This window comes from Carcharodon carcharias, chromosome 5 (assembly GCF_017639515.1).
Source record: "Carcharodon carcharias isolate sCarCar2 chromosome 5, sCarCar2.pri, whole genome shotgun sequence".
Classification (NCBI taxonomy): domain Eukaryota; kingdom Metazoa; phylum Chordata; class Chondrichthyes; order Lamniformes; family Lamnidae; genus Carcharodon; species Carcharodon carcharias.
Window position 1 is genome coordinate 61450675 of NC_054471.1, and position 288358 is coordinate 61739032.

Here is a 288358-nt window from a genome sequence, read left to right on the forward strand (position 1 = left end):
TTCAATAGTAACTTTGAAAAAGGGAATTGGATTAATACTTGAAGATACATACCTGATTCCAGAATGTCAGAAGGGCCAGATTTCCTTGGAAGCTCCAGAGTTGCTGTAGTCAGCAGCCTGGTCTTTTCAAATTTGAGCCAACCAGAGATCACCAATCACCAGCCTGTCAAAAACCATTGACTGAGATCCAGGAGTTTCCCATCTGTAGTGCTGAAGTCAATGGGGAAGAATCTTGTGGGAGCACCAGAATAGGTGAGAGATCACCTAAGTCAGGCACTAAGGGCTGACACTGGGCCTTAATTAGTTTTCAGCATCTTTATAACACATGAAAATTATAATCCTTTTTGAAATCCTTATAAGGACTGTTCCTCTATTGGAAAACCTTTTGCAAATGGCAGAAATTTGCAGGTTTATGGGGAAAGAGCAGGGGAGTGAGACTTATTGGGTTAGCTCCTTCAACGTTAGCTCTTTCACAATGGGGTGAATGGCCCCTTTCTATGACTTTAAATCCTACTTGATTGCCCAGGGGTGGATCAGGGGCAAGGCACAGCTTCCTACTTTAGAATGTAAAGACCTAAAACATATTAAAGGACCAGCAGGAACAATTAAGGTTGTGATCTGCATCCAAGTAAGTTTCATTACAGTACAAAAAAAAATCTGTGGTCAAGTAGACTGAATGGCATCTCTGGGTGCAGCTGCAAAAATATTACTGCAGGAGGAAGGTCCTGTTTGGAGCAGAGTGACCCCATCCCAGGAGAGCTATTCAGTAGCAGTGGAAGAATTTGGCCATAGCAACAAGTGCTAAATGCAGAACAGATTCATGGGCACTCAATTCCAGAAAAAACTTAATGACCTTACAAGAAAAGGAAAGAGGAGCCAGCCACACTTTCCAAGAACACACTGCACACCATCTGTCACTTAAAGTGTCCTACTCCCACAATGTAATTATATGTTAAATTACTGACCATCAAAGCAGGACAGTCTCCTTTCAACTCCTCCACCTAGCCTGCATTTGTTCTGGCCTTCAGTCATGTCATGTTACCTCACAAAAATCTTTGCATGGTATGTAATTAATCGTTGCACACTTGTGTTATCACACCTATTATGAGCTGCATGCTGAGAATTGCATGTCATGGTGACCAAAAGTAACCTTTTTTAAACTTTCTTTTTTCACAAATAAGACAGCACATAATAGCTAAGAGTGATCCCGATTGGTGGAGACACCCTAAGCCTACAATTTCTCACCATGACGAGGCAGAAAACAATCAAACTCAGGAGATAAGCAATTGAGCATATCAGAGATGGGAAAGTAGGGAGCCGTGTTGCAGTTTTTCATAGTAAAATAATGGAAGGGGTCATCAACAGTACGATCAAGCTGCACTTGCTTAGCAATAAACTGCCCACTGACACTCAGTTTGGGTTCCGCTAGGGTCACTCAGCTCCCGATCTCATTAAAGATTTGGTCCGAACATGAACAAAAGAGCTGAACTCCAGAGGTAAGGTGAGAGTGACTGCCCTTGACACCAAGGCAGCATTTGACCGCGTGCAGCATCAACGAGCCCTAGCAAAACTGGAGTTAATGAGAATCACGGGGAAAATTCTTCACTGGTTGGAGTCATATCTAGCACAAAAGAAGATGGTTGTGGTTGTTGCAGGTCAACCATCTCAGTTCTAGGACATCACTGCAGTAGTTCCGCAGGGTAGTGTCCTTGGCCCAATGATCTTCAGCTGCTTCATCAATGACCTTACTTCCACCATAAGGTCAGAAAAGGGGATGTTCACTGATGATAGCACAATGTCCATTCACAACCCCTCACCAACAAGACAGAATCTAGCCATCAGTCCTTGACATCTAATGGCATTACCATTGCTGACTCCCTCACTATCAACATCCTTGGGGTTACCATTGACCAGAAACTGAACTGGATTAGCCATATAAATACTGTGGCTACAAGTAGAGGTCAGAGACTAGGAATCCTACAATGAGTAACTCACTTCCTGACTCCTCAAAGCCTGTCCACCATCTACAAGGCACAAGTCAGGAGTGGATGGAAAACTCTCCATTTAGCTGGATGAGAGCAGCTCCAAAATACTCAAGAAGCTCAACAGCATCCAGGACAAAGCAGCCCACTTGATTGGCACCCCATCCACAAACATTCATTCCCTCCACCACCAATGAACAGTGGCAATAGTGTATACAATCTCCAAGATGCACAGCAGGAACTCACCAATGCTCCTTAGACAGCACTTCTCAAACCCACGACCGCTACCATCTAGAAAGAAAAGGGCAGCAGACACATGGGAACGCCACCAACTGCAAGTTCCCTTCCAAGTCACTCATCATCCTGACTTGGAATGATATTGTTGTTACTTCATTATCGCTGGGTCAAAATCCTGGAACTCCCTTCCTAATAGCACTATGGATGTACCTACACCACATGGACTTCAGCGGTTCAAGAAGACAGCTCACCACCACCTTCTCAAGGTCAACTAGGGATGGGCAATAAATGCTGGCCAAGCCAGCAATGCCCAAATCCTGTAAATGAATTAAAAAAATAAAGTTGTGAGTTTGTCATAACATTCTGCTCCTCTTTGCTTCCGTTACAACTTACATTAACTGACCCTGAGCAATATTTTGAAACCCTCATTTCAAATTCCTTCTACTCAAAGTAGCATTTAAGCTTTGCTCTTGAGGAACCTAAAACTAACCTTTCCTCCTGTCTTCTAGGTGTGCTGCAGGAAGAAGACACATACCCTCTTAATCCAGTGCCACCAGCATTACTTAAACACACACAACATACCATCACTCACTACAACTCTTCCAAGGAACAGCAACTTGCACTTATTTAATGCAAAGTTGCTTTACAGAGGGAGAGAAAAACACAGGTAAAAGGTTACAAATAAAATCATGGACTGAAGTTTACACCAGGGGTGGGGGTTCCCACCCTTGGACAAGATGGGGTCAACCATATCCTCCATGTTGGGCAAGTTGGGAGTCTGAATCAATGGAAGCATTATTCAGGCTATGGATCTGTGGTCAGGCTGAGCTGCAGCCTGATCGTAGGGGTAGTTGGTTAATGGGAATGGAACATGAGGATTCCCATGATCAATGAGAGCTCTAGTCAAACCATGGATCTGATTGTTGAGCAGTTTAGTTGCCATAGAAGCATAGAAAAGTTATTCTACAGAAGGAGGTCATTCAACCCATCTTGTCTGCACTGGCCATAAAAAGAGAAAAAAGAAACTAGCCACTCATTTTTAATCCCACTTTCCAGCTCTTGGTCCATAACTTTTCAGGTTACAGCACATCATGTGCACATCCAGGTACCTTTTAAATGAGTTGAGCATTTCAGCCTCAACCATCAATTTAGTGAATTCCAGATGCCCACCACTTTCTGGGTGACAAAGTTTTTCCTCATGTCCCCTTTAATCCTTCTACCACTCACCTTAACTCTATGCCCCCTGGTCATTGACCCCTCAGCTGGGGCAAACAGGTCTTTCCTGCCTACCCTATTTAGGCCCCTCATAATTTTGTATACCTCAATTAGGTCACCCCTCAGCCTCCTCTGTTCTAAGGAAAATACCCTAGCCTATCAAATCTTTCTTCATGGATGCAATTTTCAAGCCCTGGCAACAATCTTGTAAATCTCTTCTGTACTCTTTCCAGAGCAGTTAAGTCTTTTGTATAACGTGGTGACCAGAAATGTACACAAAATTTCAGCTGTGGCCTAACCAGCATTTTATACAGTTCCAGCATTACATTCCTGCTTTTGTATTAAATACCTTGCCCAATAAAGGACAGCATTCCATATGCTTTCTTGACCACCTTGTCCACCTGTCCTGCCACCTTCAGGGACCTGTGAACAGGTAGTCTGTCTCTCACTTTCTCAACCCCTCTCAATATCCTCCCATTCACTGATTTTCCCTTGCTTTGTTTGCCTTCCCCAAGTTCATTACCTCACACTTCTCTGAATTGAATTTCATTTGCCACTTTTCCACTCACTCAACCAAACCATTGATAACATTGTGGAGACAACAGCTATCCTCTTCACTACTAACTTCATGGCCAATTTTTGTGTCATCTGCAAATTTCCCAATCATGCCTCCCACATTTAAGTCCAAATCACTAATATATACGATGAACAGCAAGGGCCCCTACACTGAGCCCTGTGGAACACCACTGAAAACCACTATCCATTTACAAAAACATCCATCAACCATTACCCTTTGTTTACTGTCACTGAGCCAATTTTGAATCCAACTTGCCACCTTCCCCTGTATCCCATGGGATCCCACTTTTCTGACCAGTCTGCCATGTGGGACCTTGTCAAATGCCTTATTAAAATCCATGTAGACAACATCCACTACACTACCCTTATCAATCCTCCTTGTTACTTACTCAAAAAAATTCTATTAAGTTAGCAAGACATGATCTTCCCCGAACAGAACCACACTGACTTTCCCTTATCAATCCATACTTTCTAATCCTGTCTCTCAGAATTGATTCCAATAATTTGCCCACCACTGAAGTCAGACTGACCAGCCGATAATTTTCTAGCCTATCCCTCACACTCTTTTAAATATTGGTACAATGTTCACAGACCTCCAATCCTCTAGTACATCGCCTATATCTAGGGAGGATTGGAAAATGATCCACAGAGCATCCATTATTTCCGCCCTGACTTCCTTTACAGCCTGGTGATATATCCACCTTCAAGGATGCCAGTCCCTCCAGTACTTCCTCTCTCATTATGCTTATTGTATCTAATATTTTGCACTCTTCCTCTTTGACTAGAATGTCTGCATCATCTCTCTCCTTAGTAAAGACAGAAACATAGTACTCATTGAAAACCCTACCCACATCTTAAGCATCAACATACAAGTTACCATGTACATCTCTGATAGGCCCTACCCTTTCCTTAGTTGGCCTCCTGCTCCTAATGTACTGATAAAACATCTTTGGGTTTTCTTTGATGTTTCCTGCCAATATTTTTTTGTATCCTCTCTTTGCTTTCCTAATTTCCTTTTTTAGTTCACCCCTGTACTTTCTATACTCCTCTAGGCTTTCTCCAGTATTAAGCTTTTTGTGACTGTCATAAGCTTTCTTTTTCTGCTTTATCTTACCCTGTATGCTTCTGGATAACCAGGGGGCTCTAGATTTGGTAGTGCCACCCTTTTTCTTTGTGGGGGCATGTCTACACTGTGCCCGTAGAATCTCGCTTTTGAATACCTCCCACTGATTAGACACTGTTTTCCCTTCTAACAGCTGTATCCAGCCCACTCTCAACAGTTCACCCCTCAGCTTTGTAAAATTTGTCTTCCCCAATTTAGAACTTTTACTCCTGTTCTTTGTCCTGTTCCATAGTGATGCTAAATCTAACTTTATTATGGTCACTGTCTCCAAAATGGTCCCCCACTGCTACTTTATCCCCTACACAGCTTCATCTCCTAAGAACAAATCTAGAATTGCACCCCATCTCATTCATCTTTGGGTTCCTGACAGAAGTCCAGGAATAGCCCAGGATGTTGCCTGGGCTGGAGAGTTTTAGTTATGAGGAGAGATTGGATAAAGTGGGATTATTTTCCCTGGAGCAGAGGAGATTGAGGGGCGACACGTTTAAGTTGTATATAATTATGAGGCGCATAGATAGGGTAGACAGTAAGGAACTTTTCCCCTTGGTGGAGGGATCAATAACCAGCGGGCATAGACTTAAGGTAAGGGGCAGGAGGTTTAGACGGGATGTGAGGAAGAATTTTTTCACCCAGAGGGTGGTGAGAATTTGGAACTCACTGCCTGAAAGGGTGGAAGAGGCATAAACCCTCATAACATTTAAGAAGTATTTGGATGTGCACTTGCGATGCCATGGCATACAAGGCCATGGGCCTAGTGCTGGAAAATGGGATTAGAATAGTTAGGTACTAGTTTGACCAGCGCAGAGTCGATGGGCCGAAGGGCCTTTTTCTGTGCTGTAGACCTCTATGACTCTATGACCCTATGCCCCTAGGCTCCAAACAAACAGCCTCTCAATCACAGTGTTTGGTGGGAAGCTGGAGGATTGATACAATAAAAAAATCTCATGGCAACCAGAATATTGGGCAGAGATCTGCATGATGTGCTTGTTGGTGATCAAACACCAGTTGTGTATTAATGGAAAGGTAGCCCTTGTGATCCATGAAGGACGTGGACTTTTCTGAAGGGATCTGTATGGTAACGGATGTGCAGTTATTGAAGTCTTGAACTTGGGCAAAGCTGCAATCTGTGTGAACCCCAAAGCCCTAGCTTCCGGATGTCTGTAGTGAATGTGATGAAACAAGGCATCATTCACATGCTTAAAGCAAGTATGATCTGTCGACTGGCCTAATATTACAGAGAGCCTGGAAGAAGCTGGAGACACTGAAGCTGAAGGCTGCAACATCTTTGACTGCAACAGACAGTGCTATGCCAGCTGGCTGCAGGCCTTATTGCAGCAGGCAATACAACCTTGACAGTCATTCAAAAAAAGCATAGATTCCTTATGCACTTCACTTGCCAGAATTGAATTGCCAGAAGGACCCCATGAAGGAAACAATGTGAATTAATAGAAGCTGCTTTCCAACTTCATAATGTTCTACAGCCAGCAAAAACACTTCATAGCTTTTTTTTTGTAACAACTTAGAGGATTTCAATGTAATACAAGTAAAATGTTTGCTTAGTCTTGCCAGTGTTTTACTTGAGAGGAGCTGAAGATGTCTTTAGGGACTGCTGGGTTAGACACTCAGTGCCTGGTACAAATTAGTGGCATGTGCATGGCACACATCTGTCCTTGAAGGGTGCCATTCAGATTCATTTGTATGGCGTAAGACGTTTGATTTACCTACTACAGTGGCCTTTTGCCTGAAACAAATGAGCATCGTGACTGCCCATTTCAGGACCCTCCCCATGATGATGACGCAATATTAATGAGGTGGTAAATTACTTCATGGTATTTTCAGGCCATAATCACCCTGTTTATGCCGACACCACTGTTTTATATTGCTATTATTTTGCCTGCTCTTTTTAAAAGGAACGGATGATCCTGCCCAGCAGAGGTGCTTTTATAATGGCATAAGTCAAAGGAGGTCAAGTGGGAATTGTCTTAAAGGAATAATGTCCCTTTCTCATTTATGACTGAGCTCACTCCTGTGTTTTATGGAGGATGCTTCCATTGAAAGAATGAAGAAAACTTTGTACATTTAATAAAATAAATATTCACCCTCTTTTTATCAACATGGTGTTAAGTGAATTTTTTGTCACTTTTGCATTGAGTTCTTTTTTCCCCTCACTGTGGAACACCAGTTAGTGTTTCAGATGAAATAAGAAAAATGCTGCTTGTTTCCTGGCGCAGAACAAATTAGTCATTCTCCCTAGTAACCCAGCCCCCACCCACCTTGGAACAGCAACTTCAGTTACTGGAATGTTTTCACGCACATTGTGGTCTTCTATCCTCTGGATCCTGATATAGGGGAGAAATGGCTTGCCAGTTTTTTTTTTATTCATTCCTGGTTAGTGGGTGTCGCTGGCCAGGCCAGCATTTATTACCCATCCTTATTTGCCCTTGAGAAGTTGATGGTGAGCTGTCTTCTTGAACCGCTACAGTCCATGTGGTGTAGGTACACCCACAGTACTGTTAGGGAGTTCCAGGATTTTGACCCAGCAACAGTGAAGGAATGGCGATATATTTCCAAGTCAGGGTGGTGAGTGGCTTGGAGGGTGACTTGCAGATGGTAGTATTCCCATGCATCTGCTGCCTTTGTCCTTCTAGCTGGTAGAGGTTGCAGGTATGAAAGGTGCTGTCAAGGGAGCCTTGGTGAGTTTCTGCAGTACACCTTGTAGTTGATACACACTGCTGCCATTGTTCGTTGATTGTGGAGGGAGTGGATGTTTATGGTGATGGATTTAAGCGGGCTGCTTTGTCCTGGATGGTGTCAAGCTTTTTGAGAGTAGTTGGAGCTGCATTCATCCAGGCAAGTGGAGAGTATTCTGTCACACTCCTGATGTAGATCAGACCTTGTAGATGGTGGGTTGGCTTTGGTGAGTTAGACGATGAGTTATTTTCTGCAGTGTTCCCAGCCTTTGACCTGCTCTAGTACCCACAGTATATGGCTAGTCCAGTTCAGTTTCTGGTCAATAGCAATCTCCACGATGTTGATAGTGGGGGATTCAGTGATGGTAATGCCATTGGATGTCAAGGGACAAGGGTTGGATTGTCTCTTGTTGGAGATGGTCATTGCCTGGCACTTGGTTGTCATGAATATTATTTGCCACTTGTCAGCTCAAGCCTGGATATTGTCCAGGTCTTGCTGCATATGGACACGGACTGCTTCAGTATCTGAGGAGTTGTGAATGGTGCTGAACATTGTGCAATCATCAGTGAACATCCCCACTTCTAACGTTATGATGGAGGGAAGGTCATTGGTGAAACAGCCGAAGATGATTGGGCCGAGGAAACTACCCTGAGAAACCTCTGCAGAGATTTCCTGGAGCTGAGAGGGCTGACCTCCAACAACCACAACCTCTGTGCTAGGCATGACACCAACCAGTGAAGAATTTTCCCCTTATTCCCACTGACTTCAGCTTTCACCTTTGTCTCTTTGATCGGTCAAATGCCACTCCGATGTCAAGGGCACATTTGGACCAAAGCTGAAATTAGATCAGGAGCTGAGTGGCCCTGGCAGAACCCAAACTGAGTGTCAGTGAGCAGATTATTCCTAACTAACTGCAGCTTGATAGCACTGTTGTTGACCCTTTCCATTGCTCTGCTGATGATCGAGAGTAGATTGATGGGCTGGTAATTAACTGGGTTGGATTTGTCCTGCTCTTTGTGTACAGTACATACCTGGGCAATTTTCCATTGTCAGATAGATTCCAGTGTTGTAGCTGTGCTGGAGGAGCTTGGCTAGGATCGCGGCTAGTTATGAAGTAAAAGTCTCCAATACTATTGCTGGTATGTTGTCAGGGTCCGCAGACTTTGCAATATCCAGAACCTTTGATCTTTTATTGATATCATGAGAAGGAAATTGAATTTGCTGAGATTGGCATCTGTGATGCTGGGGACATCAAGAGGAGGCTGAGATGGATTATCTGCTTGGCACTTCTGGCTGAAGATTGTTGTTGCAAATGCTTCAGCCTTGTCTTTCGCACTGACGTGCTGGGCTCCTCCATCATTGAGGATAGGGATATTTGTAGAGTGCCTCCTCCAGTGAGTTGTTTAATTGCCCATCACCATTCACTGGATGTGGCAGGACTGCAGAGCTTAGATCTGATCCGTTGATTGTGGGATCACTTAGCTATGTCTATTGCTTCTTATGCTGTTTGGCATGCAAGTAGTCCTGCGTTGTCTCTGCACCAGGTTGACACCTCATTTTTAGGAATGCCCTCCTGCACTCTTTATTGAACCAGTGATAATTCCCTGGCTTGATGGTAATAGTAGAGTCGGGGAAATGCAGGACCATGAGGTTACAGATTATATTTGAGTACAGTTCTGCTCCTGCTGATGGCCCACAGCATTTCATGGATGCCCAGTTTTGAATTGCTGGATCTGTTCGAAATCTATCCCATTTAGCATGGTGGTAGTGCCGCACAACACGATGGAGGATATTCTTAATGTGAAGTTGGGAGTTTGTCTCCACAAGGACTATGCGGTGGTCACTCCTACCAATACAGTAAAAGGCAGTTGCATCTGCGACAGGTAGATTGGTGAGGACAATGTCAAGTAGTTTTTTCCCTTTTGTTGGTTCCTTCACCAACTGCCACAGACCCAGTCTAGCAACCATGTCCTTTAGGACTCAGCCACCTCAGTGAGTAGTGGTGCTACTGAGCCACTCTTTGTGATGGACATTGAAGTCCCCCCTCAGAGTACACTTTGTGCCCTTGTCACCCTCAGTGTTTCTTCCTGTTGGTGTTGAGGACTCCCAGGGCAACTCCCTCCCGACTGTATATCACTGTGCTGCCACCTCTGGTGGATCTGTCCTGTCAGTGGAACAGGACATACCCAAGGATGGTGATTGTGGTGTCAGGGACATTATCTATAAGGTATGAGTCTGAGAGTATGACAATGTCAGGCTGTTGCTTGATTAGACTGTGAGACAGCTCTCCCCCAGATGTTAGTGAGGAGGACTTTGTAGGGTCGACAGGACTAGTTTTGCCGTTGTCATTTCCAGTACCTAGGCTGGGTGGCACATCCTGTTTCACTCCTTTCGGTCTTCATAGCGGTTTGATACAACTGAGTGGCTTGCTAAGACATTTCAGAGGGCATTTAAGAGTCAATCGCATTGCTGTGGATCTGGAGTCACATGTAGACAGGCCAGGTTAGGGTGACAGATTTCCTTCCCTAAAAGACATTAGCAAACCAGATGGGTTTTTACAACAATTGACAACGGTTTCATGGTCACAATTACTGAGAATAAATTTTAATTCCAGATTTATTGATTGAATGATCGAACTGTCTTGATGGGATTTTAACCATGTCCCCAGAGCATTAACCTGGATCTCTGAATTACTAGACCAGTGATGTTGCCGCTACACCACCATCTCCCCCTAGTTACAGAGTTTTATTGTAGATGTTAGGATACTGTGAGAAGTTGAATGCTCTAGAGTCATTGTGCTGCTCTCCCTGCCTTATGTCGATGTGTGGCTGTGGAAGTCTCGCAGGGGTCACATGTTTTCTGGCTTGGAGTTTAACGCTGAGTGAAGGACCATTTCATAGTTTCATAGAGAGAGATCATTACTTTATTTTGGGGGTATTTTGCTGTGGTGAGGAGTTATATGGGAGATTTAGTGCTGTGGTGAGCGGTTTATTTGGTGGGTTTTAGTGCTGTGTTGGGCTTTATTGGGGGGATTTAGTGCTGTGGTGTGATGGGGTCTTTTTTGGAAAACTTACAGCTGTGGTGAGAGGTTTATTCAGGGATTATTGGCAGATTTATTAGTGTGATAAGAGGATTTTATTGAAGAACTTAAGCTATAATGAGGGACTGTTAGGGATCAAGAGGAATTAGTGAAGTGGTGGGGTTCTTTTGAGAGGTTTTATTGCTGTAACTGGGTTTGAAATGCAATCAGTTTTACATGTCCCTCCTGGCTTTTCATAATCAGGTGACCGCCGCCATGAGGCAGTCTCTGTAAGCTGCCATCTTAGATATTAGTTCAATAAAGACCTACAATGAGAAAGCACTGCTGTCTTTAAACACATAACATGGTGACAGGAAGTGGAGATAAAACAGATTTAAAATCCTAGAAAACTGCAGAGAAGACACTGAGAACCCAGGCACACAGCAATGTTCAAATCTGCTAAAAGCTGCTGAGAATAGGACAAGGAAAAGCAAACAAACTGAAGGCTGTGAGTAAAATACTGGCTGCAGAGAAGACACAGCTCAGAAAAGCACACAGAAATCTTCAAATCTGCAAAGATCGGCAGAAAAAGGACAAGGAAAAGAGAACACTGAAGTCTGCAAGATACTGAGTGAGTTAACATGGCTGCTCTAAGCTTCCCCCTCCCAGCTCCTGTTGAAACGAAAGGTGATACATGGCAGAAGTGGCAGTTTTTCCACTTGCAATGACAAAACTATGAGCTAGTAACAGATTTAATTAACAAGCCGGAACAGATAACAGTAGATTACACTCGAACACTGCTGGGGAGGGACAGTTACAAATTGTATACTGCCCTAAATCTCACCGAAGAGCAAAGAAAACAGATGGTAGAAATTTTGAAAGCCTTCAATGAACGCTTTGAATCTCGATTGAATGTTCTGTATGAACACTTTGTATTCAACACTAGAGCTCAAGGTGAAAAGGAAACCATTGAGCAGCATGTGACACGGTCACGCGGCTTGCAGAACCCTGTGAATTCAGCAGCTAAAAGATGATCTAATTAAAGATAGATTAGTCTTAGGTATACAAGATCCCTTGGTGAGAAAAAGTCTGCAGAAAGATGAGAAACTGACACTCAAGAAAGCAATAGATATGTGCAGAAATGCAGAAGTTGTAAAACATCAGTTGGATCACATGTATGGCTGAGCAGACCAGGAGATACATTATGCTGAAAGATATTCCAGTCCCAAAGAGCAGAACAATTGCAGAAAAGGGCAGGATGCAAATACTGCAGAGGACATTGTACAAAGGAAAAGAAGCATTGTCCAGTGTGGGGAAAGCAGTGTTTTAACTGCAAGAAGCAGAATCATTTCCCACACAAGTGTTTGGTGGGAAAAAAGCAAAACAAGCTTCTTCAGATGGTCACTGGCGAGATTTCAGCAGATGAGTCTGATGAAGACTATGCACAATACTACAGGTTAATTCAGTCAAGTCGATAGGTGATAAATGGTTTGTGACTGTTACAATGATGACCACAGAGGGAGAGTATCAAGTGAACAAGAAGTGTCAGATAGACACTGGTGCATCATGCAACATAATGACCTTCACAGACCTGTGTGAAATAGCTCAACATGGTGATCCAAAAATGAAGCCTTCAAAGTAAGGTTGAGGCTATATGATGGCCCGATACTCATACCAATAGGATAAATTAGCCTGAAAGCCCAATGTAAAGGCAGGAAGGAAGATCTCGAGTTCCAGATCATAGATGGGATGTAACGGCTACTCCTCTCAGCTGAAGCAAATCTAGAACTTGGACAGGTAACCAGTCCAAGACTCCAGTGAGAGGGAGACAGAAGACCAAAGAGAAGGAGACAATATTCAAGTAAACCACAAGATGGTTGCCGACCACTTCGGTGCAGTGAAATGCATGAACTGAAGGTAAATAAAGCAGTTCTACAGGAAAATGTTCATGTTAGAGCTGAACTGGAAGATTTGAAGTGCAAGATTCAAGCTGAGTATATACGATTGAAAATGCACAATGAACTGAAGTCTCCAATGAACCTAGCTGTGCAAGGTCTGAATAAACAAATTTCAGAGACAACACAAAGGTACCAGGAGGAAATAACGACCCCCAATTCCACAATTGGCAAAACAAAGCGGGAGTTGAAAAAACCTCAGCCAGCTGTACAGCCAGACAAAAGGGCAGGCACGAAAGACATGCAAAGAAGTTGTGAGCCTGAAAGATTTCTTGAAGAATCAATGGGCAGAATTTTATGTCCTGCATGTGGGCTTGCACGCGACCTGATTGGGCGTAAAATCATGCAAGATGGTGTCAGTTGAGCGTTCCGATGTCATCGCACACTCGCATGATATTTCACTCAGTGGGCGCATGCCTGCTGACAAGAGGGCAATTAAACCTATTAATGGCGCAATTGTCTGCAATTTTTCATGGCCCGTCCAACCTTATGGTTGGTGGATGAATGAATCGGCCAGGCGGCCTTTGCATTTTTCATCAAACCTCATCCAAGGGTAGGATTAAATCTCTGATAGGAAATAAAATAAAGATAAATGTTTGGGGACAATATTTTTATGAGGCATGCTTTCAGATGCTTGATTGCGATGCTTGAACATTTTTTTTTACAGCTTTTTAAACCTTTATTTCATTATTTGCAGGTCTGCAGCTCAGACAGCTGCCTCAGGGAGCCCTCTCGCAGTGCTCACCCATGCCTGCAGTGATGTTGTCATCCACCCTCTTCCCGCCCCCCCCATCCCAATCGTGCTGATCTATTCAGCGTGCATTTCACACTGGCTGGCCGTTAATTGGCCAGCCAGCATGAAATCATGGTCGGGGGCCAATCTCGGTTGGGGGTCTGTTTCCCGGCCACTCCAGGGCCCACCAATCACGTGCACCTGACTACTGAAGAATTCAGGCCAATATGTAGCCAAGAAAAAAACATGAGGAGTTACTGACATGATCTAGAAGTCATCAACCCACAAGAGACTGACTAGTAGAACAAACAGTTGTTAATGCATGAGAACAGCGGATGTATAGTGGGTAATTTGAGTAATTCACAGTTGCACATGATCGTGCATGCAAATTTATCTTTTGTCCGCTAGGAAAAGGGGGATGTTTGTATCTACTGTTCGGTGTGAAATGGGGAATGTTTGGGTTTGAAATGCAATCAGTTCTACATGTCCCATCTGGCTTTTCGTAGTTAGGTGACCTCTATCATGAGGCTGTCTTTATAAGCTGCCATCTTAAAGATAAGCTCAATAAAGACCTACAATGAGAAAGCACTGAGGAAGCACTGCTGTCTTTAAACACAGAACAGTGACAGGGGCTTATGGGTAGTTGAGGAGTGGATTTTACTGAGGGTTTAAGTTGCTGAGGTGGTGGGCTAGTGAGGGGGTTTAATTTAACTTTGTTATGACATGGCAGGTAAAATGTGCCAGGTGGATCAAATCCACAAGGGAAATTTGGCTATGCTATCACAACAGTTTTGCAATTTGTATTTATTATGAGAAGATTTATGCTCTGAATTCAGAAGTAGTGAGTCCACTAACAACTTTAGAGATTTTTAAAAATTAAATTAAAACATTTATTAACAAAAGAAAAGAAATCAAACACAGGCATAAGATTACAAATATTTTATATTAACAAATCCCAAAATTCATAATTAATCTGACACCCAATTACACACCCCCTTTAAGGCAACAGTGCAAAATAGATTTTAAATTTAAATAAGCAATCTAGCAAGGTTACCACATCATCTCCCTGACAATGGAATTCCAAAGGCTTTTAACACAATTTTAGCTACTGGACACAGTAGACTTTGGCAAAAGTGGCTGGAGGCTTTTCCCCAAGGCTTCTTTACACAGTGTACCTTTCAAGATGTTACATGGCCACTTCTCCATCATCTTCCATCCTCCCTTATATATGTTTCTCTCTCTTTAATGTGTAAATTCCCATTGTTCTACAACACTTTGGAAATTTACTTTTCCCATAATATAAAAAACTTTCATGTCGTCCTTATGATCAACACTTCTAGGAAAAATAAATGTATTGCTTTGCCTCACCTATCTTGTTAGTTGTCAGCATTCTACCATCCCTTTGAAAATTAAACAACCCCTTCACTTTATCTAAAAATGAAAATTTCATTCGCACCTTACCTGTGGAATCCTCATCTCCGCATGTCTATCTCCATTTCAAAAGTCTGCTTTATACCTAACTCTTTTGATAATTTCAACCTTGCAGTGTATCTGACTCTAAGTCAATTAAATCAGTCACACAGACAGAACCATCCACCTTCACACTCATAAGCCTATAATAATATTATGAGAACTATTATAGTTACGTGACAACTTAATTTATTTTAATTTGCCAAGGTTGGGACTCCATCAAGGGGGATTAGTGGCTAAACTGGTTTTGCTGGTGGGCACTGGGAGAGGGGCCAGAGAATGGCACATGTGGAAGACAAGATCACATCTATGTCTGTAGCAACATTAACAACAACAAATCAAGAGTTAATGGCTAAGGGAATAAACCTGACAAAATCTGGAGTGGAGTCCCTTTGGGCAGTCCTGTCAAGTTGGCGCCTTCTGCAACCGATTTATAGGCCCTAGGTATATTAGCTTTCATCCTTCCCCTGGATACCAGCCTCTAAGGTCGAGAGCGGGGTACAGGTTCTAGGCAAGTCTGCATTTCCTAAAACCATGCCTGGGCTATGAAGAAAACAAAGAAAGGTCATCTTTTGGCTTGGAAGCTGAAATGTGAGAACTATGTATCCTTGCATGTACAACAACCCTCCTTCCACTGCAAGTGCACATAAGATGGCCCTGATCGACCGTGAGCGACAAAAGCCTGGAGTTGACATTGCTGCTCAACAAGAAACCAGATTAGTTGACACAGGCTCTATTCATGAGGCTCATTATGCCTCGCACTGCCATGGAAATGGCATTGAAGACCATCATGAGAATGATGTCGGCTTTGCAGTGGGCAACTGGCTGATACAGTCAACAGAGCCTCCAGTAGCAACCTCAGAGTGCCTCATTTCCTTACGGCTGTCATCTGATGGAGACAGAGTCAACATTATATGCAGCTGTGCACCAACTCTGTATTCCAGCATCTGAGACAAAGAGCCTTTCTACGACTTCCTGAGGAACATTCCAAATGGTGAGAAGCCATTCATCCCGGGTGACTTCAATACGCGTATTGAGCAGGACAGTGATTCATGGCCAACGTGCCTCGGTCATCATGGGGTGGGCAAGATCAACGATAATGGACAAAGCCTTCTTGAGCTTTGTGCCCAGAGTGAACTCTGCATCGCCAACACTTTCTTTCAGGACAGACATCACCACAAGGTATCATGGCATCAACCAAGGTCTGGATATTGGCACCAGCTAGAACTGATCATCATGCGAAGGCTCGCTCTGCCCAGTGCTCTCCACATCCAGACCCATCGCAGCACAGATTGCAACACCGACCACTTCCTGTCAACAGCAGAGTGATGGTGCACCCCCGGAAGTTTCACAGTTCCAAACGTGATGCCCCATCACACATCAACATCCCTTGTGTAAGTAATAGTGCCAAATACTAGCACTTTGCCCTGTTGCTAGAATGATTGCTACCCACCAAAGGCTTACCAGGAAGCTCTGATGCTGGTATCGATGAAACGTGGAAGCCACTAAGCTCAATCATCTATGAACAATTTGGTAAAGGCGGAAGCCTCAACGAGGACTGGTTTGAGGCTTATTCAACTGAGACAATATCTGTAATTGAAGCAAACAACAAAGCCCACATGAGGCATAACATAAACCCAACAGCTAAAACACTACACTAATTTAAAGTAGCCAAGACAGTCATGCAAAAGACAGGGAGATACTGTGCAAATAAATATTGGAGCAAAATATGTCAAGAAATCCAAACTGCCTTTGACACTGGAAATCTACGAGCTAAGCACGAGGGATCAAAAAGGTGCTTGGTCTGACCATCACCAAAGTTGCCCCCTGAAGTACTCAGCAACAGAAGTAATCAGCTGTCCCACTGGGTTGTGAATTGTAGTCTTGGAGAAGGGCATCTCCTAATCTGCACTTGATGCTCTCCAGCAATTTCCTGTCATGGATGAGTTAGATAAGGAACCCTCATTGTCTGAGCTCAAGAAGGCCCATAGATTGTTAAAATACAGAAAGACACCCCAGCAAGGATGAAATTCCAACCAAACTGCAAAAGCATGGAAAGTTCCATCTATTACCACAATTTTATGACCTTCCCCTTCTCTACTGGAAAATAGGCTCCATTCCACAGGAGACACACTATACAAAAACAAAGGCAACAGAAGAGACTGTAATGACTACAGGGGCATCTCACGCCTTAGCATCACAGGGAAGTCATTTACTAGGGTCATATTTAAAAGATTCCATTTACTTGCAGACCGAGCGTACCAGGAAGCTCAGTGCAGATTCTGTACCAGCAGACCTACTGTGGACATGATCTTCTCCACACACCAGTTACAAGAGAAGTGTAGGGAACAAGGTATACCTCTTTAAATTACTTTCATAGATCTCATTAAAGCATTCAACATCATCAGCAGAGCTAGACCCAAAGATTTTGGGGGAAATTGGCTGCCCATTAAAGCTCCTCAGTCTCGTCTGCTATGTCCATGCCAACATTATCCCTGCACTGTACAATTTGACGGCTCCACTTCTAACAGTTTCAAATTGAAGAATGGAGTGAAACCTAGCCCCCACTTTGTTTGGTATCTTCTCCTCCACACCACTGACCTTTGCCTTCCCTGCAGAGATGGAAGGAGTCTACTTGCACAGATGGCAAGCCGTACAATCTGTCAAGACTGAAAACGAAGACAAAAACACATAGTGTCCTGATCAGAGAACTTGTGTACATTAATGATGCTGCACTAATCAGACACACACAAACTCAGTTACCAAGAATCATGGACAGTCTTTCCCATGCCTGTAGCTTGTCCTGCCTGACTTTAAGCTCCAAGAAAGCTCCTCATCCCACTCAGTAACGTCCCATTAGAAGTGGTGAGCAAATTCTGCTATCTTGGGTCAATGGTGACAGAGAATCTGTCCTTCGATGCAGGACTTGTACACACCACAGAAAGAAGTTACCATCTTTTGCCAACTCATGAAACATGCCTGGAATACATCAAGCTGACCCTTAGGACCAAGCTGATGGTTTATAAGGTTTGTGTTCTCAGCACCTTGTATGGCTGTGAAACATGGACAGCTGCAGCTATTGAGAAAAGAAGCTCAACAATTTCTATCTTTGCTGCCTGTCGGTATATCCTGACAGGACAAAATCACAAATGCAGCAGTCCTCTCAAAAGGCAGAGCTCCCAGGTTTGTTCAAGTTTGTTAGTGCTCATCAAACAGAGGTGGCTTGGTTGGCTCGGACACATCTGCAGGATGGAAGACGGTTGCATATGCAAAGACTTCCTGTACGGTGAGGTAGAGGGAGCCAGACGGCCAGTGGGATGCCCAAAGCTCTGCTTCAATGATGCTTGAAAGGGTGACGTGAAAGCCCTAGAGATCAATTACCTCACCTGGAGGTCACTAGCTGACGACAGAGGAAAATGGTGATGACTGCTCTGGACTGGCATGTACCACAACGATGACCTGTGGCTACAGTGTCTTGGCAACAGACGCCAATGCTGAAAACAGCAATCCACAACGACACCCGGTAGCTTCATGTGTGGCACCAGTGGCAGAACCTGCTTCTCAAGGATTGGCCTCTTCAGCCATCAGCAAAGTGGCACCATATGAAGAAACCGCATCTGAAATGGATTGTAAACTGCGCGTCCATCATCTTTTGTAGATGGAAGGATGCCAGAACGGAACTGAACTGTACTGTCAGTGACCATTTAAATTATTTGTTTTATACTGCAATCAAAACTTTCATTTTTCAAAGATTATCCATTGCTTAAAGTACTTAAAACATATCACACTGAAGGGATAATCAGATCCTGACTTGTCACCCATTATTTATGCAAAATACACAATGGGCAGAATCGTCCCAGGTTTGTGGGGAAAAGAATGTTTTACCTGCCGGCCACAATGGCGGTTTTCCACGCCATATCATTCCAATCCCACCTCATTAATCATGCATTCCTGGAAAACGCGCCATTTCGCTGACAGGTAGCCTCCGATTCACCTGCCACACCATCACCTCACCGATCCCTCACTCCGGGCATGATATTTAAAGTGCAGCCACACACACACCTCTCAGTGCTTCCAACTCCGAAAGGCAAGAAGACTGCAGACTCCTGGTTAAGTGGCCTATCCCTGGAACGCCTTTTCGGTGCAGTGGAGGCCCGTTGTGATTTCCTTTACACCTGCTCTGGCCTCAGGATGGGCAGCAACATTACCAATCTGGCTTGGGAGGCAATGGCAGCGGTGGTCAGCACCGCAAGAGGATGAATGATCTCCCCTGTTCTGCCAGGGTAAGTCACTCTTCTCATCACTCTCAACTCACACACTCACAAACCACTCACACATCCACAGGGCCCTCAGTCGCTGCCGGTTCAAGGGACACCACCATTCACTCTCTCAAACTCACCTTCATTGTTCTCATCCTGTCCGTGGGATCAGTCACCACCCACACATGGCAGGCATACTTATCATCTATCCTGGCATCCTGCTTACACTCTCTCCATCTGTCTTCATGCAGGACAAGCTGGCAGACAACAAAAGGGAGAGGTCACAGACTGGTGGAGGAATGCCTGAAATCAAGGTCCTCACGGGCTTTGAAAATACAGTCATCCAGCTGGCCGGTGAGGATCTGGACCATTCTTGTGCTGACAGTGAGGTCGATGATGCTCTACCAAGTGAGGATCCAGCAGCGCAGCATCCATCAGACAACCATGCTGTGAGTGATGTGTCCTGTTTCACAGGCCACTGCCATACCCTAATTATGTCCTTTTGCTTCTGCAGGAATATCTGGGAAATGGCCAAGGGAGTCCACAACCCAGATCCCCAGCTCAAGTCTTGAAGACACCTCAGAAGAAGAATCTGCTGAAAACCTAATTGAAGTTCTATCACAGCGCTCACCCACACTCCCCACAGTACAGAGACACACACCTCGGTGGGACCTAGCTTTAGAGTAGCCTTGGGGTCACAATCTGGTGAGCACGTCGCACTGTCTGATCCACTCAAGCGGAGACAAAGACTTCCCAGGTTTCCGGCTCTTGGAGGAGATCAGATATCTGCTGAGTTTGAGTTAGATGATGAGCCTCTGAACTCAGTCATGTCACAGTTGCTGGAGCTGCAAAGGCAAGCTTGGGAACATCAGGAAGAGATGTCCGCTGCACTCCTCAGATTGCAAGTCACAACGGAGGAATCCATGCGCCTTCAGTCTGAGGTGGTAGCGAAGGGACATTATTGCACTGAGGTCAACACTGGTAGGATGGCAGCCGCCATAGAGATGTTGGTCAAGGAGATTGGTCCTGCACTGCTGCACAGGCTCAACTCCATCACTGATGCCATAGTTGGCCTTCAACAGTGTCAACATGAGATGGGTGTGGAGCAGCTCGATCTCACTCCAGCTTCTCCTTCTTCTCAAGGGGTCAGCCAGGGCCCTCAGGCATCCATAGGGAGGAGGATCAGCAGATGCACACTCCAGGGCCATCCACCCAGGTGACTCTGGGAGTGTCCAGCCCATCCAAATCCCTTCTTCCTGTGACCTCTTCAGATCCAACTTTACAGGCCAAGGAGGGTGCCACTGCCACACAGCAGGACCATGAAAGCAGGCCAGGGCCTACCAAGTCTCAGCACTCCTGAGGATGCCCACCTAGGTCATCACAGATAGGATGTAGCAGTCAGCAGGCTGCCTCCACCTCCACTGTGAATGTCGGGGGGGGGCCGTGTTCACAGAGCACAAGTAAGGTGCCATCAGCCAGACAGGAGTCAGACATTCACATCAGCTATGTAAGGATCTACAGAGTGTCCCCACTGCATGTCATCATCATCCTCCTGAAATGTAGGGACTAAGGGCACCTGCTGCGTCTCCATGACAGAAAACTTATCACAGAGGATATGTAGCAGCAGGGTTAGGAAGGTAAAGAAGATGTCGTTACCCAGCTTGAGCACACGTGTTAATCACTTGTACATAATGTTCACTTTGTTAATAAACCCCCAAGAATGTCTCCTTGCCTATTGCTCCTGGTTCTGATAAACCGTGTCCGTGTCACTTAGATGTGAAACTTTGGTCCCTGCACAAGATAAAGGCAGGTGTCTCAGTCCAGGATCTCTTCCCTGTGCTTTGTGCAACCTTCCCAGCACACTGATGGTGAGCCTTCACTGTCACTGGACACATCAGTCATGCCTGCACCTTGATGGAGCTGCCAGAATGTCCTGGGTCAGTGGCATAGAGTTACGTCATTCTCTCAGCATTTTTGAGGTGCAGTTGGCCCCCATCTCTTCAGCATCTGTGCCTAGTGACAGTGTCATCCTGAAGGGTTCAGCTTACAAAGGATGCCATAGGATCAGGTGAAGTTAAAGTTCCCCTTCTAAATCTCCATGACATGACCGTGTTCACAGAGCACAAGTAAGGTGCCATCAGCCAGACAGGAGTCAGACATTCACATCAGCTATGTAAGGATCTACAGAGTGTCCCCACTGCATGTCATCATCATCCTCCTGAAATGTAGGGACTAAGGGCACCTGCTGCGTCTCCATGACAGAAAACTTATCACAGAGGGTATGTGCAAAATGAGGATCTATCGAGTCTTCTCACTGCATGTCGTCATTATGCTCCATGAACCTAGCAACTATGAGGGCCTCTCGAGCGCCTGCCTCATCTGGCCAATGCGAGGGCCTCATCACCGTCATCGTTGCCTTTGAGGACCTCCTCACCCTCATCCTCCTCATCAGTGACGATGTGCAGCTCCTCCATCTCCTTCGCAGCCAGCTCCTCTCCCCGTTGCAGTGCTAGGTTGTGAAGGGTGCAGCAGGCGATGATGATGCGTGACACCCTCTGTGGACTGTTTTGCAGTGCTCCACCAGACCTGTCAAGGCACCAGAACCTCATCTTCAGCATCTCGATAGTCTGCTCCAATAAGCTGTGAGTTGCAGCATGAGCCTCATTATACCTTTGCTCTGCTGCAGTCCAAGGCCGCTGCACGGGTGTCATCAGCCAGCCCCTCTGTGGGTAGCCCTTGTTCCCGAGGAGCCATCCCTGAAGCTTCTGTTGACCCTGAAAGACGTCAGGGATCTGAGATCTACTGAGATTATAGGAGTCGTGCACACTCCCTGGGAACCGTGGGCAGACCTGCAGAATGCATTTGCGGTGGTCGCACACCAGCTGTACATTCAGCGAGTGGAAGCTCTTGCGGAAGGGCTCATCTGGCCACAGAGATCTGAGCCCCACATGACTGCAATCAATGGCACACCCTGCACCTGTGGAAAACCTGAGACCTGGGCAAATCCCAGCGCTCTTGTGTCCTGGATTTCCTGATCCCGGGCGAAATGCACAAAGTTGTGTGCCTTCACGAAGGTGGCGTCCATGACCTCATGGATGCATTTGTGGGTGGAGGCTTGCGATATACCACAGAGGCCCTGAAAAGAGCCACTGATGTAAAAATTGAGCACCACGGTCACCTTCATGGCCACCGGCAGTGGATGCCCTCCATGTCCCTGTGGTGCCAAATCCTGCAGCAGGTGGTAGATGTGACCCACTAGTTTCCTGGACATATGCAGTCTTCAGCAACATTGGTTCTCGGTCATCTGCAGGAACGACAAGTACCACCTATAGACCCTGGGTCTAGCTAGGCATCGACTGGCAATGGCTTACTGTGGCTCTTCAGTGGCGTGTGCAGGAGTCCCAGCTACCCTTCTTCCAGAGGGTGCTGCTCCTCCCTCTGCCCAGACAGGTGCCTTCATTGCTCTCTTCTCCATTGTCTTCGATCTCTGTAAGCTATGAGGCATACAGCTAGGTCATCAGGTTCCATGCTCCTGATGTTGTACTCCTGCAGGATGAAGGAGAGAGATGCGTGGGTTATCATGGGTCTACTAAGAAGCTCCCATGGTTAAGTTTGAGCCTCTTAACATATCCCGGAGAGTGCTGGCCATCACTTGGATGGCCAGAGATTAGTGCAGTGCAATGACTGCCCGAAACTCCACCCACCTCTGCCCCAATCCACTTGATCGATTGGCAATAGCTTTGTCCACTAGACTGCATGCTGTGCTCTCAGCTTAGGTGCAGGCATTCTCCTAACCTGCACTGTAGGGCTGTGCTGTTACTTTCAACCATGGGGGAGACTGGTCCAAACCGGGATGATGAAATTGCAAGAGGCTGTGAGCACCTCTACCTAGTGACTGCTCCACGGCCAGCTTTAGCACAGAGATTGTACAACTTGCTCAGTTGTCCAATTATTCTACAGTCCGCTAAAACACTCATCAGTTTGCATTCTGTGCCCAAGGGGTGAAAACCTCTGGAGCATTTTTGTGGCACTTTCAGGCCTCTGCGTTTCTTGAGTGGGCAGATAAACTAGAGGCTCGACTCCATGCATGTCAACGTGGCTGTGTCTGAACTGTCTCAGCAGTGGGAAGATGGCCACTTTATACAAGGTTTCCCTAATACATGCCCACTTCCCTCCCATCACCCCCACCTCATCCCCCCCACACGTGATTGTGCACCACCATCAACCACAGGGCTGCCCTTTTCCACCCCCAACTCACCTCAACCGCAGTGCAATCTTTGCCCCAGCATCGCACTGTCAGCCAGCCGGGAAAATGCAACTTGCCTGTGCCCTCGCCTAAATGTGTGGCGCCTCAAAATTGAGGTCCAACAAGAGTGCTGTGCAACATTGCTGTGCACTCGCCTCTGAGTTCTCCCCAAAGTGCAGCTCGCCAGGTGCATACCTTATATATGCTGTTGTGAAACACATTGGCAAGATTGCTCAGATGATCCACTGTGGGGGTTGGGGGGGAATGATTCTGGCGAGCTGGGCTTATAATGATATGTAAATGTATTACAATGAAGTTCCCGATGTGTGGCAGCAGGAAGCACAGTCCGCCAATGATGTGCAGAGAAGACGATTGCAAATGGTTTCACAACATCATGAAACCAATTTTTGGACTTCCCACCATATTGTCTGCTCTTGGCCATCATGATGCCTGAAGCCATCAGGCATTGAAAATTCCGCCTAATATCTCAAATATTAGGCATCACTTCCAAATTGGTTTAACATCGACTGTCAGTGCATGGATAAACCCTCTGTAATCCAACCTCAAATAATTGGGACTTTAGTCATTGTACTCTAATCTGTTAAAGATTGGATTAATACTGTTCAAAGAAATTGGGTTAGTGAAATTTATTCCATATTTTGTAATGATATCAGTGATATCATATTTAAGTGGCAGTAACCATGTAGGAGCACAAAGTACACTGGACAACCCAAGCACAAGACTTTTCCCATCAAGTTAAATAAAACTTCATAGTTTTCTGCAAAATTTTATAAAGTTCTCCAAAAAAAGTTCTCCTTTCGATTAGATATTCATTTATTAAATGTAATATTTATGCATATATGTTTTGTGAAAAATTCAATGTTCCATAGGAGTTTCAAAAGATTACAGTTTTAGGTTATCTTTATTAATTATTATTAAGTGGAACATTGTAAATCCTTTACATATTAGAGAATTATGTTATGGATAAAATTAATTAAATATATCCCTTAATCATAATTAAAACCCTTGAATGCACATTTTCAACAAGAATAATGGGTCATCCCAAAAGCCAATATTTAATATACTGCTTGGTCCGCTGATAAATTAGTGGCCAACTTGGTCAAACCTGATATTTCAATTCAAACTTCACAAAACATTCCTTCTTTAAGTTCACTGAACAATCTTCTCAATTGGAGCCTGGAGGAGAATAAGCAGCAGGTACCTTACTATATCTTCCCGACTCAGTATCACAGGGTGAGAAGCTAAGAATGCCTCGGTGGCTCAGTGACCCACCATCTGATTAGGGGATTGGCTCCGGGGCTCCTGAGCTGTTGCTCCAGGTTTTTTTTCAAATAGCCTCTTTTCTTTCCTTTGTGAGGTATGATCCAGTGAGCAAGGATATGAGGCAGAATTATATAAGCAGATTCCAGTTATGCCAAAAATTCATCATATGTAAAAGGGTGAATTTTCCAAGCTATGCATGGCATACAAAAAATTGAGCACAGGCTCTTAGAGTAATTACATCACAGAAAGGGTGCATTCTGCCCATCAAGTCCATGTCTTGTGTGCTAATTTTCTGGTGGTACTTTTGAGAGTTGAGACATGGTTATTAAATTCAAATTTATATTAAATCCTAAAAGACCTCTTCCCCTATCTTTTGATTTTGTGGGGGTGCCTTGTCCATAGAAAATGGGTGGACTGGGCTGAAACTCGAGGAAGAAGGCAACTTAAACATCAAAGGATATGTGTATAGAATTATGGCCTAGATTGGAGACTGTGTGTTTGATTTAAGTTTCTATTACCCTCTCTGAGACCACATCTTCACTCCACAAAGATTGGAAGAGATTCTACGAAGCTCTGAAATCTGTCTACAAGCCCCAGCCTACTGGTTCATTACCAATCCTTGGTTCAGACACGTCAACACTGCTCACAGGAAAAGCCCAAATTCTAGAACCATGGGCAGAATACTTTAACCACATCCACAATCGGCCTTCATCCATCAATGAAGAAGCAATCAACAGGCTACCAAGTCAACTGCTCTCTTGATGGCCCTCCCACGTTAGAAAAGATGAACACCATCAAACTCCTGTCCAGCGGCCAAGCTCCAGGAGCTGATGTTATCTCAACTCACATTTACAAGGTTGGAGGTCAATGCCTGGTCAAAAAAATCACTGAATTCTTTCAGTCCAAGTGGCAGAAAGGAACCATCTCGCAAGAATGCAAAGATGCTTCCATTGTCCACATGTACCAACGGAAAATAATGCGACAATCTTGTGACAATCATGAAGGAACCTCACTCCTCCCCATCTCTGACAAAATCTTTGCCGGAATTGTTCTGAACTGCAGTGTGCAACATCCCGACCAGGACCTGCTACCACAGTCGGTGCGATTTCAGAAAAGGTTGAGGAACCACTGTTATGGTATTTACAGTTAGACAGCTCCAGGAGAAATGCCAAGAACAAAACATGAACCCCTACACCACGTTTATTGTGACCAAGCTCTTTGACACAGTCATGAGGGCCTTTGGAAGGTCATGGAGAAATTCAGCTGCCCTGAGAAATTCATCATAATGATTCGACAGTTCCACGAAGGCATGCCCATGAATGTCCTGGATGTTGATGAGTCTACTGACCTATTCCCTGTCACTTATGGAGTTAAACAGTGGTACGTGCTAGTGCTAACACTCTTCAGCATACTTTCTCTATCATGCTCTCCAATGATGGTGATCCTGGCATCAAAATCAGATTCACATGAATGGAAAGCTGCTCAGTCTGAGATGACCGCAGGCAAAGACCAAAGTCTCCAGGAACATACTTTGTGATTTCTTATTTGTTGATAACTGAGCACCAGTTGTTAATTCAGAGCTGGATATGCAATGTAGCATGGGCATGTTTTCCAATGCATGTGACAACTTCAGCCTTATGATCAGCACAAAGAAAACTGAAGTAAGGTACAAGCCCACTTCAGGAAAACCTTATCTCGAGCCCAAGATTGCACTCCATGACCAGAACCTGTCATCAGTGGATAACTTCACATATCTTAACAGCACACTCTCTCGAGCTGTCTATATGGACAATGAGATACATGTGAGAATTGTCAAAGCAAGTGTACACTTCGGCAGACCTGGGACATCGGTCTGTGAACAAAGAGGAGTAAGTCTGCCAACCAAACTGAAAGTCTATAGAGCAATAGGCCTGCCCACTCTGCTCTACTCATGCGAGACTTGGACTGTGTACCAGCGTCATGCCAAGAAGCTCAACCACTTTGAGCTGTCTTCAGAAGCTTCTGAAAATCAGATGTCAGGACAAAATACCAGAAAATGAGATGCTCACCCGAGCTGGCATGCTAAGCACCTGCACGATATTGAGCCAACTGAGTTGGGCTGTTCATGTAGCCAGATTGCCTGACATAAAGCAAATCTTTTATGGAGAGCTTAAGTCTGGGGTGCACTCTCATGGCAGTCAAAGAAAGTGCTACAAGGACACTCTGAAGGCTTCACTTTGGAGTCTTGATATCGACTTCAAGTCCTGGGAGAAGCTTACCCAAGATTGCTGCATCTGGCACAACCAAATTAAAAAACTGCCACCCGCTTTGAAAGCAAACGCAAATCAGAGGCAGAGAGAAAACGCAAAGAGAGAAAGTTCCAAGCCAAATCGTCTATAATATCCTGTTGTCCTTGCTGCAGAACCTTCCGGGCACAGATCTGCCTTAGTAGTCACCTATTTAGCCACTGGATAGACAGTCATCTTCGCCTCGAAGGACAAACAAGAGAATTGGCGGTGCAACATTGCCATCTACTGGTGCAGCAACATATGACATGTTAAGTATCACATGACAATAATCTCAGAATTGAAAGATTAAAAGCAAGTCGTCTGACAAGACAGTGGTTTAGGCTATAAAATACTAATCAGATTAATTGAACTTTGAATGGAAAATAAATTATTTTAAGTATAAGTTTTAGATTTACTGCAACTACAAACTTTTGTTTTCTCTTCAGACTATCAAAAACTAATGCAACATAAAACTGAACACTGAAGCATGATTAGTCTCATTCAGCGCTTTACAACCTCAGGGTCTCTAACTACCCTATATCCCTGACCTGGCTGACAGGGAGTCAGCCTCACATAAAGCATTCAAAGTACTTTAATAACATCTATCGCAGCACTTCTCAAACTGGGGTCTGCAGAACCTTGGGGTCTTTCCAGGGGGTCTGCTATGCACAGCCAGCCATACAGGTGGTGATGTGGACAAGGGGAATCAAATGAGTGGCAGCCGGAGGTGTGCTCTGCTCTCCACCGGGTGCACCTGCTCTCTCCCTGCTCCTGTATTGCTTTCCACATGCTCTGCACTCTCTGTGCTCCTGCCAAGTGTAGACAGACTGTGTATTGAGAAACAGGCACAGATATCCAGGTTAAAGCATTACAAAAATTTTCTTTACTTGCAACACTTTCACATTATAATTTAGATGGGTGGATAGATGACTACTAATCCATTTGAAAAGGGCCCTTCACGCAAAATAGTTTCAGAACTGCTGATCTATTGTGACAAAGAATATTAAAAATGTATTTGTCAAATGATCAGCCTTTCACAGAATCCAAAACAATGTTTGCTCACACTATTACAGCACCAATGAAACAAATCATTCAATCAAAATCCACAGTCCACTGGTCATGAACAGAATAGCTTGAACCCCTCCATTATCCCCCACTCCACCTCACCCACTTGATTGCTGTCAGTGTCACCTGTTAGTAACTTGGAACTTAGTTAACCTGGTTAAAAAAATATAAAATTAGAGGGTTTTATCCACTGACCCAACTTTCTTACCATTAATTCCAACAGAAAGGAATTTCAGGCGATAAAAATAACAGGTGGCCAATCCAGATAGCACCAGCTTTGCTCCTCAGAATTTTAAAGTTACCTGCTATAATTTACATTTGTGTAACACAGTCCATCCATTCCTTGAGCTGCTGCATGTTGAGAAGGCTAGGAATTTTACTGTAAGTGAGCATAGGTTTTTAAATGATATTCACCGTTACATGATGAAAAAAATACATCAGTCCAAAATATTCCATTTTTGTTAATAGGCTGCAGAGAGCAACCCACTGTCCACTCGTGTTACTCCAAAAGCACAATCTGACAGCACTTTTAAAAATCAGCCTGATGCTTCACCTACAACTCCTGAATTGGGCTAGTTTGTGCGTACTTCTACAGATTTAGCTTCTTTGTAGCATAATTACTTTCTTTGCTTTGCTCTTAGGCTAAGAGTCGTGAGTGGGCTGGAAATCAAAGACCTATTCTACCAGTCCTGGTGGAATGTAAATTTAATCAATTATTAAATGTGGGATTAAAAAACTAGTCTCGGTAATGATGACCACAAAACTACCAGATTGTTGTAAAAACCTATCTGGTTCAGGAAGAGATATCTGCTGTCCTTACCTGATCTGAGCTACATGTGACTCCAGACAACAGCAGTGGGTTGATTCTGAACTGCCCTCTGAAATGGCCTAGCAAGCCACTCAGTTACATAGCCCACTGCTAAAGAAAAGTCGAAAAGGATTAAAAACAAAAAAAAAGACCACTCGGCAGCAACATAGGCACTGGAAAGGACAAAGGCACACCCAATTCATTTTACCCTGCTAAGTCATTTTCACAACATCTGGGGGCTTGTACCAAAATTTGGAGAGTTCTTCCACAGACTAGTCTAACAACAGACTGACACAGTAATACTCTCAGAATCATATCTCACAGACAATTGTCCAAGGCAATACCATCACCAATCCCTGTGTATGTCCTGTCCCACCGGAAGGATAAACCACCATGGGTGGTGACACAGTGGTATATAGTGGCTCTGGAAGTCCTCAACATTGATTCTGGACCCAATGAAATCTCATGAGGAAACTGCCCAGCCTTAAGCTATGAATCAGTGCTCCTCCATGTTAAACACCACTTGGAAGATGCACTGAGGGTAGCAAGAGCACAGAATGTACTCTGGATGGGGGACTTCAATGTCTAACATGAAGAGTGGCTCAATACTGTTGACCAAGCTGTCTGAGTTCAGAAGGGCTTTTCTGCTAGACTGGGCCTCTGGCAGGTGGTGAGAGAACCAACACAAGGGGAAAACCTACTTGACCTCCCCCTCACCAACCTACTTGTCGCAGATGAATCTGTCCATGACAGTGCTGGTAGGAAAGAAGTCCCGCCTTCACACTGAGGATACCCTCCATTGTGTTGTTGTGTGGCACTGCCACCAGACTAAATGCAATAGATTCAGAGTAGATTTAGCTGCTCAAAATTGGGCATGCATATGGCGCTGTAGGCCATCAGCAGCAGCAGAATTGTATTCAACCACAACCTGTAACCTCATAGCCCAGCGTATCCCTCACTATACCATTGCTATCATTGCAAAACAGTGTGCAAAACAGCATGTTAGGAGCAGCACAAGGCATACCCAAAAATGAGGTTTCAACATGGTGAAGCTAAAAAACAGGGCTATTTGCATGCTTAACAGCAGAAGTAGCAAGTGATCCCACAATCAATGAAACTACCAGATTGCCATAAAAACGCATCCGGTTCACAGTCCTGCCACATCAAGTCATGAATGGCATTGGACAATTAAACAACTAACTAGAGGAGGGAACTCCACAAGCATCCCCATCCTCAATCTTGGGGAAGCCCAGCACGTCAGTGCAAGAGACAAGGCTGAAACGTTTGAAACTATCTTTGGCCAGAAATGCTGAATGGATGATCCAATTCAGCCTCCTCCTGAGGTCTCCAGCATCACAGATACCAACCTTCAACCAATTTGATTCATTCCATGTGATATCAAGAAAAGCTGAAGGCACAGGATACAGCAAAGGCTATGGGTCTTGACAATATTGTGGCATTAGTACTGAAGATGTGCTCCAGGCCTAGCCACACCCCCTAGCCAAGCTGTTCCAGTACAGTTACAATATTGGTATCTACCTGATAATGTGGAAAATTACCCAGGTATCTCCTTTCCACAAAAAGCAGGACAAATCCAATCCAGCCAATTATTGCCCTAACAGGCTACTCTCAATCGCTAGCAAAGTGATGGAAGACGTCATTGACAGTGCTCTCAAGTTGCACTTATGCAGCAATATCCTGCTCATTGACACTCAGTTTGGGTTCTGCCAGGGCCACTTGGCTCCAGGCTTCATTACAGCTTTGGTCAAACATGGATAAATTCAAGAACTGAGGTGCTATGATTGCCCTTCTCAACAAGGCAGAATCAAGTAGTCCTAGCAAAATTGAAGTCAATGGGAATTAGGGTGGAGTCATACCTAGTACAAAGGAAGATGGTTGGGGTTATTGGAGGCCAATCATCTCAGCCCTAATGCTGCAAGAGTTCTTCAGGGTAGTGTCCTAGGCCATTGACCTTCTCTCCAACATTAGGTCAGAGGTGGGGATGTTCACTGATATTTACAGTGCCCCATAGCATCCGCAAGATAATAAAGCAGTCTGTGCCTGCATGCAACAAGACCGGGATAATATTCAGGCTTGCAATGATAAGAGGCAAGTTACATGTGCACCACACAAGGACTGGACAATGAGCATCTCCAACAAGAGAGAATCTAACCAACTTTCCTTGACATTCAACTGCATTAACATTGCTGAGACACCCACCATCAATATCCTGGAGGTTACCATTGTCCAGAAACAGAACTGGACCAACCATATAAATAATGCAGCTACAAGAGCAGGTCAGAGGCTGGGAATGCTGTAGCATGTAACTCACCTCCCAACTCCCCCCAAGCCTGTCCACCATCTACAAGGCACAAGTCAGGAGTGTGATGGAATACTCTCTGCTTGCCTGGATTAGTGTATCTCCTACAACACTGAAGAAGCTTGACACAATCCAGGACAAAGCAGCCCCCGCTTGATCGGCACCACATCCTCTACCTTAAACATTCACTTACAGCACCACAAAGGCACAGTAGCAGCAGTGTGTACCATTTGCAAGATGCACTGCAGCAACTCACCAAGGCTCCTTCGAGAGCACCTTCCAAGCCTGTGACCGTTACCAGCTAGAAGGATTGGGGCAGCAGATGCATGGGAACATCACTTCCTGCAAGTTCCCCACCAAGTCACACACCATCCGGACTTGGGCTATATCACTATTCCTTTACTGTGGATTAAAAACCTGAAACTCCCTCCCTAGCAGCCTTCTGGGTGTATTTAATGTTGTAAGGTCGTATGTTGTTCCATGAAGAGGTCTAAAGGCTTGTATGGTTGAACAATAACTATCTATTAAGAACACATAACTATACACATAAATATAGGGTACAGTCCTGACTAGGTGCTATCTTCATTCCAACTTCTACCAGGCTCACTACTACACTGTACTACTCCCAAATGATTCTCTACATCATAATGTGGGCAGTGCTGTTTCCCCAGTCTCAACTGCTTTGGGCTGACTCTGTTGCTCTGGAGTTAGTGTTGTTGTACTTGGTATTTCAATTATTTGGGTTTCTACATCTGGTTCGCTCAGATGTATGATAGGAGGTTTGCCACAAGGAATGATGAGAAGACTTCTGTCTGATTGTGCCTTCTGGGGTATGTATTAAGTAAGACCGTCTTTAACCTTCATCCCTCAGGCAATGTCTTCTTCTCTCAAGGTCCCTGATCCAAATCTTGTCATGTCTGTTTAGCTTGGGCAAATTTCTAGTACAGAACCTCCTATTGTAAGTGGAAGCTTGTTGCTGTCTGTAGGACTGTTGTCAGTCCTGAACCTTCTGATAGTCCCTGACTGCCAACCCTGGGATTAATTTCTTCAGCAAAATGGGAAGTTGATGTGAAGTTTTCTGCCCATCAGCAGCCCTGATGGGGCAAATCCACAGTGTGGGGTGGATCTATATGTCAAAAGTGCCATTGGAGATTCATCATTTTATTTCAAGAGGGTTTTAATAGTGCAGATGAACCTTTCCACCTCACCGTTAGATTGTGGATGCCTTGGGAAACTGGTGAGGCAAAGAAGTCTGTAATTCCTGGTAAAATTTGTGAAATATTTGTCAGTGAATTGTGGCTCATTGTGGAACACCACCTGATCTGGAATGTCACGGATTGCAAAGACTGTGGTCAAATGTAAACACCTCACTTCGATCCATCGAGAGAAATAGTCAATGATGAGGGGGAAGAACTTGCTAATGTAGATGAATAGATCCATTCCAAATGTTCCCATGGTCTTGTAGGGAACTGTGTGGGGATAAGGGGCTCCCTCTGGATACTCGCAGCCACGACACTGCAGACTGAGCTTGTGCTCTGCCCTTTGTGAGGCCCAAGCGGCCTTGGTGGATTTATTGGAGAATCTCTGGTCGGAATGAAACGGAAATGACCAACCGCTCATCATACACAAGCAGGTCATCAATAGCAGTTTCTGCTGTTCAAAGTAAATTTTCATAACATTGCCACCTGGATACTGCAGTGGCCGACCTAATATTCACAGCACTGACGGATGCTGACACACTCTTCATCTAACATCTGCTCCTGGAGCATCTGCTGAAGCTTTTTGGAGTTCACTGGCAGTTGTGTTGTCACAAACTGGGAATATGACTTGAGCTTGTCGACCAGATTGACATTGTGTGTCACAGGATGGTCGATTGTGGCCCTGGAGACTGTGTCGGCAGTCATTTGATGCTTCCCTGGATGTATGCAGTCTTATATGCAAAGCATATGAGATGTAGGCGCAATGTCTGAATTCCGGGGGCATCCTGGTGAATAACTTCTCGTCCAATAGTGAGACTAATGGTTTGTGATCTGTCTCAATGATCACTTTCAGCCCAACTATATAGTCAGAGAGCTTCTCACAAACCCACATTACTGCAAAGGCCTCTGGTTCAATAACTGCATACTGCATCTCTGTGTCTGACAGTCCCCATAGATGTGTAATATACTGGTTGGCAGCATCCATCCAACTGCTCTTGGAACAGAACTGCCCCTAGTCCTGTTGCTGAGGCATCCTCTGCGATTGTAGTTGGCAGAGATGGGCTGTAGTGAGCCAGGATATCTGGTGAGTGCAGCATGCCTTTGATCTGATGGAATCCTTGCTCTTGGTGTGCGTCCCAACCCATCACTTGAGTCTTTGAGACGGTGTCACAGAGGCTCTGTGGCCTGTGCCAGGTTGGGCAGAAATTTCATCCACTGGCTCACCATGTCCATAAGGTCTGGAATGGGGATGGGGTTGGAAACTCACTAATTGCCTTCATTTTGTGTGGATCCACCATGATGCCTTTCTGCTCACAATATTACCCAAGAACTGAATGGAGGTCTCAGAGAGCTTGCACTTATCATTCAGCGTCAATCCTGCTTCCTGCAAGTGTTTCAAGACAGCTAAGTCTACTGTCATGTTCCTCAACAGTCATACCATGGACAAGGACATATCCATGTGGCAGATTACCCCTTTCAGGCCTTGAAAGATGGCCGACATCGGGCACTGAAAAATCTCGTGTGCCGAGGTAATGCCAAAGAACAAACAATTGAAGCAGAATCTGCCAAATGGGATGATAAAAGTTGTCAGCAACTTACATTTCTCGTCTAATGGAACTTGCCAGAAGCCACTGTTGGCATCAACTTTAGGGAACTTTGTGCTCTTGGAGAGATTGGTGAAGCTGTCATCCACCGAGGACATTGGGCGGATTTCCCCCACAGTTGATTTATTGAGTTGTCGGGTTGACACAGATGCGAATGGATCTGCTTGGCTTCGGAACTGGGACCATCCTGGAATACCATTCTGTCGGCTGAGTGACAGGGGAGATGACTCCCATCTTCAAGTTGCTGCTGTACTTGTTTCATAAGCGGTTGCAGTATTTTCCATGGTGTAAACAAGCACACATGTTTGGAATCATTTCTCAATGTTATGCTGTGTGCAGTCTTCAGTCGGCCCAGCCCAGTGAAAAGTTATGGAAAATCCTTTTTAAAATCAGAACCAGATACTTGCTGGTTAATCTCATTGATCTTCTGGATGAGGTTGAAGTTGAAACAGGCTTTCCTGCTCAGGCTGTGGAGCACATATAAAGTTTCTCATATTTATTTGTTCTTATGTTGGATCATTACTTGTAATGTACCTCTGACCTGGAGCTTGATGTCTGCTAGTCCATATAACTGTGTTGTAGGTGGCTTCAAATATTGTTTCACTAGTCACGGTTCATTATCTGACAGGATTGTCACACTGGCTCCTGGGTCTAATTTGAAATTCGTGAGGTGACCATTTACAGATATGTCAGCATTTCAAAATGCGAATCTGGGATCCTTAATTTCTCCCAAGTAGCATTGTTGGACTTCTTGCTATGGCTCATCTATCTTTTGGGCTCATTTGGGATCCTCCGCATGTCTCGATGTTTTGAACATCTCTCCTAAGCGTCTCAGCTGGTTGCAGTAAAAGCACTGCACAGTGATTGCTGGACACTGCCTGTGCCTGTGAGGTCTTTTGGTGCCATAGCGCTGACATGGTCTGTTACCTTCAAGTGTTTTGCTTGGGCATTGCTTTCCCTGTCCTGGGGTCTCCTTGCCCTTTTGTTGCTTTATGAGCTGGACTGTTGGGATTGCTCTGCACCATAGTTTAATTGCATCACACAAAACGGATTGATTTTGCTGGTGGACTTCCAGTTGTCCCACTATTTGGTCTGTTATGAGCTCTGGCTTAAGGTCATCATTGTCACAGCCTTCAGCCAATCTGTAAAACACGTTTATGAAAGAGTCTATGAGTTCTCTAGGCTTTTAGACTCCTTTGTTAAATTTTGCTTTCCCCAAAATTTCATTGCTTCCTAGGTTAAAGTGGGTGTCAAAGAATTTCAATACCTCTTCAAAGTTATCGGAAAATCATTCATTCCTTGTCTAGCAATTATGTCATTGGCTATCGGACTTACTGAATATAACAGTGTATTCAGTTGTTCAGCCTCTGTTTTCTCGTTCAAGCCCAATGCTATCATATATCTTAAAAATCTTCTTCCCCAAATTTTGACCTGGTCTAGTCCTTCCATCTGCCTTAATTGGTCTGGTAGTGTCAATTTACCATCCATAATATTTTCAGCATAGGGGAATACAGCTTTTTTTTTTAAAATGGTGCTGCAAAAATCATTTCCTTTTTTTCTTCCTGGGCTTGTCAGGATTTGGTGGGCTCCCATCATGGATATGGAGCTGTTCGAAACTTCAATGTTTCTGCAGAAAATCTTTTGAACAAAATATTTTGGCCAGTTAGTTGCTTTCCTAAGCTTGGAGAATCGAATTGAAGCTGATTTTTTTGCTCATTCGCACATGGTCACCTCATGTTATGGCATTGACTCTGTTTGTGGGTTGCAGTGTTCTTCCGACCACACTCATTAAAACTGTTTATCTGCCAGTGCTGCCTGATTATTGCCCTGATTTTAATAGTTTATTTTAGCCTTTTTGGAGTTTTTTCACCCTTTTGAGATCTGGCTAGGTCCTTTGTCACCGCTTTCGATCGGGACTTGCAATGGACCTCCACGTACTCTGGTGGAGTCCTCTTATGCCGCACAGTGGATCTTTCCTCTGCTTTTCAGCCTCCACGCCTGTAACGGAACTTCTTAGGCAATCTCCAGCTGTGTATGAGGTCTTCAAGTTAAATGCACTTCTCTCAGGTCGGACTGCAGTTTCTTTACTTCTTCATTCTTAGGGATTTTGGGGTCCTTCACCTGCTGCCACCATGTTGTAAGGTTGTATGTTGTCTTATGAAGAGGTCGAGAGGCTAGTATGGTTGAACAATAACTGTTTGTTAGTATCACAAAGCTATATACATACATATAGGATATAATCCTGACTAGGTGCTATCTTCATGCTGACTTCTACTAGATTTACTACTCGCATGTGACTCTACATTATAATGTGGGCAGTGCTGTTCCCCAGTCCCTCATTAACCTTTATACAACATCTAAATGACATGGATGATAGCACTTCAAAAAAGTGGCTCAGCACCACCTTCTGAAGGGCAAAAAGGGAGCGCCAACTCATGCTGGCCTTGCCTTATCCCATGAACAAATAAAAAGTCTGCACTGCCAGAGGTTAGCTTCACTTGGTGCCAGTGCATGTCGAAAATTTAAGTGTGTGCTGGGGGTGGGGTGGGGAGGGGGGGAAGCTGTGTGCACTCAAATTTCTAATTCGCATCACTAGGAGTCAGGATGCCTCCAAAAGTCACAGCCATGGTGCGTTGGTGGAAATCATACAAAAGCTCATTCAAAAAATCAATTTATTCAAAAATTACACATCTACAATTCTGATTTGGCTTTGGAATCACAACAGATAGACAGATAAACATAAATGACTAGGATTATTTACAATATGGTGATTCAGAGTAAAAACAACAGACTCTGGCCATGGGGACAGTGATGCCAGAAGCATCTGGTCTGAATTTTTGAGACAAATTCTGGAGCTCCTTGCACTTGGTTATTTCTAGATTTGATTATTCCAACAAACTTGTGGGACTCTCATTTTCCCTGTCCAGAAACTTAAGCTCATCCATGTTGCTCTAATTTGCATCAAGTGCAAATCATCTGTTCATCTAGCAGCTGTGCTCGCTGATCTATATTGGCTCCTGGTTCAGCAACACTTCGATTTAAACATTTTCATCCTTGTTTTCAAATCACTCTGTGGCATTGCCCCCTTCCTTATCTTTGCAATCTCCTCTAACCATACATGCCCCTATATCTCTTTTCTCTTCCAATTCTGTTATCTCGCATAAGCCCAATTTTAACAGATCCACTAATGGTGACTGTGCTTACAGCCTAAATTCCCTCCCGGATTCTCTCTACTCCCCTATCCTCCTTTAAGATGCTCCTTAAAACTTATCTCTTTGATGAAATACCTCCTTCTGCTGCTCAATGTCAAATTTTGTTTGACAAATCTCTCATTAAGTGTCTTGGGACTTTTTACTATATTAAAGATTATTAGGGGCATGGACAGAGTGGATAGGGAGCAGCTGTTCCCCTTAGTTGAAGGGTCAGTCACAAGGGGACATAATTTTGAGGTGAGGGGCAGGAGGTTTAGGGGGGATGGGAGGAAAACCTTTTTATCCAGAGGGTGGTGATGGTCTGGAATGCACTGCCTGGGAGGGCGGTGGAGGCAGGTTGCCTCATATCCTTTAAAAAGTACCTGGACGAGCATTTGGCACCTCATAACATTCAAAGCTATGGGCCAAGTGCTGGTAAATGGGATTAGGTAGGTAGGTCAGGTGTTTCTCATGTGTTGGTGCAGATTCGATGGGCCGAAAGGCCTCTTCTGCACTGTGATTCTGTGATAGGTGCTATATGAATACAAATTGTTTTATGAGTTAAGGTTGAGGTTAGAGACCAGAAATAACCTGTAGTGATAGAAGGATTTGGCCTTGTGGCATGGGCTAGATAGCTAATTGAAAGAAATGGGAAATAAAAGAGTAAAGGTACAGGTTGAGGGCTATTGTTTCTGTGGATGTTAAAGACCAACTTGGATTGTTTTGGTATTGCCAATTCCTCTGCAATCTTTCATGCAAAATGGCTTCATAAGCCTAGCTCAACTGCAGCAGTTTGTCCAGAATTCCAAATGAGGTAGAGTTGTAGACTATCTTTCATAAGCGTCTTCAAAACAACTCCCTAATAACACCTTGTTAGTATATCAATTGGACTGCAGCATTTTAAGGCGGCAGCTCCTCATCAACTCTGCAAGGGCAATTAGAGATGGGCAATAAATGCTGGCCTTGCCAGCGATGTTCACATCCTATGGACAAATATGAAAAAAAAATACTTGCATTGGGTTGATCCAAGGGCAGATCCTCTGTTCATTTTCCCACATCTCGTGGTCCTGTGCTTTCCTCTTCCGTTGCTGGTAAGAGCCTTCATTTTTCAACTTCAACGAGCAATATGACTAGGGAAAAAAAATATGAGGTGATGTCCCATTGCCCTCTTCATATGTGCTTAATGGAAACACCAGCCCACTTTCTGAAAGATCCTCCACCTGTAATCAGCTGTTGTCCCTCAAGGTTCTAACTTATCTGCCATCAACACCAAAAATTTGCTGGTTCCGTGCCGTTGGCCAAGACTTGTAACCCTAAGCATGCAGTCCTTACTTGAGTCATGGTACCTCGGAATCCTGTCATGGGTTCCTACCTTTATTAGCTATTGCCTGCCTTCTTCTTTGCAATCTTCCAATAAGCAGGGTGTTAATATCATGAGGTATTCAGGCATTTTCTTCACTTAGGATGCAATGCACTTATAGTACACAAGAACACAAGGAATAGGAGCAGGAGTAGACCATATGGCCTGTCGAGCCTGCTCCGCCATTCAATACGATCATGGCTGGTCTTGGGCTTTAACTCCATTTTCCCTCCTGCTCCCCATATCCTTTAATTGCCTCAGAAACCAAAAATCTGCCTGTTCCAGCCTTAAGTATATTCAACGGTGGAGTATCTACAACCCTCTGGGGTAGAGAATTTCAAAGATTCACAACCCCTTGCATGATGTAATTTCTCTTCATCTCAGTCCTAAATCATTGGCTCTTTATCCTGAGACTGTGCCCCTATGTTTTAGATTCCGCAACCAATGGAAACAATCTTTCAGTGTCTACCCTATCAAGCCCCTTCAATAGCTTATGGGTTTCAATGAGATTGCCTCTCATTCTTCCAAACTTCAGGGAATATATAAGCCCAATTTACTCAGCCTCTCATCATGGGACAATTCCCTCACCCTAGGGACCAATTTAGTGAACCTTCCCTGTACCGTCTCCAATGCAAGTATATCCTTTCTTAATGTGGAGACCAAAATTTTACATAGTATTCCAGATATGGTCTCACCAAAAACCTGTACTTTATTCTTGTACTCCAATCACCTTGCAATAAAGGCCAACATGCCATTTGCCTTCCTAATTTCTTGTTGCACCTGCATGCTAACTTTATGCGTTCCTTGTTTGAGCACACTCAAGTCTCTTTCAACACATCCAAGTTTCACATCTTTTAAAAATGTTCTGCTTTTTTATTCTTACAATCAGGGTTGATCATTCATTCCCTACTCCATTTGCTATTTGGTTGCCCATTCTCTTAACCTGTCTATGTCTCTCTGCTGGCTCTCTGGGTGGGATTTTCCAGCCCCACCTGTGGCAGGTGACATGGTGGCCAGGAGCGGAAAAGATCATGAGATTGGAAGAATCAGTTTACCGCAGTCATAAAAGCAGTCCAGGATCGGCCGCTCCAGCTGTCAATGGTGGGCTGCGTTTCCTGCCGCAGCATGCGGGGAATGTGGTTTTAATACATTTGCATCTCATTATAAGGGCTGCTCTCCGGAATCATCCCCCCCACGCTGGGTCAAGAGGGCACGGCGGCGTCCAATTAGACTGACGTGCTTCACAATAGCGTGTAAGTGTTGTGCAGTGGTGACCTGCACTTTGCTCATGACTTTGAGGTTCGTTCGCCTACCTTGCATTGCGCAGCACTCTTGTCAACTCAGGCTCAGCGCCAGGTTTCGCAGGCAGAACCACGTTGCTTTCAGGGGGGTGTCAGGGCCAAGTCTGTACCTCCTAGACCAGCGGTTAGGTGGGGGGTGGCTTTTGATGTGCTGCAGGGCAAGGCTTCCACTGGGGAAGAGGGGAAACTGACCTGAGGCAAAGGAAGAGGCTGCAGGGCAAGGGCTTCACTGGGGGGGGTCAGATTGAGTGCACTCAGGCACATAACTGGGGGTGTCGGGGTGGTGGGGAAATGCCCTCAGGGCCAGGATAGGGAGAGAGTCAGTTACAGAATGACATAAGCGATTTTGGGCCAGAATGGGAGGATTGTTGATTGAATAAGCGATTCAATTTTGAGCTTGCAAAAGCTGTCCTTGTCCCAGTCCAGGCAGGGGGAGGGCATGTCAGTCCAGCCTCAGTGGTGCCCAGGCGCGTTGGTTTGGGAATTTTCTGGCATCATACTGGGCCGCAGGTGGCACGCTCAGTCAGGGGAGGCATCGGCAGCTTTTAGATGGGGAAGGGACATTGTGGGGGCATCTGAGGGTGTTGGAAGGGAGAGGTATATGTTAGAATGTGCAGGTGTGCTCAAGATGGGGAGGGTGAGGACCACCAGGGCATAGGCACATCTACCTCATCATGTTCCATGGGTGTCAATGGGATATCCACCACAGTCATGATGGGATCAAGGAATACAGGGGGAGGACTAAGAGATTGTTGGAGGAACCTGAACATTAAGCTCCTGCAGGACGATGCGAGGGATTTCCACACTCACACATGGAGAGTCCAAGCGGGTCTGGTAGTGAGACATCAACATCACCATCTTCCAGCCTGCAGTGATGGCCCAGTGCAAAACTAAAATGAGGAGAAGCAGTGCTGGTGAGGGCCCTGAGGGCCGATTGGAGAGCAGGTGCATGCACTGAGGGGCTGATTAAAGAATAAATTGTTCATCCCAAAATAAGGAGATACACAGCTGAGACATGTTAGGAGCCGTTCACTGACAATGCAGGGAATCAGGAAGGTGAAGCTACGATGTGCTTCCATGTGAGAATATTCCTGCAAAGTGGCACTAATCGATCTCCTTGTATTAACCCCTTGTTCACAGCATGCAGATTCCCCAAAGCGGTAATGCACTCCACAGCAATTGGGCAACTGGACAAGTTTCAGATGCTTGTTACAATCATGGCATCAGCGCCCCCTCAAATAGTCTCAGTTCCAGACTAAACATTTTCCCTCACGTGCATTTCAAAGAGTGTGGTATTAAAGTGCAGTGAATGAGGATCGAAGTGCCTGGGCTGAAAGCAGCACATACAAGCACCTGGCCAATGTCATGGCAGTCGGTCATGTTGAGGGGTGGTGGGGTGGGGGGTTGGTGGTGGCAGGGCGGGAGGAGCACCTTGAAATGAACCCTGCCTGGATTTTTGGAGTGATTAGTTTCTGGCACTGGAACGAAACCCTTGAACCCACATTCACTGATGAGTCATGACAGAAATAGGACCTTTGCAGACTGATGCTGACTCATGGCTGTTTCTCATTGATGCTGCAGAGAGGAGACCATCAGGAAAATGGAGCCTGGATTTATTGCTGCCTGAATAATCTCATACAGGCAGGGGAGAAGGAGATTGTGACAGAGGCACCAGGCTCACCAAAGTGCCGGCAAGGCCGCCTCCGAATGCAGGAGATGAGACTCTCAGAGATGTTGTGCGTAGACGCCTCGCAAGACCAAGGATGTGCAGAACTTGCATGTCTAATCTGCAGATGAGTGAGATACAGTGTCGCCAATGCCTCTGCATTAGCAGAGATCTGGTTGACTCAAATTTGCTACATTCTCCAGGAGGGTATCCATTGCCACTGGCTGTGAAAGTAGCCACCACACTGAACTTCTACACAAGTGGCTCCTTCCAGGGCTGTTTAGGGGACCTCTGCGGGGTCTCTCAAGTGTCCACTCATAAACGCAAATATGAGGTGATAGATGCTCTTTTTGCCAAGGCCCACAATGGCATCAACTTCAACAGAGATCAAGCAAGCCTGGACAATAAAGCACTGGGCTTTGCAGCGATTTCTGGATTCCCACAAGTGCAGGGTGCCAACGACTGCACTCGTGTGGCTATAAAAGCTCCCTGGCAACAGAGGATCCAACACATAAACAGGAAAGGCTTCCACTTGCTCAGTAACCAGCTGGCCTGTGACCATTAGAAACTTATCATGCAGGTTTACACCAGATACCCAGGAAACATCCTTGACTTATACATCTTAAGCAGATCACAGGTTCCAGACATCTTTGAGGGATCATACAGGATCCAGGGTTGGCTCCTTGGTGACAAGGGGTATCAGCAAAAGACGTGGCTGATGCGGCAGCCACAGAATCCTGCAGAGAGAAGGTACAATGAAGCTCATGCTGCGACCCAAGCATTGATGGAGCAGACCAGGTGCCTGGACAGATCTGGCAGAGCACTCCATTATAGTTTCCAGGGGGTCTCATGGACCATCGTGGCTTGTTGCGCACTGCACAAACTGGTGCTGCAAAGGGGCAGGACTTGCCAGATACCGACATAGGGGAGCTGCATGTCTCTCCGATGAGGAGCATATCGAAGGAGATGAGGGCGTTGAGTTCGAGGAAGTTGAGGCTGCAGGGCAAGAGGCCATAACGCATGAGGCCCTCATAGCCACCAGATTCCATGAGGAAGATGACAAATTGCAGTGAGTATCCTTCAAGCCAGCATGAATACCAGCGTTGCTATTCCTCTCATTTCACCCATGCCCTTCAATATGATAATGAATATATACACACCAGGCTCACATTGTCCTGATCCTTTAAGGGATGATGAACCCTTGGCAGCATGTGTCCTTGCTGAGATGAGATACTAACTGGAGGAGGGAGTCTGGAATCAGGCATCAGAAGATGCTGCCTCTTCAAGCATCTCTCCAGCAACCCAGTCACAATGGCAGCCTACAAGAGCCGGGAGCTATTCCACTATCGTCAGTGGTTTCGAAGCTGTACACCTTCAATCTGACAAAACTCTTCAAGGAAATCCATCTCCAGCAATGGGACAATGCATTCTGTGTAAACTCAATAGTGAAACTGAAAGGTGACTCTTGGGCCAAGGCAGCCAAGGACATTCCGCAGGTGTGCATCTAATCAGAGATGATTCAATTCTCTGTGTCACCTTCCTCTCTATCACATTAGCATTTGGCACTCTCAGTTAGGGATGCTGACCCGCTTTTATCCTAATCTTACTCTGCATGTGGAGCACCTGAGGATGACGACATTCAACCACTTGCGTGCCAGACATTAAAATGCCTCCTCTTTAGGACGCACATTATGCCCTCATGGCCAACCCTGGCCCTTGCAAACTCCAAAGTGCTCAGACTCCAGGAGGTCCTCAAGGTGAGAAGTCATTACTAATAAAGAGCAGTCTTCAGTTTCAGTACATCCTTGCTCCTATCGCATTGCTCCTCTCAACATTGTCTAAAGCTACAACGTGCACTTCCAGAGCCTGCTCAAAGGCTCTGTTGACTGCCAAAAATCACCATTTGCAATTCACATCACACGTCTCAGCAAGCGTTTAGGCGATAAAATGCTTAGCGCTGCATCCAATATTGTGATGAAAGCCTTGTGGCCGCAAAACAGGCAATTATAGGTTGATAAACGATCGAGCTTGTAGGTTTGAGCACCAGGGCAATAATGTGGCTGAGAGGAGCAGAGCTCCGGCATCTTAAGGTGCCAAGGTGCTCCCACTTATTGGTGAGCTTAGTAGATATAGACTCGGAAAGTCAAACGTGGTAGGCAGGCAGGAGCACACATGATCTCTAAGTATGGGCTCATAACATGAAAACCCTGCCAGATAACAGAGAGCATATGGAGTTGCATGATATAAGACCCTTCTCCTTGCGTAAACACATCTCTCCTTGTACACTGCACCTTCACCTTTCAAGAATGCAGGCGAGGTGGGAGAACGCTGATGGATGCCACCAATGGCTACAGCGATGGAGTGCAGCTCCTGCACCAGTGCAGGACCAATGTCATGGACCAAGGTCTCCATGGCGGCCACCAACCTGGCAGTGTTGACAACAGTGTGTTGCCATCCCGGCGCTATTACCTTAGACTGAATGCAGATGGACTCCTCCATCTTCCGTTGCAATCTGAGGAATGCAACTGACACCACTTCCTGATATTCCCATGAGTGTCTTTGCAGCTCCAACAACTGATTTAGGACATAATCTGGAGGCCTGTCATCTGACTCGGACTCAGCAGAATCCTGGCCTCCAACAGTCCTCTGAGTGCCGGTGGCCTCGGATGTCCCTGCCTCCTCCTGCTGTGGACCTGAATCTGTGTTGTGCTCACCAGATTATGACCCCAGGCTTGCTCTAGATCTAGGTCCCACCAAGGTGTGTGTCTGTGCTGGTGGAGGGTATGGGTGATCACCGTGACAGGTCTTCTGCTGTGGTGTCCGCAGGATCCTCATCCAAGGCGTCGTTGGCGCTCGAGCCAAGGGCCTGGCTGGTCGAGGCCTTCAGGTGCTTGGCTGAGATTCCTATGAGAGCTAATTAGTGCATGGCAGGCAACTCTAAAACTGGACAATGCATTCATGTCTGTCTGAGGGATGAGGTAGTGCAGTCTCCTCATGTGGGTGTTTGCCACTGAGCTCACCGTCGCCGCAGGCAGTCCATGTCTTCTCCAGCCAGCTCAATAGTTTGGTTTACAAACTCAGAGAGGACCTTGAGTCTGACACTGTCCCTGCGATTGTGTGCAATCTTATCCTGCATAAAGACACATGGAGAGTGTGAGAGCAAAATGTATACCAGAGTAGATGATAAGGATGCCTGCATGTGTGGATGGTGAGGGGAGCCATGGACAGTATGATGATCCCCTCTCCAGAGGTGATAAGCCCAGATGGAGGTGAGTGTGAGAGTGAGTGGTGATGTCCCTTGAGATGGCAGTGAGTGAGATGCCAGTGAATGTGTGATGGGCTTGTGAGTCTGAGAGTTGAGAGTAATGAGATGGTTGACTTACCCTGGCAGTACGGATGAGATCATTCATCCTCTTTCTGCACTGGGTGCTTGACCTCTTCTGTGCAGCATTGACACTGGCCACTGCTGTCATTGTCTCCCAAGTTGGATTGGTGAACTTACAGGAACTCCTGCTGCCAGAGCAGGGTAGAGGACATCACGGTGGGCCCCGACTGCATCCAAAAGGCATTCTACTGAGGTGTCATTGAATTTGGGGGCTGTTACCCTCTTGGCTTTTGGGGCCATGTCTCCAGTGAAACAGCCCTGGGCTGTAGACATTGAGAACGCTGTGCACAGCTGCACTTTAAATATGGCATCCACAGTGAGGAAGCGGTGAGCTAACGGCGTGGTGGGCAAATCAGAGGTTGCCCACCAGCATTCCAGTGTGCTTCCCATTCGTACATATTTAATGAGGCAGAAGCAGACGATACAGTGTGAACACTCGCCATTGTGGCTAATGGGTAAAACAACGATTTTCACGCCCTCCATCACACTTGGTGCACTGAGGGGAAAATCTTGCCCTCTATGACATCCCCACAACTTATCTTTCCACATAGCTTGGTATCATCAGCAAAATTGTAAATACCTGAGGCCTCAGCACTGATCCTTGCAGTACTCCACTATTCACTGCCCGCCAACTTGATAAAGCCTCAGTTACATCCACACTCGGCTTTCTATCCGTTAACCAATCCCTATCCATAATATATTATCCCCCCACTGCATGAGCCCTATCTTGCCTATTAACTTTTTGTGTGGCATCTTATCGAATGCCTTTTGAAAATCCAGGTATACTCCATCTGCTGGTCCCCCTTTATCTACTCTATTAGTTATATCCTCAAAAAACTTGAATAAATTTGTCAAACAGGACTTCCCTCCTAATCAGACACTGCTTTTCTAAGTGCATTGTTACAACTTCCTCATAATAGATTCCAGCATTTTCCCAACAACTGATGTTAAGCTAACTGGGCTGTAGTTCATTGTTTTCTCTCTCCCACTTTTCTTGAAAAGCAGTGTAATGTTAGCCAACTTTTAATCTAATGGGATCAATCCCGAACCTAAGGAATTTTGGAAAATCATAGCTGACACATCCACTATCGCCGCAGCCCTATCTTTTAGAACCCTAGGGTTTTTATTTTGTTTATTCTTTCAGGGAACGTGGGCGTTGCTGTCTAGGCCAGCATTTATTGCCCAGCCCTAACTGCCCTTGAGAAGATGGTGGTGTGTGTTGCCTTTTTGAACCATGTGTTGTTGGAACACCCACAATGCTGTTAGGGAGAGAGTGCCAGGATTTTGACCGAGTGGCAGTGAAGTAATGGTGATATAGTTCCAAGACAGGGTGGTGTGAGACTTTGGCAGGGTGGGTGTAACGTGCAAGTGGTGGTGTTCCCATGCTTCTGCTGCCTTTGTTCTTCTAGGTGGTAGAGGTTGTGGGTTTGGAAGGTGCTAAGGAGCCTTGGTGAGTTGCTACAGTGCATCTTGTAGATGATACACACTGCTTCCACTGCATCAGCGGCGGAGGGAGCGAATGTTGAAGGTGGTGGATGGGATGCCAATCAACTGGGCTGCTTTGTCCTGGATGGTGTTGAGCTTCTTGTATTGTTGGAGCTGCACTCATCCAGGCAAGTGGAGAGTATTCCATCACACTCCTGACTTGTGCCTTGTAGATAGTGGACAGGCTTTGAGGAGTCAGGTGGTGAGTTACTCTCTATAGAATTCTTAACCTTTGACCTGCTTTTGTAGCCAGGTTATTTATACGGCTGGTCCAGTTCAGTTTTTTGTCAATGGTAACTCCCGGATGTTGATGGTGGGTGATTCAGTAATGATGATGCCATTGAATGTCAAGGGGAGATGGTTGATGAAACAGCTGAAGGTTGTTGGGCTCCGGAAACTGGCTTGAGGAACTCCTGCAGCGATGTCCCGGGATGAGAGGATTGACATCCAACAACAACCACTATCTTATATGCTAGGTATGACTCCAATCAGTGGAGAGCTTTCCCCTTGATTGCCATTGACTTCAGTTTTGCTAGGCCTCTTTGATGCCAAAAGTCAAATGCTGCTTTGGTGTGAAGGGCAGTCATTCTCGCCTCACCTCTTGAGTTCGGTTCTTTTGCTCATGTTTGGACCAAGACTGTAGTGAGGTCAGGGGCTGAGTGACCCTGGCGGAACCCAAACTGAGCGTCAGTCAGCGCCGCTTGATGGCCATGTTGACGACACGTTCCATCACTTTACTGATGATCGAGAGTAGACTGATGGGGCAATAATTGACTGGGTTGAATTTGTCCTGCTTTTTTAAAACAGGACAGACCTGGGCAATTCATCTCCACATGGATTGCAGTGATTCAAGGTGGCGGCTCATCACCACCTTCTCATGGGCAATTAGGGATGGACAATAAATGCTGGCCGAGCCAGCGATGTCCACATCCCATAAATGAATTTTTAAAAATTCTCATTGTCAGATAAATGCCAGTATTATAGCTGTACTGGAACAGCTTGGCTTGAGGTGCAGCTAGTTCTGGAGCGCAAGTCTTCGGTGCAATTGTCAGAATATTGTCAGGGCCCATAACCTTTGCTGCATCCAGTACCTCCAGTCATTTCTTGACGTCACTTGGAGTGAATTGAATTGGCTGAAGACTGGCATGTGATGCTGGGGACCTCCGGAGGAGCTGAGATGGATCACCCACTTGGCATTTCTGGCTGAAGATTGTAGCAAATGCTTCAGCCTTATCTTTTGTAGTGTTGTACTGGATGACTTCAACATTGAGGATGGGGATATTTGTGGAGCCTCCTCCTCCAGTGAGTTGTTTCATTGTCCACTACCATTCATGACTGGATGTGGCAGGACTGTAGAGCTTAGATCTGGTCTGTTCGTTGTGGAATCGCTTAGCTCCATCACTTGATCTTATGCTCTTTGACACGCAAGTAGTGTGCTGTAGCTTCACCAGGGTGACACTTCATTTTAGTTATGCCTATGCTCCTGGCATACCCTTCTGCACTCTTCATTGAATGAGGGTTGATCCCCAGGTTTGGTGGTAATGGTAGAGTGGGGGATATGCTGAGGTTACAGATTGTGGCTGCATACAATTCTGCTGCTGCTAATGGCCCACAGTGCCTCATGGATGCCCAGTTTTGAGTTGCTAGATCTATTCGGAATTTATCCCATTTAGCATGGTGGCAGTGCCACACAACACAATGGAATGTTTCCTCAGTGTGAAGGCAGGATTTCGTCTCCACAAGGATTGTGCAGTGATCACTCCTACCAATACTATGATGGACAAAAGCATTTGCAACAGGTAAATTAGCGAGGTTGCGGTCAAGTAGGTTTTTCCCTCTTGTTGGTTCCCTCAGCACCTGCCGAAGACCTAGTCTAGCAGCTATGTACTTCAGAACCCAGCTATCTTTCAGTAGAAGTGCTGTCGAGCCACAATTGGTAATGGACATTGAAGTCCTCCACCCAAAGTACATTCTGCACCCTTGCCACCCTCAATGCTTCCTCCAAGTGGTGTTCAACATGAAGGAGTACTGATTCATCAGCTAAGTGGGGGGAGTGGTGGGACAATAGACTATAATCAGGAGGTTTCCTTGCCAATGTTTGACCTGATGCCATGAGACTTCATGGGGTCCAGAGCTGATGTTCAGGACTCCCAGGGCAACTTCCTCCTGACCACTGTGCTGCCACCTCTGCTGGGTCTGTCCTGTCGCTAGAAAAGGACATACCCAGGGATAGTGATAGTGGTATTTAGGACATTGTCTGCAAGGTTTGATTCCATGGGTATGTTTATATCAAACTATTGCTTGACTAGTCTGTGAAATAGATTTCTCAATTTTGGCACAAATCCCAGATGTTAGTAAGGAGCACTTTGCAGGGTCAACAGGGCTGTGTGTGCCATTATCGCTTCCAGTGCCTAGGTCAATGCTGGGTGGAATTCCTTGCTGGGCCATTTCAGAGGGCAGTTAAGAGTCAACCATATTGCTGTGGGTCTGCAGTCACATGTAGGCCAGATAAAAACAGCAGGTTCCTTTCCCTAAAGAACATGAGTGAACCAGATGGGTTTTTACAATAATCATTTGTGGTCACCATCAGACTAGCTTTTAATTCCAGATTTATGAATTAAATTTAAATTCCACCAGTTGTCATGGTGGAATTTGAACCAGCGTCCCAACAGCATTAGCCTCGGCCTCTGGGTTACTAATCCAGCGACAATACCATTATGCCTCCTGAGCATTTCAGAGAACAGTTAAGAGTCAACCACATTGCTGTGGGTCTGGACTCACTTGTAGACCAGATCAGGTAAGGAAGGCAAATTTCCTTCCCTAAAGGAAGGAGCCAGATGTGTCTTTATGGCAATCAAGATCATTTCATGGTCATCATTACTGAGACTAGCTTTATATTCCAGATTTATTAATTGAATTTAAAATCCATCAGCTGCCATGGTGGGATTGGAAGTCATGTACCCAGAATGTTAGCCAGGGCCTCTGGATTATCGTCCAGTGACATTGCTACTATGCCATCATTTCCCCATGATATAGGCTGCCAGGTCCTGGGGGTTTATCAGGTTTTAGTCCTTTAAGTTTCTCCAATATTTTTTCTCTGCTAATTTTAATTTCCTCACTCTCTTTAGCCCAGAGGTTATCATCTATTTCTGTGTAACAGAGGTAACTTAGACAGCTACGTAATGAGATTTGACTCTTGATCAAAAGTCAAGGAAGAATGAAAATATCTTGTGTATGTTAAGCTTTTCAGTGTTGCACTTGCCAGCAACTTCCAACCCAAAGATACAATAATTCTGTACTTAGGGTATGTTAAATTGCCGGTTTCTAATAAAGTCAACTAGAGCAATAAATCAGGCAAAAAATATTATGTAGTATGTTCACAACTAAAATTTACTTTCAAGATCATATTATATAACTTGTAGCATTATACTGAGGTAAGCAGAGATTAACAAATGATTTTAAATTGTATAAAAATACAATGTGGCAATAAATAAGCATTTAAAACTACTTGACATATTCTTTGGAAATTGTGCAATATATGCAGTAATTAACAAACAAGCAGTTTTGAAACGATCTACTGTTAAGAGCTAATCAAACAGTGCCTACAAGATAAAATGATTTTGCTGTTAAACAGACCATTTTGAACTGTTATTTTTCAACGGTTACAATTAAGAATAAAATTAATATTTAATCTACTAGATTGTCACATTTGCGAAGTTATTTTAACAAAATACCACTTGCTAAAATAATAAAAAAATACTAGCAAGTTCTCTCAAGACAATTATGGCTTGCTATGCTGTTGGCCACATTGATGGCAAGTGCTACACAGCATGATTTAAAATTAATGAACAAGTTAAAATCCTTTTCACTTTTGTACATAAAACATTTACTCAAATGATGGCATAATCACATGACAGATGCACGTTTAATTGCTCTAGAAAAGTTACTTCATCAAATGCATTGATCCAACCAAAAGGCAAATCAAACACTTTAAGGAGGTCAATGCATTTACATTGCAATTTGCTCTGCTCTTGGCCTTTATTGTTTGTTTTGCCAGTCCAGTCCAAATAACAATGACTTTTTCTTTTGAATGCAATATTGGCATTAAGCATTTTCCCTAATATTTATTCACTTCATAAGGCATATTGGGGGGAGATTTTTCTGGAACACCCAAGCATGCCAGATATTAATAAATGGTCAGTTGAGACACAAGCCTGTCGAATAACCCACACTTATTTTCCTTCTAAACATATTAATGATGCAATCCTTTCCAATTGTACACAGAGCCAGAAAAATCCCCCCTATTGTATACTATATATACACAAATGAATTAATTCAGATCTGTGAAATTGTCCAGTGAACTTCAGATATGCAACTGCAAAGAACACTGATTGGAGGTTAATTCCATTTTGAGAATGCACTGTCAAAACTATCCATGCGTGCCACATCTGAGACATACAAGCTATCTTGGGGCTGTCTGATTTGTTGATTATTCCTACACAGCAACTGAAAATATTAGATAAGACATTTTTTCTTCTTTGACCTGTTGAACTCAGTTTCCAGCCCCAGCAAAGAAGTAGGGGTGGCACCTATTATATCAGGAACCAGATTTCAAGAACCACGAATTGGGCCATTTCCCAAAGCTGCATTCTCGATTTCTAAAAGTTGGAGAACGTCCACAAGATTTTGGTCTCCAGCAGTCAAAGTCACAGGTGAGTCAACAAAGTCACCCCCGGAAGCAGACCCGAGGCTGCAACAGCAGCGTGCAGCTGTCGAGTCGGGCTGGTCAAAAGGCCCGCCTCAGTTCACTGGGACAAAGCCCCAGCCCTGTCCATGGTTGTTAGAACCTAGCCCTCAACCCCCAACCCAACCTCAGACACTGTCATATCCCCAATGCCTTCTCATATTCCCATAACCCCTCCATGCGCCCTCATATCCTCCATGCCCTCTTATATCCCCTTCAAAATCTCTTATGCATCCTCCATACCCACTCTTTCAGTATCCACTATGTACAGAACCAATGAGTCATATAATAACACTGGCAAGTCTTTGACACGCTCCTGAAACTGACAAAATAAGCAAACAGGTTTTGAAAATCTCCTTTGATAAAAAGTGCTCTTCTTACAACCTCATAAAAATGTCAATCAAATATTGCCTACAATGCTGAATGCATTAGTCAGTCTTGGCACTCAACAAGGCAATCTGGAAAAACAAAATGTATGACTATCTGTTTAGCCTGCTTTAATTGAAACAATTGCCAGATGGCCTAATTCGGGAAGCTTGGCTTTGCTCCAAGATTGAGTAACGCATTCAGTCCTGTAGGCAGTGTTTACGCAGCTGTGAAGGGGAGTGTTAGCTTTCTCTGATTGACATTTTTATGAGTTTGTAATAGGTTTTTCTTTCTTTGAAGCAGTTTTTCAATACCTATTTGCTTATTTGGACAAGATTAGGAGATATTAAGAGGACTTGTGCTGCTTTTTATGAATGATTGTTTGATTGATACTTTTATGAAGTTGAAAGAGGAACGTCAAGATGCTAAGACCAACACTACATGAACTCGATGACAGGTAAAACAGGAGAATTAGAGGATTTAATTGGATCTCTATCAAATCCAGCAGTCCTCTGGAAACCAACATTGAACAACAAATATAAAAATGGGAGAGTAGTACACAAATGTCACTTTCCCAGACATGAAGAAAAAAATAATGGAGAAGCATCTATTTTGAAAATAAATTAGGTGAGCAATTCAATAGCATGGGTGTAAAGACAATGAACAGTCAAAATGGAATAACACACCTTGAAGCAGTTAGGCATTTTATGAATTATTAATTTTGGAACTTGGAAACAAGAAGAGATAAACATTTTGTATTGATAGAATGAATGTCTTATACCCCCACTTGCAACAAGCATAGCTAAATTAATCAGTGAAGTAGTTCATATTTTGGAAAGGTTTGTTTAAGTTATGTGAATTTGAAAATTTTGATAATATCTTTCATGAGAATGCTGCAGGTTGTAAATTCATTTGTATAACTTTTTTTTCACAATACTACCTCTTCTATTTCATCCTCGAGTGAATCAATTGCTTTTACTGCTGGCTTAATTGAGGTGTACTTGGAACAGTGATGATTGGAACTTATGATGTCATCACTAGAGCTGGAATCACCATGATCAGTTTTCTTTGTGGGTATGCTTGTTTTGTCCCAAGGAAAAGGGTTGTTATCCCTTTTAGATTTGTCTACAACAGGAGATATTACAAAATTCTCTTCCTTGGAGGTAAAGCCAGTGGCAGCTCCAGAACCGAATAACTGATCCATCAAATTAGACTTTCTATCTTTAAATGGAAAGTCATAATGGCCATTCATTTGTTCGTCTTTGCCACTGCCCTTCTGATCTATCGGTCCAGACCGCCCAGTTCCTTTCCCAAAAGATGGTGCATATGTACCAAAACTCAGCTCATCACTAAAATCTGTGGTCCTGGTACTTCTGCGACCATAACTCTCTGTTGGTGTATTCTCCACTGATTTGAGAAAGTTGCTGGTTTTTTGCAATCTTTCTGGGGAATCTTGGCTTTTCGACATTTCTGTGGAAAATGGGTGCTCTGTGTTTTGGTGCGGCGAGAGCAAGGGCCTTCCATTAGCCTCTTCGTCAATCTCTCGCATCTTTGCCAACAGAATATCTTTCTTGCGTCTCTCGTCTACTTTTTCCAAGTTTTTGTGCTCAACCTCTCTTGTATTGGTTTCTTTCTCTCTTCTTTCTTTCTCCTCTCTTTTTCTTTCCTGCTCTTCCCGTTCCCATTCTGCAAATGCAAAAGATAACGTTTATGGTCATAATATCAATTCTATAATTCTGAAAAGAATAATGTGCAAGCATTTGACTTTTATACAAATCAAATTTGCCAAATTAAAGACAAGAAAAAAAACCAGGCTTGCATTTATACAACTCCTTTCATAACCTCAAGATGTCCCAAAGTGCTTTACTGTCAATGAAGTATTTTTAAATTGTAGTCACTGCTGTAATGTAGGAAATGCAGCTGCCTGTACATCAAGCACTCACAAACAGTAATGAAATAAGTGACCAGATCATCTGTTTTTAGGTATCTTTTGAGGGAGAAATGTCCAAACACTACAGCTCAGCGGATCACAATTTGGCCTATTGGGCTTGTGCCAGGCCCTTATAAAAAGCTATCAAATTAGTTTCACTCTTCTGCACTTTCCTTAGAATCCGGAAGTGTTTTTCTCTTTCAAATTTATATCCAACTCCCATTTGAACGTTACTATCCACCGCCTTTTCAACTGTATTTCTGATCATAACCATTTGCTGCATAACAAAATTCTCATCTCCCCTCGCTTGTTTGCCAATCACCTTAAATCCGCATCTTCCTTTTAGTGGCACTACTGTCAGTGAAAAGTTTTTTTAAATTTACTACATCAAAACCCTTCATAGTTTTGCTTCTGCTCTTAATCTTCTCTGTTCTAAGGAGAACAATCTCAGCTTCACTAGTCCCTCCACATTACTGAAGTCTCTAATCTTTTGTATCAATCTAGTAAATCTCTGCTTCTTTCCAAGATATACTTCCATAGTCCTCCAGCTGAAGTCTAACCAATATTTTATAAAGGTTTACCATAGCTCTATTGTTTTTGTACTTAATGGTACTTATTTATAAAACCAAGAATCCTGTTTTCACTTTTAAACAGCCAAGCTACCAACGATTTCTATGTGAACCTTCACGTATCTCTTTTCCTGTACCTCCTTTTAAAATTGTACCATTTAGTTTATATTGGCTCTCCTCGTTTTTCCTTCCACTTCTTTGTATTAAATTTAATTTTCTATATGTCTACTTATTTACAGTCTGTTTATGTCCTCCTGAAGTTTGATATCAGTAGACTCTGATTCCTGTCCCCTTAATCCCATGGGTTTCAATTTTGCCAAGTCTATTTTGTGGCATTTTTTCAGGACACAGCACTAGGAGAACTTTCCTGCTCTTCTTTGAATATTGCTCTGGCATCTTTTAAATTCACCTAAAAGGGCAAAGGGAGTCTCAGTTTAATGTCTCATCCTAAAGATGGCAACAATGCAAAACTCCTTCAGTATTGCACTAAAGTGTCAGCCTAGATCAAGTCCTAGATCAAGTCCTTGGAATGGGGCTTGAACCCACAACCTTCAGATTCAGAGGTGAGAGTGCTAACTGAACCAAAGCTACATTTTATTCATACAGTTTATTGCTTCAAACCTTGTTTAAAAAAAAACTGCAGGTTGAATCTTACTAAAAGGTCAGTCAAAAATGACAGATAGATGTAATAAAATACAATAATAGTAGAGAACAAAAAGAAACTTAGGTTTTAATCAATTACTTCAATCTCAGCTGCACAATAATCAACTTTCAACATTCTCACAATATGAGATGGAACTCTTTGTACAGTGGAAAAGTTAAAGGCATAAACTTAGCGTCACAAGTGTTATGCATTAATAGATATGCATCCAGAAGTTACGATACATCACTGGTCCATATACTGGGCTATGAATATTGTATGTGATACAGTGGTAGAACATGAGTTTATTTTCCCCCAAAGTATGAGCTTTTAAACTTTTCTGAGTCAATTTCAATAGAAGATTGGCTCTGCCAGTCCCATTGAAAAAGGGGTGGGAGAGACAAGGAATTAATCCCATGTATTTTTCCATTACCAATTTTGTAATGGCACTGGCAGAGACCTGGGACAGTCACTGGTTCCCTTTCAGGACAGAGAGGTCTAAAAGGAGGAAAACCATCTTAGAAATATTGGAAGAAAAGGCAAATCTGGAAACATAGCATCATGCACGAGGTGAAATTCTCACTGGAGAGAATGAGGGTACAGAGTTGCATGTTTTCGTAAACACAATGTCCCAAAAACTAGTGTGCTAATAACGTTTGGTTAATAATCCTCCCTTTATTTAACTTAATTAAGTTTAAGGCGATTAAGTAAATTCTACAGGCCAGGGCTGGTGCAGAATTAAATGAAGAATATTCTTTTCTTTCATAAGACCATAAGGCGTAGGAGTAGAAGTAGGCCACTCGGCCCTTCGAGGCTGCTCCGCTATTCAATGAGATCATGGCTGATCTGATAATTCTCAACTCCACTTTCCTGCCTTTTTCCCATAATCCTTGATTCCTTTACTGATTAAAAATCTGTCTATCTCAGCCTTGAATATACTTAACAACCAGCCACTACAGCCCCCTGCGGTAAAGAATTCCACAGATTCACTACCCTCCGAGAGAAGAAATTCCTCCTCATCTGTCTTAAATGGGTGACCGCTTACTCCAAAATTATGCCCTCTGGTCCTAGACTCTCCCACAAGGGGAAACAATCTTTCAGCACCTACTCTGTCAAGCCCTATAAGAATCTTATATGTTTCAAGAAGGTCACCCCTCATTCTTCTAAACTCCAGGCCTAATCTACTGAACCTCGCCTCATATGAAAATCTCTCCATACTTGGGATCAATCCAGTGAACCTTTTCTGGACTGCCTCCAGTGCCAGTTTATCCTTCCTTAGATAAGGGGACCAAAATTCTCAGTATTCTAGGTGTGGTCTAACTGGTGCCTTGTATAGCTTTAGCAAGACTTCCCTATATTTATATTTCATTCCCTTTGAAATAAAGGCAAACATTCCATTTGCCTTCCCTATTCCCTGTTGAACTTGTATATTTGCTTTTTGGGATTCATGCACAAGGACTCCCAAATCCCTCTGTGCTGCAGCCTTTCTCCATTTAAACAACATTCTATTCCTCTTGCATAATCACACATTTTCCCACATTATATTCTATCTGCCAAGTTTTTGCCCACTCGAGCTATATCCCTCTGTAGACTCCTTGTGCCATCCTCACCATTTGCCTTCCCACCTATTTTTGTGTCATCCGCAAACTTGGCGATAGTACATTCACTTGCCTCATCTATGTCATTAATATATATTGTAAATAACTGAGGCCCCAGTATTGATCCCTCTGGCACTCCACTACTTACAGGTTGCCATCCTGGAAATGCCCCTCTTATCCCAACTGTCTTCTATTAGCCAATCCTCTATCTATGCTAACACACCACCCACAACATTATGGGCTCTTATCTTATTAAGTAGCCTTATGTGCATTACCTTATCGTATGCCTTTTGGAAATCCAAATATATTACATCTACTCATTCTCCTTTATCTATCCTGCTTGTTACCTCCCCAAAGACTTCTAATAAGTTTGTTAGGCATGATTTCCCCTTCATGAAGCCATGCTGACCCTGCTTGATTAGATTATGCATTTATAAATGTTCTGCAATTACATCCTTTATAACACACTCCAACATTTTTCACAGATGTTAGGCTAACTGGCCTACAGTTACCTGTTTTTTGTCTCCTTCCCTTTTTGAATAAGGGCGTTACATTTGCTGTTCTCCAATCCTCTGGGACCTTTCCAGAATCTAAGGGTTCTTGGGAGATTAGTACCAGTGCATCCACTATCTCTGTAGCTACTTCCTTTAATATCCTAGGTTCAGGGAACCAGGAGATATATCGGCCTTAAGCCCCATTAATTTCCCTGTTACTTTTTCTCTAGTGATAGTTATTGTATTTATTTCCTCCTCCCCACAACACCCCCCCCCCTCCACCCCACTTTTGCCCCTTGATGATTTAGTATTTCTGGAATGCTATTTGTGTCTTCTACCATGAAGACTGATGCAAAGTATTTATTCAACTCCTCTGCCATTGCCTGGTTCCCCATTATTATTTCCCCAGCCCCATTCTCTAAGGGACCTATGTTCACTTTGGCCTCTCTCTTCTTTTATATATTTAAACAAGCTCTTATTCTCCATTTTTAGATTACTTGCTAGTTTACCCTCAAAGTTTATTTTCTCCCACTTTATTATTTTTTTTGGTCATTTTTTGTTGGTTTTTTAAAACTTTCCCAATCCTCTGGCTTACCATTAATCTTTGCAACATTTCAATTTGATACTATCCTTAACTTACTTGGTTAACCATGGTTGGTTTATCCCTTTCCTTGAATCCTTCTTCCTCACTGGGATATATCTTTGTTTAGAGTCATGAACTATTTTCTTAAACATCTGCCATTATTCATCAACTGTCTTTTCTGCTAAGCACAGTTGTTTCCAACCCAAGGTTCTCATTCTCAAATGGAATGCTAAATTCTACCATATAGTAGTCACTGTTTCCTAGGGAATCCTTTACTCTGAGATCATTTATTAAGCCTGCCTCATTACATATTACCAGATCCAAAATAGCCTGATCCCTGGTTGATTCACAACATATTGTTCTGAGAAAGTGTCCTGAATACCCTCTACGAATTCTTGCTTGTGCCACCCTCTGCCAATTTGATTTTCCCAATCTACATGATTATGTACTGCCTTGTTTACATGCCCTCATTATCTCCTGGTTTATTCTCTTTCCTATGTTATAGCGACTGTCAGGGCGCCTATAGACTATTTCCACCAATGTCTTCTTGTTATTTCCTACCTCCACCCATATGGATTCTACATCTTCTAATCCAAGATCCTTTCTTGCTATTGTACTTATTCCAACTCATACTAACAAAGCTACCCCACCACCCTTTCTTTCTTGTCTGTCCTTTCGAAAAGTCACATACCCCTGAAAATTTAGTTCCCAGCTTTAATCTCCTTCTAATCACGTCTCCATAATGACTATAAGATCATACTCATTAACCTTCATTTGTGCTGTTAATTGATTTATTTTGTTCCGAATACTACGTGCATTTAAGTAAAGGACTATTAATTTTGTCTTTTTACCCTTTCACGGGATGTTGGTGTCGCTGGGTAGGCCAGCATTTATTGTCCGTCCCTAATTTCCCTTGAGAAGCTGCTATCACAGATGTACAGCTCCACTGCTTGTTTCACAAAAACAGCTTCTATATATTTGGCTCGTCAGTCAAGTGCATTAAACAGTGGGAAGTTCCTGTACTTGCACTGTAGAGGGAAGTAAACTTGCCTTAGAAAGTTGTCAAATAAAATCAATATCAGTATCCTTTTAGTCACATGATTAAGTGTTAATCAGTTCAAATCAACCCCTCTGGGACTGAAATTGTACTATGAAAAGTGGAGTCTCATTCCTTCAGGTTTTGATTGCTGATGAGATAAAATTTTTTTAAAACTTTTTCCTCATCTTTTTGCTCTCTTAATCTAATCTTTCCTTTCGCTTTCTGTATCTATTTTACCATTGAATTCACCATTCTAACTCACACTTTTTCGATTCAAGACTTAGCGCTGTTCATTTCACAATACTTCAGTCTGGCTGGTTGCTTGCCCAGTTCACTCAGAACACATTGTGGAGGTTGCCACATCATTTTCATCTTTCACTAACAGCAACTGCCATGTAAAATATCATGGAGATATAAACAGGCAGCAGCAAATTGAAGTAACAGTGGGCCTGGGTAACCAGTCAAGTTACTGACTGTATAAATCTTGTGCCAAAGTGGCAATTGTTCAAATTACATCAGTTTTACAGTATTTTAACTGGAAATAGTTATCTATAATTAGTTGTAACGAACATGAAACAACCTATTGTTTGTATTTTGAAATTCAAGAACATGATTTTGACAACATTTGGACTCCTTGCTAGGAATTTGCTACTCTGATTAAGGTCTGCAATGTCCATTTATGGTCTCAATTTATTCACTTGATTTGAGCTTTCATAAGAAAAAGTCACAAAATAGAATCAGTTAATTCTTAATAGTGGAACTTTAACTTATTTCTGGCTGACTGGGGGTGGAGGGGGCAGGGAAATTAGGAGGAATGCCAGCTTCTCAGTCTAGAATATAATGATATATTTGGTTACATAACTTTATTGCGGGTGGGAATGAAAGCTTTAGAATTTTTATTTTTGGAAAGGTTAAATTTGAAGCCTGATAACCAAGTAGACTTAATTCACTACGTGGGAGGATTAAGCAGAGAGAATTTTAATGGGATATATGATGCACAGAAACATGAAGTTTCCTTCTGGGCCTACTCAGTTTTAAAAATATTTTTGAGACAAAAGATCTATTTGTAGAACAATGAAAGAAATCGGAACAAAATTAATGTTTTGATCTGCTTCGTTTTCTAGGGCGAGTGGAGCTAGACTGAAAAAACATGGACCATCTTTCATTGTGTGTGAGCAGATGACAGAAAATATATGTGAATGTGGAGAGGATGTTTCCTCTTGTGGGAGAAGCTAGAACTAGGGCTCACTGTTTAAAAATAAGGGGTTGCCCATTTAAAATGGAGATGAGGTAAAAATTTTTCTCTCAGAGGGTCGTGAGTCTTTGGAACTCTCTTCTTGAAAAGGCGGTGGAAGCAGTCTTGGAATATTTGGAGGTAGATAGATTCTTGATAAGCAAGGGGATGATAGGTTATTGGAGGTAGGCGGGATGCAGATTTGAGGTTACTATCACATCAGCCATGATCTCATTAAATGGCGGAGCAATCTCAAGGGGCTGACTGGCCTACTCCAGCTCTTTGTTTGTATGTCTTCATATGTCAATATAGGTTGGCAAATTTCCAGGATATGTTTCAACACTATTCAACTTTTCTTTTGTAAGGAAACTAGAACCTCTCCTGCTTCCAATGCATGAGCTCTGGAAATGTATCTTGAGAGATAAATATGACTATTATAGAAAGCAGCTGTCAGGTTTCAGGTTTAAAGGATTCAGAATTCAGGTTTACAGCAAGATTTTTATGTTTAAAAATAGCATAGTATTTCACAACATCAATTATTAACAATTGCCATTTTTGAATGGTGAGTCCTAACACTACTTCCTGGTCACAGTCTTATTATTGTGAGGAGCTGATTGGCAGATACCAGAATGTGATAGAAAAGTCATTATGGGTAAGTCACTTTTACATCTCTAAGGAGTGAGCAAGCGGCCTGCTCATCTTACCATGAAACATAATTTGGTTCCTAAACTGCTCCCCATGACTAAGAAAATCCGTGAGATATGAAGACATAAACAAAGCTGAAGATTTGACTTGCATAGATATTACCATTATTTTTATCCTAAGAAGCTATTAAGTTATTCTTCTCTGAAGTATCAAAGCCTGAACTGATCAGCAAGATGGTGGAAACTGGAAGTTTAAACTTCCAATAGGCAATTAGCCTCCACGGGGAACCATCTGAAACACTGATTTAAATCAGAGACTTCAGATGGTTTGACCCTCTTGGCAGAATAGTTGAGGAAACATGAGAAGAATTAAAACCACTTCTAATTTCTGGGTTACTACACTAGTGACCCGCCCCTGCTACAATACCCCACTGGACCCCCGACCACCCTCCCTCCCCACTGCCCCTCACCACCACTGAACTGACCACACCCTAACACCGACTACCCTCACGGCCGACCCCCCCACCCCCCAACTCCCCCTCTCCCTCCCCACCCCAACCAACGGTCCACCCATCCTATCCCCATCCAACCCATCCCACCCTACCTTACCACCACCCACCCCCACCCCAGGCCCATCAACCACTTACCTTGCCCTGGCTTCTGAAATGGCTGGGACCTTTACACTTACTGGTTACGCCAGATGCTGCTGTAAAAAAGGCATGGCATCACTTCCCCTGACACTGCTTTCCTGGAAAAAAGAATCCCAGGAGCCAGTACGCAGCACATTTCTTGGCAGGCCCGAGTCAGAAGGTTGGGCAAGAAACTTTCAGCTCCTGACAGAGGTAAGTGAAAAGGAATGAAGTGGCAGCCCGACAGTGATTGCCACTCTTTGGAATTCTGGCCCAGCTCGAAGGCCTGAATGGCCTATTCCAGCTCCTAAGTCCTTAACATGATTTACTAATACTAAGCGACACAGCTGATACAGCTAATGAAAATAACATGTGAAAATTGCTTAAATGAATGGACTGAGAATCATTATAATTGAGGAAAAATTAAACAACTTAAGATTATAAGTTACATTGAAAACTTTTTAAGAACATATTTTGGAGTGTGCAAAATAAATAAAAATATTAAACATAAACTAAAACAATTACATTATTAAGATGAAATAAAGAGAAAGCCGATAAAGAGAGAAAGGTGAAGAAAAATACTAACAATAGGGCTGTAACATCTGAGCTCCCCAACATCGTGGTGGGGGGTACCCCAAAGATGCGCTGGGGAATCCCTTTCAGAAGCAGAAGTTCCCAGGTAAGGTTTGCATGGCAATTGCCTAGAAGTGCAAACTTCCCCGGGCAATCGACCTTCACTGGAGACCATCTGAAAATGCGACTTAAATCACAAATTTCAGATGGTTCCGACTAGGTTACACCAATAGTTACGCAGAAAATGTTTGAATAATTAAAACTACTTTTAAATTCTGGGTAACTATTGCACAGACCAGAACTGACCCTCCAAGGGGACTCTCCCAACCACCCAACTACTCCCCTTCAAAGGGGTCTCTCCCACCCCAACCCTCCAACCCCACCAACCAAGGATCCTCCACAACCCTCCAAGGGTCGCCCCAACCCATCCCAACCCCCCCTCACCTCAAGGGATTTCCCAACCCATACGGGGGTCCTCCACCACCTCCCCGACACCCTACCCATCCCTCAGCCCGATCCACCCCAACCCCACACCCCTGGCCCAGCCATCCCTCTTTCCCCCCCAACATCCCACCAACACAAGCCTGACACCCTGCAACTTCTGACCCCTCGACCTCCCCCCCACCCCCAAATCCTATCTACTTACCTTAGATGCCTTCACCCTAGCTTGTCAAGGACCTTTAAATTTCAATGGACCTTTAAATTTACCTGGTTTACGGCAGCTTGTGCCGTAAAAAACGGGCCCTGGCTTCCTTCATTTTGGTTCTACTGGACCTCGACGCTGGCCCCAGGTGCTGCACTGCTTGGATTTTACCTGGCCTGAGTCAGAAGGTCAGGTGAGAGAGCACTGAAAATAAATTAAGGTAAGAAATTGGGTATGGAGTGGCAATCTGACACTGACTGCCGCCTCCAAGGATGTTCAAGCCCATAATGAAAGAAAGACTAAGAAATTAGCGTCGCTGCAAATGCTGAATGCAACAAGAAATTCAAGGGTCAGAGAAAAATTTAAAATGTTCTAAGAGTGCAAACTTGAACCAGATTATGAATTAGAAGCTAGAAGTTATCACCAGGTCAGGTTGCATCAGTGGCGAAATAGTGGAGTTAATGTTTCAGATTAGTGAGGTTTTTTATTTCAGATTTCCAGCATTTGAGGTACTTTACTTTTTGTATTAAGTAATTAATTCCTGATCACTGGTAGGTTAAGGTTTAGGATTCTTTTGTCTTTTTTGGCTCAACATCTGAGTATCTGCAGGAGACTCTGGATCATAGAACAATTTGATTTTATCAAGGGGCAAAGATTATAAGAAATAAGATTGTGAGCTTGGCTCAGTTGGCGCCAGCCTGGCTTAGTTAATAGCACTTCTGTCACTGAGTCAACAGGTTGTGTTTAACTTCAGGCTTAAGCAGGTAATCTAGGCTAAGACTTCAGGAGAGTGCAACATTGTCAGAGATGCCATCTTTTAAATGAGACATTACACCAAGTCCTCGTCTGCATGTTTAAGTGGATAAAATAATCCCTTGATACAAATTGAGAGCAAGGGGTTTTTCTGCGATCTGGTCAACATTCTTCCCTCAAAGACCACCATATTTTTTATCTGGTAATTTGCTGTTTATTGGATCTTGCTGTAATACAAATTGGCTTCTGTGTTTGCCTATGTAACATTGCTTACTGTAATTCAAAAGTTAGCTGTAAATTGCATTGAACATCTTTAAGCTATGAAAAACACTACAAAAATGCAACTTCTTTTTCTAGAAATGGAAAAATATAGCTACCTCTACGGTTTCAGAGCTCAGGTAACAAGACCTACACATATCATGCAATGAGAACAACACGTCACGCCATTCTGCTCAAAGCAAGATGCATTAAAAAAAAAATCCTCATAACGTGACGGGTGAATCAACCTACTGCAACCTTCAATGTATGACAGCAATGTTTATTTTTTTAAGTTTAGTTCTAATATTCCTTTGCTGCCAATCATTATACTTGTGTTCACTGAAATCTAAAAAAGTACACTTCAACATGTTGACAGTAATTCATGTTCTTCTTTCATCATTGTTAAGAATAGACACACCAACTCAATAATCTTAGCAAAAAGAATGATAATTTAGGCATTGTAGCAGAATTATTTTTATCAACAGAACAATAAAGACAATAAAAATCAGAATCAGAAAATAAAGGCAACTTCTGTAAAATAAGCAATTGAGGAATATGGCAAATAATTCTGAGAATCCAATGCATAGTGAGTTTGAGCAACACAGAAACAGGCCATTTGACTCAATTGGTCTTTGCAGGTGCTGAAAATGGCGTGAACCTTCTCCTACCCCTCTTCATCTAACTTGATCAGCATATTTTCTTCTCCCTCATCTTTATCTGGTTTTCCCTTCAATGCATCTATGCTATTTTCAACTATTTCTTGTTGTAACAACTTTCACATTACAGCCAATTTTTGGCTAAATAAGATTCTCCTAAATTTCCTGAACCTATCTTATATTTCTGGCTCATAATGCTGGCCTCACCTACAAGTGGAAATATCCCTTCATCTACTCTATTAAACTCTTTCATAATCTTCAAGGCCTCTTATCAGGTGGCCCTTCAGCTTTACCATTGCTAGAAGAGGAACGAGCCCTAGCCTGTTCATTTTTTTCCAATTGGTAGCACCTCTCAGTTTGTACACAATTAGGGAGATATGTTTAGTCACTTCTAGCATCTGTTTAAATGTGCTCACGCTTCCTTTTCATTAGTCCCCCACAAGAGGTTGGTTAGCAAAATTAAAGCACATAGGATAAGAGGTAATATACAGGCACGGATTAAGGATTGATTAACATGCAGAAAACAGAGAGTAGGAGTAAACGGGTCATTCTAGCATTGGCAGTCTGTGATTTCTAGCATCTGCTTAAATGTGCTCACGCTTCCTTTTCGTTAGTCCCCCACAAGAGATTGGTTAACAAAGGATTAAGGATTGATTAACAAGCAGAAAACAGAGAGTAGGAGCAAACGGGTCATTCTAGCATTGGCAGTCTGTAACTAGTGGGATACCGTAAGGATCAGTACTTGGGCCCCAGCTGTTCACAATGTATATATCAATGATTTGGATGTGGGGACCAAATATATTTCCAAGTTTGCAGATGACACAAGGCTAGGTGGGTATGTGAGGAAGATGCAAAGTGACTTTAAGGGGATTTGGATAGAATTAGTTAGTGGGCAAGAACATGGCAGATGTAATATAATGCGGAAAAATGTGAGGTTATCCACTTTGGTAGGAGGAACAGATGTGCAGGGTATTTCTTAATTGATAAGAGATTAAAAAGTGTAGAATTAAACTTCAGCAGCAGAATTGTATTCAACCTCAATCTGTAACCTCATGGTCTGCCATATGTCCCACCCTATCATTATCACCAAGCCAGAGGATCAACCCTGGCTCAATGAAGAATGCAGGAGGGCATGCCAGGAGCAGGACCAGGCATACCTAAAACAACTGAAGGAGGCTCCACAAATATCCCCATCCTCAATGATTGGGGAGCCCAGCACATCTTTTGCACTGATAAGGCTGAAGCACTTGCAACAATCTTCAGTCAGAAGTGCCAGGTGGATGATCTATCTCGGCCTCCTCGGAGGTCCCCAGAATCATAGATGCCAGTCTTCAGCCAATTCGATTCACTCCATGTGATATCAAGAAACGGGTGAAGGCATTGGATACTGCAAAAGCTATGGGCCCTGACAATATTCCAGCAATAGTACTGAAGGGTAGTGCTCCAGAACTTGCCACGCCCTTAGCCAATCTGTTCCAGTACAGCTGCAGCACTGGCATCTAGCTGGCAATGTGGAAAACTGCCACATATGTCCTGTATACAAAAAGCAGGACAAATACAATCCGGCCAATTACTGCCCAATCCGTCTACTCTTGGTCATCAGCAAAGTGATGGATGGGGGCGTCAACAGTGCTATCAAGCAGCACTTACTCAGCAATAATCTGCTCACTGGCACTTGGATTGTGTTCTGCCAGGGCCACACAGCACCTCCCCACATTACAGCCCTTCATTCAAAGATGGACGAAAGAGCTGAACTCGAGTTGGTGAGGGTGTCTTGCCCTTGCAGCATTTGACAGAGTGTGGCACCAAGGAGCCCTAGCAAAACTGGAGTCAATGGGAATCAGGGGGAAAACTCTCCATTGGTTGGAGTCACACCTAGCACAAAGGAAGATGGCTGTGGTTTTTGAAAGTCAATCATCTCAGTCCCAGGACATCACTGCAGGAGTTCCTCAGGGTAGTGTCCTAGGCCTAATCATCTTCACCTACTTCATCAATGAAATTATGAGGTCAGAAGTAGGGATGTTCGCCGATGATTGCACAATGTTCAGTACCATTCATGACTCTTCAGATACTGAAGCAGTCCATGCACATATGCAGCGAGACCTGAACAAAATTCAGGCTTGGGCTGATAAGTGGCAAGTTAACGTTCAAGTGACACAAGTGCCAGGCAATGACCATCTCCAACAATAGAGAATCCAGCCATCTCCCCTTGACATTCATTGGCATTACCATCGCTCAATCCTCCCCATCAACATTTGGGGGTTACCACTGATTGCCCCCACCTTGTTCACCATTTACCTGACCATCATCATCCACCTCATCTGAGATGAGCTACCACCTGGTGTCAGCATTCAGTATTGTCTGGATGGGAAGCTCTTCAACTTTGGTTGTTTCCAGGCAAAAACAAAACTCACCACCATGGACAACCATGACCTTCAGTTTGCGGATGACTGCTGCGTGATGGCTCACTCTGTACAGGACATGTAAAGGACACGTGACCTCTTCAATACCTCATTTAAGAGACTTGGCCTGTCCTTAAACATTGCCAAGACAAAGGTCCTTCACCAACCTTCCCTGGGCTAGATGAGCATCCTCTGCACCATCCACAGATGGGGTGGCTCTGGAGTATGTGCATTGCTTCCCTTATCTTGGCAGCGACCTCTTCCAAGGGACTGCCATTGATGAGGAAGTCCAACACGAAGTCAACTGTACCAGCGCTGCCTTGTTCAAGCTGCGTCAATGTGTCTTTGACAACAGGGACCATTGAAAGTCAACAAAGGTGCTGGTTTATAAGACCATTATGTTGACCACCTTCCTCTACTGCAGCAGAACATGCACTGTCAACCGATGTCACATTAAGATCCTTGAGAGTTTCCATCAGCAGCGCTTGTGTCGAATCCTGGGGATCAAATGGGAGGACTGCTGGACTAACTGCAGACTAAAAGACTGCTCATCCTTTGCAAGCAAGCGTCCTCCTGAAGCTGCGTCTAACAGCACTGAAGCCCTGGTCCTATGGAACCAACTCCGATGGATGGGCCATTATGTCTGGATGCCTGAAAACTACCTCCCTCAGCAGATTCTCTTCTCACAGCTCTCCGTTGGCTATTACTCAAAAGACGGCCAAAGGAAAAGGTATAAGCATATGCTCAAGGTCGCCCTAAAACACACAGGCATTAACATCACTAACTGAGTGGAGAATGCTGCCGATCGCTTGGCATAGCACCGCCTAGTCCATCAAGGTGCAAGCCGCTTTGAGGCCCAGCGACTTGACAGTGAGGCGGAACAGCGGCGGCAGAGGAAGGAGAAGGAAGCCAACCTGAGGCTGCTATTTCCACTCCTTAGCGCAACAAAGTGCCCCCACTGCAGAAGAACATGTGGATCCAGAATTGGGCTCCTCAGTCATCTGAAGTCTCAACAAGTTTGATGGCTGTCATCCTAGATTCTGAGGGATCACTGCTGCCGACCATTGATCATAAACTGAACTGGACCAGCTATATAAATAATCTGGCTACAACAGCAGGTATGGGGCTGAGAATTTTGAAGAGAGTAACTCACCTTCTGATTCCTCAAAGCCTGTCTGCCATCTACAAAGCACAAGTCAGATTGTGACGGAATACTCTCCACTTGCCTGGATGAGTGCAGCTCCAACAACAGTCAAGAAGCTCGACACCATCCAGCACAAAGCAGCCCACTTGATTGGCACCTCAGCCACTACTTTCAACACCCATTCCTTCCACCACTGGCACAGTGGCAGCAGTGTGTACCATCTACAAGATGCACTGGAGCAACTCACCAAGGCTTCCAAACCTGCGACCTCTACCACCTAGACAGACAGGGGCAGCAGATGCATGGGGACACCACCACCTGAAGTTCCCCTCCAAGCCACACCATCCTGACTTGGAACTACATTGCCATTCCTTCTTTGATGCTGGGTTAAATTCCTGGAACCCTCCATAACACTACTGTGTGTACCTACGCCACACAGACTACAGCGGTTCAAGGAGATGGTTCACCACCACCTACTCGAGGGTAATTAAGGATGGGCAATTAAAATGCTAGTCTGGCCAGTGACACCCATGTCCTGTGAAAGAAAAAACATGTCTTGATTTATGAAGCAATACTTACATATATTCAAACTAACTATTCTTTTCAGGATATGCAAACAGAAACTAATTTTGTGTATGTTTTCTGTCTGTTCAACCCATGATGAAGGTAATGATGCTCAGAGTCCCAAAAAACAATTGTCAAAAATATTACATCCCAATAACTAGAATAAAAATGGTTTAGACTATACCTAAATGTATAAGTACTTAGGCTGGGATGTTATGCTCCCATTTGCCGTGGGCAGGAGTGGTAAATCTCACGAGTTCGCAAAAATCAGTTTTACTTCGTCGTAAAACCAGTTTACGATTGTCTGCTCCGGCCGTCGACGGTGGGTTGCATTTCCCACTGAACGTTGGGAACCTCATTTCCATAGGTTTGCACATAATTATAACCCCTGCTCACTTGAATCGTCCCCTCACCCTGAATCATGAGACATGTTGGCGAGCATAAGCTTGTCACAGACAAAGAAATAGGCAAATTGCAAAAAAATGTTTTGGATTGGGGGAGAGTGGATTTTAGTAAAATAAGGCAGGATCTGGCCAAGGTAGACTGGGAGCAGCTACTTGTGGGTGAATCTACAGAATAGCAGTGGGGGGCATTCAAAAAAGAAATGGGGAGGGTACAGGCTCAACATGTTCCTTCTATGGTGGTAGGAAGGAGTAACAAGCCCAGAGAACCATGGATGACCAGAGATATTCAGGATACGATGAGAAGGAAAAGAGAGGCTTTTAGCAGGTGCAAGGGGAGCAAATCGGCAGAGGCATTAGTGGAGTACAAAAAGTGCAGAGTGGAGCTTAAGAAAGCAATTAGGAGAGCAAAGAGGGGATATGAGAAAGCTCTGGCTGGTAAAAGTAGGGAAAATCCCAAGATATTCCATAAGTATATCAATGGGAAGAGGATAACCAGGGAAAGAGTAGGGCCCATTAGGGACCAAGGGGGCAATCTGGGTGGAGCCAGAAGACATCGCTAGAGTGTTGAATGAATACTTCACATCCGTCTTCACCAAAGAGAATGAGGATGAAAGTATGGAACTCCGGGAGAGAGACTGTGAGGTTCTTGAGCAAATTGATATAGGGAGTGACAAGATATTAGATATGTTGGCAGGCTTAAAGGTGGACAAATCTCCAGGTCCAGATGATTTGTGTCCCAGACTGCTAAGGGAGGCAAGAGAAGAGATCGCAGGGGTTCTGACCCAAATTTTTAATTCCTCTCTGGCCACAGGGGAGGTGCCAGAGGACTGTAGAACAGCTAATGTGGTTTCGCTGTTTAAGAAGGGTTGTAGAGATAAGCCAGGGAACTACAGACCAGTGAGTCTCAAGTTAGTGGTAGGGAAACTATTGGAGAAAATTTTGAAGGCAAGAATCTATCCCCACTTGCAGAGGCAAGTTTTGATCAGGGATAGTCAGCATGGCTTTGTCAGAGGGAGGTCATGCCTAACAAATGTGAATTTTTTGAGGTGACCAGGTGTGTAGTTGAGGGTGGTGCAGTTGATGTAGGTTATATGGATTTCAGCAAAGCCTTTGACAAGGTCCCACATGGGAGACTTATAAAGAAAGCAACTGCACATGGGGTACAGGGTAATTTGATAAGGTGGATTCAAAATTGGCTTAGTTGTAGAAGGCAGAGGGTGATGACAGAAGACTGCTTTAGTGACTGGAAGCCAGTGTCCAGTGCCATACCACAGGGACCTGTGCTGGGTCCCCTATTATTCATCATTTATATAAACAACATCAATGACTATGTGGGGGGTAGGATTAGTATGTTTGCAGATGCGGGTGGTTAACAATGAGGTTGGGTGTCTTGGGCTACAGGAAGATATAGACAGGATGGTCAAATGGGCAGATAAGTGGCAGATGGAATTTAACCCTGAAAAGTGTGAGGTGATACACTTTGGAAGGAGTAATTTGACAAGGAAGTATTCAATGAACGGCATGGCACTAGGAACAAGGGACCTCGGCATGTATGTCTATGGATTTCTGAAGGTGGAGAGGTATGTCAGTGGGGTGGTGAAAAAGGCGTATGAGACACTTGCCTTTATCAATCGAGGCATAGATTACAAAAGCAGGGAGGTCATGTTGGAGTTGTATAGAACCTTGGTGAGGCCACACCTGGAGTACTGTGTGCAGTTCTAGTCGCCACATTATAGGAAGGATGTGACTGCACTGGAGCGGGTGCAGAGGAGATTCACCAGGATGTTGCCTGGGATGAAATATTTAAGTTATGCAGAGAGGTTGGATAGACTTGGGTTGTTTTCTTTGAAGAGAAGACTGAGGGGCGACTTGATTGAGGTGTACAAGATTGAGGGGCATGGACAGGGTGGATAGGGAGCAGCTGTTCCCCTTAGTTGAAGGGTCAGTCACGAGGGGACATAAGTTCAAGGTGAGGGGCAGGAGGTTTAGCGGGGATGTGAGGAAAGACTCTTTTTACCCAGAGGGTGGTGACGGTCTGGAATGCGCTGCCTGGGAGGGTGGCGGAGGCGGGTTGCCTCACATCCTTTAAAAAGTACCTGGATGAGCTCTTGACACATCATAACATTCAAGGATATGGGCCAAGTGCTGGAAAATGGGATTAGGTAGGTGGGTCAGGTGTTTCTCACTTCGGTTCAGGCTCGATAGGCCGAAGGGCCTCTTCTGCACTGAGAGATTCTGTGAATCATGCCAACGTGTTTCATAACAGGATATAAGCGATGTGCACCTGGCAGTCTGCACTTCACTCCTCTATTCGAGGACTGTTCACCTTGTTTTAGGCAGCGCTTGCAGTATTCAGTGCCAGGCTTTGCTGGCAGCACTACATCGGTTTCAGGGGGGCTAACATGAAAATTTCAACCCACTGGGCCTGTGGTAAGGCTGGATTGTCTTTTCTACAGCTTCAGGGCAAGGGCTTGCTTGGGAAAGAGGGGAAGTGGCCTCTGGCAACTTTGAAGGCTGTAGGGCAAGGGCTTGCTTGGCAAAGTGGGGGCAATCCCAGGGTGTGTGTGGGGTTTAACAGTGCAAGTGGCCATACAATGTTGAGGGCTGAGGTGGACCCGGGCATGGGCTCCTCCACCTCAGAATATCCATGCACTAACTAACGGATATGCACCAGAAGAACAATGGGATCAAGGGATACAGGAGGAGGACCGAAGGGAGGGTAATCTTAACGTTCGCTTCCTCGGCGATGAAATGGGAGTGGTGGCGGGTGTGTTCCATACTTGCACAGGGAGGGTCCAAGTTGATCTGGCAGCGAGAGCTCACCACCACCAGCATCTTCCTATCTGCCTCAATTGCGCAGATAAAAAGTATAATGTGAACAAAACTGCTGCTAGGGGCTCTGCAGGCACCTTAGACACCTGCTGACTGCACTGGGGTGGGGGAGGAGGGAGGCGTGATTAAAGGGCAACCGAACTGAACTGTGCATTCCCACATTAGCAGACAGGCACAGCTGAGAGATGTTAGTAGTCTCTCAATGCCATTGCAGGAAATCACCAAAGTGAAGCAATTACGCACATTCACGTGACACTAATTGCGCCAAGTGGCAATAATCAATCTCCTGGGTTTAACCCCTCGCTCGCACCATTTCCCCAGAACGATGATAAAGTTAAGTGCAATTGGGCACCTATACAAGCTTTTGAAGTGTGTTGCAGTAGTGACACCGAATAGTTCCCAGAAGACAAACCTCAGGCCGCCCTCAACACATTGCATAGCCTGTTTCAAAACTGACGCTCATATATATTCCAAATACTGTAGTATTACAGTGTGTATGAAGATCCAGGTGCCTGACCAAAGCAATCTCATAGCAGTTATTCATGATTAGGAGGATAGGGAGCGTCTTGGTACACACCTGTATTGTGGATGGTTTTGGGGTGAGTCGTTGAAGACAAGGGAACCAGGGCCATGAACTCACAATGGCTCACGAATCATTGACGAAAAGATTAGTATTGCAGACGAGTCGTGTTTCTCATTGATACTGCAGAGAGGAGGGTTCGACTGGGGACCTCTGTGGGGGGTCTCAGGCATCCACACACAAATGCATAAATGACGTCACAGACGCCCTTTGTGTCAAGGCCAACAATTACATCAGTTCTGACAGAGATCAAGCACACCAGGACACCAGAGCACTGGCCTTCGCAGAGATTTCTGGGTTTCCACAGGTGCAGGGTGCCATCAACTACACTCATGTATCAAAGCTCCCTGGCAGCAGGCACTACAACACAAACAGGAAAGGCTTCCACTCAATGTACAGCTGCTGTGTAATCATAAACAAATTCTTCAGGTTTACGCCAGATATCCAATAAGTGTCCTTAACTTATATCTTGAGTAGATCGCAGATCCCGGAGATCTTTGAGGGACCACACAGGATCCAGGGCTGGCTTGTCAGGGGCAAAGGATACTTGCAAAGGGTGTGGTTGATGATGCACATACGACGGCCTCAGACCCCTGCAGAGAGAAGGCACAATGAGGCTTATGCTGCTACCCATACATCGGTTGAGCATACCATAGGGATGCTGAACATACGATTCCGATGACTAGACAGATCTGACGGAGCACTCCAATACACTACCCAGAGGGTGTCATGGGTCATCATGGCTTGCTGAGTGCTACACAATCTGGTGCTGCAAAGGCGGGATGACTTGCCAGATTACAAGATGGAGGGGCTGCATGTCTCCTCCGATGAGGCGGTCCTCAAAGGGGTTGACAGTGATGAGTTCGAGGAAGCTAAAGCTGTAGAAGAGGCCACAGCACAAGCCAGATGAGGCAAGTGTGCACAGGAGGGCCTCATAATCACAAAATTCCAGGTAGAGGATAACAAGATGGAGTGAGCATCCTCTGGATAAGTGGCCTACATGAGGGGCCAACACGAATAGGAGCTTTACGACACCAATCTTTTCAACTTTGCACTTCAAAATGAGTCAGTAGTTCCACATCAGGCTCCCCTTGGTGTGATCCTTTGAAGGCTGATGAAGCCTTGGGAGCATGCTCCCTCATTGAGATGAGGTGCTGTCTGGAGGAGGGCGTGTTGCCAAAGATCCGAAGGTGCTGACTCTTCCAGCATCTCTGCAGTATCCCAATCACGGCAGCAGCCTACATGATGCAGCCTTATAATACAGGCAGCTCACTGCCACCTTCTCAAGTTCAATTAGGGACGGGCAATAAATGCTGGCCTAGCCAGCGATGCCCATATCCTGTAAATGAATAAGAAAAAAACTAAACTATCGTGAGCGGGCTGGTAGATGATAGCTTTCGATCGGACTCCGCTCCTTGAGGCGGTCCATGCCCAGCAAAGTGACTACGCATTGTGAGTAACATCGATGGTACAACTGATGGGTGAGACTTGGGCCAAGGCAGCCAAGGAGGTTCGGCAGATCCCAATCCATGTACAGATGAGTCAGTCCACCCTTTCACCTTCTCAACTCCACTGACATCCGGCACTGACACTCAGGAATGATGGCCAGCATTTTTTCTCACCTTACTATTGATGTGGACCACCTGAGGATGACACATTCAAACAACTGCAAGCCAGCCATTAACATGCCTCCTCTTTAACGCAAACATTGTACCCTCAGGACAGCGCTGGCCTTGGCGAATTGAAAGATCTCTGACTCCATGAAGCCCTCAGTGTCACACGTAGGTTCCAATATAGAGCACACTTAAGCTTCAATACTTTATTGCTCATACCGCATTTCTCCCATCAACATTTTCTGAAGCTACGACTGACAGTTCCAGATCATGCTCATGGGGTCCATGATCTACCACGTGTGGAATTAGCATTTGTGGCTGCAGCCAGTGGACGGATGAGGGGATGCACAGCACTGCATCCACACATTGAAATGAGAGCCTGGTGGCCAGAATACAGACAACTACATAGTTAAGGTCGCTCAGGCCTGTTGTTTCGAGCGCCAGGCCACTAGTTTGGCAGAGGGCCAGAGTCTTGTAGACTTAAGGTGCCTAGGTGCTCACACTCATTGCTCAGAAAGTCGCCAAGTGCAGCTGCCAGACAGGAATGCACAGTCCTCTAGAGCATAGCTGATAGCATGGAAGCCCAGGCGGATGACAGGGTGCATGGAATTTCTGACATATCACCCTCTCCATACATTAACACTTCTGACCTTCTACACTACACCTTCACCTTTCAATCATGCAAATGACATGGGAGAACATCTCTGTCTCTATGTCATACAGCCAAGAGTGAAAATGAGATGACCTTGCAAAGCATGTGAATGACATGCCTTCCACAAGCACAGATAACATTATAGACGAGACATCACTGATGTCGGAATTGATATGAAAACGGCCAGACACTGCAGTGAAATGTAGGCAGACTACACAAACAACATGCCCATGATAGCAACATCCACCATAATTGGGTGAAGGGACCATGGTGCGTCACCTGATTTACTGCAATACAGCTCTTAACAAAAAGGAGGCAAACACAAGAGATGTGGAATGGGTCATATTCTATTTACAGTTGTGCACATTATATACATGTTGTGAACACCCATGCTACTGTTGTGCTCCTAATACTTCTTGCTTTTCCAAACCCTAGCACTACGTCTTGGTGCTTCACCGACAGCCAGAGTTGAAATGGAGGCAGCTAGCTGAAAGCTATGTCCTGTTGTTTGTGATGATCTTGGCTGACTTTCTCTGGAGGGCTGAGACCTGGAAAGCCCTGGCCTGCTTCAGGTGTCCTGCTGTGGGGCGTGTGCACCCGACCGAGCTTGTGGAGCTGGAGCTAACGGGGTCAAAGGAAGAGAGGAGTTGGATCAGTGGGACACTCCTGGAGTTAACTGGACGGATGGCCTGGGGGTGTTCAGCTGTTGGTGGTCCTCTCTATGGGTGCCCGAGTGACCTTGGCTAACTCCTTGTGGAGAAGGGGAAGGTGGAGTGAGAGCGAGTACCCCACAGCCCTGTCGCGTTGACACTGTTGGAGGCCAGCTATGGCTTCAGCCATGGAATTCCGCCTGCGCAGCAATGCAGGACCGGTGTCGTGGACCAAGGTCTCCATGGCAGCTGTCATTCTGCCAGCAATGATCCCAGTGCATTGGCATGATTGTCCAGCATGTTTGGTGGCGTAAGCAGACAATGTGGTGCTATTAGTTTCACGACAGCGTGAAACCAGCCAATGGCAGGCTGCATTACTAGCCGTCGGACATCAGAAACCCCATTATAATACATCTGCACATCATTATTAGGCAACCCCCCCAGAATTGTCCTCTCCCACCACCGCCTCTGCTGGATCATCCATCCTCGTCGGTGGGAATGCATGCCGACATGTTTCACAACAGCATACAAGAGGTGCGCACTTGGCGGGCTGCACTTTGAGGGGAACTCGGAGGTGAGTACACAATAACGTTGTGCAGTGCTCGCTTGGGTCACCTGTTGGATTTCAAGCTTGAGGAGTATGGGGGAGGAGGGCAAGGGCAGCCCTGCCATTGAATAGAGCACACAAGCATTTGGGGTGAAGGATAGGATGGGCGAGGGAAGTGGCCACGCATTAGGGAAACCTGTATGAAGTGACCACTGCTCTGGAACTGAGACAGTTCAGGTGCAGCCACATTGATATGACTGGAGTTGAGCTTCGAGCTTATCTGCCCACTCAAGCAAAGCAGAAGCATCAAAGTGCAACCAAGTGCTCCAGAGCTTTTCACTCCCCCCAGCACAGACTGCAAAGTCATGAGCATTATAGTGGACTGCAGAACAGTTGGGCAACTGCACACGTTGTACAATCTCCTTGCTAAAGCTGGCCATGGAGCAGTCACTGCTGGAGGCGCTCACAGACCCTTGCAATGTCAGCTTCCCGGTTTGGACCAGTGTCCCCGATGGTTCAAGTTAACAGTGCAACCTTGTGGGTTGGAGACTGCCTGCGCTTGAGTTGAGTGTACAGCATGCAGTTGAATGGGCAAAGCTGCCATCAATCAATCGTGTGGAATGGGGCGGAGGTAGGTGGGGTTTCAGGCAGCCATGCAGCACACTAATCTCTGGCCGTCCAATAGGTGGCCAGCACTCTCCAGGAAACATTAAGGGGCCTTCACACTTAATCAGGACAGGTTCTTAGTACACCCAGGCTAACCACGTGTCTCTTTCTTTCATCCTGCAGGAGTAGTTCATCAGGATCATGGAGCCTGATGAACTAGCTGTATGCCTGATGGCCTACAGAGAGCGAAGGCAACGGAGGAGAGAGCAACTGAGGCTCCTGGCTGCACAGAGGCAGAAGCAGCAAGCTCAGGAAGAAGGGGTGCCTGGGGCTCCCACATATGCCGCCCAAGAGCCACAGCAAGCCATTGCTGGTTGGCACTGAGCAACACCCAGGGCCTTTTATTCCTGCAGATGACCAAGAACCAGTGTTGCTGAAGACTGTGCCAGTCTAGGGAACTTGTCACATCTGCCAGTTACTGTAGGATTTGGTGTCACGGGGACATGGAGGTCATCCAATGCCTGTGGCCATGAAAGTGATCGCAACGCTCAATTTCTATGCCAGAGCCTTCTTTCAGGGCTCCATAGGTGACCTCTGTGGAATCTCACAAGCCTCCATTCAAAAATGCATCCATGAGGTCATGGATGCTATCTTTGCAAGGGCACACAACTTTGTGCATTTCATCTGGGGCCAGGACAGCCAGGATGCAAGAGCGATTGTCTTTGCCCAGATCTCTAGTTTCCCACAGGTGCGATCGACTGCACTCATGTGGTGCTCAGATCTCCATCGCAACATGCAATGAGTTACATCAACCGCAAGGGGTTTACTCACTGAATGTGCAGCTGGTGCGCAACCACCAGAAACGCATCCTGCAGGCATGCGCACAGTTTCCAGGGATTGTACATGACACCTACATCCTCAGTCAGTTACAGATCCTGACGTTTTCCAGGGTCCACAGAAACTGCTGAGATGGCTCCTCGGGTATAAGGGCTACCCACAGAGGCAGTGGCTGATGACACCCGTGCAGCGGCCTCAAACTGCAGCACAGCAATGGCATAATAAGGCTCATGCTGCAACCCGCAACTGGGTGGAGCAGACCATCAGGATGCTGAAGATGAGGTTCCGGTGCCTGTACCGATCTGGTGGAGCCCTGCAATACAATCCTCAGAGGGTGTCGTGCATCATCATCATCTGCTTTACAACCTGGCATTGCAACAGAGAGACATGAGCTGGCTGAGGAGGAGATGGAGGGGCTGGAGGTCTCCTCTGAAGAGAAAACCGATGGGGATGAGGAGGTGCTTGAAGACAATGACGTGAATGAGGCCTTCACACTGACTAGGTGAGGCAGGCGCGCTCGTGAGGCCCTCATAGCTGCTAGATTTGTGGAGGATGATGACAACATGCAGTAAGGTGACCTCAAAGATCTTCATGGTGCATCTGTGAATGTTTGACTCCAGTCTGGCTTATGGCAGCACAAATGCCCTCTGTGTGAATGCTCCTGTCATGGAGACGCAATGAAAACCCTAATAGTTGCTTGATTGCAGGAGATTGATGGCAACATGCAGTGCGGACATGCCATTGATCTTCACATAGCCTCTGGGAATGTCTGATTCCTGTCTGGCAGAGGGCAGCTCGCTTGCGCTCTGTGATTAGGGTCATATCATAGAAATGTAGCCATGAAACTTTAGAAGCATCTGATTCTTTGTCTGCCTTCAGCACCTGAGCCCTTCAGGAGCACAGTGTCACTGGTCACAGATGTTGAAGAGATGGGGCCAGCCCCACCTTAAGGGTGCTGAGAGCACACAGAGAATGATGGAACTCTGTGGCACCTGCCCACTACATGCTGGCAGCAATAACAAGCACTTCGAGGTGCAAACATCAGTAATGTGCCCATGGAGTAAGAGGCTGGACCTTCACATTGGTCTGAAGGCTGCACAGAGCACAGGGAAGAAGCCCCGGACTGACACACTTGCCTTTATCTTGTGCAGAAAGGTTTCACATCTGACCGGCAAGAACACTGTTCATCGGAGCAAGAAGCCACAGGCAGCAAGACATTCTTGGGAGTTTATTGACAACAGTGAACAGTATGTAAAAGTGATTAACACCCATGCCCAGGCTGTGCAACTAATTCTTATTTTTTTTAAACTCTGTTGCTACATCTTGGTGCTCCCTGGGAATTCACAGAGGAGGTGGAGGCAGCCTGCTGACTGCAATGCCCTGTCTGTGATGACCTTGGAGGGCATCCTCTGGAAGGCTGAGACTTGGATGGCCCCAGCTTGCTTTTGGGGACCTGCTGTGGAGCAGTGATACCCTCCTCAGCATGTGGAGCTGCAGCTGCTAAGGTCACAGGAAGATGGGATTCAGATGGGCCGAACACTCCCAAAGTCACCTGAATGGATGACCCAGGATGTGCATCTACTGATCCTCCTCCCTATGGGTGCCCAAGAGCCCCAGGCTGACTCCTTGAGGAGAAGGGATAGCTGGTTTGAGATTGAGCTGCCTGGCACCCTCTCACATACACACGCTGGAGGCCAACTATGGCATCAGTGATGGAGTTGAGCTGTGTAGTGGTGACATCCTGGACCAAAGCCTCCATGGCAACCACCATCCTACCAGTGTTGACCTTGGTGCACTGACATGCCAGTACTATCAACTCAGGGTGAGGCGGATGGACTCCTCCATCGTGCTGTGCAATCTGAGGAGTGCCCTGGACATCGCTACCTGATCTTCCCGAACTTGCCTTTGCAGCTCCAGCAACTGTGACATGACCGAGTCCAGAGGCTTGTCATCTGACTTGGACTCAGCAAATTTCTGGCCTCCAACAGTCCTCCGAGTGCAGGCCACCTGGGAAGTCCCTGCCGCCACCTACAGTGATCAGACAGTGCGATGTGTTCACCAGATTGCGATCCTGAGGCTATTTTAAAGCTAGGTCCCCCCCGAGGTGTCTCTCTCTGCACTGGTAGAGGGTGTAGGTGAACTCTGTGTTGGGACTTCAAGGAGGGTACCTCCAGATTCTTCTTCAGAGATTTCTTCAGGATTTGGTTGGAGGCCCTGGGTCATGGACTCAGTCAGCTGTTTCCCAGATGTGTCTCTGGAAGTATGGAGCGATAATTAGTGCATGGCAGTGGTCTGTGAAACAGGACAATCCCTCATAGCACAGCTGTCTGATGAATGTACTGCTGGACCCTCACTTGGTAGAGCACTGCTGGCCTTACCGTCAGCACAGGGCCGGTCCAGATTGTCGCTGGCCAGCTGGATGGCTGTTTTCGAAGTCTGTGAGGACCTTGATTTCAGGCATTCCTCCACCGGTCCGCGACCTCTCCCTGTTGTGTGCCAGCTTGTCCTGCATGAATGGAGATGGAGAAAGTGTAAGCAGGATGTCTGCCAAGTCAGATGATAAGTATAACTGGCATGTGTGGGTGGCGAGTGGTCCCAAGGATGGGATAAGGGCAATGTCAGTGACAGAATGAATGGTAACGTCCCTTGAGCTGGCAGTGAGTGAGATCCCTGTGGATGTATGATGGGTTTTTGAGTGTGTGAACCGAGAGTGATGAGAAGAATGTCTTACCCGAGTGGAACTGAGGAAATCATCCTCTTGTGGCACTGGGTGGCTGTCCTCTTTGAAGGGCACTGGCACTGACCACCGCTGTCACTGCCTCCCAAACCTGGTTGGTCACGCTGCTACCCATCTTGTGGCCAGTGTGAGTTGAGGACATCCCGGCGGGATTCTGCAGCATCGAAAAGGCGTTCTAATGATGCTTCGCTAAACCTGAGGCTGCAGTCTTTTAGCCTTTTATGGACATCTGCCCTGCAGCAGTCGTGGGCTGGAAGCACTAAGATGTGTGCGCACGGCTGGACTTTAAATATGGCACCTGCGTGATGAAGTGACGAGGTGATCGCACTTGGGCAAACGAGAGCCCGCCTGTCATGGAATCGGCGTGTTTCCTGGGAATGCATAAATAATGTGGTGGAATTGAGGTGATACGGAGCGAAAACCCGCCAACATAGCCTGCGGATATAATGTTTTATCCACCCGCTACCGCAATTAGTGCAAATCTGGGATGATTCAACCCATGATCTACTTTTGTTTGGCTCTTTCATTTGCGAAAGGCTTCTGTTATTCATCCCCATCCCTGCTCGGGAAATAGAGTGTACACATTTATAACAGAAACAGAACAAAGTCATGAACATGATAGGGTTTAACTGCCTAATGCAATTACTTGAATGAAAATAATGTTAACCATCAGAATGCATTTTATGCACATATTTACTGTACTCCAGGTGTTGACCATAGGCTATGGATACAAATATGTTATTAAGCATGGTTCCTTTTCTAAAGAACCTGCCTTTGTTTGAGGACTAAAGTCTGTACTAAAATGGTTGTTCTTGAACCGCTTGCAAATCATTAAGGTACCTGATGATCCAACAGCGGTCTAATCCTCAGTGACTTGAAGTGATGGTTCACTCAAAAAGCTGGAATGGTCACTGGAGTGACTATAAGTGACACATGAAGCCAGATGCATTGGTCTCCTTTAATAAATGATGGTACAAGAAAAGAGGTTTGCCATGGGGGAGGCAAGCAAGGTTGCGCATACAGTGAAAGCTCTGGTCAGATATGCTTCCTTCATTGGTGATGAGTTTACATATTCCAGGCTGTGTTTTCAATGGAATCCCTGACGTTCATGGCATCCTGACAAGACCCTCAGTCCCAGCACCAGACCAGGCCACCTTCCTGTATAGCTAGTTCTGCATCTTGCCTCTCCACCTCTTCTTCCATGTCCTGGTTCTCCTCTTCCTTCAGTGAGCTGTGCTCTCCAAAGCCTCACCATCTTCAAGGTTCACACCTCTCTTGAGGGCCATGGTGTAGAGAGCACAGCAGATCACCAGAATGAAGGACATCCTTGCAACCTGCTCAATGGTTGCCCAAGTGAGCAATCGGTTTCAGTTTCTTCGCCTCGGTCTTCCTGGAAAATTCATCCACAGAGCTTGGGGTTGGACTGAAAAGCTGCGGCATCCTGGGCTGCTGGAGGATGAAGGTGTCATGGAAGCTACCAGAAAATGAGTACACACATGGAGGAATCTGGTGATTTGTTGGCTTTTAGTCCCTTAAGTTTCTCCAATACTACTTCTCTGCTGGTATGAATTACTTTATGTTCCTTACTCTTGTTAGCTCCTTGTTTACCCTCTATTTCTGGTGTTCAAGGTGTATCTTCTACTGTGAAGACAGAGACAAAATATTTATTCAATGTCTCTGCCACTTCCTCATTCCCCATGATAATTTCTCCCGAATCTGCACTAAGGGACCAACGTTTACTTTAGTTACTTTCTCCTTTTTAAAAAATATACTTGTAAAAGCTCTTATAATCTGTTTTTATATTCCTGGCTGCTTTACTTTCAAAGTTTTGAGCTGACCAAAGCCAAAATTGAATAATAAAATGAGTGGGAATTTTGAGGATGGCTTTGCTACTGATTCTCTAATTCCAGCAGCCTGTCTCAAAATTCTGACATTCAATCTTTTATTCAGTGCTCATCTAGTGACTCAGAGGTGTTGGCTTGTATGGCAAAAAATGAAGTAGCAAACACTAACTTTAAAGATATAATAATCCAATTTTAAAAGTTTTTTTAACAAATAACCTTTTTGAAGTGTATATTTTAAACAATCTCTTTGTCCTTGAAATTTTAGATGCCTTCAAAATAGTCTGGAAATGTTTGTGCGCATACAAGGAAATTCCCCTATTGCTACGATACATATAAAGCTATTATTTTATTCAGGCCAACTGAGCATAACATTAGTTGGGCTCGACTACACACAGTTTCAGTTAAAATAAAATCCTGTAATTAAAAGACAACAATAATTACTATCATCCATCATAATCATACAAGCAAGCTAAGGACTTCACCATATGGAATATCTACAAATAATAGTGCAGCAATTTGGGCAAATTAAAGCTGTGTGATACCTTAATTTTTTTCTGACCATTCAAAATCTACTTAGTAAAATAGCTAGCTTGTACTTCCTTGGCAAAATGGACAATTTCCTGAGCTCAATTTAAATAGATTGTCTTCTCCTGATCTCAGCCAGGGTGACAGTAGAGGTGCTAGATTTGGCCTCCATATTCCTGGGGTTGGGAAGGGAGTAAAATGGGCAGTCAATCAAGGTTCTCACTCCTAAACACTATTCAGCAAATGTTGTACATGGGCGTTTGAGGAGGTAGGATTAGACTTAGTTACAAAGCAGTGAATAGCCTGCTGATATTTGCAATTAAGATTCACACATGAATATTATCCACTATGATATCAGAGAATGAGTAAGTGCCTATGGAACTATTCCCTCAGAATGCTTTCAGGAGAGGTGGTGGGTTTAAGAAAACAGCAGCAGCAAAAGGTAAAAAGGAAAGAGATTGCCTTTTGTTTCTGTGCAGCCTTGTACGCTGAAGCATGATGAAATTTATGACCAGGGAATAAACTAAATCACATATACAATTTTGAAAAGGACAATCAATATTGAAACACAGTCTAATACTAATTTGAATGAAACAAGTTTGACTCATCTTCTACATCACCTTATTTAAGGATGCATTATGTTACTTAGTTTGTTAACTTCAAATTAATGGAGAATTCAATCTTTCAAAATTAGGAATAGGTTTTATATGACTTAGAGGACAACAAATTTAAGGGAATGAAGAACAGGGGCTTGTTAGTAACACTCATCTTAGCAAATGAAACATCCTTAAAGATATGCTGTTGAAGATGAATAAATTTACAGGACAAGCAAGTGGAGACTAAACAATCATGGCAATTGGGTCAACAAATCAATATGAAGTAAGAATAATTTATTCTACAAAGCCTACAAGGAAAAGGGGTAAGGGAGATTAATGAGTTTATTCCAAAACACACCGAGGAATCTGGAGACGGAAAAAGTGCTAGATTTAGCCTCAGTATTTCTGGATTAGCGAAGGGAATAAAAAAAATCAGTCAAGGTTCTTACTCTTAATCTCTATTCAGCAGCAGATGCTAAAAACTTATATCATGCCAACGTGGCTGAAATGGAGCAGAAATTGAAAGTTGATAATTTACTAATAGTAATCACTGAGAGAAATAACTAAGAAAGCAATGTCTTGAAAGATCGGGACAGTGAAGAGCACCATTAGCTGCCCCAAATATTTAGGCAGAAATGCAGCAAAAGAGAAGTAAAATGGCACCGGAGAAAAAAAAAAATCACAAAGTGACGTTGTAGTGGGGTTAAGTTCATGAGTAAACATTTAATTTATCCCACATAAAACTTAAATTATATGAAATAATTAGTTTAGAAACCTAGGTAACTAAGTAAAAAAAAGTTAAACAGGATGGCAGTGCAAGTGATGTGCCATAATCGCAGCATGTGGGATTTTGTGAAAAGTATCCCAATCACATCTGCAATAAGTCTGCATCTTGAGGAACTACAGCTCAAAGTTGAGCTGGAGTCTGAGGTGCAGATATTGGGAGGCCTTAGGGAGGGGAAAAGTCACCTGGGCACTTGACCCAGGAGACAGCCATACCCCTAAGGTTAGGTTGTGGTGCAAGTCTGGTTATTGATCAAGGACAGAAAGGTGTGACTGCGCATTCTGAAGTTGTGAAAGGCACTATATAAATCTAAATTTATTTGCATTTCCTCAGGCCAGGCAGCACCCTAATCAGCTGCACTGCAGCCTATTTCCTTCCTATTGTGTGGAGCTCAAAACTGTTCAGTTTGCCAACTGTGGTTTTACTAAGGTTTGATGCAACATGATTTTTGTATCTTATACTTCTCATATCATCTAGCATATTGTTAACTTTTTATAGCCTGTTTTAAGGTCTCGTGACTCTGAGCCTCTGCACATGCACATAACCCAGTTTTTCCTCGAAGTATAGTTACTACATTTTTAAAACCAAAATGTGCTATTACTCGTCTTTTGGCATTGAATTACATCTGCCTTCAACAATTTTTTTTGTGCACTCCTTATCAAAAGCTCTCAAAAATCGTTTTGGTTCTCAGGATTATTTACTGTGCCTCCTATTTCAGTAATATCTGCAAATTTAAATAGCACATCCTCTAGTACTGCATCTAATTCATTGATAGGAACAGTGAACAGAATTTTTCCCAGCAGAGAACCATGTGAGATACTCCTATACACTTGCAACCACTCCTGGGACTGCACTTAAACCTGAGCTGTCCCAAGTTTTACAGGGGATGGCAAAGCCTAGAGCTCACCCTCACCTTAATTGAGGCCCTTATGTGACCAATTAATGGCTACTTAAGGGTTGCTTCCTAGTCCGGCCTTAAAGGGGTTCAGGGACGGGATGGGACAACAGGGTGTCCAGCGGATTATCCTGCTTGGGCCTTGGGCGAGGGCACCCCCATTACTGGCCCCCTGGGTGCTCCCTTCTCTCCTGCCTTTCAATTCACCTCCCCATACCCCACTTCTTGGATGCAAGACCATGGTTTCCGTGTCCTAGGGCTTTAGTATTTGACTCTGGGGACTGCTTGTAGTCCCAGCAGTGGCCCCTGCTCCTGGTGGCACTGCTGGGACTACAGAGCGGCTGGCCAATCTGATTGGCCGGCAGCTCTGAGGCAGGTCTTCCTCCCAAGTGTAGGGCAGAAATCTCACCTGCACCCAATGGTTGGAGGTAAGTTCTGATTGGCAGTGAAGCATTTCCTGCCAATTTCTCTGGTGGCAGGGCAGGAAACCCACTATCTGAAAAATTTTATCCATTGTTTTTGTTTCTATCCTTACCAATCTGAGTTCACAACCAGAAGTGAAGGACTGGCAGACACTTTACATGATGGATGGGATGTGTTTACTGATTATTGAGATAGGCATGGTTAAGATTTCAAAATCATGTACCAAATCTAGCTTCCAAAGCAGTTTAAGCTTGTAGTTACTGGAAATCTGTTGTTCTCTTGCCCATTTGTTGAATACATTTGTATGGCAGTTTATGGGCTAAGGCACAGTTTGATTGTGTGTTTATTCTGCTACCCTCTGAAGCAAAGGATGATTGTCCTCTAAAGCAGAGGATAATCAAGTGATATAACCAGAAAGCTAAGACACTTGGTGGGAGTTTTCTGCTTGATCTATGAACTCCTACAAATTAGCTAGATATTTTTAGGTAGAAGTACATTCCAGTGCTTAGGAATTAAGGTCTGAGATATTAAAGCACACAAAATTGTTTTAAGTAAAATTTTAAAAATATACCTAGGTATATCTAACAGCTTCAAGTCATAGACAATTGCATTTATCCCTGCTTGGTATAGTATCCTCTTAGTATTGTCTCAGAGATTCATTAATGGCATCCTAAATGGTCTTTTCTATGGCTGCATGAAGTTAAGCCTCAAAAGTACCTATCAATGCACTATTATTCATGGAAGCCAGATCAAAAGCCTAACAGGGGATTATCACCATGCCATACTTTGAGTGCCCAGGGCTCACTGTACTCATTCCTAAACAAACGAGAAAATCTATGTATGGCACTATCTCCAAACATAAACAGTCATTATTTCCATTGCTCTTAACCAAACTGGTTTGCAAAGCAGCCTGCAAAATTACTTTTCCAGATATGACCTTCACATTGAGCCATGCCTTTCCAGCAGTCCTCCCAAAAATGTATGCAATTAGAGTTTCAACTCGAACAGGATAATCCATCTGCTCCTTACACTACTAAAGTTACATCCATTCAAAGCTAGGGATGGCGCTTGTTAGATAAATGAGACAAAACTGTTCAGTCCTTTTAACAAGCAGAATGGTACAATAAAAAACGGTTAAATTATAGTACAGTACAAATATGGTCAGACAACAAAGCAATTGTAATCAGAAGATAGGTATTAAATTGAATTCCCTTAGAGTTCAGGAAATTGAAATAAAACACACTAGTTGATCTGTTAGATTTCAACTTAGAGGAACATAGATTTACGAAAAAAATCATCCCGTTTGTTACTATAAATGACCTCAGCTAACAATTTCCAATTTGTCGCCAGAGCTTGGAGACTTACCAGAAGATGTAGCCTCGGGCCTGGGGAAATTTGGAAGTATAAGGCATACCTCCCCTCTCTCAACAACAACTTTCATTTATATAGTACCTTTAACATAATAAAACACCCCAAAGTGCTTTACAGGAGTGTTATGGCAAAAGCTTTGGCACAGATCCATATATTTGCCATTGATCCAAGGAAATATTAGGTCAGATGACCAATAGCTTGGTTGAAGAGATAGATTTTAAGGAGCATATTAAAGGAGGATAGCAAGGTAGAGAGTGGAGATACAGGGACTCAATTCAACTTTAGTGCCTAGGCAGCTAAAGGCATGGCTGCCAACAGTAGTATGGAAATGCTCAAAAGGCCAGAATTGGCAGAGTCCAGAGATCCTGCGGGGGCAGGCAAGGGGGCGGTTGTGCAGGTGAGGAAGCTTACAGACATAAGGGCCAAGGCTACGAAGGGATTTGAAAACAAAGCTGAGAATTTTAAAATTGAGGTGTTGCTTGACCGGGAACCTCCACCCTACCTAAAAGAAAACAGCTGCACCTACCCTGGCATTTCCCCCCCTCCAGTATCCGGCTTGATCTCTATCGCAGCAGCTATCCAGCCACTTTCCTGGGTTGTCAGCCACTCCCAGTGTTATATATGCAAAACTATAAAGCAAAACACCAACACCTGCACATGCATGCTGTGAATTTTGCAACATGTTTGTGCAAGCAGATTTTATTTTAATCATTATTTGTATATTTAGAATAGCAGCATAAGTGACAGCTCAGATAAATGGCTGGTGCAGAGCAACGGCCTCCTGTAAAAGATGAATAAATGTAACTTTTATTATGGGGGCAATTTATTTTAAAGAAACATGTTAGCAATGGTCTTAGATGGTGACATGTCTCTCTTTCGCTGAGCAATTTTTAACAATTTTTTTTAAGCAGAAAAAAACTTGTTGGATGCAATTTTATATTATTTGTATTGCTATATACTGTATAAAAAAACACACTGAAATACTGGTACATCCATGCTACAAGTCCAAATCCAAACAAGTTGGTTATTTTACGATATTTTTCATTTTTTTTTAACAAGTGGAAGGACTTCCATTGTTGACAAGGAAGACAAAAACACAAGCAAATCCCTCTTAAATTTGGCACTACTAAGTTCAAGTAGGGTAAAAACTAACTCATAACCATCAACCATAAAAATTATTTTCAGGTGTGAATGTTTTTTGTCTGGTGAAAATAATGATTTAGGCAAAAGATCACAAACAGTATAGTGCTGTCTGTCACTGTAACTGAGCAGCAAGACTATGAGCATGCAGGTAGTACGTAGGTTACACATCAAATAAAACAATAAAAGGAATACAACAACCAGAAATGCAAAATCCACAGACTACATTCAGATCATTGCATTTTCTCATCAAATTAATTGCCTTCTTTAAAATTTTGAATGAAACTACATGAAGAACGCAGGTGAAAGGGGTTCAATACCATTATTTGATCAGGAGCAGGAAGTTCAACCTGTGTCCCTGGAAAGCACCTTGGAATGTTTTACTATACCAAAGGAAATTGGGAGAGTACAGGGCCAACATATTCCAGTAAAGACAAAGGGTGGGACCAACAAATCCAGGGAAACAAATTAAGAGCCCATGGGATCCAAGGCAATTTGGCAAATTGGATCCAGAATTGGCTGAGTGGCAGGAAACAGAGGGTGATGGTCGAGGGATGTTTTTGTGACTGGATGCCTATGTCCAGTGGGGTTCCACAGGGATCGGTGTTGGGTCCCCTGCTGTTTGTGGTATATATAAACGATTTAGACTTGAATGTAGGAGGGTTGATCAGTAAGTTTGCGGATGACATGAAAATTGGTGGGGTGGTAAATAGTGAGGAGGATAGCTTTAGATTACAGGGAGCTATAGACGGGCTGGTCAGATGGGCTGATCGATGGCAAATAGAATTTAATCCAGATAATTGTGAGGTGATGCACTTGGGCAGGACAAACAAGGCACGGGAATACACAATGAATGATAGGACCCTGGGAATTACCAAGGATCAGAGGGACCTTGGTGTACATGCCCAAGGGTCCCTTAAGGTATTTTGCCTTTTTTGTATTTTGTATCATGCCTGACAAATCTGTTAGAATTCTTTGACGAGGTAACGAGCAGGTTAGACAAAGGAGAGCCAATGGATGTTATCTACTTGGACTTCCAGAAGGCCTTCGACAAGGTGCCACACAGGAGGCTGCTGAGTAAGAGCCCATAGTGTTAGAGGCAAGGTACTAGCATGGAGAGAAGACTGGCTGTCTGGCAGGAGGCAGAGAGTGGGGATAAGGGGGTCCTTCTAAGGATGGCGGCTGGTGACTAGTGGAGTTCTGCAGGGGTCAGTGTTGGGGCCACAACTTTTCACTTTATACATTAATGATCTAGATGAAGGGACTGAGAACATTCTGGCTAAGTTTGCAGATGATGCAAAGATAGGTGGAGGGACAGGTAGTATTGAAGAGGCGTGGAGGCTGCAGAAGGATTTGGACAGGTTAGGAGAACGGGCAAAGAAGTGGCAGACGGAATACAAGGTGAGGAAGTGTGAGGTCATGCAATTTGGTAGGAAGAATAGAGGCATAGATTATTTTTTAGATGGAGAGAGAATTCAGAAATCTGGAGTGCAAAGCGACTTGGGAGTCCTAGTCCAGGATTCTCTTAAGGTTAACTTGCAGGTTGAGCCGGTAGTTAGGAAGGCAAATGCAACGTTGGCATTTATTTTGAGAGGACTAGAATATAAAAGCAGGGATGTGCTGCTGAGGCTTTATAAGGCTCTGGTCAGACCACATTTAGAATATTGTGAGCAATTTTGGGCCCCAGATCTCAGGAAGGATGTGCTGGCCCAGGAGAGGGTCCAGAGGAGGTTCACGCGAACGATCCCAGGAATGAAAGGCTTAACATATGAGGAACGTTTGAGGACTGGGTCTATACTCAATGGAGTTTAGAAGGATAAGTGGGGGATCTGATTGAAACTTACAGAACACTGAAAGGGCCTGGATAGAGAGGACGTGGGGAAGATGTTTCCATTAGTAAGAGAGACTAGGACCTGAGGGCACAGCCTCAGAGTAAAGGGAAGATCTTTTAGAACAGAGATGAGGAGAAACCTCTTTAGACAGAGAGTGGTGAATCTATGGAATTCATTGCCACAGAAGGCTGTGGAGGCCAGGTCATTGAGTGTATTTAAGACCGAGATAGATAGGTTCTTAATTGGTAAGCGGATCAACAGTTACGGGGAGAAGGCGGGAGAATGGGGTTGAGAAACTTATCAGCCTTGATTGAATGGCGGAGCAGACTCGATGGGCCGAATGGCCCAATTTCTGCTCCTATTTCTTAGGACAGGTAGATAAGGTGGTTAAGAAGGCATATGGGATACTTGCCTTTATTAGCCAAGGCATAGAATAAAAGAGCAAGGAGGTTAAGCTGGAGCTGTATAAAACACTGATTAGGCGACAGCTAGAGTATTGCGTGCAGTTCTGGAATCCGCATTATAGGAAGGATGTGACTGCACTAGAGAGAGTGCAGAGGAGATTTCCAGGATGTTGCCTGGGCTGGAGAGTTTTAGTTATGAGGAGAGATTGGATAGATTGGGGTTATTTTCCCTGGAGCAGAGGAAATTGAGGGGGGGAAATGATTGAGGTGCATAAAATTGAGGGGCATAGATAGGGTAGACAGGAAGGAACTTTTCCCCTTGGTGGAGGGATCAATAACCAGGGGGTATAGATTTAAGGTAAGGGGCAGGAGGTTTAGAGGGGTATGTGACGAAGAATTTTTTCACCCAGGGGGTGGTGGGAATCTGGAACTCAATGCCTGAAAGGGTGGTAGAGGCAGAAAACCTCATAACATTTAAGAAGTATTTGGATGTGCACTGGTGATGCCTTGGCATACAAGGCTATGGGCCTAGTGCTGGAAAATGGGATTAGAATAGTTAGGTACTTGTTTGACCGGCGCAGACTCGATAGGCCAAAGGGCCTTTTTCTGTGCTGTAGGCCTCTATGACTCTAAAGGCACTATTTGAATGCAACTTGTTGCTGCCCTGGCCATCATTCTGCCCTTAACCCAGGGATTCTCAACTTTTTTGCCACTGAGGCTCCTCCATCCACACACCCACTTTAAAACAACACAATTTTTAACCAGAGTATTTTGCTACCTTGTTTGTACCTGCTTGTATGTGGGATCTTAAAAGCACAATGAGCTCTCTCCTTCCCCAAGAAAGGAGCTTCATAGGAACTGTAAAGTTATAAAATGATGGAACTAAGAAACCTGTGAAACCCAAGCATTAGGAGTGAGTCACTCACATTGGCTTAAACATGTGACTTACTGTAGATGCAACTGATGATTACACACAGGGGTGTTTTGCAAAGAACTGCAATCTGCCTCACTACTTGATGATAAACCTGACGCCTACCACTGTCCCGAAATGTTTCTAACTGCTCATTCCCTCCCACGATTGTGGTTGAATTGTCTGTGAATCAAAGCCCCAGATACTGGTCCCAAACTTAAGCTTTGAACCAAACCATTGTGCAGCTGAGGTCCACTTTACTTGCCTTACCCGCTCCTTCTGGGACTGCCGTCTGGTTCTGGCACTGCTAACACGCTACCGCACGGTTTTACATGTCACAAATAAAGTTGACAAGTATCAGCCATGCTACAGTCCTTGTGCATACCATCATATGTGGGCAGTCGGGCAAAGGAGAAGGTGGCCAAAAGCAGGCAAAAAATAAATCAGGTGAACAGGTAGATTTTGCTAGTGTGTTGGATGGTGAAAATGGCAATGTGCAATTATAAAGCATTTTTGATTAGTAATAGAGAACCCCTGGAAATATTTTCATTGACCCTGGTTGAGTACCCCTGCCTTAACCAACAGCCCTAAAAATTAACTGATTGATCATTCATTTGTGGTCTGTGGAATCCTTCTGCCCACAAATTGGCTACCAGATTTGGGCACATAGCAACAATTACTATGCTTCAAAATTAAATCAGTGGCTGCAAAATGTTTTGGGATCTCCCAAGAAAGTGATAAGGCACAAGTTCTTTGTTCAAAATGAGAACTATAGGTGAAGTCATTAATGAGAATGTTGGTTAGTTACAGATAGCATGAATTGTCCCAATGGGTAAGGAGAAGATGAAGCTTCAGAGATTCAACAACTATACTATAAAATCTTAGCTGTGGATAAGGAAAGTAATTTGTCCTAAATTTATCCAAACAGGAAGAACACCTCAGTATACCAGCTAATTATTTCTTAAATGATTTCAGAATTCTGATCTCTGCTGCTCTCTTTGGAAATCCATTCCATGGATATATCACTGCGTGAAGAAGAAATTATTATTCATCCTAAATTTCTCCTTTACTAGTTTTAACCTTATTCCTACTCTCAAAATTAAATTTTACTAATTTATCTTTTCTATACTGTTTACTATTTTACGTATCATTAGAACATTATCTCTCAGGCGCCTCCTTTCAAGACCAAAGAGCCCAAGCTTCTCCAGTCCTCCCCCATAGCTCAGGCCTTTAACACTAGAGGTCAGGCACCAAGCTTCCCTCTCTGTCACCTTCAATGCCTCAGTGTCTCCCTCATGTGTCCATGACCAGAACTGGTCACAGTCCTCAAGGTATGGTCTGATCAGAACATTGTGCAGTTTGACTATGCTTTACTCTGCCTTGCCTTCTACTGTTTGAGATACATAGTTAAAAACATGACTGGAGATTGTATGCACTAAGGACCAGTGATCTGAATGGAGCAGAGTGGAATCATCAACAACAGAGTAAGCAGGACTTGATGAAGAATGATCACCGATAAATATAAACTGAGCGGATGAGGGGACAGAGCTCTGGGAAATCCTAGTTAATATAGATAGAATCAAAAATTAGCTATAGTACAAAGCAATGCGAAAGATAACTAGATAGCCTTGAAAATGACACTGCCAAAAGATCATGTGGCAATTAGTTTAGAACCGCACAGAACCAGACACTATCTAAGGCTTTGGAGATGTCCAAGGCAATGAAAGATGATTCATGGAAGTGTTCAAGGCTAAACTTGAGAGGTACTGTTTATCACATTACCATAAGCAAAATAGACATGCTGAAAACCATACTGACAAATATAGGTTAAGTCAGAACTTTTAAAAATTTGATAATTTGAGGGCCATTTGCACCTTCTATGAACTTTAGCAAGTATAGATTAAAAGATAATAGTTATTTTCAATAATATTTTAAGAACAAATAAATAGTTTGAAAGGCAGTTTGGATTACCTTTCTTAGGATTAAGGTGATCATTAATAAATTTCTAAGAAGGAAAGATAATGCGAACTGAAAGAATGAATAAATGGCATAAGACAGGGATAAATATAAAAGTATTTATTTTAAGGATGATGGTGGAATACTGTTGGGATTAGAGTGATGATAGAAACAATCTAGCAGTGATAAAAACGTAATATTGCCCACAATGGTACAATAGAACTAAGCAGGAGGTTCTTTACAAATACCATCACGATTAGAGTTAAGAACAGTTCACTAAAAACATAAGCTTTTTCTTTGCGAGCCAGCAGTTGCATCATCAACACAGAAGAGAAATGGAAAGGAGGATTCACACAAGTTACAAGGCAATTTTGGGAAAAGAACATGTTGAATAACTGTTGGAAAGTCAGAAAGCCAGGAATACTAACTTATTTTGAGTGAAGACAGCAACTGGAACATTAAGATGGGGTTTCACTGCGAATATTGTGAATTAATTTTTAAAACTTTAGATGAAAGAGCAGAGAACAGGCAACCAACATGTTTTACTGAATGCTGATCTCTAGGTAATGGACATTCCTCTGTCCATTTATTTTGCAGTGATAGCATCAATAAAATAACATTTATACTCTTACTTTCTTTCAGCTTTTGAGCTTTTAACTCCAACCTGTGTTGCTCATGTTCTCGTTTCAGCGCTTCTTCACAGTCTCGCTCATATTCTTTTAGTTCCTTGTCTCGTCTTGGACAATCAGTCCATTCCAGGGTCTCACAGTCATGGTGCTCTTGTGTCTGTAAGAAATTTATTATAACAAGTATTATTTATAGTATTAAAAATCCAAAGATGGCACAATGCATTCATGTTCTAACTTTTTGATCCAATGAGAAACTGTGTAAAAGTTTGTAATTATTCTCCAATTTCACCTTTACTGTTGGGTGAAGTGCTGTCTAGTTTCCTAGAGATGGAGAAAAGAGACAAAAAAATAAACTAATAAAACAATAAAATAAACCAGCAGGCAACACTCACTTTTTATAGAAACCTGATCAAGTGCAAGATTGGCAGAACCTCAGGTAAAACAGTTGCTTTCAAAAACACAGAAAAGTAATAATCCTGGTGAAGATTGTGGTTATGATGTAAGCTGCTCTACACTGGGGAAGGCAAACACAGATTGAGTGATGGTTTGCTGAACACCTCCGTTCAGTCCGCAAGCATGACCCTGACCTTCTGGTCACCTGTCATTCTAATTTGACATCTTTCCCTCATGCTGATCTCTCTGTCCTCGGCCTCCTGCAGTTTTCCAATGAAGTTTAATGTATGCTGAAGTAACAGCAACTCATCTTTTGACTAGATTCCAGACTCAACACTGAGTTCAACAATTTTGGACCATAATCTCTTCCTTCATTTTGTTTCCTTTTCTTTGTAGGTTTTCATTTTTTTGTCTCACTTCTCTCTTATTCTTGCTTTCGATGGCAGTTGTTCCACCTTCTGCCATTCACATCTCTAGTCACATCTTTTAATAATCTCAAAATCTAAATTTATTGATTTATCTCCTCTATTCTGCTTATAATCTTACATATCACTATAATATTATCTCTTAAATAATGAATTTTGGTGCACTTTCTTACAGATTACAAGCATAGACCTCCTAACCCAACAACTGCTGTTTATATGGGCGCAAATGAATCTCCTGCTAATGCCCATGACCTGAATTCAATTAAATATAATTAATATCTAATTAACAAATGAGATACTGAATATTTGAGACAGTGGTTCTCATGCTTCATCCTGAATTTCTTTCGGCATTCTGGGTTAAATAGAATCAGCTCCAGCTGCATTATTAACTTTTAAATATTTTGTTTTTCATCAAGACTATTTCAGCAGTAAACTCCATTGAAGACATTTTAGATGAATATCTGTCTGATGCAAAACTATCAAGGTAGTAATCAGCTATCAGCCAAAGGGCCCAGAGTTTGAAGCCCAGACACACGTGTAGTTATCAAATCTGCCAGCCTATCATCACTTGTTTGCCCTAAAGTTTCTAGTTTCTAACAGTGCCTACCAGCCTGAACACATTCAGATACACAATGCTGTCAAAAACATCAGCAACTGGACATTGAATCACATCCTACTGCCTAGAACAGTACTGCTGTTGGAATCTTTTTCATGCTGAAACTGAAAAGGAATCTCAAAACCCTCTATAATGCCAGCTACATACAAATTTAAATTTAGATTTATTTTCTTTTATTCAAATCATTACAATCACCGGATGTACTGATCATACAAAATACAGATCTATCCACCAATGCCAAAATCCTCTCCTTTATTTAGGCCAATTTTAAACATAAATTGCACAATCATGGTTAGACACAATAGTAATCTATTTCTAGTCTGGAGAAAATAAGAGAGAGAGAGAGAAAGAAAGAGGTAGAGCAAAAGCAGTGTTTCCTTAGCAATGAGACAATATATTTATGGCAGGACTGGCTGGCAGTTTTTCACTTGTAGGGAATTTAGTAATATTATGAAAAAGCAGTTGAGATGGTAGAGGCTTGTGGTGTGCCATCCTGTTGTGAACCACAGACATAAGAGAAACAGGTAAATGAACCAAAATAATAAAGAACAAGACCATAAAATAATGCAAGAAAAGGTTTTAATTTTGAAAATGACAAAATACTGAAAACTAGTTGGAAAGTAGAAATAAAAAGATCCCAAACAATATAAACAAATACAATTCCAGTCCTAAACACCAAATACATATTATCTTTTAAACTGTTACTTGGTTTTTAAATCCTGCCTAAAATCAAATCTGAGCCTCAGATGGGTTAAGGTAAAGAGGAAGAAAGAGACATTTAAAAATATCCAGCAAGGTCAGTCTCATTCATATAAATGTAGCAGAATGATCTCAATTTCAACAGACAAATTCAGCATTTCTCCTTGGAAGGGATCTCTCTCTCTCCCTCATTATACAGCGACGGTATAAAGTGGAAAGATGATTCAGGATTGCTGGTGGGTCAGCCAAAGTATGAGATAGATTTGATCTTGGGCTATATTGCTCAGTTGTAGGTATGCAGCAGAGACCAAAGGGATGAAGAATAACGGGGAAGAAATATATTTGTGTGGCGCTGCATGCAAGCTTACATCGATTCACTGGGGCAGGCAGAATTAGTGAAAAATTTAACAGTAATAATTTTTCAAGATAAAGGATGCCATTCACATCCAAAAAACACAGATTACATTTGCTATGGTTTAAACAAATTGATCTCAATCTAATGAATTGAAAATGGTAAGTCTGCTTGTGGTTTAACTACACAATTTAGCTAAAAATAAAATTGCACTAAATCAGAACTGAGTGTGTTGGGAATGTAATACTCAAAAGTTTAAAAAGTAGCTAGAAAATCACCGAGAATTATGCTGATTAAAAAAATACAATGTTGAAAGATCGCTCAGGAAAATATCACACTTTAAGAAAGGGAATCAATAAAATTGTCCACAGTACTATTTGAAAATGTTTTGATCCACAATTCTTCCCCCTAAACAACCGAGGACAAGCTTAATATCAGGATTATAACTTGGTTAAAAGCATTAAAAACTTGCATCTATGTAACGCCTTCAATGCAGCAAAACGTTCCAAGAGCTTAAAAAGTAATGCTTTGCAATAATATGATTAAACACAACTATGAGCCATAGCTTCCTGCTATCAAAAATGAGGTTGACCTGGTCAATTTGCAGGGTCAGCTGAGCTGAGGCTGGGTTGGTTTGGGCTAATTTTCTGGTGGATATGTCCACAACCAATTTCATTAGGCTGCAAGTTAAAGATTACTTGTAGATAAAGATTAAAGTTAGAAATCTTTTAGGTTACTCGTTGCACACCTAGCTTGAGCAATGCAGCAGCTCTTAAAGCACACCATCTATTACTGAAGGAGAGACTGGAGTGCAGAGGGAAAAAGTGGGTAATCATAATGGCAGAAACATGAGGAATTTTGACAAAGAGTTGACGGTAATGCTGCAGGATATATACCAAAAAAGGGTGGCTCTGTTTGAAATTAGGAACTGTAAAGCTGCAGAGAGGTTTAGGATCCAAGGAGCCAAATCATTAATAAATTGTAGCCAGATACAAAAAGTAACCAACAGGCTAATTGGAATGTTGACCTTTATCTCAAATAGGTTGAAATACAAAAAGTTAGTTATGAATCAGTTGTACAGAACCTAGGTCAGACCCCAGATGGATTACTGCCTTGAACTTGTGGCACCGTGCCTCAGGAAGCCTTAGCGGGGGTTAAGTGCAGATTCACTGCAATGATACCGGGACTTAGAGAGTTAAATTATGAAGACAGATTGCATAAGCCTGGCTTGAATTGAGTACAGAAGATTGAGGGATGATCTGATCAAGGTGTTTAAGATGATAAAAGGATTCAACAGATTAGGTACTGAGAAATTATTTCCCCCAGTGGCTGGGGGTGGGGGGGGGGGGGGGGGGGGGAAGCAAGAACAAAGGCACATTATCTTAAAAATAGTGCCAGCTCATTTAACAGTGAGATCAGGAAGCATGTTTTCCACATGAAGGGTGGTAGAAATCTGGAACAAAAACAAAACTACCTGGAAAAACTCAGCAGGTCTGACAGCATCTGCGGAGAGGGATACAGTTGATGTTTCGAGTCCGTGGACCCTTCATCAGAACTATGACGTATAGAAATGAGATGAAATTTAAGCTGGTAGAAAGGGGTGGGACAGAAGTTGTCCCACCCCCTTCTATCAGCTTAAATTTCATCTCATTTCTATATGCCTTAGTTCTGATGAAGGGTCACACAGACTCGAAATGTCAACTGTATCCCTCTCCGCAGATGCTGTCAGACCTGCTGAGTTTTTCCAGGTATTTTTGTTTTTGTTCTAGATTTCCAGCATCCGCAGTATTTTGCTTTTATCTTAGTGGTAGAAATCTGGAACTGTCTTCCATCAAAGACTGTAGCTTCTGGGCCAATTTGAGTTTTCAAGATTCAGTCTGATTTTTTTTCCAGTTAAGAGTGTCAAAATATATGGAGCAAAGGTGGGCAAATGGAACTGAGCCTACAGATCAGCCATGGCCTAACTGAAAGGCAGAGCAGATTCAAGGACTAAATTGGCTGCTACTCTTCCATGTAAGAAACAGGGGTGAGATTTTTTTTCCAAGAGCGTACACAGATAGTATCGAAAGCAGGGTAGGGGGCTGGTGAGGGAAACAAGTGGTCATTCATTGTCGGTGACGTGTATAGAGTCCAAGGGAGATAGTTATCCAGATAGTGACCTCCTCTTTCTTTCTTTCCCACCACTCCCAAGTCATAGAGAAACAGCCAAACCTTTATTTAAAAGAACAGGTCACTAAATGCAAGAAACACTCCTGAACCACTTGCTATTGCTTTATCTCAGGCCAACTTCCTCCTTTTCTCAGATTATTTATATATAATATACATTAATATACTAGCAGAGCTCCTATGATATTATTCACAGCTCTAGTCACCTGATGATTGTGTCCTAATTGTATTGCTGCGAGCTCAGCATTTATGTCTCTTCCTCAAAGATGTATTTTCTCTTAGCAGTCTTGTTTTGCTGTACTATAAATGTCCTTGACCTTTGTGTGCTCCTTTTGTGTTTCTATCTGTGGCTATCTTTGTACTTGTGTCCTTGTGGCCTAATTAATCTCTTACTCTGCTGCATCTCTTCCCTTGTCTTCCAGATGATGATGTATCTGTGACTGCTCTGTCTTTGCCTCTGGTTTGTGCTGTCCTCTTAGATTGTGTGCTTCTCCTATAATCTTTCATTCTGTGCTAAATGTTCTGTTTGTCTTCTGTTGAAACCTTTCTATCTGTGCCCTGTATGTTTCTTTTACAGTTCAGCAATTCCTTTTTTCTGTTTCTCTCACTCTGACTTAACCTCATTTTCTGGCTTTGTTCTACAAATGCCCACCCCATTCTGTCTCTTAAAACCACTCTGTCCAACAATAATAAAATCAGTTCATCAGAACGTTCGCTCTGTTTCTCTCCACAGATGCTGCCTGACCTGTGCTGTAACCTCTCCATTGCCTCAAAATCCTTCCTTTTGTGTGGAGCTAAAACTCCAAAGGGCTGTGAAACTGAACATGGTACTCTGTGGGCTAAGGCTTTAAGTAGATTCACAGTATCGACTTTTATATGCTCTACGGCTTGCCATAAAATCCAGTGGGCAGGATTTTACCCCCATTGGTGGGGGGGAAGTTGAAGTGCGGGAGTGCAGAGGCGCACCTCCGATCGGTGCCCCTAATTGGGGGCGCAACGCCATTTTACGTGGGTGGGCCAATTAAGGCCCACCCAGCGTGATGTCTGCACGGCAGCGCTGTGCACTCCCTAAGCAGGCGGGGGGGGGAATCCCTAAACCCAAGAGTGCGCTTTTTCGCACACGTGCACGGAAGAGCGCACTCATCTCCCTGAGGCTAAGTGCTGCCTCAGGGAGATCACCTCAACTGTACAAATTGTTAAAATTGGAAAAAAAAAATCCCTGACATGTCCCCTCATGTGACTCTGTCCATAACTTTTTAAAAAACTTTAATTAAATTTTTAAAAACCTACATGAAACCTCATCCCGCCCATGGATGAGGTTTTATGCTTTTTCTAATGCCCGCCAGAGCTCCTGGCATGCCTGCCAACCTTAAGGTTGGATGGGCACGTCCATTAATTACTTCAATGACTCTGTCAATGGCCTCAATTGGCCATTGACAGGTCAGCGGGCACACAGCTGATTTTGCTGAGCCCCTGCCTACCTGAAAACTTAAATGAGTCACTTTACACGTCAGTGAGCGTGCCCCGCCTCCCGCTCGCCGACAGGAAAATCCTGCCCAGTATTCTGTTAGCTTTTTTTTAAAGGGCCTTATCCACTTGAGATACTACTTTTAATGTCTTTGAACCTAAATTCCCAAACCCCTCTGCCCTTCCACAGTAGCCAGCTAACCCGCCATCACCCGCATTCAAAAGATTAGTACTTTTTATTTGTCACACATTTACTAACATTGAATGCTATTGGCTATCTTTTTGCTCAATCAACATTGTATCAGTAGTCTGCTATAGTTTCCTTTCATCCTCAGAACTATTTACTATGCCTGCTGTTTTAGTGTCATGTGTGAACAACATTTTTCCAGTTCTTATTTTGATTTATGCATAAAGGAGTTTCATGAGAGGTGTATCAGAGCTGCTATATCATTTGTCGAACTGTTGCCTAATGTAACACACCATCTTCAGAAGGAGGAGAGAAAATTTGAGGTTAGTGGTCAGTGGCGTGTGCTGAAACAAATCCTTTCCATTTGACGACAACACTCAAATGAGAGCCTCCATCTTTCTATTTCCAAAGTTTTAGTGTGAAAACCTGATTCCCATTTATCACTGCTGGGTCTAATATTGAGTGGGGATGGGGAATCTGGGACCTATGGCTCAAAGAGGACATTCGGGTTCATGCAGAGTAGGAGAGAGAAAATTAGATGAAAAGATTGAAATGGTGGATAAAGCAGGTTTCATACATACGAACATACAAATTAGGGGCAGGAATAGGCCCCTCGATCCTACTCCACCATTCAGTAAGATCATGGCTGATCTGACTGCAACCTTAACTCCACATTCCCACCTAACCTGACAACATTACACTCCTTTCCTTATCAAGAATCTGTCTACCTCTGCCTTAAACATAATCAAAGACTCTGCTTCCATTGCCTTTTGAGGAAGAGCTCCAAAGACTCACAACCTTCAGAGAAAAAAATTCTCCTCATCTCCATCTTAAATGAGTGAGCTTTATTATTAAACAGTGACTCCTAGGTCTAGATTCTGCCACAAGAGGGGTCATCCTTTCCACATCCATGCTGTCAAGATCCCTCAAGATCTTATATGTTTCAATTAAGTCACCTCTTACTCTTCTAAACTCCAGCGGATACAAGCCTAGCCTGGCTGACCTTTCCACATAAGACAACGTTCCTATTCCAGGAATTAGTCTAGCAAATCTTTTCTGAACTGCCTCCAATGCTTTTACATCCTTCCTTAAATAAGGAGACCAATACTGTACACAGAACCCTAGATGTGGTCTCGCCAATGCCCTGTATAACTGAAGCATAACCTCCCTACTTTGGCATTCAATTCCCCTCATAATAAACTATAACATTCTATTAGTTTTCCTAATTGTTTGCTATATCTGCATACGAACCTTTTACAATTCATGCGCTACAACACCTGGATCCCTCTGCATCTCAGAGCCCTGCAATCTCTCACCATTTAGGTAATAAGCTGCTTTTTTATTCTTCCTGCCAAAATGGACAATGTCACATTTTCCCACATTATACTCCATTTTTCAGATCTTTGCCCATTCAATTAATCCATCTATAGCCCTTTGTAGCTTCATGTCCTCTTCACAATTTACTTTCCTACCTATCTTTGTGTAATCAGCAAATTTTGGCAACCATGGTCCCTTCATCCAAGTCATTTATATAAATTGTAAAAAGATGAGGCTTCAGCACTGATCCCTGTGGTAAACCACTCGTTACATCTTGCTAACCAGAAAATGACTACTCTGAAAAAGAGTCCAATTCTGAAGAGTCATACGGACTCGAAATGCTAAATCTGTCTATCTCTCCACAGATGCTGTCAGACCTACTGAGTTTTTCCAGCTTTTTTTGTTTCAGTTTCAGATGTCCAGCATCCCCAGTATTTTGCCTTTATGCCTACTCTCTTTCCTGTTAGCTAGCCAATCTTCTATCCATGCCAATGTGTTACCTCTTACACCATGAGCTTTTATTTTCCATAATAATCTTTGATGTGGCACTTCATCAAATGCCTTCTGGTACAAAACACTGTTCAACCTGTGGAACAGACCCCCAGTTAAAGCAGTTGAGACAGGATTGATCACCTTCTTTCAAGAATATCTGAGAGGAATTGTAAGCCACAGTGATAGATATGGGCAAAGGCAATAGAAATACCCCATACAACACTGATCTTCTGCTGTTGGGTTTGAGGTGTGTAAAATAGGTATGTTGAATCACAAAGAGTTAGTATGCAGGTACAGCAAGTGATCAGGAAGGTAAACGGAATGTTGCCGCTTATTTCAAGAGGAAGAGAATATAAAACTAGACAGAAGTTTTACTGCAGCTGTACAGGACCTTGGTGAGACCACATCTGGACTGGTGTGTACAGTTTTGGTCTTCTTATTTGAAGAAAAAAGATATAATTGCGTTAGAAGCAGTATTCAGAAGGTTCACTCAACTCATTCCTGGGATAAGGGGCTTATCCTATGAAGAAAGGTTAAACAGGTTGGACCCAACCCGTTGGGGTTTGGAAGAATGAGAGGTGATCTTATTGAAACATATAAGATCCTGAGGGGACTTGACAGGTTAGGTACTGGGAGGGTGTTTCCAAGTGGGGGGGAATAAAACTCAGGAACGCAGTTTAAGAACAAGAGATCGCCCTTTTCAGACTGAGAAAATTAGAAATTTCTTCTCTCGGAGGGTTATTAGTATGTTGAATTCTCTTCCCCAGAGAGTAGTGCAGACTGGGTCATTGAATTTATTAAAGGCAATGTTAGACAGATTTTTGATACACAAGGGAGTCGAGGGTTATGGGAGGCAGACAAGAAAGTGGAGTTGAGACCACAATCAGATCAGCCGTGATCTTATTGAATGGCAGAGTAGGTTCGAAGGATTGAATGACCTACTCCTGCTCCCAAGTTCTATGATCTGCTGAGTACTTCCAGCACTTTGTTTTTATTTCAGATTTCCAGCATCTGCAGTATTTTGCTCTGCCCAACAATCTGTTTCTACAATTTATCTCCGCACAAAATCTGTGCCTAATCCTCAATCTCACTTTATCCTGACATTAATTTTCTTCATCTCTCTACTGTTTCTCTGTTCTCTGGAGTTACAATCTGTCAATCCGAACTGATAGTCCCCGGTTGGATAATTTCTCTCTTTCTGTCTCCAACATTTCTCTCTTCCCTGGAACTCCCTCTCTCTCTATTCCCTAATGTCCATCTGTTTAGTTCTCTAATCATTCTTTTCATCCATTCAATCTCTCATTTTGATTACAAAAAACCTCTGACTCACCATGAACACTACCAGCACAGAAGGTCCAATGATGTTAAATAACATTTTTATGCTGCAAGTCTGACAAATAAGTTATAAATAATATTACAAAGAAAATTCTACATCTGAAAATCTACCTAAAAGGCCAGTGAAACAATACAATATGTCAATACTTTAGTTTATGATGTCAATTATGCAGGCTGACACCAACAAGTTTCCCATATGGCACTATCCAACAGGAAGAGTCATGTTGAATCAATCTCAAAGCTATTAGCAGCTGGCTGAGCAAAAGTATTGAAGAGGCTTGGCCATTTTATTCTTGAGAAACGGAGCAGAATAGGATGAACTAAAAAGCATCCCCCAATGTAAAGAGCTTCTTCAGTAAGTAGGTGAGCTCTGCAGACTAGGAAGCCTCTGGAATTAATTTCCTGTCTGTGCTGTTAGCTATTCTTAGCCAGATCAGCAGCAGAAGCCAGAGTGATTGGCCTCAGCATTCCTGGATTAGGGATTAATCAGGACTCCTACTCCCTATCCAGTGACCTCAATGTGTGTGTGTGCATGAATAAACATCAAATGAGGAAAAGATTGGGCTCAACGATGATGCAGGAAGAGCCTCATGAAACTATCAAAGCTTATGGAGATGAGAACACAATGATGAATGGCATCACAAGAACCCTACTCCAATAAAATGTCAATGCCCTCAAGGGAAAAAGAAAAACTAGCAGGGAAAAGTTGGTGAGAAAAACAAAATAAAGGGAATAAAATGTAATTAAAATAAAGAAAATACACAAATGTATTGGTTGGAACTGTGGTTGAAGGTTAAATCTGAACAAATTATTAAACAGCAAAGCACTTTTAGTGGTTGTTTACTGCAACAAAATATTTTTATAAAAATTATAAATCCCAAGAGATGTGCAATTTCTTTCCCTTATTTTGTATTAGTTCTGAACAACTGCAACCCAACAGCATAATGTTCATATAAATAACTGAGCTAAAATTTCTTTACTATTGAATTTGAGAAATGTTAAAATTTAGATCTTTGAAAAAAAACATGAAAGGCATTGATAATGTAGACATTAGAGTGTCAAAAATTTGCAATCACAGAACATGACTAAAAAATTAGCAACTTTGATTGCTCACAACGCTTTTTTTTGATAAAGTGTATGAACAGGGATTGTCAACAATAAGAACTCCAATGATCAGATACAATGTGAAACATGTTGCTGGGAATATGGATGAGTGACTTGTGGATTACAGATGGTTACAGTTGATAATTTGGGTTAAGATGTTAGATTCACACTCAATTACCCCTGGAAGCTGGAAAAAGGTTTCAGAAGAAAAATTGAAAGCAACTGTTATGTTGACTGGATGTGCTTTCCTTGTAAACCTTGCTTTCTTTTATGTCTATTTAAGAGCAGGACAAATTAGCATAGTCAGAGTTTTACAGCATGGAAAGAGGCCCTTCGGCCCATCGTGTCCATGCCAATCATCAAGCCCCTATCTACTCTAATCCCATTTTCCAGCACTTGGCCTGTAGCCTTGTATTCTATGGCGTTTCAAGTGTTCATCTAAATACTTCTTAAATGTTGTGAGGGTTCTACTCTCTACCACCCTATCAGGCAGTGAGTCCCAGAAACCCCCATCCTCTGGGTGAAAGAATATTTCCCCAAAGTCCTTCTAAACCTCATGCCCCTTACCTTAAATCTATGCTTCCTGGTTATTAACCCCTCCAATAAGGGGAAAAGTTTCTTCCTATCTACCCTATCTATGCCCCTCATAATTTTGTATATCTCATTCAGGTCCCCTCTCAGCCTTCTGCTCTAAGGAAAACAACCCCAGCCAATCTGGTCACTTTTCATAGCTGAAACGCTCCAGTCCAGGCAACATCCTGGTGAATCTCCTATGCACCCTCTTTAATGCAATCACATCCTTCCTATAGTGTGGTGACCAGAACTGCACCCAGTACTCCAGATGTGACCTAGCTCATGTTTTATTCAGCTCCATCATAACTTCCCTGCTCTTGTATTCAATGCCTCGAATAATAAAGGCAAGTATCCCATATGCCTTCTTAAACACATTATCTACCTGTCCTGCTGCCTTCAAGGATCTCTGGACATGCACACCAAAGTCCCTCTGATCCTCCGTACTTCCTAGGAACCTACCATTCATCGTGTACCCCCTTGCCTTGTTAGTTCTCCAAAAATGCATCATCTCATACTTTTCAGGATTAAATTCCATTTACCATTGTTCTTACCATCTCACCAGTGTTCTTCCTATCTCAACAGTCCATCTATATCATCCTGTAGTCTAAGGTTTTCCTCCTCTTTATTTACCACACCACCAATTTTTGTGTCATCTGCAAACTTACTGATCATACCTCCTGCAATTGAGATATCTTTAAATGCACCAAAACTGTCAGCACTGTAGTAATGCTGATAAGAGAACAGTTATGTTGCTCAGGCTATGTCAGTTACATGGATGGTTCAAGATTACCAAACAGCAAGTTGTATACCAAACTGGAAGGGCAAGCATATCAGGATGAACACGAGGGCAAATCAAGTGATATAATACTATCAACTACTAGGAACATCTCACAGCTGATTGCAGGGCCTGGTGAACAGCACTTTCACAGGTCCAGAGAATCACAGTACTGAGCTGAAGTGCCACGAGCAAACAACTCGTAAATAGCAACTTGTCTAATGTGTAGGAGAGTTCGACTCTCATAGAAGCCTTAACATTCAGCACAATCATCAGAACTGAAAACACAAACTACACAGTAAGGTCCAAAGGGAACAAGCAAATCTGATGCTTGGGGTGCAAGATGATGTCCAAACTGTCTGAAAAGCATCAGGCCTGGAGATGTAAAATTATTCTAAAATGGAGTGCCCAAAATAATTGTCAAGTTCCTCATAACATTTAATAAGTATTTGGATGAGCACTTACTTGCCATGGCATACAAGGCTATGGGCCTAGTGCAGGAAAATGGGATTAGAATAGTTAGGTACCTGTTTGGCCGGCGCAGGCTCGATGGGCCGAAGGGCCTTTTTCTGTGCTATAGACCTCTATGACTCTAAGTTACCTGCTGCATCCAGATGATGAGAAATTCATGGAGCTGTTTGAGCCTCTCCAGATCAGCCGTTCTCAGGGCTCTTCACTCTGATTGAAGATGTTTACCAGACAGTGACACCTTTATGGGAGCCCTGAAGCCCTCCCAATAACCAGCGACTCCTTTAATGGCACCAGATCCAGACCCCCAACCCTTCCATAAACCAACAACTGCAAATTTTCACCATTTCTCACCTCCCTTCAAAACAACACCGTGCAAACTCATCCAGGCGCTGTCACTGCGAAAAGTTGAAACATCAGCCAAGAACCTTGGCCCTGTCTGTGTGGACAGCAGCCAGGTCCAGGTGTGAGGCTGAGTGACAGCTCCCCCACCTTGTTTCTGTCAGAGGTTTTCCGGGCTTTCTGAGATTCTCTTCTCCTCACTTTGGCCGTATTGAAGGCGGTAGTGGCCAAGGGGAAACGGAGTTCAGAAGAAAAATTAAAAGGGTGGAATTCCATCAGGCAAAAGTCAATATTTCGCCTTTTGGCATAAACATCTTTCTTGATAACCCAACTTACACATTAAAGGGCTCTGTCTAGACTACCCCAGGAACTGTGCTCTTAAAAATAGCATAATTCCTTTGTGCTCTTCCTTGGGCCATAACCTGAAATCGTGCTTCATTGAAATCTGTCCATTAGTTTTTGAGATATATTGTTTACAAACAAATTAAAAAACAGGGGTGAAAACATTACCTCTGTCCACCTTCAGTGAAGGTAAAAATACAGAAAATTAGAGCTTCTGCCAGTTAATTGTTTATCAATTGAGTGTTGAATTGTATTTAGGTGGCAGGCAAAAATTGAGAGTTCATCTATGCGCATATATATATAGCAGCGGAATGAAAGAGGTGTTGATGGTGAGAGATGCACAATATGCAATGTGGTCTCCAGTGTTCCATCCTTCACTGCCTAGCTACCTGCACTGTAACATCGATGTCTAGCTTTTCTATCATCATTAGACTTTGCCATTGTCCTCAACCATTTTGTAGAAAGCACATGCATTAAAAAAAGCATACCTTTTGTGAATACTCTCCTTTTTTCCTCAGTTCTTCTTCACCACTAAAAGCCGGGGGTGGAGTTGGGAACTCTAAAGGTAAGTAGTACTCTTCGGTCTGCACTCCTTTCACAGTGTTGGGCACTGTAGCTAATGTGTACAGACAAACAAGCAATAACAAAATAGGTTAAGTTTTTATTATTCATTTAAATGAATCAATGTTTTCTGGCACTGCACATTGGAGTAACAATCTTCAGTTATTTAAAATCCAGTTTAATCCAGAAAGTGGCCATTTTGGTTTCCCCTCCATAATGGCCTTGCACAATAGAGACACTATTTAATCATTTTATATAGATATTAGATAAATCCATTTTACAACGGTTTTTTAAAAAATGATTAAACAGTATATGAAGTAAAATCTGAAAAACTGGTTAATTAATTAATTTGAAGCTTGCAGAGAATTAATTTTTGGCTAGTAGGTAGGACAAGTCTGCTTTATTGTCAGCTGGTAGTGTTAGCACTTAATTTTATATTTAGAGATTGCACACACAACAATGAGGGAAACTGCTTCATTCAGCTATTGTACCTGCATATATGCAGAGATGCCCTAATCATAATAGTGCCGAGCTCCCTCCATTGAGAAAAACTGCAGGTTTCAATGCCCTCCATGTTAAAAATATTTCAACTCCTACACCATCGAGCAAGAATAATGCCTTCAAACGCACTCACCAAGTTTTCAATTCTCAACTATCCCCAAATGGGAGTACGTTTAGAGCCCTCAGAACTTTCCACTTCATGGGTTGCCTTTCACTTCGCCCCATTAGATAAGATTTCAATCCCATCCTCCTAATGAGTAAAATTTCAGCACCATCTCCATCACCCACCACTGCTGTGAAACACCACCACCAATCTCAACCCCCCTCCTTGCTAGTCGCTGTCATAGTTTAACCCAGCTACTGTCGACCAACTTTTCCCCTCTCCAATTCACCATTAGTTGCAGATACCTCTCTCAGGTTTCTTCTACCCCACTTTATTACACATTTGACAGTAGTGCCTAACTCCAATCGACAACAAAGCATGAAATGTCCCATTGAACTCCCATGGTAATTATCTTTTTTCGTATATCATTATTGAAGCCATTAGGTTTTAGTTTTCACAGATAAACAAACAACTGCGGAATTCAATTCAAAAATATCAAAGTGCTGAAATTGATAGAACTTTACTCATCATGTTCCTGCCGACTGAGAAACAGCTTAATGCCACTTTCCAGCTCTTGGTCTGTAGCCTTGTAGGTTACCGCACTTCAGGTGTCTATTCAAGTAATGCGGTGATTAGATCTGGACACAGTACTCTAGCTGTAACCTAACTAATATTTTGAATACTTCTAGCATAAGCTCTCTGCTCTTACAGTCTCTGCCTTAGCTAAAGGAAAAAATCCTAAATGTCTTCTTAACTAACTTATCTGCCTGTCCTGCTAACTTCAAGCATCTGGAGACATGCACTTCAAGGTCCCTCTTTTTTCATTATCCTATTATTTATTGGATATTCCCTGCCTTGCTTTTCTTCCCCAAATGCATTATCTCACACACTTCCGGATTGAATACCATTTGCCACTTTTCTGCCCACTTGACTAATCCAATAAAGCTTCCTGCAGTTTACGGCTTTCCTCTTCACTATCAATCACTCGGGCAATTTTTGCATCAACCACAAACTCCTTAATCTTCCCCCTACATTTAAGTCTGAATCATTGAGATATACCAGACAAAGCGAGGGACCCAGTACAGAGCCTGTAGAACCGCAACGGAAACAGGCTTCTAGTCACAAAAACACTTGCAACCACTACCCAATGCTTCCTGCCACTGAGCCAATTTTGAATCCAACTTGTCAACTGCCCTTGGTTCCCATGGGCTCTTACTTTTATGGCCAGTCTGCTATGGGAGATCTTGTCAAAACAATAGAAGAGCACAAGAAATAGGAGCAGGAGTAAATCATAAGACTCACTGAATCAGTTCCACCATTCAATACGATCATGGCTGACCTTGGGAATCAACTCCACTTTCCTATCTGCTCCTCATATCATTTGATTTCCCAAAGATCTGTTCAGCCTTGAATATAGTCAATGACAGGATATCGACAACCCTCTGATGTGGAGAATCCCAAAGTTCCACAACACTGAGTGAATGAATTTCTCATTTCAGTCCTAAATGATTAGCCTTTATCCTGAGATTGTGCCCATGTTCTAGATTCCCCAGCCAGCAGCAACAACCTCTCAGTATCTATCCTGTCAAGTCCCTTCAGAATCTTGTGTTTCAATAAGATCAACTCTCATTCTTCCAGAGAATTTCTTCAGCCTCTCATCATAGGACAACCCTCTCATCCCAGGGAGCAATCTAGTGAACCTTCACTGTATTGCCTCCAATGCAGTACTACTGCCTCTAATCCTTCCTTAATATGGAGACCAAACCTGCACACACTACTCCAGGTGTGGTCTCACGAAAGCTCTGTACAATTGTAGCAAGACTTCTTTATTCTTGTTCTCCAATCCCCTTGCAATAAAGGCAAACATGCCACTTGCCTTCCTAATTTATTGCTGTATCTGCATGCAAACTTTGAGTTCCTTGTAAGAGTACACCTAAGTTTCTCTGAACATCAAAACTTACAAGTTTCATGCCTTTTTAAACATATTCTGCTTTTCTATTCTTACAACCAAAGTGAATAACTTCATTCTTTCCCACTTTATAATCCATCTCCCATCTTGCTGCCCACTCACCTAACCTGTCTATATCTCTTTTCAGCCTCTCTGTGTCCCCCTCACAACTTACATTTCCACAAAAGGTCTTGCTAAAATCCATTTAGGCTACATCAAACAATGTCACCCACATCAACCCTTGTTGTTACCTCCTTAGAAAAATATACTTAATCAAGTTAGTCAGACACAACCTTCCCCTAACAAATCCTTGTTGACTATTCTTAATGAACGTAATCAAAATAAATTTAGCTTTTTCAGTCAGCTTAAAGCAGTGGCCTGCATTCAGGGCCGTTTCTCAGGTTTTTTGTTGAGTTGACAGCTTTTTATGAAGCATCTATTAGTTTTTCTAAGTTTTGTAGGTCGGTTTGTTATTGAAGTTAACCCTTGCACAGCGGTATTTGATCCCAATTCTAATGAGTAAAATTACAAGACAATATGCAATAAATGTCTTGAAAAAGATCTAGTGTTCTGATTTTTAGATCATATCAATTTACTAATTTCTCAGAATGGATGACTTACAAAAAAGTACTTTTTTATTTGCTGCTTGCATCTAAATGAACAAAGCTGCACTTGACATTACTTAAACTCTATATGAAAGGTTACGTTTTATAAAATGCACACAACTTTCACATTCAACTCAATGTTGGACTTGACAGGACCAAAAGCAGTTTTAGCAACAAGGAAAAAAATACCTTTCTTCTTAGATACACTTTCTGTATCTTTCTTTGGTGATGCTTTGAGTATGCGGTTGGCATAAATGTTCTTTACGTCTAGCTCCTTTTCCTTCTCCTGTGAATAAATATGAAAAAAATTAACTATTTTCACATTTTAGAAGAAACAGCCAAATCTCAGCCTACATATTCTTCTCACTAGCCCGACTATCATGTTACTACAGGCACCTAGGCTAGGATCAGCTGATTTAGAACAGTTTCTGACCAGACCTTGTTTTCTTGGGATATACAGCTAAGCTTCACACAGAGCAGTGAATTTACTAACTGAGTTACTGGGGATCTCAGCTTTAATGTTAAAAGTAAACTACCCTCGAGTGATTAGATCAGTCCAGGCAAGTTATCTTTCTGCATATTATCTTTTCCTTACATTTTCTTCAGCAGTTATTTTCTCTTGTCAGTCCCTAATGTCTGAAATACTCCTTTATGTCTTAACCATTCAATTAGAATGACAGCTCATTTTAATTACAGGGAGTTGTAAGCATCTGGAAAAAAAACTGAATGGACTTTTTAAAAATTCCACACTCATTTGGAGCTTTCCCCTGGCCCAAGATCACAGTGATGTTTACAGAGGCTTAGAGTATATCTTGATCAGAAATACTTGGAAATAATAAATAGTTTGAAAATTAGTAAATATAAATTCATCATATTAAATGAATTACAATCACAATTTTTCTCCAAATACTCCCTACATTATTTATGAAAATTGATTTGAAGCATGGATGCTTTTTCAGTGCAAAATTTGCATTAGAATAAATTTAATTTGTCAATATATTTTAACAATAATATTAAATTTATTCTGACTGGACAGCTAACAACTTCACTGAAGAAGTCAAGGTTTGCCAGCATGTTAATAATACCTCAATACAACAACTTTCATTTATTATTTGAATAATGCCTGTTATATATTGCTGCAAACTGGCCAGAAGAAATTTCCTCCATTTGACAAAGCCTTCATAAGGCAAAGTACCTTTAGTTTAGAATTAAGATGCTGGATTGTCTCCTGGAGATTTTGAACATTTTCCTGAGCCACATGCGTCTTCTTCCGCTCAGAGGTCACTTGCCTAAGTAAGCTGTGGTTGCTCAGCTCCAAATTTTTCTCCAGCTCCTTAATTTGAGAGATAAATTTAAGAAAATTAACTTTATATTCCATATTGCCTTCAACTTTACCATATCTTTCAAAATAAATTGCTTTAAATGTGCCTGGTTGCACTCAAAGTATGGGTTCCATTTGGGGCAGGATATAATTTTAATTACAATTAGATGTTCCAAAAATTGACCACAGTTAATGCAACAAGCACAAAAAGGTTTGGGGAATTTGTGCTGGCCTTCTAACTGGGAAGGCCAAGGCCTTCCTTTAATCCATTAGACAAAGGTCTCATCCACAGGTTCAGCTGATTATTCAACTATACAATATTGAAGAAATTGGCTTTGAACAAAGGTCAATTCAGAATTTATGAGTGCTCAGTGCTTCTGCTATGCAGCAGGAAAAATAATTTCCTTTGGAAATCTGGGAAACAGGTCCAACTCCAGATTTAAGGGGCAGGAGAAGATTGTTGTTTTATGCACAGTTAATTTTCAGAATGCTAAAATTTGATCATCTGCCTTGCATGCAATGGATCTGACATTTCTACGATAAATCAGAAAACAAAGAATAATATGCTCAATTGCACAAAAAATAAAAACTCTAGCTAAATTTGGACAATTTCTTCAGGACAAATATTTATCTGGCCCCAGCCTCCTAACAGGATATTTGAGGAGACTTGTGAGGAGATAATGGAGGAGATTTCTAATTGAGGATTTTTTTTAAAAGTCCTCTTAATTCAACAAAAATTGTATTTTTCTTAATACATATGAATATTACTTCAAGTTCCATGCTGGTACAATATAGGTGTTTAACGGAAGTAGGCTACAACATCGAATCGCTTACTCGCATTCATTTTTTCACACCACTGGCCGCAGCTGTCACCAAAACTTATCTCATCAAGGTCAAGTCATTGTAAAAACAATGAATGAATTTAGGATCATCCTGACAGCTTGTTTGGAATAAGGACAAACATGTGAAATTCAAAGGGGGAGAGAGAGGGGCAGAGGGAAGAAGAGCAAGGGAAAGCAAGAGATGGGGAAGAGCGGGATGGTTGAGATGGAGGAGGGGGTAGGGCGCAACAGCGGTGTGAGTGCGATAGGCGCAAGGAAGAGGCAGGGGACGGAAGGGATATGCAGAGGTATGGGGAAGTCATGGGATGGAGAGGGTCAGGCAGTCTAAGTGGAGAGAAAAACAGAGTTGATGACACTTTCCCAGAACTGGGAAACGTTGGAGATGTAATAGGTTTTAAGCAAATACAGCAGCAAGGAGGAGGAAGGGGAGCAAAGTAAGGAACAAAAGAAAGCTTTGCTATAGTAGAAAACAGAAGAGGTTCATGCTTGTGGACTGAACAGACGTGTTCAGCAAAGCAATGACCGAGGTGATGAAAGGGTATGGACTGCATCACCCGTGCTTGCAAAGGAAGGTGTTGTGAGAAGAGACTGGGTGTTTTGGGAGTGGGGGGAGGGGGCAGCAGTGGGGCGACTGAAGAGCTGGCCAATGTGCCGTAGAGAGATTAATCCCTTTGAATTACTGAAGCAAAGTGGGAGAAAAACATGCGTTTGGTGGTGGCATCATGCCAGAAGTCACATAAAATGATTCATTGAATGTAGTGTCCAGTGGGTGGAAGGTGAGGACAATCCCTTTGACAGTTATGCATTGCTGCCTTCCACATTATCACAGACCTTCCTTTTTTGTTCTTTCTCTCTGTTTCTCTACCTTACATGCCTCTCTATTTTCTTAAAACTTATTAGGTCTGTAATATCTCCTAAATAAAAAGTAATAGGCCTGAAATGTTAACTCCACTTCTCTCTCCACAGGTGCTGCCTGGCTGTCAAGTATTTCCAGCATTTTCTGTTTTATTTCATAGGATTTACCATCTCATTGCAGACATCCTTGAAACACAATTCTGTAAATTAATTCTTTGCAAGCAGCTGTGCTAGCAGACTGGATCACAATACAGTGACGTTTGTACTTTGCGAGTTTGTCCAAAATGTATTACATCATGTGATTTGAATTGCAATGACACTGGGTTTTCATCTCATTGCCTAATGTTTGTTGTCAAAAATAGAGTGAGTGTTTCAGTTCTTAATGGTTAATGCCAATCAGGACCGGTACTTTTGTTAGTATTAGTTACTGAAATTGAACAAATGAATCAGCTTTCCCACAAACAATTTGTTCCCAACTTCTCGAGGGAAATTAGGGATGGGCAGTAGATTCTGGCCTAGCTAGCATCACCCACATCCCATGAAAGAGTAAATGAAAAAAAAAATTAAAAAGATATGCAAACTCCATCTGGGCTTCAGACACACTCAGCGGAGCCAATGTCCTCATTGAGTCAAGCCCCAGCTTGATAGCCCTGTTAGGAGTTTTCAACATTAGAACCAATAAAAATGTCTACTCAATTTTACTTGTGATTATTCAAAGCATTGTTCAAAAGTGAAGAACAACTGTCTGATCTAGAAGACGAGAGAAAAAGTTGAACATTTGTGCAGTTCTTTTCTGAAAGTATATAGCATCGATGAATCCTGATGACAACGAGTCTTATATACATGTTAAACTTGTAACATAAGATTAAATGATTTAAGATTTCCGCTTTGCAGCTACTTCTGGTCAGGCTTCATCATTTGAGCAACTCTAAATTCATTTAATTTCTTGTAAATCCCTAGTGACAGAACTCAAATTGATTAAGTAGCACATATGAAAACTCAGTCTCATATCAGATCAGCACCCAGATTCACCTCCCTACAATTGGAAAAATTGATATTGGTCCATTTCACCCCAAAATGTCAGATGAAGAACAGTAATGGCAAACATAACAATCTCGCAAAAGCATTACCTTCAATTTTCTTTCACTCTCTTCCATTTTGATTTCAGCTTTGGCAAGTTTCTGTGCCAGTTCATCTCGTTCCACTAGATGTTTGTCCTCTGAAAGTTTCTTTAATTTCTGCAGAGAGCTTCTGGTGCGAAAAAGTTCCTCCTCGGTGTCTTTCAATCGTTTCTCAAGCGCTCTTTCTTTCTCCTTCGATTTTCGAAGTCGTTCTCGAAGTACCCTAACCTCATCATTGTGATGAGATATGAGCAATGAAATCTCATTTTCTGTGTCCTCAAATTTATTGAGGGCTCTCTCTTGTCTGTACTGGAGTCGCTTTAGAATTTTGTTTTCCTTCTGCAAATCCTCCAATTTAGCCTGCAATTCTGTAACCTCATTTCGTAGTTCATTAATTTTCAGCAGCCTGGCAGATAACATGCGTTTGGTCACTAAGTCTACCTCTTTGTGAACAGATTCTTTATTTAAGCTCTGGGTCCGGGATCCCCAACAACGACTACCATGGTTTGCTGTTTGCCTGGAACCAGATTTCCCATTAGCTGCAAAGAACAATGAAAGTATAATTAAACTGAAATTTGATCAAATTAAGACAAAAGCCTCATTAAAAAAGGGGCAATAGATCATTCAAATATCCATATTAATACAGCCCCAAACTATTATCCACATATGCTTAAACACTGTACAAACTCTAAAATTAATAGAGCTAAGCAAACAACCTTGCATCAGCTGAAAAAAATTCAAGTTATAAGCAAGTGACAAACAATGCCAGAATTTCTGACATATTTTCAGCTAAAATCCAGTTAAAAATGTGAAAGGAAAACAGTACAATTTAATGTTAAGTCAACATATTTACATGAAAAGTATTCAACTCCTAAAAGTCCAAGTGTGAAGTTCCTAAGTGGAAAAATATAACAAGCAAAAGAGGGAGAATTGATACTTGTGTCTGGAAGGGGAAGCTTCAATATTATTTAGCAGTCTCATTCTTAATGCAATCTAAAATGCATCACAAGCAAAATAAAATCACAGAGCTCCTCATTTTACCAGACATTGTTTTGAGTGCAACACTGAAGGTGCTGCAGCTCACTGCCGATACGATACTTTGACAGTATTCACTGGATGTGTAAGACCATGAGAAGACTTGTAAAATGGCAGTATTTTAATTATTCAAGAACATTGGGTGTGGTAAACCAAGGGTGCATTTCATTTAAAAAAAATCACAAATGTAAACAAAGTTACTGCAGTTTCAGTAAAAACAAATGTACTTACGTCAGCTAAATCAAATCTCCGTAAAACACTGCTTCCATAGTCATGCTGCATTTTCACTAAAAGGACTCCAACTGTATCTCTATGACAACACTGTTGAGATTCAGCACATACGACATGTCATGCCAACAAGAATACGGCTGCCATCAAATGCGAAATGAAGGTGAGGTCACTGAAAATAACTCTCCATCTAACCATGCTGGAAGAGAGTAAAAAATTCTATCCAAGGAAACATCTGTACTGGCCAGTTAAGTCGGCCAACTTCAGATGGCTGACAATAGAGACGCCAAAATTAACCCCAGCATCACTGGGTTGAGGGAGGGTGATTAAGAAATAGAAAAGAGGTACATGGAAACAAACTAAAGAGAAATTTCATCTTGTTGCTTTCTAGCGGCCCCTACTGATAAACTAAGTATATCAACACTGTTTTACAATCATAAAATATCAGTGCACAGTATACATCAGTATAGATTTAAAAAAAGCCACTCAGATCAGCTGGAAAAAGGCTACTACATACTTTGGAGCTAAGTTATGGTGAGAAATGGAAGAGACAGCAGGAAGAAAAATCAAAATCTACCATAAAAGTTAACATATTCCCATTTAAAGAAACAAGCAGTTCACAACAAAATGAGTTGGTACATTGATCTTTGCAGCCTTCAATACAGTATAGAAAGTTCAGTGAAGTTTCTAGAACATCTACAAATTAACTGGCAAATTATTATCAGGTAAAATTCTCTCTCAAAACGTGTTCCCAAATGGCCTGTTTTATATAGGATCATAATTTTCTTTGGTTGAGTGTTAAACTACTTACTACTAACACTTTAAACACCTCTGTCAATGATTTATTCTCTCTCTGGCTCTCTCCATTTTTCATAGAATTAGAGAATTGTTACAGCACAGGAGACCATTCGGTCTGTCATGTTTGCACCAGCTCTCTAAATGAGCAATTCACTTAGTGCCATGCCTCCGTCTTCTCCCCATAACCCTGCACATTCTTCCTTTTCAGTTAACAACCTAATTCCCTTTTGAATGTCTCTATTGAAACTGCCTCCTCCACACTCAGGCAATGCTTTCCAGACCCCAGCCACTCGCTGTGAGAAAAAGATTTTCCTTGTGTTGCTTTTGCTTCTTTTGCCAATTACTTTAAATCTGTACCCTTTCGTTCTCAATCCTTTGATGAGTGGAAACAGTTTATCTCTGTTTACTCTGTTATGGCTCTTCATGGTTTTGAAAACCTCTATCAAACCTCCACTTAGCCTTATCTTCTCCAAGGAAAACAGTTCCAACTTCTCCAATCTATCTTCATAACTGAAGTTCTTCATCCCTGGAATCATTCTCGTGAATCTTTTCTGCACTCTCTCCAATGCCTTCACATCTTTCCTAAAGTGTGGTGCCCAGAACTGAACACAATACTCCAGCTGAGGCTGAACTAATATCTTTTACAAGCTCAACATAACCTCTTTGCCCTTGTGCTCTGTACCCCTATTAATAAAGCCTCGGAACTGTATGCTTTACTAACCGCGCTCTCAACCCGTCCTGCCACCCTCAATGACAAATGCACGTATACACCCAGATCCCTCTGCTCCTGCACCACCTTCAGAGTGGTATCCTTTATTTGATATTATCTCTCTATGTTCTTCCTACCAAAATGTATCACTTCACATTTCTCTGCATTGAATTTCATCTGCCACTCGTCTGCCCATTTGCTAACTTGTCTATGTCCTTTTGAAGTTCTACACTACCCTCCTCACAGTTTACAATGCTTCCAGGTTTCATTAATATATATCAGGAAGAGCAACGGTCCCAACGCTGACCCCTGGGGAACTCCGCTACAAATCTTCCTCCAGCCCAAAAAACATCTGTTAACCACTACCCTCTGTTTCCTATCACTCACCTAATTTGAATCCCTGTTGCCACTTTCCCTTTCATTCCAGGAGCTATAACTTTGCTCTCAAGCCTGTTGTGCAGCAATTTATCAACTGCCTTTCGGAACCCCCGAATGGGATTGGGGATAGTGTATTGAGATGGATGGAAAACTGGTTAGCAGACAGGAAACAAAGAGTAGGAATAAACGGGTCTTTTTTCGAATGGCAGGCAGTGACTAGTGGGGTACTGCAGGGATCGGTGCTGGGACCCCAGCTATTCACAATATATATTAATGATTTAGATGAGGGAACTAAATGTAATATCTCCAAATTTGCAGATGACACAAAGCTGGGTGAGAGGGTGAGCTGTGAGGAGGTTGCAGAGATGCTTCAATGTGATTTGAACAAGTTGAGTCGGCAAATGCATGGCAGATGCAGTATAATGTGGATAAATGTGAGGCTATCCACTTTGGTAGCTAAAACAGGAAGGCATATTATCTGAATGGCTATAAATTGAGAGAGGGGAATGTGCAATGAGACCTGGGTGTCCTCGTACACCACTCGCTGAAGGTAAGCATACAGGTACAGCAGGCGGTAAAGAAGGCAAATGGTATGTTGGCCTTCTTATGCAGAGGATTCGAGAACAGGATACATGTCTTGCTACAATTATACACAGCCTTGGTGAGACCACACCTGGAATAGTATGTGCAGTTTTGGTCTCCTTATCTGAGGAAGGATGTTCTTGCAATAGAGGGAGTGCAGCGAAGGTTTACCAAACTGATTCCTCAGTTTGGGATTCCTCTGTGACTCACCCAGAGAGTGATGAGCCTGTGGAATTCACTACCACAGAAAGTAGTTGAGGCCAAAACATTGTATGTTTTCAAGGAGTTAGATGTAGCTCTTGGGATGAAAGGGATCAAAGTTGGATGATCAGCCATGATCATAATGAATGGCAGAGCAGGCTCTAAGGGCCGAATGGACAATTCCTGCTCCTATTTTCTATGTTTCTAATTCACGTACACCACATCAACTGCATTGTCCTGATCAATCCTTTGTGTTATCTCTTCAGAAAACTCCAGCAAGTTAATTAAGCATGATTTTCCCTTAAGAAATCCATGCTAGCTTTCCTTAGTTAATCTGTATTTGTCCATATGATTGAGGGATTGTTCCCTCTGGGACACCCGGGTCCACCCCTCCATCACCCCCCTACACCTCAACCCCTTCCCACAGCATCTTCCCCATACAACTGCAGAAGGTGCAATACCTGCCCCTTTACTTGCCCCCTCCTCACCATTCAAGGGCCCAAACACTCCTTTCAAGTGAAGCAGCACTTCACTTGCACTTCCCTCAAATTAGTCTACTGCATTCGCTGCTCCCAATTTGGACTCCTCTACATTGGAGAGACCAAACGCAGACTGGGTGACCGCTTTGCAGAACACCTTCAGTCTGTCTGCAAGCATGACCCAGACCTCCCCTGTCGCTTGCCATTTCAACCCACTGCCCTGCTCTCATGTCCACATGTCCGTCCTTGGCCTGCTGCAATGTTCCAGTGAAGCTCAACGCAGACTGGAGGAACAGCACTTCATCTTCCGACTAGGCACTTTACAGCTTTCCGGACTTAACATTGAGTTCAACAACTTCAGATCATGAACTCTCTTCTCCATCCCCACACCCTTTACAATCCTCCTTTTTCCAATAATTTATAATTTTTTTAATATATTTTTCTTTTCCCACCTATTTCCATTATTTATAAATTTATTTCCATCCATTGTTTTATGTCCACCTTTTAGCCTATTTTGATCCCTTCCCCACACCCCACCCCCACTAGAGCTGTCACTTGCTTGCCCTGCTTTCTACCCTTAATGTCACCATTAGCACATTCCTTAGCTAATATCACCACCATCAACACCCTTTGTCCTTTTGTCTATGACATCTTTGGCAATCTCTTCTTTGCCTCCACCTATCACTGGCCCTCTATCCAGCTCTACCTGTCCCACCCCCCTCAACCAGCTTATATTTCACCTCATTTCTATATTTCCTTAGCTCTGATGAACAGTCTTATGGACTCGAAACATTAACTGTATTCCTCTCTGCAGATGCAGTCAGACCTGTTGAGTTTTTCCTCTATTTCTGTTTTTGTTTCAGATTCCCAGCATCCACAGTATTTTGCTTTTATCTTGATTATTAATTTTGTCCAGCATTGTTTCTAGAAGTTTCCCTACCACCAAAGTTAAGCTGACTAGTCTGTAGTTCCTGGGCTTATCTTTACACCCTTTTTACAGCAAGGGTCTAACATTTTCCCTGCACTGGGGAACATTCGAAAATGTCACTTAAATCAGAAACTTTTGATTGGTCTGACTGTATTACATCAATAGTTATCCACAAAAAGTTAAAAGAATGAAAACCACTTCTAACTTCTGGGTAACTATCGTAGAGACCCACACCGAGGCCTAATGGGACTCCCCCAGCCCTCCCAATACCCCCAACCCCAACCATAGGACTCCACCACCCCTCCCCAACTACCCCCACCCCCAACCACAGGTCTCCACCACCCCTCCCCCAACTACCCTCGCCCTCCCTGACAGCCCCCACACACGGGACTGCAACACTCAACCCCCCACCTCCCACCACCACGACTCCCTGAACCCCAAGGAACACCCTTCCCCTCCCACCCGGAGGCCCAACCCCTCCCCCCGAAACCTGAAGCTTGGCCCAACCCGACAACCCCTATAGAAGACTTCTTGATTCGCCTTTATGTTAGCTGCCAGTCTATTTTCATGCTCCCTCTTTGCCTCTCATTTCCTTTTTCACTTCCTCTCTGAAGCATTTATATTCATCCTGGTTCTCCATTGTATTATCCACCCAACATCTGTCATAAGCATAACTTATTGTTCTTCATCTTAATAGCTATTTCTTTTGTTATCCAGAAAGCTCTGGATTTGTTTCCCCCACCTTTCCCTTTCAAGGGTAATTACCAGGCATGGCCAAATCACAGCTTGCTCTTTGACACTGAAGTGTGGCTCGCTGAAAAATATCAGCCGAGCATCTTTTTGCCTCTCAATTTAATATAAACTGAGTTACTAAGCCCAAACCTGCTTGTTGTGAACAGAGGTCAGGAACTCCAAGTCCTGACAGTCTTTGGACTTCCTGCGCATGTGCATGTCAGGAACGGGCTGCACATGCACACTTCAGCAACTTTTCGTTCTTGTGCACAGGGAAAAAAGGGCACGAAAATCTGGGTCAGGTGACCAGGTGTGGATCAGTCAGGAACTGTCCTTGAGAGACGGATAAAGGAGGGGCACAGGAACAGGTCCCAAGAAGTGTCCCAGAGGCAGGGACAAAAGACAAGAAATAGGAACAGTCCCAACTGAGTTAAGAAATTGAGAAAACAGTCTCCGATTAAAGAAAGCACTGTGGGGAGCAGACTTTAAATGAAGTGGGCTCAGGAGAAGCCCTGGTAATCGAAGAGGACTAAGGAGAAGTCCTAAAAATCCACGAAGGCAGCCAAAGGCAGGTGACTCCGTGCTGAGGTCCATTGAAGTAGAGGTACCCCTTTGGTACAGTAGTGTTCTACTTGGCATGGACAAGAGCTGAAATTGTGCTTATAACATGATGCTCGAGTATACGCGGGAATCCAGGGATAGGAACCTCGGAAGACAAGAGTGAAATCCTCAAACTCTCAACTTGGCACTCTAGAAGGATAAGGTTATATCTGACCTTAGACCATTTTCAGCTTCCAGAATAAAGTAAGGTTTTTGCAAAGAGAAGTACTGTCAAGAAACTTCAACTGCTTTCCCCATCTCAAAAAGAAGGTAGCCACATTCCCTGATATTGAAGTAAAAGATCATAAACTCGAAGAATACAGAGATAAATTACAAGGACTGTTTGATAATTTTTGAACTAGGTTTGATGACTTGTAGAAGATGAGATCCTGCTTCACCTTTCTTGTAAACCCATTCATGGTTAATGTGGTTGACGATGGTTGTCCGATTCTCGAACAATTGGACTTCCAGGAGGACCAAGGTCAAAAGACGATGCATAAATTGTAATCTACAAGTGAATTCAGGAAGCAAGTGCCAGAAACAAAATATCCTCAATCAAGAAAACCAGTGTGTGACTCATTTCAATTTTCAGCACAACATAGTGCTGTGAATCGCTGTATTCCGCAAAGAAGTTTGTAAAGTCGAAACATCCTGCTGTCCTTACAAATCAACACCTGATGGAGCTCCTTCATACAGCCTTGACAGATTTTCAAAGACTTATCAGGGTGGAGACCCACAAGACCTCGACTAGCAGGAATTAGCCTGTGTAAAGTTTGCTCATGTCTTGCAGCTCTCAAACATCTGAAGATTATCGTATGCGGCTCTTAGATTCAGTAAGTTCGTCCACCCCTGGAATCTGCCTTGATTAAGCCCGAACTCTCTCTTCTTTGAAGGTAGCTCATTGGTCAGTTACTGTTTCTCCTGCCATTGATTCGACCCAGATCCATTCTTACCCCAATGAAGTTGGCTTTGCCCGAGTAAATTATTCTTACTCTAGGTTGTTCTTTGTCCTTTTCCATAACCAACTTAAAAGTTATGATACAATGATAGCTGTTCCCTAATTGTTTTCCTATTAATATTTGTTCCACTTGGCCCACCTCATTTCCAACAAATAGGTCCAGCAGTGCCTCTCTTTTTGGTCAATGGTAACCCCCAGGATGTTGTTAGCGGGGGATTCAGCGATGGTAATGCCAATGAATGTCAAGGAGCAATGATTAGATTCTCTCATTAGAGATGGTCATTGCCTGGCACTTGTGTGCCGTGAACGTCACATGGCACTTGACAGCCCAAGCCTGGATATTGTCCAGGTCTTGCTGCATTTGGTCAAAGACTGCATCAGTATCTGAGCTGTCGCGAATGGCAGTGAACATTCCCACCTCTGACCTTATGATGGAAGGATGGTCACTGATGAAGCAGCTGAAGATGGTTGGGCCTAGGACATTACCATGAGGAACTCCTGCAGTGATGGCCTGGAACTGAGATGATTGACCTCCAACAACCGTAACCATCTTACTTTGTGCTACGTATGACTCCAACCAATGGGAAGTTTTCCCCGACTCTCTTGGTGCCACAACCTGTCAAATGCGGCTTTGATGTCAAGGGCAGTCACTCTCACCTCAGGAGTTCAGCTCTTTTGTCCATTTTTGAACCAAGGCTGATATGAGGTCAGAAGCTGAACGACCCTGGCAGAACCCAAACTGAGTGCCAGTGAGGAAGTTAATTCTAAGCAAGTAGTGCTTGATAGCACTGTTGATAACCCCTTCCATCACTTTACTGATGAGTCCTGTGTTGTAGCTTCAACAGGTTGACATCACATTATTAGGACTACTTGCATGCCAAACAGCATAAGCAACAAACGATAGACAGAACTAAGCAATTCCACAACCAATGGATCAAATCTAAGCTCCGCGGTCCTGCCACATCCAGTCATGAATGGTGGTGGACTCTTGATTGAGCTAGGGTTGATCCCCTGGCTTGGTGATAATGGTAAAGTGGAGGACCTGCAGGGCCACAAGGTTACAGATTGTGGTTGTGTACGATTCTGCTGCTGCTGCTGATGGCCCACAGTACCTCATGGTTGCCCAGTCTTGATTTGCTAGATCTACTTGAAATAGATATAGATAAAGTGAGTGGGTAAAAATTTGGCAGATGGAGTATCATGTGGGAAAATGTGAGGTTATCCACTTCCGCAAGAAGAATAGAAAACCAGAATATTATTTAAATGGAGAGAGACTGCAGAATGCTGCAATACAGAGGGACCTTGGCGTTCTTGTACATGAATACAGCATGCAACAAGAGGGCAGGCACTTAGTAGAGCGCACACCTCTGCCACAGTGTATTAACTCAACATTATTATAATTACACAACTCTACTTTGCGCCTTTTCCTTGCCTGGCTAATATCTGTAACTACAAAGCTGAAAAAAAAAATCATTTTTATTATGTGCCTCCATCGCATTTATGAGGTTTCAGGCCAATCCACATCCAACGATCTGCACTGAAAACTGCTCTCAATTTTGGTAGCTGTGACAAATTCCAACACAAATCGTAGCTGAGACAACCCACAACATTCTAAAACAAAAGTCAACTCGCCCCATCTCCCAATGTAAAACAGATCTTTTTTAAAATTCCAGAATCTGGATGCAGATCAGGGAATCTGGAACAGATCCTGTTCAGTGAAGTTAAAATAAGGAGCAGAGGAAAAAGCTCTGAATTAAAGAGAGAAAGCTGTGGGGAACAGAATCAAGGCAAAGCGAGCTTGAGAGAAGCCAGCAGATCCAAGGAGACAGCCAAAGTTCTTCCTTGGGCCATAATCCTGAGTACCAAGTTTTGTTGAAATCTGCCCATTAGTTTTTAAGATATATTGCTTACAGACAAATAGAGTAATAGACTAACAAACAGGGGCAAAAATACTACCTCTGCACAGAAGGCACATGGTACGTCAGCTTGTTAGGAACTAGAGGAAGTTTAATTAAGTTATATGTCCATTTGTCTTGTTCAGTATAAGCTATAGCTTTAAGTTTAAGTTTAATTTATATGTTTTATTTGTGGGTCTAGTTTCATTTAGATTTTTCCTCTGGGAGAATGTTGCTTGCCAGTATGTAGGTTTGTTTGGGTGCCTGCATTCTAATGAGGTTTCATGACTATTGAAGTAGTAAAAAAACATGCTGTTGGCTAGCAACAGGGTGGGGGGTCCAAAGAGACAGAAGAAGCAGATTTGGGTTCAGTTAGAAGAAAGTGCCAGAGCAGGCAAGACATGAAAAGGGACAGAGGGCAAGACCCAAACTAAAGAATAAGCCCAAAACCAGGGAGTGAGGATAGGAAAAGGTCTCAGGACAACAGCTAAGCCAAGGAAGAGGGACAGGGAATCTGGAACAGATCCTGTTCAGTGAAGTTAAAATAAGGAGCAGAGGAAAAAGCTCTGAATTAAAGAGAGAAAGCTGTGGGGAACAGAATCAAGGCAAAGCGAGCTTGTGAGAAGCCAGCAGATCCAAGGAGACAGCCAAAGTCCTTAATATGGTGACTCCTTACTATGGCCATAGCAAGCAATGGTGTTTTGTTGGTATGGCTGAGTATCTGAGTGAGAGTGAGTGAGTGGAAGGCGAAATTTGTATGCATGTGGTGAAATGGGAGAGGAACATCGGAAAGAGAGATCAAAACCCTGGAGGTGGACCCTTGCTGAAGGCATCCGACAAATAGTGTCGTTTTGGAAAAGATTCCAAAGCGGGTTCTTCAAGAGTGGAGATTGGAAGCCCTCGTGTGAAAGACGGAGTTCAGTGAGATTGGTTGGCTCATGGTGTGATAAGCGTCTAGGCGGCATCGAAGATAGATCCATAGCATCTGTTTGGGCTGGCATCTGTCATTTAGTTTCAATGTGGTGTGTCTGATCACAGGTCGCCTATTGGTTTAAATGGACTGTGTACTTACTGTGAACATTAGCATATAAAATAGCTTTTGTAACTTGTGTTATCCTTACGAAACTGTATATATCTGTAAAGATATAGTTGTGGGTCAAGAGTATAGTAATGTAGTTCATCCTTTTTTTGTTTAATAAATGTTTTTTTTTGTTAAAAGTTCATCAGCTCACTCCTGTGACTCTGTTCAGTAGCTTCTCTCCATGTTTCTAAACAGAAAATAAAAGTTAGGATCTATCAAGCCAGGTTTCATCTTGGGGTCTGACTTGTCCAGTTGTAACAGCTGGGTCATAACACCTTTATTGCAAGGCAGATGGAGTAGAAAAGTATGGAAGTTTTGCTATGACTTTACAGGGCATTGGTGAGACTGCATTGAGAGTACAGTGTGCAATTTTGATCTCCTCAAGGAGGAATATAATTGTATTGGAAGCAGTTCAGGGAAGATTCACTAGGCTGATTGTTGGGATGAAGGGGTTGTCTTATGAACAAAGGTTGAACCTATACTTTGTGGAATTAAGAAGAGATGACCTTATTGAAACATATAAAATTTTGAGGGGGCTTGACAGGGTAAATGCTGAAAGGATGTTTCCTGTCATGGTGGAAACCTAGAACTAGGGAGTACAATTTAAAAATAAGGGGTTTCCCATTTAAGATGGAGATGAGGAGGCTTTCCTTCTCTCAGAGGGTCATTGGTCTTTGGAATTCTCTTCCAGAGTGAGCAGTAGAGGCTGGGTCATAGAATACATTCAAGGCAATATCAGATTTTTGACCAACAAGGAAGTCAAGTGTTATGGGGGGCAGACAAGAAAGCGGAGTCAAGGCCACACTCAGATCATCCATGATCTTATTGAATGGCAGGCCAGGCTCAAAGGACTGAATGGCCTATTCCTGCTCCTGTTTCTTATGATCATGCTACTGGTACCTACTTTCCACCAAGATTCAGGTCTATCCATGCCTCTCAGCTACTGTACACAACATCCCAAGCTTCATATACTGCCAGTCTTCCTTTGCGCCTGGCACTTGAATCACCTACCTGCCATAAGGCTTTCTTCTCCCCTTTGTAAAACATGAATCACAAACTAGACAGATCATAGGTTCAATCCCTGATCTATGACAGATTAGGCTACAATTGACCTCAGCACTCCAACGGGTTAAAGGAAGGAAAAGTTAGCTGTGTCTTCAACTCCTAACCACTATCTAGCAAATCTTACTGCATCTGTTGGTGAATTTCAGTTGAAGACATGCTGTGATACCTCCTACATTCAGATAGCTTGCCAAAGCTCAGATTCAGGGCTCACACAAGTCATTGTCACTTGAGGAAGGTACTGGATGATCTCTTATAGCTGAGGAAGGAGGCTAACATCTCAAAGATAGAAAAGGTTACAGAGATAGGGAGGGGCTAGGTCATAAGGTGATTTAATATAAATAAAATTTTATTTCTTGCTACATTTTACAGATCAGTGAGGGTAATTTGAGAGTGGAACTTGATGCAGAATAGGATACCAGCAGCAGAATTTTAGATATGCTGTAGTTTGTCAAGGACTGAAGTCTAGTCAGGAAAGTAGTGAATGATCATATCTGGAAGTAACAAAGCACAATGGAGGGTTTCCACAGCAGATAGACGAAGACTAGGGCAATAGTGGGTGGCATTTCAGGCAATCTAAGTATCTTTGCAGAGGATATAGAGTTAGAAATTTGGCTTGCTCAAATAGGAGGCCTTTTGTAAGAGAGGCAGTAACATTCTGGGGGGGATAAAAATCTTAAAAATTAGCAGTTGGCAGTTTGATTGAATTGGTTTTAATTTTCAACTTCAATCCCAGATATTCAGGATAATGTAAAAACTTTATGGAAAAGGGGAGAAAGGCTTAATTTAAAAAAAGAACACATACAATGACATACTCTGCACCTACAAATAAGAGTATGAACATAAACCTGATACTTCATTCTATCATATATTACATTTGATTTATTGCATAACATAATGCTGATAAACAAAAATTCCATTTAACACATACATGAATGGATCTATCCAATGCACTTTCGAACATAGTACTGAAGTTCAATTTTATTTTCAACAGCTTATCGAGTGCTGTGTTGATGAGGAAGAGACTACAATACATAATTAATCTAATGAACAAAGTCACTTGGATGACATGTGTCAATTGTCCAGTATGATATTCTGTCAATTCATTCTTGGAATCATATTACGATCCCTTACTCAGATTTCCTCTCTCCACCCATTCAAAAAAATATTTGATTTTAATATCTGAAACACAAAAAAAAGTCATAACCTCTTGGTAGGTATTACCCCTGACATTATCGCCGAAATCTGCAGTCCTCACCTGGTCTGGCCTACATGTGACTCCAGGCCCACAGCAATGTGGTTGACTCTTAAATGCCCTCTGAAATGGTCTAGCAAGCCACTCAGTTCTATCAAACTGTTAAAAGGTCTCAAAGGAATGAAACCGGACAGACCACCCAGCATTGACTTAGGCACCGGAAACGACAATGGCAAACTCAGCCCTGTCGACCCTATAAAGTCCGCCTTACGAACATGTGGGGGCTTGTGCCAAATTTGGGAGAGCTGTCTCATGGACTAGTCAAGCAACAGCCTGACATTGTTTGTAAGGTATGATTCTGTGAGTTTGACAGTGTCCCAGCCACCATCATCACCATCCCTGGGTATGTCCTGTCCCATCGGCAGGACAGACTCAGCAGAGGTGGCGGCACTGTGGTATACCGTTGGGAGTGAGTTGCCCTGGGAGTCCTCAGCATCCCCATGAAGTCTCATAACATCAGGTCAAACATGGGCAAGGAAACTTCCTGCCAATTAACACATACTGCCTCCCCCCACCGCCTCAGTTGATGAATCAGTACTCCTCCATATTGAACACCACCTGGAGGATGCACTGAGGGTGGCAAGGGCGCAGAATGTACTCTGGGTGGGGGTCTTCAATGTCCATCACCAAGAATGGCTTGGTAGCACCACTACTGACCAAGCACTAAAGGACATAGCTGCTAGACTGCGTCTGCGACAGGTGCCAAACGAACCAACAAGAGGGAAAAACATTCTTGACCTCATCCTCACCAAGCTGCCTGAAACACATGTATCTGTCCATGTAGGAGTGACCACTGCATAGTCCTTGTGGAGACAAAGTCTCGAACTCACATTGAAGATACCCTCCATCGTGTCGTGTGGCACTACCCCTGTGCAAAATGGGATAAATTTCGAACAGATCTAGCAACTCAAGAGCGGGCAACAATGAGGCGCTGTGGGCCAGCAGCAGAATTGTACTCAACCACAATCTGTAACCTAATGCCCCAGCATATCCCCCACTCTACCATGACCACCAAGCCAGGGGATCAACTCTGGTTCAATGAGGAGTACAGGAGGGCATGTCAGGAGCAGCACCAGGCATACCTAGCAATGAGGTGTCAACCTGCTGATGCTATAATACAGGACTACTTGTGTGCCAAATAGCATATGCATCAAGTGATTGACAGAGCTAAGTGATTCCACAACCAAGGGATCGGATCTAAGCTCTACAGTCCTGCCACATCCAGCCGTGAATGGTGGTGAACAATTAAACAACTCATACAAACACTCGGCCCCTCAAGCCTGCTCCACTATTCAATAAGATCATGGCTGAGCAGAACGTAACTTCAACACCACATTCCTGCCTACCCACAATAACCTTTGTTAATCATGAATCTATCTAGTTCTGTCCTAAAAACATTCAAAGGCTCTGCTTCCACTGCCTTTTGAGGAAGAGAGTTCCAAAGACTCAACACTCAGAAAAAACATTTCTCCTCATCTTTGCCTTAAATGAGCGACCCCTCATTATTAAACAGTGACTCCTAGTTCTACATTCTCCCACAAGAGGAAACATCCCCTCGGGGTCTTGAAGGTTTCAATCAATTTGCCTCTTACTCTTATAAATTCCAGTGGATGCAAGCCTAACCTGTCTAACCTTTCCTCATAAGACAATCCGCCCAATCCTGGTATTGGTCTAGCAAAGCTTCTCTGAACTGCTTCTAGTGCATTTACATCTTTCTTTAAATATGGAGGCCAGTACTGTACACAATTCTTGATACGTGGCCTCACCAATGCCATGTACAACTGAAGCATAAAAGCAAAAAACTGCGGATGCTGGAAATCCAACCTCCCTACTTTTGTAATCAATTCCTTTCACGATAAATGGTAACATTCTATTAGCTTTCCTAATTACCTGCTGTATCTGCATACTAACTTTTTGTGATTCATGCACTAGAGCACTGAAATCCCTCTGAATCTCAGTGCTCCTCAATCTCTCACCATTTAAATAATAAGCTTCTTTTTTATTCTTCCTGCCAAAATGAACAATTTCACATTTGCCCACACTAAACTCCATTTGCCAGATCTTTGCCCACTCACTTAACCTATGTCACTTTGTACCCCCTTATATCCGCTTCACAATTTACTTTCCTACCTGTGTTTGTCATCAGCAAATTTAGCAACCATTCCTTCTGTCCCTTCATCCAAGTCATTTATATAAATTGTAAAAAGTTGACTGATCCCTGTGGCACACCACTCATTAGATCCTGCCAACCAGAAAAAGGCCCATGTATCCCAACTCTTTGCTTCCTGTCAGCTGGCCAATCTTATCCATGCCAATATGTCACCATGAGCTTTTATTTTCTGCAATAACCTTTGATGTGGCACTTTATCAAATGCCTTCTGGAAGTCTAAGTGCAGTACATCCACTGGTTCTCCTTCATCCACAGCATATGCGACTCCTTCAAAGAACTCCAATAAATTGGATAAACATGATTTCCTTTTTACAAAACCATGTTGACTCTGCCTGATTGCCTTCAATTTTTCTAAGTGTCCTGCTATAACATTTTTAATTATAGCTTCCAACATTTTCCCTATGACAGGTGTTAGGCTAACTGGCCTGTAGTTTCCTTCTTTCTGCCTCCCTCAAATTTTGAATAAAGAATATTTGCTATTTTCCAATCTAATGGACCCTTCCTTGAATCGAGGGAATTTTGGAAGATTAAAGCCAGTGCATCAACTACCTCACTAGCCACTTCTTTCAAGGCCTCAGGGTGAAGTCCATCCGGGTCTGGGGATTTGTCAGCCCGCAGCTCCAACAATTTGCTCAATACCACTTCCTTGGTGATTTTACTTTTCCGGAGGTTCCTCCCTCCCTTCCATTTCCTGATTTACAGCAATTTCCAAGATGTTACTTGTGTCCTCTATACTGAAGACCGAAGCATAATACCTGTTTAATTCATCTCCCATCTTCCTACTTTCCATTATCAATTCCCCGGATGCACTTTCTATAGGACCAATGCTCACTTTGTTAACTCATTTCTTATTAAATATCTACAGAAACTCTTACTTTCCATCTTTATATTGCTAGCTAGCTTTCTCTCATATTCTAATTTTTTCATCATTCTTTGCTGTTCTTTATATTCTTTCCAATCTTCTGACCCGCCATTCGTCTTTGGGTAATTACATGCCTTTGCTTTAAATTTGATACTGTCTTTAGCTTTTTTTTAAGTTAACCACGGACAGTGGGAACATCCCTTGGAATGTATATATTCTGTGTATTCTGAAATATCCTTTAAATATCTGCCACTGAACTTCTTTTGACATATCCATATCCCTTAGCCTCATTTGCCAGTTCATTTTAGCTAACTCTGCTTTCATACCATCATAATTGACCTTAAAGTTTAAAATACTGGCCTTGGATGCACTAGTTTCTCCCCCATAATGAACATAAAATTTAATATTATGATTGCTGTTACCTAGGGGTGCTTTCATTATGAGTTTATCAATTAATCTCATTGCTCAATACCAGGTCTAATATAGCCTGCTCTCTGGTTAGCTCCAGAATGTGCTGTTCTAAGAAACTATCCCAAAAACATTCTATGACCTCATCTATGCTACCTTTGCCCAGCTGATTTTTCCAGTCTATACGTAGATTAAAATCCCCCATGATTATTGCTGTACCTTTCTGCCAAGCTCCCATTATCTCTTCTTTTATACTCTTCCTACTGTGTAGTTACAATTAGGGGGCCTGTACACCACTCCCACAAGTGACTTCTTGCCTTTATCATTCCTCATCTCAACCCAAACCGCTCTATATACTAGTACTTAGCTCATCCCTCTCTAATGTGCTAATACCTTCATTAATAAACAGTGCTACCCCTCCAATTTTTCCGAATTTCCTGTCCTTCCTAAATGTCACGTACCCTTCAATAGTCAGGTCCCAATCTATGACATCCTGTGGCCATGTCTCTGTAATGGCTATCAGATCGGACTTATTTATTTCTATTTGCGCTATCAATTCATCTGTCTTGTTTCGAATGCCAAGTGTGCTTAGATACAGAGCCTTTAATTTTGCCCTTTTATTATTTTTGTAGCATCTAGCCTTATCTGATTTACTCTTAGATTTGTACTCTCTGTCCCTCCCTGTCACAGTCTGTTTATCATTTCCCGTAATAATACCTGTCTCTCTTGCCTTGTCTCTACTCTTTGGTAGACCACATCTTCCCAAATTTGATCCCTTGCCACCACTAATCAGTTTAAAACTTTCTCTACTTCCCTAGTTAGGTGGCTCGTGAGGACACCCGACCCAGCACGATTGAGGTGTAGACCGGCCCAAAGGTACAAATCCCACTTTCCCCAGTACTGGTGCCAGTGCCCCACTTCTCTCATACCAGTTTTTAAGCCATACATTCACTTCTCTAATCTTATTTGTCCTATGTCAATTTGCACGTGGCTCAGGTAATAATCCAGAAATTATTACCTTTGAGGTTCTGCTTCTTAATTTGGTTCCTAGCTCGTTATACTGACTATGCAGAGCCTTCTTCCTCATCCTGCCTATGTCATTGGTACCTACATATACCACGATCACTGGATCCTCACTGCGAGTTCCTCTCTAGCCCTGAGCAGGTGTCCCAAGCTCTGGAACTGGACAGGCAACAAAGCCATCTGGACTCTCGCTCTTTGCTACACAGAACAGTGCCAATCCCCCTTACTATACTATCCCCTACTACACTACATTCCTTTCTGCTCCTCCTCACTTTGATGGCTTCCTGTACCACGGTGCCATGGTCAGTTTGCTCATCCATCCTGCAGCCCCCACCCTCATACAAACATGCTGAGAGAACCTCAAACTTGTTGGACAAATGCAGAGGCTCAGACTCCTGCCCTCTGGGTCCCTTACCAGCCTCACCCGCAGTCACACCCTCCTGTTCCTGGCCACTGACCAAATCAGAAGACCTTATCCTAAGTGGTGTGACTGCCTCCTGGTATAAAGCAACCAGGTAACTTTCTCCCTACCCAATGTGTCACAGAGTCTGCAGCTCAATGACTCTGAGCCAAGTTCCTCAAGCCCCAAACACTTGGTGCAGACGTTTGCGCCCTGGATCACAATGTTATTCAGGAACTCCCACATGCTGCAGCCTTGACACATCACATGTCTTGCCATCCTTAACGTGTTTTTAATAATTGCTTAGCTATATTAATCACTTATTTATATTGCTTTCTTACATATTTATTAACTTTACCACCACTTTGTGTACCATTTTAAATCATAGGGACAGAATAGAACTTACCCACTTACCAGGTACTCACCAAACAGCTAGCTCCTTTCCCTAGAGTAGAGTAAGAGCCAATTTCTATGGGGTGAGAAAGATAGAAAAAGGCAATGAACACATCCTTCCTCTCCCCTTTACGAAACTTCCCTCTCTCCAAACTCCAGGTCTTCAATCAGTAAGTCAGCTGCACTCTGTTTGGGGGAGGCAGCTCCACAAACATCCCATCCTCACTGATGGGGGAGCTCAACAAGTCAGAACAAAAGATAAGGTTGACGTACTTGCTACAATCTTCAGCCAGAAATACCGAGTGGGTGATCTATCTCAGCCTCCACCAAAGATCCCCAGCATCACAGATGCCAGTCTTCAACCAATTCGATTCACTCCACATATCATCAAGAAACGGCTGAAAGTACTGGATACTGCAAAGACTATGGGCACTGAAAATATTCCGGCAATAGTACTGAAGACTTGTGCTCCAGAACTTGCCATGCCCCTAGTCAAGCTGTTCCAATACAGGTACATTGTGGAATTTGTGTTACTTGCAACTTGTCAGCCCAAGCCTGGATGCTGTCTAGGAATCCTTCAGCAAGTAACTCACCTCCTGTCTCCCCAAAGCCTGTCCACTATCTAAAAGGCACAAGTCAGGAGTGTGATGGAATACTCCCCACTTGCCTGGAATGTAGCTCCAAAACCACTCAAGAAGCTTGGCGCCATCCAGGGCAAAGCAGCCCACTTGATTGGTACCACATCCACAAACATTCATTCCCTCCACCACTGATTCACAGTAGCAGCAGTGTGTACCATATACAAAATGCATTGCAGAGACTCAGCATGGCTCCTTAGACAGCCCCTTCCAAACCCACGACTACTGCCATCTAGAAGGACAAGGGCAGCACTCACATGGAAACGCCACCACCTGGAAGTAGATAAATCATCTGGACCAGATGGATTACACCCCAGAGTTCTGAAAAAGATAGCTGACGAGATAGTGGAGGCGTTACTGGTGATCTTTCAGGAATCACTCAAGTCAGGGAGGGGCCCAGAGGACTGGAAAATCGCTAATGTAACCCCCCTGTTTAAAGAGGGAGTGAGGCAAAAGACAAGAAATTACATGCCGGTTAGCCTGACCTCGGTCATTGGTAAGATATTAGAGTCCATTCTTAAGGATGAGGTTTCAGAATACTTGGAAGTGCATAGTAAAATAGGGCAAAGTCAGCATGGTTTCATCAAGGGGAGGTCATGCCTGACAAATCTGTAGAATTCTTTGAGGAGGTAACAAGTAGGTTAGACAAAGCAAAGCCAATGGATGTTATCTACTTGGACTTCCAGAAGGACTTTGACAAGGTGCCGCACAGGAGGCTGCTCAGTAAGCTAAGAGCCCATGGCGTTAGAGGCAAGGTACTAACATGGACAGAAGATTGGCTGTCTGGCAGGAGGCAGAGAGTGAGGATAAGGGGGTCCTTCTCAGGATGGCAGCCGGTGACTGGCGGAGGTCAGTGTTGGGACCACAACTTTCTACTTTATACATTAATGATCTAGATGAAGGAACTGAGGGCATCCTGGCTAAGTTTGCAGATGATACAAAGATAGATGGAGGGACAGGTAGTATTGGGGAGGTGGGGAGGCTGTAGAAGGATCTGGACAGGTTAGGAGAATGGGCAAAGAAGTGGCAGATGGAATACAACGTAGGGAAGTGTAAGGTCATGCACTTTGGTAGGAAGAATAGAGGCATAGACTATTTTCTAAATGGGGAGAGAATTCAGAAATCTGGAGTGCAAAGGGACTTGGGAGTCCTAGTCCAGGATTCTCTTAAGGTTAACTTGCAGGTTGAGTTGGTAGTTAGGAAGGCAAATGCAATGTTGCATTTATTTTGAGAGGACTAGAATATAAAAGCAGGGATGTGCTGCTGAGGCTTTATAAGGCTCTGGTCAGACCACATTTAGAATATTGTGAGCAATGTTAGGCCCCGTATCTCAGGAAGGATGTTCTGGCCCTGGAGAGGGTCCAGAGGAGGTTCACGAGAACGATCCCAGGAATGAAAGGCTTAACATTTGAGGAACGTTTGAGGACTCTGGATCTATACTTGATGGAATGTAGAAGGATGAGGGGGGATCTGATTGAAACTTACAAAATACTGAAAGGCCTGGATAGAGTGGACGCGGGGAAGATGTTTCCATTAGTTGGAGAGACTAGGACCCAAGGGCACAGCCTCAGAATAAAGGGAAGACCTTTTAGAACAGAGATGAGGAGAAACTTCTTTAGCCAGAGAGTGGTGAATCTATGGAATTCATTGCCACAGAAGGCTGCAGAGGCCAGGTCATTGAGTGTATTTAAAACCGAGACAGATAGGTTCTTGATTGGTAAGGGGATCAAAGGTTACAGGGAGAAGGCGGGAGAATGGGATTGAGAAACTTATCAGCCATGATTGAATGGCGGAACAGACTCGATGTGCCAAATGGCCTAATTTCTGCTCCTATGTCTTATGGTTCCTCTCCAAGCCACTCACCATCTTGACTTGGAAATATATCACCATCCCTTCATTGTTGCTGGGTCAAAATCCTGGAATTCCCAACCTGACAGCACTGTGAGTGTACCTACAGCACAGGGACTGCTGCGGTTCAAGGCGACAGCTCACCACAACCTTTTCATGGGCAATTAGGGATGGGCAATAAATGCTGGCCTAGCCAGCAATGCCCACATCCCATGAATGAATAAAAAATAAATTCGCAAAGGTGGTATCTGTCATGAAGCAGAACTACTGAAGGGACAATGAGATCTACAATTTGCTTGAGAACAATTAGACGGGAAGCATGTGACAAAATAACTTACAGTTATATACCACCGTTAACATAATAACATGCCCAAGGCACTTTAGAGGAGCTAGTTTTTTCCATTCTATCTCTACAGTTTTTTTTTAAATCTCTCTCTTACAAAAGCCTTCTTATTTAAGCAAGCCAAATTTCTAACCAATTGTGGAGCAAATAAAATCAGGGATGCACATGAGGCCAGAGGTATGTAGTTATCTCAGAGGATTGTGGGGCTGGCAGAGATTATAAAGGTAGAGAGGGATGAAGTCATAGAGGGATTTGAAAACAAGGATGAGAATTTTAAAATCAAGACATTGCTTGTAAGGTGACTAGACATCTGGTTTTGTACTGGGCAGTCCAGATTTCATCGCATCTGGCCCCATTCAAGTACTGGATATCCTTAGGTCTGGTATTTTGAAGCTCACATTGTTCCCAATGTCAAGGTCCAGTCTGAACAGATGTAGGATCATTTGTGGGCACTCTTGCTGACAAATCTAGAGATGATTCAAAAATGGTTGTCATCAAAATGAATCAATTAAAGTAAAATACTGCAGATGCTGGAAATCTGAAATAAAAACAATTTTTTTAAAACTGGATGGATGAAATGTTAAAAGTCAGCTCCTCTGAAGCTGGTCCGGCAGCATCTGTAGAAAGAGAAACAGAGTTGAGTCCAACATGACTCTTCTTTGGAACCAAACAGCCACCCTACAGCCTCATTAGTTAAATGTTGGTCATGTTCATTTCCTGGTTGGTGAGCATGTCCGAAAAAAAAATCCTGTCAGAACTGTCCTGTATCCTTATGAAGCCACCATCAATGTTATGTGATGTTGTCCTACCAGCCTCAGTGGCCAATACCAATCTCAGCTACTTGAAATCATTTCTAGGTCAGCAAGTACCCACGAGAAAAGATCTTAGCATTGTCTTCATCATACCCTGGCACCCACTTTCAGTCACCAATTCTAAATGCCCAAGAGAAAGATGCTGTTCAATGCGGAATGGTCAAAAGAATGTCATTTCATAGAACAAATTGGGAAGAGACAGCATCATGCACTCTGCACGTTGTGCCGATGCAATATCAATGTCAGCCATTGGGGAAAGAGAGAAGTGAATATGCACAGGTTTAACACTCGAAGTGCACACATGTCATCACTGAGTTTTTTTTTTCAAATCACCTGCAGTACCTCAAAGGATAGGGAGACTGCTGCTGATGTGTGTAAAGTCTACCATGCCATGAGGCACCACCAGTCTTATAGAAGTACTGACTGCAGTGTAGAAGCTGGCAAAGAAATCTACAGTCTCCTCCATGGTGAGAGATCTGACGTGTGGGAAAACAAAAGCAAAAACACTAAATGAGAATGTTCTAGTGCCATATTATTCAAAAGCCCTTGGGTTACATTAAAGCAAATGAGCTTTTTCTTTCTTTGACAACTGATGCCTTAAACAAAGATGCGACAGTGTTTCCCCTCAGTTGAGATATTTCAATTTCGAGATGGGGGTCCAGGCATTTACTGTTGGATTTCTATACAGACAGCCAGGAAACCTCAGAAGCAGTCGCAGCAGAAATATTATCTGAACTCAGTGCCTTCGATCACAGCCTCGGGAGACTTTCAACACATTCGACTGACAACTAAGTGTTAATTACAGAAAACACAGCAGTGCTCACCAAAAAAGAAAGGTGCTCATGTTTTGCACATCATCAAGATTTCCAACAGCATACCTTATAGTGTTGATGCAAAAAACATCATTCTGGGTCAAAGTCCTGGATCTCCCCCTCCTTAGCAGCACTGTGGGTGTACCTACACCACATGGACTGCAGCAGTTCAAGAAGGCAGCTCACCACTACTTCTCAAGGGCAAATAGGGAAGGAAAATAAATACTGGCAAGCCAGTGACACCCAGATCCCATGAATGAATTTTTTAAAAAAATCAAGAGGAAACATCCTCCCTGCATCCAGTCTGTCTAGCCCTGTTAGTATTTTATACATTTCAATCAGATCCCCTCTCATTCTTCTAAACTCTCGTGAATACAGGCCCTGTCGAACCAACCTCGCCTCATGCGACAGGTGTTTCTCACATGTCAGTGCAGACTCGATGGGCCGAAGGGCCTCTTCTGCACTGTAAAATTCTGTGACAGTCCTGCCATCCCCAGTATCAGCCTTGTGAACCTTCACTGCACTCCCTTTATGGCATTTCTTAGGTAGTGAGAACAAAACTGCACACAATACTCCAGGTGTGGCCTCACCATGGCCCTCTATAACTGCAGTAAGGCATCCTTACTTCTGAACTCAAATCCTTGTGCAACGAAGGCCAACACATCATTTGCCTTCCTAATTGCTTGCTGCACCTGCCTGTTTATTTTCATTGACTGATGTACAAGGACACCCAGATCCCTTTGTACATCCACATTTCTCAATATATCATAATTTAAATAATACTCTGCCTTTCTGTTCTTCACACTGAAGCGCATAACTTCACATTTATCCACGTTATACTGCATCTGCCATGTGTTTGCCCACACACACTCGTCTAAATCGCCCTGAAGCCTCCTTGCATCCTCCTCACAGCCCACCCAGTTTTGTGTCATCACCAAACTTGGAAATATTGCATTTGGTTTCCTCATGCAAGTCATTTATATGTATCATGAATAGCTGGAGCCCAAGCACTGATCCCTGCTTACACCTCTAGTCAGCACTTGCCACCCGGAAAAAGACCCATTTATTTCCACACTCTGTTTCCAGTCTGTCAACCAATTCTCAATCCATGTCTGTATATTACCCACAATCCCATGTGCTTTAGTTTTGCCCACTGGCCTCTAATGTGGAACCTTATCAAAAGCTTTCCTGAAATCCAAATACACCACATCCACTGGTTCTCCCTTAAATATTCTACTAGTTATGTCCTCAAAAAACTCCAGTAGATTAGTTAAGCATGATTTCCCTTTCATAAACCCATGCTGAATTCGTCTAATCCTGTTGATGCTTTCCAAGTGTTCTTTTATCACATCATTTATAATAGACTCTAGCATTTTCCCCACTATTGATGTTAGGCTAAATAGTGGGGCTACATTTGCCACCCTCAAATCTGTAGGAACTGCTCCAGAGTCTATAGAATTTTGGACGATGACCACCAATGCATCCAATATTTCCAAGGCCACTTCCTTTAGTACTCTGGGATGTAGATTATCAGCACCTGGGGATTTTTCAACCTTTAACTCCATTAATTTCTCCAGCACCATTTTTTTTTTTTTACTAATACTGATTTTCTTCAATTCCTCCCTCTCACTAGACCCTTGGTTCCCTAGCATTATTTGTGTTCTCCTTTATGAAGACAGAACCAAAATATGTGTTCAATTCTTCTGCCAATTCTTTGTTCCTCATTACAATTTCCCCAGTTTCTGACTGTAAGGGGCCTACATTTGTCTTTGCCAATCTTTTTCTCTTCACACATTTATAGAAGCTTTTACAGTCAGTTTTTATGTTCCTTGTAATTTACTCTCATACTCCATTTTCCCCTTCTAAATCAATCTTTTTGTTCACTTCTGCTGAATTCTAAATTGCTCCCACTCCTCTGGCTTGTTGCTTTTCTGGCAATTTTATATTTGGATCTAATACTGTCCCTAATTTCTTTTGTAAGCCATGGTTGAGCCACTTTTCCTGTTTTATTTTTATGCCAGACAGGAATGAATAATTGTTGTAATTCATGCATATGATCCTTAAATATTAGCCATTGCCTAAGCACTGTCACCACTCTTAGTAAGGTTCCCCAATCATAACACCATAAGACACAGGAGAAAAATTAGGCCATTTGGCCCATCGAGTCTGCTCTGCCATTCAATCATGGCTGATAAGTTTCTCAACCCCATTCTCCGCCTTCTCCCCGTAACCTTTGATCCCCTTATCAATCAAGAACCTATCTATGTCAGTCTTAAATACACTCAATGACCTGGCCTCCACAGCCTTCTGTGGCAATGAGTTCCATAGATTCACCACTCTCTGGCTAAAGAAGTTTCTCATCTCTGTTCTAAAAGGTCTTCCCTTTACTCTGAGGCTGTGCCCTCAGGTCCTAGTCTCTCTTACTAATGGAAACATCTTCCCCACGTCTTCTCTATCCAGGCCTTTCAGTGTTCTGTAAGTTTCAATCAGATCCACCCTCATCCTTCTAAATTCCATCGAGTATAGATCCAGAGTTCTCAAATGTTCCTCATATGTTAAGCCTTTCATTCCTGGGATCGTTCTCGTGAACCTCCTCTGGACCCTCTCCTGGGCCAGAACAACCTTCCTGAGATACGGGGCCTAAAATTGCACACAATATTCTAAACGTGGTCTGACCAGAGCCTTATAAAGCCTCAGCAGCACATCCCTGCTTTTACATTCTAGTCCTCTCAAAATAAATGCCAACATTGCATTTGCCTTCCTAACTACCGACTCAACCTGCAAGTTAACCTTAAGAGAATCCTGGACCAGGTCTCCCAAGTCCCTTTGCACTCCAGATTTCTGAATTCTCTCCCCATTTAGAAAATAATCTATACCTCTACTCTTCCTACCAAAGTGCATGACCTCACACTTCCCTACGTTGTATTCCATCTGCCACTTCTTTGCCCATTCTCCTAACCTGTCCAAATCCTTCTACAGCTTCCCCGCCTCCTCAATACTACCTGTCCCTCCATCTATCTTTGTATCATCTGCAAACTTAGCCAGGATGCTCTCAGTTCCTTCATCTAGATCATTAATGCATAAAGTGAAAAGTTGTAGTCCCAACACTGATCCCTGCGGAACCCCACCAGACACCAGCCGCCATCCTGAGAAGGACCCCCTTATCCCCACTCTCTGCCTCCTGCCAGACAGTCAATCTTCTCTCCATGCTAGTACCTTGCCTCTAACACCATGGGCTCTTATCTTACTGAGCAGTCTCCTGTGTGGCACCTTGTCAAAGGCCTTCTGGAAGTCCAAGTAGATAACATCCATTGGCTTTCCTTTGTCTAACCTACTTGTTACCTCCTCAAAGAATTCTTAACAGATTTATTAGGCATGACCTCCCGTTGATGAAACCATGCTGACTTTGCCCTATTTTACTATGCACTTCCAAGTATTCTGAAATCTCATCCTTAATAATGGACTCTAAAATCTTACCAACGACCGAGGTCAGGCAAATCAGCCTGTAATTTCCCTTTTGCCTCACTCCCTTTTGAAACGGGGGGTTACATTAGCGATTTTCCAGTCCTCTGGGACCCTCCCTGACTCCAGTGATTCCTGAAAGATCACCAATAGTGCCTCCACTATCTCTTCAGCTATCTCCTTCAGAACTCTGGGGTGTAATCCATCTGGTCCAGGTGATTTATCCACCTTCAGACCTTTCAGTTTTCCTAGCACCTTCTCGTTGGCAATGGCCACCATACTCACCTCTGCCACCTGACTCTCTTGAACTTTGGGGATGTTACTCATGTCTTCTACCGTGAAGACCGACGCAAAGTACCTATTCAGTTCCTCCACCATTTCTTTGTTCCCCACTACTACTTCTCCAGCGTCATTTTCCAGCTGCCTAATGTCTACTTTGGCCTCTCTCTTACCCTTTATACATCTAAAAAAACTCTTGCAATCTTCTTTTATATTACCGGCTAGTTTTCTTCAGCTACATATTCATCTGATATATTCTATTACTTCTCCTCTCGCTAGCATGTTGCACTGATAGTAATCCTGATATTACTACTTTTGAGGTCCTACTTTTTAATTTACATCCTAACTCCCTATATTCAGCTTGTAGGACCTCATCCCTTTTTTTAACCCATCATTGATACCAATATGTACCATAACAATTGGCTGTTCACCACCCCCCCTTCAGAATGCCCTGCAGCCTTTCCGAGACATGCTTGACCTTGGCACCAGGGAGGCAACATACATCCAGGAGTTTCTTTTGCTGCCGCAGAAACGCCTGTCTGTTCCCCTCCTTGCATCCTCCTCATGAAGGGATGTCTCTTTTCCCACAGAAAGCAGTTTTACAATCAGCTCGGATCTGGGTCTTCGGATGCCATTATCTTCTTGAGAAGATGATGGCATAGTGGTAATGTCACTGGGCTGGTAATCCAGAGGCCCAGGCTAATGCTCTGGGGACATGGGTTCAATTCCCACCATGGCAGCTGGAGAAATGTGGGAAGATTTGGGGTAAGGAGCAGGAGGGGGGGTGGTCGGGAACGAATGGGAGCATACTGTTCCTATCTTTATACAGCAATGTGTGCTTACAACCACAGAAATAGCACAGAGAGGAGATGTCAAGGAAAGGGAAGAAGAGGACAATGGATACAGGGAAGGAGGGGTGGGCAGGTGCAAGGGCTGAAGTGGACATGTGAGAGGGAAGAGATCAATTACAACTGCTGATATCACCCTATTAAATTGGCATATATCTAATGACATGTGATTTCAACTGTTTTATGCATCGCTTTTTAAAATCTTGATATTGTTATTTATAGCAGAACAGGCAAAGAAATGCTTATCCTGTTACACTTCCTGACATAGATCAAATTAAGAGAGATACGTGAATTATTCAGATAAACAAACAGCCGAAAGGAAAGAATTAAACTTCCATGCTCTAAGCTATCTTGCTTATCAGTCAATGTTAGTATCTTCCATCGAGTGAGGGAATTTAAGGAAATTACAACAGATTCAGGTTTGAAAGAAAACAATATTCCCCAACAAAAAAAAAGCACAGTCATCTACAGTACAGAACAAAACAAAATCACAAAAAACAGAGAACTTGCCTACTGCTTGGATAGCACCATAAGATTTTTATACCTCCTCAGTACTGGACTGGTGTCACCCTAGATTGTGTGGTCAAGTCCTGGTCAAAATGGTAGATTTTAAGGATCATCTTAAAGGACAAGAGGGGTAATGAGGAGAGAATTCCAAAGCTTAGAGGCTATGCAGCTGAAGGCACAGCAGCCAGCGCTGGAACTTACCATACCTTGCTCCTGATCCAGAAATACCACAACTTTAAAATTCTCATTCTTGTCTTCAAATCCCTTTATGGTTTCAACCCTCCCTATATCTGTAACCTCTTCAAGCCCTAGTGTCTGCCAAGATCCCTTCATTCCTCCTTTTCTAGCCTCTTATATATCTCCCCTGATTTTCATTACTCCACTATTGCTGGCTGTGTCTTCAGCTACCTAGCTCTGGAATTTCCCAAGTGACAGGAAACAGAGTAGTGGTTAATGGATGTTTCTCATACTGGAGTTAGGTTTATAGCGGAGTTCTCCAGGAGTCAGTGTTGGGACTCTTGCTTTTCCTGATATACCTTAATGACCTAGGCCATGGTATACAAGGTACAATATCAAAATTTAAATACAAAATGATACAAAGCTTGGAAGTATTGTGAGGAGGATAATGCAAAAACCTCAAAAGGACATAGACAAGTTGGTGGTGGAATGGGCAGACAAGTGGCAGATGAAGCTCAATGCAGAGAATTGAGAAATGATTTATTTTGGTAGGAAAAACATGGAGAGACAATATAAAAGAGGGTACAACTCTAAAAGGGGTGCAGGAGCTCAGGGTCCTGGGCGCATATATGCATAAATCATTAAAGGTGGCTGGACAGATTGAGAAAGCAGTTAATAAAGCATACAGTATCCTAGGCTTTATTAATGGGGGAATAGAGGACAAGAGCAAGGAAGTTATGCTGAACTTGTATAACACACTAGTTTGGCCTCAGCTGGAGTAGTGCATCCAAATCTGGGCATCGCACTTTAAAAAAGATGTGAAGACACCTGAGAGAGTGCAGAAAAGATTTGAGAGAATGGTTTCAGGAATGAGGGACTTTAGTTATGAAGACAGATTGAAGAAGTTGGAAGCATTTTCCTTGGAGAAGAGAAGGCTGAGATGAGATTCGATAGAGCTATTCAAAATCATGAGAGGTCTGGACAGAGTAAGTAGGGAGAAACTGTTCAATCCTTCCATGAGTGGGAGCAAGAGGGCACAGATTTAAAGTAATGACAAAAGAAGCAAAAGCTACCTGAGAAAAAAAATATATTCACGCAGCGAGTGGTTGAAGTCTGGAATGTACTGCCTGAGCATCATGTGGAGGCAGGTTTAATTGAGGCATTTAAAATGGGAATTAGATCCTTATCTTAAAAGGAAGAATGTGCAATGTTACAGGGAGAAGGCAGGGAATTGTCAGTGGGTGAATTGTTCATTTGGCAAACTGATGCAGCTATGACAGGCTGGATGGCCTCCTTCTGTGCTGAAACAATCCTATAATTCTATGGTCCTTATGTGGCTTAGTGTCAAATGCTGTTTGATAACATTCCCGTGAAGCACCTTGGGATATTTTACTAAAAAGTTCAATTAAAGTAGGAACAGGAGTAGGTCATTCAGCCCCATGTGCCTATGCTGCCATTCGAGATAAACGATAATCTGTATTCTAACTCTTTTTATCTCCCCTGGCTCCATATCCCTTAATGCCCTTGGACAGCAAAAGTCTAGTTATTTCAGATTTAGAAGTAATTGAGTTAGCATCTACTACTTTAGTTGAAGAGTGTTCCACATTTCTACCATGTTTTGTGTGAAGAAGTGTTTCCTAACTTCTCTCCAGAATGGTCTGGGTCTGATTTTAAGTTTACACCCCTTGTGGCAGACTAACAGCCACTGCTGCCGCCACCGCACCAAACCACCACCACCACCACCACCCACCCCAACCCCCCCCCACCCCCCCCAAAACCAACCAACCAACCAAGCCAGCTGAAAAGTCTTTTCTCTATCCACTCTATCAATTCCTTTCAAAATCCTAGTGCTGCAGTTCTTCCTAGATCAAAATATACTTTCTATGGTATAATGCCCAGAACTGTACATAGCACTCCAGGAATGGTCTAACCAGAGCTTCATTTAGCTGTAGCAAAATTTCCTCCCCTTTACCTTCTAGCCCTCTCGATATAAAGGCTAACACTCCATTAGCCCTTTGATTTTTTTTGTACTTGATTGCTACATATGAATGATCTGTGTGGATGAACCACTAAATCTCCTTTGACTTCCACTGTTGATTACTTTTCACCAATCAATACTCAGATCAATCCTTTTTCAGTTCAAGATAGATGACCCCACACTTAAATTGCATTAAAATCCATCTACCATTTCATCTATCAATTTTTATTATGCCACCAATCTTTGTGTCATCTGCAAACTTGGATACATGGCTTTCTATTGTGTTAACTAAGATCATTAACAAATATAGTGAATAATTGAGGCCCCAGTACAAATCACTGTAGAACACCACTAGTCATTTCCTTCCAATTTGAGTACATACCCATTATTGTTACTCTGTATTTTACCATCTAACTAAAATCTTAGTCAGGTTAATGATTTAATTAAAATTAAAGCACACGGAGTTGGAGCCAACAGTCTCTCATGTGGAACCTTATCTAATGTCTTCTCCAAATCCTTAAAATCTATATCCATAGACAATAGCGATTTTCTTATTTTACTTAGTAATATCACCCATATCTGCTTTTAAAGGATCCAACATTACCCTTTTTCTTCTGATATACCTGTAGGATCATTTTTGTTGTAATCTGGTTAACCCTCTCAAGTTTCTCTTTCTATTTCTTTCTTGCATTCCCTTTTTTGCAGCTCCTACTACCTTTTTGTCCTTCTTTGCTGTTCTTTATATCTCTCACAATCCCCAGAATTGACACCATGTTACATTATCTCTCACCTGTTTTGTCAATCATGGCTGTTTTATTTCGTAAGTGGAGCTCTTATCTCCTTAGGCATATATAGTGGTCCTATTCTTTTAACCACCTCCCACTGTTAATCTGTAATTTTACCTGATAACAATTTTGACCAATTTGTTGCATCTCTCTCTTCTCCCATTAAAGTTCCTTTTCAATAACATTGAATTTTGTCACATTACGGTCACTGTTAGATAATCATTTCCTTACTGTTAGATTAATGAATCCTAGCTAGCTCATTCCCCATTACTAAATCTAGAATGGCCCACCTTATTGTTGGTTCAAGAACACAATGCTCCAGAAAACTGTCTTGAACATACTCAAGAAATGTACTACTTTTCTAACTTGAGCTACTCTGTTCTCCCCAATGTGAGAGAAAATTAAAGTCTCTTTTTTAAAACAACTCTTTTTGTTACAAGATTCTCTAAAGCCTGAACTAAAGGTTCTGTCACTTCATTGCTATCATGAAGCCTGGGAACAACTCCTGCAACAGTTTCAAGCCCTCTCATTCCTCAAGTTTAATCATAGTTTCTCTGCTGATTGATTTCCCTTACCTGTATCCTCTAATGCTAATGTAATATCATTAATAAGGCTACATTCCACTGAAGAAGAGTCTTATTGGATTTGAATCGTTAACTCTGTTTCTCACTCCAGAGATGCTGCCCAGGCCTGCTGAGTTTTTCCAGCCCTTTGTTTGTTTCAGATTTCCAGCAACCACAGTATTTTGTTTTTGATAAACTCCTTTTCTAGTTTCCCTGTTCTTTCTAAACAATCTATAACCTGGAATATTTAACTCTCAATCATGTCCAGCTTGTAACCATGTCTCAGGATTAACCATCATATCATAATCTCTAAACTGTATCTCCAATTACTCAATTTATTTCTTATACTCCATGCATTAGTATATAAAACTCATTTGGTCAAGAGACCCAAACTTGTCTTTCTACACTAATATTGTCTTTCTCATACCACTTAATTTAATATTTTTTGTTTGCCACTCCTTCTGTAACCACCTTGGTTATTTTAGGATTTGCTTTACTTGGAGCATCTATTTCACAGTATGTGACCTGAACTTTGCTCTTGACCCTAATTAAAAATCCCTGAACTAGCAAAAGTAGTAAAAAGTCCTTTTTACAGCCCTAATTATCCTTTCTGCTAGGACTTGGTGTCAGCCTGCAGCTTGATTCAGTTGCAGCCCATCCCAATGGTACAGCTCCAGTCTCGGAACATAGGAGTAGGAGTAGGCTATTTGGCTCTTCAAGCATGCTTCACCATTCAATAAGATCATGGCTGATCTGGTTGTTGTCTCAGCTCAAATTTCCTGTCTGTCTCCCCCCATAACCCTCGTCCCCCTTGACTAACAAAATCTGTCTAATCTACCTTGAATAACTTCAAAGGCCCAGCCTCCAACTTCTTGGGGAAGAGAATTGCACACACCAACGACCCTTGGGGAGAAAAATTTTCTCATCTCTCTTAAAAGGGAAATCGCTTATTTTTAAACTATCTCCCCTAGTTTTAGTCTCCGTCACAAGAGGAAACATTCTCTTGGTATCCATCCTATCAAGCTCCCTCAGGATTTATATGTTTCAATAAGATCATCTCTCATTCTTCTAAACTCCAATGAGTATAGGCCTAACTAGTTCAACCTTTCTTCATAAGACAACACCTTCATCCCAGGAATGAATCCAGTGAACCTTCTCTGTAATGCTTCTAAAGCAATTTTTTTTTTAAATAACGAGACCAAAACTGCACACGGTACTTGAGATGTGGTCTCATCAAGGTCCTGTACAGCTGTAGTAAAACTTCCATAATTTTATATTCCATTCATTTTGCAATAAACACCAACATTCCATTTGCCTTCCCAATCACTTGCTGTACCTGCATACTAATTTTACGTGATTCATGTGCCGAGACACCTAGTTCCCTCTGTACCACTGAGTTCTGCAACCTTTCTCCATTTAAAGAGTATACTGCTTTTCCATGTTTCCTTCGAAAGTGAACAATACATATTTACCCATGTTATACTCCAACTGTTAAATTTTTGCCCACTCACTTAACCTGTCTATATCCCTTTGCAGAATCTCCATCTCCTGTGACAACTTACTTTCCTAATTATTGTGATGTCGTCAGCAAATTTAGTTACCATCCATTCACACCCTTCATCCAAGTCACTGATATAGAATGTAAACAGCACTAATCCCTGTGGACTCCAGTAGTCAGTAGTTACAACTTGCCAATCCGAAAAAGGCCCATTCATCCCTACTCTCTGCTTCGTGTTAGCCAGCCAATCCTTTATCCATGCTAATATGTTACTCCCTATACCATGTGTTCTTATCCGATGTAGTAACCTTTGACAAGTTGCCAATGCCTTTTGGAAATCCAAGTACACCACATCGTCTGGTCCCCCTTTATCCACCTAGAATGTTACTTAGCCAATAAACTCTAAACAGGATTTCCCTTTCACAAAGCCATTTTAGCTCTTCCTGATCAAATCATAATTAACTAAGCATCCTGTGAAACCTCCTTAATAATGGATTCTAGTATGTTCTCCATGACAAATGTTCGGCCAACTGGCCTATAGTTTCCTACTTTCTGCCAAACCACTAATCTTTGCAGATTGGTACTTTTTTTCTTTCAATTTAATAATATCCTTCATTTCTTAACTTAGCCATAAACGATGACTCTTTCTCAAAGAGCCTTTCTTTCTCATTGGGATAAATCTTTTCTGAGCGTTATTAAATATCTCCTTAAAAGTCTACCACTGCTACTCTACTGTGCTACCTTTCAACCGAGTTTCCCAGTTCACCTTAGCCAGCTCTGCCTTTATACTCACCTTTATTTAGGTTTAGTTCACTAATCATGGGCCCACACTTCTCCATTTCAAACTGAACATGAAATTCTATCATGTTGTGATCACTGTCATCTAGAGGCTCCTTGTCTCATTGCATATTACCAGGTCTAGGACATCCTGCTTCCTGGTTGGTTCTAGAGTGCACTGCTCTAAGAACCTGTCCTGAAGACACTTATGAACTCATTTTGAAGGCGACCTTTGCCAATCTGAATCTCACAATCTACATGTAGATTAAAGCTGCCCGTGGATTATCGTGATACTTTTCTTACACACCCATTTATTTCTTCCTGCATACTCAGTCCTACAGTGTAACTACTATAAGGCAGCCTATAAACTACCCCCTCAAGCGACATTTTACTTTTACTATTTATTATCTCTACCCAAACTGATTCTACATCTTGCTCTTTCAAGCTACAGTCTTCTCTCAGTACTGAACAAATGCCATCCTTAATTAACGAAGCTACCACGCCACCTCTTCCTAGCTTCCCATTGTTTCAATATGTCAAAAACCCCTCAACATTCAGGTCCCAGCCTTAGGCATTACAGAGACATGGTTGAAAGATGACCATCAGGTCATACATATTTATCTCTATCTGTGCTAACAATTCATCCCTTTTGTTACAAGTGTTACATTCATTCAGATAAGGCATTCAGGCCTTACACTTTTTTTGTTACCATTTTCAGCTTCATCTGCTGGTGCGCTCTTACAATTGTATGTTCTGTCCCTTCCTGTCACACTCTGGAACTCATTACCCAAATTGCTGCCCAGCTCCATTACTTTGTTGTTTTCATTTACTTTACCATATAACCTCTCACACGATCCCTTTCCCCCATTATTTACTTTAAAGGTCTCTCTACCACCCTAGTTAGACGATTCACCAGCATACTGGTTCCAGCAAGGTTCAAGTGTAGACCATCCCAACAGTACAGCTTCCAGTTTCCCCAGTACTGGTGCCAGTGCCCCATGAATTGAAACCAATTTCTCCCACATCAATTTTTGAGTCACACATTCACCCCTTTAATCTTATTTACCCTGCATCAATTTGCCCGTGGCTCAGGTGATAATCTAAAGATTATTACTAGAGGTTTTGCTTTTTAATTTAACCCCTAGATGCTCATACTCCCTATATAGAACCTTTTCCTTGTCCTATAAATGTTGTTGGTGCCATGAGATATTAATGTCTATAACGTTATTGGAAATTATTTCTTAATTAGAATTGTAGCGGGGTGTGTCTGTGTGTCATAATTGGATTAAAGCCAATTAGTCTAGAAGCTTTGATGTATAAAAAGTAGGTTTGAAATGGTAATTAGATAAACATAGAGAAGTTTGGAAACATTTTTTTATTCATGGGAAGTGGGCGTTGCTGGCTAGGCCAGCATTTATTGCCCATCCCTAACTGCCCTTGTTCAGAGGGTATTTAAGAGCCAAACACACTGCTGTGCATCTGGAGTCACATGTAGGCCAGACCAGGTAAGGACAGATTTCCTTCCCCAAAGGGCATTAGTTAACCAGATGGTTTTTTTTTTTACAACAATCGGCAATAATTTCATGGTCATCATTAGACTTTGAATTCCAAATTTTTTAAAATTCAAATTTCACCATCTGCTGTGATGGAATTCAAATCCGGGTCCCCAGAGCATTACCCTGGGTCTCTGGAGCACTAGTCCAGCAACAATACCACGTTGCCGCCACCACCCCATGTCAAGCATAGGTGCCCAAGGGGGCATTTTGTATTTTTAAATAAAGTGTTCAAAAGAATGAGTAAAATCTTGCATCTCACTGGGAGACGCCAAGCAATATGTTTATATTACTAATAAAATTAGTGGGTTGAAAATGTTTTGTAGAAGATGACATGTTAAAAGCCTAGGATACAATGAAAAATTTACCTTCAAAGGGGAAGCTAGGTATAAAGAGAAAGGAGTGTATGTGTGTAAGTCAGAGGCATTTACAATCTAACCAGCCTATAAGCCTACAATGGTGTCTGCAAAGGAACCAAATTGCAAGAAACCTCATTTTAAATTCATACAGTCAAATTTGCTTTACCTGGTGTCTGTTGTTTAAAGTCTATGGGTTACTGTTGCCTTGGTGGAGATTTACCTGGGAGTGATTAATTTGGGCATTTGTTTAAAAGTTCTTATGGTAGTAATTTGTAGGTATGTACGCTTTTAAATTTGTTGTTAAATTAATAAATGTTTAATTTAGTTTTATATAAGACACCTCGAGGCTCGGTGGTCTTATTCCTGAATTCAGAGCTACATCTCAAAAATACTAATTGAAAATATAGGTTATGACAGTTGTTCAAGTTTCCCTCTGGGATTTAAACAACTCAGCCTTTACCAACTGCTGTGCCATAACAATTCATACCTACATGGATCACAACCACTGGATCCTCCTTCTCCCACTGCAAGTTCCTCTCCAGCCCAGAGCAGACGTCCTTAACCTTGGCACCAGGTAGGCAACACAGCCATCTGGACTCAGTCTCAACTGCAGAGAACTATATCTATCCCACTGACTATTGTCCCGGAGCTAAGACCTCACTCTGTATTTTTATGAAATGTGTATATTTCATCTTGGCTAATTTATAAAATTATTTCAAAAAACTAGACAAAGGCTTTAAAATGACTGAAGTTATGACTGGCTCTAACTCAAACAAAAGGAACTTCCTGGCATTCAGAACCACTGCCACCTTGTTATCTCTAAAGAGGTGCTAATGACCCCCCTGACTACAGAGATCAAATCCCAGGGAATTGTGCAAAGGTCATTTACATTTCTAAGGCCAAGCCTTTGCCAATGGAGATGATTAGTTTGTGAGGACAAAGGACCCTAAAACCTCTTATGAAAATTACCTATGGTTGAAATATTAACCATCTCAGGAATCCACACAAAGAAATATAAACAAACCAAAGTGGAGAAGTGGGAGTCATACCACATGACACTACCCCACACCACCCCCCACCCCCCCAACCCCCTCCCAACAACCTGGTGGAAGCTGTAATATTGCCTTGTGAAGCTGCAAAGCTCAGACTGCCATCTTCCATCAACCAAGCAGCAGCTCAGAACAAGGGCTCTGTCCAGGTTTAAATGCCTGGCCCCATCTACACTGTTTCTCCTGGGACTTCTGTACTATAAGACAAATTCATCACTACATGCTCATCTCATCGTGGATGTCATCTCCACTAGAAATGTGAATTATCCAGCATCAGTCTTCAACCTGCCGTTTCTGCAAAAGAATACACCATTGGAGTTTTGATTCTGGACCCTGGACACAAGTGACACAATAATTCTTATCTTCTGTGTTCTTTGCCCCTGTACCTCTTTCTTTTCCCAGCCTTTTTTTTATTGTATGAATGCACCAGGGGCTAGGTAGCGACAACTCCGCTCCCACATTTTGAGTGTGTGTAAAATAAACGAATCCCCTGATTTTACCCTATCTCGAGTTTGCTGTGGAGTTGGTAATAGAAATTTAATCACAACAAAACTATAGTGTTGGGAAAATATGCCACTACTTATAAAGGGGGAAATCAAAATCCAAACAACTTTCCAATTACAGACAGCTGGAGTGAGAAGGAATCTAGGCAGTTTAAATTAAATCCCCTCCTGTCCGTAACACGATACTGTCTCCTATTACTACCACATTCCCCTTCGATCCCCCCACATGAATGGCCTCCTTCACCATTGTGCGATGGTCAGTCCGCTCATCCACCTTGCAGTCCTTCTACTCATCCACACAGGAAGAAGCATGTCGTACTTGTTGGACAATATCAGGGGCTGAGGCTCCTCCATCACTACCTGCTGGTTCCCTTACCCGCCTGACTCTCAGTCACACCACTCTGTTCCTGACTACTGACCAACTCAAAGGTTCTGCCTAACTGATGGGAAGCGACTGCCTCCTGGAACAAAGTGTCCAGGTAACCCTCCCCCTTCCTGTTGCCCTGCAATGTCTCAATTCAGACTCCAGCTCAGCAACACGTAGCCAACGTTGCCCAAGCTACAGACAGTTACTGCAGATATATTTGTCTGGAATTGCAGTGTATTCCAGATTCCCACATGCTGCTGTCACGGCACACCACTAACCCTGCCATTTCTGTCCAACCTTATTTAATTCATCAATTAGTTAATAATTTACAAATAAAGTAATAGACAGTTGCACTCACCTACCTTGAAGACAAGGAAGGAAACTCACCAACTACTGAAGGCTGAAAAAAATAGAAAAAGGAGCATCTCTTTCCTCCTGTGTACCAGAAATTCCCACCTGAACCATATTCCCAACTTCTCACTCAATCTACATCTCACTCAGGCGTAGTCTGGTGTTCATGTGCCCCTTTCTGTGTGAAGGTTTAAAACCTTTCTGCTTATATACAGCCTCTGATGACTCACTAGCAAGCTCAGCTTTCTGGTACAGTAATTAACATCTACTAAGAACAACTATTTTCAGCTGATTGGCAGATAGTTGCCACTTCAGACAGCTCCCTGTTTAACTAGGCTTATTCAACTTACATTGTTTGAAAATAAAAACTTTAAATTTAGATTAAGAGTTAAGTTAAGAAAAACTTACCAGAATTTCGCACTTGAACCAAATTCCCAATTCCTCACTCAATCTGTCTCACTCAGGCATAGTCTCGTGACCGCGTGTCCCTTTCTGCCTTGTACTGGTGTTAATGTCTAATGAAATAGAACCCTTCCTTCCCACATCACCCCTTTAGCCACGTATTCTGGTCTGTTTGTCTCCATGCTAACTTCTTGTTGCAGTATGACAGTTGTGTAGTGTGTTGATTAGAACTGAATATGTTGATTAGAACTGAATACAGTACTGATGAGTGAATTGTAAAACCTTTGTCTAACTTCCATAGAGTGAACACTATTGTAGAAATCTATGAAACCAGCATTATTTTAGAATTTTTATTGCTTCACGGCATTGTCTTGACTTTGAAGTAGCCAATCTATTGAATCAGAGAGCTACTGATTCAGTTACGTTTATTGTAACTAGAGGATGTATTTTTATGATCAATGTGCACTATTGCACATTTCTTGGTATCACTATTTTCCAAGTGTCTACCCAATTGATAATAATGGATTAAAATGGTTTTGCAAGTCTTTAGCTGCACCTCAGCCACTCATGCTCTCTCTATTTAAGGGTTATCAGAACTGAAATCGATGTCAGTCTTCATGTCATTTATGCAAATTACAAACAATAGAAGACCATGAAATTTAACAGCTCAGTCAATGTGACATTATACATTCAAGAACTGCAAGTATTGTGACCCAACGCCAACTGATTCAGCAGTTGATTAATGCACAGAAGCAAAGCCAAGGTGCCTGCATACAATAGTAAAAGGGGTCCCTCTTTGAATGTGTACATGCACATGCTGTCAGTTGCATACCTCAAGGATCATTTGAAAATACATTTTTATTCTGCCAATGAGTGAGAAATGTCTTCTACAACCTATAAATTGGGATAAGTAAAACTTGCAGATCTCTCCTGAATACTCCGGTTTTCCATTTTTTAAACAAACTTGTTCAAACCAAAACTACCCTAGATTGTCTTGGTGTCTTTCAAATCAAACTTTCCAGACTTGTTAAGTTCAAAAAAGTAAGGAGTTCCACTATTACTCAGTGGCATCCTTAAACCAGTTAAGGAGCTTCTTCAGGCCAAATCATTTTCTCCTAAATTAATTTTTTTTAACTATATCATTAGTAATTTATCTTAATGCTCTACACAAAAATGATTTTAACTATGGTTAAAAATAAAATTAACAAGCTTACCTTGATTATGACAAGGATTGCCAAACCTCTGTTTTGCCTGTCTCTTTTTCCTTGGACTAGGTGTTCTGGATTTGGAGATTTCTGAGCAATACTGCTCAGATGTATATGACGAATCATCATAATCATCTGAATAATAGGAGTCACTATTTTTATCATAATCCATGTTCTTTTTAGTCTTCTCTTGATCTCTCATTGTATTCTCACTGCTTTGAGGCGGTTTGATTTTCTTTTCTTTGTCAATGCATGAGTTATTACCATTTGTCACAAGCTTTCTTCGCGTACTAGCTCTACCTGAGTGCAGAATCCTTTCAGTTTCTGAATCTACTGTAATGTCTTCATCAAAGTATCCATTTTGGGATTCCATATTGGTCCAAGACAGCTCTGATCCACAACTTTTGGGCTTGAAAATAAAGATAAACCATTTTTCAGCAAGTTAAATGCAATCCTGTAAGTGTTTATCAAAGTAAGGCAATACTGTGCTGGGAAGTGGAATTCCTTATTTGCCTCTTCACTATTGCAATCAGCCATACGAACCAAGGAGGACATAAGCCAACACCACCTCGCTCCCCCACCAGCACCCCCCACCAGCTCTATACGCCCACACAAAAACGAAAAACAACACACTCAATATTCCCTAATTTACCTGTGTGATTATTCCATTTTATACAACAGTTATTCAACAGACGGCCTGAATACGATGGTAAAAATATTATAGCCACTTCAATGTATATAATCTTTTCCTTTAGGACACTCAATAGCAGTAAGTGAAAATTTTAATCTGTATGGTAAGGATTAAACATATGAACCATACAAAAGGAAAGCTCTCTAGGGTTTGATGTTGAAACATACTGTTGAAGAAGTCAAAGGTTGCTGACAGACAATATCAAAGTACCTGAAGAAGAATGATAAAATCACAGAGGGTGTAAATTTCAGAGAAACAGGTTATAACTCAAACTTTGAAAGCATGACCAAAAGCACATTTATCGATCAAATATGGTACAACACGTTGAATCATAAAATATCAATTTTCTAGCTATCTCAAAATATTTTTGTCATACAGCCAGATTGTCTACAAGAGACAGAAAAGCACTTGAATTGTCAGCCCTACAAATAACAATTTTCCTGCATCTGCGTTATGCTATTAATACAAACACTGAACTAGTTAAGTGCAGCACTATTGTAAAGCTTTTATGACTTTGAATCTCTGTCAAATCACTGTTAGTAAGTAGAATAAAAATTGATAGACTGACTAAGGGTTTTCTTTAAAATAACTAGAATATAGAAAGAAGCTCACTGAATGTGGAGCTAAATATTTATTGTACAGCAGTTAAATATGGGGAGGCTGTGGCAAAGTGATATTGTCACTGGACAAGGAATTTGAATTCAATAAAAATCTGGAATTAAAAGTCTAATGATGACCATGAAACCATTGTTGATTGTAAAAAGCTTTCTGGTTCAATAATGTCATTAAGTGAAGGAAATCTGCCATCCTTACCTGGACTGGCCTACATGTGACTCCAGGCCCACAGTAATATGGTTGACTGTTAATGCCCTCCGAAATGGCCTAGCAAGCCATGGCCTAGCAAGCCATTCAGTTGTATCAAACTGCTACAAAGTCTATAAGGAATGTAGCTGGATGGACCACTCAGCATTGACTTAGGCACTGGAAATAACAACGGAAAAGTCAGCCTTGTCGGCCCTGCAAAGTCCTTACTAACATCTGGGGAGAGCTATCTCACAGGATAGCCAAGCAACAGCTTGACATAGTCATACTCACTGACTCATACATGATAGATAATATTCCAGACACCACGCTCACCATCCCTGGGTATGTCCTGACCCACCAGCAGGATAGACCCAGCAGAGGTGGTGGCACAGTGGTATACAGTCAGGAGGGAGTTGCCCTGAGAGTCCTCAACATCGACTCTAGACCTCATGAAGTCTCATGGCATCAGGTCAAACATGGACAAGGAAATCTCCTGTTGATTACTACATACCATACACCCCTTAGCTGATGAATCAGTAGTCCTCCATGTTGAACATGTTGGAGGAAGCACTGAGGGTGGCAAGGGTGCAGAATGTACTTTGGCTGGGGGACTTCAATGTCCATCATTGAGTGGTTCAGACGCACCACTACTGCCCAAGCTGGTCAAATCCTAAAGGACATAGCTGCTAGACTTGGTCTGCAGCAGGTGATGATGGAACTGACAAGAAGGAAAAGTGTACTCAACCTCAGCCTCATCAACCTGCCTGCCACAGGTGCATCTGTCCATGACAGTATCAGTAGGAATGAGCATCGCACAATCCTTGTGGAGACGACGTCCTGTCCTCACATTGAGGATATCTTCCATCATGTTGTGTGGCACCACCACCATGCTAAATGGGATAGGTTTTGAAACTCAAGACTGGGCATCCATGACGCACTGTGGGCCATCATCAGCTGCAGCAAAATTGTTCTCAACCACAATCTGTAACCTCATGGCCCGGCATATCCCCCACTCCAGGGGAAAAACCCTGGTTCAATAAAGAGTTCAGGAAGGCATGCCAGGTGCAGCACCAGTCATACCCGGCGAAGCTACAATATAAGACTACTTGCATGCCAAACAGCATAAGCAGCATGCAATAGACAGAGCTAAGTGATCCCACAGCCAATGGATCAGATCTAGGCTTTGCAGTCCTGCCACATCCAGTTGTGACTGGTGGTGGACAATTAAATGAATCACTGGAGGAGGCAGCTCCACAAGTGTCCCCACCCTCAATGATGGAGGAGCCCAGCACATCAGTGCAAAAGATAAGGCTGAAGCATTTGCAACAATCTTCAGCCAGAAGTACTCAGTGGATGATCCATCTCGACCTCCTGCAGAGGACCAGAATCCCTGTGCATGAGTCACAAAAAGTTACTATGCAGATGCAGCATGTAATTAAGAAAGCTAATGGAATACTATCCTTCATTACAATAGGAATTGAACATAAAAGTAAGGATATCAGTTGTACAGGGTATTGATGAGACCTCATCTCAAATACTGTGTGCAGTTTTATTCTCCTTATTTAAGGAAGGATGTAAATGTGTTGGAGGCAGTTCAGAGGTTGTTTACTAGATTGATACCTGGAATGAGTGGGATGTCTTAAGAGGATAGGTTGGACGGGCTGGGTTTGTTTTCACTGGAGTTTAGAAGAGTGAGGGATGACTTGATTGAAGTATGTAAGATCCTGAATGGTCCTGACAGGGTGGAAGGGGGAAGGCTGGTTCCTCTTGTGGATGAGTCCAGAACTAGGAGGCACTGGTTTTAAAATTAGGGGTCGCGCTTATAGGACAGAGATGAGGGGAAATTTTTTCTCTGAGGGTTGTGCAACTTCGGAACACTCTTCCGCAGGTGGTGGAAGAAAGGTCATCAAACTTTTTTAAGGCAGAGGTAAGATCCTTGTTAGGCCAGGGAATCGAAGATATCAAGGGTAGATGGTAATGTGAAAGTCGAAACACAAACAGATTAACCATGATCTTACTGAAAGGCGGAGCAGGCTCAAGGGGCTGAATGGCCTACTTCTGCTCCTATTTTCTGTTTGTATCACAGATGCCAATATTCAGCCAATTTGAGTCACTCCACGTGATGTCAAAAAATAGCTGAAGGATTGGATACTGCAATAGCTATGGGCCCTGACAATATTCCAGTTATAGTGCTGAACACCTGTGTTCCAGAACTTGCCATGCCCCCAGCCAAGTTGTTCCAGTACAGCTACAACACAGGCATCTACCCAACAAGGTAGAAAATTGCCCAGGTATGTTCCCTCCACAAAAGGTAGGACAAATCCAACCTAGCCAATTACCATCCCATCAGTCTACTCTCAATCATCAGCAAAGTGATGGAAAGGGTCATCTGCAGTGCTATCAAGCAGCACTTGCTTAGAAATAACCTACTCAATAATGCTCAGTTCAGGTTCCGCCAGGATCACTCAGCTCCTGACCTCATTTCAGTCTTGGTTCAAACACGGACAAAAATGCTGAACGCCAGAAATGAGGTGAGAGTAACTGTCCTCGACCTCAAGGCAGCATTTGACCGGGTGTAGCATCAAGGAGTCCAAGCAAAACTTGAATCAGTAGGAATCAGGAGGAAAACTCTCCACTGGTTGAAGTTATACCTAGCACAAAGGAAGATGGTTGTGATTGTTGGAGGTCAATCACCTCAGTTCTAGGACATCATTGCAAGAATTCCTCATGGTCGTGTCCTGAGCCCAACCATCTTCAGCTGCTTCATTGATGACCTTCCTTTCCATTATAAGATCAGAAGTGGGGTTGTTCACTGATGATTGCACAATGTTCAGCACCATTCAGGACTCCTCAGATACTGAAGCAGTCCATGTCCAAATGCAACAAGACCTGGACAATATCCTGGTTTGGGCTGACAAGTGGCAAGTAACATTCATGCCACACAAGGGCCAGGCAATGACCATCCCCAACAAGGGAGAATCTAACCATTGCCCCTTGACTTTCAATAGCATTACCATCACTGAATCCCACACCATCAACTTCCCGGGGGTTACTATTGACCAGAAACTGAACTGAACTAGCCATATAAATACTGTGGCTATGACAGCAGCTCAGAAGCTAGGAATCCTGTGGTGAGTAACTCAGCTCCTGACTCTCCAAAGCCTGACCACCATCTACAAGGCACAATTCAGTAGTGTGATGGATTACCCGCCCACAGGCCTGGATGAGTGCAGCTCCAACAACACTCAAGAAGCTCAACACATCCAGGACAAAGCAGCCCGTTTGATTGGCACCCATCCACAAACATTCACTCCCTCCACCACCGACACACAATGGCAGCATTGTGTACCATCCACAAGATGCACTGCAGCAACTCACCAAGGCTCCTTAGACAGCACCTTCTAAACCTACGACCACTACCATCTAGAAGGACTAGGGCAGCAGATGCATGGGAAGACAACCACCTGGAAGCTCCCCTCCAAGCCGCTCATCCACGAGTATGATTTATTTTCTCCAAGAGCCTGGATTATTTTTTTGACGCTGGTCACAGGCATAGGCATATGGACATAGCAATTTTGATGCTTATTTTGGTTCCTTTTCAAGCCAGAGAATAGAGCAAAGTGGGATATGAGAGAGAAAGCCGTGATATATTTCCAAGTCAGGATGGTGAGTGGCTTGGATGACAATTTCCAGGTGGTGGGAACACCACTACCCAGAAGTTCCCCTCCAAGCCACTCACCATCCTGACTTGGAAATATATCATCGTTCCTTCACTGCTGCTGGGTCAAATTTCTGGAACTCCCTCCCTAACAGCTCTGTGGGTGTAACTACACCAGAGGTATGGCAGTGGTTTAAGAAGGCAGCTCACCACCACCTTCTCAAAGACAATTAGGGATGGGGAATTGATGCTGGTCTAACCAGTGTTGCTCACATCCCACGAATGAATAAAAAAGTTCCCAAAGTGTCCCAAGAAACTGTTATTCTATTTTTAAAAATCTGTATTTCAACAACAACTTGCATTTACAAGGAGCCTTTAAGGTGGCAGAACCTGGCAAGGTACTCCACAAGAGCACTATGAAACAATTTGACACAGTGCCAAGTAACATGATATCAGGAAGGTGACCAAAAGCTTCCGCAGAGGTAGGTTTTAAAAGGAGGTAAGGTGGAAATGTAGAAAAGTTTAGGGAGGGAATTCCAGAACTTAAGATTCCAGGTGAAGTCACAACCACCAATGGTGAACCAATGGGAACTGAAGATGTGCAAGAGACCAGAACAGTATCGAGATCTGTGATGATTGCAATGGTGAAGGAGGTTGTAGAGTTAAGGAGGGACAAAGCCATGAAATGAATCAAACACAAGGATGAAATTTTAAAATTGACATGTTGCTGCTGCTCCAGGAGCCAATGTAGGTCATTGAGCACAGGGACAAGAGGTGAACAGGATTTGGCCCGAGTTAAGGTACGAGCAACAGAGCTTTGGATAAGCTACGGATGGTAGAGATGGAAGGCTGACCATAAAAGGCATGGATTTGGCTTTTAGCAATCAAAGGTCTGAGGCGGAGTGATTTTACACAGATGGAAGTGGGCAGTTTGAAGATGGGCCAGAAGTTCAGCTCAAGGTAAAAGAGCAGGCTGAGGTCAGGAGTCTGTTTCAGCCTGAGATAATGGTCAGGGAGAAGGATGGAGTTATTGATTAGGAAATAAGCTTGTGGCAGGGGCTAAAGACAATGCTTGACTGGAGGAATCTTCTGCTCATCCATTACTGGGTGTCAGAAAAGCAGTATGACAAACCAGGAAATACAAAGTGCTTTGTCAATTGCTTCATATTTCTTCTGTACAGGTTAAACAGGATCTTCCTTCAGAGGAACAACAACATCCACCAAGAAGAGTAACTTTATCTGGTGGGCCCCAGATTAAGAAATTGCCACCTTTGTTAGAGGATGTTATGAAGGGCATCCTGTAGTCTTTTTTTTCTAAAAGTTAAAGGCAAAAACCGAACATGATAAATCTGCGGCAGCACGTACAGCACAAAAAGAGGTCTCCCTTTTAAGACTGAGATGAGAATTTTTTTTTCCTTCAGGGGGCTGTTAGTATGTGGAATTCTCTTCTCCAGAGAGGTGTGGAGGCTGGGTCATTGAATTTATCCAAGGCAGAGTTAGACAGATCTTGGATAGACATGGGAGTCAAGAGTTATGGGGGGCAAACAGGAGATTGGAGTGGAGACCACAAACAGATCAGCCATGATCTTATGGTGGAGCAGGCTCAAAAGGCCAAATGGCCTTCTCCTGCTCCTATGTCCTATGTTCCAATGCAAGAGGCTAGCAAAGCTAAACTTATTTTCACTGGAAAAACAATTGAAGAGTGACATAATCCTTGTCGTTTTAAAAGTGAGATGAATAGGCTATGGGGATGACTTATCCAATTGCTCAACTGTAGGACAAAAATTCAAATAAACAAGCCTCAAGTAAGATTAGAAAAACTCTCTGGTTCCTCAGGTTCAGGATATCTGAACAGATTATACAAAAACAGTTAATGTTTCTACTCAAAATGAAGCTGAATGAATATTTAGTTGGTGACATTATTGGTGGTTTAGGATTAAATATAGCAGGAAGTGGTCCCAATGTGCCAAAGGATTTTTTTGTATATATTCGTTCATGGGATGCGGAGTCGCTGGCTAGGCCAGCAGTTATTGCCCATCCCTAATTGCCCTTGTTTGGAGGGCATTTAAGATTCAACCACATTGCTGTGGGTCTGGAGTCACATGTAGGGCAAACCAGGTAAGGACAGCAGATTTCCTTCCCTAAAGGGAATTAGTGAGCCAGATGGGATTTACGGCAATGGTTTCGTGGTCATCACCAGGTTTCCAGATTTTTACAGAATTCAAATTCCACCATCTGCAGTGGTGGGATTCAAACCCGGGACCGTACAGCATTACCCGAGGTCTCTGAATTACTTGTCCAGTGACAAAACTACGACGCCATCACCTCCCCCTCAAAGGGTATGATAGATCCTTTGCTACTGGACCAAGGGATAAGTGCAATGCCATTCGATACTCAGGTTTGAATGGTGGAGTTTGATGGATAGTCTTTGATTTGGCTTAACATTGGTGATCAGGATGAATTTTTAATCCGACTCCCTCAAATAATTTGTTGGGCCACTATCAGTTATCGGGTAAATAGAAATAATCTGTAAAGGATTGGACTTGATGATTCCAATACACTTCTGCATTTCAAGAATGATAGTTTTCTCTGTCAATAACGAGGGAGCATGAGCATGAAGTAATGTGAATGCAGCTCACTTTAAAAAGAGGATAAAAACAGCATGTCTATCAGAAGTTCCAAGGAGGATAAATGGGGGATTCATTTTCAACCTCACAAATGAAGATAAAATAAACATGGCAACTGGATTTTGCTCACATCATGCCCCAGTTACCTGAAGGTGACCCAGATGGTTATCGTGAAATTTGACACATGTTGCATACAGGAATATAAAGGACTGAAAAAATATCTTGTGGTTCATCCAGGTAGTCCGAGTTCACAGGTTGTAGAGTTAACTACCATTATTCCTCATCAAATGCCGGTCTGATTCCCTTTGAAAGGTTTGATTGTGCTCTGTATCACTCTGCAATAAACTACAATTTCCTCTAGTTAAACACTTGGTAGACCGAAGCCATTGCCTTTGGAATGTACCAGAAAACATTCCTTGACCGCCAATTCTAACACAATCACCACCACCATCCTCAAGTTGAACCAGACAGTTTATAACCTCGGCATTCTATACAACCAACCTGAACTTCTGATCCTATATTCTCTCCATCACAAAGACTACCCCTTCCATCTACCTCACATTTCCCAGCTCTGCCAAAACTGTTCTAGAATCACTATAAGACTTAGTTAATACAACACTACAAACTTCAGTTCTTCTAATTCTGAGCTGCCTGTCCTATCCTGTGCCAAGTCCTGCTCACCATCATTCCTGTTTCTGTTGACCTACACTGGTGTTGAGTCTTCCAATGCCTTCAACTTAAAATTCTCATCCTTGTATGCAAATTCCTTCATGGCCTTACCTTTCCTCAATACTACAAGCCACCGCCACTTGCCTGTTCTTCTTGTCTCTTATGCAATCCCATTTCCGCCACCTGCGTATGGTGCCTTTATCCATCTCAACCCCACGGTCTGGAATCCTCTCTCCAAATCCCTCTACTTCTTCACTTCTTTCTCTCCTTTAAGATCCCCCTTAAAACATACCTCTCTTAGTCACCCCATATCATCATTTTGGACCTAACGATCACTTTTATCAAAGATAAACGATCATTTTTATCGAGAGATGTTCCCAGGTAAAGGGTGCTATATAAGTGCACATTGTGACTTGAAAATTTATAACTGCCGCAGAAAAATTATTTTCAGTTACAATCTGAACATTGGCCTTGTATATTTTGCAAACCTTTCTAGCACAACCTGCAAAGAATCCACAAAACAGCAACACCAGCATTATTTTAAGGTCAGCTGTCACCTACAGCTGGAATGCACTTGCTCAAAATAGCGATTATTTTAATGGCCACAGGCAGCACACTTCATAAAAGGAATGCTCAGTGAACAACAGCACAGAGTTCCTGAGGTTTGCATGTGCCATCACAAAGAAGCAGGCAGAGCTGAAATGTTTCTGGACAATTCCTCTTCTGCATTTGTTTGTAACTGGTGGAAGAGCAACATTGGGAAATGCAAGTAATCTACCAGTTTTTGGATTAACTATCCAAAAAAACTGTAAGAGTTTTAAAGTAATTAAATAAATAAAATGTCAATGCTAGCTAACTTCAGCACCGGCATCCTTTCATCTACGAAAGATGATGGGCATGCAATGAACAAATCCACTTCAGATGGAACGTCTTCACATGCTGATGGCTGAAGAGACCAATTCTTGAGAGGCAGGTTCTACCACACATGGAGCTACCAAGTGTCTTTGCATTTTTGGCATTGGCACCTGTTACCAAGCACTGTAGTCACTGGTCATCATGGTGGCACACACCAGCCCAGAGATGTTGCCATTTTCCTCTCTTGTCAGCTAGTGATAATCGATACTTAAGGCCTCTATGTCACACTTGCAAGCATTCTTCAAGCAGAGCTTTGGGCATCCAACTGGTCGTCTGGCCCCTGCTACCTCACCATACCAAAACTCTTTGGGTATGCAACTATCTTCCATCCTGCGAATGTGCCCGAGCCAACGAAGCCTCCTCTGTTTGATGCATGTTAACAAACATGGGAGCTCTACCTTTGAGAGAACTGCCACATTTGTGATTTTGACCTGCCAGAATATACACAGAATGCACAGCTGACAGTGAAGCTGGTAATTGTTAAGCTTCTTTTCTCGATAGCTGTAAGTCATCTATGTTTCACATGAAGCTGGCAGATGATGTACTCACCAACAGAAGTAATTAGATGTCCCGCTGGGCCGAACACTACTCTGTGAGAAAAATCTCCTAGTCTGCGCTTGATGCTCTCCAGCAATTTCCTGTCATGGATGAGTTAGATAAGGAACCCTCGTTGCCTGAGCTCAAGAAGGCCCATAGAATGTTAGAATACAGAAAGACACCCCAGCAAGGATGAAATTCCAACCAAACTGCAAAAGCATGGAAAGTTCCATCTTTTACCACAATTTTATGGCCTTCCCCTTCTCTGCTGGAAAGTAGAAGATGCGTGATGAGATTCCACAGATGTGCGAGGCAAATATTGTCACACTATATAAAAAAAAAGGTAACAGAGAAAACTGTAGAAACTACAGGGGCATCTTCACACCTTAGTATCACAGGAAAGGCATTTGCTAGGGTCATACTTAAAAGATGCCATTAATTTGCAGACCAAGTGCACCAGGAAGCTCAGTGCGGTTTCCGTGTCAGCAAATCTACTGTGGGCATGATCTTCTCCATACAGCAGCTACAAGAAAGAGTAGGGAACAGGGTATACCTCTTTACCTTACTTTCATAGATCACACTAAGGCATTCGACACAGTCAGCAGAGCAGGACTCTACAAGATTTTGGGAAAAATTAGCTGTCCACCAAAGCTCCTCAGTCTCATCTGCTCCAAGCAGCACTTTTGAAACAAAATCTTTCACAGGATGTGGGTGTCGCTGACTAGGCCAGCATTTATTGCCCATCTCTAATTGCTTGAGAAGGTTGTGGTGAGCCGCCTTCTTGATCCACTCCAGTCCACATGGTGTAGATACACTCACAGTGATGTGAAGAAGGGAGTTCCAGAATTTTGATCCAGCGACAGCGAAGGAATAGCAATATGGTGTGTGACTTGGAGGGGCACGTGCAGGCAGTGGTGTTCCCAGGCATCTGATGCCCTTGTATCTCTAGGTGGAAGAAGTTGCGGGTTTGGAAGATGCTATCGAAGGAGCCTTTGTGAGTTGCTGCAGGGCATCTTGTAGAAGGCATACACTGGTGCCACTGTGTGTCGGCGATGAGGGAGTGAATGTTTAAAGTAGTGGATGGGATGCCAATCAAGCAGGCTGCTTTGTCCTGATCATGTTGTTGGACCTGCACTCAATGCACTGTACAATTTGTCGGTTCCACTTCTGACAGCTTCAGAGAGAAGAATGGAGTGAAAAAGAGCCCTCTTAGCCAACATTTTGTTTAGTGCAAGAGGAGAGGCAGTTGGGAGATTGAAAGTGGCACGAGTGGACAGGCAGTCGGGAGGTTGAAAATGGCACCAGTGAAGAGGCAGCTGGGACAGGGAAAACGGCGTGAGCGGAGAGGCAGTCGGGAGATTGAAAACAGCGTGAGTAGAGAGGCGATCTGGGGTGTGAAGATAGCATGTGAGAAGAGGCAGCCGGGAGTGTGAAAGCAGTGCCAGTGGAGAGACAGTCGGGAGATTGAAAACAGCACGAGTCGTAAGAGACATACCTATGTAATTAAGAAACTGATAACATCTAATTGTATTTGTGGGTGGTACGAGCATTTATTAAGCACAATAATTTATAGTATACATAGGAATTATTCTAAATTAATTAAAATATTTTAAATAAACTAGTAAAAAATGCTGTAGTAAACACTTTATATAAAATTTAAAGTATGTCAGTGCAGCTTGGCCATGTGGAATGTGCATCCTGCAGGATGTGGGGAGTCGCGCAGGTACAAAGTGCCCTGGATGACTCCACTTGAAGCAGGTGTCACCAGCTGCAGAAACTTGAGCTCCGAGTTGCAGAGCTCAAGTAGTGGCTGCAATCAACATGGTGCATCCGCAAGGCTGGGGATTACGTGGATAGCACATTTAGAAAGGTGGTCACACTGCAGCTAAGTAGTACACAGGCAGAGAGGGAATGGGTGACCATCAAAGTATCTAACAACTTCAAATCTGAAGAAGTCGTGTGGACTCGAAACGTTAACTCTGTTTCTCGCTCCGCAGATGCTGTCAAACATGCTGAGCTTTTCCAGCATTTTCTGTTTTTATTTCATATTTCCAGCATCTGCAGTATTTTATTTTTATCTAAGAGAAACAGGCAGGTAGTATAGGAATCCCGAGGCTAATTCGCTCTCGAACCGCTTCTCTATTTTGGATACAGGTGAGCAAGATGGTTCCTCAGAGGACTGTAGCAAGAGCCATGCTTGTGGCACCACATGAGGCCCAGCTGCACAGGAGGGGAGGAGGAAGAGTGCTACAGTAGTAGGCGATTCAATAGTTAGGGGAGCAGACAGGTGTTTCTGTGGCCGTGGACATGACTCCAGGATGGTATGTTGCCTCCCAGGTGCCAGAGTCAAGGATGTCACAGAGAGGCTGCAGGACATTGTTCTGGGGGAGGGTGAGCAGCCAGAGGTTGTGGTCCACATTGGGACCAATGACATAGGTAGGAAAAGGGACAAAGTCCTTTAAGCAGATTTTAGGAAATGAGGAAGACAATTAAAAAGTAGAACCTCAAGAGCAATAATCTCAGGATTACTCCCAGTGCCACATGCATAAGAATAGGAAAATTGAACAGTTCACAGTTGGAGAAATGAAGTAGGAGGGAGGGCTTCGGACTTCTGAAGTATTGGGACCAGTTCTGGAACAGATGGGACCTATACAAGAAGGATGGGTTACACCATAACAGGGCTGGAACTAATGTCCTTGCAGGGTAGCTTGCTAGTGTTGTTGGGGAGAATTTAAACTAGATTGGCAGGGGGATGGGAACCTGAGGGGAAATTCAGAGAGGAGAGGAAAAAAACTGGCGTGGGAAGTAGAGAAGTATCACCTGATAACGAGGGTAGAGAGAGTAGTATTCAGGTAGACAGAATTCTTGCAGAGTTAGATAGAATTAGCGTAGGCAATAGTAAGTCATTAGATGGGGTCAGAATACGGGGGAAAGTAAAAAAAAATCTAAATCAGGGTTAATAAGGTTGGTGAACTGCAGGCACAGGTTGACAAATGGAATTATGATATTATTGTTATAACAGAGACCTGGCTTAACGAAGGGCAGGATAGGGTGTTAAATATTCCTAGGTACACGGTACTTAGGACAGACAGGAAAGAAAGAAAAGTTGGTGGTGGTGGGGATAGTGGCAATATTGATTAAAGATGGCATTACAGTAGTGGAGAGAGAGAGGATGTTTCAGAGGGGTCAAGGACAGAATCTCTCTGGTTAGAGGTAAGGAATGAAAAAGATGCAATAACATTGAAAGGTGTAGTATATAGACCACCAACTAGTGGAAGGGATGTGGAGAAACAATTTTGCAAATAAATTACAGAGGTGCAAGAATTATAGAGTAATGAAAATGAGGGACTTCATTTGTCCAAATATAGACTGGGATAGGAATAGATCAAAGGGACAAGAAGGGTGAGGGTTTCTGGAATGTGTTCAAGATAATTTTCTGCAGCAGTATGTTGCTGGTCCAACGAGAGGACATGCACTTTTGGACCTGGTTCTGGGGAATGAGTTGTCCCAGGTGCATCAGATATCAGTGAGACAGCCTCATTGACAGTAATCGTTGTATCATAAGGTTTAGGTTGGTCATGGAAAAGGACAGGGCACAATCCAGAGCAGGGGTAATTAAATGGGAGAAAGCGAACTTCGATGGGATGAGAATGCATCTGAGTTGAGTGAGTTGGAATCAAATGTTGGCAAAAGGAAAGGTGGTTGATCGATGGGCCACCTTCAAAGAAAAGGTATTCCAGGCATGTCAAGGGATATTCCCTTTAAGGGAAAAGGTAGAACAAATAATAAATGGATGACAAGAGAGATAGAGGTGAAGATGAAAAGGGAGAAGTGTGCATCCGACAGATATCAGGTAAAAAATACAATGGAGACTCAGGCTGAATGTAGAAGGACCAGAGGGGAAGTGAAGAAACTAATAAGAAAAGCATGAAGAGAGCATGAAAATAGGCTGGCAGCTAACATAAAAGGGAGTCCCAAGGTCATGGAATAAAAGGGAAAGTAGGCACTTGGGTAAGAAATTGGCTGAGTGACAGGAAGCAGAGAGCAGTGATAAATGGCTGTTTTTCAGATTGGAAGAGGGTTGGTAGTGGAGTTCCCCAGTGGTCAGTGCCACATCCTGTGGTGTGCAGGGCATGATTTCAAAATTTGCAGATGATATAAAGATTGGAAATGTTGCCAATCGTGCTGAGGATAGTGTTGAACTTCAAAAGGACATAGACATGTTAGTGGATTGGGCAGACAATGGCAGATGAAGTTCATTGCAGAGAAGTGAGTGATCCATTTTGGTAGGAAAAATATGGGGGCGAGACTCTAAAGGAGGAGCAGGAACAGGGGGATCTCGGTGTATATATACGTAAGTCATTGAAGGTGACAGGACATGTTGAGAGAGCAGTTAATAAAGCATATAGCATCTTAAGCTTTATTAATAGGGGCACTGAGTACAAGAGTAAGGAGGTCATGTTGAACTTGTATACGATTTTAGTTAGGCCTCATCTGGAGTACTGCGTCCAGTTCTGGGAGCCATATTTGAGAAAGGACGTGAAGGCATTGGAGAGAGTACAGAGGAGATTCACAAGAATGATTCCAGGGATAAAGAACTGTATGTGTGAGGATAGATTGGAGTGGTTGGGACTGTTTTCCTTGGAGAAAAGGCAGTTGAGAGGAGACTTGATAGAGGTATTCAAGGCCCTGAGGTGTATGGTCAAGGTAAATAGTGACAAAACGTTCCCACTCAAGAGAGAATCAAGAACTAGAGAACATAGGTTCAAAATAATTGGCAAAAGGAGTAAATCTGATGTGAGGAAAAAGTTTTTCACCCAGAGGCTGGTGGAAACAGGTTCGAATGAGGTATTCAAAAGGGAATTGGATTGTCATCTGAAAAGAAGTAATGTGCAAGGTTACAGGGATAAGGCAGGAGAGTGGGACGAGGTGGAATGCTCTTTCAGAGAGCCAGTGCAGTCAATGGGCTGAATGGCCTTCTTCTGCACTGTAAAGATTTTGTGGTTCTTCTCCATGCTACTGACACTTGCCTTCCCTGCAGATAGGAGTCTATATGGACACTAGGTCAGGTGGCAAGCTCTACAATCTATCAAGACTGAAAGCGAAGACAAAAACACATTCCATCCTGATCAGTGAACCCCGTTACGGCAATGACTGCCCGCATAGAAACTGTCTCTCCCATGCCTGTGACTTGTTCTCCCTGGCTATAAGCATCAAACAAAAATCCATGGTCATGGGACCAGGTGTTGCACCTCTGCCCCTGATCCAACTAACCCCACTGGATGTGGTTAGCAAATTCTGCCACCTTGGATCCATGTTGACAGAAAATCTGTCCCTTGATGCAGAACTTGAAGCACACACGGGGAAAGCAGCTACCACCTTTGGCTGATTAACAAAATGTGCAAGGAATAAAACCGAGTGGACCCTGAGGACCAAGCTAATGGCTTATAAGGACTGTGTTCTCAGCGCCTTGCTGTATGGCTGTGAAACCAGGGTACCAATGGTATGAAACAGTTGCACGGGTTCCACGATGTGCAGACGCTGGACACAGAACATCTATTCTCAAAAACCTATCAATTCAACCTGTTCTAAGAATCATTTCTCCAACTTGATTACCTACAGGAGTTAAACAATAAAAATCCGATAACTTTAACAACCTACCATTTACACCAACTAATCTAAAGTTTCAGAACTGAGATAATCAAGCGCAGATTTGAGGGTCTATTTTAACAAGAAATAAAATCACTATTATTGATGTCGGGGCAATCGATGAGAAGCCAGAACGGCTGAGAAAAAAAATTCACCTACCCGACCAACACACGAATAATAACCGAGGACAAATGAGACCAGGGGGCGCGGAATCAATAATAACAAAAAAAAACTAGAAAATAAACTCACGTGAGCACCCGAATCCGAGTACAAGGCAAGTAGCCCAAACCCCTACTCACGGGCCGCTCCCATGCAATTCCCCCAGCCGGAGGTCAAGCTGCTTTTCAGCCGCAGTGGCTCGGCCGGGGTGGGGACGCTCAGGCCCTTCAGCTGGGCCCGGAAAGAAGCGACCCCGGGCGGAGGAGTCACACCAACTGGAACCGGCCTCAACCCACTAAAAATAAACCCCTTACCTCGACCCGCCCGCTGCCTCCGGAGCGGCCAAGGTTACTGCCGGGCCGGGACGGGTTCCCAATCCTCCCTTCAGAGCCGCTCTCTCCTCGCGCGTCGCTCTGTCCCGGTCGCTGGGCCGCTGTTGCTATTGGAAACCCTCCCCCGCGCGAACGCGCTCTCCGCCGTTGCTTTTGGAGATCCTTCCCCCTCCCCTCTCCCAGCTCCCCTCCGCGTGCGTGCGTGCGTGCGCGCGCTCACTCTCTGGCACGCGCCTCCTGGGCAATATTTACGGCGGCTGCCAGGGTAACCTCATGCAGGCTGCCAGTCCATACTGCAGCACCATCGCAGTTGTAACAACAAACACGGAAAGGCTGCAAACCTCCCAGCAGGTCAGGCAAAGTCTGTTAAGGGAACGCGAAATTATTTCCAATGAGTTGTGACCCTCTGTGAAAAGCGGACTTTTTGTGTTAAGCTTGAGGAGACTGGGCCAACCTCTGGTATCTTCTTTTTATTTGTATGGGAAGAGCAACAGATGCTTCAGGTGGATGACCTTTCTGCAGAACCGCACCTGGAGCAGAGGTTGGCAAATTGACGTCAATGAGGACACTTTTGCCAAATCTGCTGATTTACTTCGGTGCTGCTTCATGCTCTCGTCGGGGCTTGGAAAAATTTATTAATTTTGCTTCCAATCTCCACCCCTCCATCATTTTCACGTGGTCCATCTCTGACACTTCCCTTCCCTTCCTTGACCTCTCTGTCTCAATCTCTGGTGATATACTGTCCACCAATATCCATTACAAGCCTACCGACTCCCACAGCTATCTCGACTACAGCTCCTCACACCCTGCTTCCTGTAAGGACTCCATCCCGTTTTCTCAGTTCCTTCGCCTCCGTCGCATCTGTTCTGATGATGCCACTTTCAAAAACAGTTCCTCTGACATGTCCTCCTTCTTCCTTAACCGAGGTTTTCCACCCACGGTCGTTGACAGAGCCCTCAACCGTGTCCGGCCCATCTCCCGCGCATCCGCCCTCACACCTTCTCCTCCCTCCTAGAAACATGATAGGGTCCCCCTTGTCCTCACTTATCACCCCACCAGCCTCCGCATTCAAAGGATCATCCTCCGCCATTTCAGCCAACTCCAGCATGATGCCACCACCAAACACATCTTCCCTTCACCCCCCTGTCAGCATTCCATAGGGATCGTTCCCTCCAGGACATCCTGGTCCACTCCTCCATCACCCCCTACTCCTCAACCCCCACCTATGGTACCTCCCCATGCCCACACAAAAGATGCAACACCTGCCCCTTCACTTCCTTTCTCCTCACCGTCCAAGGGCCCAAACACTCCTTTTAAGTGAAGCAACATTTGACTTGCATTTCCCCCAACTTAGTCTACTGCATTCGTTGCTCCCAATGCGGTCTCCTCTACATTGGAGAGACCAAACGTCAACTGGGCGACCGCTTTGCAGAACACCTGTGGTCTGTCCGCAAGAATGACCCAAACCTCCCTGTCGCTTGCCATTTTAACACTCCACCCTGCTCTCTTGCCCACATGTCTGTCCTTGGCCTGCTGCATTGTTCCAGTGAAGCCCAACGCAAACTGGAGGAACAGTACCTCATCTTCCAACTAGGCACTTTACAGCCTTCCAGACTGAATATTGAATTCAACAACTTTAGGTCTTGAGCTCCCTCCTCCATCCCCACCCCCTTTCTGTTTCTTCCCCCTTCCTTTTTTTTCCAACAATTTATATAGATTTTTCTTTTCCCACCTATTTCCATTATTTTTAAATCTTTTATGCTCCCCCACCCCCACTAGAGCTATACCTGGACTGCCCTACCATCCATTCTTAATTAGCACATTCGGTTAGATAACATCACCAACTTCAACACCTCTGTGTTCTTTTGTTCTTTTATCTGTGACATCTTTTGATGATCTGCTCCTATCCTAAGAACCCCCCCTCCACTTCTCCTCCCCACTCCACCTTAAAGCAGCTTATATTTCCCTCTCCTTGTAAAGAAAGATCAGTTCTGTTGAAGGGTCATGAGGACTCGAAATGTCAACTCTTCTTCTCCGCCGATGCTGCCAGACCTGCTGAGTTTGTCCAGGTAATTCTGTTTTTGTTTTGTTGCTGATTTCTATGTCTAGGTACAGAGGCGAAATGACCAGCAAGTCCATAGAGCAAGCTCTCGCCACAATCATGCTGTGTGACTACTCACTTAAACCACACAATTTCCTGGGAGAGGCAAAACAATCAGAAAAAGAAACCCAGGGCCAAAGGGGGAAACAATCTGGAAGATTCCTATCTAACCCCATCAGGTGATATCTTCTGAAGTCATGGAGCCTGTTTCTGGCAACACCCAGCTATGCCTTTCCTGGAGTTGCCAACTGTGATTAAATGTATTCCTGGAGGTTTCATCGCGTGACTTTACCCCACACTCCAGCCATCAGTCACCAACATATCCATCCTTGTGATGCACTGCCTTTCTATGCCAATTGGTAGTCTCCCTGCTGACTCAATTATCTGTCCTGGCCATTACCTCTGACTAGATTGGACTGTTACCAATCTATTTGACCCCAAGATGAGCCTCCAGTCCCATGATCTCCTTCATAAAAATGTCCCCATTCACCTTCATAACATTGCCTGCTTTTATCCTTACCTCAGATCAGTTACTGCTGAAATGCTCATTTATTTGTTAGTAATGTCCAGAGTAACAATTACAATCCTTTCTTGGTTGCTCTCCCATTCTCCACAAACTTCAGCATGCCCAAATCTTTGCTGTCTGCATCCTATCCCAAGGGAAAGCATCTGTTCTTCCTGATCTGCACTGGTGTCTGGTCCCCTAAGGCCTCAAATTTAAAATTATCATCCTTTCTTTAAATTCTATTACATAACCACAGAACAATACAGATTACAATAATAAACAAATGATTTCTAAGCATCAGGTGACAATATTTTCTGTAACAATAGATGTTGCATTTATGATCTGTATGTAGTGTAAGTTTCCTCTTTTTGATATAGTTTTACCAATATCCAAACCACAAAAACAATGTGATCATTTTCCACTAGAGGGTGCTTCAAAACACAGCCAATGAAATTTTCTTAATCTCATAATGTGGCATTTTCTCAGTGTTGAGTTTTTCATAATTTTATATGACCTTAAGACATAAATAAAACTGAAGAACTTGATTCAGATCTTACATTAGTGATATTTCCCTTAAGTTACATTAATTTTGATTTGTCATCTAGCTGATATGAATACATAATTGTGTCAAATCTGTACTCTGGTCCATAATATATAGCTGATTATTTTGCTGACCAGCTTTTATAAAAAGATTTGTCAACAAACCTGGGAACTTTGGCTAACTCTGGAATTTCATGTTATTATAAAGCCATCTTTTATATTGAAAATAACCTTTATGTATTTATTGGGCTGAAACCAGTGTGTGAGTTTTAAAAGACTGAATAACATCATTTCAGTGACTTAAAACAGCAGCTTCTAAGATGGCTAGACATTAACAAAGCCGCAACCTGCAAAATACAAAGCCATTGTACTAGAGCCAGACTGTTTAGAGGAGCCCATCAGAGACAAGCACCTTAGAGGAATGTGGTGGCCCATTTCCTGAACCATTCATAAAACATCCAATCACCTGTGCATTCAATTGGGTGTGGACAAGCCATTAGTCACAATCACTTTGGACGATGGACTCTGGCTGAGAAAAGAACTCTTCCAGCCATAATCTAATCATGTCTAAACCATGCACCTGGAATCAACTTGCTATGACCATATTTGGGCAACTGGTTAGTTTGTGAGGGGAGATCATGTGATGAGCCAACTAACACACTTGTGTATTTTATGTAACTGCTTTTCTCCAGGCCAGGCAGAACAGAAGAAGAGATGCTAAAGAAACAGGATCCTGAGTGGGTAGTCTCTCTCTCCATCCATCCTGCAAGATCGAGCCTTGCCTGTTGTTTGACCACCAAAAAGAATCAACCCAGCAGCTGCTGGCCCGAGAAGTAAAGACATAACTCATCCGTCATCATCTTTAAATTGTCTCAACACAGAATCTAGAAAGACCATCAAACCCAGTCCAAAACCATCCAAGTTATCAACCTACAACATCCGTATACCACTGACTTTTAAACTACTTGGACATATAAACTACTTAACCTGTCCTCCCATTTTGTAATTTACATGTGTGTGCATGTGAATCCTTGAATGTGTGTGTATTTGGGAAATTTCATTATTTTTATTGAGATCAGGTGTTAAATACAATAAATACTATCCTCTTTACTTTAAAAATGTACAAGAAAACCTACCTGTGAGTGTATTTACAGTCACAGCAGATAACCAGTTAAGGACTTACAGAATTGGAAAGCATATCCTTTTAAAAAACCTTGTTGTGATCAAACGAGGAGTGGAAATAGAGGGGAGCACTCCTTATTTGATTGTAACTATATAAAAGGATAGAAATCCCAATAGCTAACAGTTGCCACAAACAATTCTTATTAGTTCAGTGACTAATTTCTGCAACATCACAAAAAAGAGAACAACGTTTTTTGGCGAATTTTTAAAAATAGCCTTTGGAAGCTGGCATGCTAATTATTATGTGTATTTGAGCACACAATGCATTTAATGTGAGGATAAGCTGCCACTTCAGTCAAGTAAGCTGCCAACACTTGTTAGGCATATGTGAACAGTCACTCCTTGGGTGAGGTATCAGAGGGCGTCCATGGAACTGTATCCCATCCTGAATCTTCTGAAAAAACTAAGCAACTGCAAAAGTGATGTCACTTATAAGACTACCATAGCACTTCAGCTTGATAACACAATATATTGGCAATGTTCTAAACCTTACATTGATACAACACATGTTTGATCCTATGGTTCCCCCACTTGGTAAGCTTCTGATTTTGGGTAGTCCAGGAGACTGGTAGCAAATGGATGCCGGCGAAAACTCAGGTATCCATGAGGAATTAAGGAAGAATGACCTGAAAACTCACTCTGGTATAACTATTGGTCGCGGCTTATATCACACAGAATCACGGTGCAGAAGAGGCCCTTCGGCCCATTGAGTCTGCACCGACATATGAGAAACACCTGACCTCCATACCTAATCCCATTTACCAGTACTTGGCCCATAGACTTGAATGGTATGACGTGCCAAGTGCTCATCCAGGTACTTTGTAAAGAATGTGAAGCAACCTGCCTCCACCACCCTCCCAGAATGTGCATTCCAGACCGACTCCACCCTCCGGGGAAAAATGTTTTTCCTCATATCCCCCCTAAATCTCCTGCCCCTCACCTTGAACTTATGCCCCCATGTGACTGACCCTTCAACTAAGGGGAACAGCTGCTCCCTATCCACCCTGTCCATGCCCCTCATAATCTTGTACACCTCGATCAGGTCGCCCCTCAGTCTTCTCTGCTCCAACAAAAACAACCCAAATCTATCCAACCTCTCTTCATAACTTAAATATTTCATCCTAGGTAACATCCTGGTGAATCTCCTCTGCATGCCCTCCAGTGCAATCACATCCTTCCTATAATGTGGCGACCAGAACTGCACACAGTACTCCAGCTGTGGCCTCACCAATGTTCTATACAACTCCAATGCAATCTCCTTTCTTTCGTAATCTATGCCTTGACTGAGAAAGGTAAGTGTCCCATATGCCTTTTTCATCACCTCACTAACGTGCCCCTCCATCTTCAGAGATCTATGGACACACGCCAAGGTCCCTTTGTTCCTCAGAAATTTTCCTCAGAATTTCCTAGTGCCATGCCGTTCATTGAATACTTCCTTGTCAAATTACTCCTTCCAAAGTTTATCACCTCACACTTTTCAGGGTTAAATTCCATCTGCCACTATTCTGCCCATTTAAGCATCCCGTCTATATCTTCCTGTAGCCCAAGACACTCAACCTCACTGTTAGCCACCCGGCCAATCTTTGTGTCATCCGCAAGCTTACTAATCCTATCCCCCACATAGTCATCTATGTCGTTTACATAGATGACAAATAATAGGGGACCCAGCACAGATCCCTGCGGTAGGCCACTGGACACTGGTTTAGAGTCACTAAAGCAGCCTTCTGTCATCACCCTCTGCCTTCTACAACTGAGCCAATTTTGAATCCACCTTAACAAATTACCCTGTATCCCATGTGCATTTGCCTTCTTTATAAGTCTCCCATGTGGGACCTTGTCAAAGGCTTTGCTGAAATCCATATAAACTACATCAACTACACCACCCTCAACTACACACCTGGTCACCTCCTCAAAAAATTCAATCAAATTTGTTAGGCATGACCTGCCTCTGACAAAACCAGCTGACTATTCCTGATCAAACCTTGCCCCTCCAAGTGGAGATAGATACTCTCCTTCAGAATTTTCTCCAATAGTTTCCCTACTACTGAGGTGAGACTCACTGGTCTGTAGTTCCCTGGCTTATCTTTACAACCCTTCTTAAATAATGGAACTACATTAGCTGTTCTCTGGTCCTCTGGCACCTCCCCCGTGGCCAGAGAGGAATTAAAAATTTGGGTCAGAGCCCCTGCAATCTCCTCCCTTGCCTCCCTCAGCAGTCTGGGACACAAATCATCCGGACCTGGAGATTTGTCCACTTTTAAGCCTGCCAACACCTCCAATACCTTGTCACTCCCTATATCAATTTGCTTAAGAACCTCGCAGTCTCTCTCCCCGAGTTCGATACCTTCATCCTTATTCTTTTGGGTGAAGACGGACGTGAAGTATTCATTCTACATTCTAGTGATGTCCTCTGGCTCCACCCATAGATTGCCCCCTTGGTCCCTTATGGGCCCTACTCTTTCCCTGGTTTTCCTCTTCCCATTGATATGCTTATAGAATATCTTGTGATTTTCCCTACTTTTACCAGCCAGAGCTTTCTCATATCCTTTCTTTGCACTCCTAATTGCTTTCTTAAGCTCCACCCTGCACTTTCTGTATTCCACTAATGCCTCTGCTGATTTGCTTCTCCTGTACCTGCTAAAAGGCTCTCTTTTCCTTCTCATCATAACCTGAATATCTCTGGTCATCCATGGTTCTCTGGGCTTGTTACTCCTTCCTATCACCCTAGAGGGAACATGTTGAGCCTGTACCCTCCCCATTTCCTTTTTGAACACCCACCCCCCCCCCCCCCCCCCACTCCACTGTTTCTCTGTAGATTTCACCTCAAGTAACTGTTCCCAGTCTACCTTGGCCAGATCCTGCCTTACTTTACTAAAATCCACTGTCTCCCAATCTAAAACATTTTTTTGCAACTTGTTGATTTCTTTGTCCATAAAAAACTTAAACTGTAAACTGTAAGTTTTAAACTGTACCATGTTGTGGTCGTTATTGCTAAAATGCTCCCCCACCACCACCTCACCACCTGTCAGGCTTCATTCCCCAGAATTAGGTCCAGCACTGCACCGTCCCTTGTTGGACCCTCTACATATTGACGTAAAAAGTTCTCCTGTACACGTTCTAAGAAATCCACTCCATCCAAGCCCTTAACACGATATCTATCCCAACTAATGTTGGGAAAGTTGAAATCACCTAATATAATTATCCTTTTGTTATTGTTTTTACACACCTCCACAAATTGTGCACATATTTACTCCTCAATTTCCCACTGAATATCTGGGGGTCTACAATAAACACCTAATAATGTGGTTGCCCCTTTTTTATTCCTAAACTCTACCCACAAAGCTTCATTCGATGCCCCCTCCAAGATATCATCTCTCCTTACTGCAGTAACTGATTCCTTAACTAATAATGCGATGCCTCCTCCTCTTTTACCCCCTCCCCTGTCTCACCTGAAGATTCTATATCCTGAAATGTTGAGCTGCCAATCCTGCCCTTCCCTCAACCACGTCTCAGTGATGGCTACTATATCACAATTCCACGTGTCAATCCTCACCCTTAACTCATCCGTTTTACCTGTAATACTCCTGGCATTAAAGTAGAGGCCATCCAGCCTTGCCTTACTCCTTTGAAGCTTATTGCAGCTGTACTTCCTCTGACTTGATTGTTTTACTATATTATGATGTGTCCCTATTCTGCTAACTTTTTGTGTCCCCTCCCCCTGCCGAATTAGTTTAAACTCCTCCCAACAGCACTAGCAAACCCGCCCGCAAGGATGTTAGTCCCGCTCTGGTTCAGATGTAGACTGTCCCACTTGTACAGGTCCTAACTTCCCCAGAAATGGTCCCAGTGATGCAGGAATCTAAAACCCTCCCTCCTGCACCAACTCTTAAGCCACATATTCATCTGCGCTATTCTCCTATTTCTGAGCTCGCTAGCACATGGCACTGGGAGTAATCCGGAGATTACAATCCGAGAGGTCTTGCTTTTTAGTCTACTGCCTAACTCGCTGAATTCTTGATGCAAGACCTCATCCCTCTTTCTACCTTTGTCATTGGTACCAACATGTACCATGACCTCTGCCTTATCACCCTCCCACTTCAGGATGCCCTGCAGCCGTTCAGTGACATCCCAGACCCTGGCACCAGGGAGGCAACATACCATCCTGGAGTCACGTTGATGGCCACAGTGGTGCCTATCTGTTCCCCTGACTATAGAATCCCCTATTACTATTGCTCTTCCTCCCTTCCTCCCCTCCTGTACAGACAGGCTGCTTGCAGTGCCAGAAGGTTGGCTCTGTCCACACTTCCTGGAAGAAACAGCGCCCTCAGCAGCCTCCAAAATGGAATACTGATTTGCAAATGGGACCCCAGGGGACTCCTGAACTACCTGCCTGTTTCTCTTGGACTGCCTGGTAGTCACCCATTCCCTTTCTTCCTCAAGTCCCTTCATCTGCAGTGTGACCACCTCTCTAAACGTGCTATCCACAATGCTCTCATACTCGCGGATACTCCACAGTGTCCCCAGCCACCATTCCAGCTCTGAGACCCGAGCTTCCAGGAGCTGCATCTGGACACGCTTCCTGCACACATGCTGGTCCCAGGCACTGGAAATGTCCTCGGCTTCCCACATGGAGCAGGAGGAGCACACCACCGCTTTGAGCACTCCAGCCATGACTTATCCCTTTAAATTAAATCTTTTAAGTCAATTACTCCAGGGCCCTTCTTTCCTGATCCTTGTTACTGTAGAATATACAAACTGTAAACCACAAAAAGACCTTAAACTATAAGCGATTTAAGTAGTAAATACCTTAACCACTACTTACCAGTGATTCCTTTCCCTTGTAGCCTCTCCTGCTGCAGCACGCTCTGAAGATTTAAATAGTTGGATAGCAAGGAAAAATGCAAAGAGCACCTCGTCCCCTATGCACTGAATTCCTGCTTTGCACCAAATTCCGAATACCCACTCTGGCTGTGCCCCACTCAGGATATGCTCTCTCTCTCTCTTGTTCATGTGCAAGCTATCACTAGCTTGATTACTAGTGATATCTATCACTATCACTAAACAGAGCTAGGAGCAAGGCCACCCCGACCTACTATCACACAAATGATGGTGCATAGTAGACAATTAAAGGGAAATAATATTACAGAAAGGATAATTATTTAAGAACTACATATTGATATTGATATTCAAAGCGTCACCATGTTAGCGGTTCTTTGTAATTTTTAAACAATACCTGCCTTATCCAAGTTGCAAATAACCTTCAGTACTCACAAAATTTATATTAAACCCTATTCATTATTTTACGGCAAAAAACTTAGTGGCTTCAAAAGGCTTGGCAAAACTTCAGTAGCTAGTATTGGCAACAGCATGGTGAGAAAAAAAGAATACTTTTAACACCATTCATCATGTTTGTCAGATTGGATTCAAATTTCAGCATTAGTTTCTTTAAAGCAGAAATTAACATTTTTATTTGTTTCAGAATCCTTTCTGCTGTTGAATCAGGGTTTTAAAAAAACATGGCCACAGCTTTAACAGGGACTGACTTATAGGTCAAAGATCACTGTGCCAGGAGATAAGTCAACGTTGTGGGACATAAAAATCCTACATAATGGTGCATTAGATGCATGAGTCGGGTTATAAAATGAATCTATAATCTCTCCAGTCAATAAAGTTGAAGTATGCTCACAGATAGCAAATAAGGAAGTTAAATGCACTGATTATTGGTTTTTTATATAAATTTTGTGGTGGCTGGGATAAACATCAGAAACCTAAATATCACAAACAATTTTTTTTTTAAATATACATTTAAAAACTTGGGAATTTTTATCAATGGATAAAACTGTCGAAACATTTATTCATCTGTCTTGAATGTACTCAACAACTAATTATCTGAGGTAGAGAATTCCAATGATTCACAAACCTCTGAGTGAAAAACATTCTCCTCATCTCAGTTCTAAATAGCCCAGACTTTGTCCCTTAGTTCTAGACTCTCCAGCTAGGGAAACAGCCTTTCAGGATTTACCATTAAGCCCACTCAGAATCTTACAAGTTGCAATGAGATCATTTCCCATTCTTCAAAACTCCAAAGTGTATACTCTATTCTATCTCTTCTCATGGGGCAACACTTGCATCCCAGGAATCACTCCAGTGAATCTTTGTTGCACCCCCTCTAAGGCAAGTATGTCCTTCCTAAGGTACAGATACTAAAACTGTATTCCAGATGTAGTCCTGTACAATTGCCACAAGACTTCCTTTCTCTTGCAATAAAGGCCTTCTGAGCTGTTTGCTGTACCTGCATGTTAACATTCTGCAATTAGCGTACCAGGACACTCAAATCACTGTGAATCAATATTTAATAGTTTCTCACCATTTAAAAAGTATTCAGTTTTTCTAATCTCACATATTCCTTCAATATACTCCATTAACTACTTTCTTTCCCATTCATTTAATGTATCTGTATCCCTTTGGGTTCTCACAGCTTACATTTCCGCCTTTGTATCATCTGCACACTTGGATACATTACACTTGGTCCCTTCATCTAAATCATTAATATAGATTGTAAATCACTGAGGCTCCAGCACTGATCCCTGCAGCATTCCACTAGTAACAAACTGTCAACTTGAAAATGATCCATTTATTCATGCTACCTGTTCCCTGTCCTTCAACCAATCTCATATCCATGCAATTATATAACCCACAACCCCAAAAGCCCTTAACTTATGATGCAACCTTTCATGTGACACCTTACTGAATGTCTTTTGAAAATCTAAATATGGTTTCTGTTATGTTCCTTCTATCAGGTCGCTTTGCTCAGCGAACATGGTTGCACGCCTATCTACTGGTGCGTGAGTTGGTAAACAAAATACTGCAGACGCAGAGACCAATGTAAGATGAAGCATGTGCTGTTTATTAACACAAGTCACAGAGCACTGATGCATGTGTGCTTCTCCAACTAGACCCTATTCTAAACTACTGATTAACATTGTAGCTCGCGCTACACAGCAGTTGGGTAATACAATCACGTCGTCAATCTTCTCACATTCTCTGAGGTGTATTGTACCTCAGATTACCACATTCCTCTCCTTTACTCGAAAATACAATTTACAATCTTTACAATATATCAAAAATATACATAAATAAACTACTTACAAATTCAGTCTCTCTGGCGGCTTCTTCAAACCTGTTGAACGTCGTAGTTCTACAACTTCGGATGGTTTATCCAATGCATCCTTCTCTAGAGTCATCTGTCCACTAGGCTCTCCAGTAGGAACCTGTAAGTTTGTCTCTTCGACTCTCTCGGGCTCAATGGATCCTGCAGGTACTTCCAAACCAAGGGAAGTTCCTTCCACTTGTGGTGCAGACTCCAACCAGAATGCTTTGCTCATCCTTTCTTGTAGACCTGTTTCCCTTTTCCTGAGGTGATCTACGTGTCTCCTATTTATCCGACCTTTGACCGATATGTGATAGGACAGGGGTCCTGTCAGAAAACTAACTTCACCTGATGGCCATTTGGGCCCATTTCCAAAGTTCTTTGCAAAACCTGCCTCCAACAGTGAAGTTTCTTTCATGACTGTGGTAATCGTGTCCATTTTTCAGGACCTCCTGATTTCTCTCTACCCTCCCCACTAAGCCTTATGACATTCAAACGTGTCCTCAGACATTTCTTCATTAATAATTCTGTAGGGACAATATCGGTGGTCCTATAGCTGAGTAGGAAACATGATAATCTAGTTGCAATAGAGTCTCTATCCAGTTTTTTCATTCCGGACTTGAAGGTCTGGACTGCTCTCTCACCAAACCATTGGATGCAGGGTGCTATGGTGAGGTCTTAACACGTGTTATGCCATTGAGACTTGTAAATTTTTGGAATTTCCCACTGGTGAATGCCGTTCCATTATCAGACACTATTACCTCTGGTAACCTGTGTATTGCAAAACTCCGACAGAGCCTGTCTATGGTGGCAGCAGATGTGGTGATCTCATCTCGTATACATCCATCCAGTGAGCATCTATAATCAAGATGAACATTGTGCCCAAAAAAGGCCCCACGTAATCAACGTGGAGGCAGACCCATGGCCTTCCTAGCCATTCCCAGGGATGCAGAAGGAGACAATTTCTGTACCCATTGGCACTTCATGTGGCTCTTGACCAAATTTTCAATTTCTGTGTCAATCCATGATCACCATAAGTAGCTGCATGCCAACATTTTCATTCTAGAGATGCCGGGGTGAGCACTGTGCAATTTGGTCAATAATGGTTGTCTTCCTCTCAGAGGCACAATGAGTCTCGCTCCCCACAGCAAGGTGCCATCCTGGCAGGGGAGCTTGTATCTCCTATTAAAATAAGGCTTCATTTCATCTGAATTTGACTCATTAGACCATCCCTGCAAGGCTTGTTCCCTGACGTGAGACAAAATTGGATCGTGGTCTGTCCAATCTCTTATTTGTTTGGTATGTACTGGTGACAAATCCAGAAAGGTTAATAACAAGATAATTTCTTGAGGAATGGGGATGATCACATTTCTGTCTTTTAGAGTTGCCTACCTCTGGATGCATGCCGAGACAATTGGGGGTATTGCCTTATCTTGCCCCCACAAGCCAAGTAGCGGCTTGTGATTGGATACAATGGAGAAGTGGTGACCATAAATGTATTGGTGGAACTTCTTAATGCCAAATACAATGGATAAGCCTTTTTTCTCTATTTGTGAGTACCTTCATCCTGCCACACTGAGTGTTCTTGAGATGTAACCAATGGGCCGTTTGGAACCATCCGGTGGGAGAGTACAGCCCCTACTCCGTAAGGGGATGCATCGCAGGTTGAAATTAATTCTTTCTTTGGGTCGAAATGTACCAACAGGGTCGATGAATGTAGCAACTGCTTTACTGTCTTAAAAGCCTGTTGTTGTGGAGCTTGCCAACCAAGTCCACCTGTGGTTTTTCTTGGGTAACCCGTATAATGGAGCCAACACTTGACAAATTTGGGAGGAAACAGCCATAGTATGTAACCATTCGCACGAAGGACTTGAGTTCTATGGTGTTTGTCGGTGCTGGCACCTCATGAATAGCTCTCACCTTGTTTTCCACTGGGTGAAGGCCCTACAAGTTGACCTTATGTACCAGGTAAACCACTTCTTTTGCTTGGAAGATACATTTTTCTCTTTTCAAACATATTCCAGTTTGTGAGAAACGCTTCAATACCTCTTCCAGGTTAGCCAGGTGTTCTTTATTAGTTGGTCCTGTTACTAGGGCATCATCGAAATAAACCACCACATGGGGTAGACCCTGAAGTAAATTTTCCATGGTCTGTTGGAAAATGGCACAAGCCAATGAGACTCCAAAGGGTAACCTGGTATACTTGTATAACCCCCTATGTGTGTTGACAGTCATAAAATCTCAAGAGGCCTCTTCTAGCTCGACTTGCTGGTAAGCGTGGTTCATGTCGAGTTTTGTATATGCAGTTTCCCCTGCCAGCTTGTAGTACATTTCATTAATTTTCGGTATAGGATGCCTGTCAAGTCTGGCCACTTTGTTAACAGTCAACTTGTAGTCCCCGCACATTTGTACACTCTGGCCAGGCTTTAGTACTGGAACTATGGGCTCTGCCCATTTGGAAAATTGTACAGGTTGTAAGAATCATAACATTTCCAGCCTGTCCAATTCAACATTAACTTTCTCTTGTAATGCATAGGGGACTGACTTCACCTTCAAGTATCTGGGGGTTGCAGCCCCTGAATCTTCCTGAGCTCTGCCCTGAACACAGAGGCATCTTTCTGTAATAATTCCTGCAGATCTTTCATTCTGAGTTGAAAAGTCTCAGTCCACTCCAACTTATTTCTTTAAGCCAGTTCCAACCAAGTAGACTTGGACCCTTCCCATGCTACCATTATCAGGGGTAAATTAACAGATTGGCTTCCATACTGTACTGGAACCTTGCAATGTACCTCTTACTTGTATGTCTTAACCAGTATACGTCCTTAATTTAGCATCAGAATTTTCCAGATTTAATGAGTGGCCTCCTCCAATCAGATATTTGAACATATGTTCCCCTATAACTGTCGTGGATGCCCCTGTATCCACCTCCATATGGATGGGTTTTCTGTTGAGTTCCACTGTCACATAGATTGGCTCTGTTTTACCCATTTTTAAGTTTTGAAGTGAGTAAATATCTGATTCTGTTTCTTCTGGTTCCTCTATTATGTGGATTTCACGATTTCTACCTCGTTGTTTAAAATTTTGTCTCAATCTGTCTTTGCATTATCACATAATGTGCCCATTACAATGGCAGTAGAAACACTCAATTCCTTTAAATTGTCATTCGTTTGCAGGCTGTCTTGTTCCATTTCTCCCATTACTAATGTGGGTTTTTTCTGTTAAATCATTGCTTTTTGCTGGCCTGTCATTGGTAGTTGTTTTCTGCCTTTCCGCTGAGCCCAGCATTTCCACGCCATTTCTATCCTGTGCTTCCCTCCTGACACGATGGATGGCGCCATTTTGTGCTGCCTTGATTGCTTCTGAATCCCTGACTGCATTTTCCATTGCGAGCGCCAATTCCAGTGCCTTGCTGAAGTCTAAATTCGTTTCTGACAACAATCTTTTTTGAATGGCATCTTCGTTAATCCCACATATTAATCGGTCTCTTAACATGTCCTTAATCGACGTCCCGAACTCACAGTGCTCTGTCAGTTGTTTCATGGCTGCCATATAGCAAGCGGTCACCTCTCTAGGAGTGCGACACCTCGAACTAAATTTAAATCACTGACTTGTTACTGAAGATTTCGGCTGAAAGTGGCTTTTCACAAGATTTACCAACTCATCAGAACTCTTGGAATCTGGGGCATCGGGTGTCATTAGACTACGAATTAGGCTATATGTTTTACTGCCACATGTTGATAAGAGGATCGCCCGCCTCTTCTCCTCCCCGATATATTGTTGGCCAAAAAGAAGAACAATATCATGTGACTGATCAAATGGTTCGATACGGCCAAACTGTGGCATACTGGAGGGAGATAACTTCGACAACATTGGTGAGGGCTGTACTTACAATCGGCCTGCAAGGCACGGCTGATTCATTTCAGTGGAATTTTCGCAGCTTTCCTTGGTGTTGTCGACTGGTCGTGTTTTGCCTCGTCACTGGTTGTTATGTTCCTTCTATCGGGTCGCTTTGCTCAGCGAACACGGTAGTACATGTTGTTTATTAACACAAGTAACAGAGCACTAACACATGTGTGCTTCTCCAATCAGACCCTATTTTAAACTACTGATTAATTGATTAACTTTGTAGTCCGCGCCACACAGCAATTGAGTAATGCAATCACTTGGTCAATCTGCTCTCATTCTCTTAAAGGTGTATTGCACCTCAGATTACCACAGTTTCTCTTTATCTACTCCACTTGTTGCAACTTCAAAAAACTAACAGATTTGCCAAACATGCTTTTCCTTTCATAAAACCATGTTGACGCTGCCTATTCATATTATGATTTTCTAAATGATGTGTAACCACTTCCTTAATAATGGATTCCAGCATTTTCATGACTAATGATGTCAAGTTAACTGGCTTGTTGATCCCTCTTGCTCCCTCCTTTCTTGAGCAGGAGTTATGATTTAGTGCACCATTAAAACTGTTACGACCCACTCCCAGGTGAGGTTCCCCAAAGTTGTTGATCCAGGCAAGACCCTTCAATTTGTCACCTTCTGGTTGGACGCTCCCAAATTGTTGTGCCATGGGTGAGGAGGGATGAACTGGCTCCCTGTCTTTATTCAGCTCCCCCCACTCTGTTGGTCGCAACAAGATTTAATCTAAAAAGGATCCCTTCCGCGGATACTTTTTCCTAGACCCAATCGTTCCGGTTTTGAAGGAACCAAGTTGATCAGACTTTCTTAAGTTAAAGGTAAGAATAAGTTTATTAACTATGAAAGGTAAGAAAGGATAAAACACATGCATGTATGGTCATACAAGTTAAAACTAAGAACTTAGCTTGAAGTAAGTGAATATAAAAGGGTATACAGAACAATTCTTGACTCGTGGGGATTGGGTGATTGAATGTTGCGGCCATTGTGATCCCAGATTCCAGTAGAATTGACTCCAGTAGATGGATAGTCGGCTTTGAGGTTCCAGTGGAGTTGAATTTGGTAGCGAGGGAAAGAGATCTGGATACCTGCAAAATGGTGATTTGCAGGCGTAGTGTGTGTGGCTGTTACTTCTGAGTCAAACTTCCAGCACTTGCTCTCTCTCAGAACACTCACCAACAGACAGACCCTGGAGCAGCTTTTCATCTCAATTTTAACCCCTCCTTTGTATAATCCAAGTGGGAAGTGAATTCACTATTCTGTCTGGGTATTGCTCATGGGATTTCTTGATGAGATGATGCTTATCTCCCATTATGTCCCATTATATCTACTGGAGAGAGCACTTAGTTTCTGGATGTCTTTTAGAAGTAGCTTGTCTGGCAACAGTGGGGTGAGGTTCCATTATCTCTTATGGAGTCACCCTGCAGAATTCCAGCCAGAGGCTTGTGTGCATTTTTAAAAACTCGGGTCTTATTTTTAAAGTCCAATATTTCTGGACGCAATCGGTTTTTCCTTCGTTATCAGGACAAAACCCAGTTCCACTTAATTAATAAAGCATAACATCTCAGGGTTTTTAACAGCCATATTACAGAATAAAAGGGAGTCTTCTCATCAGATCAGTGATTTCTAATCATATGTAGTCTGCAGGTATTTCAACACATACCCTGCACAGAAGCATAGGGCAGGATCTTCCCCCCATTGGGGGGGAAGTTGAAATTCAGGCACAGCGAGGCATGCTTCCGATTGGCGCCCCTTATTGGAGGCACACCACCATTTTACATGGGTGGGCCAATTAAGGCCCGCCCAGCATCACATCCGCACGGAAGTGCTGTGCGCTCCCTGTGCGGGTGGGGGGGTGGGTGGGGGGGGGGAGATCCCTAAACCCAAGAGTGCGCTCTTTCACGTGTGTGCATGAAAGAGCGCACTCATCTCCCTGAGGCTAAGTGCTACCTCAGGGAGATCGACTCTACAGTAAAAAATATTAAAAATAGAAAAAAAAATCCCTGGCCCCTCATGTGACTCTGGGACATGGCCATAATTTTGAAAAAAAACTTTAAATACATTTTTTAAAACTTATATGAAACCTCATCCCGCCCGTGGATGAGGCTTCGTGCTTTTTCTAACACCAGCCAAGTTTCCTGGCCTGCCCACCAACATTAAGGTTGGACAGGCAGGTCCATTAATTAATTAAATGACTCTGTCAATGGTCTCAATTGGCCATTGACAGGTTGGCGGGTGCACAGCTGATTTTGCTGAGCCCCCGCCTACCTGAAAATTTAAATGGGACGTGGTGATGTCGGGAGTTCCCCCCAATGTCACTGCATGTCATTTTACACGTCGGCAAGCAGGCCCCGCCCCCCCGGTCGCCAACAGGAAAATCCTGCCCTAGAATAATTGACAGTGACTTCTGGATTTCCACATTCAACTGTGTATGTGCAAGCTCCAGAAGTTGCTGTCAGCTTCACAGGAGTAATGAATGTGAGCGCTGACAGTTTTGCAGTCGTTACTACCACAAGACCCGGGCCAACAATATTTTAACTTGCAATAAAGCTTCTGAGAATTGTTGTTTGAGCTGAAATGCTGATAAAGAGCCATCCAGAGACTAGAGTACAAAACTGCATGAAGCCTCAACTATCAGATTAGTGTTAGCTCCAGTTTTTCAACCTATTATCTAACATGAAATTGGCTTATCACAGCAATACCTACGGGCATCTAAAGACGAACATTTCTAAATTGGATTTGATACAGATGGAGCTTGAGTTGGAGTTTTCAGTGCATTTTGGAACTAAATGTTGCACTCAGCATAATTATACAAAATTAGTAAATCTTTGTGGTATTTGAAAAGAAGTGCAAAGGATACATTTTGGTAAGACAAATGAAGAGAGGTAATATAACTAGTTGGGTACAATGTTATTTAAAGGGAATGCAGGAAAAGAAAAAGATGGGGGCATACATTCACAAATCTTTGAAGGTGGCATGACAATGGTAAAAAGGCAAAATTAATGGCTCATTATTTAAATGCATGTCGTATTTGGAACAAAATAAATGAATGAAAGACACAAATGGAGGTTAATGGGTATGACCTTTTGGCCATTACAGAGGCATGGTTAGAAGGAGATCACAGCTGGGAAGTAAATATTCAGGGGTACGTGACTTTTCAAAAGGGCAGGCAGGAAGGAAAGGGTGGTGGGGTAGCTTTACTAGTACAAGATGGAATAAGTACAATAGCAAGAAATGATCTTGGATCGGAAGATGTAGAATCCATATGGGTGGAGATAAAGAATAACAAGGGGAAGAAGACACTGACGGGAGTAGTCTATAGGCCCCCTAACAGTAGCTATGCTATAGGACAGAGAATAAATCAGGAGTTAATGAGGGCATGTAAAAAAGGCAGTACATTAATCATGGGTGACTTTAATCTTAATGTAGACTGGGAAAATCAAATTGGCAGAGGTGGCCATGAGCAAGAATTCATACAGTGTATTCGGGACTGTTTCTTAGAACAATATGTTGTGGATCCAAACAGGGATCAGGCTATTTTGGATCTGGTAATGTGTAATGAGGCAGATTTAATAAATGATCTCAAGAGTAAAAGATCCCCTAGGAAACGGTGACCATAATGTGGTGGAATTTAATATTCAGTTTGAGAGTGAGAAACTTAGTTTGGAAACAACTGGGCTAAACTTAAATAAGGGTAATTACAAAGGAATGAGGGCAGAGTTGGCTGGAGTGGACTGGGAAAGGAGTTTAGCAGAAAAGAAGGTTAATAAACAATGGCAGACGTTTAAGAAAATAGTTCATGACTCACAACAAAGCCATATCTCAGTGATGAAGAAGGATTCAAGGAAGGGGATAAACCACCCATGGTTAACCAAGGAAGTTAAGAATAGCATCAAGGTGAAAGAAAAAGACATACAATATGACAAAGATTAGTGGTAAGCCAGAGGATTGGGAAAGTTTTGGAAACCAACAAAAGATACCAAAAAAAAATAAAGAGGAAGAAAATAAACTTTGAGGGTAAACTATCAAGTAATCTAAAATCAGACTGTAAGAGCTTCCTTAAATATATAAAATGGAAGTGAGAGGCCAAAGTCAATATAGCGCTGGGAAATAATAATGGGGAATGGGAAATGGCAGAGGAGTTGAATAAATACTTTGCTTCAGTCTTCACGGTAGAGGACACAAACAGCGCACCAAAAATACTAAATAATCATGGGGAAAAATGGAGGGAGGAAATAAATACAACAACTATCACTAGAGAAAAAGCGCTAGGGAAATTAATGGGGCTAAAGGCCAATAAGCCACCTGGATCTGATGGGTTGCATCCTTGGATATTAAACAAAATAGCTGCAGAGATAGTGGATGCACAGGTAGTAATCTTCCAAGAACCCTTAGATTCTGGAAAACTCCCAGAGGATTGGAAAACTGCCAATGTAACACCCTTATTCAAAAAGGGAGAGAGACAAAAAACAGGTAACTATAGGCCAGTTGGCTTAACATTTGTCATTGGGAAAATTTAGAGTATTTTATAAAGGATGTAATAGCAGAGCATTTAGAAAAGCATAATATAATCAAGCAGAGTCAGCATGGCTATATGAAGGGAGAATCATGTCTGACAAATTTATTAGAAGTCTTTGAGGAGGTAACAAGCTTTTTGAACAAGGGTGTTACATTGGCAGTTTTCCAGCCCTCTGGGGCTTTTCCAGAATCAAAGGATTCTTGGAAGATCACTAACTGTGCACCCATTATATCTGCAGCTATTTCCTTTAATATCCTAGGATGCAACCCATTCAGTCCAGGTGACTTATTAGCCTTTAGCCCCATTAGTTTCCCAATTAGACAGAGGGGAACCAGTAGATGTAATATACTTGGATTTCCAAAACGTGTTCCATAAGATAAGAGCCCATGATTTTGGGGGTACTATATTAGCATGGATAGAGGACTGACTAACTAATAGAAGACAGAGAAGTGGGATACATTGGGGGGGGGGGGGGCAGTGTGTATGGGGGGGGGGGGGGGGGGGGGGGGGGGGTGGGTGGGGGGGCGGTGGTTGCGGGGTGCATTTTCGGGATGGCAATCTGTAACTAGTGGAGTGCTGCTGGGATCAGTGCTGGGGCCACAATTATTTCCAATATATATTAATGACATGGATGAGGGAAGGGAATGTACTATCATCAAGTTTGCTGATGACACAAAAATAGGTGGGGAGGCAAGTGGTGAGGCTGACACAAAGAGTCTACTGAGGGATATAGACAGGTTAAGTGAGTGGGCAAAAATGTGGCAGATGGAATATAATGTGGGAAAATGTGAGGATATGCACTTTGACAGGAAGAATAGAGGAGCTGTATATTACTTAAGTGGAGAAAGACTGAAGAGAGCTTCAGCAAAGAGGGATTTGGGGGTCTTCATGCATGAATCCCAAAAAGCTAGCATGCAAGTTTAGCAGGTATTAGATAAGGCAAATGAAATGTTGGCCTTTATTTCAAAGGGAATGGAGTATTAAAGTAGGGAAGTCTTGCTAAAACTATACAAGGCACTAGTTAGACCACGCCTAGAATACTGTGAACAGTTTTGGTCCCCTTATCTAAGGAAAGATACAATGGCATTGGAGGCAGTCCAGAGAAGGTTCAATAGGTTGATCCGGGGATGGAGGGGTTTTCTTATGAGGAGAGGTTGAGTAGGTTGGACCTGTACTCATTTTGTTTAGAAGAGTGAGAGGCAACCTTATTGAAACATATAAGATTATTAGGGAGCTTGACAGGGTAGATGCTGAGAGGTTGTTTCCCCTTGTAGGAGAGCCTAGGACCAGGGGGTATAATCTCAGAGTAAGGTGGAGGGGGCGGGGGGGGGGTGGCCCATTTAAGACAGAGATGAGGAGAAATGTCTTCTCTCAGAAGAGTGAATCTATGGAATTCTTTCCCACAAAGGGCTGTAGTGGCTGGATCATTAAGTATATTCAAGGCTGAGATAGACAGATTTTTAATCAGTAAGGGAATCAAGGGAAAGGCAGGAAAGTGGAGTTGAGGATTATCAGATCAGCCATGATCTCATTGAATGGTGGAACAGACTCGATGGGCTCAATGGCCTACTTCTGCTCCTACGTCTTATGGTCTTATGGACAAGTTGAGAAGGCTGTTAAGAAATACGTGGGATCCTTAATAGAGGAAGAAACTATAAAGTACAGATGTGATGCTAAACTTTGATAAAACATTGTTTAGGCCTCAGTTTGAGTACTGTGTTCAATTCTGAGCACCACATTTGAGGAAGGATGTCAAATCCTTGGCAAGGGTGTAGAAGAGGTTTAGCAAAATTATGCCAGGACTTAGAGAACACGGTGGCATATAATGTCTCTAGTAATCCAGAGGCCCAGGCTAATATCCTGGGCACAAGGGTTCAAATCCCACCATGACAGCTGGTGGAACTTAAATTTAATTGATAATCTGGAATTGAAAAGCTAGTGTCAATAATGGTGACTATGAAACCATTATCAGTTGTCGTAAAAACCCAACTGGTTCACTGATCCTTCAGGGAAGGAAATCTGCCATCTGTCCCACATGTGACTCCAGGTGCACAGCAGTGTTGTTCACCCTTGACTGCCCTCTGAAATGGTTTGTCAAGCCATTCAGTTCAAGGGCAATTAAGGATGAGCAACAATTGTCAGCAAAGCCCACATCCCATGAAAGAATAAATAAATAAATAAGTTTTGTGGAGAGATTGGAGTGCTGGAGTTCTCCTTGAAACAGAATGAGTTAAGAAGTAATTTGAAAGAGGTTTGGTTTTGATAGTGTAAATAAGGAGAAACTGTTTCCAGTGGTTAGAGGGTTGCTAACTAGAAGGCACAGCTTTAAGGGAATCGGTAGAGCTTCTTCTTCTGAGGCAGTACCACGGGATCAAGGATGACTTGATTCCACTCCGGTTTGAGGGGTTTTGAGATGCTGATACGTCCAATGTGCAATCTGCAGACTCTGCCACATGTTGGGCAGGTGGTGCTTGAAGGGTTGGGTAGATGGGTTGTTTGGAGGTTTGTCCACTCCCTCCAACGCCTAGATTTCACCTCTGCACATTCCTGACGATGCCTCTCGATGTCTTTGGTGCCTTCCCAAATGAATCTTCTTCATTTTGGTCGGTCAACAGCCAGGGCCTCCCATGAGTTGAAGGGATGTTTTAAAGACACCCCTAAAGCATTCCTGCTATCTTCCTGGGTGTCTTCTGCTGCCATCAAATTCCCAAAAGACCAGATGCTTTGGGAGTTTGGTGTCAGGCATACGAACAACATGTCCTATCCAGCAGAGCTGGTTTTGAATGATAAGCGCCTTGATGCTGGGCAAGTTGGCTTGGGAGAAGATGCTGCTGTTGGACCACCTTTCTTGCCACTGGATTTGGAGGATCTTGCAAAGGGACCACTGGTGGGACTTCTCCAGTGCTTTAAGGTGCCTGCTGTAGGTTCACCAAGTCTCCGAAGAATATAGGAGCGCTGGGATCATTGCTGCCCGGTAAACCATGACCTTAGTGTCTGGTTTGAGATCCTGGTCCTCAAATACTCTTCCTCAGTCAGCCGAAGGCTGAGCTGGCACATTGGAGATGATGATGGATTTCACCATCTATGTATGCCTTCATTGAGAGGAGGCTCCAAAAATAGGGAAATTGGTTCACATTTTCTTGCCATTGATCTTAATTGACAGGGGAAGATTTTTGCTGCCGGAGCTGGTGGAAGAGGGCCTTAGTTTTCTGACATGAAGCAACATGAGGGAACACAGTGAGTTGTTATGATTTGCCTGAATGCGCGGCCCGAAAGGGTGATGGAAGCTGATTCAATAATAATTCTCAAAGGGAAAGAATAACTACTTGAGGGAATGAAAATGCAAGGCTGTGGGAAAGAGCATGGGAGTGAGATTCATTGGGTAGCTTAGCCAAATAGCCAGTATAATCAAGATTATCCATAAGCAAATCCATAAGAGCCCATGGTATTGGAGGTAATATATTAGCATGGTTAGAGGATTAGCTAACTAATAGAAGATTGAGAGTTGGGATAAGGGGGGGCATTTTCGGGATGGCAATCTGTAACTAGTGGAGTGCCACAGGGATCAGTGCTGGGGCCACAATTATTTGCAATATATATTAATGACTTAGATGAGGGAAGTGAATGTACTATCGCCAAGTTTGCTGATGACACAAAAATAGGTGGGAAGGCAAGTGGTGAGGATGTCACAAAGAGTCTACAGAGGAATACAGACAGGTTAATTGAGTGGGCAAAAACTTGGCAGGTGGAATATAATGTGGGAAACTATAATGTTATGCATTTTGGCAGGAAGAATAGAGGAGCTGAATATTATTTAAATGAAGAAAGACTGCAGAAAGCTACAGTACAGAGGGATTTGGGGGTCCTCATGCATGAATCCCAAAAAGCTAACATACAAGTTTGGCAGTTAACAGGGTAGGCTAATGGAATCATGGCCTTTATTTCAAAGGGAATGGAGTATAAAAATAGGGAAGTCTTGCTAAAACTATGCAAGGCACTAGTGAGATCACACCTAGAATACTGTGAACACTTTTGGTCTCCTTATCTAAGGAAAGATATACTGGCACTGGAGGCAGTCCAGAGAAAGTTCACTAGGTTGATCCTGGGCATGGAGGGATTTTCTAATGAGGAGAGGTTGAGTAGTTTGGACCTGTACTCATTGGGGTTTATAAGAATGAGAGGTGACCTATTTGAACATGTAAGATTCTTAGGGGGCTTGACAAGGTACATGCTGAGAGATTGTTTCCCCTTGTGGGAGAGTCTAGGACCAGATGGTATAATCTCAGAGTAAGGGATTGCCCATTTAAGACAGAGATGAGGAGGAATTTCTTCTCTAAGAGGGTAGTAAATCTGTGGAATTCTCTACCACAGAGGGCTGTAGACACTGGGTCGTTAAGTATATTCAAGGCTGAGATAGGCAGATTTTTAATCAGTAAAGGAATCAAGGATTAAGGGGAAAAGGCAGGAAAGTGGAGTTGAGGATTATCAAATCAGCCACGGTCTCATTGAATGGCAGAGCAGACATTATGGGCTGAGTGGCCTACTTCTGCTCCTAAGTCTTATGGTCCCTCCTGCCACCACTGATCTGAAGCCTAGTTCCCTCGGTGATCCTCGGTTCAGGTGGGTGCATCACCGGCAACACTCACCACCTCCCCTGTGGTGCTGCCAAACAATGAAGAGCTGCTGCCTTCTGATTGGCTGGGAGCTCTTGGAAGGCACCACATATGCCCTAGATTCCTTGATTGTGGCGAAGGCCCTCGCTGGCCATAAAGCCAGCGGGTGAGACCCCCATCATCTACATGAAGCTCTGTGCCTTGTGTCTACACTGTCTTTTTTTTTATTTCAAGCAAGAAGTTCTCTCTGGTATCCTTCCTTTCTGTATCATTCTATGATTCTATGATCTTAGAATAAATCTTTTATCAATGGCTTTTGTGTTCCCTTTATCTGAACTATAATCTGTGTTGCTACTACTTCAAATAATTAAAGATTCTGAAACAGACCCCCGCCACTCAAACACAATTCTCCTGCCACAAGATTCCTACCAGACTTCGAGAATCAAGCCAGATACAGCTGTTTATAACTGTTCTAAGAGAGATTCAGGAGGTACAGACTGCGTAATGCTTATGCCTTGATTCAAGAGGTCGCAGTTTCAAGCCCGTTCCAGAAGGTTGAACACCCAATCTAGCCTGACACTTCAATGCAATACTGGTGGAGTGTTGCACTGCCAGATGAGATGTTAAACCAAAGTCCCGCCTGCTCTCTCAGGCGGGTGTCAAAAATTCCATGGCACTATTCAAAGAGCAGGAAAGTTCTCTCTAGTGTCCTGGCCAAAATGTATCCCTCATCCAATATAACTAAAGCATTATCTGATCATCACCTCATCATTGTTTGTGATTTTACTGTGTGCAAATTGTCTGCTGCATTTCCTATATTACAACACTACTGCATTTCAAAAAGTACTTCATTGGTTGTGAAGCACTTTGAGCCATCCTTTGAGGCCATGAAAAGTGCAAGATAAATGCAAGTTTTTTCTTTCTTTAGTAAAATTTTATGTCTGTGCTGGACCAAACCAGTGTTCATCTAGGATCCAGCCCAAATCAATGTGATGAAAATCCCATCTCTGCTCAATGGTCCCACTATGAGAAATGACTTCTGAGTTTTGTATGGGTTAACAGTAGATTCTGCCAATAATCCCACCCAAAGCAAAACTACACTGATAACCTAAGATGTCTTCCACATAGAAGAAGTGATACATAAAAACGTATTTTTGTCTCACTTTAGAAGATCACATGAATGTGGGAAATGAAACAGTTAGCACTACTTCAGGTTGCTTCCTTGAAGTTTGTATTGATGCAGAGAATGGGAAGTTTCACTTTATACTATATTTGACCCAGTGGTGCTTGATGCTGCTACTGGATGCCCTGAAACAAATAAGTTTTATTTACCCACATGAATATCCTCCACCTAGATTAGTATAAGTATTTTTGTGATAAAAATAGACATATGTAGAGAAAAAACACAATAATGTGATTTTTTGATGAAGTCATGATTATTGCTACTGTTCTATCTTTATTAAACTATTACAACATTTTTAAAACAAGAAAACATCTATGCTGGAACAAATATATTATCTGCTGAGGTGCGAACTTCTAACAGCAAACCAACATACTGATTGGTGTGGACCATTTCTGAATGTTCCCGGAACTGGGTCTGCCTGAAAGCTTACCATTCAGAGAGTGACATATCTACTGTGGCTACCTGCAACTATAGATCTTCTAGGCATCAATATATCATACTTAAAAAGTTTAAATATATCATGCACGTCCTGTACACAAGTGGCACAATATTTGAGTAGCGTTTTCTATGCTAACATTTATAACGTATTCACATTTCACAGCATTGGTCACATTAGAACACTTAATTGCCATGTTTAATTTAAAAAGAAAACGATTGCAAACCTCCAAACACTAGGTGGGGGTGCTATTCCACTCCAAATTACTCCTGAGAGTCAATGTTTAATAACAGCTCCACTTTTCTTGTCTGTTTGCCCTGCTCCTTCTTTTCTGGGCATGGGGCTGGGAGGTGCTGTTAAAATAACTTTGGTAGGTTGGTTTTATGCATCCTTTAAAGAGATGAATATTGAGTCCAGTCCCCTGGCACTAATCAAGCAAATTGCTCCATTTGGACGCTTCTTGAATGCGGTTGTCCCAAAAACAGGATAAATCTAACGTAAAACAAAAACAGAATTACCTGGAAAAACTCAGCAGGTCTGGCAGCATCGCGGAGAAGAAAAGAGTTGACGTTTCGAGTCCTCATGACCCTTCAATAGAACCCCCTGTTGAAGGGTCATGAGGACTCGAAACTTGAACTCTTTTCTCCTCCGCCGATGCTGCCAGACCTGCTGAGTTTTTCCAGGTAATTCTGTTTTTGTTTTGGATTTCCAGCATCCGCAGTTTTTTGTTTTTATATAAATCTAAAGTAATTGGTTACGTTAGATTTATCCCGTTTTTGGGACATACTGGAGCAAACTGCTACAATTTGGTCTAGATGGCAATATCATTAGCAATACTGGATCATTACTGTCAGGCCGAGCTACGAATCCCAAAGATCCTAGTGGATGAAACAACCCAAATGTCATTCTGTAATTCGTATTTCCTGAACCGCCCTTCCTTTTCCATGTAACTCTTTCGAATCAAACCAAATAAACGAAATTAACAAATCAGGGGGCAAGATGCTTTCCAATGGTTCACCAGAGTAGGGTTTTACAAATAAAAACGGAAAAAGTGCTGGGATTACTCAGCAAGTCTGACTGCATCTGTGCAGCGGGAATCAAGAGTTAACATTTGAGGGCTATGAACTTTTGTCAAAATCTCCAGATTTCCAACACCGCAATATTTGGCTTTGGTATTGAGGACTTTACATAGTTCCAGTTTGGAAGCAGGGAACGACTACTGAAATGCAGTGTTTTTGACAGCAGGTGGCCCTTGACCGTGTATCTTCGGAGGGAATGAATGAATGGAGCTAATCTCCTTTGGGGTGATTGACCCTTTCAACCAATGTCAGGTGCAGAGTCAACCCTCCTGGAGAGTGTGGGTACTACAGGCGATGGCCCGACGTGAGTAGCATGCGCCGCGCTGCTCGCTGGGAGATGTAATCCACCGCTCCCACCTCCCTCGGTGTAAGGCGCGGGGGAAAGACTACATTACTCAGCATCCCGCGCGGGGCCGAGCTTGATCGCAACAGCAGTGAATGGGCAAAGCCTTGCAAATCCCAAGCAGGGTGCGATCGGGAATGGGATTGGGAAACGTGCATTTATTTATTTACTGCCTACCATCTCTGTGTCATGCATTCGTAGGCAGCAGCTGGATAGCTCAGTCTGTCGGTTAGGTTCCAAGCAGATTTTTGTTCGCCTAATCCGCAGATTTTCTCTCCTTGCGTTTGAGAAGATGGTTATTCGTGTGTTCATCGCCTCCTCTTCTGCCTCTGTTGCGGTAAGTAGGAAAGCAGCAGCAGCATCAGCAGGTTATTGCTGCGGGAGGTTACGGTCATATTTGGCTACAGTTGGACTTGCTTCAGCATCCAGAATAAATTCAATAACCTTTCTTTTATAGAGATCTATCGACGCAATATATTTTAATGGATCTGGGGCTCAAACTTTAGCCAAAAATAACGTTTTCATGTTATTTTGTAATGCTAACGTTCAGCTGCACGTGCAATATATATGGTGCAATATGTAACATGACATATTTGACCTATTTCTTATAATAACCAATATAGACTTGTGGATTTAGAATGAATCCTTTTTTACTGCTGTCACAGGTGCAATGGAGTTCTGATTTGTTTTTCATACGTGACAAAACTTTAAAAACGCATTGTCATCGGTGTCATAATCTAAAGTGACTGACTCTATTGGACTTGTAGCTGTGTCCCGAGTAGATTGAAGAGTTTCTACTGAGCTGAATTATTGCGCTTCTTTTAAGGCGTATAGCGTGTTGATATAACATGCACTGTTCCTGTTCTCACCCCTTCTTTTAATGCTATCCTCAGCTAACTGCGAGGAGGGAAAAAATGGGAACTGCACAGTTAAATCTTTCTTTCTTGCTTGTTACCGCAACCGAGGGCGCATAGACTCTGTTTGATACCTCCCATAGGAGTTGGGGACTAATCTGCCTCTCTCCACTCTGCACCACTATATTTTGGTCCTCCGACGCAGAATGCTACTGAACCAATCCTTTATGATTTCACGTGAATCAAGATAGGCGGATGCAAAATTCTTATTCATAACGATGAGATGATTTGTTCAATGTGTTTCTAGGATTTTCACATGTGTAGCTTATTAATGCAGTATTTAACTTTATTCAGGGAAGGTGGCACTCTCGCCTGAGTCACAAGATTCTGGGCTGAAGTCCCAGTCGCAGGGTTTAGCACAAAAATCAAAGCTGATACTCCAGTAAGTGCTGCACTGTTGGAGATGCCGTCTTTCAGAGACATCAAACGGAGGCATCATCTGCCTGCTCCAGTGAAGATCTCATGGTACTATTTTGTAGAAAAGCAGGAGATTATCCTTCCTGTCCTGGCCAATTATTTATCCCTAAATCACAAAAAAAGACAGTTTATCCCGTCATTATCACATTGCTGTTTGTGGGAGTTTGTTGTGTGCAAATTGGCTGCCATGTTGTGCCTACATTACAACAGTGACTACGCTTCAAAAGTATTTCATTGGTTACAAAGGTCTTTGATACGTCCTGGTTATGAAAAGTGTTATATAAATGCAAGGTTTTTTTCTTTCTAAGTGAATGAAGCCATTGCCAGTTCATCTCCTGGATAATTTATTGTTCATTCAAATTAATTAATTTGTCTGCATGGTGGACTTAACATTTGTAAGAATAAATTTTTATTAAAATTAGGAGAATCCTTGCTTTCGTACTAGGTTCAAAACGAACGCTATGTGTGTATTTCTATGGAGCCAGAGGTGATTGGTGAGGATAAGGAGGTGTGAGGCAGTATTTATGTAAGGTGGAGCTTGGGAGGGCAGTAAAAAGTGAACTGGAGAAATTGAGCTTGGAGATGAGAGTATGGAGGAAGGTTTCAGTTTCAGTGAGGGTGAATTAGGAACTGAGGTAAGGAGAGTTAGCAATTTAATGAACCGGAACACTGATCTTTCACCTTTGACACAGGTTTTAATCAGATGGACGGAATCTTATTTTTTGGTTTTTAAGTGATCTAAATTTAAACAATTTTTGGCTTGGCTTGTATTTTCGTGACCACAGGTCAGCAGCACCACACTGCCCCATACTTTGATGCACATTGTAACTGCGTTGGCAGTCTTACTCAAAATACATGATGACCACTGCTAACTCAGAAGAATAATGTTTTTCAGATGTTGGTTCAACTTGGGTTTGTTTAAAAAAAAAGGCAGATGTGTATGAAGACACTTGTTAGAAGGAAGATAAATGTTTAATTACCCAGCCAAGTCATCCATTGAAACACAAAATTTAGGTGCGCATGTACAAAACATAGAAAAACCAGTAATAAGATGGTATATCCAATCTATAATTTGTCATTGCTGGGTAAGTGGTGGGTATGACTTTCTCTGTAGTTATACTATGACTTCATGCCAACTTTTTGTTGCTGTAGCAGTCCTTTGATTAAACAGCATGAAACTAACATGAAATTATTACCTGGAACACTATTCTTTCATTTCAAACATGTTTATTTTTTGCCTTGATGTAAGCACAGTTCCTCCCATGGCAGCTATAAAACCAACCTGGAACTGAAATCGTAGTTTAAGAAATTACCACAGCAACGGTTTGCATTTATATAATGTTTTTGATGCAGGTGCTTCACAGGAGTGTTATTGAACAAAATTTCACACTGAGCTACGTAAGGAGACACTGGGACAAATGACCAAAAGATTGGTTAAGGAGTGTCTTAAATGAGAAAAGAGAGGTGAAGAGGTTTAGTGAGGGAATTTCGGAGCAAAGGGCCTGGGCAGCTGAAGGCACAGACACCAATAGTGGAGTGATTAAAACTAGGGACCAAGAAGTAGCAAGAATTGGAGGAGCACTGAGACCTTAGGATGGCTATCAGGCTGGAAAAGGTTACAGGGATAGGGAGTGACAAAGCCGTGGAGGGATTTGAAAGCAAGCGTACAAATTTTAATATTGTTGTGTTGCCAGACCAGGAGCCAAAGTAGGTCAGCGAGCACAGTGAATGAACAAGACTTGGTGTGAGTAGGCACACAAGCAGCAGAGTTTTGAATGTCATGCATATAGAGGGTGGGAGACAGGAGGCTGGCCAGGAGAGTGTTAAAATAGTTAAGTCAAGAGGTTGCTCATCCAGGATGGTTACTGGACATGCAGTATGTCGGTGGAGAGCTTGAGAGGCGGTGGTGCACAACCTGATGAGTTTTTTGGATGATATCACCAAGCAACAGCATGTAGATGGGAAATAGGGCTCCAAGGGTTGACCCTGGGGAGTCTCCAGGGCTAACTATGCAAGAGAAACTCATGAGAGTCATTTCAGTTGATTCTCTGGCTAAAACCAGATAAAAATAATCAGAAGAGGGCAGTCCCACCCAAGGAGGAGAGGCAATGAAGAAGGATAGAGTGGCCAACTGTGTCAATGGCTTCAGACTGTTGGAGAAGGATAAGGAATGATAGGTTACCATGGCTGAAGTCACACAATATGTCATTCGTAACTTTGAGTGCCATTTTAGTGGTGTGCCAGAGTCATAAACCTGATTGGAGTGGTTCAAACATGGATTGGTAGAAAAAACTGTTACAACATGTTCCAGGGCTTTGGCGAGAAAAGGGAGGCTGGAGATGGGGCAGTTATTTACGAGGACTAAAAGGTCAAGGGTAGGTTTTATCATAAGAGGGGTGATATTTGAAGGAGACTGTACCTGAGGAGAGGGATATCTGTATCATGGAGCCCAGGAAGGGAAGTTGGATGGTCAGCAGTTTGGTAGGAAATTGGTTCAGGGGAAAGGACGTGTGTCCCCTGGGCATAACGCACTTCCTTTATTCTTTTATGGAATCAGTGTTGCTAACAAGGCCAGCATTTGTTGCCCATCCCTAATTGCCCTTGAACTGAGTGGCTTGCTCGGCCATTTCAGAGGGCAGTTAAACGTTAACCACACTGCTGCAGGTCTGGAGTCGCATGTAAGCAGACCAGTTAAGGATGGCAGATTTCTTTCCTTAAAGGGCATAAGTGAACCAGGTTGGGTTTTTACAACAATCTATGATAGTTGTCATGGTCACCATCACTGAGTTTAGCTTTCAATCCCATATTTATCAATGGGATGGGATTTGAACCCATGTCTCCAGAGTATTAGCCTGGGCCTCGGGATTGCTAGTCTAGTGACATTACCACTACACCAACATCTCCCCCAGAGAAGGCATGAGGTGAGATAGGAGAGAAACTAGAGAAATATGTGAGCTCAGGAATAGAAGAGGGGGGAACCTAGGGAGAAGTTTAACAAATTAGTGTAACAGCTCTTTAGCATTCAGATTAATAGATGTATATGCACTTTTTTTGTTTATCATAATTACCATTATTTGTACATGTGGACCTATGCATTCTACCTTGTCAACTAGCTTTTATTACTCCACAGTAAAGAAAACTTGCCTTCAATACAATATATTCATTAACTTTTTGTATTCTACTGGTAATGTACTTTAAAAGTATTGTCCTATAACAAATGCAAAAAGCATATATTATATTGCAGAAGGCAGTTAGAATGTTTGTATAATTTCATGTTTACATTTTAGTTTTTGCTCCTTTTGTTTTGCCCTAACTACTCTATCAAAACCCCTCCTAATTTTGAACACCTCTATTAAATCTCACGTGAAGCCTTATGTGCTAAGGATAACAATCCCTGTTTATTTAATCTCTCCACATAACTGAAGTCCCTTTTCCATGGTACCATTCCAATATATCTTTTCTGCACCCTCTGCTAGACCATGTACACGTGAATAAAATTTGTGCATGTGACTTGTATGAAAAGGCACCTTTTTTGCGATCAGCTATGATTTTTTTCAAACAAAGTGCGAGAAACAGCATGGTCATTTACTGGGAGAGAGTGAGAGAGAAACAGTGTGGTCATTTACAAGCAGAGGGTGTGAGAGAAGCAGCATGGTCATTTACAGGGAGAGAAGAGTGGGGCCTTTAACAGTTAGAGAGTGCAAGAGGAGTATGAGCCCACTAAAGAACATAAGAGGGAAAAGAGCACGGATTACAGCTGATTGGTGAGTATTTCTAATCTTTAAAGTAAAAGTAAGGTCTTTAGTTTGTGTTTAGATCTCTAGTCTTTTCTCTTTTTCTTGAAGATAACTTAAGTATCAATACTTAAGATCAATACTGGTGTGTATAAAATAATTATAATAAAGTGTAAAGACCAGGGATACTAGAGTAATTAACTAATAAATTAAATAAAATATGATAGTGATGGCAGGATGGGTGATATGTTGCTACTGCAGCTTGTGGAAGCTGCTGGACACCAAAGTGATCCAGAGTGAACACATCTGTACAAGTGTTTGCAGCTCGAGGAACTTTGGATCCGAGTTGAGGAGCTGGAGTCCGAGGTGCAGACATTGCGCCACATCGGGGTGGGGGTGGGGGGAAGCTACCTGGACACTTTGCTGCAGGAGGTGGTCACACCTCTCAGATTAGGTAATTCAAATTTGGCCTGTGATCAGGGACAGGAGGATGTGACAGCAGATGTGGGGACCCAGGGAGTAGCATTCGAGGAGACTCGGCCCCTGTATCTGTTCAGCAGTTACAAGGTTCTTGCAAGCTGTGTGGATGAGGTTGGGAACTGCAGGAAGGATGAGTGAATTGACCACGGCACTGTGGTACAGGGAGCCATTCAAGTTGGGGGAAGGGGATGGGAGCATAGTACTCGTAGTATTAGTAGGGGACAGTATAATTAGGGAGATTGATACTGTTCTCTGCAGTCGTGAACGTGAGTCCCAAAGGCTGTGTTGCCTGCCCGGTGCCAGAGTTAAGGATATTTCCTACGGCTAGAGAGGAACTTGGAGTGGGAGGGGAGGGATCCAGCTGTCACCGTCTGTGCTGGTACCAACAACATTGACAGGATTAGAAAGGAGGTTCTGCTGAAAGAATTTGAACAGTTATGAGCTAAATTAAAAAGCAGACCCTCCAAGGTAATAATTTTGGGATTGCTACCTGAGCCATGGGCAAACTGACACGGTAAATAAAGTCAAGGAGTTAAATACGTGGCTCAGAGATTGGTGTGGGAGGAATGGGTTTCAGTTCATGGGGCACTGGCAGCAATATTCGGGTAGAAGGGAGCTATTCCAGTGGGACGGGCTTCACTTAATCTGTGCTGGGACTAGTGTCCTGGCAAACCAAATAACTAGGGCTATAGAGGGCTTTAAACTAAATAGAGGTGGGGGGAGGGTTCTGGAAAGGGTATACAAAGGCTTACAAAGCAAAAAGATATGGCAGTTTTTCAGGGCAGCTAATTAGGTAATCATACCCAGAGTGTGATGGGAGGGACAGCATATGCAAACATAAAAAAAACAGCAGCAAATAAGGTCAAATGGGGAAAACATGGTGTAAAGGCAAAATTAATGGCCCTTTACTTAAATGCACGTCGTACTTGGAACAAAATAAATGAATTAATGGCACTAATAGAGGTTAATGGGTATGATCTTATAGCCATTACAGAGACGTGGTTATAAGGAGATCAAAGCTGAGAACTAAATACTCAGGGGTATGTGACTTTTTGAAAGGACAGGCAGGAAGGAAAGGGTCGTGGGGTAGCTTTGTTAGTACCAGATAGAATAAGTGTTATAGCAAGGAACGATCTTAGATTGGAAGATGTGGAACCCTTATGGGTGGAGGTAAGAAATAACAAGGGGAAGAAGACACTGGTGGAAGTAATCTATAGGCCCCCTGACAGTAGCTATACTGTAGGACAGAGAATAAATCAGGAGATAATGAGTGCATGTAAGAAAGGCAGTACATTAATCATGGGTGACTCTAATCTTCATGTAGATTGGGAAAATCAATTGGCAGAGGTAGCCATGAGCACTCATAGTGTATTCAGGTCAGCTTCTTGGAACAATATGTTGTGGATGCAACCAGGGACCAGGCTATTTTGGATCTGGTAATGTGTAATGAGGCAGATTTAATAAATGATCTCAGAGCAAAGGATCCCCTAGGAAACAGTGACCATAATATGGTAGAATTTAGTATTCAGTTCGAGAGTGAGGAACTTGGGTCGGAAACAACTGGGCTAATCTTAAATAAGGGTAATGTAATGAGGGCAGAGTTGGATGGAATATACTCAGAAAGCAGCTTAGAAGAAAGACAATTGATGAACAATGGCAGATGTTTAAGAAAATAGTTCATGGCTCTCAACAAAGATATATCCCATTTAGGAAGAAGGATTCAAGGAAGGGGATAAACCAACCATGGTTAATCAAAGAAGTTAAAGACAGTAACAAATTGAAAGAAAAACATACAATGTGGCAAAGATTAGTGGCAAACTAGTGGATAGGGAAAGTTTTAAAAACCAACAAAAGATGACCAAAAAAACTAGAGGGAGAAAATAAACTTTTGAGGGTAAACTAGCAAGTAATCTAAAAACGGACAGTAAGAGCTTGTTTAAATATATAAAAAGGAAGAGAGAGGCCAAAGTGAATTTAGGCCCCATAGAGAATGAGGCTAGGGAAATAATAATGGGGAACCAGGAAATGACAAAGGAGTTGAATAAATGCTGTGCTTCAGTCTTCGCAGTAGAAGATACTAGTAGCATTCCAAAAATACTAAATAATTAAGGGGCAAAAGGCTGGGGCGGGGTGGTGGGGGGGTGGGGGGGGTGGGGGGTGCGGGGGGCGGGGGGGGTGTGGAAGAAATAAATACAATAACTATCACTAGAGAAAAAGTACGAGGAAAGCTAATGGGGCTAAAGGCCAATAGGTCCCCTGGACCTGATGGGTTGCATCCTAGGATATTAAAGGAAGTACTACAGAGATAGTGGATGCACTGGTAATAATCTTCCAAGAATCCTTAGGTTCTGGAAAAGTCCCAGAGGATTAGAGAATGGCCAATGTAACACCTTTATTCAAAAAGGCAGGGAGACAAAAAACAGGTAACTATAGGCCAGTTAGCTTAACATCTGTCATTGGGAAAATGTTGGAGCCTATTATAAAGGTTGTAATAGCAGAGCATTTAGAAATCATAATCTAATCAAGCACAGTCAACATGGTTTCATGAAGGGAAAATCATGCCTAACAAATTTATTAGAATTATTTGAGGAGGTAACAAGCAGGATAGATAATGGCTGTAATATATTTAGATTTCCAAAAGGCCTTCAATAAGGTACCACAAATAAGGCTACTTAATAAGATAAGAGCCCATGGTATTGGGGGTAGTATATTAGCAGAGATAGAGGATTGGCTAACTAATAGAAGACAGAGTTAGGATAAGGGGGGCATTTTCGGGATGGCAACCTGTGACAAGCGGAGTGCCACAGGGATCACTGTTGGGGCCTCAATTATTTACAGTATATATTAAGGACTTAGATGAGGAAAATGAATGTATTATCGCCAAGTTTGCGGATGACACAAAAATAGGTGGGAAGGCAAGTGGTAAGAATGATACAAGGAGTCTACAGAGGAATATAGTCAGGTTAAGTGAGTGGGCAAAAACTTGGCAGATAGAATATAACGTGGGAAAATGTGAGGTTATGCACTTTGGCAGGAAGAATAGAGGAGCTGAATATTATTTAAATGGAGAAAGACTGCAGAAGGCTGCAGCACAGAGGGATTTGGAGGTCCTTGTGCATGAATCTCAAAAAGCTAGCATACAAGTTCAACAGGTACTAGGGAAGGCAAATGGAATGTTGGATTTATTTCAAAGGGAATGGAGTATAAAAATAGGGAAATCTTGCTAAAACTATACTCGTTAGACACTAGTTAGACCACACCTAGAATACTGTGAATAATTTTGGTTCCCTTATCTAAAGAAAGATATACTGGCATTGGAGGCAATCCAGAGAAGGTTCACTAGGTTGATCCTGGGGATGGAGAGATTTTCTTGAGGAGGGGTTGAATAGGTTGGACCTATACTCATTGGAGTTTAAAAGAGTGAGAGGCGACCTTATTGAAACATATAAGATTCCTAAGGGGCTTGACAGGGTAGATGCTGAGAGGTTGTTTCCCCTTGTGGGAGAGTCTAGGACCAGAGGGCATAATCTCAGAGTGGGGGGTGGCATTTAAAACAGAGATGAGGAGGAATTTCTTCTCTGAGGGAACCAAAATTATTCACAGTATTCTAGGTGTGATCTAACTAGTATAGTTTTAGTAAGACTTCCCTATTTTTATACCCATTCCCTTTGATATAAAGCTAACATTCCATTTGCCTTCCCTATTACCTGCTGAACTTGTATGTTAGCTTTTTGGGATTCATGCACAAGGACTCCCAAATCCCTCTGTGCTGCAGCCTTTTGCAGTCTTTCTCCATTTAAATAATATTCAGCTCCTCTATTCTTCCTGCCAAAGTGCATAACCTCACATTTTCCCACATTATATTCTATCCCGGAGGGCAGTGAATCTGTGGAATTCTTTACTGCAGAGGCCAGGTCATTAAGTATATTCAAGGCTGAGAAAGACAGATTTTTAATCAGTAAGGGAATCGAGGATTATGGAGAAAAGGCAGGAAAGTGGAGTTGAGGATTATCAGATCAACCATGATCTCATTGAACGGTGGAGCAGCCTTGATGGGCTGAATGGTCTACTTCTGCTCCTACATCTTTTGGACTTATAAGAAAAATACTCTAGGTACTGGAAATCTGAAATATAAACATCAGATGTTGGAAATACTCGGCAGATCAGACAGTATTTTTGGAGATTTATGAAGCTCTTAACTCCTCTGTAGCTCCATTAAATGTGAAACTAAATGATTGAGAGAATTAAAATTTAGAGGGAGCTTTCCAAATAGTATTTTATATGGCCCAGCTTTCACCCATAGGCAAAGATTGAGTGCATTATCTTACAATGATTAGTTAGGGCATCTTGATATGTGCAAAAAATGAATTTTAGTAAGAAATAATTTCAGTTGTTTCATTTTTTAAAATATGGCATTAGTACCAGGAATGCAATAGTGCAGTGTTTGGTAAAGTGTAATGGTGAACATATGAAATTTTCTCCCAGCTGCACTGTGGGAATTAAGTAAATTGTAATGGTGGAGCATGTGAATTTTTTACGCCACGTTTGCTTGATCAATCAGTGTTCTGCAGAATGTTTTATCTCCTTATACTTGTCATCCTGAGCTTGAGTTGCATTTGGAAAGAGTGCTGTGATTTAGTGGCATCTTGATGTATCAAATGCTAATATGTTGACTATCATGATGAATTGACGTCTTACTGCACTACAAGTCCTTAGGTGCGAAATGTGTAAAAATTAACATGCATGCCAAAATAAATTTTCAACACATTAAAGTGTCACTTTTTAGCTCCAGTCTTTGTTTTTCACCATACAATTGCTTTTTCTGAGCATTGGCCACATTGTGGAGTGTAACTTTAGGAGTGCGGGTTTTTTAGTTAATGACGACAGTGGACATATTAACATTAACCCAATTCAAACTTCTCAGCCTCTTAAGGTTTCATCCCATCACTCTCAAAGTTCTCAATACCCTCTTATGGGAACTGGGAATCATCTGAGTTCAGATGAGTGTGGACACTACTGCTGATTTGCCTCTTTTTTTGCAGTTGGACACTTCAGTAGGGCTGAACGATTTTGGCTTGTACTCTACTGAAAATTAGATAATCAAGAAACATTGCTACACCAAGTCATGGCTTTAAGAGTCTTTCTACAGCCGTTATTCCATTAGTGCCGTGGACGGATAATCTCTCCGGAGGTGGTGTCAGAGTGGTATAGTAATCCAGAGACCCAGGGTCATGCTCTGGGGACCTGGCAGATAGTGGGATTTGAATTCAATAAAAGTCTGATGATAACCATGAAACCATTGCTGGTTATCGTAAAAACCCATCTGGTTCACTAATTCCCTTTAGGGCAAGAGATCTGCCAACCTCATCTGATCTGGCCTCCATGTGACTCCAGACCCACAGCAATGTGGTTGACTGTTAAATGCCCTCTAAACAAGGGCAATAAATGCTGGCCCATTATAGAAAATTGATAATAATACTCTAGTCTTAAAATAGTGTAAATTGTGAATTATAGGCTTGTTAAGAAGAAAAGTAGGCAATTGTACATATATAGAATTTTTAGATCGCAGGATGCTCCACAGCTCTTCAAGCCAATGCTCATCAAATAGCGCCGTGAAATTTTTTTTTACTATCTAGATGAGAGCCAAGAATTACCAGTGCACCAGGGAGACCTCCTCTGCTCCTCTTTGAAATAATGAAAGACTCTTAAAGCCATGACGCAATGCGGCAATGTCTCTTGATTATCTAATTTCCGAGCCAAAATTGTTCAGCCCTACAGAGGTGTCCCAATCCAGAAAAGAGGCGATCAGCATTAGTGTGCACACATTGAACTCAGATGATTCCCCAGTTCCCATAAGATGGTATTGAGAACTTTAAGTGATGGGATGAAACCTCAGAGGTTGAGAAATTTGAATTGGTTGATGGAATCTTCCAGCTGAGAGCCTTAGGAAAAGCCAATAAAACTTGGAAATGAAGGGTACCAGTAAAACCTCTCTGAATGGTCTTGCATATCTTAAAATGGAACTCCAGTATTACTGCTGCCAGTAATACTGATTTTTTTTTTTACTGGTGTTTGACAATATTGAACTGGCTTTTCCTTCTTGGAGGATTTTCAATTTAATATTACAAAACTCTGCTTCCTGTATTCTATTCTGCATTCAATCCTGCTTGCCCGTCATTCCCATTCCCACAGATAAAATGCTGGAAAAACTCAGCAGGTCTGGCATCATCAGAGCTCTGCGGAAGAGTCATATGGCCTCAATGTTAACTCTATTTCTCTCTCTACAGATGATTCTTTATTTCAGATTTCCAGCATCCGCAGTATTTTGCTTTTATTCCCATTCTCACTCTCACGAACCTACATTGGCTCCTGGTCGTCCAGTACCACATAAAATCTTTTAAAGATTTTTAATTGATTCAATTCTGGTTTAAAAGGTATAATTAGTACTTAAGCATTAATAATCACTCTAGCTCCAAAGTACATTAATCATTTTAGTAGCTTAATGTTTTAATGCATCAAAAATACAATGGCTGGGATTTTTAGGATGGCAAGATTTCCTGTCCCACCATCTGAAGAGTCAGTAAGGATGACTCTACCTGCCCTGCAGCCAATTCACTCTCCGGTGAGCATTCATTGGTTGCAGGTGGAACTTCTGCCCCTCGCGCGGAAAGAAGCACCACCTTAGATTGGCCGGCAGCTCTCTAGTCCCTACAGCACCAGCAGCTGCAGTGGACAGGACTGGGATTCCAGGAAAAGGTAAGTTTTGGAGGTTTCAGGGCGGGGAGGGTAGGGGAGGTGGACAGCGGGGAATTGGGTGTCAGGGGAGAGGCTGGGCGAAGAGGCAGGCTCAGTGGTTGCTGGACCTTAAGTGGACAGCGCCCAAAGTTAAGGGAGCTTCTGATAGAGGTGCCCCCCCCCCCCACTCCTGCTTTAGTCCTAAATCTGATTATTTTCAGCCTTCCGCCCTACCTGGGAACTCCTCCCACCAGCCTAAAAATTGAAGCTGGGCAGAAAACGACCCTTAGGTGTTCAATAATTGGCCACTTAAGGGCCTCAATTGGGGTGGCCCACCCGAAGGCACGCCCGACCCAGTATAAAATTGTTGAGATTGGGGCAAGTGGGAACCCAGCAGGAAGCTCATCTGTGCTATTTCACGCTCGCCTCATCCCTTTCACCCCCACCTACAATCCTGCTGGTGGGGGAGCACAGAATTCAGGCCAATGAAGAGAGAGAGCAGTGTGTTATTCTCTTGTCTGTACTGAATGTTTGGCATATTGGGGAAGCTATGGGTGGTCTCAGATTCTTGGACAGGGAAGGGGAACCATCATTTCAGTGTTTTTGCTAGTCACTGCTTAAGTTTGCTTGTGTCTATGCTGATGAGTCTGTGGTTGAGTAGATATTACTACTTGCTATGTATCTCACACATGAAGAATGATCCCTTGGGCATGGTATTGGAATGCTAACAGCTCCAGTAAAAGTCACTGGCTTGGAATTTCAGTCAAACAGTGCCTGTTTTCTGTGGGCTAAATGGCATGGAGGAGGTGTTTGCTCATTATGAGCCAGAGGTATATTTCCCAGCATATTGGTAAATTGGTCTGACATGCCCAAATATGGGGCATATGTGGATACAGGAGCCTACTTGAGGCTCGCACTACACTACAGGTTTGTCTTGAGGCAGCCAGTGGTCTCCAGAAAATATCCAGCCTAACAGACAGTCCTTAAAAGGGCCCATTCCTCTCCTTTGAATGCTATTGCTACCTACCTGCCTTGCACCAACCTATCCCATTCGCTTACCTGAGAGTGTTGCCTGATCTCATTATGCTTCACTGAGCTCTTTGTTGCTATCTGCAGCTCACTGGCTTGATGGAAATGAAGGCCAATATCGGCTGCACCTGAATTTCTTGGCCATAGTCTGCAGGAAAGTAAGGAGAGCAGACTGCAAAGAAAGTAATTCACAATATTTGGAGATTATGAATCATTAATAAAATGAAAATAAAGTTGAAGAAATATTTATCTTTTAATTCCTACTCTGGCTGCTGTTCAGTCTTGTAATTAGGAAAATATGAATCACTTGGCACTTGATTATTTCACATTGTTTCTGCAATATGCATAGAGGTCAGGAATAAACTTCAGTGCAAAATATAGACTGATGGAAAATTAATTGAACTCAAACCTAACTTTCAATTTTCACTTTTTTGTGATTTGTGCTCAGTTTCATGACTGAAGTCATCATTATTGGTTTAACCACTCAATGGTCTGCTGACTCCTGTTATGTTGGGTTTGTGCTGGCAAAACTGTCTTAATTTCATTTGGATGCCCTTTTGGTTAATGGTGTAGATAGAAGAATTATTGCTGCATAAATGAGAGTATCTTCCATTACCTCTTACTAGCCTGCCCCACACTTTGATCTTTCATCTTTAAACAGAGCAATATTTCAGTCATTGCCAGAAAATTAAATGTAAAATTACACACATGATAAAACTCATAAAGAATGACAACTGTTATAGATACACTTTGGAGTAGACAGTATTTTTTATTGGCAGTACAGATGCTCTGATCCACATCATGAATATCATCCAAGCAATTGTGATTAAGCAGTGTTGTGAAAAAAATATTGTTGAAGATAGTTGTGACATTTTTAACAACATTGTATCCCCTGGCTGTTGACTTTCTGAAATTGTTTCCATCCACTTCAAACATCCCAGCCATTGTACTGCAAAATGACCAGTGCAGGTGATTTTATCCAGTGTGTATCTAAGTTGTACAAAGAAGGAAGGAAGATTCCTCAATCCACTGCAAAGCTAGCGGGTCTTGGCTCAGGCAGCATTGTTGAAACTTGCCTCAGGGCTCTGAGCTCAGAAGGAAAAAGATCAGTTGGTGCTTCTGTTCACTAACTGAAGGCATTTGCCAAATAGGTTTTTGATAGCCCTTTTAAGGCTGATTCCACATAAGCAGGTTTGGTCCCCTGACTTGATGGTAATGGTAGAGTGAGGGACTCACGGATTTGAGCACAAAAACCTAGGCTGACATTCGAGTGTAGTAATTAGGGAATGCTACAGTTTTGGACGTACCATCTTGCAGATGAGACATTAAACCGAGGCCCTGTTTGCCCCCTAAGATGGACGTAAGAGATTTCATACTGTTTCAAAGAGGAATATGGAGGTTATCTCTGGTGTCCTGGCCAATATTTTCCCTCAATTATCATAAAAACGGTATCTGATCATTATCATGTTGCTGTTTGTGGGAGCTTGCTGTGTGAAAATTGATGCCATATTTCCTACATTAGTACAGGAACTATACTTTAAAAGTACTTTATTGGCTGTAAAGTGCTTTGAGACATCCCATAGTTGTGAAAGGCACGTTATAAATGTAAATCTCATTTCTTTACTTGTGCTACTGTTGACGGCCCACACTTCCTCGTGGATGTCAAGTTTTGAACTGCTAGACCTGACCTGAGTCTCTCCCATTTAGCATGGTGGCCGTGCAACACAACACGCTGATGGGTGGCCTCAGTATGAAGATGGAACTTTGTTGCGACAAAGACTGTGTGGTGGTCACTCCTGTCAGGACTATCCGTGGACAGATGCACCTGCGGATTGGTGAGAATGAGGTCAAGTAGATTTTTCCCTCCTGTTGGTGTTCTCACCAACTGCAGCAAGTCCAGTATGGTGGACATGTCCTTTAGGATTCAACCAGCTCAGTCAGTAGTGGGCTACCAAGCCACACTTGTTGATGGCCGTTAAAGTCCTGCACCACGAGTGCATTCTGTGCCCTTGCTATTGCTTCCAAGTAATGTATAACATGAAGGAGTACTAATTCATCAGCTGAGAGAAGGCAGTAGGAAGTAATCAGCAGGAATTTTCCTTCATTGCATATGACCTGATGTCATGGAACTTCGTAGGTTCCAGGGTCAATGCTGAGGACTCCCAGGACCATTCCATCCAACCTGCATACCACTGTGTTACCACCTCTGGTCAGTCTCTCCTGCTGTTGGGACAGGACATACCCAGGGATGGCGATTGAGGAGTCTGGGTTGATAGTGGAATAGTAGGAAAATAGCTACTATGGTCTCTGAATGTTATAAAGTTAGGAACACTTTTCACATTTTTAAAACATTTACTTTCTGTCTTAAAGGCTGAATGTTCTGAGTTACATTGTAATTGATAAAACTAGAAAAGTCAGTTGCATTCCAGTTGGCTAGTTCTAATAAACTGAAACAAATGTCTAAATAAACTAAACATATTATAACTTGGATGTGTTTAGTAAAATTTAATAGAATACATTTTTTGTTTATTCAATAAGCAATTGTTGCTCTCCATTGAAGTTTGAGCCAACAATGTACTCTGACCATTTAATTTGGTAAATCTGGATCTTAAGCTCTTTATATGGCATGACCTTGTAGTCCAACTTCCAATGGCATAATTTTGAGCAAAGCTTCTTAACATCAACATTTAAAATTGAAATTTCTGACATAATTGATGTAAACACTTGAATGTCAAGGTGTAGGCTCTTCCCAATCCCAGTTTTTCCTGCCCACCTGCTGACTCTTCCCAGGCAGGCTTTTTCTACTCCAACTGTTCCCTTGTCTAATGCTGTCCTGCCTCAACTCTTCCTGTCTCAACTCTTCCCACCTCAGTCTGACTCTCTTGGGCCTTCTGTTGCTATGGTGGTTGCCCTGCTCCAGGTCGAGCTTCAGTGCTGCTCATGGTTTTTTTTTAAAAGGTAACAAGAATAAGAGAGGCCAGTATCCTGTTTCTAAACACATCAATTCTCCTGTTTAGAGGAAGCAGCCTTATTTACAATTTACTTTCCCTGCTCACTTCCTGTTAAAATTGCCCATTGCACTTCATGGATGATAATATCCCTATTTTTTTTATTCATTCATGGGATGTTGGCATTTCTGGCTGGGCCAGCATTTATTTCCCATCCCTAGTTGCCCTAGAGAAGGTGGTGGAGAGCTGCCTTCTTCAACTGCTGCAGTCCATCTGGTGTAGGTACACCTACAGTGCTGTTAGGAAGGGAGTTCCAGGATTTTGACTCAGTGACAGTGAAGGAATAGCGATCTATTTCCAAGTCCGGATGGTGAGTGACTTGGAGAGGAACTTGGTGTTCCCATGTATCTGCTGCCCTTGTCCTTCTAGATGGTATTGGTTTGGGGTTTGGAAGGTGCTGCCTAAGGAACCTCTGCAGTACATGTTGTAGATGGTGCACACTGCAGCTACTGTGCGTCGGTGGTAGAGGGAGTGTTGAAGGTGGTGGTTAGGGTGCCAATCAAGTGAGCTGCTTTGTCCTGGACAGTGTCAAGCTTCTTGAGTGTTGTGGCAGCTGCACTCAATCAGGCAAGTGGAGAGCATTTCATCACACTCCTGACTTGTGCCGTGTAGATGGTGGACAGACTTTGGGGAGTCAGGAGGTGAGTCACTCATTGCAGGATCCCTACCCTCTGACCTGCTCTTGTAGCCACAGTATTTATATGGCTAGTCCAGTTCAGTTTCTGAATGATAACCCCCCCAGGATGTTGACAGTGGGGGATTTGATTATGGAAATGCCATTGAATGTCAAGAGATGATGGTTAGATTCTCTCTTGTTGGAGATGGTCATTACCTGGCATTTGAGTGGTGCAAATGTTACTTGCCACTTGTCAGCCCAAGCCTGGATATTGTCCAGGTCTTGCTGCATTTGGACATGGACTGCTTCAGTATCTGAGGGGTTGTGAATGGTGCTGAACATTGTGCAATCATCAGCAAACATCCCCACTTCTGACCTTATGCTGGAAGGACAGTTATTAATGAAGCAGCTGAAGATGGTTGGGCCCAGGACACTACCCTGAGGAACTCCTGCAGTGATGTCCTGGAGCTGAAATGACTAGCCTCCAGCAACCATAGCCATCTTCCTTTGTGCTAGGTATGACCAACCAGTGGAAAGTTTTCCCCAATTCCAGTTGACTCCAGTTTTGCTAGGGCTCCTTGATGCCACATTCAGTTAAATGCCACCTTGGTATCAAGGGCAGTAACTCTCACCTCACCCCCGGAGTTCAGCTCTTTTGTTCATGTTTGAACTAAGGCTGTAATGAGGTCAGGAGCTGAGTGACCCTTGTGGAACCCAAACTGATTGTCAGTGAGCAGGTTATTGCTAAGCAAGTGCTGCTTGATTGCACTGTTGATGACCCCTTTCATCACTTTACTGACGATGGAGAGTAGACTGATGGGACAGTAATTGTCCATATTGGATTTCCCCTGCTTTTTTTTGCACAGGTCATTTCTAGGCAATTTTCCACATGGCTGGGTAGAAGTCAGTTGTAACTATACTGGAACAGCTTGGCTAGGGGCATGGAAAGTTCTGGAGCAGAAGTCTTCAGTAATATTACTGGAATATTGTCAGGGCTCATAGCCTTTGCAGTATCCAGTGCCTTCAGCCATTTCTTGATATCAAGTAGAATGAATCGAATTGGCTGAAGACTGGCATCTGTGATGCTGGGGACCTCCGGAGGAGGCCGAGATGGATCATCAACTCGGCACTTCTGGCTGAAGATTGCAGCAAATGCTTCAGTCTTGTCTTTTGCAGTTATGTGCTGGGCCCCTCCATTATTGAGGATGGGGATATTTGTGGAGTCTCCTCCTCCAGTGAGTTTTTCAATTGTCCATCACCATTCACGACTGGACGTGGCAGGACTGCAGAGCTTAGATCTGATCTGTTGGTTGTGGAATCACTTAGCTCTGTCTATTACTTGCTGCTTATGCTGTTTGGCATGCACATAGTGCTGTGTCGTAGCTTCACCAGGTTGACACCTCATTTTTGGGTATGCTTGGTGCTGCTCCTGCACTGTTCATGGAACCAGGGTGATCGCTCGTCTTGGTGGTAATGGTAGAATGGGGGATGTGCCGGGCCATGTGGTTGAGTACAATTCTGCTGCTGCTGATGGCCCACAGCGTCTCATGGATGCCCAGTCTTGAATTGCTATATCTGTTTGAAATCTATCCCGTTTTGTGGAACTTTGTTTCCACAAGGACTGTGTGGTGGTCACTCCTACTGATGCTATCATGTAAGATGCGCCTATGGCAGGCAGATTAGTGAGGATGAGGTCAAGTAAGTTTTTCCCTCTTGCTGCTTCCCTCACCAGCTGCCGCAGACCCAATCTAGCAGTTATGTCCTTTAGGGCTCGGTCAATAGTGGTGCTACTGAGCCACTCTTGGTGATGGACATTGAAGTCCCCCACCCAGAATACATTCTGCACCCTTGACACCCTCATGCTTCCTTCAAGTGGTGTTCAACACGGAGGTGTACTGACCCATCAGCTAAGGGGGTGGGGGCAATATGGAGGTTTCCTTGCCTATGTTTGACCTGATGCTATTAGACTTCATGCGGTCCGGAGTCGATGTTGAGGACTCCCAGGACAACTCCCTCCCTCCTACCGCTGTGCTGCCACTACTGCTGGGTCTGCCCTGCCAGTGGGACAGGATGTACATAGGGATGGTGATGGTGGTGCCTGGGACATTGTCTGTAAGGTATTATTCCCTGAGTATGACTATGTTGAACTTGACTAGTCCTGTGAGACAACTCTCCCAATTTTGGCACCAGCCCCCAGATGTTCCTAAGGAGGATTTTTCAGGGTCGACAGGGCTAAATTTGCCATTGTCATTTTCAATGCCTAGGTTGATCTGTTTCCATTCCTTTTAAGACTTTGTAGCGGATTGATACAATTGAACGGCTTGCTAGGCTGTTTCAGAGGGCACTTAAGAGTCAACTACATTGTTGTGGATCTGATGTCACATGTAGGCCAGACCAAGTAAGGATGGCAGATCTACTTCCCTAAAGGATATTAGTAAACCAGATGGGCTTTTATGATGATTGACAATAGTTTTATTGAATTTAAATTTCACCATCTGCCATGGTATGTTTCGAACTCGGTCTCCAGAGCATTACCTTGGGTCTCTGGATTACTAGTCCAGCGACAATACCACTATGCTACTGCCTTCCCTCTATTATTATAAAACAGTACGTCCTTAATCTTGGGATGAGCAACAGTACAGGAAATTTGCTTGTTGTGTCAATCCTATTTTCTTCACATTACTTGTGGGTCATCCAGCAGTGAGGCGATGAAGAGAGAGAAAGAAAGGGATATGTAGGTCAAGCTCGTCTTCATTTCCCAGCAAGAATCATGGAATACTAATTAAGAGAAGGAATTGTGGCTGACTTCCCTCCAATCCTTGTCCTGGAACATTGAGATCAACCATGCAGCCGGCCTGACAGCACATAGCGCCAAAGCCAAGTGGGTACTTTTTTTTTAAAACAAACGTATGTCGGGTCCCAATTGTGTAACGCGAGCGTGATTTGAATTTTAACTAAGCTGACTGAGTGAGAAGCTGCAGGCCAACCCAGCAAGGTGGCAGATTAGGGAAGGAAAGGTACATTGGTAAATTTGAAGTGCAGAAGTACTCCTCTGAACCTGGCGGGGAAAGCTGAAGCCTTCCCCGATGCACTTTTTCTCCCCACCTTCCCCCTGGATTGAGGAATCCCTCTGCTGGGTGGCCCAGCAGCCAATCCCTCCATTTACCTACTGTTTACATTGCCCAGAACAGCTGGGAACTCGGTCAGCAAGGGCAGAATTTTTCCCCTTGGTGGGGGTGCTTGGCAGGGGTGGGCGGGAAGCCCATTAAGGCTTGTGCGGCTTGGAACGCAAGCGGCAGCGCTCAGCATTGCCTGTGCGGGTGGAGGGAGGAGAGCGAGTGGGCCTAGCGTGAACTTCATGCATGCGCGCGAAAGAGCACTTCAATCTCCCTGAGGCACAGAGCTGCCTCGGGGAGATGAAGCGCTGTTTTCAAAAACGAAAATAAAAATGTCATAAAACATGTTCGCTCATGTGACTCTGTCTCATGAGCAGGGACATGTCTTTAATTCAAGTGTTAATTTTTTATTTTATTTTCATTTGCTTTAGGAAACCTCATCCCACCCGTGGATGAGGTTTCCTAAAAAAAAATGCAAAGGCCGCTTGGCCTTTTTGCCTGCCCATCAACCGTTAGGTTGAACGGGCAGCGAAAAATTCAGGACAGTTGTTTACTTGGTGGCTTTAAATTGGCAGCGGGTGCGCTTCCGGTTCCGGCGTACGCCCGCCAGCCTAACTATCATGAGAGTGCGCTTTGATGTTAGCACGCTCGGCCTACATCAACGTGCTATATCTCACGCTCGGGCGTATCGGGTGGTGCCCACACACCAAGCATAATTTTCTGCACCAAGGATTCTATGAAGCCTGGATTTTAAAATCAGCCAGGTCTTATGCTGCATCTGTGTCAGAGCATCCACCCACTGAGCCAATGGGATGAAGGCCATATTGGGTTGCTATCTTATATGGATATTTCTTCACAGGCCAGTGGCATTTATTTTTAAATAGCATTCCCAGCCATGATTTCTCACTGTACAACATTTCATTTTTGGCAAGGGGTGAGACTAAACTCTAGAATACGTATTTAAATATTAATTCTCCAAGCAACACTGCAACCTATTATGTCTGACATGCGTTTTTGAGAAATAACATGACAAACGCAGTGTCATTTACTAACAATAATGAGCACCTATCAATACTGGATCAGGTCATATCAGACCTATTGACTTAATTTCCGTTGTGCTGATTAGATTTTCAGCTGGGGAGTGAAACCAGCTGAAAGCTTCATCCTCCTTTGGGAAAGATTTAATTGCTTTGCCCTGCAGCAGCATCGTTTTCATCATTTGTTCGTTTTTGAAATATTAAACTTTTTAAAGTTTTCATTGTTGAATTTCATGAAGGACATAAGCTCATTTCCTTCAAGTCTATCAAGAATTTTCACTATCAAATTCACTTTTTATTGTTTTTTTAAAAAAAATTGCATGATTTAGATATTTTAAGTTCTATTTCTTAAATTGAATTAGGTTTTAAAAACACCTGTTTAACCTCCCCCAAAAAATCTTGATAGATTTGATGAAAAATCTGTTATTATTTGAAATAGTGAGAAAAGCCAAGTAAGCAAGCAACAGGATTAATTAAAAAGGAACATTTAAACTGGATGACCACCTATAGTTCTGGCTGCAGCATGAAGACAGACTGGTGAGGGTGAGTGCTGATTTATTAATTGAGTTGAAATGGAAATTGTGGCTACAAGAGCAGATCAAGAGCCTGGAAATTCTGCAGTGAGTAACTTCACTCTTGACTCCCCAAAGCCTGTCCCACCATCTACAAGACATAAATCGGGAGTGTGATGGAATATACTGCACTTGCCTGGATACAGCTTCAAGAACACTTAGACCAGGATTTTATGGCCCCTCCCGCATAGTGGGATATTACTGTCCAGCCGAGCTGAATGGAGATTTAAATGGCTCACCACATCCACCAGGGGGAGACACGCCACAATGGGGCCCTAAAATTCTGGCCCTAAGCTTGGTGCCATCCAGGACACAGCTGTCCGTTTCATCGGCACCCCATCCAACACCTTAAATATTCACTCCCTCCACCACCAGTGGCAGCCGTATGTACCATACACAGCTCACCATCTCAACTAACTAAAAGGACAAGAGCAGCAGATGCATGGGAACACCAACTGCAAGTTTCCCTTCAAGTAACACATCACCGTGACTTGGAACTATATTGCTGTTCCTGCATTGTCACTGTCAAAATCCTGGAACGCCCTTCCTTACAGCACTGCAGTGTGAAGGAATCATGTAAAGGATTTCAGCCATAATAAGTGGTTATAAGGTTAAAAGAGTTATTTTCCTATGAAAGCTTAAAAAATTAATGTGTTTTTTTAAAATGCTGAAATACACTAAAGCTTCCACAGTGTAATATTCATAAGATGATTTTATGCTGATAGCCTTCAACCACAATCAACTGAATTTTTTTATGAAGCTAGCCCAACCCAAAATTTTGTAATAATCTTGAAACACCATAAGATGAGTAATGAAAAATTGACCATAGTAAGCCCTCGCAACCTAGCTTCCTTAGAATTGATGAGGGGTAGACCTTATATAGAAATTAAGTTATATACCCTTCTTAGGAATCAAAGAGGACAGATCTCTCAGAAAGTTACAGTGATACTACCTTATTTGGGACATAAAGGGGTTGAACTTAATTACAGTTGGGATACCGCCACCATACATAAATTAATTATGCAACCTCAAGAAACATTATAAATGTTGGAAGCGCACATTGGAATTTTAGATTTGCTGAATTCACTCCAGCATGTCGCATGGTAAAGGTATAATAATTAGAGGTCGGTGACAATAATTCTCTTCTTAGTTGGAACAGAGTCATCTTGCTAACTCATTAGCCTTCACTTGGGGAATTAAGGGAAATGTTACTTTAATAATTGATGAATATCCTACGTAAATAGTTTACAGTAACAGCACTTGAATTTAAAAACTGGATTCTCTATTAGAAATAAAGTTATATTTTGTCTCTTTTCCTAAAACTTGTAAAGTTGCGATTTACTCTCTCCAAACTGAATTGCAGGGTTTGATTCTTTAATAAATTTCTACATTGTGAGACAATATAAATTCTAAATTTAGTTCTATATCGCTAACTCATGAACCTGACTCTAGACTGTTTTTGGTGTGGAGATTAATTACTGAGAAGAGATTTCTAAAGCCTCAAAACATCCAGAATTTTGTAATCTGGCTGAAACTTGTTAAAAAGGCTATCTGGAGAATGGTTATTCTCTTAGCAGTCTCCTTTCCTTTTGGAGACAGATCAGTCCTTTAGACCTATTTAGTATCTTTAGGATCTGTCTTTCTCAAGCTAAAGTTAAGAGGGATCATCTGAGAGTCTCTCAAAAAGGAGCCGCCACAATAGGTATACTTGCACCAGATGACTGCAGAAGTTCAAGAAGACAGCTCACCACCACCTTCTCAAGGGCAATTAGGGGCAGGCAGAAAATACCGCTCTTGTTAGCAAAGTTCACATCCCATAAAGGAATAAAAAAAGGTTTTTAATCAGAATTTCCAGTCAGCACTATACATAATGCAAAAGCTAGTGCTGCTGATCTGATGCCTCCACATCACTAGATCTGACTTCAGGTTGGAAAATAACAGGGATTTCGGAGGATTTTTGAAAGCAAATTTTGGGAAGAAATAATTTTACTGATCCATAGGCCTTCCCCCAAATATATTATAAATTATAATGGAAATTGGTACAAAAGATTTGAATTACCTTTACATATAAACAGCCAGAAGCCTGATTAATGGTTGCTGATGTGACCACATAATTAAATTCTGTAAGGTTAATTTGTTTTAGCTCCTGGCATACAGTTCCAGATATAACTATAATGCGAATTAAACAAGCTCATTGCATTACAAGAGTGTGATCAGGTTATAAATATGCCTCATACCACTTTGATACTTTTAACATGGGATTTCACAATTGAATAACATAACAATTTGTGTGTTTGTGCGCTCATTCATTGGCTGGGTGATTTTGAACCTAATTTACTGGGCTTCCTATTTTTCCTGTGAGTATCCAAGACATACAGACTAGGTATATCTCGATGTGAATCTCTTAATTGCACTAAGCTAGTTGATCAGCTGGGGCAACAATAAGTTGACTGCAATATTGAGCTTGGTCAACAACAAGTCCCAGGGAGTTGGGGATTTTGTTAATAAAATTGGCACCATCCCTTTCAGCTGCCTCTGCTGATTCCCTTGCTTCCCCTAGTCCACTGGGCTGAACTTCCTAATAAGGTTCCTTCTATGCCCTAGCCACGAATTCACATCCATTTCTAGTTTCTCTCCTATCTTCTCTCTTGCCCCCTTTCCAAGCCTTTCTTGTCCATAAGATTCACCTCATGCTTCCTTCGGCCATATTCCTACCAAACTGCTAATTGTACAACTTCTCTTCCAGTGGCCCCATGTTAACTGCTATTGTGAATGGTTTCTTCCCGCGTACAGTCTTCCCCTTCACATACGCGGTTATCACTCCAAAAACCCACCCTTAATCCCCTGTCCTTGCAAACAATCCCCCATCCCCAAATTGCCTTTTTCTCTCAAGTCCTTGAATCTGCCTCACAGATCTATGCCCGTCTTTCCTGCAACTCCAAGTTTGAATCCCATAATCAGGTTTCTACCCTTGCAACATCACTGAGATGCTTACATCAAAATCAGAAATAACACCATCCAATGTGACAGACCAGGTTGGTTATCCCTCCCCGTTCTTCTCAACTTGTCAACCGTGTCAAAGGTTGCAGACGACATAACCCTCCACCAACACCTCTCCTGTCGGGATAAATGTGCCATTTTCAGGCTGGCAAACTGTAAGTAGTGCTACACAGATCAGTGCTGGGGCCTCAATTATTTATATTCTATAAGGAATATTCGGATGAAGGGACCAAGTATACTGCAGCCAAATTTGCTGCTGATACAAAGGCAGGTAGGAAAGCAATTGTGAGGAAGACAAAGAGTCTACAAAGGGATAAAGGTGAGTTAAGTGAATGGGCAAATATTTGGCAGATGGGTGAAATTTAAATGTCTGAATTATGGGCAAAACAGCATCCCAGATGCATGCAACCCAGGGCATTGGACAGTAGCCTCAAATGCGGGACAACTCTGTAAAATAAGGGATGGTTGGTCACCCTGACTGATACCCTCGTCATGCCTTTGTTGCTCCTAGACTTGACTCGTCCAACATTCTCCTAGTCGGCCTTCCAAACTTCCACCCTCCATAAACTTGAAGTCATCCAAAACTCTGCTGCCTGTGCCTTAACTTGCAACAAGACCCATTCACTCATCACTCCTCTGCTGAGCTACACTAAAAATTCTTATCCTTGTTTTTAAATTCCTCCATGGTCTTGCTCCTTCCTATCTCTAAAATCTCTGGTGGCCCTAAAACCCCCTGAGATTTCAGCTGCCCAGGTCCTAAGCTCTAGAATTTCCTCCCTTAACCTCTCTGCCTCTCTCTCCTTTTTAAGATGCTCCTTAAATCTTTGATCAAAATGTTGCTCATCTTTCCTAATATCTCCTTATGGGTAAAATAGAAACGCCGCCCACAGTAACACGGCCAGTAACTAAAGTACATTTTAAATTAACCTTTTACAAAGGAACGGGTATACAATTTCCATCAATCAATGTCAGTGAACGTTTTTGGAGTGAGCTCCACATTAACTGCCAACATCAGTAACTGTGCTGAAACTGTATCTCTGGAAATGAGAATTGCACTGCACCACCACTGCCCCCCCCCCCCCCCCGCCAACAAGTATAAAATCAATCATATTTTTACCTTTCTTCAGCTCTGAAGAAGTCATACGGACTCAACATTAACCCTGTTTCTATAGCTTTTCATCACCTGATTCATCCTCTCCGTGAATGTGGGGGAGACTCCCTGTTTGCCGTGAACTTTACCAGTCAAGACATTACCACCTGGGGTGGGGGGTCAAACGTTGACTGGACAAACTTGACAGGCTTAGTTTTTATTGCCCAGCATTCAGCCTTCACGTGCCCTTTCTTGTGATGAAAGTAGCATGTCAATCCCCTTGAACTAAACCAGACACACAGAATCACAGTGCAGAAGAGGCCCTTCAGCCCATCGAGTCTGCACCAACATGTGAGAAACACCTGACTTACCTACCTAATCCCATTTACCAGCACTTGGCCCATAGCCTTGAATACTATGAGGTGCCAAGTGCTCATCCAGGTACTTTTTAAAGGATGTGAGGCAACCCGCCTCCACCACCCTCCCAGGCAACGCGTTCCAGACTGTCACCACCCTCTGGGTAAAAAAGCTTTTCCTCGTAACCCCCTAAACCTCCTACCCCTCGTCTTGAACTTGTGTCCACCCGTGACTGACCCTTCAACTTAGGGGAACAGCTATCCACCCTGTCCATGCCCCTCATAATCTTGTACACCTCGATCAGGTCACCCCTCAGTCTTCTCTGCTCCAACGAAAACAACCCAAGTCTATCCAACCTCTCTTCATAACTTAAATGTTTCATCCCAGGCAACATCCTGGTGAATCTCCTCTGCACCCCCTCCAGTGCAATCACATCCTTCCTATAATGTGGCGACCAGAACTGCACACAGTACTCCAGCTGTGGCCTCACCAATGTTCTATACAACTCCTACATGACCTCCCTACTTTTGTAATCTATGCCTCGACTGATAAAGGCAAGTGTCCCATTTGCCTTTTTCAGCACCCCATTAACATGCCCCTCCACCTTCAGAGGTCTATGGATACACACGCCAAGGTCCCTTTGTTCTTCAGAACTTCCTAGTGTCATGCCATTCATTGAATACTTCCTTGTCAAATTACTTCTTCCAAAGTGTATCACCTCACACTTTTCAGGGCTAAATTCCATCTGCCATTTATCTGCCCATCTGACCATCCCATCTATATCTTCCTGTAGCCCAAGACACTCAACCTCACTGTTAACCACCCGGCCAATCTTTGTGTCATCCGCAAACTTACTAATCCTACCCCCCACATAGTCATCTATGTCGTTTATATAAATGACAAATGATAGGGGACCGAGCATAGATCCCTGTGGTACACAAAGCATCCTTCTGTCATCACCCTCTGTCTCCTACAGCTAAGCCAATTTTGAATCCACCTTCTCAAATTACCTTGTATGCTATGTGCATTTGCCTTTATAAGTCTCCCATGTGGGGCTTTTTCAAAGGCTTTGCTGAAATCCATACAAACTACATCAACTGCACTACCCTCATGTACACAGCTGGTCATCTCCTCAAAAATGCTGCCCTCCAAACCTTCACTTCTACTAACTCAAGAAGGGCCTTGATCTTTACCTTGTCCCCCTTTATCAGCAGGGCCTGACCTCTTCTTATTATTGCCCTTCCTCTTATTCCAGTTTTTCTGGAAGGTTCCACTGTGGAGCCTATTACTAATTATCTTATGAGTTAATTTAAAATCACATGCAATTACCGAGGCTTCCCTTATCATACGCACTTTAACTGTGGTCTCCCAGTTGAGACCTTAACCCCAAAGAGACACTGTTTTTGAATTCCTCCACCATCATCATCTCCTTAAGGTTATCAAAGTTCTGTTCCACTTCACTGACTACACCACCTATGGTACGCCATTTCCCTTTCTCTGGCAAATTCTACATGGGTCTGACACATTCTCTTCCTCATATTTCTAGATTTCTGCCCGTAGGCCTCTGGCACCTACTCACAGGGTATAATTTTCTGCCTGTTGGGCAGGCCGTGCAGGCATGGGTTGACACGGACCATACGTGTATGTTTTGGTGCGTGCTTTCCTTATATTTCATGTTCCAGATTAGGCTGGTTGGGGGAAGAGAAGCCTTAAATCTACTACACTGTAAGTCAAATTTTATCCTCCAACCTCGCTCCCCAGAGTTGTAATATCAGTTTTGTAGCAAAATATTTAACCCATTTTAGAGCTAATTTTATGCTTGTCTACCCTGTTTTCTCATTTCTATTCCCAGGTTAGCAAGTTTGTGTTTCTTCTTGGGTGTAAACCTTAGTTTAGTGATTGCACTCTCTCTTCTGACTCAGAAGGTTGGGGTTTCAAGCCCCATTTCAGGACTTGAATGCTGGATTTTTGTGAAGGTGACAGGTGTCGGGAGCCGCAAAGTTCCCGACTCCTCAAACCCGCCTCCGTTACGGAAGCCTTCACCCGCCATATTTTCTTTCTGAGGAGGCTGAAGTGGGATGGAGTTGGGGCTGCTGCTTCCAGAGAGAGGCCTGAGCTGGCAATGCATTGGGTGGTTGGTGAGGCCACTAGGCTGGAAGGCCCGCCTCCATTTACTGGGACTTCAGCTCAGTTATAGTTACAAATCTCAGGCCCTCAACACCATCTCACCCCCCCCGCCCCCCCACCACCACAACCAAGCGTCCTCCATGCCCCCTCATATCTCCCATGCCCCCATTATTCCCATACCTCTCCATATGTCCCCATTTCTCCCATGCCTCCTTCATGGCCCCCTCATCTCTCATGTATCCTCCATATTCATTCTCCCAGTCCACTAAGTATAGAACCAATGAGGCACTGTCAAGACTGGCAAGTCTTTGCAACGCTTATGAAACTGACACAATAAGTAAGAAGGCTTTGAGAATCTACTCCGGAAAAACTGTTCAAATAACATCTTCAAAGTAACTGTCAATCAGTGACAACCATTCGTAGCATCATTGACAAAAGCCTTTATCCAATTCATACCTCTGAATCTTGTGTTTAAGAAAAAACACACATGCATTGAAAAAACTCTTCAAAGAAGATCTGGGCCAAGACATTTAGGATGGCGGGGTTGGGTGGGAAGTGTCCCTTAAGTGGTCAGTTGGGGCATGGTCTGCAGCCTCACCCACCCCAGTGTAAAATCGCTGAGAGGTTCATGTGGGCTGGAACCTAGCAGGAAGCACATTTGTGCTATTTCATGCTCCCCCACTGGCGGAGGAGTGTGAAATTCAGGTCCTGGTTATTACAGGATAAATAGGTCATTCAAACAAAGCTATTGTTCCCTTCTGCAGTTGTGTAAACTGACGGCTGCTGAGAGCTGTGGGTTATCCATTCTTGGAGCTCAGCCAAGCATTCATAATGAGGCCATTTGGAAAATCATTTTGTTCCAAGTGCTTTGTACTGCATTCACAGAAGTAGTCTGAAGTGGATAAAAGCTTCTGACATTGATACAGTGAACGGTTGTGATCGATTGACAGCTTTATAAGAAGGTAAGAGGGGAAATGTATTGCAAAAGGAATGTTGAATGATTGTTTTATTTTGGTTCCCCACTTGGGACTAGAGCTCCCTGTGGTTCACGACTCCTCTGAGAAGCTGTGACCTCATTACAGTCTTGGTTCAAACATGGACGAAAGAACTAAACTCCTGTGGTGAAAATGACTGCCCTTCACATGAAGGCAGCATTTGACTGAGTGTGGCATCAAGGAGTCCTAGCAAAACTGGAGTCAATGGGAATCAAGGGGAAAATTCTCTGCCGGTTGGAGTCATACCTAGCCCAAAGGAAGATGGTTGTGATTGTTGGAGGTCAGTCATCTTGGCTCCAGGACATCACTGCAGGAGTTCCTCAGGGTAGTGTCCTCAGCCCAACCATCTTCAGCTGCTTCATCAATAATCTTCCTTCTATCATAAGGTCAGAAGTGGGGATATTCACTGATGATTGCACAATGTTCAGTACCATTCGCAACTCCTCAAATATCGAAGCAGTCTGTGTCCAAATGAAGCAAGATCTTGGGCTGGGGCTGACAAGTGGCAAGTAACATTTGCACCACTCAAGTGTCAGGCAATGACCATCTCCAACAAGAAAGAACCCAACCATCGCCCCTTGATGCTCAATGGCATTACCATTACTGAATCCCCCACTATCAACATCCTGGGGTTTACCATTGACCAGACACTGAACTGGACTAGCCATATAAATACTGTGGCTACAAGAGCAGGTCAGAGGCTAGGAATAGTGCGATGAGTAACTCACCTCCTGACTCCCCAAAGTCTGTCCACCATCTACAAGGCACAAGTCAGAAGTGTGATGGAATACTCCCCACTTGCCTGGATGAGTGCAGCTACCACAACACTCAAGAAGCTTGACACCATCCAGGACAAAGCAGCCCACTTTATTGGCACCACATCCACAAACATTCACTCCTTCCACCACCGATGCACAGTAGCAGCAGTGTGTACCATCTACAAGATGCAATGCAGGAATTAGCAAAGCTTCTTTGACAGCACCTTCCAAACCCACAACCACTACCATCTAGAAGGACAAGGGTAGCAGATAGATGGGAACACCACCACCTGGATGTTCCCTTCTGAGTCACTCACCATCCTGACTTGGAAATATATCGCCGTTCCTTCTCTGTCACTGGGTCAAGGTCCTGGGACTCCCTTCCTAACAGCACTGTGAGTGTACCCACACCACATGGACTGCAGTGGTTCAAGAAGGCAGCTCACCACCACCTTCTCAAGGGCAACTAGGGATGGGCAATTAATGCTGGCCCAGCACATCCCATGAATGAATTTTTAAAAATGTCTACTTTGTGGAACAGACCCAGATGCATAAAAATTGCAGCGGGTGGGGGGTTGTTGAAATGCCCATCTCCGCAATGGCGTATAGTCCTGGAAGAGTGCTGTCTATTTTGAGATTGTGGGCTAGATTTTGTGATGGTAATGACTGCGAAGCTTCAGCACTACTGCCGTGAAACTGAGAGCAACTTCTGGAGTCCTCACATGCGCAAAGCGATGTGGATATCCAGAAGTTGCTGTTAGTGCTTTTGCACTTTGCCAGAAAGTGCGCTGTTTTGGCACCTCCTACCCCCACCCCCCACAGTCGGCAATCAATTGGAAGTCAATTGAGCTGATGGGAAAATCCACTCCTAGACTGTTAGCTTTGTTGTGAAAACACTTGGAAGATGTTCCACTTTGTTGAATAAGGTGTAACTGGATTTTTCGTGCATACTTATAATGGCATAATTACTGCTAAACACCCTTACACGCCCTGAAAAGCTAATTTTATATTTGTGGAATGTCAAATTTTTCCACATTATAAACCCAACATGTAAAAAAATATATATTTTTTTAAGTTTATTCTTATTTTGGCATCTCACCTAATCCAATCATAACCATTATTTTGCTACCTGAAAAATTAAATTAAAAATGAAGGGTGTTAGGTGTTTCAAAGCCCTGGCTGGTATGTGCGCGAACACTTCCACGATGATTGGCTGCTTACCCAGCTTGCTGACGTTACTGCTGCTGCATGTCAAAGCATCTCAGTGACTTGGTGCAAGATTTAAACTGCCATGGGGAAAGGGGAAAACCATGCCTTTGAGATCTCTATCTCTGGGCCATTAATCTGTCTGTCCTTTCCGGTGAACATAAGGTACTATGGCACTCATCAAAGATAAGCTAGTGTCCTGGCCAACATTTATCACTCAACAACATCACTATAAGAATTGAATTAGTCATTAATTTCATTGTTGTTTATAGAATCTTGTTGTATGGTAATTGAATGCCATGTTTATCAATATTGCAGCGGTGATTATACTTCAAGTGTACTTCATTGCCTGTGAAGCACTTTTGGATATCTTGAGATCATAAAAAGTGCTCTGCAAATGTAAGTCTTTCTGCTGATACCCTCAGTAGGTTTGGCTGTTAATTTGTAAGATCATAAAATCATAAGAATTAGGAGCAGGTATAGGCCATTCGGCCCATTAAGCCTGCTTCATCGTTCAATAAGACCATGGCTGATCTGATTGCGGCCTTAACAGCACTTTCTTGCCTGTCCCCCATAACCCTTGATCCCCTTGTTAATCAAAAATCTGTCAAATAACTCAGCGTTGAATATATTCAATGACACAGCCTTCACTCTTTCTGGGAGAGAATTCCAAAGACTAATGACCCTTTGAGAGAAGAAGTTCCTCCTCGCCTCCATCTTAAATGAGAGACCCCCTTATCTTTAAACTGTGCTCCCTATTTATGGATTATCCCACAAGGGGAAACATGCCCTTAGCATCTACCCTGTCAAACCCCCCAGAATCTTTTATGTTTCAATGGGATCACCTCTCATTCTTCTGAACTCTAATGATTATAGGCCCAAGCTGCTCAACCTTTCCTCATAAGACAACTCCTTCATCCCAGGAATCAACTTAGTGAACCTTCTCTGAACAGCTTCTAATGCAAGTATTTCCTTGCTTAAGTAAGGAGACCAAAACTTGACAAGTGCTCCAGGTGCGGTTTCTGGTACAGTTGTAGCAAGACTTCCTTACTTTTATACCCCACCTCCATTGTAATAAAGGCCAACATTCTATTTGCCTTCCTAATTACTTGCTGTAAAGTTTTGTGATTCATGTGCAAGGACATCCAGATCCCTTTGTACTACAGCATTCTGCAGCCTGTCTCCATTTAAAAAATATCCTGCTTTTCTGTTCTTCCTGCCAAAGTGGACAACCTCATATTTTCCCACATTATACTCCATCTGCCAAATTTTTGTCCATTCGCTTAATCTATTCATTTCCCTTTGCAGACTCTTTTTGTATCCTCCTCACAATTTGCTTTCCTATCTACCTCTGTATCTTCTGCAAATTTGGCCACAATATAGTTGGTCCCTTCGTCCAAATCATTAATATATATTGTAAATAGTTGATTTAATGCCAGACAGCTGTGTTTAGATATAATTGTTTTATTACCTGTATCAATCATTTATGTATTGAACAACAAAAATGAGTAATTTGCACAACAGCTGTGTCACATAACCATAAATCCTCAGAAGCTACCCTGCCAGCCTGAAGATGACTTTTTTTCCCTCAGGAGTAGCCATAGTACATTTTCAGCTACAACACTACCTGTCTTTCAGTTCGTTTTATTTATTCATGGGATGTGGGCATGGCTGCCAAGGCCAGCATTTATTATGGATTCCTAATTGCCTTTGAGAAGGTGGTGGTGAGCTGCTTCCTTAAATCCTACTGAGTGGCTAGCTAGGCTATCAAAGTTGAAAGGCAATCAAGTTGCTGGGGTCTAGAACACACGTAGATAGGATTTGAACTCCTAGCTCTGAGTTGAGTAACATAACCACTATGCTACTGTACAACTGCAGGAATTGCACTTTGTTTTACTGCATATTGATTGCCATTTCAAAGTATTGTATTGATTTCTATTCTGTATTTCCTCTTTCTAGTGTAAGCTTATAATGTTTGTCATTCATTTTGTATATCAATAGCTTTGATGTAGGGCTTTAAGTTGAAAGCCTTCATGTATTATTCAGAACAAAATATCAGGAGGAGCCAAGGTCATTATGTTGTTTCATTTAAGATCACTGCAGAATGAAAGCAGATGTAAATAAAGATAAAAATATTGCTTACTTTTTAAATCTAACAAGCACTTAGCTTTTATTCCACTCCTACTGATGTTTAGTGGGAGCTGCTTCACTGCACCGATAGAAAAGGTGTGAAAGAATTTGGCTTCACAGTTGCATTGAGAGAATAGCTAAAGGATTTATTATAAAGCCTGTACTATGCACTGACATTTAAACAAGTGTGTTTTTTTTTAGGAAAGATAGATATCCTGTATGTTTTCAGTAAACAATGTAAATGATGTGGGTGTGTGTTGCTGGCAATACATGTTTTAATAAAGTAATGAAATTAAAGCGTAATTCTTTTTTCATGGGATGTGGGCATCGTTGGCAAGGTCATCATTTGTTTCCTATCCCTAACTGCCCTTGAACTGAGTGGCTTGCTAGGCTATTTCTGATGACAGTGAAGAGTAAGCCATATAGCTGTCCTTTTGGAGTCAATTGTAGGCCAGACTGCATAAGGACAACAGATTTCTTTCACTGAAGGGCAGTAGTGAACCAAATGGGTTTTTATGACAATCAACAGTGGGGTTTCATGGTCATCATTATTGAGGTTAGCTTTATATTCCAGATTTATTAATTGAATTGAAATTCCACCAGCTGCCATATGGGATTGAACCCATGGCTCCAGAGCATTAGCCTGGGCTTCTGAATTATTAATACAGTGACGTTACCAATGTTCCACCATCCATAAGGAATTATTGAAAGGACAGGCGAACATTGGAGTAGATTTTCCACTAAAATTGATGGTACGTTGCTTTATAACAGGACAAAAATGATTGTAGCCTGGGCAAAGATTTCTTGTGTCGTCTTGTATATTTTAGCATTTGCAAAGGATTCCTACATTACAACAGTGACTATGGGCAGCATATTATGGAGGGGTGAACAGCTCGCACCCTCCGCCCCTGTCAGAAGCAGAGTCAGCGTGGAGCCAACTTGCTGGATGCCATCCCACCCTATAGCCATTATGCGCTTTGGTGGAATAAATAGGTAGTCCATGGGACTTCTGCCCCTCACTGGGGAGGAAGTCCCACCATCGGGAGCTGCCAACCAATCCAGCAGCGCCAAGAGCGTGTTAATAGGCAGTCCCAAGTAGAAGGCCAGCTAAGTCCGGGGTCTTGGGTCTAAGCAGTTTGGGGAGTTAGGGGGGTGCAGTGGTGGTGATGGGGTAGTGGAGTGGTGTGTTTTATAAGGCAGATAGGTAGGAAGAATTTTGGCACCAGCCCATCCCCCCGCCCAATATGGTGGGGGTGAACTCGCGGGTGAATGGGAAGGTGATGGGGTTGGCACCCACCCTATTTTACATCCTTCTCCCACCTCTAACTCACTAAAAACATGCCTGGTGGGGGCACATAAAATCCAGCCCTCCATTTCTAAAGTACTTCATTGGCAGTAAATTCCTTTAGGATGGATGTCCTGAGGTCATGAATGGCGCTATTTAAATGCAAGTTCCTTCTTTCTATAAGAAAAATGACTGAAAAAACCCAGTGGCTGGTACAGTAAATATACAGGTAGGAAACTTACTCTTTAAAGCAGGATGTAACTCACAATTGAGCCCAAATCCTCCTTTAGACAAACGGAGAGAGTGGTGCATGACAGTGGGCCTATTTGCTATTTCAAGACATAAATTACCTAAATAAAGGGTTTGCAGCATGCCAGGAAGGAAGGAGAAAGCTTGAGGGCAGTTGACCATTGTCATGCTGTATGGTAGATATTAGCTGCTGGTGTGCTCATGGTAACTAGCCTAGCTCTGTCAGTGTATCATTGATGGTTAGACGTCTTTGAAAAGCTCCTGCTGAATTCAGATTTAAGGGGTGTTGAGAGAAGGGCAGAGTCTCTCTAGTGCAGCCTAACATGGCTGATACCCCTTTGTTGTACCAACCCCTTGCATTAAAACATGAGCATGAGAGGATCTCCATGTGGCAACCTATTGTACCAATATCGTGGATAGTTTTTTTTGAAAGTGCCAAAACACGTGGCATGAATCCCTGCCCCTAAATAATGCAATGCTGGCAGGGGTAAAAAGGAATGAAAATCCATTTTTTAAAAAAAGCTGAAGAGCTCCATAAAATACAGTAATGAGGTCTGATAAGCCCGATTAAAATCATTTTTGCATACAACACAACCACTAGTAAACCTGAGTGGATATTTTATATGCGCAGGTTTGTAAACATGGTAAAATTACTGGATGTCCAAAATTAGATAATCAAGGCCTTTTTTAGATATCATAATTAGAAAACTGGTTGGTGCCACTTGAGAACTCAATGAGGAAAATGGGCGGGTATTAGATGGACATAGATCCCATGTAACTGATCTCTATCTACATTTCCATCTGTTAGTTCTATTTATCAATTATAACTGATTAGAAGGTCCACACTACTGTTGACATTAGTTTTTCTTGACCATCATAGGGTCTATATACCATTGTTCATTTACCTGATTTTTAAAAATTTGTTCATGGGATGTGGGCGACGCTGGCTAGGCCAGCATTTATTGCCAATCCCTAATTGCACTCGTTCAGAGGGCATTTAAGAGTCAACCACATTGCTGTGGGTCTGGAGTCACATGTAGGCTAGAACAGGTAAGGATGGCATATTTCCTTCCCTAGAGGACATTAAATATGCTGCTGTTTTGTTCTGATTTTATTCCATCTGGTAAAAGCAGCGTGTGGATAAATTCTGCATTCATAAATTAGGCAACATTTATCTGAGTCATGGTAGCGAGAAAATACCCCATGCGATTTGTTGCTCATCGTTAACTTTGGATCTTGAGTCCATGGTAGAAAGTTGTGTAAGAGATTTTCAAGCATCTGTTGTTTTGGAACCGATGCTGTAATATGTGAAGCACTGAAATTTATGTAAATCCTGTTTTCTTAAGCAAATTAGTACTGTTAGTCCATCACTGTGGAGTATTCAATGAACGGCATGGCACCAGGAAGTTCTGAGGAACAAAGGGACCTTGGTGTGTGTCCATAGATCTCTGAAGGTGGAGGGGCATGTTCGTGGGCTGGTGAAAAAGGCATATGGGACACTTGCCTTTATCAATCGAGGCATAGATTACAAAAGTAGGGACGTCATGTTGGAGTTGGATAGAACCTTGGTGAGGCCACAGCTAGAGTACTGTGTGCAGTTCTGGTCGCCATATAATAGGAAAGATGTGATTGCACTGGAGGGGGTGCAGAGGAGATTCACCAGGATGTTGCCTGGGATGAAACATTTAAGTTATGAAGAGAGGTTGGATAGACTTGGGTTGTTTTTGTTGGAGCAGAGAAGACTGAGGGGCGACCTGATCGAGGTGTACAAGATTATGAGGGGCATGGACAGGGTGGATAGGGAGCAGCTGTTCCCCTTAGTTGAAGGGTCAGTCACAAGTGGACATAAGTTCAAGGCGAGGGGTAGGAGGTTTAGGGGAGGATGTGAGGAAAAACTTTTTTACCCAGCGGATGGTGACGGTCTGGAATGCACTGCCTGGGAGGGTGGTGGAGGCGGGTTGCCTTACATCCTTTAAAAAGTACCTGGATGAGCACTTGGCACGTCATAACATTCAAGGCTATGGGCCAAGTGCTGGTAAATGGAATTAGGTAGGTAGATAGGTCAGGTGTTTCTCACGTGTTGGTGCAGATTCGATGGGCCAAAGGGCCTCTTCTGCACTGTGATTCTGTGATACTGTGGTGTTCACTGTCATTTGGAGAGATTGAGTATCTGGTGATATTACATACTATTGCTTTGGGCAGTAAAACAACAATCTTGCAGAGATCTGCTATTACTGGATACTTTGTGAAGACTTGTCGTATTTTGATTCATAAAATCATGCCTTTCTTTGCTTTTCCATTGGGTGCATGTTGAAAGCCCAAATTGTAACAAAAAACTTTGTTTGCTGAGCTGTTGAAATTCAATACCTGCTTTTCAAGAGGTGCAGAACTTTTTTTTTGCTTCCTGCTGCTTATTGGTTGCATATAGTGGTTTGTTATGGGAGTGCAAAATTGGTACAGTATTGGTTTAAAAAAAATAGACGGCCTTTTGAAGTCATTGCAGTCAATAGTATGTGGCTGAAGTTTGTTTTTGACTTGTGGAGGGAACGGCTTTCTCTTCAGAAGAACAATTAAAGAACAGTTAAAGTTATCTTCCTTAATGCTGATACCAAAACTGCAAATCAATCTCAAGAGCAGAAGACAGAAGGAATTAATTACTCTTTCCACCCTTCAGCCCACTCTAATAGAGAACAATCTGTTTAAAAAGGTAGATGTTGGTGGCCACAGCAACAATGATAAAGAAATCTTCATTCAAGGTAGTGATGTATTTTTCTTAAGATACATATTTTCCCCCTTAATTTTAATGCAGGCAACACATTTGAGACAAGGGATTATGACATCTGAACACAACTGGGTGGAATTTCCATGGGCTTTTCTTGGTTTCTCATTATAACTTTGCTGGAAGATTGGTGGAAAACCTGTTTCTGCAGGGATTCCTCTAATCTTCCACTGATGTTATAGTTTGAGCTTTGAAGAAGTAACTTGAATGTTCCAGCTGAGAGTGGATCTAATCAGACCAAATCAATTCAGTTTTAGTCTATCTTGGTTGGGCTGCTGGTGAAACTTCATAAGGCTGCAGCAAAACAAGAGTGGTTTAACGTTTACATTTTTAAATTGCAATTCACGCTTTTTATTCCTCCCCTCTTCCATCCCACAAAGAGAGATGGTTCATTGTAGTAAATCAACTCTCCATCATGGTGCAGGTGAGTTATTGGCAACATTTTATAATTGAAGACAAATGAACTCAAGTGTTTGTGAAATTGATATAAGTCTTCCTGTTGACCTAGCTCGTTATTGCAGTTCTGGACTGTCACTTGAACAAACTTCAAATAAAGAATAAAAACAAAAACTACTTCCTCTTCAATGTATGAAAAATATAGAAAGGGGTCAATTGAATTCTCTTGACTGAGTTCTGATTTCATTGCAGATCAAGAAACGACAACAAGAGGTGGTGGGTTTCTTAGAGTCCAACAAGATTGAATTTGAAGAGATTGACATAACAATGTTGGAAGATCAGAGAAGGTGGATGTATCATAACATCCCACAGGAGAAACAGCCTGCCAAAGGAAACCCACTTCCACCTCAGATATTCAACAATGATGCATACTGCGGAGTAAGTAGACATCTTTCCCCTACCATCTATAGTCTTTTAGACAATGTTACATAATTGCGGCTTTCAAAGTTGCAGATTTGGTATTTAGCCAAAAAACTTGTTGGCAAGGGCCGGGGTGTCAAATTTGTCTTGCTTTCTTGTCATTTTTCCCTCTTTTCCTTCAGTTCCTGTTCTTATTCTTGGTTTTGCTGTTTCTTCAGGGTTTCTGCCAATCTATAGCTGAATTTGTGGTGGTCGATAGGGAACATCTCTGCAGAAATTAATGGTGGGATTTTTTTAACTCAACATTTATGCTAATTTATTTCTTCTAACACAGAAGCACAAAGCACAGGAAGAAGCCATTTGGCCCATCTTGCCTCTTTGAAAGAACTATCCAATTAGTCCCACTCCACTGCTATTTCTCCATAGTCCAGCAAATACTTCCACTTCAAGTATGCATCCTTGTTTTCTTCTCTTCTGCATCTGCAGACTGTTAGCTTGGCACATTCCTGCTGAAACTCTAAATGCTGTCAACTTTGAAGTGGTTTCGAAAGTTTGCTGGTCCCAAAGTATAATTGAACAATATTAGCACCCACAGAAATAATTCACCCTACTGGCCTTAATTTTCATTGTCAGGGCGTTGAACTTTGTAAGCCATGAGTACCTGTTGGAAATTTGCAATGTGCCATCCATGATTGTCCATTCTTTCTAATTTGTAGATGAAAAAACTGAGCAACAATGCCTGAATTTTGATGTGTGCTCCTAGTGTAAAAACTTCTACATGAAGATGCTAAAGTCAAAACTCTTGACCACATGCCCTGATAAACTTACCCTTTAAATTGTGCCTATTAATTGAGCTTCTTTTGCAGAAAATCATTTTAGTCAGTACCTTTATGGTTTTAATTTTTTTTAAGGAAATAAAATTATTTAGCCCTGGATAAATGGTTATACTATTTTGTTTATGAATTACATGATCTTATGCTGGTATCATGGGAAATTGGTCAAGTTTTTGTTACAGCTGTGGTAAATTTATGATTGTAGGTGCACAGAAGTGAAGTAATTTAAAATTGATCTTTGCCTTGAGGAGGATACTTTGCTAATTCCCACACTTGTATCCTAAGCCATCAAAAGCAGAAATAGACTTTTTTGATAATGCATTAATGTGATTGTTGTGTTAGAATGGAAGGAGGTCCACGCTGTACATGATTATTGTCTAATATTGATGCTGGCTCTTCAGAGTTTAGCTCCCTAACAGTAACAACATTTACTTGAATGAATACCATAAATGCCCAAATATAAAATTAATTTGAAAAATGGAAAATAGCTACAAGAACGCCCCAAGATGAGGATCTACAACTGTCTTATTCCTAAGGACTGCTCTAAAGAATGTGTATCAAACTAAATTTTAAGGAGTTGCATTTTAAAAGAAAATAATGTTCTGCTGTCTTAAAGGCTCAGCCCTGGAGCATGTTTCTCTGCTGATTTTTCAAATATTTCACACAATTCTATACAAAGTAGCAAATTATGCAAGGCTTGCGGAACTGATGTTAGGCTTAGAAATGTTATATTTGAGCACATTTACACATATGGTGCAGATGACACATCCAATCAGATTTGCTTCTCAGTAAGAGTTTGCTTTAGATTTAGTTAAAATTTAAATGAATACTCTACTTATTCATCAATTTTTTAAATTCATTCATGGATTGTGTGTATCACTGGCTAGGCCAGCATTTATTGTCCATCCCTAATTGCAATTGAGAAGGTGGTGGTGAGCTGCCTTCATGAGCTGCTGCAGGCCCTGTGGTGTAGGCACACCTACAGTGCTGTTAGGAAGGGAGTTCCAGGGTTTTGACCCAGTGACAGTGAAGGAGCAGTGATATATTTCTAGGTCAGGATGGTGAGTGACTTGGAGGAGAACTTCCAGGTGGTGGTGTTCCCATCTATCAGCTGCCCTTGTCCTTCTAGATGGTAGTGGTTGTGGAAGGCACTGTTGAAAGAGCCTTGGTGAATTCCTGCAGTGCATCATGTAGATGGTACACACTGCTGCTACTGTGCGACAGTGATGGAGCAAGTGAATGTTTGTGGATGTGGTGCCAATAAAGTGGGCTGTTTTGTCCTGGACAGTGTCAAGCTTCTTGAGTGTTGTGGAAGCTGCACTCATCCAGGCAGGTGGAGAGTATTCCATCACACTCCTGATTTGTGCCTTGTAGAAGGTGGACAGGCTTTGGGGAGCCAGGAGGTGAGTTACTCATCACAAGATTCCTAGCCTCTGACCTGCTCTTGTAGGTGCAGTGTTTACATGGCTAGTCCAGTTCAGTTTCTGGTCAATAGTAATCCCAGGATGTTGATAGTGGGGGATTCAATGATGGTAATGCCATTGAACATCAAGGGGCGATGGTTGGATTCTCTCTTGTTGGAGATGGTCATTGCCTGCCATTTGTGTGGCACGAATGTTACTTGCCACTTTCAGCCCATGGATATTTTCCAGGTCTTGCTGTATTTGGACATGGACTGCTTCAGTATCTGAGGAGTCGTGAATGGTGCTGAACATTGCGAAATCATCAGCGAACATCCCCACTTCTGACCTTATGGTAGGAAGGTCATTGATGAAGCAGCTGAAGATAGTTGGGCCCAGGACACGACCTTGAGGAACTCCTGCAGTGATGTCAGCTGAGATGACTGGCCTTCAATCACAACACCTTCCTTTGTGCTAGGTATGACTCCAATCAGTGGAGAGTTTTCCCCCTGATTCCCATTGACTCCAGTTTTGCTAGGGCTCCTTGATGCTACACTCGGTCAAATGCTTCCTTGATGTCAAGGGCAGCCACTCTCACCTTACCTCTGGAGTTCAGCTCTTTCGTCCATGTTTGAACCAAGGCTGTAATGAGGTCAGGAGCTGAGTGGCCTTGACGGAACCCAAAGTGAGCAGGTTGTTGCTAAGCGAGTGCCACTTGATAGCACTGTTGATGACCCCTTCTAACATTTTACTGATGATCAAGAGCAGACTGATGGGGCAGTAATTGGCCGGATTGGATTTGTCGTGCTTTTTGTGTACAGGACATACCTGGGCAATTTTCCACATGACAGGTAGATTCCAGTGTTGTAGCTGTACTGGAACAGCTTGGTTAGGGGCGCAGCAAGTTCTGGAACACATCTTCAGTACTTTTGCAGGAATATTGTCAGGGCTCTTAGCCTTCACAGCAAAACCAAGAATAAGAACAGAGTGTCTTCAGCCGTTTCTTGATATCACGTGGAATGAATCGAATTGGCTGATGACTGGCATCTGTGATGCTGAGGACCTCCGGAGGAGGCCCAGATGGATCGTCCATTCAGCACTTTTGGCTGAAGATTGTTGCAAATGCTTCAGCCTTACCTTTTGAACTGATGTGCTGGGCTCCTCTAATATTGAGGATGGGGGTGTTTGTGGAGTTGTTTAATTGTCCATCACCATTCACAACTGGATGTGGCAGGACTGCAGAGCTTAGATCTGATCTGTTGGTTATGGAATTGCTTAGTTCTGTTTGTCACTTTTTCACAACAGTGGATTAGAGCCCCAAGTTACTCATGGCGTATTGAACTTTTTAAGGAAGAAATGTGTTTTTTTTAAGAAAAGACATACAAGCAGCGACACTAGCAAAATATGGCTGAGAATGTAAAGTGACCACTTTCTGGAAAATTCCTATGTGGATTGTACTTGACAGGCCAGTCCAGAGGGAACATGAAATGTTGCACTTAAAAAGTGTCACAGCCTACTTCAAACAGAGACACTTAGAAGAGATGAAATGCAAAAGGCTGAACTTTAATATCCTGTGGTTACAGAGACAATGGAGACTGAGTACCAAATCTCAGCAGAAACCATTTCCTGTAGTTTTATACCTCAGATTATGGAAATGATCTGAGTTGCAAGAAAACAGACTCTGGGCAAAAGGCCTGTTTCGTTTTTTTTCCCCTTCCAGGAATACGCAAGGAAAGGGGTTAAAAAGCCAGCTGCAGACCTGACCTGTGTGTTTTTGTTCTGGTGTGCTAGTTTGTGCTAGTGAGAGTCAAAGCAGAAGAAGTTCGACTATGCATCCTTTTGCAGCTTATAGGCAAAGGCTCTCTCCTCTTTGTTGCTGAAGGCAAATCAGCAAAGTTACAATCAACAAAGGAAATAGGACAGCAGAACCAAGTGCCTCCAAACCAACTGCTCAACTGCCCAAATCAATTCTACTGGAATCACCCAACTTAATGGGCCGCAATATTTCGTCATCTACACCTCAAGGATGAGCTGAAGACTGAGTTGTCTTGATTTAACTTTTATTTTTTGACTCAACTTCTCATTTCTGATCTGCATTTATATATGTTGCATTTTTAAGATTTTTTTTCTCAGGTTCCTAGCAACTAATAAACTTACTTTTTCTTTGACTCAAGAAAGCCTGGTTAAATTGGCTCCGTCTAAAACATAAATACATTTGGACTGGGAAAAGGTATCCACAGGGAGAAGGGATTCCTTTTAAATTAACCTTGTTGCGACCAACCAAGGGGGTTCAATAAAGAAGGGGAGCCATTCAGCCCTCCTCCCTGGGAGCACAACAAATTGGGGTCCCATTCGGGAAGTTAACAATTTGGGATATCTCGTTCGGGATCATAACAAATTGGGGGACCTTGCCCAGGGACTGGTCATAACAGCTTATTGCTTATGCTGTTTGGCATGCAAGTAGTCCTGTGTTGTAGCTTCACCAGGTTGACACCTAATTTTCAGGTATGCCTAGTGCCCCTCCTGGCATACCGTTCTGCACACTTCATTGAACCAGGCTTGATCCCCTGGCTTGATGGTAATGGTAGTGTGGGGGATATGCCGGGCCATGAGGTTACAGATTGTGTTTGAGTACAATTCTGCTGCTGTGGGTGGCCCGCAGCGCCTCGTGTTGCCCAGTCTTGAGTTGCTACATCTGTTTGAAATCTATCTCATTTAGCACAGTGGTAGTACTACAGAACACAATGGAGAGTATCATCAAAATGAAGACTTGTCTTCGTCTCCACAAGGACTGTTCAGTGGTTGCTCCGACCGATACTGCCATGGACAAATGTATCTGCAGCAGGCAGATTGGTGATGATGAGGTCAAGTATGGTTTTTCCCTCTTGTTGGTTCCTCAATCTAGCCGCTATGTCCATTAGGACTCGGCCAGCTCAGTCTATAGTGGTGCTACCAAGTCAGACTTGATGATGGACATTGAAATCCCCCACCCAGGGTACATTCTGCACCTTTGCCATGCTCAGCGCTTCCTCCAAATGGTGTTCAACATGGAGGAGTATTGATTAATCAACTGAGCGGGGGATGGTATGTGGTAATCAGCAGGAGATTTCTTTACCTATCTTTGAACTGATGCCAGGAGACTTTATGGGTTTCAGAGTTGATGTTGAGGCCTTCCAGGGCAACTCCCTCCTTACTGTGTACCACTGTGCTACCACCTCGGCTGGATCTGACCTGCCGGTTGGTCAGAACATAGCCAGGGATGGTGATGGTGGTGTCTAGGACATGATCTGTAAGGTATGTTTCCATGAGGATGACTATGTCGTGCTGTTGCTTGACTAGTTTGTGAGACAGTTCTCCCAATTTTAGCACAAGCCCCCAGGTGTTAGTAAGGAGGATTTGCAGGGCCGACAAGGCTGAGTTTGCCACTGTCGTTTCCGGTGCTTAGGTCGATGCCAAGTGGTCTATCCAGTTTCATTCCTTATCAAATTTTCTGTCACGGATTGATACAACTGAGTGGCTTGCTAGATAATTCCAGGGGACATTTAATAGTCAACCACTTTGCTCCAGCTAAAGTGAGTGCAGCCTGTTATCTGCCCTTTTTGAGGTTAGCCTCAAAGTTAATTCTGCAAATTTGAGCTTCTACAATGGAGCCTTTGGATGTTGGGAGTACCTGATAGGATTTTGTCTATTTACAATGAGCAGCGAATCGAGGTGGGGTGGGCGCATCATCACTTTGAGGCTGCAAGTCTGGAAAGCAAAAATGTAATATTAACTCTTGAGTATAATCCACACTTATTTGAGTATCCTCTGACCTGCATATTTGTTTCCCCTTCATCCATGGAAGTGCCACCAATTGTTGGAATGGTCACATTCTCCTGAACCTGATGAGTGATCGATATGTCCATACCCAATTCCTGTTTTCGGTTGACATTTGCACATCACTATCCAGCAAATGTTTCTGGAGTTCTGACTTATTTTCCTTTCCTGAGCTAGGGGCACTGATGCCAATTCCTGTCTCAACTGTGCTCAACTAACTCCTCAGTTACTGTAACAGTCTGTAGCAAGACCTAGACAACATTCAGGCTTGGGCTAACAAATGGCAAGAAACATCACACACGTGCCAAGCAAAGGCCATTTCCAACAAGAGCCAGGATTTCACAGGTGATTGGGTTTCCTGACCCACCACTGAAAAAATTGCCGTGAAACTTGTCCCCGCTCTGTGGAGGAGCATTAATTGGCTAGGGACCAGACTTTCGTCCCATCTGGGAAGGAAGCCCTGCCTCCAAGAGCTGCCAGACAAACAGATTGGCTAGCAGATCTCTTGTTTCAGCAGCACCACGGGGAGTGGTGGCCAGTGCTGGGACTGTATTCAATCTCTGATGAAGAAGAGCCAAGAGCCAGATGACAAGTGAGTTCGGGGGATTCTCAGCTGGGAGGGGTGCACAGGCCATGGGGGTGAAGGGACACCTGAATGGCAGACCTTGAAGGATGGCCTTCAATTGGAAAATGAGGCCTGTGAAGGAGGCACTTTCATCCCTTTTCTACCTGATACCCAGTAGGCTTGCCTGCTGGCTTCCCACCCATTGCCATAAAATTGTGGAGGGCGGGAAGAGGCCCTGGCCACTCAAGAGCCACAATTGCCACGAGGGTGGCCAGGCCACCTGAGGCCTTGCCTGCTGCCTGTTAAATAGTGGCCAGTTGGGGGCAGGGGTGGGTAGGCAATAGAAAACACACCCAAAGAATTTTACAGGACCAACCCGTGTGTAAACTTGCACTAGCAGGCTGCAAAATTCTGCCCAACACAGAATCTAACCATTATCCCTTGACATTCAATGGCATTACCATTACTGAATCCCCACTATCAACAACCTGTTGACCAGAAACTGAACTGGACTAGCCATTTAAATACTGTGGCTACAAGAGCAGGTTAGAGGCTGGGAACTCTGTGGAGAGTAACTCACCACCTGACTCTCAAGTCTGTCCACCATCTATAATGTACAAGTCAGTGTGATGGAATACTCTCCACTTCCTGGATGAGTGCAGCTCCAGCAACTCTTAAGAAGCTAGACATCATCCAGGACAAAGCAGCCTGCTTCATCAGCACCCCATCCACCAACAGAAACATTCAGTCCCTGCAGCACTGGCGCAGCAGTGTGCATCATCTGCAAGCTGCACTGCAGCAACTCACCAAGGCTCCTTCAATAATATCTTTCAAACCCAAGACCTCTACCACTTAGAAGGACAAGGGCAGCAGATGCATGGGAACACCATCACTCTCCAGTTCCCCTCCAAACCATCCTGACTTGAAACTTTATCTCTGTTCCTTCATCACTACTCGGTCAAAATCTTGGAACTCCCTCCCACTTTGGGTTTACCTACACCACATGAACTGCAGCGGTTCAAGAAGGCAACTCATCACCACCTTCCCAAGGGCATTTAGGGATGGGCAATAAGTGCTGCCCATGCCTATGATACTCAAATCTTATGAGTGAAAAAATAAACTAACTTAACTGCAAATCAAATGTGCATCCTGTGGTCAGAATAGCTTATTAGAACACTGGATGGTGTCTTTGACCAGCTGACTATCTGAGGAGCCGATTAATTGTCTGTCCACTTGACCTAACTATTCAACTTACTGTTGTTACTCTGGTTCGTGTACAGCTTGTGATCTCAGGTTTTTGCCACGTTATTCTGAGCAGTGAAAATAGCCGAGGTTGACTGCCTTTTTAATTTTATTCTCTTTACAATACTTGGTGCTCTCCCATAACGGAGAGTCTAAAATTGAAAATTAATTGGCATGATGGAACCTTTGTTCACTACTCTTCCATATATCTAAGGTGTTGTGCCACAATGTAAACCAGTTTTATCATCACTAAATGGATAGCGGGACTTCCTCTTTAAGAATTCTTTGCAGCTCCTTGCTTCTAAATAACAGCACATTAAGCACACTTGGGATCTTGGCAAATTGTGAAGTGTATTGCCAAAAAAATCATCATATTTTTTCCTGGCATTTGTTATCACTTATCATTTTGTCAATAGATTAAATTTGCAACTTTGGTAACGAGCAAATCAGTTTCCTTGCATTGTTTTAAACATTCTGAAAATTGAACGCGCTGTTCAAAGAAAGGGAAGCCATTTCTGACTTTACATCTTAGCTACTTTTCCTATCTCATGTATTGTGAAATTCCCTTGCAAAGCCTGTTACAGATTCCTAGCTGTGAACCAGAACAGCCCATAACCAAAGTAATGTCACAGAGATTGACAGAGTAACTGGGAGATGTCTCCTACCTTTTGCCCTAGGTGATAGATCACTAAGTTAATCAGCAAAGTGATTGACCTCCAAGTTGATGGATAGAATATTTCTGTTTCTTTCACCTGTTTTCTGCACACATTGTCACAGTGATGTACCCCCCAGATCATGGTACAACCTGGTTGCGATATTTTATGATAGGCCAATATTGCTGGTGATCATCAAAAATATCTAGAGCTTCAAAGATGTATCCCAATTTTCTGATAGGAGAAGCATTTGTTACTGCATACAAGTTTTTTGGATATCAATTCAATTTCTTTTTTAAAAAAAAAGCTTCCTCTGAGCAGCTGCTAGTAACAGATTGACACATCTCTGGTGCTATTAAATGAGTAATCTCTGTAATATGGTGGAATAACAGACAGCATTTAGCTTCAAAGGTGCAATGGTTAGTCTACGAATTGGGATTTTGCTTGGGGACCTCATGAAGTGACCTGGATTTTAGTTATAATAATTATTATTGGGAACGTCCACCATTGACTATGTCGGATTTTCTAAACTCAGAGGATGATCTATGTCGGATGGGAGACATAGCCCTGCTTAACCACTCACCACTCCTAACCCTAGAGTATCCCAGCCCAGAGTCAAGGATGGAAATTTCTTGCTAACTTGGTGACCTTCACCTGGGCACACCTCTCCTGACATGTATGACCCTCGTTTGGGGCGAGCAGATGACCTGTCCCAAACAGGGCCGCGCAGAAACTGGCAGTGAATGTGGGAATTTGGTGTGTCTGAATCCCACTGATTTCTCACCTGATCCGATCATGAGAGTACTTGAGAAAGCTCATGGAAATTTGGGGCAGCTGTATGCAACTGCTCTAAAACAGCAGGTAGAAATTCTGATTGGCTCAGTGTATTCACTCTCTATTCCTGCCTGCCCTGTTTTTGCACACCTTTTAGGTTAATATCCTTCTTGAATATTTTTATTAACTGCTTTGGATTTGTTATTAGAGTTAAGCAATTACCTGAAAAGAAAACAAACAAGTCCCAAATTTCCTTGATGTCCATTGGTTTTGGTTTTCATTTTAAGATTTATTTATTTTTTGTTCATGGGACATGGGCTCGGCCAACATTTATATTGCCCATCCCTAATTGCCCTTGAGAAGGTGGTGGTGAGCTGCCTTCTAGAACCACTGCAGTCTATGTGGTGTAGGTACACTCACAGTGCTGTTATGGAGGGAGTTCCAGGATTTTGATCCAGTGTCAGTGAAGGAACGGCAATATATTCATACATGATTCATAGTTGAGTTAAAGTTAAGCCGTGTCGTGGTTGTGTTGCAGTTGAGTCATCGATTTTATTTTGGTAAGTATTCTATTTCTGCTCCTAGTGGCTGTTTGGTTTTTTCCATTTGTGAATTTCTGTTCATTGGCTGAAAGACATAATAGTTATTTGCTGATCAGATGCAGTTGGATGTAAATTATAATTATTTACTTCGGAATTAAAGGACCATTTACAATCAACTCAGGATTGATGATAATTCTGATTAAGTGAAACAACCCCTCGCCTTGCTTTCTGCCAGTCACAAGAGGCAGACCTTCTATTGTTGACATTTAATTTAGTTTTGGATGATTTAAAGGCCATATATCATCAGGATTATTTTCTGGACAGTGTACAACATAATGTAATTGCTGAAGAGCACCAGGCTGGATTGCAGCTATTTCAGCAAAATTGCTGCTCCCTCTTGCCAAGAGAAACAGGCCTACAAGCGGCAGCGTTCATTCTTGTCTGATTTTTATTTTGAAAATTTGAACTACTTTATTTCATGCAGCCTTTTCATGACATGTACAGTATTTTCCTGCTGTTTTACCATCTTGGAATCCTTACAAAAATCATTTTGTAAGCACCAATACGCTATCATGTTTTATGCAATTCTTTTACGCAAGTCTTTTATCATTGAGGCTATTGTGAGTCATGGGCACTAACAAGTCACAATGCTTGCTGGGGTACTGACCATTGGTAAAGCATTGCCTGAGTAGAATTCAAACAGGAGATTAGGCAGGCACGATTCCCAGCCCATAACTGAGCCCAACTTAATTTTCCTTTCATTAGTTTTAGCCTCCATGCAGTGCCCATGTTGAAAAGACCAAAGGAGGTTGAATTTCTATAGGGATTTTCCCACTTGTCCATCGTAAATTCAGCGGCCAAAGCACACACAAATCTCAGGAAAGCAGCGTTCCTGCTGTTCTCTGGATTTTCCACATTGGACAAACAAGTTGTATTAAGAGAAAGTCACCCCGTAACATTGGTTTAAAAATAATCAAACTCTGTGTAGACCCTACCATTCTCTTTGGCACAACTGCATGCCCAATGGAACCACTAAACAACAACATGATCAAGGAAAGCTGCAACAGTGGCGTAGGAACAACATAGAGAGAGTTAGAAGACGGAGCTGGAAAGATTGAAGTGAGTTGGAAATAGCAGGACAGTTAAGGAAGAGGGAGGCAAATTCTATAATTTTCATTTTGTCTGTGAGCAATGTCACAGGAGTTTTATTGGAGTTGCGGCAATTGTTGTTTTGTCACTTTCCCTCTATTGTGCTCCCTGAGGTGCTTTAAAACTGTCAGGGGGCTGAGAGTAGACATGTCTCTGAAGTGATGTCATAAATGAAAGAGATTGCTATGGGCAACAATTTCCATTTATACCCTGCTTTAAATGTGTTTTTTAAAAAATCCCAAGGCATCTCAGGAAAGGACATCGGAATTGGCTGATGAGCCAGAAAGGAGAGATTAGGCAGTACTCCCAGTTCATGGTGTCACAGCATATCAAGATCTGCTCCCAGGCTATGTCTAACCAGCAGTTTTGAAGCATAAAAACATGATCTTCAGGGATGACTAAGATACATTGATGAACTCTTGGATATCCCTAGTTTATTATATTTTAAGATTATAAAACAATCCAGTCGTATATGCTTTCCCTTTTAAGGTTATGAGTAAACTAACATGCACTGTGATTCTTTTGAAATTGCAAAAAAACTTTGGGAGAGGAACTGTTGGCAAAGAAACATTTGGCTTCTCTAGGTCAGTACAGGGGCTCTGTTTTCAATGTGACTTCAATTATATTTTTAATAAACCCTAAACCACCACTAAAATGACCTGACAAATCCTGTAGCAGTGGCCACACAACACAAAATTAAGGTAGGAGTGATTGGCTGCTTGCGTGTCATTTCTTTTCGTTCACAGTAAAGCTGAAATCATTTCAATGGCTGAGCTTAAATCTCTCTATAAATCTGGCCCTAAATCTATCACTCTGAATTAATTCAGATCCACAAGAAGTTGACATAGCTGTGGTAATTTTCCAACTTTGTGCATCTGCCGGTGGGTATTGGAAATGCAAGAACATTGCACGTGAGTTTCCATCCATTTCCTTTAGAACATAGAAAACTACCTGCAGTGGAGCAGTGACAAATTAGTTGCTCTGATTGGTGTTTGAGAGAGTTCCATGATCAACTTCAGTCCAAAGGCAGGTTCAACCCACCATGACCTCCACTACGGGTAGGGCAAGGAAGCAGATCCTGACTCTGCCCCAGCCAGAATGGAGCGAATACATAAGGTGGTCGATGAAGTGCCGATCAGGTGGCTGCTTTGTTCTGGATGGTGTTGATCACCTTGAGTGTTGTTGGAGCTGCACTCATTCAGGCAAGTGGGGAGTATTCCATCACACTCCTGACTTGTGCCTTGTAGATGGTGAACAGGCTTTGGGGAGTCAAGAGGCTAGTTACTCGCCACAGAATTCCCAGCCTCTGCCTTGCTCTTGAAGCTACAGTTTTTATATGACTGCTTCAGTCAAGTTTCTTGTCAAAGGTAACCCTGAGGATGCCAATGATGAGGGATTCGACGATGGTAATCCCATTGAACGCCAAAGGGTGATAATTAAATTCTTGTTCGAGATTTCCATTGTCTGGAACTTGTGTGGCGCAATTATTACTTACCACTTATCAGCCTAAGCCTGAATATTGTTCAGGTCTTGCTGCATGCGTGCATGAACTGTTTCGGTATCTTAGGGGTTGAAAATGGTACTAAACATTATGTAATCATCAGAGAAGGTCCCCACTTCTGGCCTTATGATGAACGCAAGGTGATTGATAAGTAGATAAATGTAGTTGGCCCTAGGATACTGCCCTTAAGGAACTCCTGCAGCAATGCCCTGGGGCGAATATGATTGGCCTCAACAACCACAGCCATCTTACCTTGTGCTAGGTGTGACTCAACAAGTCAGAGTTCCCTCCTGATTTCTATTGACTTCAATTTGATGCCACACTCAGTAGTTAGGAACTAGCAATAGTTTTAAGTAATTTATATTTGTATTTGTGGAAGTTAGGAACAAGATATAGCTTTAAGTTTAATTTATATTTTTTATTTGTGTGTTGAGCAAGGTGAATCCTGGGTCTGGTTTCATTTACAGTTTTTCTCTGTGAGATGGAGCTGGCAAGTCTGAGGCCCTGTTTGTATATCTGCATTTTAAATGAGGTTTTATGACTCTTGAAGTGAAGAACTGTGTTACCAAATGGTGTTAAAACAAACACAAGGTAGTTAAAAAAAACTATGCTGTTGCCTAGCAACAGGGGTTCAGGGAGAGAGACCCGCAGAGAGACAGAGAGAAACAGAAAGCAGTTTTAGTTCAGTTGGTTTGTGGACGCCCTTGGGTGAAGACAGAAAGATCTCAGGACAAAGAAGCAAGATCCCAAAACCAGGCAGTGGGACAGAAAAGGGTTGGGGGGGATGGAAGGGCTGATGGTGGTGGGCCAAGAAGAACTTCTTGTTAAAGGAAAAGAACAGGATCTGAGAAATGTCCTGTTAAGTGAAGCTAAGAGTGAGGAGCAGAGGAAAAGGCTTCAAGTTAAAAGACAGAGCTGCAGGGAGTAGACTTGGAACAAGGTGGGCTTATGAGAAGCCAGAAGATCTGAGGAGACTGTCAAATGTTGGTGACTCCTTACAATGAACCTGTGAAGCAGTGGTGTTCTGTTGGCACAGCTGAGGACCTGAGAGTGAGTGTAGAAGGTGAAGCTTGAATGCACGTGGCGATCCAGGAGAGAGGAACATCGGAAAGAGAGATTAAAACCCTGGAAGTGGATCCTTGTTGAAGACGTCTGAGAGAAACTGTCATTTGGGAGAAGATTCCAAGGCAAGTTCTTTGAGAGTGAAGATTGTCTTTCACATGAGGGTTTCCAGAGGGCTGAATTTTCCTACCGTTGGGTTGGGAGGTTGATGGGCGGGCGGGTTCGGGCGTGCTTCCGATCGGCACCCCCGATCGGAGGTGCGCCGCCATTTTACATGGGCGGGCCAATTAAGGCCCGCCCAGCATGACATCCGCACGGAAGCACTATGCGCTCCCTGTGCGGGCGGGGGGGGGGAGGGGGGTTGGTGGTGGAGGGAAGGATTCCCAATTCCCAAAATTGAGAGTGCGCTCTTTCAGGCATGCGCATGAAAGAGCGCACTCATCTCCCTGAGGCTAAGTGCTGCCTCAGGGAGACTGGCTCTAAATGTGAAAAAGACAAAAATAGAAAAATAAAATTTCCCTTATGTCCCCTCATTATCACATGTGTTGGGACATGTCCATAATTTTCACAAAACCTTTATTTAAATTTTTTAAAACCTACACGAAACCTCATCCTGCCCGTAGATGAGGTTTCATGTTTTTTCTCATTCCTGCCAAGGCTCCTGGCCTGCCCACCAACCTTTAATTACTTAATTGACCCTGTCAATGGCCTCAATTGGCCATTGATAGTTTGGTGGGCACGCAGCTGATTTTGCTGCGCTCCCGTCTTCCTGAAAATTTAAATGGGGACGCGGTGGCGTTGGGAGTTCCCCCCTTATGTCACCGCGTGTCATTTTACAGGTCCCAGAGTTTCCATGAGACCCGTTGGCTTACAGTGTGACGAGCATCCGGGGAGTTGATGAAAGATCCATAGCATCTGCTTTGGGTGACATCTGTCACTTGATCTTGGAGTGTGGTGTGTATGACCACAGGTCCCCTATTGGGTTACATAGACTGTGTACTTACTGTGAACATTAGAGTATAAGATAGATTTTGTAACTTGTGTTATCCTTTTGAATCTGTATATATCTGTAAAGGTATGGTTGTGGATGAAGCAATTGTGTAATATGGTTAATCTTTTTCTTGTTTAATAAATCTTCTATTCTTTTGTTAAAAGCTCATGGCAGACTCCTGTGACTCTTCACTTGCTGTCCTCCACATTTCTAAACATAAAATAAAAGTTATAATATTTATCAAGCCAGGTTTTATCCAGGGATCTGACTTGTCCAGTAGTAACATCAGCTAAGATCAAGGGCAGTCACTCTTGCCTCAGCTCACCCTTGGAATGTTGTTAATATGTTACAGAACTCACAATGTATCAGTGTCAATTATATAATCATTTCGCATTCTTGAAAAAAATATTTGTGAAATAGTCACTGTAATTCCGTCTTTTGCATACATCCCCTGCATTTAACAAAAAATTGCTCTCCGTGTGTGGACAGCACCACCAAGACCACATTCATTCCCCATTCTTAGTTGCCCAGAGATGGTAGGAGGTGGTTTTTCTGATCACTGGGACACTTCAGAGGGCACCTACATAATGTGGGCTAGAGGAAAAACATTACTGAACCAGTTTGGTTTTTGACAGCAATTTGGCAGTTCTCTTGTCAGATCAAAATCGACCAAATTGATTGAGATCAGTATTGCAGCTTGGCATGATGCACGCCCTCTGGCCATTAACTGACTGCCCTTGTGAAAATTGAGACCTGTTTTTACTGCCAGGTCTGCACTGACCACTGTTTCCTGCTCCCAGGGGAAAATTCTTCCCCATTTCTTTTGGTGCAAACTCCAGAGTTCATCTGAAAAACACTAGTTGTCAATATCAGCGATCTACAGAAAATTTCATTTTAATCCAGGTTAAAGCATTTGTCCCAATGAAAAAGCTGCATGCACATGTGGCTGTGTGTGTAATATATACACAGAACTTCTCATTAATCCTTGACATATTTATTGCAACTGTTAATAAAGCTCCATTCGTTATAACCCAGCTGCTGTTCACACATAACTAATGTGTATAATTGTGACATTTTCTTTACTAGCTATTGCAACAAAGCATTTAACACTGAACTCTAAAATGACTTTCACTTGACATGCTGTTTTCTAAACTCTAACACAGCTCTTGTGTGATAAAAGATAGGGGGATACGTGGGATGCTTTCTGCAGTAACTAAAGCTGTCTTAAATTGAGGAATTTCACACCATTGCAACAATAGCCTGAATAGGAAAGTCTGGAGTAGTGTGCAACGTTCATGAACAGTTGTCCATTGGAAACTCAGAGGCAAATTCACATGTGAAAATGGCCATTTGTCAGAGGTGGGAGGCCTTGAATGCAGACTGTGTACCCCAACATGGGGAAAGAATTCCAAAATTTGGTAACTGTGGTCCTGGTCAAAAGTATGTTCCTCAATCGACACCGCTTGAACAGATGATCTGTTTGTTATCACGTTACTGTTTTGTGGAGCTTGTTGTGAATAGATGGGCAGTTATATTTCCTACATTACAACAGTGACTATACATCAAAAGTGCTTCATTGGCTGTAAGGCGCTTTGAAATGTCTTGAGATTGTGAAAGGTCCCATATAAATGCAAGTTTGTTTTTTTCTCCCCTTGAAGGTACTGATCGTCTTCTTGATCCACTACAGTCTGTATGGTGTTAGTTCCCCCACAGGAAGGGAATTCCAGGATTTTAACACTCCCAAAATGGGTGGGTTTGGGTCAGGATGAGAAGTTAAAATGTTAAAAAATCTCAAACACCAACCAAACCCGCTTCCCTTCAGTCCACCAAACAAAGCTGTAAACCTCCCCAGCAGTCGGATCCGCCATTCTCAGTAATCATCAACTCTTCCCCAACTCAACATCGCTCCCTTTGATCTGTTTATGAATCTCTGCAATCGCAATCTCCACCCCTTCGCACGCCCCTCAACCGCCCCTCCCCTCCAGCCCCCAACTCACCCCCCAACAATGATCTTTATCCCAGGCACAGAAAGAAACCTACCGAAGGTGGAATTTTACTTTCCGGCTAGAGTCAATTGAGTTTAGAATGGCTTGCCGCATTTTATGGTCCCGTCTCCGCAGCGACAAGGCCATAAAATTCCAGCCCTGTCTTGAGCTGCGACCTCTCCTGAAACATTCCTACCTGATGGGGAGCCAAGTCTGTCAACCAGGCTGGTGTCCCGGGGAGAGAATCTGCTTTTAAAATAAAAACAAAACATGCGTGCCATAGAATTAAAACTGCACAAAGTTCAGGGGATCAAAACAAGTTCTCTCGTCCCCCACACTCCACCTTGGAAATCCCACCCCAGTAAGTATCTGGACCCTGGTGTCCAGAAGGCACTAAGTGTGGTAGTGGGTGGCGAAAATGACATTTCACTGGTGGGCCGTAATGGTGGCTTCTCACGCCATATCGTCCTGAACCAGCCGCATTAATTAAGCATCCCTGGGAAACATGCCATTTCTACACCGTCACCTCGCCACTTCCTCAAGCTGGGCACAGCTCTCAGTGCTTTTAGCCCAGGATGCTGCAAATAAGACAAGGCCCTGAAAGGCAAGAAGACTGGAGCCCCCCGTCCCCCACCGGTTTAATGATGCATTTGGACGCTGTGGAGGTCCGCCATAGTGTCCTCTGCCCCTGCTCTGCCCGCAGGAGGGGCATCAACATTACCACTCTGACTTGGTAGGCGATGGCAGTGGTGATCAGAGCCAATACTGCACAGAAGAGGTTGGCCATCCAATGCAGATAGAGGATGAATGATCTCATCCGTGCAGACAGGGCATGGCAACCATCTCATCACTCTAAACTCACACACTCTAGCCCATCACACATTCACTGGCACCTCACTCACTGCCACCTCAAGGGACATCACCACTCACTCTTTCACACAGACCCTCACATCTCCATCAATCTGGCCTCATCTCCTCAGGAGACCGCCTCCTCAGTCTTCACCATCTTGAGGCCACTTGCACAGATCAACTTGTGCCCTCACACACACCCTGGGGTACCACCCCTTTCCCAGTATAGCCCTCACCCTGCAGCCTCTTCCCTTGCCTGAGGCCACTTCCTCCCCCTTCCCCAAGCAAGCCCTAGCACTGCAGCTGTACAAACCACACTGCCTTATGGCTGGTCTGATAGGTAGAGACCTGCCCGTGATCCCCCCAAAAATGATGTGGTGCTGCCTGTGAAGCCTGGTGCTGATGACTACAAGTGCTGCCCAAAGCAAGGTAGATAAACCTCGAAGTCTCAACTGAAGTGCAGCTCACCAGGTGCTTATCACTTATGCACAGTTGTGTAACACGTTGGTGTGTGTGTGGGCAGATTATCCAGCATGGGGGGGATGAGTCTGGCGGGCTAGCCTTGTAATGATACAGGACTACTTGAGTGCCAAACTGCATTAGCAGCAAGTGATAGACAGAGCTAAGCAATCCCACAACTAACGGATCAGATCTAAGCTCTGCAATCCTGCCACATCCAGTCGTTAATGGTGGTGGACAGTTAAACAACTCACTGGAGCAGAGGGCTCCACAAACGTCCCCATCCTCAATGATGGAGGAGCTTGGCACATCTGTGGAAAAGATAAGGCTGAAGCATTTGCTACAATCCTCAGCCAGAAGTGCCGAGTCGATGATCCATCTTGGCCTCCTCCCGAGGTCTCCAGCATCACAGATGCCAATCTTCAGCCAATTCGATTCACTCCATGTGATATGAAGAAATGGTTGAAGACACTGGATACTGCAAAGGCTATGGGCCCTGACAACATTCCGGCAATAATACTGAAGACTTGTGCTCCAAAACTTGCCATGCCCCTAGCCAGGCTGTTCCAGTATAGCTACAACACTGGCATCTACCCAGCTATGTGGAAAATTGCCCAGGAATGTTCTGCACACACAGAGCAGGACAAATCCAACCCAGCTAATTATCGCCCCATTAGTCTACTCTCGATCATCAGTAAAATAATGGAAGGGGTCATCAACAGTGTTATCAAGTGGCACTTGCTTATCAATAACCTGCTCACTAATGCCCAGTTTTGGTTCCAGCAGAGCCACTCAGCTCCTGACCTCATTACAGCCTTGGTTCAAACATGGACAAAAGAGCTAAACTCCAGTGGTGAGGTGAGAGTGACTGCCTTCGACATCAAGGCAGCATTTGACCGAGTGTGGCATCAAGGAGCCCTAGCAAAACTGGAGTCAATGGGAATCAGGAAGAAAACTCTCCACTGGTTGGAGCCACACCTAGCACAAAGGAAGATGGTTGTGTTTGTTGGAAGTCTCATCTCAGCTCCAGGACATCACTGCAGGAGTTCCTCAGGGTAGTGTCCTTGGCCCAACCATCTTCAGCTGCTTCATCAATGACCTTCCTTCCATCATAAGGTCAGAGGTGGGATGTTCACTGATGATTGCATGATGTTCAGCATCATTCATGACTCCTCAGATACTGAAGCAGTCCATGTCCAAATACAGCAAGACCTGGACAATATCCAGGCTTGGGCTGACAAGTGGTAAGTAACATCTGCGCCACACAAGTGCCAGGCAATGACCATCTCCAACAGGTGAGAATCTAATCATCGCCCCTTGATGTTCAATAGCATTACCATCACTGAATCCCCCACTATCAACATCCTGGGAGTTATTATTGACCAGAAAATGAACTGGACTAGCCATATAAATACTGCGGCTGCAAGAGCAAGTCAGTGGCTAAGAATCATGCGGCAAGTAACTTCCCTCCTGACTCCCCAAAGCCTGCCCACCATCTACAAGGCACAAGTCAGGAGTGTAATGGAATACTCTCCACTTGCCTGGATGAGGGCAGCCCAGCACTCAAGAAGCTTGACACCATCCATGACAAAGCAGCCTATTTGATTGGCACCACATCCACAAACATTCACTCCCTCCACCACCGACGTACTGTAGCAGCAGAATTCACCAAGGCTCCTTCGACAGCACCTTCCAAACCCACAACCACTAACACCTAGAAGGACATGGGCAGCAGATAGATGGGAACACTGCCACCTGGAAGTTCCCCTCCAAGTCACTCACCATCCTGACTTGGAAATATATCGCCGTTCCTTCACTGTCAAAACCCTGGAACTCCCTTTCTAACAGCACTGTGAATGTACCTATACCACATGGATTGCAGCGGTTCAAGAAGGCAACTCACCACCACCTTCTCAAGGGCAAATAGGGATAGGTAATAAATGCTGGACCCAGCCAGCAAAGCCCACATCCCATGTATTGATATTTTTTTTAAAAATGCGATGTCTTACAATGCGGTTCTGACGTCCAAACACTGACAGGCTGAGCAGATGATCGCAAACTGGCTTCACAACATTGTGAAATCGATTGTTGGCCTCCTTGCCATATTATCTGTGTTCAGTGCCAAGCACACTTGACCTTCGCGGGCACGGACAATTCTGCCCATGATGTTAAAATATTAAGGCACGAAACTGAGTCTGTTGGAAAGTAATGAGCCATCACAACACTTGAATAGTTTTTCATACCTAAACCAAGAGTCATCAGCGCTGCTTGGCACTTAAGGTCACCTTACCCACAAGCCAGTCAGCAAGCTCTTTGAGAGTTAGCTGCCGGGCTCATTTGCAGCAGTGGTATTGATATGGCTCATCCAGTTAAGTTTCTGATCATTGGTAACCCTGAAGATGGTGGTGGTGAGGAACTTGACAATGGTGGTACTTTTACGGCCCAGGGTTTGAATACATCTGGCAGAACATTTAGCTGATACTGCAGAGACTGCCTATGTAGGCTTGCAGGAGGACCAAGATGAAAAAGCTGAGCAAGGAGGTGACCTTGACTGCTACTGTCCTTATAATGCAGTTGGCCACCAGTGTCTTTTAAGCAGATGGCAAAACTCTGTAACTGGTTCCCTGCTGCTCAAGAATCTGTGGAGGTTTTTGTCATTGATCTTTCATTGCCAGGTAGGTTTTAATTTAACTTGCCAACCTCCACAGATATCCACAGCTTACCCTGATGTTTTCTTGTTCCTGAGCTCTATCCTGTGAAAGTTTGTATTGTAAAAGCTCCTTTTCTTTCATATGCTGTTTTGCTTGTAAAAATTTCAATTATTTTTGATAAATTAGCAAATAAGGTGTGGCTCTTTAGTTTGCACATAAACACTCCTAATCTATCACATAAGTACAATACTGCAAAGTAATGGACAAAAATCTCAGAAATACACATTAAAACACTATTAAAACCTATAACTTGAAACAAGATGGCTGACAGGAACTCTGTCAAGTACAAAGCTTCCCTTGGGACCATTGCAGACAGGAGCCAGGATGGGAAATCAAGCTATCGCAACTGAGGAGGAGGAGTAGTATGTGGGGATGGGCTGGTGTGGAGAGGGGGGGACTTTCCTCGAGCAAAAGCAGTCAGTGAACTGGGAACTGAACTTTGGGAAGGGTGGGGAGGTGCCCACTGCCTATCTTTCGGTTCACCTACCTTCTCTCCAGTGGTACTGCTGAGCACAAGAGCTGCCAGCCTCAGATTGGCTAGCAGCTGTCGGTAGGCGAGACTTCTGCCGCCTGGGTCCTGATTCCAGGGAAAGGGCCCCTGGTGGCCTCGTCGCTGCCTGATAGGCTTGTGGTTTGGCGGGCCTTCCCGAAAAGAGCCAGCGCGGGTCTCTCACCAGCTCCCCAACCGGCAGCAAGACTCTTGATGCCTCAGAAGGCATTCAATCTGACGGCCAGGATTTAATAATGAATCACAATTCCTAATTATTTCCTTGTGTGCACTACTTTCTGAGCAAACACACACTGATATTCCATTGGACAAGCTTGGGCAAAGATCCTCATGAACCCGTTCACTTTTCAGGCTACTGCAGATTCATTATATGTAACTTTCAGGTTCTAAAATTTATTGGAACAATTGCGCACCGACTGGCTGCCTGTGTTGTTAGTTGTAGTCTGCCATGGCTGGGAATTTACCAGCCCTCTGGAGAAGGGAAGCTCAACATCTGTAGTGTTAGGGTGTTCAGAACTGTAGGAGTTAATGTGGGACTGGGGAAACAGTATCAACCATAGTATGACGTAGAGTGTCACATGGGAGTAGTAAAGTGCAGTAGTGAGTCTGGGAGAAGTCGGCATGAAGATACAATCCTGACTAGTTGCTAACCTGTTTATATGTATATAGTTATATGTTATTAATAAACAGTTATTGTTCAATCATACTAGCCTCTAGACCTCTTCAGGAGACAACATACAACCTTATAACATCTTTCTGCTGCCACTGGGTTTTTCAAAAGGCAGAAATAGCAACAGCTCAGCCACCCACTGACTGGAGGTGGGCAGCCAGTTAATCCAATTGTTTGGCCTATAACACCTATTTTACTGGCATCAGAACAGCTTTCTGTCATCTGCAAGACCAACAGACGGCTTCTCAACTATTTCCCGGGGTTGGGTGGAGGGAACCTTCCTTCCCCGACGCTCCATGTCCCAGACAGGAGCTCTTAGTAGCAATGGCCACCTCTGTGGCCTCCAGTTGCTGGGGCCTGCCCAGGCAAGTGGGAAAAAAAATTCCCAGCAGCCCTTCAAGGGCAACTCAACATTGAGGCACGCTCTCCTCCTCCCTGCAGCCTCAGCAGCAACTACCTCTTATCGGTGGTGATGCACAGGAAAGGCAAGTCGCCATCCTTAATTGGACAGTAGTCCAGGTGGCAGTTTCTTAACTGGCCACTACTGGGTAAAACCCCACTGTGAGCCTGCCATTCACCAGCACGGGCTCAGGGGCCTGCATTTGGTCCCAGTAGCAGGACCCATAGCCTGCCAGTAAAATTCCGGCCCATGTGTCTGATGTGCTATGAATGCACAATGCAGCCTCAAAGCAATACCAGGGCTCTGTGCTCTGTGCATAAATTATGCACAAGGCCTAAAATTATATTAAGGTTGAAATCCAATAATGCATCTACATTGCCTGATCAGGACCACAATATATAACCAGTTGATTGTGTGAAATCCTTTTAGTAATTAATTACATGATATTTGCATTTAGTTTTATCATTTAGCTGTATGTCCTCAAGCATATTATCCCAAATCAATTTGAGGCACAATGTTTCACTGTGTTTTGTTCAATTAAAAACTATTTTGGAAGCACTTTTTCATGAAGGCAATGCATCTTCAACAGGCATAAATTTAGTCAGTGAAAATTACACCACCTGCCTATTCCTGCCTTCTTTTCTGCCTCTCACCTCCATATGCTCTAGCCTTTATAAATACCACACTATTGTACTAATGCCTTGCTCTTTTGGTTCCAGGATTATGATGCTTTCTTTGAATCCAAGGAAAACAACACAGTCTCCACATTTTTTGGTTTAAAACCAAAATCAACATCACGGGTAAATATAATCTTTTGTTTTGCAGTCAGTTTGCTTTGCTTTCATTCTTGCCTTTTATGAGGGCTTGGTGTTTTATTTGGTGTTAGTATTTATTATACATCCAAACAACTGATGAAGTGAAGTAGGGTTGTGAGCATAGATTATCATAGCAGTGTACCAATCTGCATACAGGCCAGAACATCATTACTAGACAATTAATTGGCATTTGGAAAATCAAGGGCTAATAAATGAAAGTAAGCCCAGATTTGTTAAAGGCACACTGTGCTTGACTAACTTGATCGAGATTTTGATAAAGTAATGGAGAGGGTTGGTGAGGGTAGTGCAGTTGTTGGGTATATGGATGCCTGAAAGGCATTTGACAAAGTAAGTTAAAGCCCATGTGATTAAAGGGACAGTTGCAGCATGGATACAAAATTGGCTAAAGAACAGAAAACAGAGTAGTGATGAACGGTTATTTTTCAGAATGGAGGGAAGTATACAGTGGTATTCCACATGGGTCGTTTGTTAGGGCCACAGGATGTTTTGATATATTTTCAAAACCTGGGCTTGAGTACACCGAACATAATTGCAAAATTTGCAGGTGATATGAAGCTGAATGTTGTAAATGCTGGGGAAGATAGCAACAGACTTCGGGAGGCCATAGACAAACTGGTGAAATGACTGGTAGATGAAATTTAACATAGAGATGTGTGAAATGTCACATTTCAGTAGGAAGAATGAGCAGAGGTAAAATGAACAAAATGATATCATTTTAAAAGGGGTGCAGCAAAGAAGACACCTAGTTGCATGTAACAAATGCGTGAAGGTGGCATGGCAAGTTGGGATTTTAAAAAAATACTTGTATTGCATCCTTACCTTTTATTAGTAGAGGAATAGAGCACAAAGGCAAGGAAGTTGGACTAAACTTTTATAAAACACTGGTTGGGCCTGAGCTGAAGTGTGGTGTTCAATTCTGTCCACCACACTTTAGGAAGGACGCCAAGTCCTTGGGAGTGGGTGCAGAATTTACCAGAATTTTTTTTTATGGAATGTGGGCATTGCTGTCTAGGCCAGCATTTATTGCCCATCCCTAATTGCCCTTAAGGTGGTGGCGAGCTACCTTCTTGCAAAGAGTGGCACCAGAGACGAGGGACTTCAGTAATGTGAAGAGACTGGAGAAACTGGAGTTGTCCTTGCAGCAGAGAAGGTTAAAGAGAGATTTGATAGAGGTGTTCAAAATCATGAACGGTTTTGATAGAGTAAATAAAGACAAACTGTTTAAAGTGGCAGAAGCGTCGCTACCGGAGGAGACACAAGTAAGGAGATTGTTTTTTTTTTGCCAGAAGCGACAGGAGCCTTTTTTTTAACACAGGAAGTTGTTAAGGGAATAGATTGGTGTTTCTATGGCTGCGGACGTGAACCCAGGATGGTGTGTTGCCTCCCTGGTGCCAAGATCAAGATCAAAGTCACTGAGTGGTTGCCAAGCACCACGAGAGGGGAGGGTGAGCAGCCAGCAGTCATGATCCACATCAATACCAATGACATAGGTAAAAAGAGGGATGTGGCTCTGTGGTCTGAATTTAGGGAGCTAGGTAGAAAATTTAGCAAGCAGGACCTCAAAAGTTGTAATCTCCAGTTTATCCCAGTGCTTTACGCAAATGAGGACAGAAATAGGAGGATAAGACAGATGAATGTGTTGCTGGTAGGATGGTGCAGGAGGGAGGACTTTATATTCTTGGGACATTGGGCTCAGCTCTGGGGGAGATGGGAGCTGTATAGGCCGAACAGGTTGTATCTGACCAGAACCGGGACGAGTTCCTTGCGGGACATTTGCCAGTGCTGTTGGGGAGGCTTTAAACTAACTCAGCAGGGGTATGAGAACCAGGAGATTAGATTAGAGAGGTGCACAGTATACTGGGGGAGATAGATAGCATGATGGTAGGGAATAGTAAGTTAATATGTGGGGTTAGAGTAAAGGAGAAATAATAGTCTAAATCAGGGTTATTGCGCATGTCTGTGAATACACAAAGTGTGGTAAATAAGATTGGTGAGTTACAGGACACAGATTGCCATGTGAGAATATAATGTAGAGGCTATAATAGAGACCCGGCTCAAAGAAGGGCAGGACTGGGCGTTAAATGTCCCTGGATACAAAGTATTCAGGAAAGATAGGAAAGGAAGAAAAAGGGGAGGGTGGTGGTATTGATAAAGGAAAGCATTATGGTGCTGGAGCAAGCGGATGTCCCAGAGGGATCAAGGACAGAATCTACTTGGCTAGAACTCAGAGACAAAAAAGGTACAATACATTGCTTGATGTAATATAGGCCACCGACTAATGAGAAGAAAATTTGTAAAGAAATTACAGAGATGGTGCAAAAATTATAGAGTACTTATAATGGAGGACTTGAATTATCCAGATATAGACTGAGATAGTAGTGGTGTAAATGGCAGAGCGGGGCAAGAGTTCCTAGAGTACGTTGAGGAAAATTTTACTTGGCAGTGTGTTCCCAGTCCAACAAGGAAGGAGGCACTGCTAGACCTGGTTCTTGGGAATGAGGTGGACCAAGTGGATCAAGTGTCAGTAGGAGAACATTTAGGGACAGTGATTATTGTACCATACGTTTTAAACTAACCATGGAAAAGGACAAAGAACAGTCCTGAGTAAGAAAAATTAACTGGCGAAAAGCCAACTTCAATGGGGTAAGAATACATCTGAGCCAAATCAATTAGAGTCAAAGGTTAGCAGGAAAATGGTAGCTGATCAATAGACTACCTTCAAAGAAGACAAGATTTGTACACAGTCAAGGTATATTCCCTTGAAAGGGAAAGGTAGGGCAAACAAAATCCAGAGCTCCCTGGTTGACAAAGGAGATAGAAATTAAGATAAAGAAGAAAAAGTGTGCTTATGATGTGTCAGGTAGAAAATACAATTAAGAACCAAGCTGACTATAAAAGGTTCAGAGGAAAAGTAAAGAAGCAAATAAGAGAAGCAAAGTGGGTGTATGAAAAGAGACTGGCAGCTAACAAAAGGTAATCCTAACGTCTTCTATAGGCATATAAATAGGTGTCAGATAAAGTTCAGTGCAGAGAAATGTGACATGATTCATTTTGGTAGGAAGAACATGGAGAGAGGGTATAACTCTAAAGGGTGTGCAGGAGCAGAGGGACCTGGGTGCATATGTATATAAATCGTTGAAGGTGGTGGGACAGGTTGAGAAAGCAGTTAATAAAACACACAGTATCTTGGGTGTTATTAATAGGGGCATTAAATACAAGAGCAAAGAGGTTATATTGAATTTGTATAAGTCCCTAGTTTGGCCTCAGCTGGAGTACTGCATCCAGTTCTGAGCGCCACACTTCAGGAAGGATCTGAAGGCATTAGAGAGAGTGCAAAAAAGATTCACAAGAATGGTTCCAAGGATGAAGAACTTCACAACTGAAGATAGATTGGAGAAGTTAAGACTGTTTTCCTTCGAGACAAGAAGGTTGAGAGGAGATTTCCTAGAGGTATTCACGATCATGAGGGGTCTGGACAGAGTAGATAGAGAGAAACCGTTCCCACTCGTGAAAGGATTGAGAATGAAAGGGCACAGATTCAAAGTAGTTGGTAAAGGAAGAATGTGCAGGGTTACAGGGAGAAGGTGGGAGAATGGCACTAGGTGAGTTGCTCATTCGGAGAGTCGGTGCAAACAGAGTGGGCCAAATGGCCTCCTCTTGCGCTGTAACGATTCTGTGATTGTTAAATTCTGGAAAGTACTGCTTGAAAGAATGGAGGAATCAGATGGAATAATAATATTATAAAGGGCTTTGGATAAATACTTGGAAGGAAAATACTAGGAATTTACAGTATTGGGAAAGAGCAGAGAAATGGGATTAAGTCAGTAGATTTACCACACGGATGTTGGGCCAAATGGGCATTTTTAAATTTGTTCATGGGATGTGAGCGTTGCTGACAAGGCCAGCATTTGTTGCCCTTCCTTAATTGTCCTTGAGAGCAGTAAAGAGTTAACAACATTGTTGTGTGTCTGGAGTCACATGTAGGCCAGACCAGGTAAGGATGGCAGTTTTCCTTCCATAAAGGGCATTAATGGGTTAATGCTCCTGCACCCCCTTTAGAGTTATACCCTTTATTTTATATATTGTTTCCATGTTCTTCCTACCAAAATGAATCACATCACATTTCTCTGCATTGAACTTTATCTGCCACCTATTTATATACCTAGAGAAGACTTTAGGATTACCTTTTGTTAGCTCTTTTCATACACCTCCTTTACTTCTCTTATTTGCTGCTTCACTTCTGGAAACCAAGGGGAAGATTAGTTACAGGCATTTCCATCCTGCCTGGCATGGACTGCGGATCCAGATGTCATAATGCTGACAGTGACACCACAATGCTTTCCTGATACAGCGAAACCCACAGGATGTCAATGCAGCTCCTGAAGGATCCTGAATATCTATACAGGAACCCGCTAGAAACTTTTAAACCCCCCCCCAGCCTCATTGGTCCTGGCGCCTGCCCTTTTCCTACCCCTGCTGGCAAAGCTGAGTGAGTAAACCACGCATGTTTCACACTGGCTGGCAGTAAATTGGCCATCCAGCATGAAATTGAGGTTAGGAGCCGGATGTGGGCAGCAACGGATTTCACGTCTGCTTCCGGGCCCGCCGATCGCACTCCTGTGCCACACTAAAAATTCAGGCCCATGATTCTATACCTAGCTTTAGTTTAAATTCATGTCCTCTGGGTCTGTCCAGGTAGTCAAAATGGATGCGTCTATCAATAGGGATGCTATCCAGCCCTTTAATTATTTTGCAGACCTGTATCAGGTCATCAATATGCTACTCTAAAGTAAATAGACCAAGGTTCTTGAGCCTAAGTTAGGAATTACCTTCCTCTCCCTCCCAGAACCATGATAGAGTCCCCCTTGTCCTCACTTATCACCTCACCAGCCTCCGCATTCAAAGGATCATCCTCCGCCAACTCCAGCATGATGCCACCACCAAACACATCTTCCCTTCACCCCCCCGGCGGCATTCTGCAAGGATCGTTCCCTCTGGGACACCCTGGTCCACTCCTCCATCACCCCCTACACCTCAACCCCCTCCCACAGCACCTTCCCATGCAACCGCAGAAATTGCAACACCTGCCCCTTTACTTCCCCTCTCCTCACTGTCCAAGGGCCCAAGCACTCCTTTCAAGTGAAGCAGCATTTCACTTGCACTTCCCTCAATTTAATCTACTGCATTTGCTGCTCCCAATGTGGTTTCCTCTACATTGGAGAGACCAAACACAGACTGGGTGACCGCTTTGCGGACCACCTTCGGTCTGTCTGCAAGCATGACCCAGCCCTCCCTGTCACTTGCCATTTCAATACTCCACCCTGCTCTCTTGCCCACATGTCTGTCCTTGGCTTGCTGCATTGTTCCAGTGAAGCCCAACGCAAACTGGAGGAACAACACCTCATCTTCCGACTAGGCACTTTACAGCCTTCCGGACTGAATATTGAGTTCAACAATTTTAGATCATGAACTCTCTCCTCCATCCCCACCTCCTTTCCGATCCCCCATTTTTCCAATAATTTATATAGATTTTTCTTTTCCCACCTATTTCCATTATTTTTAAGTGTATTTCCATCCGTTATTTTATCTTTGTCTTTTAGCCTATTTCGATCCCTTACCCCCACTATGGCTATCTGTACCATGCTCGTCCTGCTTTCTATCCTTAATGTCCCCATTAGCACATTTCTTAGATAATATCACCACCTTCAACACCTCTTTGTCCTTTCGTCTGTGACATCTTTTGGCAATCTCCACCTATCACTGGCCCTCTATCCAGCTCTTCTTGTCCCACCCCCCCTTAAACCAGCTTATATTTCACCTCTTTTCTATTTTTCCTTAGTTCCGTTGAAGAGTCATACGGACTCGAAACGCTAACTGTGTTCCTCTCCGCAGATGCTATCAGACCTGCTGAGTTTTTCCAGGTATTTTTGTTTTTGTTTAGAAATCATTCTTGTAGTTTTTACTTATCCTTTCTGGGGCTGCTGTATCACCACTAAAACAGTGCAGTCCTCAAGATGCAGCCGGACCAGTGATCTGTGAAGTGTCAAAATGATGTCCCTTGATACTGAATGGTTCTGTAATACAGCCCAATATCTTTCACTTTGGTTACCATTTCTGTACGTTGGTCATGAACTTTCAGTGATACAGTAACAGCATGATCTTTTCCTCTTTCAACCTCTTCTAGTATTGTTACCTGCAAATGATACATGCGTTCTGAGTTAGCCCTATCAACGTGCATGACACTATTTTTATCTAAATTAAACTCCATTTCTCATTGTGTGGCTTATTCTCCTAATGCATTTAAATCATTTTAGATTTGACTGCACTCTTCTACTATCTTAACTCTTGCATGGATTTTGGTATCATCTGTAAACTTGCCAAACTCCCAACACCACAGTTCAGGTGATTAATAAAGACCATGAAGACAACATTAATAAGCTGAACCACATTCCTTAACTAAACTTTTTGACTGTGGGAGTGGAGAAAAATCCTACTGCAATGTTTCAAATTGTACTGAGGCCACAACATTTTATCATGAGATATCTTACCAAAGATTTTTTGAAAGTCCAGGTTAATAATTGTCTATAAGACTTCCCTCATCCACTACCCTAAGTGACTTCATCAAACAAGTCTATCAAATATGTTAGGCACAAACTATTTGTTCAGAGCCATGTTGTGAATTTTTCATGACCCTTTTTCATTACTAGTGATCTTAAGGGACCTCTCTTTTGATCCCTTCCAGCATTTTGCCAATTATGTCAGGCTGACAGATCTGTCATTATCTGATTCTGATTTTTTTGAAAAAAGTAAGTGCATTAACTAGCCTCTAATCTAAGAGAACTATCCCTAACTCTAGTGAACTATTAAAGATACAGTCAGGGGGTTCACAGAGCACTTATCCTATCTCTTTAATCATCCTTGGGTGGATATTTTCTCAATTTGGCAGCCCTTCCAAATTTAAGCTCTCCTAATCTAGCTAAGATGACGGGAGTTGAGGGCTATGAGGAGCTGACACAAAAGAGGCCTGGGGCAGATTGGCCATGATCTTATTGAATGGGGCAAGCTTGAGGGGCCGAAAACCTACTCCTGCTCCTATTTCTTATGTTCTATACCTCTTAATATTAATGATGCTATTCAATACAGAGCACTCCTCATATGGGTCATGGGGAGGCGGTGGCCTAGTGGTATTGTCACTGCATTAGTATTCCAGAAACCCAGGGTAATTCTCTGGGGACCCAATCCCATGATGGTGGATGATGAAATTTAAATTCAATAAAAAACCTGGAATTAAAAAGCCTGATGATGGCCATGAAACCATTGCCGATTATTGTAAAAAGCCATCTGATCCACTAATTTCCTTTAGGAAGGAAATCTGTTGTCCTTACCTACATGTGACTCCAGATCCACAACAAGGTGGTTGACTCTTAACTGCCCTCTGAATAAGGGTGATTAGGGATGGGCAATAAGTGCTGGCCAGTGATGCCCACATCCCATGAATGAATTTTAAAAAAAACATCATTTACAGGCATATGGACATTAAAATAGCCATTTAGCAACTTGCCATTAAATCTACTAACAGTTTCCTTTTAGTGACCCTACAGGGTCCTTAATGTTCTTCAGACTTCTGATATATCTGATAAAGCTTCTGCTATTACTACCACAATTACAAGTCATTCTCTGTTCCAAAGATCTCTTAGCTAATCTCACGGTTCTTTTTGGCTCCCTCAGTTGAATGGAATACTTTTTTCCTTGTTTTCCTGAGAGTTAAATACCTTGAGTATGTCAAACTTCAGGCAATGTTACTAATATAAGAAAAACAACAGGAGGATGATGGCCTGAATTGGTAAATTACCAACCTGATTTTGACATGCTCTCTACTTTGAGTGCTATCACTTAAAAATCATGTAATTGAAGGAGCACAAAGCATCCATGAGGCAGCCCATATCTCAATATTGGTTTGTTTTTTCTTTACTCGTTCATGGGGTGTGGGTGTCACTGACTAGGCCACATCCCTAATTGCCCTTGTTAAGAGGGCACTTAAGAGTCAATACATTGTTGTGGGTCTGGAGTCACATGTAGGTTGAACCAGGTAAGGACAGTAGATTTCCTTCCCTAAAGGGCATAGTGAACCAGATGGGTTTTTACAACAATCAGCAATGGTTTTGTGGTCACCATCAAACTTTTAAATTCCCATTTGAATTCAAATTTCACCATTTACCATCATGGGATTTGAACCTGAGTTCCCAGAGCATTGCTCTGGGTCTCTGGAATACCAGTCAGTGACAATACCACTATGCCAACACCTCCTAACTAGCATGAACCCAAATATTGTGGGTACCGCCACAATTATTTAAAGTTGGTGACTTCCCCCAGTGCTGATCTTGGATACTGTGCCGATATCCACGCAGGTTACCAGCAGATTGAGTATCCTGCTCCACCATAATTACAGCTGTGGGGCAGAATGGTGAACTTTTGGTCCCACTGTCTTTTTGTGATAACTGTGATTTTAAGAGGATGCATTTTCAAATTCTGTAGTGCCAGATAAACTCATAATCCAATTGCCATAATTTTTCTGGTCACAGGGTAGAAATGTCAGGCATGTTAAAAATGATGCGCCAGTTTGCATTGGGCGTATTGGAACTAATTATTTTAATAGAACAGTTCCAGTTGCTAAAACCCATCATTTTTCAGCCCACATTTATAACTATGAAGTTCATGCCTAGAACTTGCTGTCAGCATAATTCACAGGTGATAGTTGTGCAATAAAAGCAGACAATGCGAGTTACATTCCCCAGACCAAGAAGTCCTTGCGGAAAGAGGAAGATAGGATCGACTTTTCAGATCAGTGACCTTTTGTCAAAACTGGCAATTGCACAATAGTGCCCAGAAATGTTTACAGTGTAGTTTATCACATCCCCCCATTCCCTAACAGTGACAGAATTGAAGAATGGAGAATTTAAAATGTGAATACAAATGCGCTAAGTGGAATTTTAGCCTCAATGGAAATGAAGATGTATATAACTGGCTGCTGATTCAATATCGGTTGTTTTACATTTTTGGCCAAAGTCAAAATTAATTCCTGTGTTTGTGTTGGGACAATTAAGTTGTCAGATTGGGCACTCAAGGAATTGCAGTATTAATACATTGTTGGTGCAATGTGCTCATGTCACTGAAGAGGTTGCAGAGAGAGTGCTGGGTCTTCAGTTCAAGGTGAATTGGTTCAAATATTCTTGCTACTTTCTAGTTAACATTAGAGTTGGCAAAGGGGGACCTTCTGAAGGTAAAGGTTACCCATTATGTGAATTGGCATTGCTTGCTTACTGTGAGGGCTGTCTCTCTGTTAATCTGACAATGACAGTAGAGTTATGGATATAGAGCCTGAGATTTAACATTGATTTTTCATGAAGACCTTTGTATAATGTGTAACCTTCATGTAACAGATCATAAAATCAAAGAAATTTACAATACAGAAGGAAGTTATTCAGAACATAATGTGACTAAGAGCAAGAATGTGCCATCTGGCCTTTGAGTCTGCTCTGTCATTCAATAAGATCATGGTTGATCTTCCATCTCAACTTCACCTTCCCCCATTATTCTCATTTTCCTTGATTTTCTTGGTATCCAAAAACATATCGATTTTTGTTGAATGTACTCAAACACTGAGCATTTGCAGCCCTCTGGGGCAGAGAATTCCAAAGATTCACAATCCTCTAGTGAACAAAATCACCTCTCATTCCCCTAAATGCTAGCAAGTATAGGCCTAGACTACTCAATCCCTCCTCATATAGGACAATTACCCTCCAGTCCCATCCAGGAATCAGTCTAGTGAACCTTTGTTGCGCTCCATCTAAGGCTAGTATACCTTTTCTTAGGTTAGGAGATCAAAGCTGCACACAGTATTCCAGATGTGGTGTCAGCTTGGCTGTCAGACTTATTTACTCTTATACTCCAATTCCTTTCCATAAAGGCTAACATACTATTTGCTTCCAAATTGCTTGCTGTACCTGCATGTTAACTTTATGATCTGTATACATTACAACAACACTCTGGTCCCTTTGAATACCAACATTTCACAGTCTCTCACCACTTTAAGAACATATTCTGCTTTTCTATTTTTCTCATCCACTTTGCTCTTAGAATGAGCAGTCATGTTTAGTCCCACATACCTGCTTTTTGTCTCTAACTCTAAGTTCCTCATCTTTAGATACCTGTCCAACTCCGTTTCAAAATTATTTATAAGGTTCCAACATCTTTTCAAGTAGACTATTCCAGCTCCTAACAATCATCTTTCTTCGTTTCTGCCCCAAGTCTTTTGCCAATGATTTTGAATCTCTGATCTTTGGTTATTGAACCACTTGCCATACAGAAAAATCTTTTTCTTTTTCTCTATCCGCTCTCTCAAAATGCCGCACCATCCTGAAATCCTATATTAGGTCACCTCTTAAACTGCTCTGTTCCTAGTAGGACAGACCTTTTTTTTCCAACCTCTCCTCATAACTGAAGTCCCTCATCTCTGGTAACATTCTGGTAGACTTCTGAACATTTTCTAAGGTATTTAGATCTTTCCTGATGTGCAGTGCCAGAATTGTTCACAACATTCCAGCTGCTTTTATATTCTATACCTCAGTTTATAAACCAAAGTAAGCCAAATGCTTTTTTAACCACTTTATCAACTTGCTCTACCACCTTTAAGAATATAAGTTTATGGACATCAAGGTCTTCATGCTCATCCGCTCTTTTCAAACTGGTGCCATTTATAGTATACCAAGGCCTCCATCATAATAAGTGTCCTGTGTGGCACTTTGTTGAATGTCTTCTGAAAGTCCATAAATACACCATCTAGTGCACTACATGATCAATCTTTTCTGTTACCTCATCAAATAATTCATTCAAGTTAATGAGACATGATTTGCCTTTAATAAATCCATCCTGGCTGTCCTTGACTAACTGATGCCTAATGAATGTTTAATTTGGCCTTGATAATGGATTCCAACAACTTCTTCACCGTCAATGTTGGACTGACTGGCCTGTAGTTTCCTGGTTTATTCCTTTTCCCCTTTCTTCAGCAGTGACATAATATTAGCAATCCTCCCGTCCTCCTGAACTACTCCTGTATCCAATGAGGGTTGGAAGATTCTGAACAATGCCTCTGCTATTTCTACCTTTGCTCCTTTCAGAAAACTAAGGTGCATTCCATTTGGGTGTGGTAACTGATGTCATGTGCAACAGGGATTATGTCTCAATTTTTCCATTGACCGACAACAGTTAGTTGCATGATAAGATTACACAATTCTATAGAACCACTAGCTTTCCTAGAGTCCGAAAAGTAGCTTACTGCACCTCTGTTGCTATTTGAACCTTTGGGCACAATGCTATATCCTGTATTACCCAAGAAGGACCTTTCTTAATCTCCATTTCTGTAGAAATGGTCTATGACTAACAGCGCAGAAATATGCAGGTCAATGCCCCAATCCTGGGAGGTTCCCATGATGCCTATGTTTTAGCACGACCATCTGTGCCATCCTTCCTTGAAAGGTAATGAGGTGTGGAAGCATAGCTTATGGAGATATCAAAGTGAACCTGTACAACCATGGTTCATGACACTCGTATGCCAATAATGGTTAGAAGCATATAACTTATTTTCTACTTCTGATTGTAGTATATCATTGGAATCTTGAAGCATTTCATGTGGCTGAACAAGCTGGGGGCAGCCTTCCAGTACATCCTTCATTGTTTTCAGAATAATTGTTGTAAGCTGTATGCTCCGTAAGTCTGTGATGAATACAACAAAGTGGAAATGCTAATAAGGGATAAGTGGCAGTGTTAACAATACAATGAAAAAGATTGAAGTGTAAGGCACTTATATCAAGGAGTGTGGAAGCAGCCCCATTTTTAACATCTGCAAAGTGACCATGGTTAAATTGCCCTATTCCACACTTTCCCACTCAAATATCATCTATTACCATTTTGTACTGAACTCCGGGTTATTTGGAACCAGTGACAAAATAAATATTCAGCATAATACAAAAACAAGATAAGCATTTATATAGTTTTTCATCACCAAGAGGAGAAAGAACATGTAATTTCACTTTTCATGTGTAGTTTTGCTGTAAAAAGATGATAGGAAAGGTGGATAATTGAGGTTTCATGATAGATAACTTGTTGGCAGGAATATATTGGGGGAGGGATTTGGTCTCTGGCTCTTTAACTTGTTTTCTGTTCTAAAATGACCCATATATGAATCCTCAAATTAATTCAGCTATGATAATAAAACTTATAGCCTATATAACTGAGGAATTGGATTTTGTAGCTTTGTTATTCAAATACTTTTCTATTAAATGAGCATTAACGATGCAAGAAAATGGACTAAAAGTGTTCCAGAAATAGATCGGGAGAAGCTGATGATCTAACTGAATGCTCCAGTGACTGCGAAGGGAGCTCTGAAGAAGTCATTTGAACTCTAAACGTTAACTCTGTTTCTCTCTCAACAGATGCTGCCAGACCTGCTGAGTTTTTCCAGCATTTTTTGCTTTCGTATCTGAGAGCGTAGTACTTCACTGTAAAGATACATTAGTCAGTCCTCTCCCTCCCAATCGATAGTAGCAGAAGTCTTTTTCCTTAAGTGCTTAAACTTTCATTTATGCAATGATAGATTTAAGTACCAAAAAGCCCATACTTTCATTTGGTTAATATACTGAAGACCTGTGCTCCAGAACCTGCTGCGCCCCTAGACAAACTGTTCCAGTACTGCTACAACACTGGTATCTATGTGGAAAATTGCCCAGGTATTTCCTGTACACACAAAGCAAGACAAATCCAACCCTGCCAATTACCACCCCATCTCTTGTTCATCGGTAAAGTGATGGAAGGGGTCATCAACAATGCTTTTGAGCGGCACTTGCTTAACAATAACCTGCTTACAGACCCTCAATGTGGGTTAAGTCAGGGCCACTCAGCTCCTGACCTCATTACAGCCTTGGTTCAAACATGGACAAAAGAGCTAAACTCCTGAGGTGAGGTAAGAGTGACTGCCTTTGACATCAAGGCAGCATTTGACCAAGTGTGGTATCAAGGAGCCCTAGCAAAAAAGGATCCAGTCATCTTCAGTTGCTTCATCAATGACCTTCCTTCCATCATAAGGTCAGAAGTGGGGATGTTGGCTGGTGATTGCACAATGTTCAGCAACATTCATGACCCCTCAGTTATTGAAGCAGCCCATGTCCAAATGCAGCAAGACTGGACAATACCCGGGCTTAGGCTGACAAGTGGCAAGTAACATTCACGCCACACAAGTGCCAGGCAATGACCATCTCCAACAAGAGAGAATCTAACCATTACCCTTTGACATTCAATGGCGCTACCATTGCTGAATCCCCCTCTATTGACATCCTGGGGGTTACTAGTGAGCAGAAACTAAACTGGACTTGTCATATAACTATTGTGGCTACATGAGCAGGTCAGATACTAGGAATCCTGTAGCAAGTAACTCACTTCCTGACTCCCCAAAGCCTTCCCATCATCTACAAGGCACAAGTCAGGAGTGCAATGAAATACTTTCCACTTGGCTGGATGAGTGTAGTTCCAATCACACTCAAGAAGCTCGACACCATCCAGGGCAAAGCAGCCACACTTGATTAGCACCCCACCCACAAACATTCACTCCCTCTACCACCATCGCACAGTGGCAGCAGTGTATACCACCTCTCTACAAGATGCACTGCAGAAACTCACCGAGACTCCTTAGACAGTATCTTCCAAACCCACGACCACTACCATCTAGAAGGACAAGGGCAGCAGATACGTGAGAACACCAACACCAAGTCACTCATCATCCTGGCTTGGAAATATATTGCAATCCCTTTATAGTCACTGGGTCAAGATCCTGGAACTCCCTCCCTAACAGCACTGTGGGTATACCTACACCACAGGGACTGCAGTGGTTCAAGAAGGCAGCTCACCACCACCTTCTCAGGGGCAATTAGGGATGGGCAATAAATGCTGCCCTAGCCGGCGACGTCCATATCCTGTAAATTAATAAAAGAAAAATGTGATGATGTGCTACTTTTCTAGTGCATTATTAATAGGAATAGAGGGTTGTTGAAAACCTGCTTCTGATTTAAGCTTACCTTATCTTGTAGGAAACTAAAATATTCCTACCTTTGTGCTAAGAGTAACCTGCAGGGACTTTGCAGTGATGCCTCAGTTACTTGTCCAGAGACAGCTAGACGTTGGTACAGGCATGGTAAGGAAAAAAAACACCAAATTGCATTCGGAAATATTGGACTTTAGTAATAAGATCTGAGTTTTTAAAAATGCACAAGCCACAGGCTGGAATGCTGCAGGGTGACTCCCTAAGAGGCAAGGGATTCCCAGCCTGTTGTCAGACATGGTACTTCTAAACACATCCAGAAACTAATTGCTCCCTCTGGTAGAGATAATGGGAGATGAGTATCATCTCATCAAGAAATCCTGTGAGCAATGCCCAGACAGATTTGTGAATTCACTTCCCGCTTGGAATATACAAAAGAGGGGTTAAAAGTGAGATGAAAAGCTGCCCTGGGGTCTGACTGTTAGTGGGTGTTCTGAGAGAGAGCAAGTTTGACTCAGAAGTAACAGCCACGTGTGGCACCCCTGCAAATCGCCAGTTTTCAGGAATCCAGATCCCTCTCCCTCTCTACCAAATTCAGCACTACTGGTAACTCAAAACTGACTATTCATCTACTGGAAGCAACTCTACTGGAACTTCGAAATCGACTATTCCTCTACTGGAGTCAATTCTACTGGAACCTCAAATCGCAATGGCCACAGCGCTCAATCACCTACTCCCCATGAGTCAAGGGCTATTTTTTTAATATATACATATATATAGATTCACTTACAAGAGTGACTGCCCTTGAAATGAAGGCCACATTTGACCGAGTGTGGCACCAAGGAGCCCTAGCAAAACTGGAGTCAATGGGAATCAAGGGGAAAACTTTGCCCTTGTTGGAGTCACACCTAGCACAAAGGAAGATGGTTGTGGTTGTTGGAGGTCAGTCATCTCAGCTCCAGGACATCACCGCAGGAGTTCCTCAGGGCAGTGTCCTCGTTCTCAACCCAACCATCCTCAGCTGCTTCATCAATGATCTTCCTTCGATCATAAGGTTAGAAGTGGGGATGTTTGCTGATGATTGCACAATATTCAGCACCATTCGCAGCTCCTCAGATACTGAAGCTGTCCATGTCCAAATGCAGCAAGACCTGGACAATACCCAGGCTTGGGCTGACAAGTGGCAAGTAACATTCGCACCACACAAGTGCCAGGCAATGACCATCTCCAACAAGAGAGAGTCTAACTATCACCCCTTGACATTCAATGGCATTACCATCACTGAATTCCCCCACTATCAACATCCTGGGTTACCAATGACCAGAAACTGAACTGGACTAGCTATATTAATACTGTGGCTACAAGAGCAGGTCAGAGGCTAGCAACCCTGTGACAAGTAATTCACCTCTTGACTCCCCAAAGCCTGTCCAAGGCACAAGTCAGGAGTGTGACGGAATACTCGCCACTTGCCTCTATGAGTGCAGTTCCCACAACACTCAGGAAGCTTGACACGGTCCAGGACAAAGCAGTCCGCTTGATTGGCACCACATCCACAAACAAATTACAAATCAGTGTGTACCATCCACAAGATGCATTGCTGCACCATGGCCCCTTAGACAGCACCTTCCAAATCCACAGCCACTACCATCTAGAAGGACAAGGGCAGCAGATGGATGGGAACACCACCAACTTGAACTTCCCCTCCTAAGCCACTAAGCAACCTGACTTGGAAATATATCGTCATTCCTTCACTATCGCTGGGACACCGGAACTCCCTTCCTAACAGCACTGTGGGTGTACCTACACCACACAGACTGCAGCGGTTCGAGAAGACAGCTCACTACCACCTTCTCAAGGGCAACTAGGGATGGGCAATAAATACCGGCCCAGCCAGTGGAGCCCACATCCCATTAATGAATAAAAAATAATATTCACTTACTTTAAGCTAAATTCTTACTTTTAACCTGTATGACCGTATATGCATGTGTTTTATCCGTTCTTGCCTTTAGTAGTTAATAAACTTACACTCTAACCTCTAACTCAAGGAACTCTAATAAAATTGGCTCCTTCAAAACCAAACTAATTGGGTCTGGGAAAAAGGTATCTACACAAGGGATCCTTTTTAGATAAAATCTTGTTGCGAGCAGCAGAAGTGGGGGAGCTGAATAAAGACAGGGAGCCAGTTCATCCCTGCTCACCAGGGGCGTAACAATTTGGAAGTGTCCCAGCCAAATGATGACAACTTGAGGGGTCTCGCCTGCATCAACAACTTTGGGGAACCTCACCTGGGGGTGGGTGGTGACAGTATTTGATGCCAGCAGTCTGTCATTTCCTGTCCCACGATTGAAGCTGAACCCTTACACTGGCCACTGATTTGCTCAAACACAATTATTGCACCGAGATTTCCAAATCTTTACACATCATTGTCTGAATTTTCTGAGCATGTTGAAGGAAACCACTATTGTGTTGGTGTGGGCTAGAATACCACAGCTATCTTCAGTGAATATTCTCGAGAGATGTTGAAACTGTGCCCATTTACCATACTGATACTACTCATGCTAATTACATCTTTTTGCACCTGGCAGAATTTCACAACTATGCAAAACTATGTGGCGGAATAGCCAACCTCGTTTGACTTTTGGTCTATAACTGTGCAAATGACTCTCTAATTCAACCATTGGATCATGTCATGCTGAAGTGGTAAGCAAGGGTGCCTGCTAGATATTATTAAATGGCGCACACTGCCAGAGAAACCCCATGCCGCTGGCAAGGCTTCAGAAAGTCAGGGCTATTGTGCCTGGATTAAAAACAAATGTAATTTTGCACAGAAGGAAATATTCGAAAGAGTTCATCAGCTCTTGACTCACTTAGGCAATATTTAAAGCCCATAAGGTATAGGCTTACAAATGTAGGACTTAAGAGCAGTAATAGGCCATTCTCCCCATATCTTGCTCTGTCATTCAATTAGATCATGGCTGATCTGGTATTAAATAAGCATTCAGTTCAGCCCTTTGCTGCTGGGCAAACATACCACCTGCTGAAACAAAAACAGAATTACCTGGAAAAACTCAGCAGGTCTGGCAGCATCGGCGGAGAAGAAAAGAGTTGACGTTTCGAGTCCTCATGACCCTTCGACAGAACCACCTGCTGGCTGCTTATGAAATTGCGTAAGAAATGAGTGGATACGAGATTGGCTAAACACTGAGAATGAGCACAGGGATCATAAAACCACAGAAAAGTTACAACACAGAAGGAGGCCATCCGGCCCATCTTGCCCATGCCAGCCCAAGGACACCCAGGTGCACTTTCTAATCCCACCTTCCTGCACCTGGCCCATAGCCCTGCAGCTTACAGCACTTAAGGTGCAGATCCAGGTACTTTTTAAAAGAGTTTAGAATTTCTGCCTCTACCACCAACTTGGGCAGCAAATTCCGGACACCCACTACCCTCTGCATAAAAAAGTTCTTCCTCATGTCCCCCCTACACCTTCTGTCACTTATCTTGAATCCACATCCCCGGTTCTAGAATTCCTCACTAAGGGAAGCAATTTTATCTTGTCCATTCTATTTATTCCCCTCATAATTTTGTACACCTCAATCAAGTCACCTCTCAGCCTTCTTTGTTCTAAGGAAAATAACCCCAACCTATCCAAGCTCTCCTTGTAGCTACACTTTTCTAACCCTGGCAACATTCTTGTAAACCTCTTCTGCACTCTCTCCAGAGCTATTACGTCCTTCCTGTAATGTGGTGACCAGAACTGCACACAATACTCCAGTTGTGGCCTCACAAGTGTTTTATACAATTCCAACATTATATCCTTACTTTTGTATTCTATACCTCCGCCAATGAAGGAGAGCATTCTATATGCCTTCTTTACAACCTTGTCTATTTGAACTGCTGCCTTCAGGGACCTGTGTACTTGTACACCAAGATCTCTCACTTCATCTGCCCCTCTTAGTATATTCCCATTTATTGTGTAATCCCTGTAACTGTTTGACCTCCCTAAATGTATGACCTCACACTTCTCTATGTTAAAATCCATCTGCCACTTTACCGCCCACTCCACCAACCCATCTATATCATTTTGGAGATTATGGCTATCCTCTACACTATCCACTACTCGGCCAATCTTTGTGCCATCTGCAAATTTCCCAATCATACCCCCCACATTCATGTCCAAATCGTTAATATATAACACAAGCAGCAAGGGTCCCAACACTGAGCCCTGTGGAACAGCACTTGAGACAACTTTCCATTCGCAAGGGCATCCATCGACCATTACCCTTTGTTTCCTGTTATAAAGCCAACCTTTTATCCAGTTTGCCGCATTAACCTGAATCCCATGGGCTTTTACTTTCCTGACCAATCTGCCATGTGGGACCTTGTCAAATGCCTTGCTAAAATCCATGTACACAACATCCACTGCACTACCTCCATCAACCCTTCTTGTCACTTCGTCAAAGAATTCAATCAAATTTGTGAGGCAAGACCTTCCTTTAACAAATCCATGCTGACCATCCCTGACTAGTTCATGCCTTTCCACAAGATAGTTAATTCTATCTCTCAGGATTGATTCTACTAATTTGCTCACCACCGATGTAAGACTAACTGGCTTATAATTGTTTGGCATTTCCTTTGATCCCTTTTTAAACAATGGAACTATGTTTGCATTTCTCCAGTCCTCCGGTACCTCCCCTGTATCTAGTGAAGATTGGAAAATCATCCTCAGAGCATCTGCTATCTCCTCCCTGACTTCCTTCAGCAGCCTCGGAAACAATCCATCTGGCCCTGGTGACTTATCAACTTTCAAGGATTTCAACCCTTTGAGTACTTCCTCTCTCTCTACAACTATCCCATCCAATAACTCACAGTGTTCCTCCTGGACTACAAATCTACATCCTCCCTTTCCCTTGTAAACACGGAGACAAAATATTCATTCAAAACCCTTCCCACAGCCCCTACATCTACACACAAGTTTCCATCTTCATCTCTGATAGGTCCCACTTTTTCCTTAACTAACCTTTTAGCATTAATGTATTGGTAAAACATCTTTGGGTTATCTTTAACTTTACTTGCTAATCTTTTTTCATGCCCTCTCTTTGATTCCTTATTTCCTTTTTTACTTCGTCCCTGCACTTCCTTTATTCGTCTAGGCTATCTGCAGTGCTTCATTCTTTGTGCCTATCATACGCTTTCTTTTTCTTTTCCATCACAGACATGTTTTTCCTGGAACTCAACAAATATGTTTGCAAGAGCTGAGCCTAGAGGGGTTCCCATGGCAACACCATCTTTTTGGCATAAAACTGAACTCAACTGTGTGAGTTGCCGAGTTCATAAGTTCGATGAATACTGATTCACACAATGGTGGTGGTTCTAGATCGCCATGATATTGTGCTGCAGCACAAATATCTAAGTTTTCCTTAAGTGGAACATTGGTGAATAGGCTGGCAATGTAAAATGAGCACAAGGACAGGGCATTGTCATCGATATGCAAGTCCTGAACAACGTCCTCACGGTAAACAGTACCCATTTGAAACTCGCCCACACCATAAACTCATTGGACTGGAATCAGTTAGACAACACAATTAACGACCTAAACACGTAACAAATCTCTCTGACCATATCCTCTCAGAAAGCGAGGAGTTTGTGCTTGCTCAGGGCTTCAATTTTGGTGTGCTTTCATCCCAAATCAAATGGGAAGAGGTATTAGCAGAGTTTGAACATTGTGGAACATTGGTGAATAGGCCAGCTACGTCAAATGAGCACATGGACACAGCATTGCTATCGATGCTGTACAGTCTTTGCAGATGTGAAGGGTCCGTCACTGTGTATCTGGAAAACTCATTCAAAACTGGATGTAACGATGATGGGTGATTAGTCGTACCTGTTCAATGTAATGCAGGTAGCATATCAACTTCACTAACTGTGCTGTTCGTTAGCTGCACGCAGCAGCAGGAAGCCTCAAAATTGTAACTTGCTCACATCACTTAAAGCTAACCTGCGCTGCTTAAAGTTAGCCTGTATCTCTTAAAGAGGAAGGGCACTGTGGCTGGAACAGGTGCGAACTGTGCAGTAAGCGCATCTAACCTGGGATTCAGTGTGACCCAGCAGAATATATTAAACAACAGAGGGACGGTGCTTTTCCAGAACTGTTTTACACTTTTCTGCACCCATACATGATACAGTTTGCAAAAGAGACTTTCCTGACTGTTTAAATAGTGTTAATGGAGGCTCCTTTCTGCTGCTAAACTCATGCTCAGTTATGCAAGGTTAAGAGTGAAAGTTAGGAAGAAAAGAAATACATGTATTCTTATAGAGCTTTTCAGAACCAACAGCTGTCTCAAAGCATTTTATAGCCAGTGAAGTTCTTTGTAGTGTAATCATTCTTGTAATGTTAGAAACACGGCTGCCAATTTGTGCACAGCAAACTCCCATAAACAGCATTGCGATATTGACCAGATAATCTGTTGATTGAGGGATTAATATTGGCAAGGACATAGGAGGTAACTCCCCTGCTCTTATAATGGAATGGAATGATAGAATAGTTGCAGCACAGAAGGAGGCCATTCAGCCCATCATCTCCATGCCAGCTGTCTGCAAGAGCAACTCAGCTGGTCCCACACTGCCTTTTCCCCGTGGTGTTGCAATTTTTTTCTCATCAGATAATTAACAAATTCTCTTTTAAAAGCTTCAATTGAATCTGCCTCCACTCTTGGGCAGTGCATTCAAGGTCCTAACCACTCGCTGCATAAAAAGTTTTTCCTCACGCCATTGCTTCTTTTATATTATGATCCCATAGAGACTGATAACTTTTCAAAAGAAATTTGAACTTCCAGTGACTGACTGAAAGGATCACACAACAAGATTTCAAGTTTTAAAGCTTTTGCTGTAACAAACTAAAAGCAACATTGGCTAAACACTAGTTCAGTAGGCAATTTTTACTCTAAACTCGAGAAAGTCTTCCCCATTTGATTTTTTAAAATGACTGAAAATCCCCCCTCCATAATTATACTTTTCTCTGCTCTTAAGTGGACACTTCATTCTTTAGGAACTAGTCCAAAGCTATCCTCAGTTTCCAAAGGCTTCCTTCCTTTTCTGTCGAAGGGTCATGAGGTCACGAAACGTTAACTCTTTTCTTCTCCGCCAATGCTGCCAGACCTGCTGAGTTTTTCCAGGTAATTCTGTTTTTGTTTTGGATTTCCAGCATCTGCAGTTTTTTTGTTTTTATTCCTTCCTTTTCCCCTTTTCCAGCCAGGTAATTTCTAATGCCCAAACTGATTTCCATGGTGAGGTTTACTCTGGAGATCCTTCTTTCTAGCCTAAGCAAGGTGAGTGTTCTAGCCTCAGGTAACTCCTCATGAACTTGTCCCTTCAATTCGTGGATGAGCTCCCACCCGCATTCCGCAAGGAACAATAGAGACTGGCTGTCTCCATCTCTGCTCTCTTTCTCTCAGATTATTGTGGACTGACCTCTCTGTAAGGTTCAGGGACACCTTAAGAAACCTATAAATTGACACTAAAATGGCTCTCTCAGAACTCAGCCCCAAAGCCCGTCTCCAGGGCAACGTGAATCACATGGGCCTTGAATCCAGGTAGAAATGCTAGTTAGCTATCATGTAACCACAACTGCTGCACCCCCCCCCCCCCCCCACAAAATCCATTCTATCTTGAAGTTAATTGGACTGTTCAAATTATAACCATCTACAAAACCTGGCATTCCTAATACCTCCTTTGAAACTTGCCTACCCAGAGCCAAATATGAACATCTTGCATCTCCTTTCCAGTATTTGTAACACTAAATCAGTGACCTCCAGTTCTCAATCATTCTGCCAACAAGAACAGTTTCTCCAAATCCACTCTGTCCAAACACCTCAGAATTTTGAATACCTCTAGTCAATCTCTGAATAATCTTTTCTTCGAAATAATGTCATTTAATGTTTCATCCAAAATACAGCAATTCAGACAGTGCAGTACTCCCTCAGGACTGTGTTAGAATGTCAGCCTAGATTGTATTGCCCAAACCCTGTAGTGGGACTTGAACCTGGAATCTTTTGACTTAGAAGCAAGTGTGCTACTAACTGAGTTATGTGAACTCTCATTTCAATGTGTTTAGAAGTGTCAGTGATCATTCAGATAGTGGTTACAGGAAAGTAGGAAATGAGAGACAATTAGCTTTTCTAGAATGAGCTTGTTTCCTGGTCTTCCACAAGTTTGTTCAGTGCTCCAGTGAATATGAGTATTCGGATATGGGTTCAAATATCCACAACATGGGTTTCACTATATCCATGCCACACCTGCCTGTTAGAATGGTTTGAGGTGCAGGTTGGGGGCAGCATCAAAGGCCCTTACTCTGGACAAGTGAAGACATCATCGAATTACAAAAGTTGGGGCCCGATGATATCATTCAGCCCCTGATGAGATTTTATTGCACAACTGCACTTTAGTTTCCTGTTGTCAGCGTTGCCAGGGAAAGCTGGTGCCTTGCAGATCCAGAGAGGGCCAAGCTAAGTCTACTGTAAATGAGTTTCTTTTAAGGTTTTCTTGTGGGCCAGAAGGAGAATGAGTGCTTCTCTGAGCCCCGCAGCAAAACCTGGGCCTTCCCGAAAGGCAATTGCATTGGGCACCTGCCCCCTCACTGATTCACTTACCTGCCTGCTGAGCATTGTTCCTATGTGTCACCGGCTGCAGCCTACAGCTGCGCTCACTCCATTCCCACCTGCTGGCCTTCATGTCATTCCTGCTGGGTTAGATAGGAAATAGTATCTGGAGTACGGCTTTGCAATCCAGGAGTTAAAATAGCTCGTGTCGGTGAGACGAGAATAGTTGGCTTTGCTATCCCATGCTGACCTCTCACTCCAAATTAAAACCAGGTCGGTAGTATTGTTTAATATTATATGTAGAGATCCAGGCAATAATAAAATAGTTTCAATTAAACCATTCAGTAGAATTTGCAGCTACAGTAGTTGAAGAGAAGCTTTGGGAACATAAGCACTATATTTTTTTCACAGCGCCAATTTGAAGAAGAAAATTAGGGTTTTGCCACCGGCCTGATTAAATATTTAAAATTAGTTGCATGCTGAATCTTATAATTTAGGCAGCATCATGCTTGTAAAACATTGGTACGTGGGCGTGCCATGACTTGACCTGCTCAAGGCTCTTAAAGATTGTTTTTTCAGAACCTGGAATGCAAATGAAATTCAAACTGGGGAATTTTTCTTTGCCAAATTACTGACTCTGCTGCGAGTAACTGATGATAATTGTCAGCATTATATAGTTTTGTTCAAAAAGAAAGGATGAAAATATATGAAACTGTACTATCAAGCGATGTCTTGTGTAAGGCTTTGCCGTGTGATAATTGAGATATTGAATTCCAGGAGGGTGGTAAAGGTAATTACCTTTTTAAAGGTAAAGAAATTTGTTAAAAAAAACTGCTCTTAATCTTTTGTTCTGTTTTCTTTATCGTAGGACTCTGAACCATAGACCCGTGAAGACCCATCCGTAACCTCAAACATTTGCCTCGTGCGGAGCTGGCTCTAAGCTTGGCTGTTCATTATTGAAAAATTCATAGATTCAGCACAATAAAAGCCTCTCGTTATGTCGCCAAACATTGCTTTATATCCTGGTTTACCACAATAGATCATTTTTGCTGGGATGTACTGAAAGGAAAGTAATATTGGTCATAGCAACTAAACTTGGAATAATCAAGTTTTTTGATCACTGGGACGGTCCTTGTTTGCTGCTTGCCATCTTGCCTTATTGTATCTTAGTTCACTTGAGCGGTATTTTGCCTGTGTGCCACCTTTGCTGACATTGGAAATGCTACACTAATTAAAGAGACATTCTCTGGGTTAATGTCAGTGGTGCAATGCTATGATATGAGGAAATTTCCTAAGTGTACCACTTGTGTCCTGTGGGTGGGGAGTAACAGATAGGTAGGTAAGATTGGGCGGTCATAACTTGATTGAAGAGGTGTAGTATTAAAAAAACACAAGCAGACTACTATATTTATAGGCAGTAAGGTTTTGAGAATTTGCCTGTATGATTTCCTTTTCCACACTAGAAAACATGCAGAGAATATCGTGGAGTGATGTCAGTTAATATCTGCTGCAAAGGTATGATACAAAAGCACAAGACTAGTACAAAGGTATTACAAGGCTTATTTGGAACTTTTCTCTTAATTAAGATATTGATTTTCCAGTCATTTTCAATCCTTGTCCTTATTTTTTTAAAGGTTCCTATCGTCTACAATTAATTGTGCTGTCAGAATGTTGTTGATTGCAGTACACAGATGTTTATTGCAGACAGGAAGGGTGGTACATCTGGAGATGCAATTATTTTTCACAAGCCATGGTAAACCCATAAGCTTGTTAGTTACAGGTTTTTTTTTTGCTTGCATTATTCATGTATGTTAAGATCTGAAGTCACAAATATTATCGACATAAAGGGCAAGAAAGCACACTGAGGACGGAATTCTCCATTCTGGAGACTAAGCCCGGTGGTGGGTAAGAAAATCGGCCTGATTCCTGCTGGGCGGCAGGATGGGTGAACACAAGCAATCTTCCACTTTTCAGTTAATTAATTATGCATCAGTGAGGAGCCCGCAGATATGAGCTATCATACGCCAGGACATAAGAGGGCACCTACTTTGCCTTTTGCTCATTTCTAGATAAGAACACTGTTGGCGATACACCCATGCTCGGGCCAATGCTTGCCGTTGCAGTGGTCCATGTTCACTGGCCTCTTGGCCCTCTTGCTGCTCAGGGCCTTGCTCCTCAGGGCCCTGTGCCAACCAGCAACAGGCCCTCCTTTTCCTCATCTCAACCAAGGCAGAGTTGCCTGCAGCCTGCATCATTGCCGCCTCAGTGGATGTGTGAATGAATTGATATGATACCTTAAGTGAGCATGTCCTTTACAGGTTCCCCCCATCTCAAAACCAACAGGCAAGTGCTAAGCCCTTCACCTGGCTTCTGTCTAGACATGGCATCCCCACCCCACTCTTTCCAGGCTAAGGACATCCTGGAGGACCAGAGATGGTTGTTCTCCAGTTCATACATGAATACATATGGAGACATTGCCCTTTGACTAGGGTGATGAAAGCTATGAGCAAGAAACCTCATGCAGTCATTTTTCTGCTTGTCTCCACTAACCTCGAAACTCTGTGGAGAGATTGTTGCCTTGGCAGAATAGAAAATCCCAACTGCATGATCTCTTGTCAGGCATGACCATTCACCTGGGAGGATGGAAGCTTGGAATTGGCTGCCCTACACCAGCCATACCGCTTGGAGGCATCCACCTCCCTCCCTCCCTTCGTCCCTGCCTCTGACTGCAGCCAATGGCAAATGGCACAGAATGAACAGCAGCTCCATAGCTTGCTGGGGTCTCGATGTTATGAAACCCATGAGTTGGAAACAAACCTGCTGCAATGTGGCATCACCATAAAGAGGAGAACATCCAGTTACCTCATAACTATTAGGGGGTCCCTTTAGTTGGCCACTTGTACTGGCCGTGAACTCCACCCACCCGATAAGACCCTTCCCCCACCTCAAGGGTTCTCACTGACTGACGAATTGTGTGGTCAAGGTCAATTTGGAAAAATGTGGCATGTCACCTTTCAAATTCTTTCTACCACCTTCTACCCTCTCCCTGACACCCATCACCATAGACCTACTTAACATCACCATTCCTCTCCTCTCTGTCACCCTTGAACCTCCCCCCATTACTCTGGACACCATCATGATCCACCTCCACGTGCCTTTCCTCCCCTCAGAGCCAACACCCATTACTGTCCCCACACCCACCCTGACCCTGCCCCTTCCAGTTACCCGAGCCACCTGTCTTCTCCCTCTCTGTGACCCATCCGATGAGACCTTCCTCTACCAGACTCTCATCCTGGGCCTGTCACCCTACTGCATCCCAGTCACCCCTCTGACTGTGACTTTTCCCTCCAATCACCAATAGCCTGAGTTGTCCTCCAGGATCCCACCTTTAACACCACCAACCCTGGCCTCTAAGACTCTTCCCCCCAACTTTCCCCTGTAAGCTTGCCTTCCCTGACCGGCTTTCGCTCCACCCTTCTGCCCTAACCCCCACGCTTGGCGCAGCATTTGCTAACGGTACTCAAATGAAGTAATGCGACATCCCCAAGAAGGCGAAAGTAACATCTACTGACCTCAACATCTTGGAAGCGGTGAAGCTCACCAGGTGCATGCCACTTATAAACAGTCATAAAACTGAACATTCAAAATTCTCGCTGGTGGGGAGCTTAATTTGGAGGGCACACTTAATCCTGGTGATTTTTTTTAATAGACCTCCTCATTAGTAAACTCTCTACTCTCCTTGAAACATTTTCACAGAAACATATGGCTTGGACCATTCAAGACAACTCCAGTCATGTGTTTAGGAGAAATAAGTTGATAACAGCACAATGACTATGTTTACAATGAACAAAATCAAGAGTTGGCTAGAATTATTCTATTCTGTCACAATGCCCATATTCTGAGCACATAGGCAATAATACCACCTGTTTGAGCCTCAAATGCGAAATGTGTTCATCTAGTGCACTCAAGGTAAACACTGCTCATCGTAAAATTTGAATAATCTATGCCTTCCATTAGTTAACTTGTCAACATGTAACAAATCCTATATTTGTTAGCAGAGTGTAGTGGCTTAGTAAGCACAGCTAAGCTTGTTTGCTGTTAAACCTTTTCACGCTGGCCCAGGAAAGAATTGGCCAGAGTTTTATTCATTCACAGGATGTGGGCATCACTGGCATTTATTGCCCTTGAGAGGGTGGTGGTGAGCTGAGTAGCTTGCGAGGCCATTTAAATGGGTTTGTAGTCACATGTTGGCCAGACCAGGTAAGGACAGTAGATTTCCTGGGGTTTTTACAACAATGGTTTCATGGTCATCATTAGACTTTTAATTCCAGATTTTTATTGAATGCCATGGCAGGATTTTGAACCCAGTTTCCCCAGAGCATTACGCTGGGTGTCTGGATTACTAATCCAATGACAAAACCATTACGCCACCACCTTCCCCCAGTGAAACAATAACTGTAGAAGCACTTTTTAAATTTAGGAACCCATGATGTAATACATTTGATCTCATCAAACTTTCATTGTCACATTGGCACTCTATTATTTGATGAAATGAGGCATAATTTTCTCTCCTGATACACAAAAGAAATTTGCTAAACAATTTTTCATTAAGAATGTATAATTCCTGCACACCTATTTTGAAGCCTATTTGGAATCCACTCCACCTCATTAATGTTATCTGCAATCTGCCTTTCTCTCCCACTTTTCTTGGCGTCATTGAGCACGAGCCAGACTTACTACCATATGTTTCTATACCTGTTGGTAGCCAAGCTATCATAATCTATCTTGCATTGCAAGAATGCGATGCAGTTGAAGTTTTGAACGGAGATTGCTTTTATGCCCCAATTTGAGTTGTAACATGTTCCACAATAAGAAAATTTCCATTGCATCCTACAGCTGAAAACTAGTGTAATTTATTTGCAAAACCCTAAAGTCTGTTAGCTCTGGATTTTTACAGGGGTTCTCCCAATGTCCTGCGGTAGCTCTGATGGGAGATGAGCAGGTTCCCTGGAGTAGTGGGGTAAATGGCTGAAAATGGGTGTTTCACAGATTTCTCGCCAAAGTTATGGTGGGACACAGATTGCACTCCTTTGGCAATTTCGGGACCATTGTGTGCACTGTGTCTCAATGCACCACTGACTCTTATCTCAGTATGGGATAGATGGCACATTATTTCCTTGCGAAAACTGTTTTTGCATTCTAGTACCAAGTGCAAACAATGATGCTTTGTATGTAATCTAACTAAAGTCTCATTAAATATTAATTTTAAATTATAGCAAGTGTAATTTTTAACATCTGCTGATCACTGTCTCCCCTACCCATTCCTCTCAAACTTGTGGCTAGTTCAAACTGCTATCCGGTGGTTTCCTTAATTTACATTGTGCAGAAACTGCATGAAGAATGCTTAAAAAAGTTGTATCCCTGAAGGCACAGTGGGCATAGAAGACTGCAGTCACGCTCCATGGCTATAACTATGGTAGATCAGGACCTCTGTGGCGCACTTTAGTGAAGTGCCCCATAATTTAAAAACATATAAGACCTTACATAAGGAGAAAAGGTGTGCTGAACTTTTAGAAAGCTCTATTTAGAACATAACTAGAGCATTGCATCCAGTTCTGCCCACCACATCTTAGGAAGGTGTGAGGCACATTATACCTTTGCCAAATGTGCTTTGAGTGTTTGCTGATGTAGCACATACATGTCTGTGCATGAACATGGATGCTTGAATATTGGAGAAACCTGAGGGGTGATTTTCCATAGTGGGTTCTCTTGCATGTCTGTTGTACTAGATAAGTATTTGTTTTGGCATTCAAATCAAGATTATAAGGATAATAACAATCACAGGTGAACAAAATCTCTGTGGAACAAGATGGTTCATGTATTGCTAAAACCATGGATGAATCACCTATGGAATGCAACTCGTAAGTGAGGGTTGATATCCAGAATTTGCAGCTTGTTCTTATAACTCTGAAGTGCATGCTCTTGCTTCAGAAATGATGTTATTCCACAGAGTATTTGATCACCTGTGCTGTTAATGTTTATAACCTTCAATTTGTATTTAGAACTTTTTTCACCTCAGTGGGTCCTTTTAAGAATAAACATTTCTCATTATTTGAAGTTTTTATACATTTTAGTGCATATTCACATTATACTTCACTTAAATATTTTGAAACATTATATATTCATGTGTACAATGATTCACATTTATCCAGTTATTTTTAAAGGTGACAAATTGAAAGGAACAATGCTTTCCTGCTGAAGAAATGGCTGCACCTCTAGGTCACAATGAAACCAGTTTCTGTAGCGCCGGTACTGAGTTGCAAGTCAGGTGGATCAGCAATAGAGAGACTTTAAGTGGTTTTAGAATCTGTTGAAGTGATTCAGATGAATCATTTGTTACAGTTCCCTCTCAGCTTGATGTTTTTGCCCACCTGCTGAAGCAGTTACCCTTCTTGAACCACTGCAGTCCATGTTACAGACACTAATTATCTGACTAAAGTGAATATTAACACTTGTTGTAAACAATCGGGTTCCTATTAAATTCTACACCAAATGGCAGGGAGAAGGCGCTTTGTCTCTCAGCAGTTTGTCATTTGGGGTGAAATCTGTTTCTACTGGGATTCTGCCACATGCAAAGAGCATTGGAAATTCAAGTGGGAACATAGAAGGTGAGGACTTTTGTCACCCATCACCCCTTCACCTCAGGGGGGTGTAGGTGGAGGTGTTCCTAGGCTACCCTGGAAACTTGACCCATCCACCATTGTACAACCCAGTAGAACTCTGTCTAGCAGATTGCTGGCATGGGTTCCATTGAGAGCCCCACTCAGACCCTAAGGCTGCCCAGGATAAAAATGGTCAATCCTGCAGAAAAGTAAAGACCTTACAGCTAGACCCGTCAAACCCAAGTAATTAAGTGACTCTATCACCACAATTCAGGATGGAGTTTGCGTGAATCACAGAATCTCAGAACCCATGGGTTTGATTTGAGTTTTAGTGTTTAGTCCAGTGCAAGTCGTAATCCCAGGTGTCACTTCCGAGTCTAGACTGACATTTCTGTGTGGTACCAAGGGAGCATTGCACTGTTAAAGATGCCAACCTTCAAATGAGATATTAAATCCAGGCCCTGTCTAACACTAGGAAGCTATAAAAGATTTCTCAAACTACATATTAAGCTAGATTATCTGTTTCTTGTTGTATTGTTGTTTGTTGGACCTTGCTGTGCACTAATTGACTGGCACATTTCCTCCATTACAACATTAATGCCAATAAAATAATTTAAAAATGTAACTAATGTGCTTTGTGACACTCTGGAAACTCTTGCGGGAATACAAATCAAGCTCATGCAACTTACCCTAATAATTTAACCCTTTAAACTCTGGTACATTCTAATGAATCGACACCATGCCATATCCAAGGCTAGTATACCTTTTCTGAGGTTTATAGAGCCTTATACGCAAGTTTCCTGCAATCACTACTGCTCAGAGGTGCTCTTCAAATTATGACCAGATTTTCGGGTGCAGGAGGAATCAAATCATTTTTTTGGTGTTTTATTGTAACTTTTTGAGTGCTTTTTTTAAAACAAAAGTCTTCACTGTGACCTGCACTGTATTTTCTCTGCCTTCGAATGCATTTTTATGGCGCCAAATTAGAATTTGAAAAGCCTGCCTGATTGCAGTTTCTTAAATGCGCTGTGTCTCATAAACATGGATGATGGCTACATAAACTTTGTTTCTCATATATAAAGAAGGAATATACAGAACTTTCCTTAGGCTATACTGTTAATGCTGATTTCTGT

At 43.0% G+C, this 288358-nt stretch overlaps 2 protein-coding genes across 3 annotated transcripts; one reads left to right on the top strand and one right to left on the bottom strand.

Annotated features, from left to right (window-relative positions):
• Positions 1–49817: 49817 nt before the first annotated feature.
• lca5 (lebercilin LCA5) lies at positions 49818–169025 on the bottom strand. Its single transcript, XM_041188635.1, has 8 exons — positions 168898–169025; positions 152884–153283; positions 113591–114120; positions 110638–110775; positions 109632–109728; positions 106213–106340; positions 92675–92828; positions 49818–53237 (listed from the first exon to the last, which is right to left on the bottom strand). Exons 2-8 carry the CDS (start codon positions 153245–153247, stop codon positions 52480–52482), a joined length of 2169 nt encoding a protein of 722 aa, XP_041044569.1. The 5' UTR covers positions 153248–153283; positions 168898–169025; the 3' UTR covers positions 49818–52479.
• A 27467-nt stretch (positions 169026–196492) lies between these two features.
• On the top strand, positions 196493–285836 carry sh3bgrl2 (SH3 domain binding glutamate-rich protein like 2). Of its 2 annotated transcripts, none has more exons than XM_041188666.1 (4): positions 196493–196818; positions 234764–234949; positions 257761–257841; positions 270369–270937. In XM_041188666.1, the coding sequence occupies exons 1-4, from the start codon at positions 196774–196776 to the stop codon at positions 270417–270419; spliced, it is 363 nt and encodes a 120-aa protein (XP_041044600.1). In that variant the 5' UTR covers positions 196493–196773; the 3' UTR covers positions 270420–270937. The 2 variants fall into 2 exon arrangements, with proteins under 2 accessions (XP_041044600.1, XP_041044601.1); XM_041188667.1 differs by lacking the exon at positions 270369–270937 and adding an exon at positions 281432–285836 and having other exon boundaries at positions 196494–196818.
• Positions 285837–288358: the final 2522 nt, after the last annotated feature.

Coding starts and splice junctions, on each gene's coding strand:
- lca5 (XM_041188635.1), bottom strand. CDS start 153,247: ATGGAATCCCAAAATGGATACTTTGATGAAGACATTACAGTAGATTCA. Junction 109,729..110,637: donor ATCTTAATTCTAAACTAAAG/GTACTTTGCCTT, acceptor ATTTATTCACAG/GAGAAGGAAAAGGAGCTAGA. Junction 106,341..109,631: donor AAGTGTATCTAAGAAGAAAG/GTATTTTTTTCC, acceptor TGTACACATTAG/CTACAGTGCCCAACACTGTG.
- sh3bgrl2 (XM_041188666.1), top strand. CDS start 196,774: ATGGTTATTCGTGTGTTCATCGCCTCCTCTTCTGCCTCTGTTGCG. Junction 196,819..234,763: donor CCTCTTCTGCCTCTGTTGCG/GTAAGTAGGAAA, acceptor ATTTCATTGCAG/ATCAAGAAACGACAACAAGA. Junction 257,842..270,368: donor AACCAAAATCAACATCACGG/GTAAATATAATC, acceptor CTCTCTCAACAG/ATGCTGCCAGACCTGCTGAG.